We start from the raw sequence: 213002 nt of genomic DNA on the forward strand, positions 1-213002 counted from the left end.
AGTCTCACTCTATCACCCAGGCTGGAGTACAGTGGTGTGATCTTGGCTCACTGCACCCTCTGCCTCCTGGGTTCAAGCAATTCTCCTGCCTCAGCCTCCCCAAGCAGCTGGGACTACAGGTGCATGCCACCACACCCAGCTAATTTTTGTATTTTCAGTAGAGATGGGGTTTCACTATGTTGGCTAGGCTGGTCTTGAACCCCTGACCTCGTGATCCACCCACCTCGGCCTCCCAAAGTGCTGAGGTTACAGGTGTGAGCCACCACACCAGGCCAATTTTGTATTTTTAGTGGAGATGGGGTTTCACCATGTTTGTCAGCCTGGTCTTGAACTCCTGACCTCAGGTGATCCATCCGCCTCAACCCCCCAAAGTGCTGGGATTACAGGTGTGAGCCACCATGTCCAACTGCGTTACTTGTTTTTGTCTGGGGTGCCCAGGAAGGGGGCCCACTCTCTGACCCTGCCAAATCTTGGAGAAGGGGTTCATGGGTACAGATTTCTGAGGTCAGCCCTGGCTCCCACCAAGGGCACAAGGCACCCTAGACAGCTCTTCGTGGCTGCATCCCCTGCTGGTTCCTGGTCCCCTGCCACTCATCCCCATGTCACCATACCCTTCACTAGAGGACACAGAGAGCTTGGTGTCCTGGTGCAGAATGGTGCCATGACCTTGCCAGGCAGTGATGGTGCTCCCTGATGAGAACCAGAGAGAGGATGCGCTGATGAGGCTCAACAGAGCAGCCCTGGAGCTGTGCCAGAAGCCAAGGCCACTGCAGTCCGACCTCCTGCACCAGATGTGGTAGGTGCCCTGCCGGGAGAGCCGCCCCATCACCTTCCTTCTGTGGCATCCACAGGGGTCCTGGGCAGGCAGTCCTGGAACTCCAGGAGTTCGAGCTTCCCTTGAGCTCAGGTTGCTAGAGCATGCTGCAAACATTCCATGTTCTGGAACCCTGCAGTGTCTGCTGCTCACTGGAGAGCAGTCACAGTAGAGCAAACACCTTATCTTTTTTTTCTTCTTCTTTTTTCCTTGTTCCTTCTCAATGAGCAGAGGAATGAAAAAAGAAAACTCCAGAGGGCAGAGAGAAGAGGGGGGCAGATTCCATTAAAAGCTTCACTTCTCTGCTGTCACCCTCCCCAGAGCCTGTTTGGAACTTGCTTGTATAGGCGTGGTGTCCTTTTCAAGGCCCTCAGGACAAGCCCCAGGAGCCTTATGCTGGAAGTCTCACACAAGGTTCAGCCCCTCCAGTGGGACTGGGCCCAAGTCTGGCCATGGCCTCCAGCCCTCTGAAGTAGGACTGAGTTCATGCAGGTCTCCTAACCCTAGTCCTGAGCCATTTTTTTCTTGGCTGCCACCCAAGGCAAGCCAGAACCCTGTCCGAGCACTTGCACTGATGGGGAACAGTGAGGATGCTGGCTGCTCAGGGGTGTGGCATGTCCATGGCAGCTCCTGGCACCAGGGTCTTTGAAAGGAGGGACCCAAGCCTCTGCAGTTTCAACGACAAATGAGGAGTGACAGCATTTCTCCACTACATCTTGCCCTCTAGTTTGCAGCTGTGGCGAGAGGTGATTGACAGCCTGGTGAGCCATTCCCTGTGGCTGAGGGCTCTGCTGGGCCTGCCTGATAAGGAGACCATCTATTTGAATGTGCCCGAAGAGCAAGGTCAGATCTTGTGCAACCAACCACACCTCTGTGTAGCCCTCCCCATCTCTCTGCATGGATGGCAGCAGTGCCTGGGCCAGTCATACTCATGGTGGAAGCTCTGCTAGGTTGAGACCATGGAGTGGGTTCTTTCCCCCCTTCTATCAGCTGCCAGGATGTGGTACCCAGAAGCTACCCTTAGTGACCACATTGGTTTAGTAATCCCAGCAAAGTTAAATGACTTATCCATGGCCATTCATGGCAGAGCTGAGACCAGAACCCAGGCACCACAGTCCTGTTTCATGAAGCCACGCGCCTGCCAGGGCTCAAGGCTATTACTCTTTCTTTGCTTTCCACCTCCCCTCAAGCCTCCTCACTAGGTTGGGGGCCTGCCACATTTTCTTCCTTAGATCAAAAGTCACTTCCCATCATGGAAGTGAAGGTGCCTGCCGGGAAAGTTGGGAAGGAGGAGCGGAAAGGAGCGGCCCAGGAAAAGAAGCAACTGGGGATCAAAGACAAAGAGGACAAAAAAGGAGCCAAGCTGCCCGGGAAAGAGGCATGCTGGGGCATGGGCTGGGCCGGGTGGGGCTGGGGAAGGGACTGGAGGGGCTGTGGGGGTGGGGGCTGCAGGGGTGAGGGCTGCAGAGGTGGGCATGTGCTCAGGTTCTCCCAGTGAGCTGCTGTTGAGGACGTCCTGGGCCTACCTCTGGAGCTCCTGAAAGCTGTGTGTCTCCCTCTCCCAGCAGGACCGTCCCAACAGCAAGAAGCACAAGGCAAAGGACGACAAGAGAGTCATAAAATCTGCAAGTCGGGATAGGTTGACCTTGGAAGACCCTACCCCTGACATCATCCTCCCTTCTCAGGAACCCATAGACCCCCTGGTCATGGAGAAATACACCCAGAGGCTGCACACTGAGGTGAAGGGAAGTGCCCAGCAGCCACTCCCCTGCCTCCCACCTGCCTCATTCATTCCTTTAGTCTGCACACAATAAGTGCTCACTCCATCATGGTGGAGGCAGAGCTGCTTCAGGAAGGGCATCCTCGTGTGAGGCAGACCTTATGAATAAGGAATGCGCCTAGCATGTTAGGTGATGGGCACGGTGGGAAAGAGAAAATAGACCAGGTTGGGAAGGGAGGCACAGAGGCCTCAGTGAGGAGGGGACAACCCACAAAGACTTGAAGGGAGGGATACGTGGCCAAGTGGACATCCAGTGAAGAGTGCTCTAGGCAGAGGGAGCAGCCGAGGCAGAAGAATTGCTTGAACCCAGAAGGCAGGGGTTGCAGTGAGCTGAGATCCTGCCACTGCACTCCAGCCTGGGTGACAGAGTGAGACTCCGTCTCAAAAAAAAAAGAAAATCGACATGTTCTGATAGGCTTTAGAAGGTGGCTCTGGCTGCCCTTTGGAGAACAGACTCTAGGGGAACAGAGAGGAAGGAAGCCCTTCTCTTCCTGCTGCTTCCACTTCCTCCCCATAGGTGCATCCTGGCAGATGTGTTCCTTGGGAGAACACCACGTAGGGTGCATTTCCATCAATTGTAAGGGTTTTGAAGGACTAGAGAGACTTCATCCTAATCTGTTCTTAAGTAGCAGGTCCTTAGAGATTCACCCAGGTTTTCCTTTTTGTTTTTTTGTTACTGTTTGTTTTGGAGGGGAGGCCCACAAAGCCAGGTTCAATACATCAGTGTATCTAATGGCGACGCCCATCTTCTAATGTGGACAGCTGGGGATGTGGGATTACATCAGGTGTTGTGGTTAACTCCAGATCTCATTTGATCAGAAGTTCATTTGCCACTGGTGACATCACTAAGATACCTGATGGTTGCTGGGGTCTAGAAAGTAATTAAAAGGGCTCTGAGGAGCCCTGGAGGTCGACTCTTCCATAGCTCTTTGATATTAAGAATCAAATTGCTGGCCAGGTGAGGTGGCTCATACCTGTAATCCCAGCATGTTGGGATGCTGGGGTGGGGCAGATTGCCTGAGCTCAGGAGTTCGAGACCAGCCTGGGCAATGTGGTGAGATCTTGTTTCTAGTAAAAGTACAAAAAATTAGCCAGGTGTGGTGGCGCTTATCTGTAGTCCCAGCTACTTGGGGGGGCTGAGGCACAAGAATCACTTGAACCCAGGAAGTAGAGGTTGCAGTGAGCCAAGATCACGCCACTTCACTCCAGCCTGGGCGACAGCATGAGATTCTTATCTCCAAAAAAAAAGAGAGAGAATCAATTTGCTGGCCAGGCAGCGGTGGCTCACGCCTATAATGCCAGCACTTTGGGAGGCCAAGGCAGGTGGATTGCTTGAGCCCAGGAGTTCAACACCAGCCTAAACAACACAGGGAGATCCCATCTCTACAAAAAAGTACAAAAAAAAGAAAAATAGCTGGGTGTGGTAGCGCACACTTGTTGTCCCAGCTACTCAGGAGGCTGATGTGGGAGGCTCATCTGAACCCAGGGAGGTCGAGGCTGCAGTGATCTGTGATTGCACACTCCAGCCTGAGCAGCAAAGTGAGACCCTGTCTCAAAAACAAAAAAGAATCAACTTGCCTGGGCTTGTACGGTCCAACCCCATTGGAGGGCTCAGTCCCAGAGACCTTTCAGTATGTGAATCTGTTATGTTACCGGAAGGAAAATTGGTCTTCAGGAGGCCAGAGTAGAATTGGAGCTGAGCCCACGCCTACCCTAAACGGCTAAGTGGGCCCCACTCCATAGGCCCCTTTAACAGCTCAGCTCTAGTGCCTCCATGTATCAAAGGTGCCAGTACAGGGCCACCTCCCCAGACTGGTTTGAATAATGAAACTGCAAAAACAGGCTGGCTCACACCTGTAATCCCAGCACTTTGGGAAGCCAATGCAGGTGGATTGCTTGAACCCAGGAGTTCAAGTCTAGCCTGGACAATGTGGTGAAACCCCATCTCTGCAAAAAATACAGAAAATTAGCCAGGTGTGGTGGTGCATGCCTGTAGTCCCAGCTACTTGGGAGGCTGAGGTGGGAGAATCACCTGAGCCTGGGAAGTCAAGGCTGCAGTGAGCCATGATCACACCACTGGACTCCAGCCTGCGTGATAGTGAGATCCTGTCTCAAAAAAAAAAAAAAAAAAAAAAAAAAGTCTGCAAAACCAAAAATTCCTTCACAAGAACTTTGGTTGAACCTGTGAAATTCTTTCACAAACAACTTGGGCTTTTCCCCCTCTCCAGCTGTTCTCTCACGACACGGCTGATATATAGGAGCTTCCCACAGAACAAACCCCGCCTGTAATGTCCTGTTCTTCTAGGTCCATGGGCTGCTGGACACCCTGGTGACCGACCTGATGGTCCTAGCTGATGAGCTCAGCCCTGTAAAGAATGTCGAAGAGCATTTGCATCTCTGCAGGTGACTCAGGCCCAAGCAATCTTCTGGAAAATGGGTTAATAAATAAATCTATTATGCCTCTGTGTCTTCCATGTTGGATCCTGGCTAGGTCAGCTCCTGGCCCAGGTCCTCCAATGTCCCACCTGCCCTCAGATCCCCTCCTGCCAGCAGCTGCCAGAGCCCTCCAGCAGGAGGAGAGACAGACAAAGCTGGGGAGGTGACGTGTGGGCTGCCGAGCAGAAGGGCAGGGGGTAGCAAGACAAGGAGTGAGTCGGGTGACGGGACACAGTGCGTCACCCCTGGTAGTCTCTGCCTCTGGCTTCCTTGGCCCACACTTTTAGGGTGATGCTTCCTGGAGCCAGGTCTTCCCGACGTGTCATCACCAAGTATGACAAAGTGTGAGACGAGGAGTAGAACTAGACCCACGGGACCTGGCTCCCTGCTATCTCCCCTCTTCAGCTGGGTCCCAGGGCCCCAAGCCAGTCCCTGAAGATCATGCTGACCGCACCTCTCCAGCTCTAGAGGCCACATCACCTTGCTACTTCGGGGTCTAGGCTGCCTTATCCCCCTCCTCATCTCAGACCATCTGGCCTTGGGCCATCTTTCCGCCTTAAAAACAGCTGCTGGTCTTCATGCCACCTCCCTTGCTCAGGGAAACAGGAAACAGGCTGGAAATGGCTCTCAGAAAGAACGGTATTGTCAGCTCAAACTCAGACCCGTCATTGTCTCCTGTCAGTCATAACCATTTGGGGCTGGGCTCCCCATGTGAATGGCACTCCAGGCTCCCAGAGTTTGAAGAACAACTTTGGTTTTTGGGTGGGTAGGTGTCCTTAAGTGAGCCTCAGGCATCCTCCAGTTGAGACGCAGGAGGAGGAGAAGGAGGATGAAGAGAGCAGGACTCTTGACTCCGTGTGGGAGAGGCAGGGAGGGGGCTGTGCTGGAGTCCTGATGCCCTCCTCCCCCAGAAGGCAGGGGCTCCACCAAAGGGCCAGCCCCAGGAAATAGCCCTGCCCTCTCCTTTAACGTCCTCCTGACCCAGAGGAGGAAGGGGAGGGGTGTGGTGGGGGTGTTGGAGCCCCCCTTCTTTCCTGCTGAAGAGGCAGGGGAAGAGTTAACTCAAAGCAGTGGGTCCCCAGCGCTGGCTCCAGATCTGCACTTCCAGGGGACAGCCAGGAGGCAGGCCTCCCACCTCTCAATGCACCACCTGCCCGGCCAGCAGGAAGGGGTTAACCTGCCCTGCGCTTCCTCCTGTGTCCTGTTACTGCTGAGGCAGACCTGCCGGGCCAGCTGAGCAACTTTCCTCCGAGTGCTGCCAGGCGCTGGCTAGGAGGCAAACGCACGCAGGAAGAGCTGCTACCCATTCCAGGGACCCTGCTGCTGCCCCTCTGAGGGGTCCACGCCTCTTGGGAGCAGGTGGGTCTCTGGGACAAAGGTCCATGGTGGATGGCTCTGGAGACGCTCCGGAGGCTGTGCCATTCCCCTGCCGCACACATCGGAGGGTCACCGCAAAGGCTACTCAGGCCAGGGCTGGGGCCAAGGGAGCCCGAACTGGAGGTAAGCTTCCTTCCTGACCCCCTCCCTAGCAGTGGCGGCCTGAAGGTGGGGGTTGGTGGGGAGCAAAGAGTGGGCTTGGGGCTTAGTTTCTTTCCCAGGTGCGAGGGAGGAGGCTGAGCTGTAGAGGACCTAAGGGCTTCTTTCCTGCCACCCCTCCCTCCCTGCAGCGCCTGGAAAGGGACTCAGGGCCCCCTCCCTATCCCATCCTGGGACTCGGGATCTTTGGTGGCATTCCCCATAGATTCCTTCCGCACATCTCTGCATTTCCTCTTCCTCAGCCCCTCATGCTCACCTCTAGCCTCAGGGCCGCCCCCTCCCCCGCCCCGCACTTCCGATGCCCCCGGGATGCAGCTATTCCAGGGCTGATAGGGTGGCCAGAAGCTTACAGCTCAAGCTCAACTCCTGTCCCTACAGCGTTAATAAGGCACTGTCATTCCCTACTGCTCAGGCTGGACTTGATTTGGGGGCAGGGGCTGGAGCCCGCCTTAGCAGAGGATGGGAAGGGGATGCAACCGGCGGGTGGGTGCACAGATTTTGCACAAACTCAGGCATGTGTGACTGGACAGATCTGGTTCTTTCCATCTCTCTGAAACCCTCGATGGGGATGAGCGATCTGCATTTTTTGGTCCTGACTTTTAGGAAACACTCCAGGCACCCCCATCCTGCAGGTCCTGAGAGGAGCAGCCCCTCCCCACTAAGCAGTTCTCCTTGGGACCCTGCATGTAGAGACAGCTGATACTCCGTGCCCATCCCACCCCTGCTGGCCCTGCTCCCATCCCCCCCAGCCTCCTCCTCTGCCCTCTCCCTCATCTCTGAATTGGCCTCTCAGGCCCTGCCTTCTCCGTTCCTTTCCCTCCACCTGACAGGGTCTGGCTCAAGGTCACTGCAGTAATTCCATACCCAGCTGCCCAGAGCTGCCGCTGCTACCGCCACCACCGCTGCCTTATCAGCCACTGGGTTTCTGTTTCACTCCCTTTTATTTCTGGGCATATTGTGTTCGATAAAACCCTTTGCTGTAACACTGCTGGCAGCACTCCCAGCTGCTCCCTCTCGCCTTCCTTTCCTCCTCCCCTCTCTGTGCTCTGGCAGCCTCACCTTGGCCCCTCTTGCTCCCACCTTGTCCCCTCAAACTCTGGAGAAGGAAAGTCAAGGTGCCTCCCTTTGTCTCTGACCCCGCCCTTCCCCCAGCTCCTGCAGGGGTGTGCAGAGAATGCCCACCTTCTGGGAGAAAGGTCCAGGCAGGGCCGCTGGGCCCACACCAAGAGTCCCCTCCCACTGAGGCTGGTGCTCCCACCCGGGCCAGGCAGGAGGGCCAGGGCAGCCAGGTCCAGGTAGGGCTCTGGTGGAGTCAGTGCCCAACTGGTTCTGCTAGTTCCAGTGGCCAGCAGATAGGGGCGGCCAGCAGGGAGGGGCGTGCGCTGGGCGGGCTTTGGTTCATACTATTTCCCATCTTCACTCTGCCACCCCCAACCACGGGTTGGGGAGGTAAAGGCAGGTCTGAGTCACTAGCAAGGGGGAGGGCAGGAGTTAAACAAGTTGTGGCCGTGGCATCCCCACAGAAGGCCCGCCACCCACTGGAAGGAAAGACAGACAGCAGACAAAAGGTAGGCTGCGCTGTGGGCCAGGCCTTCCACCTCGCTGGCTCCCAGGGGCTCCTATTCTCTGGGCTCCCAACAAAACCTGCCAAGGCCTGTGGGGTCGCTTTGAACTGAGCCCAGCACTGGCCAGGTGGAAGGAGCGTGGAATTGGGTGGGGGAGGAGAGTCTCCTTTAAATTCCTGCATCTGGCAGCCTGGGGACCAGCTGGGGCATGGGCTGGGATGGACAGTGGAGCCGAGAGGTGTTTGGTGGGTGGGGGCAGTTCACGGGTGAAGTGAGGCCCAGCTAGTGTGTGTGTGTGCACACACCAGTGCGAGCCAGGGAGGAAGGGAAGTGGCCAGGGCATTCCTCTTTTGGTATCTAACAGGGCCTTGGGAGGACCTTGGCCTGGGGTTGCATTCAGCAGCTAGCCTGGACCTGCAGCTGTGGGGAGGGAATTGGGCTGGCCCAGCTCCTCTCCCTGCTCGGGTACCAGAGGTTCACCATGTGTTCAGGGCTTTGGGGCTTTAGAGAACCCAGACCATTCCTACTCTCAGGGAGCTTCCATTTCAGCTCAGAAGGTGAGACTGAGACAGTAAAGCAGTCTGATGAATTAATGACCAAACTGGGTAACACTGACAGTAAGCATTGGATTAGTCTTCTGGAGACCTAGATGTTAGTCAAGGCTCTGCCACCCAAGTGACATAGGACACAGGCAGGTCCCATCCCCTCTCTGGCCTCAGCACTTTCGTGTATACATGGGAGTGGCACTGGTGGTGGCAGTGGCCAGATCTCTGAGGGGCAGCTTTCCTCAAATGATCCTTGCTCTCCTGCCTTCTGGCCCAGCTCACAGCATTTCTTCTGAGCTGCCTTCCCCGACTTGCTGGTTCACTCCTCCTCACTCTTCTCTTGGATCTTGGATCTCAGCTCCACCACCACCTCCTCCAGGAAGTCTCCTCTGATTTTCCTGGCTTGGCTCTTCCTGTGCTGCTCTGCACTCCCACACTGGACTGTGATTTTCTGTACCCTCTCAACTGAATGTGGGTGGACCAAGGCGTGTGTTCTGTGCCTGGCATGGTGCCTGGCTCAGAAAAGGCCTCTAGGAAACAGGTGTTGAATGCATCAAACTACAAAAATTAACAATATGAGAAAAGTGAGCTGGGGAGCTGGAAAGGATAGGTCTTAAGCTAGATCTTGCAGAAATAGAGGAAGTGGCCAAGCAGAAGCAAGGCAAGTGGGCATTCCTGGAATACTGTTAGTGTGCCCCCATGAGGCCGTGCCCTCTTAGGGGGGCTTCCTGGGGTCATCCCGGTCCCCCACGTAGCAGCACTGTGATCTCGGACAAGTCACTTAATATTACAGGGTCTCGATCTGTTGCCCAGGCTGGAGTGCAGTGGCACGATCACGGATCACTGTGGCCTCCATCTCCTGGCCTCAAGCAGTCCTCTTGCCTTGGCCTCCTGAAGTCCTGGAATTACAGGCATGAGCCACCATGCTGGGTCCATTTAATATTCTTTGAGCCCCACCTTTTCCATCTTTGTGGTGAGACTGTGCAGACAGGCAGATGAGCATGCAAGGCTACAAGTGCCTGCTGAATTATAAGTGAAATAAGAACGTGTGCTGCTGAAGGCTTTTCCTGGATGCAGGGACACTCTGGCCAGGCCTCATTTAGTTGGTCAGTGGCTGAGTGACCCCTGAGGTAGGCCTGTGCCCCTGAGTTCCAGGCTCTCTCTTCCTTAGCCCCATGTGGAACCCAAGGACACAGCTGCTCTGCTAAGAACACGGCAACCCATCCTTCGAGACCGTGACCTCGCCACAGTGGCCCTCAGCCCTCCACCTCCAGCGGGGGCGAGGGCTGCCCACCTCCAAGTCTCCAGCCATGACGACCTCCGCGCTCCGGCGCCAGGTGAAGAACATCGTGCACAACTACTCCGAGGCGGAAATCAAGGTGCGCGAGGCCACCAGCAATGACCCCTGGGGCCCCCCAAGTTCGCTCATGTCTGAGATTGCTGACCTGACCTTCAACACCGTGGCCTTCACTGAGGTCATGGGCATGCTGTGGCGGCGGCTCAATGACAGCGGCAAGAACTGGCGGCACGTGTATAAGGCCCTGACATTGCTGGACTACCTGCTCAAGACAGGCTCTGAGCGGGTGGCCCACCAGTGCCGCGAGAACCTCTACACCATCCAGACGCTCAAGGACTTCCAGTACATCGACCGCGATGGCAAGGACCAGGGCGTCAACGTGCGCGAGAAGGTCAAGCAGGTGATGGCCCTGCTCAAGGACGAGGAGCGGCTGCGGCAAGAGCGGACCCACGCCCTCAAGACCAAGGAGCGCATGGCACTGGAGGGCATCGGCATTGGCAGCGGGCAGCTGGGCTTCAGCCGCCGCTATGGCGAGGACTACGGCCGCTCCCGGGGCTCCCCGTCCTCCTACAACTGTGAGTGAGCCCCCCGGCGTTTGGCTGGGATGGGGAGGTGGCCTGACTTCCAATCCTGGCTCTGCAAGCCGAGCCATGGTTCATAATACCTACCTCTGAGGGGTGTTACGAGGATTCAGACATAAGGAATGTAACATGCAAGGCACAACATCCGGCACACGGGAGGCACTCAACATGTCAGCTCAGATAATAATGTTGTTGATTCATTATCATTTGTTAGCTGCCTGATAGGATGGGGGATGGTGGAAGCATGGGCTTTGGAGTCAGATAGCATTCTTTATTCTGCTTCCTCCAAGCTGTGTGACCTGGGCAACCAGTTCTCTGAACCTTAGTTTCCTCATATGTACAATGGGGATAGGTTCACCTACCTCCATCATTTGATCTGAGAATGAAATGAGACCAGGCAAAGGAATTCCCTCTACCCTGCGCCTAGACACATGGCCTCCCCCTTCATCCCCTACCTGAGGGCAGCTGCCAGACAGTCCCTGAGTCTCTGCCCCCAGTGGTGTGGGCTTCCTGGATCTGAGTACTCAAAATGGCCCTCCTTCCATAAAGCCCTTGACAATTTGCTGAGGGCTTTGAGGCTGTGACCTCGTTGGACTACAAGCTCCTATCCTTGCACTCCCCTTTCCCCCCAAGCAGGATGGGGTCCGTCTGGAAGTCCAAGAGCTGGAGTCAGGAAACCTGGGTTCAAGTCCTGCTTCGGAACCCTGGTCAGGTGCCCTGTGGCTGCCTGTGCATCTGCCAAGGAGGGACTGGAGCCATCCCACCAGGGAGGGATGGGGAACTTACAGTGGCTGGCACACTGCCTGGCCCATGGGGGCCTCCACAGCCTGTTGCTCCCCTCCTCTCAGTTCTCCTCCTTGAGCCTCAGCTTCCTGGCAGGCAGGGGGTGCGGCAGCCAGGTAATGGCGTGGTCACAGAGCCATGATGGTCGTTGCAGCCTCCTCTTCATCACCCCGCTGTACCTCCGACCTGGAGCAGGCCCGGCCTCAGACATCAGGGGAAGAGGAGCTGCAGCTGCAGCTGGCCCTGGCCATGAGCCGCGAGGAGGCGGAGAAGGTGAGGCTACATGGCTCCAGGCTGTGGTGGGGAGGAGATGGGCTAGGAGAGAGAGTGCCCCTCAGCCTTGACTCAGGCTCTGTCACCTGAAGCCCAACTCCTGTTCCCAAGGACAGCACAAGGCCCACTCGTTCCTTTGGTTTGTTGCAGGCAGGGACTGCCTCCCTGCCTCTAGTCCTTTCCACTGGAGCTGGGAAGGGTGGCGAGTGTGCAATTAGGGGCACATGGCATGTCTTGGGGGGCCTGCTACCACCTCATGGTGGGGAGGGTATGCTCAGACACTGACATATGCTGTCCCCCCAGCAGCTGTCCTTTTGGGGAGACAAGGACGGGCCCCCGATATCATTATCTTTGCCGTTACCTCTGTGGATCCAGGAAGACCGGGCAGGAGGCAGCTGGGCCCCACACAGGAGGGCGGTGGGGAACTTTCAGAGGATTCAGAAGCTAAAGACCAGTCTTCCTGATCTTTAAACTGCATTTCAGATGCAGGCAGGGAGAAGGCCACACTCACCCTGCTGAGGGGCAAACCGCCCATGCACACTCAGGGTGGGCATCTGTCTCTCCATCCCCACCACCCAGGCAGGGCTATACTACCCTTCTGGTCCCAGGGTGGGGGTACAGGGCCAAGCTCACCCCTCTCTTCCTCCGCAGCCTGTCCCCCCAGCCTCCCACAGGGATGAGGACCTGCAGCTGCAGCTGGCTCTACGCCTGAGCCGGCAGGAGCACGAGAAGGTAGTGGGCCTAGCCCGCAGGGCCTCTGGTGCTGCTGCCGCTGCTGGTGGAGGTGCTTCAGGGCACTAACAGGCTCCTCCCACTGCTGCTCCTAACCTCTCAGCTGCCTCCCACCCTGCACTCAGCTCCTCGACTCCAGCCTCGGGTGCACAGGTCCTGGGAGTCCTGGCTGCTCATGCTCCTGATTCCTTCTGTGCCTTCTGCAGGAGGTGAGGTCCTGGCGGGGTGATGGCTCCCCCGTGGCCAACGGTGCAGGGGCTGCTGTCCATCAACAGCAGGGCAGAGAGCTCGAGAGAGAAGAGAGAAAGGAGAAGGAGAAGCTAAAAACCAGCCAGGTAGGGAGTGGGCTGGGCCGCATGGGCGGGACAGGGCCTAGGAGATGGGCTGAGTATTTGTCAAGAGAGAGCAGAGCAGTGCTTGGCATATACTAAGCACTGAAGTGTTTATGAGATGAAATGGGGGTGGGGTGTAGCGGCCCTAGTCCCACACTGCAGGGGCTGGGGACTGAGCTGACAGCAAAGTGGGATACAAAAGGATCCTGATCGGAGACCCCTGGATTGGGCTCTGGATTTGCTGCCACTTACTTACTCTATGACTTGGGGCATGTCACTGTCATGGCCGCAGTTTCCCCTTCTGCACAGTGTGCTTGTTGGATAGCTGCAGCTCTGGCATGCGAGGATTATGTGATACTGTCGATCAAGACTAGGGTGGCCCAAGCACATGGTGCTGAACACACCTTGGGCTCGTGGACGGATTTTCCCCGCGTGGGGAGCAGGCAACTGCTGAGTGCACGGCTGCCCTCCAGAGCCACCCCCACCACGCCCAGATGCTGTGGTCTTCTTTCCGCCCATGTTCACTGTGGCCAGTTTCTCTTGGACACTGACCCAGGGAAGTAGGCTGGTTGAAAAACATCTGCCTTTGCCCTTCATGCCCCTTCCTGCTGGCCTGAATTCTATCCCAGCTTTGCCTCTCCCTGGCTGTGACTTCAGGCAAACCCATTCCTCCCTCTGGGCCTGGGCTGGCTCATCTATAAAACGGGTACATCACCTGCCCTACCTACCTCACAGGGTTGTTATGAAAATCAGGTAATCTGTGGATGAAGAAACATTATAAACTGTAAAGCGCTGTGCAGAAGACAGGGATCGTGACTAGGTATCTGTGGAATGAATAAAGAGAATAAGCTGCCATTAGGCTGACGGGTCAGGGCCTGCCCTCCCTCCAAGCCCCGCCCACTTCTGAGCCCCGGCTGCCTCTCCCCTCCACAGTCCTCCATCCTGGACTTGGCCGACATCTTCGTACCTGCCCCGGCCCCGCCCTCCACACACTGCTCTGCTGACCCATGGGACATCCCAGGTGGGCATGCAGGGCTGCAAGAGACTTCCAGGCTGGCCCCAAAGCCCTCTCCTTCCCAGACACTTGCTGGCAAAGCACCTCCCTCCAACACCTGACTGTCACCGGGCAAGTCACTCACCACCATGCGCCTCTGAGGCCTGTGGGACAGGCTTTTGTAGTGTGGCCTGGGGAGCACGTTTGAAGAGCTCAGCTCCTAGGAAACGCAGCAAATGTTCTCTTGCTGCACTCACTTGCTCAGCCCGTCCCTGCCTGTGAAGGTGGCCTGCAGGTCCCAGCTTCTGGGGTCACTCGCCAAATACAGCCTCCAGCCTGCTGGGTGGTTCTGAGGCCACAGTCACTCTGTGACATGGATCCCCCGACTCCCAGCTCGGGCTGGGTAACTGGGAAGGGCCCTGGGAGAGGGCTAAGGGTGGGCCTGGGGTCATGTCTGTGCTGTTTCATTTCAGGTCTTAGGCCGAACACAGAGACCAGTGGCTCCTCCTGGGGGCCTTCTGCAGACCCCTGGTCTCCAATCCCCTCAGGAACCATCCTATCCCGAAGCCAGCCATGGGACCTGACTCCCATGCTGTCCTCCTCTGAGCCCTGGGGCAGGACCCCAGTGCTGCCTGCTGAGCCCCTCACCACAGACCCCTGGGCACTCAACTCTCCCCATCACAAACTCCCCAGCACTGGGGCTGACCCTTGGGGGGCCTCCATGGAGACCTCCGACACGCCTGGTAAGAAGAGGGCCAGAGAGTGTGAGTGAGAGGCTGGGGCACTTCCAGGTCCCCTTCCCTCCAGGGCCAAGGGGGCAGCAGATGCTGTTTTGACCCCTGGAAAGGGGTCAGACCGGTATCTGCCCTTTTTGCCATCCCATCTCCTCCCCCTCTCTCTCTTCGGCTAGCTGTAGGTGATGCCTCGGCCTTTGATCCATTTGCCAAACCTCCAGAATCCACAGAGACCAAGGAGGGTCTGGAGCAGGCCCTGCCTTCTGGGAAGCCCAGCAGCCCTGCGGGTGAGCAGGGCAAGGGGATGGGGCGGCTCTGGAGAACCAGGGGCCCCCCGGGGCGGCCTCTATCTTCCTCCCACGTCAGACGCCAATCCCTCTCCCCACCAATGAGCTCTAGCATTTCTATTCCAGAGCTGGACCTGTTTGGAGACCCCAGCCCCAGTTCCAAGCAAAATGGCACGAAGGAGCCAGATGCCCTGGACCTGGGCGTACTGGGGGAAGCACTAACCCAGCCAAGCAAAGAGGCCCGAGCTTGCTGGACTCCCGAGTCCTTCCTGGGCCCATCAGCCTCTTCCTTGGTCAACCTTGACTCATTGGTCAAGGCGCCCCAGGCTGTGAAGACCCGGAACCCCTTCTTGACAGGTAGGACATCCCCCTGACCCAGGGGCCTCTGCTTTCAGAGCCCAGCCTCAGCCGGAGAGCTCCCTCTCCTTCCCCACTTCCAAGACCCTCTGGTATAGGATAGCGATCGCTCCAAGGCACTCTCGTTCTGCAGGTCTCAGCTCTCCGTCTCCCACCAACCCGTTCGGTGCAGGCGAGCTGGGCAGGCCGACGCTGAACCAGATGCGCACCGGGTCGCCGGCGCTGGGCCTGGCGGGCGGGCCCGTGGGAGCGCCCCTGGGCTCCATGACCTACAGCGCCTCTCTGCCCCTCCCGCTCAGCAGCGTGCCAGCCGGCGTGACCCTCCCCGCCTCGGTCAGCGTCTTCCCGCAGGCCGGAGCCTTCGCGCCGCCCCCCGCGGGCCTTGGGCAGCCGCTGCTGCCCACGCCCAGCTCAGCCGGGCCAAGGGCCCCGCCCCCGCAGAGCGGCACCAACCCCTTCCTCTGAGCGCCGCCCCGCGCCGGGCCGATCTGCGCCTGCGCCGGGCGCACCGCGGCCCCGCCTCCGGACCGGGACTGGGCGGGGCGGCGGGGCTCGTGGGTCGCGGAGCCCGTGGCGGCTGGATTCCCGCGGCGGCTCCGGAAGCTGGACGTGGACCACGGCCCGGGAACTAGAGACTGATCGCCCCCATAATAAAGACTGGAACGCTCGTTCTCAGCTCTCACCAAGTGGACTTTTTGCGGGGTGTGGCTACCGGGTCCAGACCACAGCGTGGATCATCGGCTACCGAGGATACTGCAGCTGCACAACGTGGGGTGTAAAACTGCCCCCACTTCCTTTCCAGCTCCTCTCAACCCTCACCTCCATCCCCCGTCACCCTGGCACCTTCGCTTCCAGACGCTTCCAGGCTGTCACTCATTCGGTCATTTCATTCATTTATCACACATGGGCACTGGGGCTGAGCTAACAGCAAGAGACAATAGGCCTTTGTTCCTATTTATTGGGTACTTACTACTTATGTGCTAAGCAGATCAGTTTATTTAATCCTTGCAACAACACTCTAAGGCAGATAATATTGTTAATTCCGTTCAGGACCCCAGCTACATCATTTGTGGGGCTCAATACAAAATGAAAATGTGAGGGCTCCTTGTTTAAAATCGGGTGAAGAATTTCAAACCAGGGACAGCAGGGCATGAAACCAAGCGCAAAGCCCACCAAAGTGCGATTGCACAGGTCTCCCACCCCTGCAGCTGGCACTACTCCGATTTTTCAGGCGAGAAACCGAGGCTCAGAGAGGTTAAATGGCATGCTCAAAGTCACAAAGCTGGCATGGGGCAGGGCTGGAATTCAAAGTCAGACAGTCTGGCTCCAAGGCCAGGAGCTCCCAGGCTGGGCCCCAGATTTAATTCAGCAAATATTGACTGACGGCTGTGGACAAAGTGCTGGGCTCACCTGGGAGGGATCCAAGAATTGCTAGGCTAAGCTCCAGCGCAGCAGGGTAGACAAGCCAGGAGCTTGTGATGCGGCTGTGGCAGGAGCCAGGTGCAGGAGCTCCTGGGCGCCTTTGCTTTCCTGAGTCACCTTAAATCTAACTGCCCTCTCCCTTGCTTCACCAAGGCTGGCCAGAAACTCAGTCTCAGCCACGCAGAGGGAGTCGGACCCCTTCTGGGATTGTGGAGTCTGGGAAGCCAAGGATGGGGTGGGGCTTGGTACTCAATCCAGGAGGGTCCCCTATGGTCACCCTCACCTCTTTTTCTTCTCAATGCTCCCTTATCAGTGGACCACTGGACACTGATGTGTCCTCAGTGCTCAGGGTCTGGCTCTGCAGGCAGCCTGCGGCTAGCCCCCATCCTCCTTTCAGGGACAAATGGCCTTCCACCAAAGTCAGTGAGTGGAGGGACACAATGGCACTCCCCTTCCTTAGGTGGGGGTAGGGGAGGGGAGCCCCACAGTGGCAGTTACAGACAGTATGGACAAGAATCCCTGCTCAGGAGTCAGACTGACAGTGTTCAAAGCTCTGTTCCAAGGTTTGACCCTGAGAAGAATCACTTAGTAATAAGTGGTTATGCTGTGTGACCTTGAGTAAATTCCTTACCCTCTCCATGTTTCTGTGCCTGTGTTTCCTTACTTGTCAAATGGGATCAGAAATTTCTTCCACATGAGATTGCTATGTGGACGCCCCCAGGCCACTGTCCACTCAGCTCAGGGCCCACCCTCTTCAGAGACTGACCATGAGGCCTTTCAATCCTGATTTTGCCAGGCAATACCTGAGTGCAGGATCCATCTATTAATCTATTAATACCTCTGCCACACCCAAACCTGGGATGATTCCAATCTTTCTGGGCCCTGACCCACCCTTTTTGGCCCTGCCACCCAGGCTGTCTTCTAAACTGGATCCCCTGAGGACTTCCAAGGGGAGAGCTGTTTTGTCTCCCACAAAGAAGAGGTTGGGGCCAGGCGAGGGGGCTCACGCATGTAACTCCAGCACTTTGGGAGGCTGAGGTGGGTGGATCACGAGGTCAAGAGATCACGATCATCCTGGCTAACACAGTGAAACCCCATCTCTACTAAAAATACAAAAGAATTAGTTGGGTGTGGTGGCACACACCTGTAGTCCCAGCTACTCAGGAGATTGAGGCTGGAGAATCGCTTGAACCCAGGGGGCAGAGGTTCCAGTGAGCCAAGATCACACCACTGCACTCCAGCCTGGACGACAGCTCGAGACTACATCTCAAAAAAAAAAAAAAAAAAAAAAAAGAGGTTGGTAGCCTTACTTCCTGTCTCCCTCCTTACAAGACCCCTTCTGCTGGGAGGTTGGTGCCATAGGTCATTCTGTCTCCTCCCTGCCTGGGGCTGCCACTCCACCTTGTTTTTGGAATGCTTCAGTCTTCTCTCTCCAGCTCTTACCTCAATTTCATGTCACTCCATTATCCAAGGACTTTCCTGCCCCTTGACCTCTCAGTGACCCTCAGCATGGTCACACTTGGAGGCTTCTCATCACCCCAAATTCCTCTACATCCAAGGCAAGCTTCCAGCTTTCTGAACTTAACCTCATTCCTTCTACCCTGAATATGTTCCCTGGAGCACCCGCTGGACCCTCTGGCTAGCCAACCCGTCCAACAACGCACCATACCCCACATTCTCAGAGCCACCCAGAACCACCATCCTTTCTATCTTGATGGCTTCCAACACTTTCTCTCAGATGAACCTTTCCCATCGAAATGTGTCTTAATTAGCTCCATCCATCTTGACAGTGTCTTCCCATCTTTCCCCTTGTGTCAAGCCCCCATCATCCCTCCATCTCCCCTCCCTGTCCTCTTCCTCCTCAGCCCACCAGTCGACTTCTGCTCTCAGCCTGACTTCACTGGAACGATGCCCACTGAAGCACACCAATGGCCTCCATGTTGCTGAAGCCAGTGGGCGTTCTTCAGTCCCAGCCAGGCTGGCCCCTCAGGAGTCTGACATGTAGACGACACTCTGTCCTTCGTCTCTGGGGTGCGGCCCTGTCTGGGTTTCCTTTGCACCCTGGCTGCTCCCCGTCTGTCTTTCTCGGGCTCACTCAAGCCTGGACCCGAGCCCTCTTCTCTGCTCCGGCCGCACAGTCTCCCTGGATCAGCTCCACACCCAGATGGTCTCCAGAGTCAAGACCCCCAATTCTCTCTCCTGACAGCCCCTCCTCTGTGCTCCAGGCAGTGTCATCTCTGTCTCCATGTGCACATATCAAACCCATAGGTCCAACAGTGAACCCCATGTGTTGTCCCCCCACCCCCAAACCATGCCCTCTCTTCAGGGAATGGCCCCACCTTGCAAGTCACCCTGGACACTGCCCTCTGCATCACTGCCAATCCTGATGATGCTTCCTCCTCCACCGACCTCCAGCCCATGCGCTTTTCTGCATCTCCAGTCCCCCATCTCCCCTGGGTGCTGCTAGAGCCTCCTATCTGCCCCTGCTTTCACTCTTGCCCCCTTCCATTTCATTCTCCACTGGGCAGCTGGTGGGATCTTTCCAAAATGCAGATCCAACTGGGTCACCCTCCTGACTAAAGCCTCTCAACAGCTTGCTTCTACTCACATCAAAAATCCCCTTCTCTGGCTGGGCTCGGTGGCTCACACCTGTAATCCCAGCACCTTGGGAAGCTGAGGCAGGCAGATTACTTGAGGTCAGGAATTCTCCACCAGCCTGGGCAACATGGTGAAACCCTATCTCTACTAAAAATACAAAAATTAGCTGGGCACAGTGGTGCATGCCTGTAGTCCCAGCTACTTAGGAGGCTGAGGCACAAGAATCACTTGAACACAGGAGGTGGAGGTTGTAGTGAGCTGAGATTGAACTACTGAACTCCAGCCTGGGCAACAGAGCAAGACTATGTCTCAAAAAAAAAAAAAATGTGTTGGGCACAGTGGCACAGGCCTGTAATTCCAGCACTTTGGGAGGCTGAGGTGGGTGGATCACCTGAGGTAGGAGCTTGAGCCTGGCCAATATAGTGAAACCCTGTCTCTACTAAAAATACAAAATCTGAGCTTCGCTTCGTTCCTTATAGCCAGAATATGTTCTCTGGCTAGGTACGTACCACCATGCTAATTTTTGTTTGTATTTTTAGTAGAGATGGTTTTTCACTGTGTTAGCCAGGATGATCTCAATCTCCTGACATCGTGATCCACCCACCTCGGCCTCCTAAAGTGTTAGGATTACAGGCGTGAGCCACCGCCCCCGGCCCCAACCTCTGGCCAACATGGTGAAACTCTGTCTCTACTAACAATACAAAAATTTGCTGGGTGTGGTGCAACGCACCTGTAATCCCAGCTACTCAGGAGGCTGAGGCAGGAGAATTGCTTGAACCCAGGATGCGGAGGTTGCACTGAGCTGAGATTGCACCACTGCACTCCAGCCTGGGTGACAGAGTGAAACTCCATCTCAAAAAAAAAAAAAACAAAAAAAAACTCTCCTCACAGTTCACAAGTCCCTCCAAGACCTTGTCCCTGCCTTCATCTACTCCCTGTCTTCCCTCCTTCTGCAGTTGCTAAGCCCAGACTCACGACAAGCCACAGGGCCTTTGCACAAACTGTTCCTCTGCCTCCTTCCCCAGCACTCCCCCTGAGTGCCCTCCAAGTTCCCTCCCCTCATTCTCTGTGGCTACACAAATGTGATTTCCTCAGGGAAGCCTTCATCCCTCGCCCTTTCCATCAGAACAGGTCACTTGTTACGTGGGTGTTTGTATGTTCATCACTATGGGTGTTGAATTAGCCTCCGGCGCTCTCAACAGACTGTAAGCCATGCGAGGGCAGCAGCCTTGTGTCTCTCTGCCCACCGTTGTATACCCAGTGCCTTGCACAGTGGCAGGCAGCGGGCGGACACTTAATAAATATTGGCTGAATGTAGCCAATGAGGTCATGTGTAACCTACGAGGCATAAGATGGGTACATCAGTAACATTCGACGAAGGCTTCCTGGAGTGGGTAGGATTTGAGTAGGACCTAGCGCTGAGGAGGCTGCAAAAAGCAAAGCTTGTCAGCTGATGGACCTGGCCAAGGCATGCTTTCGTCTTGGATTTCATTTCTCGTTTGTAAAATGGGCAGGGGCTGGATAAAATGAGCTGAAGCTCTGGCATCCCACGGCCCTCCCTATTCCCACGAGAAGGGCTATCCTCCCCAGAAAGGGGCAGAGCCCAATTTTATGCCCAGAATGGGTCCCGCCAAGCCCGGGCTGCCTGATCTGTAATTCTGCGCTCGGCCGCAGGGCGACGCTCAGAGACCAGCCACGCTGTCCCCAGTTCCGGCGAAGACCCGCCCGCGGCTCCATGGGTGCCAGGCCCGCCCCTCGCAGCCTCCTGCCCGCCCTTCCTGTCCGTGGCGGCCGGGCCTACTGCCCCGAGTAGCCATGCTGAGCGTGCGGGCCTGGCTGGGCCGCGCCCTTCTGCTGCCCCGCGCCGGTGCAGGCCTCGCCGCGAGCCGCAGGTACGGGCTGGCCAGTGGGCCCCTAGGGCAGTCCCTGCGCCTGTCTGTGGCCCCCGTGGAGGGTCTTCCGGGCACTGGTCCCCAGTGTCTGCCTGGACCACCCCTGCATGCCTGGTCTTCCCCCACCCCACCTCCTATCTGCTCCTGAGACCTGGCCCTGGCAGTAAGCCCCTCTTCCCCTCCCCTTCCCTCCTCCCCGCTCCCCTTCCCTCCAGTGCTGTGCCAGCTCCCCAGAGACTGTTGACACCACCTCCAGGAAGCCTTTCTTGCACCTCAGTGCTGGATGCTGGGTCAAGGGCCTTTCTCCAGTAGGACCCTGCGCCCTGTCACAGCCCTTTATTGCGGCATGGAGCTTTCGTCATTTAGGTCTCCCCGCAGTGCCCATTTCCAGGCTGAACTCCCCGAGGCCTCTGACTGCCTAGGTGTCCCAGGGTCTGGCCCCAGATCTGGCCCCACAGGAGTCCCAGCAGGTGGGCATCGAGTGAGGAAGTCCCCGTGTCTGGTTTCCTTTGCTTGTCCCTCACCTGGTCCAGTCCCAGACCCTACAGATCTTGGCCCGTCCAGCCACCAACACTGGGCCGCCTTCTGGTGGGGCCACACCCAGGCCTGCCAGAGAGATGCCTTCCTGCAACTGCTCCAGGAAGGGCCCCAGGAGGGGCCCAGAGAGGGGAAGGAATGGAGCCCCAAGAACCATTCTGCCCATTGTGACACGCCCTGACCTCACAGCCACCATTCCCATCGCCAGGCCCAGGAGGTTGGGGGAGACTAACCTGGCAAGGAGCCCCCAATGAGCCACCTCTCCTCACCCCCCAAAAAACATAAGGGGGAGCACAAAGGCCACAGTCTCCCCCGTGGTTCAGAAAGGTGGGTTGGGCTGGGTGCAGGGGTTCTACAGGGGTGCTGAATGGAATGGGGCAGGTGCTGGGGAGCCTGGGCGAAGGTGGGTGGAGGCCCCTGGCTTGCCTGACCCAGTGGTCCTCGACAGGGGTAGCTCCTCCCGGGACAAGGACCGAAGTGTGACAGTCAGTAGTTCAGTGCCCATGCCTGCTGGAGGGAAGGGAAGCCGTCCTTCGTCTACACCCCAGAGGGTCCCCAACCGCCTGATCCATGAGAAGTCACCATACCTTCTACAACATGCCTACAACCCTGTGGACTGGTAAGCACCAATCCTGGGGCCCTGCCTAGAGTTGCTGGGGTCCTAGGCCCCTCCCAGACCCCTTGGGCTACTGAGTGATGCCCCACCCTGCTGGGCCTAGGTACCCCTGGGGACAGGAAGCCTTTGACAAGGCCAGGAAAGAAAACAAGCCGATTTTTCTCTCAGGTAATGCTCCCATCTTCCCTGATTGGGGGGGGCGGGTTTGGTGCCGTGTGCACAGGGAGTGGCAGTGGATGGGGAGGGTCCCCTTGGCCTGTTGGGTCTCCCAGGAGACTAGAGGCCAGGACCTCTTCCATCCAGCCAGGGTCACTTGGCCAGCCTCCCTCTGACCCATCACTGGCCCCCTGACCTCTCCCTATGGTCCTGTTCAGTCGGGTACTCCACCTGCCACTGGTGCCACATGATGGAAGAGGAGTCCTTCCAGAACGAGGAGATCGGCCGCCTGCTCAGCGAGGACTTTGTGAGCGTGAAGGTAGACCGAGAGGAACGGCCCGACGTGGACAAGGTGTACATGACGTTCGTGCAGGTGCGCAGCCCTTCTTGAGAGTGTACGCGCCACAAGGGCCCAGCGCGGCTCCCCTCACCCTCGCCCTCTCTGCCAGGCCACCAGCAGCGGCGGGGGCTGGCCCATGAATGTGTGGCTGACTCCCAACCTCCAGCCCTTTGTGGGGGGCACCTATTTCCCGCCTGAGGATGGCTTGACCCGAGTCGGCTTCCGCACAGTGTTGCTGAGAATACGGGAACAGGTGGGTGTGCCTCAGGGAGTCGGGTGGGACCAGGGTGGGGGGCTAGGAAACAAGAGCCCCTCCCATCAGCTGACCTCCAGGTGTGCCCCCACTGCCCACAGTGGAAACAGAACAAGAACGCTCTGCTAGAAAACAGCCAGCGTGTCACCACTGCCCTGCTGGCCCGATCAGAGATCAGCGTGGGTGACCGCCAGCTGCCACCCTCTGCGGCCACCATGAACAGTCGCTGCTTCCAGCAGCTGGATGAGGGCTACGATGAGGAGTACGGTGGCTTCGCTGAGGCCCCCAAGTTTCCCACGCCGGGTCAGTGCCCCATGCCTGGGTTTGGACTTCGGATTCCTGCACTGGTCAGGGACTTTCTGGCTCCTGGCTTCACCTGTAGCTTCCTGTCCTCCTGACTGGCAGTGACCTCCTTGCCCCTAGCCTGCTGGTAGCTATCGGTGAAGACCTGACTGCTGATCTCAGCAGTGACCCTCTCACCTTGACCTAGATAATGACCTTCTGTCCCCTGACTTGGTCACTGACCCAGTGACCCTGGCTTGACTAATGACATTCTGGGCTCTAGGGTGACAAGTAACTTTCTGGTCCTCTGTGAGCCAATGATATTCTGACCTCTGGCTTGGGCTATGATCTTCTATCCTCTGGGTTGACTGCTGACCTCTCAGCCTGTCCAGAGACTGCCTGTTGAGTAAACTCCCAGCCTCTGCCTGGCCCAAGGCCTGCTGCCCACCCCGATCTCCGTTCCCGCTTCTATTCTCTCACCCTCATGTTCTTGGTGCCCCCACAGTGATCCTGAGCTTCCTGTTCTCCTACTGGCTCAGCCATCGACTAACTCAGGATGGCTCTCGGGCCCAGCAGATGGCCTTGCATACCCTGAAAATGATGGCCAATGGGGGCATCCGGGACCATGTGGGGCAGGTGATGGGCACTGGGTGTTCCCTGGAGGGGCAGCAGGAGGCTGTGGGGTGGGACAGAGGCTGGGACCGGCCTCTAGCTTTGCATCCTACCTGGCACAGGGCTTTCACCGCTACTCCACAGACCGCCAGTGGCACGTCCCTCACTTTGAAAAGATGCTCTATGACCAGGCACAGCTTGCTGTGGCGTATTCACAGGCCTTCCAGGTGATCCCTGATCCTGGCCCAGAGAACAGCCATCTAACCCTCGCTGTCCCTCCCAAAGCCTTCCTGGTGACGGTGACTCTTCTTAATCTGCACCCCCAGTTCCCTCCCATGCACTCATTACCCAGGCTCCCCTCCCCCACCTGCCTCGGAAAATGTTGCCCCTTCCACCTGGGCCTCCCCAGTGACCGCTCTTCACAGCCTCCCTTCTTCCCTTTCTTAGATCTCTGGTGATGAATTCTACTCTGACGTGGCCAAAGACATCCTGCAGTATGTGACTCGGAGCCTGAGCCACCGGGTGTGTGTCCATGGAGGCAGGCGAGCCTGGCTGCGGGAGGGGTCGGGACCTCCACTGCCCTGCGGGCTGGGCCAGCCAACTCTGCCCTCCCCACAGTCCGGAGGCTTCTACAGTGCGGAGGATGCAGACTCGCCCCCAGAGCGGGGCACGCGGCCCAAAGAGGGTGCCTACTATGTGTGGACGGCCAATGAGGTCCAGCAGCTCCTCCCAGAGCCTGTGCTGGGGGCCACTGAGCCGCTGACCTCAGGCCAGCTCTTCATGAAGCACTACGGCCTCACGGAGGCTGGTAACATCAGCTCCGGTCAGGTGAGGACTTCTGGGGTCACTGGACGGGCCCTGGTGCCTGCCAGGCTTGTGAGCTTGCAGACAAAGGCCGTTCTCCTCAGGACCCCAAGGGGGAGCTGCAGGGCCAGAATGTGCTGACCGTCCGGTACTCGCTGGAGCTGACCGCTGCGCGCTTCGGCTTGGATGTGGAGGGCGTGCGGACCTTGCTCAATACGGGGCTGGAGAAGCTCTTCCAGGCCCGGAAGCATCGGCCCAAGCCGCACCTGGACAGCAAGATGCTGGCCGCCTGGAACGGTGGGGCTGCGCGTCTGACACCCAGCCTGTCAGTCGGATCCCCCTTCACAAAGCCCCTGTCTGTCAGGCACCTGCTAAACGCTCACTGTCACTTTATTAGGGTTATTATTCTCAGTTGACAGAGGCTTAGGGAGCTTGCATAACCCGCCCAAGGTCACGCACAAGGGCTGAGAAACCCGCCGTGCCTGGGAACGCCCACCGTGCCTGGCTCTGGAGGCCAAGGTCTTAGGGCTCAGCCGTGGCTCCAGGGAGGTGTTGGGGCCTGCGGTGTCAGGTGGACATGCCGGGAGGGTCCTGGCCAGCTTCTCACCACTGCTTGTCTCTCCTGCCTCCAGGCTTGATGGTGTCGGGCTATGCTGTGACCGGGGCAGTCCTGGGCCAAGACAGGCTCATCAACTATGCCACCAATGGTGCCAAGTTCCTGAAGCGGCACATGTTTGACGTGGCCAGTGGCCGCCTGATGCGGACCTGCTACACCGGCTCTGGGGGGACTGTGGAGCACAGGTTGGGGGCTGGGTAGAACGGGAGGGTCATTTCCCCACGCGTCCCCAGCCTACCTCTGCCTGACTTCTCCCCTCCATGTGGACTCCAGTCCTGGCTCTGCCAGGTGCTTGCTGTGAGTTCGTAGCCTCCCTGGGCCCATTTCCTCATCCAGAAAGTGGGCTGACGGTACCTGCCTGGGAGGGTTCATCAGGAGGGTTCAGTGAACACATGCACGAAAGGGCCTCCTCTGGGAAAGGGCCTCTCCCCAGCCCCTCCCCTAATGCCTGTCCCCCCAGCAACCCACCGTGCTGGGGCTTCCTGGAGGATTATGCCTTTGTGGTGCGGGGCCTGCTGGACCTGTACGAGGCCTCACAGGAGAGTGCGTGGCTCGAGTGGGCTCTGCGGCTGCAGGACACACAGGACAGGCTCTTCTGGGACTCCCAGGGTGGCGGCTACTTCTGCAGTGAGGCTGAGCTGGGGGCTGGCCTGCCCCTGCGTCTGAAAGACGGTCAGTGGGGGTGCAGGGCTAGTCTGGGGTCCTGGGAGGTGTGAGTGCAGCGTGGGTGATGAGCTGGTGTGTGCAGGAGCCCTCCTGGCTTCCTGTCTCTGCTACTTATTAATGGTGTGATTTTTGGCTGCTGTGATATTTCTGAGTCTCAATTTCTTTTTGTTAAATAGTGACAGAGTCTTGCTATGTTGCCCAGGTTGATCTTGAACTGGGCTCAAGCGATCCTCCCACCTCGGCCTCCCAAAGTGCTAGGATTACAGCCATGAACCACTACGCTCAGCCTCAGCTTCATTTCCTTTTCTTTTCTTTTCCCTCCCTCCCTCCCTCCCTCCCTTCCTTTCTCTTTCTTTGTCTCTCTCTTTCTTTCTTTCTCTTTTCTTTCTTCTCTGTCCTTCCTTCCTTCCTTTCTTTTTTTTTTTTTTTTTTTTGAGACAGGGTCTCACTGTCACCCAGGCTGGAATGCAGTGGCACAATCTTGGCTCACAGCAACCTCCGCCTCTGGGGCTGAATCAATTCTCCCACCTCAGCCCCCTGAGTAGCTAGGACTGCAGGATTTTTTGTAGAGATGAGATTTCTCTATGTTACCCAGGCTGAACTGAAAATACTGGGCTCAAATGATCTGCCCACCTCGGCCTCCCAAAGTGCTGGGATTACAGGCGTGGTCCACCGTGCCTGGCCATTTTTTTTTTTTTTTAAGAAAAGAGATGTGGTCTTACTGTGTTCCCCAGGCTAGTCTCAAACTACTAGGCTCAGGTGATCCTCCCGCCTTAGCTTCCCAAGTGCTGAGACTACAGGCGTGAGCCACCATGCCTGGTTGGCAAGGAGGTTTGAAGCGGACTGTGGCCTGTTCTGATGTGGGTTTAAGGTTACTCTGACCACTGGTGGAGAGAAGGTGGGTAGGGGAAACAGGTGGCCAGTTAGGAGGCTGTTAGTCATGCTCAGCCCAGGCAGGCACTGGTGAAGGCTCAGGCCACGTGGAAATATGAGGTGGGGACATGTGGTGGGACTTGGATCTCTTCTGGTTGCAGCCCTGGCAAGACTCATAGGTAGATTAGAAGCGGAGGGAGAGGGAGAGGAAGGGGACAGGATGATGCCACTCGAGCTTGAGCATCGGGGTGGCTGGACAGAGGTATCAGCAGTGAGGAGGGAGCCTGGAGACTGACAAGTGAGGCAAGGACAGGTAACGTGAAGGGTGTCATAAAAAGAGAGCGGCATCCACACCCAGAACGGGGAAGGGTGGGATGGGCCCTTTCTCTGTCCCATCCCCCACGTGGCCCTGGATACGGTCCTGGGACAGGGTCCTGGCACTCAGTGACCCACCCTTACCCATACTCCCTGCTCCCCTATGTGCTGCAGACCAGGATGGTGCGGAGCCCAGCGCCAACTCTGTGTCAGCCCACAACCTGCTCCGGCTGCACGGCTTCACGGGTCACAAGGACTGGATGGACAAGTGCGTGTGCCTATTGACCGCCTTCTCCGAGCGCATGCGCCGTGTCCCGGTGGCATTGCCCGAGATGGTCCGCGCCCTCTCAGCCCAGCAGCAGACCCTCAAGCAGGTGGGGGATAAGGGCACCTGGGTTGAAACCTCGGGTAGGAGGGAAGCTGAGGCTGTGATGGCAGATGGGAACAGGGGGTGGGGTTCCTGGGCTGTCCCCAGAGCTCAGGTTTGTGTGTGTGCACGTGCTTGGAGGTGCCTATTGGGGGAGGCAGAAGTTCATGTGAGTCTCTGGTGGCTGGTGAAGTGTTTCTCTGTTTGTCTTGGTGTCAGTGTAATTGCTTCTGTTTGTACTCTATTATTGGTGTGTGTGACCGTGGAGGTGTATGTCTGTGCACTTGCCTTTAAGGGGGGTGCTGGTGTGAGTGTTCATCATGTGTGTTTGTCTGTCTGCGTGTGGATCCCCCATCTGCAGGTTTGCCTCTGTGTCTGCCTGCATGCGTGTGTGTCTGGTGTTCGTGTGTGTGGTGTCTGCCTCTGTGTGGGCATCTGCTGTGTGTGTGTGTGACTACTGTGTGTCTCTCTGGATGGATCTCTGTGTGCTCCGGGTCTTCTGGGTGTGTGTCTCCCGGTGTTTGTATCTGTACCACTGTGTATATGTATGACATTGCCACTTTGGTATTCTCGTGTGTGTGTGTGTTTTCCCACTTGCCAAGCATTAACTCATCCTGGCAGCTGAGATGAATCCCTCTTCTTTCTTAGGGCTATGGGGGGAGGTGGAGGGAGGATGGGGAAGCCCTGGTGGTCTAGGGTTCAGCCATTCCCTCCCCTGACACAACGGAATGACCTTTCTATTGCGGTCAGATCGTGATCTGTGGAGACCGACAGGCCAAGGACACCAAGGCTCTGGTGCAATGCGTCCACTCTGTCTACATTCCTAACAAGGTATCCATCTGTGAGCCCCACTTGCCACCTCCCTGGAGCTGCCCCATCCCACCCATCCCATCCTTAGCTCCTCAACATCTCCTTCCCCTTAGAAGGTTGGGAAGAGGAAAATTCCCAGTGGGCCTTGCCAATGGACAAGAGGGAGAGTCACCCCATGGGTGACTCTTCCTGCTCTGCTGCTGCCCTAGGTGCTGATTCTGGCTGATGGGGACCCCTCGAGCTTCCTATCCCGCCAGCTGCCTTTCCTGAGTACGCTCCGACGGCTGGAAGACCAGGCCACAGCGTATGTGTGTGAGAATCAAGCTTGTTCGATGCCCATCACTGATCCCTGTGAATTACGAAAACTGCTACATCCGTGACTGCCCTGACTCCCTTGGGCTGGGGCAGAAGGTGGAGCTTCCCAGCTCACTAGAGACTCAGGCCCTGCAGGGCCCTGTAGAACCTGTGGCCATCCCTGAGATCTTGCTACCAGGTGACCTCGGCCATACTCACTGCCCCCCTTGGGCGCCCACTCACCCTAGAATAAACTTAACAGTGTCCCGCGGTAACCTCAGGGTCTCAGCTTTCTGGGAACCAGTAGCTCAGGGTCCCTTCCTCTGGGAGCCCACCTGACCCCTCTGCCTTCTCCCATTTCTCCTTCATCTTCCAGGGGTCAGGAGCCTGACCCTGCCCCATCCATGGTCATTGCAGCTTGAGTGAATTTAGTCCTCTGAACTGAGGTCAGGGGACTAAAACCAAATGAAGACGCTCAGTGGTGGGCATGGGGGTGTGGACTGGCCCAGGAGGGAGAAAGGCCAATCCTTGCCCTCAGAAGAGGTTAAGAAGGGAATCTGCCCTCCCCTCCCCATTGTCTTCTTGTGTTGAGCTGGAAAAGGGACAGAGATGCTTTATGTGAACTTTTATATTTCACAGAATGGTGACTGCATATGCCCTGGTGCACTGTGGGAACTGATATTGTCAGGACTAAGACATTTCTTTTGGGGTATCCATCTAGCCCCAGCCTCAAAAGGATGGAAGCAAGGCCTCCTTGTAGGAGGTCATACTGTCCATTGGTCTGCTTTCACACAAGCTGGTCCAAGGAAAGAGTTCTCTTTTATTTGGAGCATCTTTTGGGTTGGAAGTCTTTCCCCAAATCTATCTGAGTCCTTGCTGCAAAGAAAGCCTTCCTGTGACCTCATCCTTTTCCCTAAATGTTGCGAGACGCTCCTGAGCCCTGTCCTTGGCACATACAACTTCTCTGGCTCCAGAAACCCCATGTAGCTTCCGTGAGTTGAAGGGTGGGGACTGGGACACATGCTTTGGGAAGGGCAGGTGCAGAGTGATGGGGCTGACGGAGGTGGGGGAAGCAGGGGGAGGAACTGTCCCTCTGAGCCCTTTGGGACTCTGCTGAGCCAGGCATCCTCAAGCCCCCCAGCTAAGCAACACAGAGAGCTGAAAGAGGCTACTAGAGACAAGAAGGCCTTCATGGGGCCACCGCTTGTGGAGGATGTCAGCAGTGGGGAGGAGTGAAGCCAGAAGGAACGGGGAGACTGGATGGAGTTGCTCCCTGCACACGGTCACACACAGCCACACATGGTCACTGGGACCAGAGTCAGCTCTGTCTGGGCAGCCAGGCCCTCAGTGCAAGCCACCGGCCCATCTGGAGGGGATTAGTGCTCCGGCCAACAAGGTCAGCTGGCCCCTTTCTAGCTGGAGCCCACTCAATCTTGCCAGGAAGTGAGAGAGCTGCACGAGTGGAGCCTGGCCTGGGGAGGTGGCAGGGAGGGAGGATGGAGCATGGTGAAGCACAGGTGGCCTTTTTGGCAGCCCCAGCCCTGGCTTTGGAACAGTCTGGGCAGCATGCCAAGCCCTCTTGCCACCGTCGTCCCATTGACCCTCATGAATGAGTTGGCGAGGCAGGTACCTTCAGGCTCGTATGTATAGATACTCAAGGCCCAGAGAGGGTAAGAGACTGGGCTTCGACCCCTCAGCACTTCTGGTTCTCTCTGGGGTCTTCAGGGTACAATAAAGACTCCTAAGGCTTCCTCTTCTCACAAGAGGTCCAGGCACCACTGTGGAGGAGGTTGCCCTTGGTGTCATCTGTCCCTGCAGCAAGTCTGCTCGGCAGCTCCTCTCTCCCTCATGGAATGAGACGTGCACACGATGGGATTCTGTAAATGGGTTCGGAAGAAGGAGTTACCTCCTTAAAAGGGTTCGTTCTCCCAGGAGCACTCGCATTTCTGAAGAAGGTAGGGTCCCACATAAATCTCTCTCAGATGCAGGATTAAGAGTTCCTGCAGCATCTCTTCCCCTTTGCTGGTCCCCCGTGGGTGTGCACTGGTTCTACCAGCAGAACAGCTGTGGGCCAGGGTCACTGGAGACAGGGCCATACTGTTTGGGCAGTCACTTAGGTAACTTCATCTTTCTGAGCATGCCCCTTCCTTATCTGAAAAGTGGGGTCCACCCACCCAGTTCTCAGGGCTGTTAAGGTAACTAAATGGGAATAATGGTTGTATCATCCCTGAGCAAAGGGTATCACAGATGGGAAGATTATCTCAGCTCCACAGGGAGCCAGATGGGCTGTGAAGGAGGGGTAAAAGCGGGGCTGCAGGGGCTGGCTGAGCAGGGTGTATATGGGGGGTTCTTCCTCAAACCCAGAAAAGCTCATAGACAGGCTAAGCATCTTTGTTGGAAACTGAGGCCCAAAGAAGAGAATTTCTTGTCCCTTTGTTTCCCTTTCCCTGCTTGAAGTCATTCATTCACCTAACAACTTTGTGCCCGACACAACACGAGGCCCTAGTGAGCAAAATGAACATAGCCCCTCTGGGAACACAGAGCCTAGATAGGGAGACAATCATTTCATTACTGCAAACACAAACATATAATCCCAGCCTGGGCTAAGTGCTGTGAAGTTCCAGACTTATGTCTGGCTCAGTGCTGTATCCTGAGCACCTTGGCACTTAGGCATTGAAATACTTGCTGGAAAGAAGGCCACTCTGAGGAGGTGATGTCAGAGCTGAGGCTTGGAGGGCTGGAGTTAAATAAAGATGGTTTCAGGTCTTCCTTTGCCTTCCCCGTGGGTCCTGCTTCTGCCTGCTCTCCAGCACTCAGGCTAAATGTAAGCATCTCCGACTGGCCATCAGCCCCAACATGACCAGTACAGGGATAAGATCCTTTCTTGTGGGGCCAGTCTTCCCTAGGTCCTGAACCCAGGGAGGTACACGTGGATCTCTATTTATCCAGACGGTGCTTTTGTGCCTGCCCTCCTTTCGGTCATATTCTAGAACAGAGTTCAGCCCACAGTCCAGGGGTGGTCGGGATGATGGATGGGGTGTGGAGGCTGCTGACCACCAGGGGACCTGATCATTGGGCTGGGCCAGCCTCTCTGGCCTCATTTTCCCCTCTGCAAAGAAGGAATGATTAGTGAGTGTCCCTACTTCTCGCGCCAGCCCCTGGACCTCTACCCTGGCGGGAAGGGCAGGCCGACCCGGCAAGGCAAACTGCCGACTCACGGGAGGGAAGAAGGTGTCAGACGCGCGGAGCAACCATAAATAGCCCCCCTCTCCCAGAAGACTGCACAGAGTTCAAGACTCTGACGCCGCATACTCAGAATGAGAGCAGAGACTCCCGCCAGGAAAAAAAGGCACTTAGGGGATCTGCTCATTAGCATGAAATGCAAATGAGCCCGCCCGGCCTCATTTGCACAACTCGGTGCGTGGATTCGGCGAAAGGGCAACCAGGGAGACGACGGCGCAGCAGTACTCTGCCACTTCCCCCATCCCCTCCCCTCATCGGCCGGGGCGGGAGCTGAGACGACCCAAACCCCCTGCGGTGGCGGGAGGTGCGCAGGGCTGCGTGGGTGGCGCAGCCTTAGGACAGCGAACAACGCCCAGGAGTGGGGGATGAGGGGTGGTGATGCAGGTCATCCTGCCCAACCCTCCGCTTCTCCGCAGTGGCGTAAGCGCCCCAAAATCTCCGGAGAGGGAGCTGACTGACCCACCAGGTTTCGCCGTGTCTACCTCTCAAAAATGCTGGGGAAGCGCTTCCCAGCGTCGAATCCTCGATGTTCCCCACTCCACCGGCGCCCAGCATACCCGCGGCGCTCCGCTCCCGGTTACCCACAGTTTTCTGGAGTAGCGCAGGCGGCAGGAGAGAGCTAGAGCCGACTGAGACCCAGAACTCGGGGAGGTAGGCGGGGCAAGGGCCGGGGTCTGCGCGTGCGTGTGCGCGCGTGGAAAGCACACACCCACGAGGATCCGCTGCCGGTAGGGCGGAGGTGAGCGAAGGCAGCAGGCCCGCTAAGTTCCAGTTCCGCGGACACTCTTTCTCTAAGACACATTGGGACTTAAGAGAAACTGAGGCACGAAGTTGGGAGATGGCGCTGGTGGGGACTTTGAAGGTCGAGTCGATAAAGCCCAGCTCTGTGCTTCCGTCCCTCCCACATACTCGAGACCCCCACAGGTTTCTTCTTAGGGGTCCTTGCTCTGCTCTGTAGCCGCTCCTGGGGATCTGGGCTCTGTAGTCCAGCACGAAGGCCCTGCGTGGAGTCCACGCCCTTCAAAACGCCCCTAGGGGCAAGGAGATGAAGCTCAGGAGCGTCAACCTGAGGTCAGGTCCAGCGGGTTAGGGTTACGGGGTCAGGGTCAAAGTCTCAGAATTGGACTTGGGAGCACGACCAATAAGCCCAAGAGATTGGTGGAGGCCACGCCCAAACCGTGCCTACCCCAACCTTTCCCGAGCTCCGCCCGTTTCTCCAAGACCGGCCCCCTCCAGCCTGAAGCCCCACCCCCGTGACATCCAGCTCCGCTCCTTCCCTTCCCCAGTCCCGCAGCCAGGCTCAACTCCAGGGTAGGAGATTAACCAGGTGGAGACCTGAGAAGCTCTGAGACCCTGGTCACAATCCTCAGCCCCGTGCCGCCGGCCTCCTTTCTTCCCCAAGCCCGCCCAGAGCTGAGCTCCGCCCTCAGGCTGCGGCGCGGATCAGGGGTCGTGGACAAAGGATGCCTGGGGCCTGCGGCGCCAAGACAGGACCCCGCGCCGAATACTCTGATTCTTCGGGCTCCCTCCAAGGGAGTCCCAAAGACCCCAACGGCCAATAGGAAAGTGGGTTCGGTCTGGGCAGCAGTCTGATTGGCTCCAGCCTTCAGGAGCGGACCCAGGGGCAAGGGGAGGGGAGAGGGGCGGTCCTGGGTTTTGGGGTGGGAATCGGATTCCAGCTGTGGTTCCCTCCCGGCGCTCCCGCCCGCACTGCCACAGCGGCCGGCCAATGGGCGTGCGGCTCGGGACCGGCGGCGTGCGGCGATTGGCTGCGGGGCTGGCTGGGGGCGGGGCCGAGGCTTGAAGTTGGAGTGAGGGATCCAGCTGTGGTGAGCGCCGGGCTCCTCGCCGCCGCTTTCGCTCGCTCGCTCCGCGTCTCGGCCGGAGGAGGAGGCAGTGGCGCCGGCGACAGCTACGGCAGCGGCAGCCACCGCGGCGGCTGCTTCGGCGGCATCTCCGCCTCCACTCTCGCCCGGGACGGCCCCCAACCGTCTCCCCGCCCCTCCCGGACCGTGAGCCCGCCGCGGGGCGGGGGAAGAAGCCGCCCCCACCCCCTCCAAGCCCACCCCTAAAGAGATTCCCTCCTCCCCTCCCCCGCCGCCTGGCGCGGAGCCGGGACGATGCTGACCCCTTAGATCCGGCTCCAGCTGCGGCGCGGGAAGAGGGGGCGCCCCTCCCCGGGCCCCCGCCCTCCGCCGCTGCCCCCCTTCTCTCTCGCCCTCTCGGGGCCGCTTCGCCGAAGGTAGCGCCGAATCGGGCAACCGGAGCCTGGGCGCGAAGCGAAGAAGCCGGAACAAAGTGAGGGGGAGCCGGCCGGCGGGCCCCGGGAGCCCCAGGGGCGCAGGGGAAGCGGGACTCGCGCCGGGCGGGGTTTCCCTGCGCCCCGGCGCTCCGCGGGCAGCATGCCCCTGCGGGCAGGGGGAGCTGGGCTGAACTGGCCCTCCCGGGGGCTCAGCTTGCGCCCTAGAGCCCCCCAGATGCGCCCCCGCCGGGGCCTCCGGGTTGCGTGAGGACACCTCCTCGGAGGGGCGCCGCTTGCCCCTCTCCGGACCGCCCGGGGCCCCGGCTGGCCAGAGGATGAACGAGGAGGAGGATGGAGCGGGCGCCGAGGAGTCGGGACAGCCCCGGAGCTTCATGCGGCTCAACGACCTGTCGGGGGCCGGGGGCCGGCCTGGGCCGGGGTCAGCAGAAAAGGACCCGGGCAGCGCGGACTCCGAGGCGGAGGGGCTGCCGTACCCGGCGCTGGCCCCGGTGGTTTTCTTCTACTTGAGCCAGGACAGCCGCCCGCGGAGCTGGTGTCTCCGCACGGTCTGTAACCCATATCCTTCGGGGCACGACGGCCAGGCGCGGGGTCTGAAGGGGGACTGGCCGCACCGCCGGGGGTCGGGGGGTGGGAAAGAGGACCCACCGCCAGGTGAATCGGAGAAGCGAGCTCGGAGGGTGGGCGGACGAGAGGGGGGCTGCCAGGGAGGGGAGGGGGCATCAGAGTGGGAGCAGAGACGCGAGCAGGTTTCATCGGTAACCCGGGCTTACCCCACCTCCATACACACACCTCAGTCCTCCTGGGTGGGGGGTGGGATCCAGGCCAAGAGAAGAGAGCTGTGCCCCGCTGGTTCGCAGCTGGACGCCCTCCAGATGTGAGCAGGAGAGGGTCGTCATCCTCCAGCTGTGGGAAGCTTCGGGAGCCTGGGAGCTGTACTCTGCCCGCGCTGGTTAGCGAGCTGGGTTTTGTTTCCGAGTTTGGGGGGGGGGTGTCGGCGGTGGGTAGGAAGCTGCGGGGACGGAGGAGGGGGAACCGCAATCTCCTGGGTTTCCCTTCTTCCCCCGCCCCAAAGTTTGCGGCGGATTCTAGGGTCTGATCCCCCCACCTGGTCCTTGAGGCTGAGGTTTTCACTGACCCAGAGGGAGATGTTGGGGGGGCGGGGACCAGGTCCTGGCCCACCTCACCCCCTACCTCATGGGTTGGAGGCACAACAAGGAGATTCCGGCGGCGGCTGATGTCAGGGGCACAGAATGAGAACAAGATGTGGTGGAGGGGAGCTGTCTGCCCCCGGAGCTGGAGTGAAGCCCCTTTCCGCTAGAGCTCAGTGCCGCGAGTGCCTCCTTCCACCCGATCTCCATGTGATGCAGGGTGCTTAAGGTTGGGTTGGGGAGTTTTGTGCTGGATTTTTCTTGTGAAGGGAAAGACTGTGGCAAGAGCTTTTTTAGCAAGTGGGGGATGGGATTTTGCTGGTCCAGGTTACTCCTCCCATTTCACAAATAAAGAGTGCTCCTGTAGACCAGGTATGGGGGGCTGCAGGCCTGCGAAAGTACTGGGGGGACCGTGAGACTGTAAGTGCATTCGCTAAGGAAGACTCGGGTCCACCACCCCAGGTTAGAGAGAGGTTTGGGGAATGCAAGCCCCAAATTCCAGGGAGATGGATTTAGCACTGCCCCCTGTCTGCCCAGTCTGGAGTGGTAGGGGAGACCCCCAGTCAGCCCCGAGCACAAAGTGCCCCTTGACACATGACTGGCCCCAGGCTCCCCGGTGGGTCCTGCCACCGAGGGAAGGAAAGGTGGGATGAGGTTTTGCTGCCGTCCCGGGTCTGGACAGCTTCTCTTGGTTCATTCCTTCCAGCTCAGAGGTTCTAATAGACTGGGGTGGGAGGCCCCAGGTCTGCCTTGCAGCCCCTGTGAGCCTAGCCGGGACTCTGCTTTGGGGAAGGGGGGTTGGAAGGTTGGTGCCGCCCTCACTCTCTGCAGCTCTGCTGCCTCTAGCGCGCAAAGCAGGGATGAGCTTGTGCCCCCCCCCACCCCGGCCCCTCATCCTCTACACACCGTGGGTCTCTGGGAAGCTCTCCTCATCACACCCTCTCCTCATCCCCTGCCCCTTCTTTCTTTCTCTCTGAGATGCAGAAAGAGAGGTGCAGGTCTCAGAGGTCTGTGGTCCTGCTGAATAGGCACAATCTTGAGGTCTGAGCCCCCACCCCCAGACCCCTTTCTCCAAGGCAGGGATGGAGATGGAGCTGGAAAGGATGGGCTCTGAGCAACACTCCTCTCTGCCCCAACCATTTACCCTTTCCATGAATGGGAAAAAGCATCAACCTCTATGTCCTCCTTCTCAAGGGTCCCAGGGGAGATAGAGAGAGAGATCTTCTGTCCCCTCCCCCTGAAAACAGACCTCTAGGCTAGCATCTCTTCTCACCTGCTTTCTCTCTAGGTGCTAGTGGAGGCTCTGGAGGCAGATTCCTTCGATCTGGGGTCTGGACAGGGGCAAGTATTGAGGAATGGCCCGAGAGAAGAGAGGTGGGAGGCCAGGACTCACCTTGGGAGTTGTGAGCAGCTTCCCATGGGGAGTGGTAGTCTGGGGCATGGGGCATCAGCATTACTAGGTCTGGAGGAGCAGCTAAGCCTGGGTTGCCTGAGGATGGGTTGAGAACAGTTTTTTGGCAGGGGGCTGCCTAAACTGTGGCCCTCACCACTTCCATCCTACCCAAGTGTCAAGAGACACCTGTATTTTTGCTGCCAGAGGGGCTCTGAACTGCCTCCTGGGCCTCCCTCTTTCTCTTTGTGGTATCTGCGACTCCCCCCAGGCTTCAGGAGGTCATTCTACACCTCTGAGCCTGAGGGACATAAGGACACTCCCCTCCATCCCCTAACTAACTGAAGCTAGTTAGGCTTTTCTCAGCACATTCTACTTCTTGGTCCCTCCTTTTTAAGAGACCAGGTTTCCTAGAGAGGAGATCTAGACCCAGGTAGGAAGAGTGTGTGTGTGTGTGTGTGTGTGTGTGTGTGTGTGTGTGTGTCGGGAAGGGAGGGCAACAACAGGCACAGAAGTGCAAGTTTTGGTGTGGAGAGCAGGGTACTGGCAGACAGTCACCCCTGCCTCGGATGAACGTGCTGGCCTTTCCAGTGAGTGTTCCTGCGAGTGTAGGGAGCGCACTCCCCTCCAGGGGAGGAGTTCCTCCGCATTCCCTCTCTGGCTGTTGTGTCACATCTGGAAGTTTGTGTAGGAGTTTCTCCAAGCTCAGAGCCCAGCACAGCTTTTTCTCATTTGGAAATCACAGGCTGGCATTTGGGATGCCGAGAGAGGGGGAGTGGGATGGGGGCCAGAGGGGGAGAGGGGAGCCTGCCAGGAGTGGGGGGAGGAGAGCGGGGAGGCCTGAACGGCAGGAGCCCTAATGGCTTCCAGAAGTGAGTGTGAGTGAGTGTGCGTCACTCTGTGTGTCTGAGTGTGTCCCTCTAGAGGGGTGGGGGCATCGCAGTTTCTGGAGCCTTCCTTGCCACACTGTCCCAGTGCCCCAAGTCGGCCTATTTCTCTTACCTAAGGAGAAGTCTCCATTTCTGTCCTCAGAGGAAATGGAGAGGGGGGGTGTTCTTCCTGTGTCTTCATCAATTCCCTCCTCCAATTTCCAAAGCCTAAGCTTGCCAGAGGAGATTCTGGGGAGAAGGGCTGGGGCTGGAGAATTGAATGGAATTGAGGGGCGCCAGATCACCCCTTGGCATGGTTCCTGCCCCAGGCCCACTTTCCTTCTGGGACACACACACACACACACACACACACACACACACACGCCTTCCCACCCGCTCTGCTCCACCGCTCTGCTGGGGGACTCCCCATCACCCGTAGTGCCAATTGGAGCCATTCCTGGGATTACCCCCACCACATAGCCCCCCCTCACCCTCGCCTGCTCCCACCCAGCACTCACCCCGCCCTGCCTGCCTCAGCCAGGATGGCGACAGACACAACTGCTCACACGCAGACATGCGCATGAGCGCGCACGCACACGCACACACACGCGCGCGCGCGCGCGCACACACACACACACACAGAGTCACAGACGTTTGAATCAGATTTCTGGCCTATTTCCTCTCCCAAAGATTCCAGCGAACCGTCTGTCTTGTGTCTCTACATCTCATGTCTCTGTCTCTGGGTGGGGCCCGGCTGCCTTTCTGTGAGCTTCAGTTTTCAATTCAGCTGGAAGCCTCTCTCCCCCACACCCACACACTGGATCATGGTGAAGGGGGAACCACAGGGAACTAGGCTTGTAAGAGTCGGACTCTGCTGGGGGAATCCCCCTTTGTGCTTCAGAGCAGGGTGGAGCTCCTGCATCCCCTGTAACCCTAAGGGTTGCCAGTAGACACCAGCCTCTCTGTGGGATGGGTGATGCAAGGACCTGCTCCCCTACAGCCTCACTTACTAGAAGGCCAGGACTCCTGGGTCCAGGCCCATTTTCTCCTCAGCATTCCTTAGTCTTACATTTCCAGGCTCCTAGGAGGGAATGGGGCAGCTGGAGGGCTTGCTTCCCTTCTCATCTCATGCTCAGAGCCCCTGTGCCCTGGGAGGCATCCTGGCCACCCCACTCCTCTCCCCGCTTCCCTTACCCTTGCGGCTGCCAGGCTAAGCAAGGGTTCTATCTAGATAAAGCCCCACAGAGAGGACTCATTTGTGGAGATACATGCTCTAGTTCTCTCTCCCAGGAGGGAGGAAAGGAGGAGGGATGGAAGTGGGGTTCCTCTCTCTGCTGTTTCCTTTTTCTCTGCTTTTGATGGTGGGTTGTGGGGAGAAGAAAGAGCCTCCCCTCTCCTACCCCCTCTTTGGGATCCACTCCAGCCTGGACAGTCACCATAGCAACAGTAGACATGTGACTGCACAGGTCTCTCATAGTCACTATGGCAACCAGTGTCTCCCGTTCCCTTGGTTACCATGGAGATCTGTCACATGGTTTCCCCCCCAACCTGATAACCTGTGTGTCTCCCTGATTGTCCTCCCCTGCCTGAGGATGAGACAACAGCCTCAGTAAGGGGAGATCATGTGAGAGGGGTCTCTTTAATTACCATGACAACAAATCCACACCACCTGGTGACACATCCTCCCGTTGTTATGGCAACAGAAGAACATCACACAGTGACATACTGCCATGTTCCCAAGGCAACGAGCCCTACTCTGAGAAGGGTGAAAGACCCCCCCCATTAATTATTCCTCTATTCAGATTGTCCCAAATTGTCTTGTGCCTTGGTCTCTTCCCTGTCCATTTATGCTTACTTGTCGTGGAGGGAGAGGTACCATGGGGGCAGGTTGTTACCTGGAAATAGGCTGGATTGCCAAGGGGACCATTAAGTCATTAAGAAGGGGCTGCCATGGTCAAGAGCTGCGCATGAGGTTATTTAGGGGCAGCCTCTGCCTATAAGAGGCCTCCAGTCTGAGCCTGTGTAAGGTGGGGACAGAAAGAGGGGCAGCTCCTCTGTGGGGTCACTTCTGTACCTTCTTTCACAGTTATAATCAATTCACCTCTATCAAGGGAAACAAGGTAAGAAAACCTGAATGGGGAGACACATCTGGCTTCTAGGCAGGGAGATTGATTGATTGGTTGATTCATTCATTCATTCGTTCAGTCTTCCCAGGTATTGATCATCTGTTCCGTGCCAGGCACTGCAGCAAACTCCATAGGAGATCTAAAGACATATCAGAATGCCCCTGCCTGTCAGGAGCCCCAGCCCGGCAAGTGCACAGATGACTAATATGGTGGAACTGTGCCATTAGAGGGGTCCAAGAAGATGTCCTGGGAACCCCTCTTCCTCAGAGAACTACCCCCTCCATATAGCGACATTCACTCACATGGGCTCTTTCTAGACCCCCTTTCCCCTGCAGAGGAGGGGAGGGGACCTGCATGGGGAAAGCAGACCAGTTCTTAAGGGTAACTGTGTCTTTTCCTTTCCAAATGATGGCTCCTTTCCTGTCTCCCTTTTTCCGGGGTGAACCCTGGCTGACCCCCATTCTGGGGAGAGATCCACTGTGCTACAGCTCTGCTCAGAAAAACAGTTCCATGGAAACAGAGCACTCTTTTTATTTCCTCCCTCCCATCTACTTACCCCCTAAAACCTAGAACTTAAAAAAAAAACTCTTACTCTTGTAAGGGGGTGGCGGTTAGGGAAACTGCTGTGCCTTGGGACTCTCGGGGTGTCACAGACAGTGGCAAGCAGGGATGTGAGTCTAGGGGAAAGGGCCTGGTGGTGGGGAGGAGAAGGGGGCTGCCAGGGGCTTGAGGGAGTCATGGGCTGTGGGGTAGGGCATGTAGCCCTGGGAGTCAGAACAGAGATGGGCTATGGCTGGGACCAGCTGGGAGGAAGGTCCATAGGTTCCTGAACATTCCTTATGGCCTCTTCATGCCTGGCCAAAGCCTTCTCATTCCAGAAGCAATATTTCACCCACTCGGGGCCCTACAGAGTCTGGCTTGGTGGGTCATGCCAGGAGCTGCCCCAATATCTCTCCCATCCCCATCCCCCAGGTGGTCTCTGGTCTCCTTTCCCCAATCCCCTGCTCTCTGTGAGTTTCTAGCCTCTACTCTACCCCACCCCTCTCATATTTTCCTTAAGGAAAATAATATACTTGGTCATTTAATTATGAGTCTAGTGCCTGGAACATACTAAGGTCCAGAGGCCGTTTTGTACATTCTCCTGCTGACGGGCTGGAAAAGAGTCACTCCATAGGATCCACTGTGTGGAAAGACCCAGGGTTTAGAAAGAACCCCTCTCTCCTGCTTGCTCTTTTGGCTAGTCTGGGCTGGAAGCAACAAGCAGGTTTGATGGCGGCACGGCCTGTTGGGGGAGGGCGTGGACATTGTCCACTCTGCACCGCTTGGGAGCTGTGCCTAGCATGGCACCTGACATTTAATGAGTCCTCAATATTTAAATGTGTGAATGTGCCTAGTGGTCAGGTGAGGGTGTTGAAAGGTCGGGAGGCCGGTGATGGAGGAGGGAGCCTTGGGCTCTGGTGCTGTGGCAGGGGGCACTGCAGCTTCCGACCCCTGCCTTCCACCTAGTGCCAGGGCAGTCATGATGGCCCCTTTCTGCCTGCCTGAGCAGCTAGGGTGTGCAGAGGAAAGTATCGTAGATCAAGAGCTTGGAAACCACCGTCTCATTCTGGCTTCTCGGGTGACCTTGAGCACATGACTTCGGCACTCCTCAGCCTCAACTTCCTTGAGTTCCTGGGAAGAAAATGATCTACCGTGGATACTTCATAGGGCTGTTGTGAGCATCAACTGTGGCATTGTGTGAAAGTGCTTGGTAAACTGTAAGGCAGGCATAATCCCACTTTAGGTTTGTATAACACATTCACATGCAGTATCTCATTTGCTTCTCACATCTACCCTGTGAGGTAGGGAGAATAGGATTCAGATTCTGCAGCAAACTCATAGTGTCTGGCATTTCCACAGGCATGATCGATTCTATTCCTCAAATGGCTTGTGCAAATAGTCAGGGTATTTGTGGCTTGTCTTCCTTTACAGACGAGGAAGCTGGGTCCAGAGAGGTGAGATGACCAAGGTGGGACTCCCCTTCTCGGATGGGGAGTCTGGGGCGGGGGGCGGGTCAGGCCCCTGGCACCACACCTGCTTAGCCTCAGATGGAGTACACAAAGAGGAGGTGTCAGGGCGGGCCTGGGGGCCAGCCTCAGCTCCAGCCTTGGCCAGTTGTTTCCTTGACTGCCAGTACCTGGTTTGAGCGCATCAGCATGTTGGTCATCCTTCTCAACTGCGTGACCCTGGGCATGTTCCGGCCGTGCGAGGACATCGCCTGTGACTCCCAGCGCTGCCGGATCCTGCAGGTGAGTGTGTGTGTGTGTATGTACGTGTGTGTGTTGGGGGGTTGGCCCTTCCTAATCTTAATACCCCATACTCCTTCTCTGCAAGAGGCCCTGTCACAACTGATGGGGGCTAGGGTGGGACCAGAGGGTATTCCCTCACTCGCTTCTCAGTTTCAGCAGCCTCTTGTCCCCACATCAGGCCTTTGATGACTTCATCTTTGCCTTCTTTGCCGTGGAGATGGTGGTGAAGATGGTGGCCTTGGGCATCTTTGGGAAAAAGTGTTACCTGGGAGACACTTGGAACAGACTTGACTTTTTCATCGTCATTGCAGGGTGAGGGCCAGGGCTGGGGTGGGAGAGCAATGGACCAGATTGGTCCCTTCCCCAGGGACCTCCCGCTCCAGCCCAGTTATAGCTCTGATTTCTCCTTGGCTATCTCCTGAGAGTCTGAGGCTGCCCTGCCTCTAGCACTGTGGCCTATATTCTAAATTCCAAGGCCCTCTTCCTAATTCTGCCCCCTTCTCTGATGGGCAATCTGTCCTTGTCTTGGGGGTAGCCTTGCCTCCCAGACAGAGAGGTGGATCTTCAGGGTCCCTTGGTGAAGGAGAAGAAGAGGTCGTCCCGCTGTCCGTAAAGCAGGGTTCCTCACTGACCTCTTTTGACCCCACGGTGGCCTCCGACTCAAAGGGCCTCCCTTTGGGCCCCTCCCTGCAGGATGCTGGAGTACTCGTTGGACCTGCAGAACGTCAGCTTCTCAGCTGTCAGGACAGTCCGCGTGCTGCGACCGCTCAGGGCCATTAACCGGGTGCCCAGTGAGTGACCCCTCGGCCCTCAGCCCCTGAAGAGAGTCCCAGGAGCAAATGTGGAGATGTCAGACCCAACCTCTACCACTGTGTCCTCACCTGACCCCTCACAGGCCCCGCCACAGAAGGGCTTAGCAGGGAGCTGGGGTTGCTGGAACAAAGTGGAACTCCTGACTGCGGGACTGTGGGAGTCGCTGGGGAAGACCCCTCCTCATTTTAGCCTGGCTTTAGGTCAGAGTCTCAGAAACATCTCAGCTGACCCTCTCCCTTCAGCTAGATGATCACTCGCCCCGTCCCGCCCCGCCCCGCCCCGCCCCGCCCCGGGAGGATGGGGAGTAGGGACTGGAGAAGCTGACAGGCAGGGAGAAGACGCAGGTGCGAATGGCCTTTTCTAGCCAGAACAGCCTCTCATGCAATCTGGTTCTCGCTGGCGAGCCACGCTGGCCATGCTGAACATGACTTCTCTCAAGGCAAGGCCACTCCATGTCTCACCCTCCGCCTCTGTCCCCTTCCTCCTTCCCGCCCCCTTCCAACAACCCGTTGCAGTGACTGCCGGGCCCATTATCCAAATTAAACTGCATTGGTTTCTGGAGCCAGCGAGGCTTTGGCAGTTCTCATTCCCCTACATCCTGCCCCCTCCTTCTGCTCAGGCCCCCTTTGCAACTCCTCAACCTACACAAGCTGCACATGGTCCCTGCTGCGGTCCCAGGAGTGGGGTGATGGAGGGTGAATGCATGTTTCTAGGGCTCAGTACCTGGCTGTGTACCTGATGTAGCAGCAGCCCCCTATGCTGTGCATGTGTGTGTGTGGGTGTGTGTGTGTATGTGATGTTGCTGCTGCCCCTGGGAGGGCAGAGCTGTTGAATGTGTCCTCTGGGGCTCGAGGCATGTTGGTGTTAACAGGAGCTCCAGAAGAGAGGCATGCCTTGCCGCCTCTCCCGCCCCAGGTGATGGCTGGCAGATTTATAGGCCTCTGTCTAACCACCGGTGTAATTCCCTTAATGCAAACCCTGAGGAATTGATCGCACTTGGAGCACAGAGAAGCTGAAGGGGGATGGGGTAGGAGGAGGGGGAGCGAGATGGAGTGAGAAGACTGGGCTGGCAGGGGCGGGGCTGGGCGCTACAGTCACCAAGAGGGTGAATTAGCTGCTGCTTGGCAGCTTTTGCCCTGGAGAGGGCAGGGGGTCATAGATGGCACTTTGGGGGTGAAACCAGCTATTAGAGATCTGTCTGCTTGACGAGGGCTTGGTGGACTGGGGGACGGTTCAGACCATCCTGGCTGGTTGGGTTCTAGACCTGGAGTGGGGAGAGAGGGAAGTGACCCTAACAGGGCTTTTTTTTGTTGAAGGAGGGGCTGTGTTTCAGTGGCTTTCCCTATGGAGGGGGTTGTAAACTGATAGACTTCTGAGAAGACAGTATTGTATTTCTTCAGATCCTGACTTGGGGATCTGGATCAAGCAGGGAACAGATTCAGGACAGTGGGGCTCAGAGCTATAGGGAAGCACAGGGCATCTTGGCCCCTGCTGAGGAGCTGGCTCTCAAAATGAGATTCCTGCCTGCTAACATTCCTCCTGGAGTTCCCTGCCTCATTTTCCCTAATGACTCCTATGGTGATAACAGAAAGGTCAAGTGACCACAGCTGGTTAGAGAAGGAAATAGGTAGGGTGTGTGCGTGTGGGTGTGTGTGGCTGTGGGTGTGTGTTGGAGAGAGTGTGCATGTGGGTGTGTGCGTGGCTGTGAGTGTGTGTTGGAGAGAGGGATTCGGAAGCCCAAAGCCTGGGTTCAAGGTCCGGTGCCTACACTTAGCAGCTGTGTGACACTGGGTAAGTTAAGTCATTTGTCCGAGGCTTAGACTTCTCATCTGTCAGTTGGGGTGATATTATCCACATGTGACGATGTGGGGCCACAGTTTTCTGGGCTTACTGTTGGTGGTACTGTGCAGATTACTATGGGCAAGCCACAAGGGGCAGTGGGTCGGGGTAAGGGGCTGCAGGGCCTGTCTGGGGAGTTAGAGGTGTCTGTTGGTCTCCCCTCCAGCTTGAGCCGGGCCGTCTCAGCCTCAGAGTCCCCGGTGGGGCCCCTCCGGGAGTACTGCCGGGCCATGGCAGTCAGCCTAGCCCGGCCAGCCTGGTGTCCCCAGCGTGGCTTCTGCCCCCACAGGCATGCGCATCCTCGTCACGCTGCTGCTGGACACGCTGCCCATGCTGGGCAACGTCCTGCTGCTCTGCTTCTTCGTCTTCTTCATCTTCGGCATCGTTGGCGTCCAGCTGTGGGCAGGGCTGCTTCGGAACCGATGCTTCCTACCTGAGAATTTCAGCCTGTGAGTGGTGGACAGGGGCTGGGGACAACCTGGGAATGGTTGTGGGGCTGGGACCTCCCCCATTTCCTCGCTTCTGGTTGCTACTGACATATCTGTTCTAACATCTGGGACATATCTGCTTCTCAAACTTGGCTGCTCATTGGAACCACCTGGGGAGTTTTTAAAAAGTACTGATGCCTGGGTGCCACTTCCACACATTCTGATTTCATGGTCTGGGGTTCAGCTTGGATGTAGGGATTTTTTATTTTTTTTTTTTTTTGAGATGGAGTTTTGCTCTTGTTGCCCAGGCTGGAGTGCAGTGGCACGATATTGGCCCACTATAACCGTGGCCTCCCAAGTTCAAGTGATTCTCCTGCCTCAGCTTCCTGAGTAGCTGGGATTACAGGCATGCACCACCATGCCCGGCTAATTTTGTATTTTAAGTAGAGATGGGGTTTCACCATGTTGGACAGGCTGGTTTTGAACTCCTGACCTCAAGTGATCCACCCGCCTCGGCCTCCCAAAGTACTGGGATTATAGGCGTGAGCCACCTCCCCGGCCCGATGTAGAGATTTTTTAAACCCTCCAGCGATCCTAATGTGCAGCGAAATTTGAAAACCACTAGTCTAGGATGTGACCTTCCAACATCCTGAGTCTGGAGTTTTCCCACTCAGGCCTCACGGTCCTGATGCCCACAAATCCCTGCCCAGCCCAGTCCCTCCCTGACTCTCGGTTCTGCCCTGCTCACCCTGTGTGCCTCGAGCACTGGCGCCATCTCTCCCTTCCGGGGCCCTCTCCCTGGAGAGCCCACTCCCCAGCCTCACCCCTGTTCCCCTTCCCATCCTGCAGCCCCCTGAGCGTGGACCTGGAGCGCTACTATCAGACAGAGAATGAGGATGAGAGCCCCTTCATCTGCTCCCAGCCACGCGAGAATGGCATGCGTTCCTGCAGGAGCGTGCCCACACTGCGCGGGGAGGGGGGCGGTGGCCCACCTTGCGGTCTGGACTATGAGGCCTACAATAGCTCCAGCAACACCACCTGCGTCAACTGGAACCAGTACTACACCAACTGCTCCGCGGGGGAGCACAACCCCTTCAAGGGCGCCATCAACTTCGACAACATCGGCTATGCGTGGATTGCCATCTTCCAGGTGGGGCAGCCTGGGCCCCGGGAGAGTCCCCAGAACAGCAGCCCCAGCACACAGCCCAGGGGCAGAGTTGCCGCTCTCAGGGTTGGGGTGGGGGTCAAGGCCTCTGGAGGAGACTGGAGGAGGATTTGGTGAGCCCAGAGTCAGCCTGCCCCTCTGCACCCCTCTAGGTCATCACGCTGGAGGGCTGGGTCGACATCATGTACTTTGTGATGGATGCTCATTCCTTCTACAACTTCATCTACTTCATCCTCCTCATCATCGTGAGTGACTCCTCAGATCCCTGTGGGGATGGGCGATCCTGGGGACACCCATGGTTACAGTTCAGAGAGGGAATAGTTTGTTCCATCTGAAGTTTCTAGCTCTCAGGACAAGTCCTGTAGAGAGGGCATCTGTCATATAGTAGGAGGGACCCCAGACTCGGAGTCAGGAGGAAATTCAAGGTCAAGGTGGGACTCACTGCTATTGCCACCTTGGGGGAGTCATTCCCCACGAGGCCCCCAGCCTCGCTCTGGGCCTCTGTTTCTTCATGGGTAAAATGGATGGTTCTCAACCTGGGATGATACCACCTCCCCCAGTGAGCATTTGGAACTGGGAAGGGTGGTTCTGGTTTTGATATTTTTTAAAAATAGCCTTGTTGAAACATAACTCACATATCATTCAATTCGTCCCTTTGAATGAATCCAGTGGTTTTTTTATTATGTTCACAGAGTTCTGTTTTTTTGCAAGGACAAGGTGAGTGCTATTGGCATTTTTTGTTGGTGGAGGGGAGAGAAGCTAAACATCCTGAAATGTTTGTGAATAAAGAATTATTCCACCCAAAGTTCTGATCAGTGATCAATTGGTGTTAAACACTGCCTGATCTTTTATTCCTGCCAGTTCAGAAATTGTAAGACTTTACGAAGGTGGAAGACAGAGGCAAAAGCAGCAATATTTAATAGTTTTAATCACTACCATTCATAGTTAATAGCTTCACTGCTACCACTTTGAGCTAATATTTATTGAGCACTTACTATGCGCCAACCCCGGATCCAAGCACTTTTAATGTGCTGGTGCATTTAATCCTCACCGTGATCCTCTCCATTTTACAGACAAGGAAACCGATGTTTCCTCATTTATCTGACCCTACCAGGCTCTTTGCCTATGCTGTAGATTAATCTCCAAGGGTGGGACATCGCTGCTGACGTGTGCTGTAACATCTGCTGCCTGTTTAATCCTTGCCATACCCTGTGAGGTGCCAGGGCAGGGATTGTGGTCTCCATCTCTTAAATGAGAACTCGGTGCCCCAGAGGGTTGGTCACTGGGCCAAGATCACACAGAAACTAAATGGCTGGGGCTGAGAAATTAGTCTCAGGCTGATGACTCCACGTTCAGCCTTTCTTCCGTGCCACCAAGAGGCCAATGACAGAGCCAGTCAGAGGGACAGATATTGAGAGAAAGAGATTAAGAAAGATTAAGATCTACTCAGGACCTAGGACTAGCTCCAGAGAGAGATGAAGACAAAATGAGGCAGCTCCTGGTGAGTGAGAGACAGAGGGTAGGCCCTGAGAAAGAGCAAGTCCCCAAGGCCACCCCCTCCTGCCTGCGTAACTTCCCCTGGTGCGGAAGAGTGGGCAGGCTGGCGCGAAGCCTGGCTGGAGGCCCGTTCCCAACCCCGGCCACCTCCTCAAGGGGCGAGGCCAGTACTTCAGAGAAGTGGGGTCTTCTCACCATGTGGCCCCCACCCCCACTCCCCTTCCCTCCTGGTTTTGAAAGAGGGGGAAGGAAGCAGACAGGGAGCTAAGGGGCCTAGTTTCCACCCTCCCACACACCCCCTGAAAAATCTTTCCTAACAGCTCTCTGGAATCACACTAGTGAAGCTAATTATCATAATTACTAGGACACGATCTAGAAAAAAAAAATCTGCTTTGTCACCATAAATATTCATTTCCCTCATTTGGGATTGTTGTCCAAGCAATGGCTGTTCCAGAATTCTGGGGAAACTGAGGCATGGAGATGGGGACTGGGGGAGTGTGAGCAAGTCAGGTGGCAGCTTGGCTAGTCTTATAGGGTCTAGGGTTCAGCCCCTCCCCATCTGGGGGAGGGGAACACAGGGAAAAAGGGGATAGGAGAGGCCATTGGTCCCTGTTTTCAGATGAGGATATGAGGCCCCACGACTAAGGGTCTCTTGCCCAAAGTCACACAGCTAGAATTGGGACTAGAAGCAGGAGTCTTGTGAATGATGTTTTTGCCAAGATCTCAAGGTTCAATACAATTTGAAAACCCTATGACCTTGATATTGCATTCATTTCCACAGCATTCTCTACTCCTAATGGAAATTGTGGAAGGGGTGCTGCATCTCTGCAGGTGTGCATGTTTAGGGACAGGGGATTTGAGAGATTGCAGGATAACACTATGTGCAATTGCAGCATCTAGCTTGATTCCAGTCTTAGCCTTGCTCTGAATTAGCTGAGTGATCTTGGGCAAATGCTTTGACCTCTCTGGGCCTCAGTTTCCTCACCTGTCTGTTCGGAGACTACAATAGCATCACTTCCTGAGACTGTCTTATGAATAAAATGAGATAATGCTCGGAAAATAATTGAGCGTGGTGCCTGACACTTAGGAAGTCCTTTGTACCTGACGGCTGGCATTGTGATTCGCTTTTCTTCAGGACATCTCCTCTTCCTGTCCCCACCCCTACAGGTGGGCTCCTTCTTCATGATCAACCTGTGCCTGGTGGTGATTGCCACGCAGTTCTCAGAGACCAAGCAGCGGGAAAGCCAGCTAATGCGGGAGCAGCGCGTGCGGTTCCTGTCCAATGCCAGCACCCTGGCTAGCTTCTCTGAGCCCGGCAGCTGCTATGAGGAACTGCTCAAGTACCTGGTGTACATCCTTCGGAAGGCAGCCCGCAGGCTGGCTCAGGTCTCTCGGGCAGCAGGAGTGCGGGCCGGGCTGCTCAGCAGCCCAGCACCCCTTGGGGGCCAGGAGCCCCAGCCCAGCAGCAGCTGCTCTCGCTCCCACCGCCGCCTGTCTGTCCACCACCTGGTCCACCACCACCATCACCATCACCACCACTACCACCTGGGCAATGGGACACTCAGGGCCCCCCGGGCCAGTCCGGAGATCCAGGACAGGGATGCCAATGGGTCCCGCCGTCTCATGCTGCCACCACCCTCAACACCCGCCCTCTCCGGGGGCCCCCCAGGTGGCACAGAGTCTGTGCACAGCTTCTACCATGCCGACTGCCACTTAGAGCCAGTCCGCTGCCAGGCGCCCCCTCCCCGGTCCCCATCTGAGGCTTCCGGCAGGACTGTGGGCAGCGGGAAGGTGTACCCCACCGTGCACACCAGCCCTCCACCAGAGACTCTGAAGGAGAAGGCACTCGTGGAGGTGGCTGCGAGCTCTGGGCCCCCCACCCTCACCAACCTCAACATCCCACCCGGGCCCTACAGCTCCATGCACAAGCTGCTGGAGACGCAAAGTACAGGTGAGAACTCTGGGTAGAGGCATGTGGGTGCCCTCGTCTGGGGACCGGGTGGCGTCCCAGAGGGAACTAAGGGGTCTGGAGTCAGAGGGACCAGGGTTCACAGTCTCATGCTGCCTCTCATGGCCTGGGCACCTTCAGCCAGTCACTTCTCTGCTTTGAGTTTGAATTTTCTCATCTGCTAAAGTGGAAATCACAATTCCTACATTGCAATAGCGGTAACTATCATGTCATGAGCACCTGCTTCATGCTGTTTGCCATCATATCTAGCAATTGCTGCACACAGCAGTGGCTGTGTGCCTGTCTCATGCTTTGCAGGCAAAATCCCATCGGATCCTCTCTACTCATTAGGTGATAGGCTTTCTTATTATCCCCATTGTGTGGATGAGACCCAGGAGGCTTGGAGGGGTTGCATGACTTGCCAAGGCTGTGCTGTTGGTGAGGGGCAGACTCAGGGCCCACACTTGGGACTCCTCATTGTGAGGCTCAGAGAGGAAATGGTGTGTGACTGTCCCCAGCTTCATGCCCTGCTGGCTAAACCTGAGTCTCATTCTGTCCACACAGGGAGACCCAGTTCAGGGAGCTGCTTGTCTGATGGGTGGAACTCCCAGTGTCGTGGGGCCAGTGAGACACGTAGGGATGTCGGGCTCTCCCTAGCAGACAGGTTCACTGTAGCTGCAGCCCACGGCCTGTGTTTCAGGAAGGATGTGGCACGTGGGGAGCAGCGGGATATTCGTGGGGATGTTACGTGGGAATGTGGGCTGGGACCAGAAGGTGCTATCACAGAACCCAGAGCGAAAGGTTTCTATGCCAGCTCCTCCACTACCCTGCCACGGGACGTGGGCCAGTCACATGCACCCACGTTTTTATTTCCTCCTGTGTAAAAGGCAAGGCTGGGCCCATGATTACTGTCGGTGGGTGCTTACTGACTCCCTCCTGTGTGCAGGTGCAGTCAAGGGGGAAATGTCACTGAGAGCCCACCCAGGGCCAGGCCCGGAGCTGGGGGCCTCTACATCCCGGCTTTACCTTGTGGTCTCTGAGGTTCTCATATTCTGTGATCAAAGCTGGATTTAAAGGCACAATAATGTCTTGGGCTAGGTCCCTGAGTGTGTCCACACGAGTGCACCTAGTATGCTTATATGTGTCTATGTCCATGAAGGGGTCGACTGTGTGTGTGTGTGTGTGTGTGTGCACGTGTGTGCATGCATGTGTCTGGTGTTCATGTGCTTATGTGTGCACATGCACTTGATGTGTGTAGGCACATGTGCGGTATGGAGCTCTTTCCTTGGTGTGTGTGCATGCACATGTGCGCATGTGTATGGCATATGTGCCGTGTGTGTTGTGCACACGTGTTAGGTATGTGCGTGTATGTGTGCCCAGATGGTGGTGTGCAAATAGTATGTGTGTGTACACAAGCATGTGCATCTGGAGCACATGTGCATGTGCACGTGTCTGTTGTGGGTGTGTGTGCGAGTGCACGTGTGTGGACGTGTCTTAAGGATCCCTTGGAAAGTGCTGCTCAGAGCAGTGTTGATGCAGACCTGGCCTCTGGGAAGGGGAAGGGGAGTGAGACTCCTTGTGAAGACGCCTAGGATATAGGAGCTGTCCAGGACCTCAGAGGACATCCAGGCCACCTCTCTGAGCCCTAGGACAGTCGGCAGTGACTGTCAATGAAGCGCTGTTGACATTAGGGCATCTTGTAGATCAGGACTGCCCACCTTGCAGGACATTCAGCCCCCTTGGCCCACTAAGTGCCTGGCACTCCATCACTGCAACAACCCCAGACTCCCTGACTCATTTTATACATACTCTGAGGGCGGGGTAGCCCCAGGTATGAGACTCCAGAGCCTCTGACCTCTACCTCTACTCTCCTGTTCCAGGTGCCTGCCAAAGCTCTTGCAAGATCTCCAGCCCTTGCTTGAAGGCAGACAGTGGAGCCTGTGGTCCAGACAGTTGCCCCTACTGTGCCCGGACGGGGGCAGGGGAGCTGGAACTCGTCGACCATGAAATGCCTGACTCAGACAGCGAGGCAGTTTATGAGTTCACACAGGATGCCCAGCACAGCGACCTCCGGGACCCCCACAGCCGGCGGCAACGGAGCCTGGGCCCAGATGCAGCGCCCGGCTCTGTGCTGGCCTTCTGGAGGCTAATCTGTGACACCTTCCGAAAGATTGTGGACAGCAAGTACTTTGGCCGAGGAATCATGATCGCCATCCTGGTCAATACACTCAGCATGGGCATCGAATACCATGAGCAGGTAGGGGTGTGGGCAGAGGCAGGGCTCCTGCCAGCTGCTCTTCCCCTGGGGCTGGGGCCTTCTACCTCCCACCGCACCCCTCCTGCTGTGCTCAGCTTCCTCTCCATGCTGCTAGCCTGCCAGGCAGGGAGGAGGGGAGATGAGTGATGGAGCAATGCATGGAGATTCTCTAGAGGGAATACGGAAAGTCTCTGAGTATAGAAGTCGCTCCGGGCAGGCCAAAGGGTATGTTCTACCCAGGAAGGCTTCTCAGACAAGGCTGGCTTTGAAGGATGTGAACAGTGGTGAGCATCAGCGTATGGGAAGATGCGTCACTGGGAGAGGTTTGGGTCTTTGGAGAAGGTGTAGTGGGGAGGGGGGTGTTGGAGGTCCCCTAGTATCCATCTGATCCACTAAGTCAGGGTGTGACTGATTGGAGGCAGGAGGGGCAGTGTAAACAGGGGTGCAGAGGGGAGGGTTGGTGCCTGCGCCGGGTGGAATGAAGGCCTGTTGGGGTCAGGGAGGGTGGCAGTCTTGTCCTGGCCTCCCGTCTGGGAGCTGTGCTGTGAACCAGGGCAGCTTAGGGTGGATGAGAGTGCCCAGCATGGCAAGGGGACTTGAAGCCAGCGCGTTTGAGGAATCATTCTAAGAACCGGGATGTTTAGTAAGGAGGAGAGAGGGCTCAGCAGGGACAGGCGAGCTGTCTTCAAATATTTGAAGGACTGTCATGTGGAAGAAGGAGCAGGCTTATTCTGTGGGGCTGATGGCTGCACGCAGTAGGCTCTGGGCTGAGGGAGGAGGCTGTCCTAACCCTTGGAGCTATGCAGAGACAGAATGGTGGCCTCAGGAACCCCGCTGATACCCCACCATGAGCTGGGGCTGCATGCTTTTTGGGAGTCCAAGTAGGCACCATGGGTCCTCGCAGCTGGGTTTGGCTCCCTCTTCCACAGGGTTCTTTCTGGAAGTCGCTACCCCTCCCTCGAGTCTGGACTTCCAGGTCACCCCGTGGCTAATTCTTGGAAAAGGAGGGAGGCTAGCAAGCAGGTGCTGCGGCTCACGGTCCTCCCAGGCTCTTCTTGCCTGGGTGTTCTGGCCTCCCTGGGGCAGCAGGGAGGGCACTAGGCCATCAGAACCCAAACTTCCCTGGTTTGGAACGAAGGCGACACATCTCCCCACCTCTGCACCTTCCCAATCAGGAGCGGAGGCTGAGGGGGCAAGAGGTGTGGAGGGCCCCTATGCCAGCCCAGCACTCTGTGGGAGGGGTATCTCAACCAGGTGGTACAGGCAGGGTGGCACAGGCATGCTGGGGGTCTGGGTTGAGGCTGAGGGCTACAGGTCAAGCTGGGTCTGGAGCAGACAGTGAGGTGTTCACTTTTCCAGGGGATTCAAAGCCCCCCCACCCACCATATTTCCAGCACCTGCAATATTTCCAGCACCCAGCTCTTATCCAAGACTGCCCGACCTGGCCAGGTGCCCCTCTCCCCATCACCATCACTACACAATGACACCCCTTCCTCTACCTCCACAGCGCCCCCTTCAGGCAGCCATGCAGTGGAGAGGGAGCAGGACCCCGGATGCGATGCAGTGCTAGTGGGTGGGCATGCATGACACCACAGTGGGCATGTTTTGTCTGGGCTGCGTGGGTGTGGGTGTGTGTGCACATGCCCGCTCTGCCAGCCTCCCAGGGAGAGATGCTCCACTCTGCCAGACTTGTGGCAGTGGGGGGTGGGCAGCATTTTCTGCTTCCGGGACCCAGGTGGTGACAGCCCCTCACCTTCCATTACTCAGGGTCCCCGAGCCTGAGCCTCAGCCTCCTTTCCCTCACCCCTGTCCTGGCCATGGTCAGGCACCCCTCCCCCAGAGGGCACCTCCTCAGTGCCCTCTCCCTACCCCTTCGGGGTTGCACCCAGCAGTCCCTGTCCAGCCAGATGCTGCTAGTGGAGGCTTTGATGGCACTGGGAAGAAGCTGAGTCACACAGACCCAGGGCAGATGAAGCCTCAGCAAGAGGACTTTCAGTTAGGTGTCAAGAAGGATGCTCCTTTGGAGAGGAGGTGGCAGCCATCAGCCAGGGATGCCTGTAGCATCTCCTTGCTCAGGTTCCTGAGGAAGGGCGGGGAGAGCCCAGGCGTCCCCCTAAGTCCTCAGCAGCAGGGAGGCCTCACTCAGTGGCAGCAGTTTCTGCTCCAGGGAGGGTTATGTCCCCATAACTAGTTGCTGAGGGCCCCAGGGGGTGAGTGGGAGTCCCCAGCAGGCTGGGAAGATGACTGACAGCTGCCCAGCGGGCTCAGGGGCACAGAGTGTGAGAAGTCCCAGAAGCTGCTATGGCCCTGTGCTCGCAGGCACTGCGGCGTGAACGTCCCACCATCTGGACCCTGGAGCCTGAGCAGGCTGGGGGCGGGGGTTGCCAGGGATGGCAGCGAGGAGATGTGGGGGGCTGAGGCAGAGACATAGAGTGGGCACAGAAGGGGAGACAGATACATGGGGGGATGGGGACGCAGAGGGAGACAGAGAGGAGACTGATGGGGGTGAGACAGAGGCACAGAGGGCAAGATGGAGACAGGGGAGGAGGGCAGGGAAGAGAGACATGCAGGCAGGGGAGAAAGGATATGAAGGCAGAGATGAGCCGCAGCGGAGTCAGACAGAGACAAATGGAGCGACAGAGACACATGGGAGGCAGAGACACAGAGAGGGAGCTGAAGACAGACAGAGTCCCAGATGCAAATGAGGACAGAGATGTGGCGGGATGGGGAGACAGACTCCCCTGGTGCTGGCTGTGTGAGGTGGTGCTGCGTGGAGGGAGAGCAGCTGCTGGCAGAGGAGGCTCATGGCTTCCCTGTGGTGCCCTTAATGAGGCAATTGTGTCCATTGATTCTGGAATCGATCAGATTGGAGGGGCACTGGAGAGGGTGTTGCTGGTGCTTCTCCAGAGAAGGAGCCCCTGCCCGCCTTCCCAGCCGACAGGCTTCCCTCCGCAGGCCCTGTCCTCCCCCAACACCACCCCTTGCCCTGGCTGACTTGTTATCCGGTTATCCTGTCCCCCGCCCTGTGCTACCCCACTGTCCTCCTGACTGAAGAAGCACCTACATGTCATACCCCACCTGTCTGCTAAGGTGTTCTCTTGTTCTTTGAGGCATCCCCTGGCTCCAGGCTCCCCCAATTCCACAAACAAGGGGAGCATCTCCTGTGCACAGCACACTAGAATCGAATACTAGAATATCAGGGGGCTCGGGGCTGAGCCAGAAACACCCAAGAAATGTAGGTTCTGGTGGAAAAGTTGTTCTGTTTCATGGATGATTATTACCACCAGCTGGAGGAGAACTGGCAGGATTGGCTTGTCCAGAGGGCTGGTGAGGAGGACAAGACCCCAGGAGACTGAGCAGGGAACTAGAAAATATCTTGATGTCGAAGTGTGATCTGATGTGGGGCCAGCCTGCATGTGTGCCCCATCCACTAGGGGCGGTACATGGAAAATCTTTTTCCATAATTGGAAAACCTTTTTCCAATTATCCTTCCTTTTGAGTCCGAGTTGGGCCTAAGCAGTGGTGTGCTGATATATGTTTAACAACCAGCCCTTCTAAAACAATAAAGTCCTGATCTATAGCATTTGCCAATTTCCATGGTGTAAATACTCCCATCATAACTGGTTTGTAGCTACCAACACGATGCCACCAAGTGTGGGTTTGGGAAGAGATGTGGACAGTTGGTTCCCCCGAGCCAGTGAGAAGCCGCTCCAGCACACCACTGGGCCCAAGGCACTGTCCTTCTTTTTAAAGAGGCCACCAACAAATAAACAGTCATATTTGCTTGATGTAGCACATGCTCAGAGAGGGATGTGTGGAGGAGGAGCCCTTAAGCCAGACTGGAGAAGGAATTCAGGGAGGGCTCTGTGTAGGAGGTGACCTCTAGGCTGAGTTTGAAGGAAGGGTGGGACATGGCCAGTGAAGGTGGAGGGTAGGGCACAGTATGAGGGCTTCTGCAGTGGTCCAGGCAGTTTGTAATACATCTTCATCCCTGGAAATGGAGAGCAGAGGGCTGGGGAGAGCTGGCTGGAAGCTGGATCTGCAGGACTCAATGTCAGTTGAAAATGTGGGTTGAGAGGAGGCAGCAAGGATGACTTCCAGGTTCTACCTGGGGTGGGAGCAATGTGGCTTGAGCAGATGTGGGCTGGGGGACATGTTGGAGGCGAGGTGCCTGTGGGTCATCCTGGCCGTGTCCAGCAGACTGTCAGAGCTCAAAAAAGAGGTGGCCTTCTCTTCTGTATCCCACCTGGGTCTGCACTGGGGCCAGACTTCTCCAGGAAGAGGGGACAGTGCAGGATTGGGGCCTCGGGGACACAGGAGCTTCCTAACATCTTCTTCCTGGCTCTGGGTCATGGTGGGGCGGGGGGCAGGTACTAATCTCATATTCTAGAAGAAGGACAACAGCATGTGGGGAGAGGGGACAGCATGGAGCCCAGTGGTCTCCTGGGCTGTCGATGGGGAAAGGAGGGGAGGGACCAGGGTAGATGGCCTTGCAGGCCAAGAGAGGACAAGGCAGGTGATGACTCTGCTCATTGCTCACACTGTGGGCCCATCCTGTCACTCCAGATACATGTCCAGAGAGGGTTTCTATTTATAAGTGAATGAGGTTGGCTGTACAAGGCGAGAGAAGCTGGGGGTGAGGCAGGGGGAGGTGGTCCAGATATGGTAAGTCTTAACTTTTGAAGGAGGTCACAGACTCCTTTTCAGTTCTGCTGAAAGCTGGGAACCCTCTCCCCAGAAAATACACACATGCATGGACACCCTAAATGTGGCCTTTGAGGGCAAAGGTTTATGGATACCTCCCACCCCAGCCAGTCCCTTGGTCTCCAGATAGAGGAGCCCCGGCTGAAGAGCTGGGGCTGAGGGCCAAGCAGAGCTTTGGGGGATGGGCCTTCATAGCTGACTGGCCCCAGACATTCAAAGGCTCTCTGGTGTGGGAGGGAGAGGGCCATTTTTGGAGATGTCTGCTAAGGTGTTCTCTTGTTCTTTGAGGCATCCCTTGGCTCCAGACTCCCCCAATTCCACAAACAAGGGGAGCATCTCCTGTGCACAGCACACTAGAATCAAATACTAGAATATCAAGGTACTGGGGGCTGAGCCAGAAACACCCAAGAAATGAAGGTTCTGTGGAAAAGTCGTTCTGTTTCATGGATGATTGTTGCCAAATGCCGAAAGAGAGGCTTCAGGTGACAAAGGAGAGCTGCTCACCCCCGGCTCGCCTTTGGAAGGGCTTCATGAAGGTGGTGACTTTTGAGAGGAGCCTGAAAGATGAATGGAATTGACAGTGGCTTGGATTGTGGGGTCAGGGGAGGTGGGCAATGGGGTAGGGTGGGTAGGAGCAGAGAGATCTAGGTGGAGGGATTAGGGCAGGGGCCCAGGGCGGCACAGGATGCTCTGAAGGACAGTCAGGTTTTCCTCCCTGCCCTGGCCTCAAGATGTCTGAGCAGGGAATGATGTGAGCCCAGCGGGGCTGAAGGAGGCCTGTTCTTCCCGTAGGTGCAGGCTGGGTGGGGGAGGGCCTGGAGGCTATTTCTGTTGTTTAGATCAGAGGCAACGAGGGCCCCAAGTAAGGCCACAGCTATGGGAATGAGGGGGTGGGTAGGACGCAATTTCATTGGCAGGTTCTCTGGGCCGGGGCACCTTAGTGTCCAGAGGGATGAAGGGCGGGCAAGAATCCTAGATAACCCGAAGGTTCTAAGGCAGAATCCCGAGAATGATGGCGCCGCTGGGAAGGAGCAGGTTTGGGAGAGGAGGTGAGAGGGTTTGTTTTGGATGTGCTGAGTTTGAGATGGCTGTGGGCCATCCCGGGAGGGAGATCAGGCAGACTCTGGATCTCTGGATGAGAAGCCAGGGGCTTGGAGAGATTGCTTAGTGTCGTCTACACCCCAGTGACAGCCAGAGAGGTGGGAGTGGGGGTGCTGGTGGAGGAAGAGGGCTTAGACTGAACTCTGAGGAATGCTGGCCTGAGGGAAGAGAGGCGGTGAAAGGAGCGCTGGGAGGGGGAGGAGGTGGTAACACAGGGTCGGGGAAGCCAAGGGAGGCTGGGCTTGCAGCGGGGAGGGGCCGGCCCAGCCTCAGCTGCTGCCCAGGCGTCCACTAAGAGGAGGGCTGGGAAGAGGGTCCCTGCACAGAGCTGCAGCTGTGGGGCCCAGGGTTCAGGACTGAGTGGGTCTGGAGTCCCACAGAACCTCTCTGCTTTTAGGCAAAGGGGCCGGAGACTGAAGTGATGGTCGTAGGCATAACTGATAGGCAAGGGCCCCGGGGAGACTGGGGGGTGGGGAGGTGTATCAAAGTACAGGTGGAGGCAGAGAGACGTCGGATGCACTGCACGGTCCTCTTTGGAGGAGGGGCGTGGATCCCCCCACCCCACCCGTGTGAGCCTGCAGCAAGCGGCCCGGTGGGGAGTAGGGCTGGGGGCTGCAGAGTCCCAAAGGTTTGAGGCAGCTCCTGGAGAAGATAGGAGACCCAAGAAGGGAGGAGCCAGGGACTGTGAATAAAGGCATTCAGCAGCCATGGGGCTGCCACCCGCAGGGAATCACTTGTCCAGTCAGCACAGGTTTGTGCTTCTCTCTAGCAATACTCAGCACTTCCAGAGCCGCAGAGGAGAGGAGGAGGGCAAGGGCACTTACCTGGGCTGGGGCTGGGCACAGCCAGAGCCCTCGAAAGTCTTCGTCAGGAGGGCAGCCTTTATGTGGCCCGCTATGGCCCACCGTGGGCTCGAGGCTGTCCAGGTGGGAAAGGGGCTGCAGCTCCAGCACTTTATTATTTATTTATTTTAAGAGATGGAACTTGATCTGTCCCCTAGGCTGGATTGCAGTGGCTTGATTATGGCTTACTGCAGCCTGGAACTCCTGGGCTCAAGCGATCCTCCCACCCCAGCCTCCCCAGTAGCTGGGACTATGGGCACCTGCCACCAAGCCTGGCTCCAGCTCCGTAATGTTAAGTAGCAGGGTCCTTGTGTCAGCCACCTAGAAGCTGAGCAGGCACCACAAGTGTGCTGTGCCTAGTTAGCTTGTATTGACTTTTGAAGGCTTCGGGGAGCTGGGGAAGATCATGTCACCTCTACCCCAATGGCAGCTGGAGAGGTAGGAGTGGGGGCACTGGTGAGGGGAATGAGCTTAGAATGAACTCAGGAATGTTGCCCGAGGGAGAGAGGCAGTGATCTCGGCTAAAGCCTCTCCTTGGCATTGCCTCTGATTAGGAGGCCCTAGGGCACCATGACACCTGGCAGTGTGCCCAGTGGGCAGGATGGCACAGGAGGGAGGATCCAAGCTGGAAAGCTTCCAGGGGGCTGCAGAAGACCTGGGCCCCGATCTACATGATGGGGCCTGAGATTTCCAGGAAGCCTCCTGCCACCAGCCGCTGAGGTACCCCTGACTTCCCACGCCTCCTTGAAGACTTGCCTCCCACTGACCCAGTGACCCTCCCACCTCACTGCAGCCTGTCTGGGCCCCTGTCCTGGGTGGGTGGGAGCAGCAGGCAGGCCCATCAAAAGCAGAAGTGAGGTGAGCCGAGGAGTCTGAACGGAAGAGCAGAGATTGGAGGGTCAGTGGAGGAGGTGGAAGCTGGGGTGAGGGGGGCTGGTTGGGTGGCGCTTGGGCAGGGCAGGAGTGACTGGTCCAAGCCTCCACTCAGCTCTGGCCAGGCCTGTGCAGCCCCTCACGGCCTCCCTGCAAAAGGCACATCCCTGTCTGCCAGAGCCGGCTCCCAGGCCTCTTGCCTGGACCACTGCAGTATCCGAATTGGTCTTTGTCTCTACCCTCCAAGCCGTCCACACGTTGCCACCACTGCAGCCAGATTAATCTTCTTAATACACTGCTTTGCACATCTCCCTCCCTCCCCACCCCCGCAGAGCCTCAGTGGCAGTGTGGTAGGCAGAGGCAGGTCCAGCCGGAGTCAGGGAGCAGAGGAAGGCCGTTCCACCTGGCCCTGCCAGCCTCGCAGCCTTCTCTCCTGGCAGCCCTTCTCACCCTCCGATCTGGGCAGACCACTTGACTCTTGGTTCTGCAGTGTGCCCTGCACACCCCTTCCCTTGCTGCCTCTAGCTGGGGACACCCTCCGTGGACATCCTCCCTGGCCCCCCTCCCAACTGTCCCAGTGACCTTAGCCGAGATGGAGACCCCATAGCTCTTGGGTTTTGTTCCCAGTGTGGTGTTTATCCGCAGCCTTGCAGATATCGGTCCTGCCATGTGTGAGCTTGGCCCTGGGCTGGGGTTTCTCACAGGGTTTCCCTCCTTTGTTCTGCAGAGCAGCCTCCCAGGAGGTAGTGTTACCCTGAAGAGGCTGCTGGGCATCTGACTTGCCCAAGAAAGAAAGTCTCAGAGTTGGTGGCACCTTTTAACACCTGTGTTCTGCACACAGAAGGCACTTTTAGGGTTAGTTGAGGGAGCTGCTGTGGGGCTTGGGGAGCCCTGGTGCTGGGAAGTACCGAGCAGCTTACCTTGCTACAAGGAGACAGCCTGAGGGGAGAGGAGGTGTTGGGACATGGGAGATGGAGATGTACAGTCAGCGTCGGCACAGACAAGAGGCCTGGGCCCTCTGGGCAGGAGAAGCTCAGGTTGCCTGGCTGCATTTCACAGAAACCTCCACTGGGCCTTGACATCTGTGAACAGTAGGAAGGACGCAGGCTAGACCTGCGAAAGGACGTCCACGACGGGGGGGACAGCCAGTGAGGGGAGGCTGGCTCCCGCCTGATGGGTTTGTGCTCTTTGCATGGGCTCTGGGTGTATGGTGGGGGCAACATTGTGGAAAGGGTCTTGAGGGCAGAGATGTAGAGGGAGGCACAGTGGACCCGCTCTGCACCTGTCCAGGAGGGCGGCGTGACCTCCATCAAGTCACAACACCCCTCGGAGCCTCAGTTTCCCAGACTTATCTAGGAGGCTCACAGCCCTCCCTCATTTTGTTGTGAGAAGGGAGGAAATGACCTCCTCCACCAGGAGGAGGTCCTCAGCCTACTGGGCCCACGGTGGGCACTGGCAGGTGTTGGCTCCACCCCTGCCCCTTTTCGGCCGTAATTACAGCTCCGGTCCCTGGGGCAACCTTGTTGCTAAGATTGTGTCTCTGTGTCCTCATCTTGCATTCGCAGACCGTTCCCAGCCTCCGATTTAGAAACTTAGACAGACCTAGCTGTCTGGGGGAGGAGGGCTCTTTTTCCATGGCTCACTGGAGGGAGCACCTGGGCCCTGGAGAAAAAGAGGCATTCCCCTAAGTGTTGCCAGAAGACTAGAGACAGAGAGGCAGGGCCGAGGGAGTGTGCCAGGCCCCTTTCCACCGGCATCAGGCTGCCCTGCTTCTCCAGTCCCGGAGCCACTTGGCTGGGTAAGATAGGGGTTCCAGCCTTTGCTGGCACCGCTCTTGACAAGGGCCAATGAGGCAGGCCTTATGGGGCAGCCAGTGCCTCACAGGGAGCCCGGCACCGTCCTTCTCCAGGAGCCTCTCAGTGGTACGCAAGAGAGTAAGGTGCGCACGTGTCCACCAGCCATCGGTACAGACTCCTGAGAGCCCTGCGAAGAACATCAGGGAGTGAAGAGGACAGCCTCCTTCTCCATGCACAGTAGTAGTTGGACTTTTAGAATTCACTGATTGAGTAAATACATGATATCAAAAGCTACTGTGTTTGTAGTGACTTTTAAAAGAATGTTTCATTAATTTTTATTTTTAGCAGCTTTTGGGGGTATAGTTTATATGCCATCGAGATTGCCCATTGTAGGCATACCTCGCTGTGCCGTTACGTCGAGTTGGTCTTTATTGCTAGAACTCTGTTGATCTGAATATAGTTTTATCTACATTAGAAGACACATTGTGTATCCAGTCCACTGTGTATTTGGATTCACATGCCCCCTCAGCGTCCGCATGGCTTGGTTCCGGATCCTGACTGCCTAATATTCTTGGAGTCAGAGGGACGTGGGATTGGGTCCCACCCCAGCTCTTCCAGCCCTGTGACTTTGAACTGGTCACTCTCCATCTCTTGGCGTCTTTTGCTCCTCTGAGACTAGCATGGCAGGACTACTGTGTGAATGGCAAGGGGGAGGTGCATGGTGGGCCAGAGAACCCGCAAAACATCATACCTGTGGCGTCTGTGCTTATTTTAATCTAATCCAAGGCCCAAAACACAGTGGGTGGCAGAGTGACAGGGAGGCGGGTTCTCTGACCCCCACTCCCTGGCAGACCAGACCGGACTTGGGAGCACAGAATGGGGATCCATTCGGCCAGGTGGGGTCGGGCCCTGGGCTTTATGTGCACGGATCACGGCCCGCCCCGCTGTCTGTCCTGTGCTCATGCTGGAGAGACTAATGGCTCTGTGTGACCCAGCTAACCAGGTCAGGTGGCAGTGCCCCCACTCACAGTCCATGGAGCAGCGACTTGCTTGAGATCTGCTGGCGCAACGGGCTCCATGCCATCCTGGCCCCCACGACAGCCATTCCCGCTCTGCACAGCTGGCTCTCTGCCTGCCTGCTGGCTCTGGCTCTGCCCACCCCCCCACCCAGGCCTGCCGTTGTGCAGTCTCAAAGCTTATCTCCCTCTGAGTAGCTGTTGACCCTGAGGCCCCCAAATACTCCTCACCTGCTAGTCAGAAGCCCCTTGTTCCAGGTCTCTCCACCTCCCACCCAAGCTGGCCGCACTAGGGCCATTAGGATACATTTGTTTGTGCCCAGGCCTGGCTGCAGGCTTGGATGGGCAGCTGGCCAGATGAGGCAGCGAGAAGCAAGGAGAGGCGTCTGATGAAATTCGGGCCTCATTTGACTGCTTCATTAACCCAAACTTTTTGAGCAGCTACTATGGACTTGGGCTCTGCCCTCCAGGCCAGACACCTAGTTTTTCCCTACATCCATCAAGTGGATATCAGGGTCCATTGAGCCAACCATATCTCTTCTTGCTTCCCCAGCCTTCTGCCTGCCACATCCCTCCCTTCTTTTCCACCCAGAACCAGGCTCAGGTTGCCCATGGTCCCCCACCCCGTGCCACCTCACCCAAAACTTTGCCTGGGGAGATTCCACAAGCCCTTAGGCATTCAGGTGCTGCCTCTCTCCCAACAAAGTCTTTGTGTGTTCACCCCTCACCTTCTCTGCCCTGAACTCCCAGCCTTGCTGCCTGGATAATTTATTTTGGCACTGAAGCATTGAAGGCCTCTTGTGGTTATTCAGCTGTTTTGTGTGTGTACAACTTGTTTCTAGCAGACACCGAGTTCCTGGGAGGCAGGGCATGAAGCTGGCGTGTTTTTGCAGCTCCTTGAACGCCTGGTGCCTTGCTAGGCTCTTCATATTGAAAGTGAGATCACTAGTGAGCTGGAGTGGCAGATGAGACAGTGTTCATCATGAGTCCTTCTGAGGACTCTCTAGGGTGCATCCTTGGTCCCAATCCCAGACTTGGGTAGGGAGCAGGAAGGGAATTACCTCCAGTGTTTCACATGTGGCCAGAGAGGTTGAGAATCTTGCTGAAGGTCACGCAGTGAGTGGTAGGATAGGCTGAGAATTAACCTGGGTATCCCAGGCTTAGGTTGAGGCTCCAGGTATCTCCTCAACTGTGACAACATTTCCTGGGTGTCTGGGTATCTCCCTTCTGCCTATCACCATGTGTGTGACTGGGAATGCGTGCATGCCTCTGTGTGTGTGTGTGTGTGTGTGTGTGCGTGTGTCTGGAAGGAAGCAAGAGTAGCCAACTGTTGTCCAAGAGAAGGCTGCCAAGTCCACAGAGTAATTGTGGAATATGTGTGACGTTGTGTGGGGCTCTGTGACCGGGTGTGCTTGTGAGGCCTTGGCAATCACCCTCTGACATCCACCAGCGTTGTCGTGCTGCTGGCCTGGGCCTACCAGGCTGGCATCGTAGCCTAGGTCAAGATGAGCCACTCAGCTCCCAGCAGGAGATAGGGCGGAACCCGCAGCACAGAGATTCAGGGGTCCCCCCATTGAGCCTGCAGCCCCTGAATCTGAGACCCCAGAGCTGGGGAATGGCTGGGGCTATGGGTTTCATGTGGCCCTTTCCTGGGGCCCCGGTCCCTGGGTGCATTTCCTCCTGGAGCCTTTGGGGCAGGGTCCTCCCCATGGGTTTGAGCATCCAGCACCCCCTCCCCAAAAGCTTGCTGTTCCTGCTCCTCCTCTCCCTGGTGTCCCATGTTTGGAGGACCCGGACGAGGGGCTCAGGGATAAGCCAGCTGCCTCACGTCCCCCCTGCCCTGCAGCCCGAGGAGCTTACCAACGCCCTAGAAATCAGCAACATCGTCTTCACCAGTCTCTTTGCCCTGGAGATGCTGCTGAAGCTGCTGGTATATGGCCCCTTTGGCTACATCAAGAATCCCTACAACATCTTCGATGGCGTCATTGTGGTCATCAGGTATGACTACCCCCTGCCACTGCCTCTCACTTGAGGAATGCCAGCAGGGGTGGCATGGGGCCAGGGGCCATGCCACCTATTCCCCTGGGTGGAGGGTTCTGGAGTCAGGTCCCACTGACCCCATAGGACTGCCACTCCTTCTAGGTGGGGGGGCTCTCTATGTCCTCGTGCCCCCTCCATCTCTCTCTTGGCCCCACCTTGCTCATGTGGACCTTGGGCTCACATCTTCATTGCCTAGGACCCTCTTTAGTCTCTTGTCCCCACTCCTACCTCTTGTCCTTGACCCCACCCTGCCTGGGATGGGTGAGGGTTGGGGATTGGCTTTAGAGAGGAATTGGAGGAGGTATGAGGCCCAGCCAGCTGCCCTGCTCGAAAAGTGCTTGGAAATCATCTCAGACACCAGCAACTTGCTTTAGGGTTTCCAAGACCTTGGGAAAGTGCTCTGTCCCCCCAGGCCTGGGGCCAGGAGAACCACTTTATTGCTTTTGGAGTTGGCTTTATATTTCATTAGAAGAGAACAGAGCAAATATTCCATAAGTTGATGCAGTTGCATTGGCCAGATTTAGGGAGGGGGCTGTCTGCTGCCAGGATGTGATCTCTGGCAGGGAGGAGAGGGCAGAGGGGGCTGGGGCTGTCACTCAAATCCTCACTATCTTGGAGGCTCCTGCTTGGAGGTCCGGGGGCCCACCAGTGCCCCATTTTCTCTCGATGGGCCCGACCAGCCAGGCCCTCGGGTGCTATGGAGTCCTCTCCAACGGAGGGTCGGGGGAGAGGGCCAAGGTGCCAGGGGCTCAGGCTGCCTTCCCCACTTGCAGCGTGTGGGAGATCGTGGGCCAGCAGGGGGGCGGCCTGTCGGTGCTGCGGACGTTCCGCCTGATGCGCGTGCTGAAGCTGGTGCGCTTCCTGCCGGCGCTGCAGCGGCAACTTGTGGTACTCATGAAGACCATGGACAACGTGGCCACCTTCTGCATGCTGCTCATGCTCTTCATCTTCATCTTCAGGTGAGGGTGGCACAGCACCAAGCCGATGGAGGGACCAGCCAGGCTGGGGGCAGGAGGGCCTGAGGGGCTGGGAGCATTGGGCCCTTAAACCTGGCTGTGGCCCCCTTGTGCCTGCAGCATCCTGGGCATGCATCTCTTCGGCTGCAAGTTTGCCTCTGAGCGGGATGGGGACACCCTACCAGACCGGAAGAATTTTGACTCCCTGCTCTGGGCCATCGTCACTGTCTTTCAGGTGCAAGAGGAACGGGCAGGGCATGGGCAGGGGCTGTCACATGCCCCTGGCATACGCCCTGATTCCTGTCCTCTGCCCACAGATCCTGACCCAGGAGGACTGGAACAAAGTCCTCTACAATGGTATGGCCTCCACGTCGTCCTGGGCAGCCCTTTACTTTATTGCCCTCATGACCTTCGGCAACTACGTGCTCTTCAATCTGCTGGTCGCCATTCTGGTGGAGGGCTTCCAGGCAGAGGTAACCCCCTGCCCTGCCCACCTCACCCTGCCCACAGCAGTCCCACTTCCAGGAGGAATTGGCTGCCTGTCTTGAGCCTCCTCCCTCTGCTGCCAACTTTGGGGGCCTGGGAGGTCCCACAGCAAGCGCCTCTTAGAATAAGCTGGGGTGGGCTAGGGGTGGGAGGCTCTGGGTCTCATGCAGCCCCTCATCTCATGGGACACAGGATGGTTGTGTGGGGTCCCTGCGCCAAAGCTTAGCTACTGAGTGGTTGTGCCCTTCAGAGTGGGCTAGACCCCTTCCCCAGAGAGGCAGACCAGATAAGGATCTGCCCGTGGTGCAGCTGGACTCCTGGGCACAGTGCTCTGTGGAACACCGGGGAGGACCCTTCTGAGCTGAGGGGTGCGGGAGGCTTGCATGCAAGTCAGCTGAGCTCTGACTGAGCAGATGAAGATGGCACTAAGACCAGGGCAGGGCTGAGCTGCCCAGGTGAGAAATGAGCCCAATTAGCTACGGGCATGGCAGAGATGAGCGTCCTATTTCCAGCCCAGGCTCCGTCATCTTCGTCATAGGCAGCGTCATCAATTAATATTGATTTACATTGATCCTGCCCTTGCCGTGTCAGCAAGCAGCCTCTGCCCTGAGTACTGCACCCCCTTCTCTCCCTCAACTCTGCCTTTTCCCACCCGAGCCCCTAGACCCACCCCAGCTTGCTGGGGCCTCAAACAGGGCAGTTTGACCCAACCTAGAAATGTTCCAGGTTGGGCCTGGAGAAGCTCTTGGTCCAATTCTCTCTGGGTGACCCGGATGGAAACTCCCGCTGCGGCCTGGTCTATAAATACCCGGCACACGGTGGAAAAACAAAAATCTATTTTCCGACTCTTTCCCAGTCTTGTAAGGGAGGGCTGTCCCTGTGGGCCGGCTGTGTTGGTGGGGTGCAGCGTGCCTGTCCCACCCCAGCCTGTCTCCCCGCTGCCCTTTTCAGTCTGTAGTTATCTATTAATGCATTTCCTCCCTGCTGTGGGGCAGCCAGGACAGCTGGGCAGGGAGGCTTTGGGGATGGCTGGGCCTCTTGCAGGGAGGGAGGGATGCCGGCACGCTCTCTGGAATGGGACACTAATTTGGGGGTTCCCTGAGGCCTGAAGAATTAAAGGTTGCCACAGTGCTCCCACAAGAGCTGGTAGACTCATTCTGCTACTGCTCAGGGCCTATAAGAGGAGGAGCTGAGTGAGGACCGGGCCCCCTGGCCTCTTCCAAAGGCAGCTCCTGCCAGCCACGATTCCCTCAGAAGAATTCCCGTGCAACTCTGGAGAGGGAAATGGAAAGTACTGAGAGCCTCTTCCCCTCCCATCCTGTGCCACTCAGCCACCAAGGCAGTCTGGAGGTGTCCACCACAGACGGCCCCCTCCCTAGCACCCCGCCCTTTCAGCAAACACCTTGTTAACTTGAGTGCAGCCAAGCGGCCTGGTTGCTAGGCAACAGCAAAGCCGGAATGTGAGAATGACAGCAGCCTGGCCCTGGGGCTGCCCGGTCACTCTGGCCCTGCTGGGGACCCTGGAGCTGCCCCAGTGTGAGGGCTCAACAAGGCCCGGGCAGCCACACCCTCCTCAAACTTTGCAGTATCAGGACCTTTGCCAGGAAGGGTTCACTCAGGATGTGGCATCTTGCGCTGTGATGCTTCAGGCCTGGGGTGGGATAGAAAAAGGATTTTAAGAGCATCCCTGTCTCCATGGGAGCATGCAGGGACTGTGGCCCTGGAGTGCCCATGGGAGGGGCGGGGCCAGTTTCTCCACTGCCCTGCATGTGGTGGGCATGGATGGGGAGTGTCCTTCGATGCCCATGGCCTGGACACGTCCAAGGCACCTGTCCTCTTCTGGGTAAGGTTTCAGGGAGCCCCACGGTCTGGCAGGGGAGGCTGGTTTTGCTGTTGTGATGGCCTGGGATTTTTGCTGTTATTTTGACAAATAAGACAACCTGCCTTGGCAGAGGAAGTGGCTGCCCCTACTTTGGCGGGCTTCTCCAGCAGGAAGCCTCAAGGGTAGCCCCTCTGCTGGCCTTGCTACCCTGCCAAGAGCTAGGAGGGTGTGGTCCAGGAACAGAGCCTGCTTGGCTGGTGATTTCCTGACTTGCAGGGAGCAGCGCCCCGAATCCCTGTGTATTTATCATTCACACACTTAATTAAATGAACAGGCAGCAGACCCTGTGTGAGGCCACTAATTGATACTAAACAACATCAGAGCCATCATCTCAGCGTTACTTGTCACATCCCATCCCAAACAGAGCAGCCGGATCTATTCTGATCTGAAGGGACTTAGGCTGAGAGCATGAGACGTGATGAGGCCTGACCCGGCTTCGTGTCGATTCTGACTTTGGTCCACCCCTTTCCCTGCTTGCCACCATTCCCCAAGCCCACTGCCTCCGAGCCAGTGAGAGGAGAGGGGTGTTCTGAGCCGCAGACTCGGGTTCCAGGCCCAGATCCACCTCTTACTCTATAATTTGGGGCAGTTTTCTCAACTTCTCCAAATCTCGGGTGTCTCCTGTGTAAGATGGCGATCCTGGAACCTACTTCCTACTGTGCAAGGAAGCCAGCTGGTGTTAAGGAGGCAGCTTCCCATGCCAGGCACACCTTCCATGAATGGTGGCTGTTATTATTAAGATTATGGGGGACTTGATTCTTTCCTGCCCTCGTCCCCATCTTTATGGCCTCTGCCCTCGCCCTTCAGATTCATTCTGGCCTGAGGGCCTGTAGTTGAATTCTGGAAGCCTGTTCTGTCCCCTCTCTGCCCCCCATACCCCATGTCTCTCGTTTCCCCTGTTGTGGGGTTTGTGCCCCTCCTTTTCTTCATCCTCTCTCAACACTGCCGATGTCTGAAGGCCCTGAGCGCCTGTGACCAGCAGCCCTCCCCTGCCTCCCCCTTTCCCCGTAGGAAATCAGCAAACGGGAAGATGCGAGTGGACAGTTAAGCTGTATTCAGCTGCCTGTCGACTCCCAGGGGGTAGGTACGCGATCATGAGCCGGCATGCCTCCCGTGCCCCGTGCCCTCCACTCCGCCTCCATGTCTCTGTGCTCGTGTTCACGCTCTGCTGCTGTGCAACCTGTCATAGCCGTGATGGTCGTTGGTGTTGTGAGGTTTGCTTCGATTTTAAGTCCCTTCCCCCTTGAGGACACGGAAGGGAGGCACCTCCTTGCCTCTGCCCCCATCAACCCACCAAGGGCACCATCTCCATCCCTGCCAGACCAGTGGATGGGCCGGAGAAGGAAGGGACTTAGAATCCTCTGTGTGCACGTGTGTGCAGCACCCCATGTGTGGGGCACCCTGTGTGTGCCTGCCTGCGCTGAGGTCCCGGAGGAGTCCCAGACGTCCGGCTTCAGTGGAGTCAAGATCCGTGGCCGTAGACCATACTCCCCCATCTCCCACCCCTTCACCCTTTGCCCCAGACCCCTGTTGGAGACTCCACAAGCTGCCTCAGCTCAGGACAAGTCCTTGGAGGATATGGGGATGGGATGTGGCTCTTGCCAAAATGCACCAATATTTTAAATCACCTCTGAGCCTCCGGCCCCTTCATCACCCAGTTAGATCCAGCTGGTGCTCTCAGGGCTGCTCCCCCTCTGGCGCCACGATGAGCCTGTGCTCTGCTGCTCCCCACCCCGGCACTAGAATTCGGGGCGAAGCCAGCATTCCTGTGGGACCCCATGGTGTTGCGTATCCCAAGCAGCCCCCTGGAGATCCCACTTGATAATTAAAGGCCTCGTTAGGGCTGTAAACTGAGTTAATGAAAATGATCCCCTGAGATGCCAATTACCCAATATTTATGTCCTTATCAAAAGTAGCAATCAAGTATTTTTTAATAACTTCTTAAGGAGAAGTGTGTAATTACTGGGAAACCTACTGACCTGCTAAGAAGAAAGAAAAAACTGTCCCAGAGACAGGGAGAGAGGTAAAAATGGGGCCAGGGAGGGGGCCGGGACTTGGGGAAGATGAAGGGAAGACACAGAGGGACTGAAGTGGCGTCCTCGGGCTGAGCTGCTCTGTCTGGGGTCTTTCAATTTCCTTCCAGGGTCTTCGGGTCTGAGGCTCAGGGGAGGGGAGCTATGGAGAGAAAGCAAAGGGCCTCGAGTGGATTTTTGCAAGAGAGGCTCGAGTGACCACTTCACTCAGATCCCCAGGTCCCCAGCCCCCTCTGGCCTGTGCCACCCACCCAACTAGCTACCCCTTCCCTCCCCAGCCAGCCTTGGTGACTGTTCAGCCAGGCTGGTTGTGCTGTGGAATCATGTAAACCGTGGCCTTTTCTTCGGTGTGGTTGGCGAGGCAGAGGTGGTGGGGCCCTGGGAAGCCTTGGGCCCCAAGCCTGGGGGGTCTGGCCTGCGCCGGTGCATGCCTCGTGCCGTGGTTGCTGGTTCCTGTGGCCTATATGTGGTGTGTGTGTGTGAAGAGAGGGAGACCCGGTCCATCTGGGGTTGCCCCAGTCTGGCCTGGTCCCTAACTCCACTGCTCCCCTGCCCTAGGGAGATGCCAACAAGTCCGAATCCGAGCCCGATTTCTTCTCACCCAGCCTGGATGGCAATGGGGACAGGAAGAAGTGCTTGGCCTGTGAGTACCTGTCCTGGGGTGCAGCCTTTGGCCCTGGGCCAGCCCCGAATGGACTCAGGATCTGTCCCTTTCTCCCCCTGCAGTGGTGTCCCTGGGAGAGCACCCAGAGCTGCGGAAGAGCCTGCTGCCGCCTCTCATCATCCACACAGCCGCCACACCCATGTCGCTGCCCAAGAGCACCAGCACAGGCCTGGGCGAGGCGCTGGGCCCCGCGTCTCGGCGCACCAGCAGTAGCGGGTCGGCCGAGCCCGGAGTGGCCCACGAGATGAAGTCACCGGTAAGGGGTGCATATGGGCACCCCGATGGGGGAAGATGTTCCAAGGAGGACAGGAGGAAGAGAGGATGGAGGCAGGCGGGTCCAAGGGCACAGCCCCAGGGCCATGGGCTGGACAGGGCCTGGGTGTGCCTGGACGAGCCTCTGGGGAGTCCTCACTGGTGATGCAAGCCAGGGAAGGAGCCCTACCTAGCCTGAGGGGGTGAAAGAGCAGGATCTAAGCTGACTGCTTCTGTTCCACTGCTGAGTGACCTCGGGCAAGACGCCACCACCCTGAGCTGCTTCTGTAAAATGGGTGTGGGAGGGTCCCTACCTCCTTAAGACCGAATCATAGTAATAGGAGACCCTCATCTAGGTACTGATTCTGTGCCAGACACTGTTCTAAACACTACTCCGAAACATTCTAAACGCATTTAATCCTCACAGCAACCCTGGGAGGCAAGTACCACAATGATCCCTGATTTACAGAGGGGGCCTGAGCCTCAGACTGCAGAAGGGAATGGCAGAGCCAGCATTTTAATCCAGGAGGCTCGTGTGGTGCCCATGCTTTCATGATTTTATTATTTTAAATTTTTTAAAATTCGTTTTTAATTGACAAATACTAATCGTGTATATTTATGGGCCACGATGTGATGTTTTGATATATGCATACATTATGGGATGATTATATCAAGCTAATTAGCATATGCATCACTTCACATACTTTTTTTGTGGTATGAACATTTAAAAATCTACTCTCTTAGCAATCTTGAAATATACATTATATTATTATTGACTATAGCATCATGCTGTGCAATAAATCTCAAAAATGTGTTCCTCCTGTCCAACCGAAACTCTGCATCCTTTGGCTAAGGCCTCCCCGTTGGCCCCACCCTTACCCCCTGAAAACCCAGCCTCTGCTAATCACCATTCTACTGTCTATTTCTGAGTTCAACTTTTTTGGATTTCACATAGAAGTGAGATCATTTGGCATTTATTTGTCTTTCTGTGCCTTGTATATTTCACTGAGTGTAATGTCCTCCAGTTCATCCATGTTGTCACAAATGACAGTCTTCTTCCCTTTTTTTTTAAAGACGAGTTTCTCCATGTTGGTCAGGCCGGTCTCTAACTCCTGATCTCAGGTGATCCACCCGCCTCGGCCTCTCAGAGTGCTGGGATTACAGGCGTGAGCCACCGCGCCCAGCAGGCAGTCTTCTCTTTTAAAGCTGACTAGCATTCCACCATGCATATATGCCATATTTTCTTTCTTTTATTCCAGCTCTGTCGCCCAGGCTGGAGTGCAGTGGCATGATCTCAGCTCACTGCAACCTCCACCTCCTGGGTTCAAGCAATTCTCTTGCCTCAGCCTCCTGAGTAGCTGGGACTACAGGCATGCGCCACCATGCCCGGCTAATTTTTTGTATTTTTGGTAGAGATGGGGTTTCACCATATTGGCCAGGCTGGTCTCAAACACCTGGCCTCAAGTGATCCGCCTGCCTCAGCTTCTCAAAGTGCTGGGATTACAGGCATGAGCCACCGCACCTGGCCCATATTTTCTTTATCTAGTCATCCACTGATAGACACTTAGGTTGATTCCATATTTTGGCTATTGTGAATAATGCTGAAATGAAGATGGGAATGCCCATATCTTGTCCACATACTGATTTCAAATCCTTTGGATAAATACCCAGTGGTGGAATTCCTGGGTCATATGACAACTCTATTTTTGTTTTTTGGTTTTTTTTTGAGGAACCTATATACCGTTTTCCATAATGGCTGTATTAATTTACAGTTCCACCAGCAGGCACAAGGGTTCCGTCTTCTCCACATCCTCACCAGCACTGGTTATCTTTTATCATTTTTGTAGTAGCTAATCTAACAAATGTCAGATAGCTCATTTGACTTTAATTTGCATTTCCCTGGTGATTAGTGAGGTTGAGGATTTCTTCATATTTGATGTACTTGTTGGCCATCTGTGTCTCCTTTCTTTTTGAGACAGAGTCTTGCTCTGTTGCCCAGGTTGGTTTCTCCATCTCGGCTCACTGCAACCTCCACCTTCCAGGTTCAAGTAATTCTCCTGCTTCAGCCTCCCGAATAGCTGGGATTACAGGCACGTGCCACCATGCCCGGCTAATTTTTTTGTATTTTTAGTACAGACAGGGTTTTACCATGTTGGCCAGGCTGGTCTCAAACTCCTAACTTCAGGTGATCCACCCACCTCGGCCTCCCAAAGTGCTCGGATTACAGGCATGAGCTACCACGCCCGGCCCTGTGTCTCCTTTTGAGGAATGTCTATTCAGGCCTGTTGCCCATTTTTAAGATTGGGTTGATTTTTTTGCTGTTGAGTTTCTTTGCCCCATTATATATACTGCCACTTAACACTTCTCTCACCAATTAAATGAGGAATGAGCTCTATTGCCATACCTATTTTACAGATGAGAAAACAGAGGCACAGAGAGGCTTAATAACTTGTACCAGGTCACACAGCTGGTTGGGGGGAGCCAGGATCTGAACCCAGGCATCAGAGTCCAGAACTCCTGCTCACACCCCTACACTTGATGTGATGCCAGTGAGGCTCCCGGGAGGCCAAGTGCGCATATGAGAGGATGGGGCTGCTCGGCCCTGCCCGAGACCACTCCTCCTCTGCTCACCCACAGCCCAGTGCCCGCAGCTCCCCGCATAGCCCCTGGAGTGCTGCAAGCAGCTGGACCAGCAGGCGATCCAGTCGGAACAGCCTGGGCCGCGCCCCCAGCCTGAAGCGGAGGAGCCCCAGTGGGGAGCGGCGGTCCCTGCTGTCCGGAGAAGGCCAGGAGAGCCAGGATGAGGAGGAGAGCTCGGAAGAGGAGAGGGCCAGCCCCGTGGGCATCGACCGTCGCCACAGGGGCTCTGTGGAGCGGGAGGCCAAGAGCTCCTTCGACCTGCCCGGCACACTGCAGGTGCCGGGACTGCACCGAACTGCCAGTGGCCGAGGCTCTGCCTCTGAGCACCAGGACTGCAATGGCAAGTCGGCTTCGGGGCGTCTGACCCGGGCCCTGCGGCCCGATGACCCCCCACTGGATGGGGATGACGCCGATGACGAGGGCAACCTGGTGAGGCCCCTGTGGGCACAGTGACCCCTCACCCCTGGCCTTGAAAGAGGGGAGCTGTGCCCAGCCCAGCAGGGTACAAGGGAGTTACCATTCCAAGTCCGGGGATATCAGAGGGCAGCTGGAAACTGAGCTCCAAACAGTCCCTTTTCTCCCTCGGCCCGCCTTGCCAAGCCCCAGATCCTCGTCATGCCTGGGGCTGCGGCTCTGCCACCCTTGGTGGATATGAATGATTTCGGGCAGATGTGTATGAATCTTTCATGTGACTCAGAAAGACCCATCGCTCATCTCTCCAAACGGATGCCCCCATCCCCCCTTCTCATCTAAACCTCATCACAAGCCTTGACTTCCCACTCCACCCACACCCATGTGCCCCTCCCCCAGCCCCCTCACCACCACCATTACCCCTGGGGATGGGATGCAGTGACCTCAGGGTTAGCACGTGAAGCGCAGGGCCAGTGTCTCCTCAGCTCAAGTGTGTCTGAACAGACAGCTGTGCGGGGCCAGTGTCTGATGACTGTTGCTGCTTCCTAGCTGGGCTGAAGGCAGGGGTGGGGAGAGGGGAGAGCCAGGGCTGGGGCTGCAGGGGAGGAGAGGGAGGAGATGGAGAGGCAAGGGGTCCTCAGGAGTGGGGAGGCGGCCTGGCAAGGTTGACAGGGAGATGGGGAGGTGGCTTCAGGAATATAGGAAGAGAGGCAGGGCGGAGCTTGGCCCCCAGGTGGGAGAGGGTAGACAAGGAGTGAGGGTGACGCTGCTGAGGAACCAGGAGCCGGGGAACCTGGAGGCCTGGTCCTGCTCATACTCCAGTGTTTGTTTTGCAGAGCAAAGGGGAACGGGTCCGCGCATGGATCCGAGCCCGGCTCCCTGCCTGCTGCCTCGAGCGAGACTCCTGGTCGGCCTACATCTTCCCTCCTCAGTCCAGGTAAGTGAGGGGCAGGGGTCTGACCTGTGTCCCGATCTCTTCTCCTTCTCATGGGTAATCACCCCTGGTGACGCCATCAGGGATTGGGGAAGTAGCGCCCTACCTGGGGGTGTGAGTGAGGGCCTGGAGGCGAGAGGGCCTTGGCTGGGAGGGCTCCGGAGGGGTACGGGCTGCGGGCGGTGCCTCTCGTCACCACCTGCCCTGCCCCCACCTCAGCCGTTACCTCCGTACCCGGGCAGGTTCCGCCTCCTGTGTCACCGGATCATCACCCACAAGATGTTTGACCACGTGGTCCTCGTCATCATCTTCCTCAACTGCATCACCATCGCCATGGAGCGCCCTAAAATTGACCCCCACAGCGCTGTGAGTCACCAGCCCTGCCCAGGGCCAGGCCCTTCACAGCATTTGCACTCAGGAGCAGGGAGGGGGGCGAGGAGGCCACAGTTGCTGACCTGCAGGTCACACAGCAGCGAGCGAGGGAGCCAGGACTCTCCCTTAGGTCTCTCACCAGATCCTGGTCCCCAGGACACGCCCTGTGTCCTCTTCTGCCTCAGTTTCCCTTCTATGATACACCAGCCCAGCTGGGTGCCTCGTGTCACTCCAGGCTATTTCTCATGAGCCAGAGGCTTGCGGGGCACACGTGTGAGTCGGGGAGTGCTGGGGCAGTGTAGACCCTGTGTGCAGATGGGGAGTCATCTTGCCCAGTCTGCTGTGGGGCCCTTGGGGGCATGCAGAGTGGCCAGGGAAGCCACTCTTTGCTCCTGGTGGTCCTGCCAGGTCAAAAATAAGGAGATTTTCAGGGGCCTTAGTGGGGACATGGGTCACTTCTGCTTGGCTGTGAACCTGTCAGTCCTTCGCAGAAGGAGAGCCAGAGGCCCGAGTACTGGACATACCCAGGGTCAAACCCCTTCAGAATGGGCCCAGCTAGTCCTGGGAGCTGTCTCTTTCCAGCCTGGCATCATAGCCCTTCGCTGTCAGCAGCAATCCTAGTTCTAGAAGGATGGGTTGGGGGTGGCTATGTTTCCCCTCATGGTATCTGGCACCACTTGCTTAGAGGTGGCCAAAGTTGGCCTCTCATCCTTCTTTGCCACCTCCCACACTATTGTTTAGATTTCAGTGCTGCTGAGGCTTCTTTTTTCCATTAGGGTGGGGGAGGAGGGAACCTGAAGAATGGAGGGACCAGCCCAGGACTAGGCGGGTGAGGGAACACCAGCACTGGGGACCTCACACCCGGAGCCACAGGGTATGGCAGGGGCACTGGCCACACTCCGGCCTTGGCTGCTTCCTACCTGAGGCCCTGCTGTGGAGCTCTGTCACCATGTCACTCCCCATCTTCACTCTCTCCCCGTCTTTCTACTCAGCTCCTCCATCTCCAGCTCTGTCACTGTACCTGCTCCTCTCCTTCCCTCCTCTGTGCTCACACTCCACCCGCCACCTCTCTAGAGATCTGAGCCTGCCTCCTGGCCACCCAGGGAGGGATTCAGTCCACAGATCCCAGGGAACTAGCTGGCCTTCCTCTGTGCCCTGCCCCAGCCTGTGCCTGGGGGTGTACAATCTGTGCCAGGCCCCCAGCTTCCACTGCTGCTCCATTTCTGGGGTGCACAGCAGGAAAGCAAGTGAGGAGGGTGGGATGGCGGGCAGGGGTCAGGGATCAAGTGAGATCCTGCCCCAGTTTTTAGAAAGGAAGAACCAGGGAATACGGCTTAGGACGTGGGACGCAGATCACAGCACTGCAGTGCAGACACTCTCCCCATCCTGGCTACGTGGCCATGGGGGTTGGGAGCTCTGGTCATAGACAGGGGTGTGACTGTCCACAGAGCTGCAGGGGAGTTGGGGGCCTGGCACTGGCTCTGTGCCTGCATGAGAAGGGCATGGTCTGCATTGTTGTGGAGGGTGGGGTTCATTTTTCTGAGTCAGATTTTAGAAGCAGGTTTTGACTTGTGTATAGAAGCAGAGCAGACCTGGGCCAAGGGCGGGGGCTTCCTGGCAGGCAACCCCTGCCTCCTCTCTCTTGCAGGAACGCATCTTCCTGACCCTCTCCAATTACATCTTCACCGCAGTCTTTCTGGCTGAAATGGCAGTGAAGGTGATGGGGCCGGGGTTGGCTTGGGCGCTCTGGTTCCTGGTGGGGGTAGAGAGGCACGGGCTGAGGGTGGAAGGGTTGGTGGCAGCACAGGGCGGGGCTGAGGCTGGCAGGGAGGGCGGCCAGTGACGCAGCGGCGGTCCCCAGGTGGTGGCGCTGGGCTGGTGCTTCGGGGAGCAGGCGTACCTGCGCAGCAGCTGGAACGTGCTGGACGGGCTGCTGGTGCTCATCTCCGTTATCGACATTCTGGTGTCCATGGTCTCCGACAGCGGCACCAAGATCCTGGGCATGCTGAGGGTGCTGCGGCTGCTGCGGACCCTGCGCCCGCTCAGGTGACCCCCTCCCCAGCTCTGGAACACCTCCAACAGGTGTCCCCCTCCACAGGGACACCTCCGACCACCAGCACCCCCTGCCATGGAACAAAAACCCGCACAGGCCAGCCTGTTGTCTGTGACCCCCACAGGTGGTCCTGTCCCCTGCCCCAGACAACACTCAGATTATGGCCCCAGTAATTTCCCTCCAGGTTCAAACCTGCTCTCCTCCTCTTCAACATGACATATTCCTCAGGGCTGCTGCCCCATGTGATGTCAGGTGATGGCCACACTGAGCACAACACAAGAGACCATGGGCAGGACCCTCATAGGCTCCAGCTGCAGCTCTCCCTTGAGTAGCCCCTAGGGGTGACACTTGGCCCCTCCCTGTGAGGTGACAGACTCCTCTTGCTGGCTTTCCCCATCTTCAGGCCCCTGACAGGGACCACCCCCAGGTGACATTTCTCCTGGCCAGGAATCCACCCTCTCAGGAATCCCTCTCCAATCAGCCAGTCACAACCCCCAACTCAGAATTTTTCTTGGACAGGGATGATGCATACTAATGGTGATGCTTCCCTGACTGTGACAGTCCATATCCCTCACCCGTCCCCTCTCTGTCTGCTCCCGTACAAGTCTATCTCCCAGTGTCCCCAACCCACAATGCACTGCTTCCCTGGGGAGCGCCTCACTTGAGTTGAATGCCCGCCACTCCCAGCCCAGACAGCTCCTACATTTGGCATCCTGGGGTGGAGGTGGAGACATGAGGCATGGGGACCTCTGCAGCCTGTTTTGAGAGATTACGGTGAGGGTCCCGATGGCGTGAGGTCCTGTGAAAGAGGACTGCGTTCTGCCACCAAAGCCCAGGAAGGGACCAGTGGCCAAGGTTGGGGGTGTGGAGCAGGGTCAAGGGACAAGGGAGTGTCTGGGCTGGGGGAAGCCCTGTCATCCCCCTCCTTCCCTCCCCAGGGTGATCAGCCGGGCGCAGGGGCTGAAGCTGGTGGTGGAGACGCTGATGTCCTCACTGAAACCTATCGGCAACATTGTAGTCATCTGTTGTGCCTTCTTCATCATTTTTGGCATCCTGGGGGTGCAGGTGTGTAGGGTTCTGGGGGACAGCTATAGGTGAAAACCTGAGGAGAGCTCCTCCCCTTGGCCCCTGGGTCCTGAGGCTCAAGCTGCTCCTGCTGCCTTCATTCCAGAAAGGAATCAGCAGGAATACTTAGGCCCTGGGCCCCTTTACCTCCTGGGCATTTCAGAGAAAACTGGGAGCCTAGAGGAGAGCCCCAAGGAGGACCGGGGCTGCAGAGAGGTTTCAGGCCATGGGAGCCGCAGGCTGCTGTTCCTGCCCTCTGCACGCACTCCCTGAGCACAGACGCTGGCCTGAGGTCTACTCTGGGATCCCCTCCCTTCCTCCCCGGCTCCAGCTGGCTGCAGGCCAGGTCTGGGGATCCAGGGCCCAGACAGCTGGGCCAGGTTAGCCGCGTGCTGGCAGGCAGGCGGGTGCAGACCCCAGACAAGGCAGGAAGTGGGGGCTGCTGGGGAAACGTGGCTGTGAGCCCAGGGAGGAGACTTGGCTTTGGAAGAGAAAGTCAGAGCTGCCTGCAGGATTCAGCAGACGCCTCAGGGGGCCAGGGAGCCCCTCCATTGAAGTCTTCCAAGGCCCTTGGCTCCAGCTGTTTTGGCTGCAGGGTAGACAGCTGGCTATTCAAGCAGCATGGGAGCTCCTGGGTGGCTATGCCCTCCCCTCCCCTCCTTCCTGGGATGTCCGCTCGGCCCTGAGTGGGGGGCTGTTCCCTGGTTTCCTAGAAATTCTCTAGCCCTAGGGACCAGGCTGGGGTGCATTTACCAAAGCTATGTGGTGCCTCTGTGTACACCCTCCCCACTCCCACCCAGTGCCCTTCCCCTTCCCTACTTCCCAGCCTCCTTGCGTCAGTAGAGTGAACCATTGTTGAGCCCACCTTCCTGTGGATTTGGGTCTGTTTCGAGCAGTTTGCTGAGGCCCCCTCATCCTGCCTTCCTTTCTCCACCATTAGTGATAACCTGGTTTATACTGGAATGAGGGTGAGCTTTCCAGTCAGAGAGACCTTGGTTCGAGTCCCCTCTGCTACCTGCTGGCTAAGGGGCCTTAGTGAGTAGATTAACTTCTCTGAGCCTCAGTTGTTCTTATCTGTAAAGTGGGGTTGATGATACCTTCTCCCCCACCTAGAGCTGCTGTGAGAAATTAAGTGCCTAGCTCAGTAGATCTCAAACTTGAGTTTGCATCAGAATCACCAGAACAGCTTGTTAAAAGATTGCTTCACCCCCACCTCTGAGTGTGTGATTCAGTAGATCTGGGCTGGGCCTGAGAATGTGTGTTTCTAGCATGTTCCAAGATGATGCTGGGACCCCCACTTGGCACAGGCCTGGCCTAGCCATTGGTGGAGAAGATGCATGACTGTTATCGCCCTCCCACCCTTTCCCACTGCCTGCCCCCATTACTTTTCCTCTCCCTCTTGGAAAGGAAGGGGCGTCTGCAGGGGAGGCTCAGGTCAGTGTTTCCCTGACTTGACTAAGCCCCAAGCAGAGCACCCCACACTCACCCAGAATGTGCCTAGGCTGGTGTGGGGGTGGGGCTCAGGAGTCCTGGCTTCCTGTGGTCACAGCTCACTTTTCTCTGTCTCCGGGATTGTGTGTCCAGCTCTTCAAAGGGAAGTTTTTCGTGTGCCAGGGTGAGGATACCAGGAACATCACCAATAAGTCGGACTGCGCTGAGGCTAGTTACCGGTGGGTCCGGCACAAGTACAACTTCGACAACCTCGGCCAGGTGAGCCCCAGGCTCAGAGGTGGGACTGTGGCGAAGGAGCTGGAGGGGGCACAGGGCCATGCTCAATGATAACGTGCTGACTCCAGTAGAGGTGGGCTCCCACAGAGAGATGCGCCCTTCACATCCTCTGCCGTCTGACCACCAGCGTGTCTCAAAACCCAGTCCATCCTGCAGTGTGCCAATAAGGGGGCCCATGTGGTCCCTAGCCCTCCTTAAAGATGAAGAAACAGGCTCAGAGAGGATAAGGGGCTTGCCCAGGGCCACAGAGCTACATGGCAGAGCAGAAGCACATGTGATACGGAGGGCAGGCAGCCCTGGATGTGAATCTTGTGTAAATCCTGACCCCACCATTGTCAGCTGGATGACCTCGGGCAGCTGACTTCCCAGGGCCTCAGTTTCATTAACTAGTGAATGGAGTCATAATAGAATCTCCTTGAGGTTGCAGTAGGATGCAGTGAGAGGATGTGTTTAACATGGTGGAGGGGACAGGCATATTGTCAAGACAATTCCTTTCCTCACTCCATATTGGCAGAAACAAATGTAGAAATTGAAGTTGCGGCCAGGTGCGGTGGCTCTCGCCTGTAATCCCAGCACTTTGGGGAGCTGAGGCCGGTGGATCGCCTGAGGTCAGGAGTTCAGAATCGGCCTGGCCAACATGGTGAAACCTCGTCTCTACTAAAAATACAAAAATTAGCTGGGTGTGGTGGCGCACGCCTGTAATCCCAGCTACTCAGGAGGCTGAGGCAGGAGAATCGCTTGAACCTGGGAGGTGGTGGTTGCAGTAAGCCAAGATCAGGCCATTGCCCTCCAGCCTGGGCAACAGAGCGAGACTCTGTCTCCAAAAAAAAAAAAAAAAGAAGTTACTCACTCAGTTTGTTTCCCAGACTCATGCTGGTTTTGGTTTCTGGTATTTCCAGGGATTTGTGAGTCCCCTGTCCTATCTGATGGAGGGCAGAGGGTGTGACCATTTCCCAGGGACCCTCCAGCTGCAGCCCAGCTATGGAGCCCTGAGGTGGAGGGCTCTCCTGGAGCCTGGGGTGTGACTCCAGCTTGACCCCTCAAGGGCTGGGGTACTCTGAGCTGATGCAGGAGGCACTTCGGGGGCAGGTGGTAGGTGATTCAGCCACACATCCTACACTTAAAATACCTCCTTTTCCTCCTCCCCATCAGGCCCTGATGTCCCTGTTCGTCTTGGCCTCCAAGGATGGTTGGGTGGACATCATGTACGATGGGCTGGATGCTGTGGGCGTGGACCAGCAGGTAGGGCTGAGGCGGGCAGTCTCCATCTGTGGGCTCAGGTCACTCAGCATGGGCTGATTCCAGGACAGAGTGAGCAAGGCAGGTTGGCCAAATGCCAGGAAAGAAGCATCACATTTTACAGCAGAGGCTGTTGCTGGTAGCCTGGGGGCCAAATCTGGGCATGTTTTATTGGTCTACAACATGTTTAATATTTTTTGAATTAGTGGTGAGCATTTTTAAACTGTGAATTTTGGCTGTGCACAGTGGCTCACACCTGTAATGCCAGTGCATTGGGAGGTCTAGGCAAGAGGATCTCTTGAGGCCGGAGTTGGAGACCAGCCTAGGTGTCGTAACAAGACCCCCATCTCTACAAAAAATAAAAACAATTAGCCGGGTATGATGGTATGCATCTGGAGTCCCAGCTGAGGTGGGAGGATCCCTTGAGCCCAGGAACTTGAGGCTGCAATAAGCTACGATCGTGCGACTGCACTCCAGTCTGAGCAATAGAATGAGAACCTGTCTCTAAAAAAAGAAAAAAAAAATGGTGCATTTTACACAAAAGTCCAGATTTGTGCCTACTCAGGAAAAAGTCTGAAGGTCTGGGAACACTGGGCTTGCATTCTCTCAGGGGAGGAGCCAGCCAGACCAAAGGGGCAGCTTTTGAATGGAGAATCTACTCTCCCCTTTGCCACAGTGTCCATCACCTGTCAGGTTGCTGTAGCTATTTGGGTTTGCAGGAACCCAGACTGTGGGCAGCTTCTAAGACAGTTTGACCTCGGGCTGATGCCTCCGCCTGTCCTTCCTGCTCCCTACCAGCCCATCATGAACCACAACCCCTGGATGCTGCTGTACTTCATCTCATTCCTGCTCATCGTGGCCTTCTTTGTCCTGAACATGTTTGTGGGTGTGGTGGTGGAGAACTTCCACAAGTGTCGGCAGCACCAGGAGGAAGAGGAGGCCCGGCGGCGGGAGGAGAAGCGTCTTCGAAGACTGGAAAAAAAGAGAAGGAGTAAGGAGAAGCAGATGGCTGGTCGGTAGTCTTTACACCTCTCTCTGGGTCGTGCTTGACCTTGGCCTTGCGACTGCAGGGGGCTGGGTGCTGGGGCCGGGGGCAGGGAGAAGAGGCTCCCACCCCCCTCCTCACCTCCTCCCCCCCAAGAGCATGTCTGCCTTTAGAGCCAGCATGAAGCAGACCACTTCAGCCCCATGGGTAGGGGGAGCCGCCCCCCACCCCGGGGGCTCCTGGGATCTCAGCATCATCCTCTCCAGATGATGCCAGGTGGGGGTTGACACCCGGTCTCCCCAAGCTTGACTCTCAGAGGAGCCTCACTGGCTGCTCCACTGCCCTATGCCAGCATCTAGAGGCCCAGGTGCCAGTCTTGCCCACCCCAGGATGGGCAGCGAGCACCTCAACCCTGTGCCCGCCTAGAGTCTGCAGCTGCCGAGCAAGGCAGAACTCATAATGTACAACAGCGTGAGAGAGAACCCAGACACCCCTCCCTCCCCATCTCCAACAAAACTCTCCACCACCATGCATTTTCTTTCCCAAACTGAGCAAAAACCCAAAACTAAAACAAAAAAAGGAAACTTCCCTTGGCTTGGGAAGTTCTGGAATAACCTGGGGCCCTGCAGCCCCTTACCTCCTCACTTGTGCTCCCCAGCATCTCTTGGCATTGGGTGGGTGAAGCCCCATCCATCCCTCCTCATGCCCTTATGCCACGGGTGGGCTAAACTAAGTGAGACGACAGAGGCCAGGGCGGACGTGAGAGACGCAGCAGGCGCCCTTTGTTTCTGGGGCATCCCCAGGTGCGTGTGCACCTGCCTTCCTGCCTCCCTGTCTCCCTCTCTCCTGGGCTCCCGTCTGCCTCCATGCCTTTCTCTCTCAGTCACGGCCCACATCTCTCTAAGTGTCTTTGTGTGTGGGTTTCTCTAAGCCTTTGTGTGTCTGTCTGTGTCTCTCTCTGTTTGGGGTGAGGGTTTCCCATGCTCTCTTCACCTTTTCACAAACCATCTTCCTTCCGCCGATAAGATGCGTGCGGTGGCCTGAGTGTTCCCTTTGGTGTGTTCAAATGTGAGTACCACCAGATAAGTGAGGGGCTGCAGTGCCCCTGCCTCCCCTCTGCCCTCCGCTCTATCTACTGCGGCCTGGGAGAGGCACCGAGGGTGGAGGTGGGAGGGCGCCTGTGTTCCCTGTGAACAGCGGGAGCTGCTACAGGATGGGGGAAGGCGCTGGCCTCTGGGTGGCAATGTGGGGTGCAGTTCTCCATGTCCCCCACACTCACTATCAGCCCCCCAAGGTATGCTCGGCTCTGGGTAGGGGTCAGGGCTTGGCCTCCCTGTGGATGTCTGAAGCTGAGCAGGTGTGCTGTCCCCTGAGGCCATGCTCCCGCTCCTGCTCCATCCTCCCCACCCCCTCCTCACATTCGGGCACATGGAATTCTTTTGGCAGGCTGCCCTTGTGCTTGTGGCCCCTGTCTGCCCAGCTGGTTCCTCTTCTGGGGTCTGTGGCTGTCTCAAGTGCAGCTGAGGCCACAGCGCAGGAGAAGCGGACATCTGTTCTGATGACTGGCCGCCAGCCCCGTGACCCTGACCCTGTCTAGCCACATCGTTTGTCTTCCTCAAGTGCCCTGTGCCCCCAGCTTCGGGCTGGACATTCAGAGCCAGCCACCCATGCTCAGAGCACCCTGGCCATAGGCAGAGCGAGGTCGGAGCTGAAGGGAAGCAGCCCCTGCAGGGCCCTGCCCAGCGCACCTGGTCCAGCCAGTGACCAATGTCGTGTTTCATTCTTTTAGATCTAATGCTGGACGATGTAATTGCTTCCGGCAGCTCGGCCAGCGCTGCGTCAGGTACTGCGTCTAGGGTGTGGGCTCATGCGCGTGGGGACACGCTCTTCACTCCCTCCCCATGGCTCATTCTCTCCTCTTGGGGTGAAGGGGTGAGGGTCCCTGGGGCCCCCACGAGGGCAGGGGCTGAAGCACTGGGCTCTGTGGTAGCCCGCAGGCCTGCGCCAACTGGACGGGAGGCGAGGGCCCAATGCCTCTCTGCCGACGTCCCTCAGAGGGCCCACCTTCCCAGCAACAGCTTCCTTGGCCGAGTGCCCCACCTCCCGCCGCCTCTTCCCTCCTGTGCCTCCTCCCTGGAGCTCACCGGTCGATTATTAGAGCTGCAAATCTCTCCTGTCTCCTTTTGTCTGAGGGGAGACTTTGATCCAAGGGAGCAGGATGAGAGGAGCAGAGAGGGGAAGGATTTGTTTTAAAAATGTAACAATGAATAATTGAACAGACTCATTAATAGTCAAGTGATCTCGGTGGCCGCGTCATCGCTACAAACAGCAGGAATTGGGAATCAAAGGCCTGAGTTGGCCACGAGCTTCTCCGAAAAAAGTCAAAGACGTGGGAGTGAGCTGGGTCCTTATCTTCAAGAGCCATGTCTCTGGGAAGACCCTCCTGGTCCAGCCCATCCTCCATGGTCCCTCAGTCCCCTGCTCCCCTCTCCCCCACTGGCCCCCAAATGGAGGGGCAGAGGCTCCTGGAGTCCGTGACAGGGCTGTGGGGCCTCATCACACCATGTCTCCAGCTGGTGGTTCCCAAGCTGTTCAGCCCCAAGGCCCCCAGTTACCATCTCCTCCAGCAGACCCCACATTTTAGAGGGCTGCCTGTGAAGTTTAGAGCATTTCAATAATGACTTTCTTTCATCACTTTTACTAATCAGAGGCGCATCTAATTGCTAAACACAGCTTCTGAGCTGCAGAAGGTTACACGTGAAATGATGGCAAAGAAAGACCATTTCATCATTAAATTAGTCTGTGGGGTCTTAACACAGGCAAATATAGGGCTTCTTTCAAGCCTTCTGAAGTACTGGAAAGAACATAAGGACCCCCATGCTGCTGCAGGCTTGGAACTTCAGTCTGGGAACCACACGCTGTGCTTTCTCCACTTCTCCCCCACCCGCCAATCAGGCAGATACTGCCATGGGGATGTCGGGTTGCATGATCTGTGGGGCCTCAGGGACCCGCCCAAGGGAGAATCCCTGAGCCTCCATTCAGTAGGTCATCCCTGAGGCCCTCGGCGCTGCGGCCCCACGGTGCTAAGCAGTGGTGTTTGGCATTGAGAAACTGTCTCTCTGGGGCTCAGGAGTCTCTGGCTGGTTTGTAAATGGATTGCCAGGGTCCCCACATCTCTGCATCGGGCTGTCTTGCAAATTCCTGAAGTACTAGTGGATGAGGGGTGGGGGGAGAGGTGGCCTTCAGCTTTTCCCTTATGGGCTCGATCTGGTCTGTAGACTGAAATGTGCGCACTTCCACATGCACCCCAAAACATCCTAGCACAGGGCCGGCCCACAGAGGCTTTTCCACATGGGGGTTATCCCAGAAATCAACACATGCAGACTCTCATAGCCCCTAAGACATGATGCACCCACTCAGTGCCAAACACTCTCATGACCCTTGCACCATACTCCCATTCCGGGCATGTTCTGCTGGGGTAGACATTCTGCTCCTGGAGTGGACAGACCCTACTCTACCCTGAGGTGGCACATACAGGCGTGTATACCAGTTACCTTTCCTGGCTTTTGATGAGGACTCAGAGACCCCGAACCATGGCTCAGATCACCCCATATCCCACTTCCCAGGTCCTGGAGTTCTGTGTGGCTGTGCCAGAGCTTTTCAGACTTCCATGTACAGCAGAATCACCTGGAAAGCATAAACACAGATTCCTGGGTCCTACCCCAGAGGCTCTTCTACAGTGGTGCAGATGCATTGGTCTACCCACCAGGGGGATGGGGACAGAGTCAAACCCAGTCCAGGGCTACTGGGAATCAAACACGTGCACCATACCTCCCTGGCCAGTACACCCCTATGCTGGTGCTGCTCCCAGCAGGAGGGGGAGAGCCAGACCCCAGGGAAAGGCAGAAAAGCAGAGCCTGTGATTATCAGGGGAATGGGCCTGGCCAGATACCTGGGTCCAGCCCAGCTTCCCAGATGGAAGGAGGGACCAGGGCTGCTAGGTGATCAGGCTGCCCCCTGGGACTGCTAAGCCTCCAACACCAGCTCCAGTCTCCTCGGCCACCTGCGGCATCGACCTCCACTCACTCACTCACCCTTTTTTGTTCCACCAGGCCGGGACCCAGTGATCAGGCCTGGCCACGGCAGCTGAAGGTGTGGCCTCTGCCGTGGGGGGCCTGTGTCCTTGGGAGTGACCCCTGTCTTCCCCCTATGCATCACCACTCCCCTTTGCAAACCCTCCGCCCTAGCTGTGTCTCGGGCTCCCCGTGACCCCTACTAACTCACTGTGCCTGTTGCCTTGCAGCCCTCCTGCATCCCTCCTCTCTCCCTGCCCCTAACTGGGGGCCTGGGCCGCCCTAGATGTGCCCTTTCCCCCACTGTCTGACTCTGGTATTTTCTCCACCTAAGGCAACTTATCCTGGTGGGAGGCAGGGAGGTGGGGCCACAGCTACCTATGCGTCAGTGACCACAGGTCCAGGCCCCTCCTGGGCTATGGTTGGAGCTCTGAAAGCAGCAGGCTTGCCCAAGACTCCTCCCAGGGGGTTTCTAATTCTTTTCCACACCAGGGTGCTTGCCTGCAGAGCTGAGGTCAAGAGAGCAGCAAAGGGGGGTGGCATCGCCCTGGCCCCAACAGTGGAGGTCTTTGGGCAGACCATCCAGGGGCATCCTCTGGGCTAAAGCCTGAAAGCCTGGTGTCTGCACCCACCTGGCAGCTGGCGAGGGACTCGGGCTGGAAGTTAGGGTCCAGCTCAGTCGTGCCTTATAGCTAGCTGAATGACTCACTTTTTGCCTGGCTTCATTCTCTCCCTCTGAAAAACAAAGGGGTTTCCTGAGAAGATGCTGATCAGATTGGCCTGTTGCTCTTTGGACCTGTGCTCTAATGGGGGATTTCTGGCCGCCTCAGCACCTGCTGTCTGGGATAGGGGCCAGGGTGGAAGGGCCTTTGTACAGACCCCAGGGGACTGGAACCTGTCTAGAAGCAGATGCCCTGCCTCAGTCCTCCTGGTCTGGGCCTCTAGGAGGAGGGTCCCGGCTGAATTTAAGCCCACCCACCCCTCAGAATCCCAGGACAAGGCCGGAAGGCAGAGTTGGTGGGAGCAGCTGCTCCCTTTGGCCTGGAGCTGCCTACAGAGTCAGGCGGGGGTGACCGGGAGAGGGGGCAACTCTCCCAGCCTCTCCTCCACATTGTCTCAGCTAATAATGGGGCTAATAAGGAGCCACTTTTTCTAACCTAATTGTATTCAAACATTTTAGTTAATTCTCCATTCATATTTTAGCATAATGGGATCGGGTGCTCTCGGCATTTATGGAGATTAATGCAGAGAAAGCGTTCCAGCTGCTCAGGCAACGCAGGGCGACTAGCGCCCTCTGGTCCTTGTGGTACTGAAGGAAGGACAGAAGAGGCCCGGCCCTCCCAGCCCACCCTCCACCATCGCAGTGTGGATGACCCCTGGCCTCCCGTCCTCCCCTGCCCCAGGCTCTCCAGCTCCACACTCTTGGGGCTCTGTTCTTGAACAAACAGAGCCACAGTTGGCTGGCCGATCTCTGAACACGGGAAGATGGCCTCATGCACACCTCAGGCACAGGAGAGTGCCAGGGACTGTCTGCCCTGTGGTCATCCACACCTCAAGGCCGATGCTGGAGAGTGGCCGGGTGGGCCCCAAGCATGGCAGCCCACAGGGCTGGACGTGCAGTTCCCGGGTGCTCTTCTTCCTTCAGCCTTGGGTGGGGGCCCACCACAGGCTGCTCCTTGCCTCAGTTTACCTCTCTGTTCAATGGTCCTATGCATGGGAAAGGACAGTTACATCTGAGCTGGCCTGGGCCCAAAGCTTCCTGCTGCCCCTGGGCCAGTGACCCCTGGCTCAGGCCTCAGAGGCCACAGCCCTTACTGGCTGGCTTTCCCCTAGACCTCCTGAGAGGGGGAAGGGCTGTCTGGGACCTGCAGCTGCCACACACCTCCCTGTGAGGAGCCTCTTCCTTCTTTGTGGCTTCATGGGAGACCACTCTGTCAACCTCCTCCTAAGAACCCGTGCCCCAACTTGGCCTGGGCCTTCCTCAGTGCCTGGAAGAGGGCCCCGAAATCTCCTGCCCCAGATTTATTCTGCCTCCTTGGCAGCCCAACCTGGCTCTGTGATTTTCATAACTAAGTGGTTCACTAATTACAAGAGAAATATTATGCCTCTGACAGATCTCAGACAGTGCCTCCAACCCGGCCTGCAGTCTAGGGCTGCCCAAACACCCAGGAGCAGGCTGGGCAGTGCCTCATTAGAAACTGGGTGAGTCCGACAGGTGGGGCGCTCCCAGCTTGAGTCTGGGATGGAGCAGAGCCGCCAAGGCCTCCCCTCTGCCCTTGCTGACATGAGGGTGCAGGAGGCCCAGGCCCTGCCCTCTGGAGGCCCTCTGGGGGTGTCAGCACAGCCAGCCAAGAAGATGTCCAATTTCCATTCTCCAGTTTTATCTCCCAAACCCAGCTCTGTGTAATCTCCTTTGCTCCCCTGAGGAGCTGAGCTTGGTGAAGGAGCAAAAAAGCCTTTACCTCCCCATTGATGGAGTGTCCTCTGAGCCCGAGGAGACCAGTTGTTTTTCATCGTATTGATCTGGCCTCACTGCGGAACACTGAGTCAAGGGTGTTCTGAGGGGCTGGTGGATTTTGGAGGCTGCCTAGGGGAGGGGGCTCACCTGGTGTCTAATGAAGGTGGGGAGCTCTGCATGTCCTGATCCATCCCGCCCTCAACTGCAGCCAGTACAACCGAAGCTTGGAGGGGGGCATGCCCAGGTGGCTGCCCCCACCAAGAGGCAGTGTGGGGAGGGCGAGGATGGTGATGACTCTGGAATGTTTCAGCTCTGGCGTTAGAGGCTGGTGGCTGTAAGGGACTGGGGGTGGAGGGCTGCAGGGGGCAGGGGCCTGATGCTTGCTCTGCTCTTCCGCCCCGCCCCCTCAGAAGCCCAGTGCAAACCTTACTACTCGGATTACTCCCGCTTCCGGCTTCTCATCCACCACTTGTGCACCAGCCACTACCTGGATCTCTTCATCACAGGTGTCATCGGGCTGAACGTGGTCACCATGGCCATGGAGCACTACCAGCAGCCCCAGGTAGGAGCGAGTGGACCAGCCATCTGCCCCTCCACCCCCACCCAGCCTCCAGCTGCAGAACCTCTAGACAAGGTTAACCCAGCCTGACCCAGGGTACCTCTGTGCCAGGCAAGTGCTGGGCATGCTACATGGGTTCCTCCTGTGCCTTTTGGAGGTGGGTATCATCTTTGTTTTATAGATGAGGACGCTGAGGCTCAGAGATGTTAGTTGATATGGCCAAGGTCACACAGAAAGGGAGTGGAGGACCTGGTTTCTTCACTCAGCAAATATTGAGTGTCTACTAAGAGCCACGCCCTGGATCTTTGAGGGTAAAGAAGGGAGACTGATGCCTGCCTTTCTGGAGTTGAGAGTCTAGTGAATGTCCAGCTCCCAATTTCACCTGTGACCTTGCTGACTCTCCAATCAGCCTCCCTTGGCTGCCCTCCAGCCCTCAGTTTCTCCATCTGTCCAATGAGGGAGTTGAATCTGTAACGCACAAGGCCCCTTCCAGTCCTGGCATCCTGTGCCATCTAGTACATTCTCATGTGGTCTCCTCACCATCTCCCAAGGAGAAAAAGCCTTTAGCATAAGGTTGATTCATTCATGTAAAGTACCCTACTCCCCTCTGGGGTGGTGGCTAATGGCTAGCCATCATGGCGGGAACAGGGAAGACAGGGCTCCTTAGAGTCCCCTGCTTCTCAGACCTGGGCAGTGTGATGGGGGGGTGGAGCAGGCCCTAGCCCTGGGCCTTAAGGGACCCTGCATCTTGCCCCCATCCCTGCCAGATTCTGGATGAGGCTCTGAAGATCTGCAACTACATCTTCACTGTCATCTTTGTCTTGGAATCAGTTTTCAAACTTGTGGCCTTTGGTTTCCGTCGGTTCTTCCAGGACAGGTAACGGAAAAGGGGGCGGGGTCTTGAGGGCTGGGGTGGAGGTAGAAAGGGATGAGTCTCTTGGGGAAATACCCAGGGAGACCTAGTGTCTAAAGACCTTTCTTAACTCCTGAGGTCCAGCCCCCACCCTGCGGCTGATGTAGGGGACTAGGGACCATCCAGGACCAGGAGATGGGAAGGAATGGAGAGAATTTGACAAGACAGGGCCTGGGGGATGCTGGCAGCTAGAAATCAGTGTGACCTAGCCTGGGGCTTAAGAGCACAGAGCCTGGAGCCAGACTGCCTGAACTGGATTTGAATTCTGGTTTCACCACTTAGTAGCTGGTGGCCTTGGGTAAGTTACTTAACTGCTCTGTGCCTCAGTTTCCTCATTTGTAAAATGAGAGTAAATAATAGTATCTACATCACAGAGTTGTGAGGTTATGAATTTCTCTTTGGTTTTGAGGGTTTTGTTTGTTTGCTTTTGGAGACAGAGTCTTGCTCTGATGTGCAGGCTGGAGTGCAGCAGCTTAGCCTTGGCTCACTGCAGCCTTGACCTCCTGGGCGCAAGCTGGCCTTTCACCTCAGTCTCCTGAGCAGCTGGGACTACAGGCACCCACTGCACACCCAGCTAATTCTTTTTTTTTAAGTAGAGACAGGGTCTCACTATTTTGCCCAGGCTGTTATCAAACTCCTGAGCTCAAGTGATGCTCCCGCCTCAGCCTCCCAAAGTGCGGAGATTACAGGTATGAGTTCCTATCTGTAAAGCCCTTAAAAATGCCTGGTGCATAGTAAACACCATATAAGTGCTAAATAAAAAAAAACAAATGAATACAAATGAAAAGCAGAGGCCTTGGAGCTAAAGTCCTAGTCCCACTCATGCCACCAGTTGGCTGTGTGGCCTTAGATAAGCCATGCCTCTTCTCTGCAGGATGGGAGGCTGGACCTACTGACGTCTGCCCTCCTTTCCAGCCTGTCTTTCTGTGCCACAACTGCCCCCTCCTCCAGGACCCCCCTCCCCCCACTCAGGGAGCTGTGTCCTGGGCTTTCCAGGTGGAACCAGCTGGATCTGGCCATTGTGCTGCTGTCCATCATGGGCATCACGCTGGAGGAGATCGAGGTCAACGCCTCGCTGCCCATCAACCCCACCATCATCCGCATCATGAGGGTGCTGCGCATTGCCCGAGGTTGGTGCCCAGCTGCCTGCCCACGCACCTGCCCCCGCAGGGTGACCAGCCCAGAGAGAGAGAGCAAGGGTCGGCTTTCTGGCTGGTCAAGGCCTGGGTGTCTGTGGGTTCCCATGAGTCTTTCTCCCAGCCTCTGTCAAGGGAGGCTGGGGACAGGGCTGAGGGTGGGGATGCAGCCTGGCTGGCCCAGGGATGGCCATCCTGGCAGCCCCAGCCCAGGCCTGGCACTGGCTCTGCCAGCTGTCTGGCCAGGGACCCAAAGGGGCCAGCTCATGACGTTGTCCTGTTCTGCAGTGCTGAAGCTGCTGAAGATGGCTGTGGGCATGCGGGCGCTGCTGGACACGGTGATGCAGGCCCTGCCCCAGGTAGCCGGAAGGTGGGGGGGCCTCCAGGGAGGGGAGGTGCTCTCCAGAGGGGCAGGGGCTCAGGGAAGCTGACTGGGAGACCCAGTGGCATCGTTTCTATTTCTTCTCCTCTTTTCCAGGTGGGGAACCTGGGACTTCTCTTCATGTTGTTGTTTTTCATCTTTGCAGCTCTGGGCGTGGAGCTCTTTGGAGACCTGGGTGAGTTGGAGTAGGAGCCAGGGTGGAGGAGCCAGGGCTGGAGACCAGGAGGCGCCTGGACTAACATGAGCCTCTCCCCCTTTCCCTCCTTCCCCAGAGTGTGACGAGACCCACCCCTGTGAGGGCCTGGGCCGGCATGCCACCTTTCGGAACTTTGGCATGGCCTTCCTAACCCTCTTCCGAGTCTCCACAGGTGACAACTGGAATGGCATTATGAAGGTAAGCGCCCAGGGCTGGCCCAGGCTCCAGGGAGGCAGCCCCACTTCCTGAGCTAGGATTCCTTGGGAAGATGAATTGGCCGCAAATAAAAGCATGTGACCTTCTCTCCCCCATGCCAGAACACTCTGGAGCTTCCTCTCCCAGGAACATGCTCTGGCTCACACTTCCCCAGGCAGCATCTAATGCTCCTCTGCCCCTAAACTCCTCCTCTTCCTCCCCTTCCTTCTCCTCCTCCAATGCTCTTGACACCTGTAACTGATTCTCCACAACAGCTCTACCCACTGCCCTCCCCAGCCTTACCCTTCTATCCCGCCTGCCCCAGGACACCCTCCGGGACTGTGACCAGGAGTCTACCTGCTATAACACGGTCATCTCGCCCATCTACTTTGTGTCCTTCGTGCTGACGGCCCAGTTCGTGCTGGTCAACGTGGTGATCGCCGTGCTGATGAAGCACCTGGAGGAGAGCAACAAGGAGGCCAAGGAGGAGGCTGAGCTGGAGGCTGAGCTGGAGCTGGAGATGAAGACCCTCAGTCCCCAGCCCCACTCACCGATGGGGAGTCCCTTCCTCTGGCCTGGGGTTGAGGGCCCCGACAGCCCCGACAGCCCCAAACCCGGGGCCCTGCACCCGACGGCCCATGCGAGATCAGCCTCCCACTTCTCCCTGGAGCACCCCACGGTGAGCTGACACCCATCCCTGCCATGAGAGGAGCTGGGGCAGGAGAAGGCTGTGGAGGGCGGTGGTCGGGAGCCGAGCAGGCAGCGCACACACCCTAGGGCTCCTCCTGGAGCCTCCTGCCCTCCTTCCTGGATGCTGAGCGAGCAGTCACTGCCCCTCCCCAGGGACCGCGGCCTACACTCACCCCACAGGGTCACCCCGGCAGGTGGGCAGCTTAGCAGTGCCCTGCTCCTCCAGCCTGGTCTGGCCTCTCCTTCCTGACTCATAGGTTCAAGGCTAAGTTTTCTGTTTCCTTCCTGTTTCTTTCTTACCCTTGCCCAACTGCCAAATCTCTTTCCTACCCACCCTCTAACCTGCCTGATTCTCTTCCATCTCTCCATCCTTTTATCTCCTCTTCCCCCTCTCTCTTTCTCTCCCTGTGTGGGCTCTGCTCATCTTCCATCTCCCTCTCTCCTTCCTCCCCCCACCTTCCCTCTTCCCCACACCTCCTCTTTGTCTCTTTGTTGCTGTGTGTGTGTGCGTGTGTGCATGTGTGTTGTGTGGGTCTCACCTCTTTCTTTTCCTGTGTCTCTGTCAATCCCCTTCCATGACACTTCCCATCATTGCCCTCTGACCTCCGCTCCCCTGCCTCTCCGGCTCCCCTACGGGCTGGCTCCCCAGGACAGGCAGCTGTTTGACACCATATCCCTGCTGATCCAGGGCTCCCTGGAGTGGGAGCTGAAGCTGATGGACGAGCTGGCAGGCCCAGGGGGCCAGCCCTCTACCTTCCCTTCTGCCCCCAGCCTGGGCGGCTCCAATCCACAGGTTACTGTGCCCCTGTGCTGTGCCCTCTGCCTTGACCATGCTGGGCTGTGCCACGCTGTGCCATGCTTCTGGGGAAGCTGGGGGTGTTACCTGCCCACTGGGTATCTGTAGAAAGTGCAGCCTCAGGGCCTCAGTTGAGTGTGGGAGCCAGTCAGGGGGTCTTCTAGGCTGAAATCACCTCCAGAAAAGAGCTGGAAGGCAGGGCTGTTGAGATTGCCCCTCTGATGAGAAGGATGGGTGGAGGAGGGGCTTGGTAGGGGAGAGGGGATTTGTAAGAACCTGGAAGAGAAAAGGGGGATGGGGCAGAAGATAAGTAGCAGTGAGACCTTAGCCGGTGGAGGGAAGGAGTTGTCAGTCCAGGGAGAAGGGCCTCTGGGGACAGTGTAGGTGGCCAGGCAGTCCACTGCCAGGCTGCAGCCTATCTCTCCTCTGGAGTCTAGCACTCACTTGCCAGTCCTCAGTTTGGTGGCTTTTTAAGTCGTAGAGCCCACCAGGCATGATGAGTGCTGTTAGGAGGCACTGAAGATGTCTGTCCTGAGAGAGAGAAGGCTCCAGCTGGGAGTGGGCATTGAGGCCTTTGTGTGAAATAGGACTTGGCTTCCTGCCCAAGCCCAGCCCCTCCCCACAGTGCCACAGGGCCCTCTCCCCCAGTCCCATCCAGTGCCAGGTCTTTTGCTTTCTGGGCTGCTCCTGCCCTCCTCTCCTCCCCTTGGCCCCCCCACCACCCACTACCATGTGAGAGGGCCCCACCCTCCCTCCACCTAGGTCAGAGGCTGCAGAGACAGGTGTCAGTGGGAGATAGAAAAACCAAGTCCTCCAGAGGCCCTTTTGAGTGGCAGGGCAGGGAGGTTCTTAGGAAGCCTTTAGCCTGATCCAAAAAAAATGGACAGTGATCCCCACTTGGGAAGGGACCTTGCCTCTTGTTGGGATTCAGTCTCAGACCTGGTGCTGACCTAGAATGATCAGTGGGAAAGTGAGTCCCTTTCTAAGGCCTCCCCTTCCTGAAAGAGGCTCACAGGGGAAGGTTGTGGGAGAAGAGGACACAATGGGAAGGTGATCAGGGCAGCCCAGTCCTCCGGGAGGGAGGCCCGACTGTCCCCTAGCATCCTGTGGGCACCGAGGCACCACCCCGGTCCCAGGTGAGCCAGCCAGATGGTGTGGCAGCCCACCCGAGTGTGCCCACTTCAGGCTGACGGGGGCAGTGCACCTCCCAGAGCCCAAGTTGGAGGGGAGGGCGGGCGGGCTGCAGGCAGGCGGAGGAGAGCCTGTGAGAGGAGAAGCCAGAATCTGGGGGCAGGCCAAGTCCTGCCAGGCTTTTGGAAGCTGAGAGAATAGGCAGAAAACAGCCGTCAGATTGGTGGCATTGTCCCCAGCGCCCCCCATGCCGCTCTGTCTGTGCTGAGAGGAGAGACGGTGCTTTGCTGGCCTTTCTTCTTTTTTTTTTTTTTTTTGGTATCATCTTTTTGTGAGTCGAAAGCCCTCGGCCCTCCCGCTCCCTCCCTGGGTGGTGGTAGTGTGGGAGGGGCTGGGAAGGCTTCTGGGGTATCTTTAGAATTCGTTTCTGTGTCTCCTCGCTTTGTCAGTATTTGCTCTGGCTCTTCGGTGCCTGCTGCAGCCTCTCTGATCAGAGCAGGGGGTTCAAGTGGGTGCGGGGAGGCACGGTCAGCCTGTCTGGGGAAAGGGTGGGGAGAGAGAAGGGATGCCTTTTCTCCCCCTTGTGCTTCGTGAAAAGGGGAAGTGGGGACTGAGAAAGAGCGCGTGTGTGCGTGTGCGCGCGTGCGCTGTCCTGGTTTCTCATGCCTGATCATCTCTCTCCCTGTCTAGATCCCTCTAGCTGAGATGGAGGCTCTGTCTCTGACGTCAGAGATTGTGTCTGAACCGTCCTGCTCTCTAGCTCTGACGGATGACTCTTTGCCTGATGACACGCACACACTCTTACTTAGTGCCCCGGAGAGCAATGTACATACACGCTGCCCTCACTGCTCCCGGCCACCCCCGGGGCTGGGCTGGCTGCAGGGCTCCAGATCGGCCAGGGGAAGGTCCTAACCGCCTGCTCTCGGTTTGCCCCAGGCTCTGCCCAGAGACATCCACCCAGGTGCCCCAGGCTTTGCTGGCAGGAGGTCTTCGGGTCCCCCACTGGGGACAAAGAGATTAGATGAGATTAAATTGGGGCCTTGCCCTGAAGGGTATAGGGGCAGCCGTTATGAAAAGGCGAATCCAGACACCCAGGAATGCCACAGCCCAAAACAGAGGTGGCATCAGAGTCAGTCTATGAATTTGGAGCCCTGTGCAAGCCAGCCCTCCCTGTCCCTGCCCCTCCTCCCCACCCCTCAAAACATGAGACCTCCGCGTAGTGGGCGAGAGCCACATCTCTGCCACCCCCCTACCATGCCCTTCTTCACCCGGGGCACTGTCCCTGTCTTCTCCGTCTCCTCCGTGGCTGTCCCTGCGTGTCCCTGCGTCTTCACCAAACTCAGTGGAGTGGGAGGGGCTTATCTGTGCTCTGACAACTTCCCCCTCTTTCCCTCCTCCAGCTCCCGTGAGCAGCTCCCTCCTCCTGACTGTTCCTCTCCTGTTGTCAGAGGAGGGCCCAGCTGGGGCAGGGCCTGGACCACCAGCTGGGCGGTCCCTAGGGGTCTTGGGTGGTTGGCAGAAGTGGAACCTGGGGCTGAGAGAGAAAGTAAAGTATGATTGTCCTCCAACTTAGCCATCCTCAGGCCTGCTGGGGCTACTTAACTGGCTGGGCCTGCATGGGGACAGGACCCTACAGCCTCCTGGAAAACAAGGAGTGAGGGATTCAGGGGGAAGGGGGTCACAGGGTGATGGAGAAACCTCTTGAGAGCAAACCTAGGCTCCCTCCTGCTGGGGCCCAAGGCTGAGGACCTCCCTTCTCTGAACCAGAGCAAAACCCTACTCCCACCCCAAGTCTGTCCACTAAGGCAGCAGCTGAATTTGGCCTCCACCTCCACCTGCCAGAGTCATCATATGGTTAAAGTGGAGGTCAGGGAGCCGGCTGTGACACGCCCCTGGTGGTCATCTGCATTCAACCCACGTGAACCCAACCAAGGGCCTGTGCTGGGCCCTGGGGCTGCTCTAAGAAGTGGATTAACAGTCTGCAACCTGCAAGCTCTCCTGAGCTGCCTGGTCCCCAGCTGCCTGGGAGGGTCCTCTCCCCCTCAACTCCCCCGACAGCACAGGGGCTGCTGTTTGCTTTTTTTTTTTTCTGAGACAGGGTTTCACCCCGTTGCCTAGACTGGCATGCAGTGATGTGATCCTAGCTCACTGCAGCTTTGACCTCCTGGGCTTAAGCAATCCACCCACCTCAGCCTCCCAAGTAGCTGGGTTTACAGGTGCCGCACGACCAATCGAGCTAAATTTTTTGTCTGTTGTTTTTGTTTGTTTGTTTGTTTTTGTTTTTGTTTTCAGAAATGAGGTTTTGCCATGTTACCCAGGCTGGTTTCAAACTCCTGAGCTCAAGCCGTCTGCCTACCTTGGCCTCCCAAAGTGCTGGGATTACAGGCATGAGCCAGCAGCCATTGCACCCAGCCTGCTGTTAGCTTTTAATCCTCCCCTGGGCTGCTCTGAGTCAGGGCCCTGGCCCATCCCTGTGGACACCAGGGCTCCCATCAGACCCTCTAAATGGGGCCTTTAGAATGAGCTTGTGAACCACCTTCTAGGATGGGGGCTGGGGGCTGCTCTCCCTTCTCTGGATACCTCCTCACCCCTCCACCCCAACAGTGGGAGCTTACAGGTGTACAGTTTTGCAGGGGGTGGGGGGCAGGGCCTGCAGACTCTCCCGGTGCCCAGTCCCCCTCCTACCTGCTTCCTCCCTGCTTGTGGAGGGCTCATCCATGTGCCTGCCCCTCTCCCCAGCCACGCTCATGCCCATCTCTACCTTGTCCTGGGAGGGCACGGGGGTGAAGGCTGGGGGGTGGGGGGCTGCTGCTTTCTATTGTCAGCTCTGCCTCAGTTGCCAAACCCAGACACGCCCTCTTCCTCCACCTCCCTCCCCTGTTCCTTTTGCAGATGCAGCTCCACCCCACAGAGCTGCCAGGACCAGACTTACTGACTGCGCGGAAGTCTGGGGTCAGCCGAACTCACTCGCTGCCCAATGACAGCTACATGTGTCGGCACGGGAGCACTGTGGAGGGGTCCCTGGGACACAGGGGCTGGGGGCTCCCCAAAGCTCAGTCAGGTATCAGGGCTGGAGCCGGCCAATTTGGCTCACACAGGGAGACTCCATTCTGGGGATCTGAGGGGATTGGGGACTGGGGTAGCCAAAGAGGTCTCTCCGACCATAGGGGAGCGTCCAGCCTGGGGGTGGTGGCTTTCAGTCCAGGGGGTAAGGGTAGAGGCCCTGATGAGGGGGAGAGAGTGGAAGGGAGGACTCAGCTGGGAGCCTGCGCCTCTGAACCCTCCAGCTCCATCCTCTCCCCTCACCCTTCCCCTTCTTCCCTGTCTCCACAGGCTCCGTCTTGTCCGTTCACTCCCAGCCAGCAGACACCAGCTACATCCTGCAGCTTCCCAAAGATGCACCTCATCTGCTCCAGCCCCACAGCACCACCACCTGGGGCACCATCCCCAAACTGCCCCCACCAGGTCGTTCCCCTTTGGCCCAGAGGCCACTTAGGCGCCAGGTGAGCGGATGTGGAGAGGCAGGCACAGGCCTGGGGGCTGGAACCTCTGCTAGGAATCCTAGGCTGCTGGTGATGACCCGAGTTGACACTTTCATTCCTCCAGAAAACATGTATTTAGTGCCAGTGATGTACCAGGCTCAGTTGCAGATACCAGGGACACAGTACTGGGCAAAGCAGAAGTGGTGTGTGCCTTCTTGAAATTTGCACCCCGTTCCTTCTTCCATTGAGGACGCCTGGAGACCAGAGCGGGTAATGCTTGCCCAGGGTCACGCCTATCTGGTCGGACGTAGGACTCAGGTCTCTGGACTTTGCTTTCTCTCCAACCAGAGTTGCCACCCAGTTTTTCTCCACACTTTGAACTGATCTGAGGGGCACAAGGCAAGTTTAAAGTGTCTCCATTTTTGGCCAAGCCTGGGCCCCACCTTCCAGAGCCCACATTCTAAGGGCACAGAGCTCAGCCACATGTAGCCAGGTGAGGCTTGTCTGCTCCACCGGTGACAAGGCCACAGCCCATGTTGTGTGTGCATCCTGAGGCATGAGCATGGGCACATGAGAATCTCAATCCCACATGCTTGGGGGATCAGGTACAGTCCTTATCCATTCTGCAAATAGTCACCGAGCAGCTTCTGTGTGCCAAGCACCGGGGACACAGTGCCTGCCCGCTGGTGCTCACAGTCTAATAGTGGAGATGTACCTGCCATCAGATCACAGCTCAGGTCACAGCTGCCAGATGCCCACGTGTGGCGGGCAGCAAGGACACAGAGGAGGAAGGGGTCAGTTTTACTTGGGGACGGAGACTGTCACACACTGTGTCACAGAGCACCTGAGTCTGTAAAGTCGAGGGATTCTTGCCGATCTGGAAGGGCATTCAGAACCAAAGGGGAAGCATACGCAGAGGCGGGGGCATGAAGGGCCAGCTCAGTCAGCAGAGAGGGCCTGGCTTCCCTCATATTCCCGGAGTCAGGGGCCGCAGAGGGAGCTGTCCGTGCAGGCTTGGGGGAGGCCAGGGCTTGGGGGAGGGAAGATGGGATTTAGCAGGGAGAGGAGGCACAGTGGACTGCAGAGGTCAGGCTGCAATGACCTGTATCTCCTAGTAAGAGCAGCTACCAGGACTTCGGCTTCAGGTGGTTCTGCTGTACATGGCGGTGGTGGGCAGGGGACACAGCCAGCTTGACAGGAGGGACGGGCCATGTTGGAGAGGAAAGTGCTGGACTGAGCCCTACCCCACCCCATATAGGCAGCAATAAGGACTGACTCCTTGGACGTTCAGGGCTTGGGCAGCCGGGAAGACCTGCTGGCAGAGGTGAGTGGGCCCTCCCCGCCCCTGGCTCGGGCCTACTCCTTCTGGGGCCAGTCAAGCATCCAGGCACGGCAGCACTCCCGCGGCCACAGCAAGATCCCGAAGCACATGCCGCTGCCAGCCCTTCGCCTAGGCCCAGAGCCCAGCTGGGACCAGGGCCCTCCGGAGACCAGAAGCAGCTTAGAGTTGGACACGGAGCTGAGCTGGATTTCAGGAGACCTCCTGCCCCCCGGTGGCCAGGAGGAGCCCGCATCCCCACGGGACCTGAAGAAGTGCTACAGTGTGGAGGCCCAGAGCTGCCAGCGCCGGCCTGTGTCCTGGCTGGATGAGCAGAGGAGACACTCCATTGCCGTCAGCTGCCTGGACAGCGGCTCCCAACCCCGCCTGGGCACAGGCCCCTCTAACCTTGGGGGCCAGCCTCTTGGGGGGCCTGGGAGCCGACCCAAGAAAAAACTCAGCCCGCCCAGTATCTCCATAGACCCCCCTGAGAGCCAAGGTCCTCGGCCCCCACCCAGCCCTGGCGTCTGCCTCCGGAGGAGGGCTCCGTCCAGCGACTCCAAGGATCCCTTGGCCTCCGGTCCCCCCGACAGCATGGCTGCCTCGCCCTCCCCAAAGAAAGATGTGCTGAGTCTCTCCGGTTTATCCTCTGACCCAGCAGACCTGGACCCCTGATCCTGCCCACTCTCCCACTCACCTTTCTCCACTGGGTGCCAAGTCCTAGCTCCTCCTCCTGGGCTATATTCCTGACGAAATTTCCATATAGACACCAAGGAGGCGGAGGCGCTCCTCCCTGCCTCAGTGGCTCTGGGTACCTGCAAGCAGAACTTCCAAAGAGAGTTAAAAGCAGCAGCCCTGGCAACCCTGGCTCCAGGCAGAAGGAGAGGCCCGGAGCAGCTGAGGTTCCCGACACCAGGAGCTGTTGGGAGAAAGCAATACGTTTGTGCAGAATCTCTATGTATATTCTATTTTATTAAATTAATTGAATCTAGTATATGCGGGATGTACGACATTTTGTGACTGAAGAGACTTGTTTCCTTCTACTTTTATGTGTCTCAGAATATTTTTGAGGCGAAGGCGTCTGTCTCTTGGCTATTTTAACCTAAAATAACAGTCTAGTTATATTCCCTCTTCTTGCAAAGCACAAGCTGGGCCCGAGAGCGCGTGGCAGCCCCGACGGCGGCCCATCTTCAGCGGAGAGCGAGAACCATTTTGGAAACTGTAATGTAACTTATTTTCTCCTTCAACCTCGTCATCATTTTCTGTAGGGAAAAAAAAGAAAAAGAAAAAATGAGATTTTACAAATGAAATGGAACCTTTTTATATATACATACATACATATCTATATCTATATATATATATAAAATAAAGTAATTTTCCTAAATAAAAAGCTAATCACGGTCCAGAGTAAAAGCAAAAGGGATGAGAGCTAGGCATGTCCAGATGGCACTGAAGAGAGAGATCCTGGAGACGGGGAGTGGGTGGCGGGGAGGGAAGGTTCAGGGCTGCCTCTTTGTGTACGTATGAGTGTGCGTGTGTATGAGTGTGTGTGTGTGTGTGTGTGAGAGAGAGAGAGAGAGAGAGGAGAGAGAGCCTGAACACCTTGCTCTGGAGGGCTGCAACCTCTAGCCTGCCCTCCCCAGCCTCGAAGGAGAGGGAAGCCCCCAGCCTCTGGGGAGGCAGGGTCTCCTCTGCTGCTCTCAAAGCTTTATTGCCTCCTCTAGCCAGGCAGCTCAGTGAATGGGAGTAATTCCAGATTAACTCTCATTTCTGCTGACAGCTATCAGCCGCACAGTGAAAGCTGGAAATTGGCATAATGAAGCTGTTTGGTTAATGGGGCTGACTGAGGCTGGGGGAGGCTGCCTCAGAGCTGCAGATCTGGAGCTGTGGGGTGGTGGGGGAGGGGGAAGTGTTTCTGGGTTTTCCTTTCTGAAGCTTCAGTACGGATTTGCCTCACTTCTGGCTGGATGCATCACCTGAGCTATCTGGACTTCAGCCTCCTGCCTTGGGGGCGGCTTCAGCTGACCGGCATTACAGGCACTGTCCGATGGGGGCTTCGGCCACCTGCCCCCAATGGAATTAAGCTGTGTAAGCAGAGTGGGCTGCCCCTCCAGAGGATGAGGGTCCAGGCCGGGCATCCAGAGGCAACCTCCTGGTGGAAGTGGTAGGGTCAGAGGCCAGGCTGCTGAGTGGGGGAGCTGGCCCCCTGGGCAGTGTTAACACACGCTGCTGCCTGCCCAGGGAGAGTTGGTAGAGGAGGGAGGTGTGAAGGTGGTCGGGGGCAGGGAGGCAGGAAGAGGGGGAGTGGCATGGCCCAGGCCACCTGTCTGGTGCTACTGCAGACAATATTCTCTTGTCTGAAATCTTGGTGCCAAGAGGTGGTGAGCATGGGTCCAGCCAGCCTGTCACCTAGCCACTCCCAGACATCTGTCCCAACCCCACTCCCTTGAACAGCACTATCCCCTTGTCCCCAGGGCCTTCAAACCCCAGGATTGAATTGGGTTCTTGGAATCTCAATGGCAGAACTCGGTCATGCCCTGTCTGACCCAGTCAGCTAGGAGCTGGGGGCACCAAGCTGCCAGGCGAGTGGACCTGGAGGCTTGTCCAGCCTTGTGTTTTCTAAGTTGGGTGAGAGCTTCTCTTATTGCTCTTTTGGGCAGAACGGATACCACTCCTTGAAGCCAACGCCTGGTTTTATCCTTTTAGGGTGTGCAATAATGTCAAACTTCTTCCTCTGGCCTCCTTGGGCTGGGGTGAGAGGCAGTGCTTATAGGAGCTGCCATTTAAGAAAAAAGGGAAAAAAAGCAAAGCTGTACAAAATCCCTAGAGTTCTGTCACCTGGATCTGCAGACTAAGCTTTTATATTTTTGTAGAATTCTGTAGCTGCCTATTCCCTAATGACGTTGGAGGATATGGGGAGGGGGTTCTGGGATCTTTTGTTCTTCTAGTGGTCAGAGGATTCTGGGTCAAGGTGAAGCCAGAGAGCTGGAATCCTACCCCTCCCCACCCATCCAGCACCCCCCACCACCCCCCACCACTCAGACAGCCCAACAGCACTGTAGTGCTGGAGAGTTGCTTAGGATGAGTTTTAGCATGCCTGGTTCTTTCTGGGTTCCCCTTCCCCTGGCCTCCTCTTCCCAGCAGGGACCAAGGAATTTGGGGTGCACTTACTATGCTTTTGGGTTGCTCTCTAGAGATCTGTAGGGACCAGCCTGGTGAAAACAAAAAGTCTCCCCTACTCCCTCCCCAGCAGCCCCCTCTGTGGCCTGGAGGAGGGGGGCCTCTGGGTAGTGATGTGGAAATATTAATAGCAAAGTCAAAGTGGGTATTTTGGGGAAGAGAACTGTGACCTCTCCCCCCAGCGATGTAAAATCTTTATCAATGATGGAAACTGTTGTGTCTCATTAAAAGGGATTTGAGGTGGAAAAGCAGCTACCGCTGGATCTTAATAATAATATCAAGACTGCTAACCTCATGCCGCTTGTCTGGGTGGTTATTTGATGCTGCTCCAGGATATGTAGTGGGTGGGGGTAGGGGGTGGAGACACTGAAGGAGGCTGGAGGCGGAGTGGCTGATGGGGGCAGCAGGTCTTGGATGAGGGCTCCGGGGGAGGAATGGAACTGGTTAGGGGCTTCAGGGATGGGGGCTTTTTGAAGGAGGAACATCCATCCTGGCGCCTTTGTCCTCAGCCTTCCCCTTTGGGGTTCAGAAGAAATTGTGTCAGCGGCTGCAGGCCCCCACCTCAAGCTTGGCTGCTTCTGCTTCCTCCACCCCCAAGACTCCAGGAAAAGGTCTGTCTGGGGGTGGGGGACTGGGAAGAGGAGTGAGCTGAGCTGGGGCTAAAAACAAATCTGAGGCTCATACGCAGTCTATCACTCCTCAAAACACCCAACAAGGGAAGTCTGATTGCTGTCATTTCTCCACGAGGCAGTGGGGTTCAGAGAGCTTAAGTGAATTGCCCATGGTCACACAGCCAGGGAATGGCAGAGTTGGGATTTGACCCTAGGTCTGGCCGACCTCCAGCCCACGCTACTCCTGTCTCTTCTCAGTGTGGAGGAAATGGGGCATGATGGGAAGACTCCTCCTCAAAAAATGACTTGCTGGGGGGTCCTTTTCCAAAGTAGTCGCATTCACGTTCATACAAACGTGCACACATGTTCCCCAAAGGGCAAACTCAGAGGCTTAGAGAGGCCCCCAGCCTCCCACCTGGCCAGACACCAGCCTTCGGCCGCAGGGAATGGTGGCGAGAGGCGTTCAGTCCGAAGAGAAGGCATCCCTCAGCTCCAGGCGTTTGTCCAAGAGCGGGCCAAGCGTAGCTCTGCAATCACTCCGGGTTCCCGGGCACCACCCTTTCCCTGCATAATGCTGCCCTTGAACCCCATGGGACCTGTTCTCCCCGCCCTCCCGCCCTCTTCTCTCTTCCTCTCCTCTAACCCTGCCCTACCCAAACCTCACCCACTTTCCAAACAGCTGTCACTTCCACCTTCACCCCTAGTCCCCACCTGTCACAGCCTGGTGCCCCATGGCCTGGTTTCTCCTCCTTTCTCCTCCCTCCGGCCAGTTGAGCTGCCTGTGGCAGGGGGCTGGCGAAGGCAGTGCAATGAGGGCATCAGACACCAGGTGGCAGCACAAGGCACCCTCACCTGGTGCGACCTGGGGCCCCTCCTGCAGAGGGACCAAGCCAGGGAGAGGGCACCAACACCGATGGCCACCTTCTAGGGAGCAGGTGTTTTGCATAACCCCGGAAGGAGGAAGCAGGCTCCCAGGGCCCAGTGAAGGACTTTGTACATGGAGAAGCCCAGACAGGAATCCCTGCCATCAGAGTGCTGAGCCCACGGTGTTCAATGGCCCCTGCCTAAAGCCAGGAAAGACTCAGGGCTAATCCAGGACAGTGGTGCCAGGAGGGAAATGAACTCTCAAAGAAAGTTGAGGTGTGTCCTGGAGCTCTACTCCAGGCCACAGCAGTCAGGTCAAGGAGGAGCTGCTCCAGCTAAGCCCCAAGAGGGAATTCTGCTAAAAACTTTGAAACTGCGTTTCTTAGCGCTGGTTCCCGGTGTGGGAGCTGCTGACTGTGGCCCACAGAGCTAATTAATTCTTCTTGCTTTGAAAACTCCAGAATCGGGCACAGCAGCCAGCACTCGCCCCTGCATGCCAAATCAGATCAAGTGCAGGTTGGTGGCAGAGGGGCAGCCTCACTGAGGACCATGAGTGGGGCCAGTGGGGCCACCACCAGGCTGGGGTCCGGAGGAAGCAGGCCCCACTGCAGGAGAGAGGACAAGGGGGAGGCTGGGGCATGGGAGCTGCAGCCCGGTTTGGGGGTGCTCCAGGCCTCCAAGGAGCCACAAGGGGCTAAAAGGAATCAGGCAGTGGAGGGGAAGCTTTGCTGTTCTACACCCTACCCCTCTGCCTTGTCAGTTCCAACCTGCCTCCCCGCCACTGCCTTCGAAGCATTTCCTGTGCCTGGGTCTCCCTGTCCCCTCCCCCTCACCGGTTCTGCTTTCTTCTCTCTGCTGTCATGCCTGCTCTGAGCTGTACCTTGCAATTATTTTATCTTTCCATCTCCTTCCCAGGAAATCCCTGATGCCGGGTTCCCCTGGGACACTTACTGTGGGGGAAGCACCGCACATGCTCCATCCGTCCTGCCTGGAGCAGCCTTCAGCTGGGGAGGGAGGATGGGGCTTGGGCCACAAAGGCCGGGGGAGGTTTGGTCCATCTCTCTGCTGCAGCCCAACCCACAAGATCATTACTGCTTCTCCCGGGAGCCCTCCAGCAGTAACCATCTTGGTTCTGAACACTCAAAAGCAGAGTGGGCACTACCCACTCTTGGGGCTGTACCTAATTCCACAGTGGCCTTGGTACTATGACTTCTTAGGAAATGGGTGTTTGGCTAATCAGTCAACAGCACACCCTGAGGACCAGCTTGTCCAGGCCCAGTCCTGGGTGCTGAGGATACAGTGATAAACCTCAGTCCCTATCCTCAAGGTGTCCACAGTCCTGTTGGGGTAGGTAAGCATGACAATCAGTGACTACAAGAAGGGGAAGCCTCCTAGCCCAGGACTGGGTTGGGGAGGTCCAAGGAAGCCTTTGAGGGGGAGAGGGGCTTGAGCAGACTCTTGAAGTTTGCCACATGCAGAGAGGGAGGTAGGGTGTAGGTCGGAGAGTGCTCCAAGCAGCCTTAAAGACAGATACGGGAAATGTATCCCATTCAGGGAGACTGCAGAAACCACCTCCTCGGCAGGCGTGGGGCGCCTCCTTCCTGTGCTGGGATAAGCTCTGAGGCCCTGGGCAGGCTGTAGGGTGTCTCAGGGTCTCAGATTTCTTGTTCTGGTGAGAACCCAAACAATAACATCTTAGGAATATTGTGGTTATTATTCAAGGGCTCTGTGAAAGGGGACACACTCCCTGAGTGGCCAGGAGGGGTGAAGCCTCAATGCTTCAAGAGAGAAAAAGGAAGGTGAGGCTCACCAAGGGCCCCCACCATGCTCAGAGTCCCCAGCCCAGTGCTGCTGCCTTGGGAAGGCCATGGCAATAGAAAAGCCTGGGGCTACAAGGGATGGTGCTTCAGCTCTGATACTGAAGCCAGAACCCAAGGGTCCTGGCCCAAAACTAGAGCTCCAGTCAGTGGACTGCCTAGCCAGCCCTGGGGGTGGAGAGTCCCAGGTGGGGGACTCTAGTCTAGTTCTTGCCTCTCCATCTCAGGAAGGGGGTCTGATTGGGGAGCTCACCCTCCAAAAGGCCCTAAAGGAAAGTCCCCAGGTCTTCTCCCCAAGCCCAGGTCTGGTGCCTATGACCCAAAAGCCCTTAAAAAGTAATGGGGGAGGACGGAGAGTTGGAGGAAGCCGGTGGGTAGACCAAGGTCAAAACACAGGGGTGGTGGGTGCTGATGAAGCCATGATCAGGGTCAGGGAAGGGGTGGAGGAAGATTCCCAGCTGCCCAGGCCATAGAAGCTGATCCACCAGAGCTGGAGGAGAACTTAGATATCACCTTGTCCACATTTCTGAAGAAATGAAGTCCCAGAGACATCAAGTAGCTTGTTGGGATCACACAGTAAACAAAAGGTATGGAGGGGATTAGAGGTGTCTGCCCTTGGGAACCTCTCAGACTAGCAGGGAAGATAGACTCTTCATAACTAAACATAACCCAAGGCATACTGTAACAAGGTGTACAGCTCTGTAAAGTCTTTTGCCCAGAGATGGAGGTTGGGGGGCAGGAGAGGGAGGATGTGTGTGGATGAGTGGAATAGAAGGGGGCAGATAAAGAAGAGAATATTTGCCCAGTGGAGAGGCAGAAGTCCCCAGTCTGACTGCCTGGGAAGGGGGAGTCTTATCCACCCCACTCCCACCCCCATCCCATGCCCAGCCAGATCTCGGTTCTGATAGCCCGTAGCTGAGGGGACTTCCCTTCTCTTGACCTCCTGCCTGCCCAGAGAGACAGGAGGTGGCTTGCCACTTCTGCGCTCTCTGACTCCCGCCCACACCTGCTGCTGAGCAGCCAAGTAAGGAAACACCTGTTGAGAACAAGAGCCAGAAAAGGAGTCACCAAGGTGAAACCGAACAGACCTGTGGGCAAAGGCAGGGAAGAGAAGAGCCAGGGAAAGATCTGCCCAGGAGATTTCCTTCTGAGCCACAGCAAGGAGTGCTGAGTTGGCTTCTGGGATTGTGTTAAGGAAGACAGGGCAACCGGGAGATTGAGAGATGGAGGGATCCCCACATGGCCCAGCTGGGGCAAGCAGGAGAAGGAGACCACTGACAAGCCCATTTTACAGGTCAGGAATGTAGAGTTTCAGCCACAGAAGGAGGACCAGGACACTCACATGGGGCTCCTTCTCCCAACCCTGATCAGGCGGAAACAGAGGGCATTCACACATGTTGGGTGCCCACTAAGTGTGTCAGGCAATACGCTTTGCACAATTTTTCCATTCAATCCTCAGAGAACCCTGGGAGGAAGATTCTTCTATGATTGTCCCTATTTTGCGGATGTGAAAGTGGAGGCCCAGAGAGATGCCGAAGTGACGTGGCAAGGCCAGGGAGCCACAGAGCCTCGGGGCAGCAGCTTAAGAGGGCGCAGGAAGCCCCTACCATGATGCTGCGGCCCCCACCCACACCACGAGTACACACCCGGGCAGCACACTAAGGTTCCCAGTGTGTGGCCCTGCCAGTGGTCTCGACCTGGTGAGCAAGGGGTCACCGTACCGATGGGGCACAGAAGCCCGTCCCATTTTACAGATGAGAAAACTGACCTCCGGAGATGAACGTGACCTTCTCCAAGATTTCTTTTTTATTAGGAAAAGGGAATCTTGGAAAAGGAATCTTGCTGAATCCCCCTCCCTATCTCCCGGACTCCATGACTCATAGGCCCCACCGAGTTGTTCGGGGGTGGGAGCGCCTGTGTATCCCAGGTCCCCCCTGGAAATAGACTCTGCTCTGGGCTTGTCGGCCTCTGGATTTAGGGGGACATTTCCCTCCATGGTCCAGGGGCCGCTCGCAGGGGCTGCCGCCGAGTCAAGGGCCCCCCACCTCTGCCCCAAAGTCCCTCCCAGGGAGACGCTGCCGCAGCCCGCGGGACGGGGGCGGGCGGGGGGAGCCGGGAGCCCCAGGCCTTGGGGTTGCGCTCGGCGGGGCGGGCCGGGGCGGAGCGCAGGGTGTGGAGGGCGGAGGCGGATCCCGCGCCCGCTCTGCCCGCAGCTGGGTCGGACCGCGCTCGCCTTTCTCGCCGCATCGCCTCGGCCCCATGGACACCCTGTGCGGCTCCGGGAAGTTCGGCTCCAAGTTCTGGGTAAGGCGCGGGCTCCGGGGTCGCTGCGCAGGGGCCGGGGCCGGCCGGCTTCGCCCGGTCACCGCCGCCTGCCTTCCCACGGGGCCGGCAGGTGTCCCGAAACGGAGCCCCCAAGACGGCCTGGGCGCCCGGGAGGGGGCGATGGGGCGCGGGAGGGAGGCTGGCGGCGCCGCCCGGAGCCGGGTCCCACGCGGGGTCCCGGACCTGCCACGCTCCGCCCTTCCCGGCTGCGGCACTGAGGAGCCCGGGAGAGCGAGGCACGGTGCGTGGCGGGGTGAGTCGGCCCCATCCTAGCCCCTCTGTCGGGGGCGGAAGGGGCGTTTCGCAGTCGGCCGCGTTTGCGGTGGAGGGTCCTCCCTCAGCATCTGCCGCAGACTAGGACTCGGTTGCCCACCTGGGCAGGGATTGCCTCCAGGGTATCCAGAGCACCTGCTCAACCGGGTGCCTTTGGGAGGCTGGCTGTGCAGTGTCCCACCCTTCTTGGGAAGGTTTCCTGCTGCCTTCTTTTCTCTGGGTAAGGCTGAGGTCTGAGTGCCCACCATCCTCACCACCCCGGACTCTGGTTGGGAGAAGCAGGACCCAGCTTGGAGACAAGTACAGGGTGTCAGGATTCCCGTAGTCCAACTCTCTTCGTTTACAGATGGAGAAAGGGAGGCCCAGAGAGAGGACAGAACTTGCCCAAAGTTACTCAATTCAATGAAGGCAGAGCTGGGATGGAAAAGCAGGCTATAGGCCGGGTGCGGTGGTTTATGCCTGTAATCCCACCCACTGAGAGGCAAAGGTGGGAGGTTCACTTAAGCCCAGGAGTTTTAGATTACGGTGAGCTATGATCACACCGCTGCGCTGTGGTCTAGGCGAAAGAGTGTCTCTAAAAATAAATAAATAAATGGCCAGGTGTGATGGCTGAGGCCTGTAATCCCAGCACTTTGGGAGAGTGAGGTGGGAGGATCACCTGAGGTTCAAGACCAGCCTGGCCAACATGGCGAAACTCGTCTCCACTAAAAATACAAAAATTAGGGGGGCACAGTGGCATGAGCCTGTAATCCCATCTACTCAGGAGGCTGAGGCAGGAGAATCGCTTGAACCCGGGAGGCGGAGTTTGCAGGGAGCCGAGATCACCCCATTGCACTCCAGCCTGGGTGATAGAGCTAGACACGGTCTCAAAAAAATAAAGATAAATAAATAAGAAAAGAAAATTAGGCCTTTTGTGACTCTCAGCCCAAATCCCTCTCTAAGACAGGCTGCTCTTCAGCCTGCTGACTCCAGCCTCTAACACAGTTCAGGTGAGCTGAGTGCATACAGCCCAAGAGCTTTCTTACAGGCTTATAAAACCCGCTTGCCTCTATGAGAGGGAGCTTAGATTGTAGAGGGAGCTCCGATTAAAGGGGCTTCTCTGTGGTCATCTAAGGGGTGCCCACAGCCTCTGAATCCCAATCTCTAAGTCATTTTCCTATTTTGAGTATTTGTACATATATTCCGTGTGTGTGTGTGTGCGTACACACACGCAGGCATGTGGGGTGTTACCCATGAGTGCGTGCTGTGCACGCGTGTGCATAGGTGTATATGTCTGGAGCCACGCTCCTGGGCTGTGTTTAGGATGGGGCGAAGGCGTCATGTGAATTTTTTGAAACTTGGAGCAATGGAGGTTAAAAAAAACTCTAAAAAAGCGTCTTCGGGATTCTCTCTGTGGGTGACCCAAAGGTTAATCCGAGATGGTGCAACTTCTCTGCCACTGTCCACAGGAGCTTCATCTATTATTCAGCATGGACAGGCCACCTGCAACCACAGTCCAGAGGTTATACCTTTGCCTCGTGAGCACACTTCCTTTCACTGCCCATTGGGCCAGGCTGGTATGACCATGGCAGGTTTGTGGTGCTTGGGGTGCCAAGAAGAAAATCAAGAAGGTCATTGTGCCCAAGCCTCAGGTGCAAAGGCTCCTTGTTCCTGGGTGGCCAGCTGAACCCTGGGAGCTTAGGACTCTAGAAGAGACAGGCCTCCTGGAACCTGGAGTTGGGAAATTCAGGACTCCCTTTTTGTCCCACGTTCAGAGACCATCTGGCTCTACCTTAACACGGGATTGTGCAATCCAAGAAAGTGGGAGCTTAGGAGTTTGAAGCAGCTAGTCCAACCCCTCAGTGTATAGCTGGGGAAACTGAGGCTGAGAGAGTGAAGGTCACAAGGCAGTCAAAGACAGAGTGCTGGGCTGGGAAACAGGACCCCAGGGCTATGGATACAACCTTGCCATTGCCTGGCTGTGTGCCTTTGAGCCTCTGGGCCCTCGGCCCCTGCACTTCTCCTTGATGCCTGTGAGCTATATACCTCCTCTGAGGATTCAGGCTCCGTGGGAGTCAGCTCATCTATATTATGAAGCCCTTGTGGGATCTCTGCTTGGATATCTTAAATGACAGGAAACTGACCACACCCCTTCCCACCCCAATCTCTAAACATGTTTCATATTCTCTTCTGGCTCCTGAAAGCTGTTCCAGGCCCCACCTAGTGTGGAGGGTGACCCGGGGAGGGGTGTGGAGAGAGAAGGGGGGCTCCCAGCTCATCCTCTGCGGGAATGGCAGGGTTTGCACAGCTGAGAGGAGAAGGGGTCTACGCTGGAAGCTGCAGTCTTGGCCACAGCTCAGTTACAAAAAAGGCCTGGAGTTCTGGGCTTTTTTTTTTTTTTTTTTTTTTTGAGACAGAGTTTCCCTCTGTCGCCCAGGCTGGAGTGCAGTAGTGCAATCTCGGCTCACTGCAACATCTGCCTCCTGAGTTCAAGCGATTCTCCTGCCTCAGTCTCCCAAGTGACTGGGATTACAGGCACACACCACCATGCCTGGCTAATTTTTTGTATTTTTAGTAGAGATGAGGTTTCACTGTGGTCTTGTTCTCCTGACTTCATGATCCGCCCATCTCGGCCTCCCGGAGTGCTGGAATTACAGGCATGAGCCATTGAGCCTGGCCAGTTCTGTGCTATTCATTTGTGATGGGCTGTTCTGTGTCTCATTTGCATGGCATATTATTCATATAATAGAGTGCAGCACTACTGCACTCCAGCCTGGGCGACAGAGTGAGACTCCGTCTCAAAAAAAAAAAAAAAAGCCCAGAACTCCAGGCCTTTTTTGTAACTGAGCTGTGGCCAAGACTCCAGCTTTCAGCGGAGACCCTTTCTCCTCTCAGCTGTGCAAACCACAAAAAAATTTCCACAAAAACCTTTACCTTAGGGACCTGTGGGTAACCCACTTTGTGGGAAGTGGTTCAGGGCAGCCCAGAAGTACCTAAACCAGGAGTGAAAATGCAAGGAGGGGTGGGGTGTTCAGGCCCCTCTGGGCTGCTCATGTGATCCACCAAGACGTTCAGTAGCTCACCTCCATAGCCTCAGTTTCTCCACCAGTGAAATGGAAAATAACCCACCCCCTACCTATCCCCTGCTCACAAGACTTTTCTGGGGATCAAATAAGATAGGGAATGTGAAGTGACTTTAAGAACTAAGCAGCTTTCTATGGGTGGCAAGTCGTGACATTCCCCGGAAGAGGGAAGAGAAAGAGAAGTGGGGTTAGAAGGGAATGTCAGATATGGGGAGACCTGCAGGGAAAGGCCAGTGGCTCCCATTTCAGCTGTTTTCTGGGGAGCTGTTCCTGGCTAAATTGGAGGGTAGGAGACTCGAGGGGACCATGCCCCTTGGGACATATGTACACACATCTGTGAACTCACACACCACCTCCCAGGTGAATGATTTGTATGAATCCCTCTCTCTCTCACTTGTGTCCACTTTGAAGCAGGTTACCAGCTTCCCTGAATGTGCCTTGGGAGTTTTTGTGAAAATAAATTCCAAAAGGGTGAACTGTTTAATCAAATTCTGCCATTCACTGGCTGCGTGACTTCGAGCAAATTACCTACCTTCTCTGGGCTTCAGCAGGGCTGAGGTGGGCTCTGGGCCCTGATTCAGGTCTAAAGTTGCCCAATTTTGGAAGAATGAGCCTTGGGCTTGGGAGCCAAGACCATGCATGATTAAGGCCCTTCGAAGTTTAGAGCTCCTGGGTATCAGGGTCTCCCCTGGCCTCCTAGAAGGCAGCCACCTGAATGTATGAGTAATGGGCAAGGCTCCTATGCCAATGTTTTTTGACCCTCAAATGAAGACAGTGACCTGCACATCCCTGGGGAAGCTGAGTGGAAGAGAGACACCCCTCAGCTTACCAGACACCAAAGCCCACCCTCCTCTCAGGAACCCAGTCCTCCCTGCAAGGCCAGGGCTCCCGGGGTTCCTTTCCTCCATCTCAGCTGGTACAAGTGAACGCCATGCTGGGCGTCTTTGACCTCTGAGCTCATGGCTTCTGGCTATGGCATTTCATCACTTGTGGCCCCAGGATGGCTTCCTCCCAGTCCTGCTGTTCCCCCATGTTCCCTGGGCCTGGGTCTCTGAGAGCCAGAGACATGGGGAAGGAAGTGAGTCAAGGAAGTGGCATTCAGGAGGGAGCTTTGCCAAGCCTGCCTGTGGCCTCCAGACAGGGAAATGGTCTTGAAACACTGGCTGGGCAGGCTTCCAGGAAGGAAGGTCCTAGCAGGGATGACCAGCTGAGCCACCCCAGAGGTAGGGACAGAGTGCCTGGACTGCGTTCACTCCTCCCCATTGGGGCAGAATCCCTGAGGAGTTGGGGGTAGAATGAGACCTGGTGTGCTACTGCTGGGGTGGTTGGGCCCCTCGCCTCTCCGATCTGGAGTTGTTTCTGTTTCTGGTACTAGGTACAGTGGGTGGGGCTGGCAGGGGGCAGGGTGGGAGACCCAATGAGAGTCTAACTCTAGGCTTGGATTTCCTCCTTTTTTTTTTGAGACAGAGTCTCACTCTGTCACCCAGGCTGGAGTGCAGTGGTGTGATCTCGGCTCACTGCAATCTCTACCTCCTGGGTTCAAGTGATTCTCCTGCCTCAGCCTCCCAAGTAGGTGGGATTACAGGTGTGCACCACCATGCCCAGCTAATTTTTGTATTTTCAATAGGGACAGCGTTTCACCATGTAGGCCAGGCTGGTTTTGAATTCCTAACCTCAAGTCATCCAGCCACCTTGGCCTCCCAAAGTGCTAGGATTACTGGCCAGATACCTCCTTCTAACTGGATATTCAGGTTTCTAGTCAGGGCCTTCCACAACCCCAGCTAAGCTGCTACCCAGGTGTTAACCGCTTCACCCCCTCAGCTCTGTGAAAAGAATTGCAAAAAGCAGGTGATTAGAGGGAGGATGGGCTTCGTGGCTGAAAGGTGATCTGGAAGCAAGTATTCTGTCCCCCGAAGTGGGACATCATGCTGGAATCCGACCAGGTGTATAGGAAACACTGTGGAATCCCATGAGAAGGGGCTGGGACCTGGAGCGAGGCTCCCTGGGTCTAATCCCAGCAACAGCGCTGAGTGTCAGCTGTCATGAGCGTGAAATGATCATCCTGGCACACGGCAGGAGCTGAGTGAATCAAAGCCCCTTCCAGAAGCAGGATGGCCTGTGAGCCTGGAAGCCAGCAGGCACAGCACAGCCAGGTTTTTTGTTTGTTTTGTTTTGTTTTGTTTTTGAGATGGAGTCTTGCTCTGTCACCCAGGCTGGAATACAGTGGTGTGATCTCGGCTCACCGCAACCTCCGCCTCCCAGGTTCCAGCAATTCTCCTGCCTCAGCCTCTGGAGTAGCTGGGATTACAGGCACGCGCCACCACGCCCAGCTAATTTTCTTATATTTTTAGTAGAGATGGGGTTTCGTCATGTTGGCCGGGATCGTCTCAAACTCCTGACCTCAAGTGATCCGCCGGCCTCAGCCTCCCAAAGTGCTGGGATTACAGCACAGTCAGTTTTTGACCCCTGTCCCCAGGCCTTCTAAAGGCGGAGTGAGGGTGAGTGGGGATCAGCGCATGCCCTCACTCTCTCTGTGCCTCCACTGCTGCGGAGTCAATGGTCTTTTCCGTCCATCCCTTTCCAGAGGGCTCGGGGTCCTCACCCCCTCCTACCACCTATATGAGTCTGCAGTGATTTTAGCACCATTGACCGTGAAGCCTGCAGTGAGGGGCCTCTGCCACGTGCTCCATCCTGGATGCCGGACCTTTCCCCTTATCAGCCCCATCCAGCTGTTTAATCGCATTATTAAGGAAGCTGTTGTTGCTGTGGAAACTGTGTGGGTGATGGTGGGGGAGGGGGCCGTGGGCTCAGCTCTCGCAGCCCAGTAGTGCTCTCCCGAATGGGAATGAGAGGGGAGCTGTGAGAAGGACTCACAGCTGCCCTGTGGGGACTCAGCCGGTATTCTGGGGTCCAGGGAATGACCCTTTGTGGCCCCTTCCTCACCTTCATCTTACACTGAACTTGGAGTTGGAGGCCTTTCTGGGTGCCAAGAACTGCAGCCTTGGTACCAAGGAGAGAACACGCTGTGCTCCTGGGCATGAAGCTGCAGAGGCTGGGGCTGGAGTTGGCACCCTCCATTTATCTATTCATTTGTTGATTTATTCTTTTGTTCAGTAAATGATTATCAAATACCTTCTCTGTGCCAGGCCCTGCTCTAAGCAGCAGGAAATACCAACAACTGCAGAATACAGGGCTAAAGAATCTGTCCTCAAGGAGCATATATTCTAGTGGGAAGAGGCAGTAAAACAGTAAATGTCCTAAAGCCAGGGGTGGTCACTCATGCCTGTGATCCCAGCACTTTGGGAGGCCGAGGCGGGCAGATCACAGCGTCAGGAGTTCGAGACCAGTCTGGCCAATATGGTGAAACCCTATCTCTATTAAAAATACAAAAATTAGCCAGGCGTCGTGGCGGGCACCTGTAATCCCAGCTACTTGGGAGGCTGAGGCAGGAGAATCACTTGAACCTGGGAGGTGGAGGTTGCAGTGAGCCGAGATCGCATCACTGCACTTTAGCTGGGTGTGGTGGCACATGCCTGTAGTCCCAGCTACTCAGGAGGCTGAGGCAGGAGGCTTGCTTGAGGCCAAGAGGTCAAGGCTACAGTGGGGGGAAAGACACAAAAAAAAAAAAAAAAAAACAGAACAGTTGAATATGGCACTGTCATGTCATTCAACCTATATTTGAAGGTATCGTGGACAGGGTTAGCTGAGAGGCTGGATGTGGGATGGGAATGAAAGAGAAGAATCGGGGGCAACGCCAAGGATTCTGGCCTGGGAAGGGAGACAGGAAGGAGGAGCTGCCATTCTTGGGCCAGGCAGGCTGAAGAGGCGGGGATGGCCAAGAGCTCATCCCATGGATGTCCTGGCTCGTGTCTGGAGTGAACCAAATAGGGAGTCAGGGGTGAGGGCATGTGTGGGCGGGTGCCCCCTGCCTGCTGGGGAGGGCTCTGCCCAGCTGAGACACGCTTATTTCAAGGAAGAGTCCAGGCTGGGTGCCCTTGCAGGTCAAAGCAGCCACTCAGTCCTCACGCCTCGAGGTCCCCTGGTTGTTGCCACAGATCAAGTGTCTGTGAAACTGAAACAAGGGCCCACCAGCTCAAGGCTCCATCACCCGCCTCCCTGAGCGCTGTCCTGCTGCAGTTGGGTGCTTTGCTGTTCACTCTCCCCACGTTGTCCCCGCTGTGGGGAGGTGACCGAATGCTGTCATTACTCCCATGACTCACGGATGGAGACTGACGTTCAAGGGCACAAAGGGACTCACCAACGGCTGCATGGCTCAGAAGTGGCAGAGCCCTCCTGGGTCCTCCGCATTAGGGTGGGGTTCTTCCTGTGGCCGCTCCCCGCCCACCTTACAGAGCCACGCCGGCAGCCTGCATGCCCGCACAGCGATTCCCGTCGTGTCCCCACGCCTGGGCTCCTGTCCTCAACATGCACACCCCCTTGCGAGTCAGTGCCCACGTGTGGCATCACAAAGCCTGGGCACCTGTCTTGGCCTCGCACGGCCAGGGGTCCTTCAACCTGTTCCCAAAGCGGGTGGAGCCACTTTCTCTTTCGTACACTGGGCCTAACAGTGCCCCTCCGACACGCCTCTAGAAGTTGTTCTGGGACAACATCCAGGTAACAGCTAGGTAATTGCGGTCATAAAACGCCGGAGAAACATTAGGGGCCTTCATTTCCCTCACTTACCTGGCTGCCAGCGTAAGGCAAGGGCAGGGCAGAGGCTGGGTGCCCCAGAGAGGCTCCCTGTAGGAGGAGAGGCTTGGGCTGGGCCCGGAGAAGGGGGATGTGCACTCCAGGCCCAGAGACCTGAAGATCTGGATTCAGGGCAGCTTTGGGACAGGTTCTCTAGATGGCAACTCACTGGGGTGCCTGACCGTGCCTAGAGGTGTGTCCTGTGACCCAGTGCCCAGCCCTGGGCCAGCATGTCAGGGACTCAGCCAGAGTATGTGGGCCCTTGGCTCACATTGTTTGAGCAACTACTGAATACGGAATAGGACTCTAGAATACAAGATGTACCTGGTACAACCTCTGCCCACTTGGGCCTTCAGTGAAATGCCCCCACGCAGCATGACCTGACTGTGTGCCCCACAGAGCAGGGATAGGTCTGCCCAATGTTCCGCTGGGCCCACAGAACCCAGCCCGCTGACTGACTCATCAAGGCCCTCGCCAAGCATTGTCAAGGGCAAGAATGACGCTCCAGGGAAAGGGGTCTGTCTGGGAGGAAGGCTGCTCAAGATGGAGAAGGTGGTTTTCAGGCAGGCCCGCCACCCCTCCCTGGAAGGCTTAGGTTAGATTTTGACAAGTGAAATAAAGAGGGACTAGGCTGAACAAAAGCATAGGAGCAAGGATCTCAGAGCAGGTTTGGGATGAAGTGAGTTGGCTGTGCGGAAAGGGAGCAGTGGGAAAGGGGGTGGGAGGAGGTGCCATGGGGGGTCTGGAGGGCCAGCTTGGGTGCTAGGATGTGGCTTCATGAGCAGCAGGAGTCACAGCAGGTTTGCGGGCATGAGGTAAGGGGCACAAAGCTGTATTTTGTGAAGAGCCATCTCGCAGGTACGCAGGGGCACCGGAGGGCAGAGGGCTGCTTCAGATGGGATTAAGGGAAGGCAGGCTGGGGAAAGGAAGCAGGGTATACAGATCACTGCCCTTCCATGAGTCGTTTTCTTAAGATGCTAGAACTTGCGCAGGTGCAGTGGCTCACCCCTGTGATCCCAGCACTTTGGGAAGCCGAGGCTGGCGGATCACTTGAGGTGAGGAGTTCCAGACCAGTCTGGCCAACATCATGAAACCCCATCTCTACTAATAATACAAAATTCAGCTGGGTGTGGTGGCGCACACCTGTACTCCCAGCTACTCGGGAGGCTGAGGCAGGAGAATCGCTTGAACCCTGGAGGCAGAGGTTGCCGAGAGCCGAGATCATGCCACTGCACTCCAGCCTGGGTGACAGAGTGAGACTCTGTCTCAAAAACAAAACAAAAACCAAAAATTAGCACAGCATAGTGGCATGCACCTGTAATTCCAACTACTCAGGAAGCTGAGGTGGAAGAACCGCTTGAACCCTGGAGGCAGAAGTTGCAGTGAGCCAAGGTCACGTCACTGCACTTCAGCCTAGGTGACAGAGCAAGACTCAGTCTCAAAAAAACAAACAAAAATCAGCAGTGCGTGGTGGTGCATGCCTGTAATCCCAGCTACTCAGGAGGCTGAGGCACGAGAATCACTTTAACAGGGGAGGCAGAGGTTGCAGTGAGCCAAGATTGTGCCACTGCCTTCCAGCCTGGGCAACACAGTAAGACTCCATCTAAAAAAATAAGGATAAATTAAAAAAAAAAAAAAGACAGGAGAATTCAGAACTCAAGCACATAGATGATTCAACAGTTTACATAGCTAGATAGTTCAAGGCCAGCTGTGGGCTCCTAATGTCATTGTAAAATGTTTGGACTCTGCCTTCTAGGCAGTAGGGAGCTGAAGGTTTAGAGGGATGGTATACTATTATCCTTTCATTCATTCATTTATTCAAAAACATATATATATTTTAAGAGTCCAGGTCTTGCTCTGTTTCTCAGACTGGAATGCAGTGGCATAATCATGGCTCACAGCAGTCTAAAACTCCTGGGCTCAAGAGATCCTCCCGCCTCAGCCTCCAAGTAGCATGTTACCAGACCACGGGTTGGGGGCAGGGACATCGTGCAGGTCCTTGCAGGTGACTGTGGGGTGTATGGAGTGAAGATGTCAGGTCAGCAGTTAGATATAGCGTTGGAGATTTGGGGAGCACTGAGCTGGAGAGATAGACTTGGAAGTCATTGGCAGGTAGATGGTATAGACTGGGTGAGATTGCCAAGAGGGGGAGTGCAGATAAGAAGGAGGCAGAGAAGAAGAAAGGACTGAACTCTGAGGCCTCCCACACCAGGCAGGGGAATCAGCAAAGAGACCGCAATGGCGTGACCAGAAAGGAAGGGAAGACCGAGAGCGATCTAGGCCCCCAGGGAATCGGAAGGGAAGAGACCAGAAGTCCGTGGCAATTGCTCATGAAGAGGTGAGGGTCCAAGGGGCCAGGTGGGAGGAACCAGGTGAGAGATATTATCATCCCAATGTTACCCTTAAAGAAACCAAGGTGCAGAGAGGAGAGAGGTTAAGTGCCTCGGCCAAGATCACACAGCTCAAGTGTGACTTCTTTTAAGCTGTGCAACCTTGCCTAAGGCTCTTAAAGTCTCCCTACCAAGTCTCCAACACCTCTTTGTCCAGCTACGATGCTTCCATCAAGAATCAACAGGGCTTGTGTCCTACCAGAGTCAGGGTAGCTGGGAGAATGGTGATGCCCTTGGCAGAGGCAGGCAAGGCCAAAGGAAGGGCTGGTCCTGGCAGGGAGTGAAGGAGCTTAGTTTGAGGTGTTGAATATGAGGTGCTGTGGACAGATGGAGACACCATCTGAGAGGCAGCAGGAAATAGGGGCTGAGGCTCAGGAGGTGAGTTAAGCTGTTGATCTGGATTTGAGACTCCTCAGGACAATCTGTGAACAATGATGAGCGAGGGCACCAAGGGAAGGTCAGAACTTGGGGGCTAGGGCCCATGTTTGCAGGGTGAACTAGAAGGGAGTTATGGAGACAGCAAGGGTGGCTTGCCAAGAAACCAGGAGACCAGGAAAGAGTCGTTTCTAAGACATGGGGGAAGCCCATACTGTTCCAGGGGTTCCCGCATGAAGTCTGAAATAGGTCTATTTAATTCACCTTTGGAGGCCGGGCGCAATGTCTCACGCCTGTAATCCAAGCACTTTGGGAGGCCGAGGCGGGTGGATCACCTGAGGTCAGGAGTTCGAGAACCAGCCCGGTCAACGTGGTGAAACCCCATCTCTACTAGATATACAAAAATTAGCCAGGCGTGGTGGTGGGCATCTGTGATCGCAGCTACTCGGGAGGCTGAGGCAGGAGAATCACCTGAACCCAGGGGTGGAGATTGCAGTGAGCTGAGATCACATCACTGCACTCCAGCCTGCAAGACAGAGGAAGACTCTGCCTCAAAAAAAAAAAAAGAAGCTGGGCGCGGTGGCGCATGCCTGTAGTCCCAGCTACTTGGGAGGCTGAGGTGGGAGGATCGCTTGAGCCCAGGAGTTCTGGGCTATAGTGCGCTATGCCAATCGGGTGTCCGCACTAAGTTTGGCATCAATATGGTGACCTCCCGGGAGTGGGGGACCACCAGGTTGCCCAAAGAGGGGTGAACCGGGCCAGGTCAGAAATGGAGCAGGTCAAAACTCCCATGCAATCGCACCTGTGGGATCGCAGTAGTGGGATCGCACCTGTGAATAGCCACTGCACTCCAGCCTGGACAACATAGTGAGACCCCGTCTCTAAAAAAAAAAAAAAAAAAATTGTAGCTGGAGGGAGTTCTACAGGGTGGATTGAACACAAGGCTTTATCTGCAGTCCTTCCTGATTTTCCACCAAAACGACAGTAAGGAATAAGAAATGTAAACCTACAAGGACATAGTGAAGAGGAGACAACAGTAGAGAAGATATTAACATCTTTTTGGAAAGTGGAAAACAGGTTGAGGAGTGATCACTGACACAGCAGTGGAGAACAGCTGAAACCAAAGGCCATATGGAGTCTGAAAAAGCTCGGGGACCAGAGGGCTGAAGGCAGCAGAGAATGTGGAAGGAGAGACGAAACATCCAAGTTACTTACCCATCCCTCTCAAAGCCAGGCAAATTCCAGCCACTTCACAGAAGACCAGCAGTTTCTCTGTGGAATTAAGTAAAAGTCTGCATACTGAAGGGATAGAACCCTCAGCCCTCATTACTAATTGGTCCCAGAGAGAAGACCTCAGATTCTTCCAGTTGTTGGGGGAGTCTTTCTTTCCAAAAGGACCAGGCTCCTACTTGATCACTCTACAGGGAAGCCCAGTAGCCAATAAGCGGTCCTTGGTACTCTGCCTTCAGCCACGCTTTCTGTCTTGGTTCTTGGTCCTTGGTGCTCTCCCTCATCATTGTTTGCAGATTGTCCTGAGGAGTCACAGATCCGGTCCCAAATCTACCTGCCCCCAACATACAGAGCAGCCAACTCTTTAGTGTCTCACTCCAAAATGCTGAGACAGCCAAGCCTCAAGAGTCAACGCAGCCTGGGTGTGGTGGCTCATGCCTGTAATCCCAACACTTTGGGAGGACAAGGTGGGTAGATCACTTGAGGTCAGGAGTTCAAGATCAGCCTGGCCAACATGGCGAAACCCCATCTCTACTAAAAATACAAAAATTAGCCAGGCATGGTCGTGGGCACCTGTAATCCCAGCTACTTGGGAGGCTGAGGCAGGAGAATTGCTTGAACCTGGGAGACAAAGGTTGCAGTAAACTGAGATTGCACCACTGCACTCCAGCTTGGGCAACAGAGCAAGACTCCGTCTCAAAAAAAAAAAAAAAAAAAAATTCTTAACCCTTAGTGACCTTAATTTCCATGGACATTAGAAAGTAAGCATTTGTAGGCCAGGCATGGTGGCTCATGCCTTTAATCCCAGCACTTTGGGAGGCCAGGGAGGGCAGATCACGAGGTCAAGTGATCGAGACCATCCTGGCCAACATAGTGAAACCCCATCTCTACTAAAAATACAAAAATTAGGTGGGTGTGGTGGCATGCGCCTGGAATCTTAGCTACTTGGAAGGCTGAGGCAGGAGAATCACTTGAACCCAGGAGGCGGAGATTGCAGTGAGCTGAGATTGCACCACTGCACTCCAGCCTGGCAACAAAGTGAGACACTGTCTCATTAAAAAAAAAAAAAAGTAAGCATTTGTGAATTGTGTGTCACACCAGTAATCTGTAGACTGGTAAATCTATGAACTGTAATTTCTAAAGCATGAGCTTTCTCGTAGTACAATTTGTCAGTGTGGCACAGAGCACGTTTATCAATGGTCCAGAATGTCTTTAGTCTCTCTGTAATAGCAAACTGTAAAGGAGGCAACATTTCATTTATATCCTTTTAGGTTTTTTGTTTGTTTGTTTTGCGAGGCCTGAAAACTAAATTGTTGTTTGTACAGATTTCCCTCCTCCTCAACTTTCTATTCTTGATAATAAGAGTGTTAAAACCTTCTGGTGGTTGAACGTGGTGGCTCATGCCTGTAATCCAAGCACTTTGGGTGGCTGAGGCGGGTGGATCACTTGACCTCAGGATTTCAAGACCAGCCTGGGCAACATGGTGAAACCCCATCTCTACTAAAAATAGAAAAATTAGCTGAATGTGGTGGCTCATACCTGTAGTCCCAGATACTTGTGGGAGCTGAAGCAGGATTGCTTGAGCCCAGGAGGCGGAGGCTACAGTGAGCCGAGATCTTGCCACTGCACTCCAGGGTAAGTGATAGAGTGAGACCCTGTTTCAAAAAAATAAAACCTTCTGGTATAGGAAGGACATCTTTTACAAGGGAGTTTTACCTTACTTACATTCGATTAACTCACTTCTTTTCTTTTTTTTTTTTTTGAGATAGAGTCTCACTCTGTCACCCAGGTTAGAGCGTAGTGGGTGGTGCAATCTTGGAACCTCTGCCTCCAGGGTTCAAGTGATTCTCCTGCCTCAGCCTCCCAAGTAGCTGGGACTACAGGCATCCGCCACCATGCCTGGCTAATTTTTATATTTTCAGTGGAGACAGGGTTTCACTATATTAACCAGGCTGGTCTTGAACTCTTGACCCTGTAACTCACTTATTTTCAACACTTACGCTTGGATTGTCTATAAAGATGAGAAAATAAACAACTAGTCATCATTTTGTTTTTCTTGCTGACAAATTTTGTAATATAAAGACAACCTAAGCTTATTTTCCCAGTAAACCTAGATAGGATGTCATGCATCTGTATGATATTTAATCCCAAAAACTATGAAAACATGTATGTCTTAATCAAATCAACAATATTCTTATTTGCCAAAGATTACCCAAGTCAGGTAAGCTACAAAAGTATTCAAGGTAGTTCTTAATTTTCTGAGAGAATACTTCATTTATATAAACACTTATTTTTCTTAAAACCAGCAAAATAGAGCTCTTTTATAATTTAATTTTAAAACATTAAAAGGAGATAGAAACTATCATACCTATATTATACATATATAAACGTAAACAGCAACAGATCTTATAGCTTTCATTTAAATATTTTAGCCGTGTGCCAGGTACAATAATATAAAACTCCTGAATTTATTAAAGAATATTTGGATCCAAATTGTTCTTCTGTCCAGTGGAACGAGATTTCTTGCCTAGATGGCTAAAGATTTTGAATGAGATTTGTGAAGGGACTTAAGTTTTTTTTGTTTGATTTCCGTAAGGAACCTTATAAAGAAGCAATTTTATTCATTTAATCTTTTAGATGGCTCTGTGTACCAATTACAGAATGCAGCCCATTGCTTTTGTGGCATTTTCGAACCTTTCTTTTCTAATGCACCTCACAAGTGAACAATTTTATCTAGGTCAAAACTTTCCCACTGTGGCCACTGTATCTCTTAAGTTATCCTCAGCAAAGTTAAATCATTTTTCCAAAAATACACATGTTCCTCATAATTTTTGTCCATGAAGTTAGCCACTGTCCCAGAAGGTGGAGTCTCAGACTCCTGGAGTCCCAGACTCCTTAGTTTTGGAGGAACTCACTTTCAAAAGGCACCTGCCTGAGGCTTCTAACTAGATCCACTCCAGTTAATGATCAGATCTGATTTGCTCTTGGACCCAGTCCTGTCTAAGAATTGTTCAAATGAACTTGGAGAACTCAAAACACAAATTCCTGAAGCGTGGAATCTGAGATGGAAATCATGCATGACCTCCAGTTGCTGCAAGAGAACAACTGGCACAGTGTACCCTGTCAGGTACCTTTACTTGGTCACTCAATAGTCCTGAGTGGCACTGGATTTCTACTTCAGATCCCACTTCTGACACCAATCTATTAAAAGAAAAGCTTTAGACACATTTAATGTAGCAGAGTTTATTTGAAAAAAGAAGCAATTCATGAATTGGGCAGCATCCTAAGCCAGTAAAGGCTGAAAGAACTCCACCTAACTATGTGGTCAAGTAGTACTTACAGACAGAAAAAAAGATGACAAATAGAAATAGCCTGATTTACAACTTGGCATTTGCCTTATCTGGACAGGTCTGTGCAGTTTGCAGTCTGCGATTGGCTGAAAGCTCAGTTGCAGTGATTGGCTGAGACTCAGCTACTTGTTACAAGAAACTCTCAAGTTAGGTTTCTTTAAATATTAAGTTGGGTTTCAGTTCACTATGTAAGGAGGCAGCTTTAGGCCAAATTGAACTTAATACCTCCAGCTTGAAAGACAAAACCAAACCAAATCAACAAAGAAATATAAAAAAAAAAAATTCAAAGACTTATGTGCATGTATAACTTTGATAAAAATAAAAATGATAATTATTTAAATTGGCAATTGAAAAATTGCCTGAAGTTATATCTTCAGGTAACAGATGTCTCTGGGTGGATAGGATTGTGAGTGGTTTTTCTTGTTGATATTTTCTGAGCAGCTCTAAAAAACATCTAATGCTTTGCAAAAAAGGTAAGAAATAGGTTAGTACATTGGTGGCCTGGGAGGAAGCAATCTCAGTAAAACATGTGTTTATTAATGAATGTATTCCCCCATCCCCTTCCAAAAAAGCTCATAGGTGTAGTTATAGTCGAAGGTAAGAGGCAGTCTTGTCAGGACCAGTAAAGTAGCCAACCATACTGATTTGCCCAAGACCAAGCAGTTTCCCAAGACACTGGACTTTCCGTGCTAAAACCAGAGAAGTCCCACCCATATGGGAGAGTTGGTCACTCTAGTCTATGTTATTTGCAAAGACTCCCCATTTCCCTTAGTTCCTATGAGTCTCACATCTACCCAGTGAGGTACAGGTGGGTCAGTGGATGGTCACCTCCATTTCAAAGGAGAGGCAAACAAGGCTCAGGGAAACTCATCTCTGGCCCAGGAACGGCCTTGAGAGAAAGTGGTCTTTTAAGCTATGTGCATATATCACTTTGATAAAATTAAAACTTAGTTTTAAAAATGAGTGAGAATCCAGAATAATAGAAAATGAGCCTTGGAGGGATGGGCTGCAAAGGACCGTAAGGTAACATGGCAGCAGTTTTGCAGGTGTGGACAACCATCAAAACTCACTGAATTATACACTTGAAATAGGTGCAGTTTTTGTTGCTCTTAAATTATGCCTCAAGTAGAGAGAAAGAGAAAATATAAGGAAATGGGGGCAGTCATGGCATCCTTGGAGAACGCACACTTGGGACCATGACTGCTCATTCGTATATCTGGTCTCTCTTCTCCTCACCTGTCTTCCACTCCACCCGTCTCTGTCTCTGATGGAACATCTCTCTAGCTAAGCCATCTTCCTCGAGAGAGCCCAGTTCACTGCGGGGCTGCCACAGCACTGAACTGTTATCTCTGTCCCCAGGACTCCAACCTGTCTGTACACACAGACAACCCGGACCTCACTCCCTGCTTCCAGAACTCCCTGCTGGCCTGGGTGCCCTGCATCTACCTGTGGGTGGCCCTGCCCTGCTACCTGCTCTACCTGCGGCATCACGGTCGTGGCTACATCACCCTCTCCCACCTGTCCAGGCTCAAGACGGTCAGTGGCTCAGGGCTCTCCTCCCAGTGGGGCTGGGTCCTGGGGATTCTGCTTTTATTTTATTATTTTATTTATTTTGAGACAGAGTCTCTCTCTGTTGCCCAGGTTGGAATGCAGTGGCACAATCTTGGCTCACTGCAACCTCTACCTTCTGGGTTCAAGCGATTCTCCTGCCTCAGCCTCCTGAGTAGCTGGGATTACAGACATGTGCAACCACGCCCAGCTAATTTTTGCATTTTTGGTAGAGACAGGGTTTCACCATGTTAGCCAAGCTGGTCTCGAACTCCTGACTTCAGGTGATCTGCCTGCCTCAGCCTCCCAAAGTGCTGGAATTACAGGCATGAGCCACCACCGTGCCTGGCTAAGATTCTGCTTTCAGCGAGGCCCTCTCCCACCTCCTCGGCTAGACTAGGTTCCCCAGTCTCACCTCCCCTGCAGCTTGGGGCCATGGCAGTCTGACGGCTGGGAATATATACAGCAGCTGGCATATTCCCAGCTTGCGAAAGTTTAAGCAGGTTCAGCAACACTCTCCCCATCCCCACCAAGCTTTGGCCAGCTCCATTCCCAGACCTCAGTGCCAGGCCCAGGCAGGCCTAGTGGATTCTGCTGGCTTCCCCTCCCAATGAGGACTATCCTTGCCTCTGGGTATGGAGAGTCCAACCTGTACTGTCTTCCAGGTCCTGGGTGTCCTGCTGTGGTGCGTCTCCTGGGCGGACCTCTTTTACTCCTTCCATGGCCTGGTCCATGGCCGGGCCCCTGCCCCTGTTTTCTTTGTCACCCCACTGGTGGTGGGCGTCACCATGGTCAGTGTGGGCCCTGGGAAAGTAGGTGGGGGGGGGGTCTGCAGTGGGTTGTGGACTGTGATAAGGAAACTGAGGGCTCTGGGGAGAGGGCTGCACATGTTGGGAATGGGAAGAAGAAGGGGGTGGCCCCAGAAACTTCTGGTCATGTGGGATGGGGAGAAAGGAGGCAGGTCTAGAGGTGTGTGCTCTGCCTGGGCCTGCCCCGCCCGCCCTCCCTGCACAGCTGCTGGCCACCCTGCTGATCCAGTATGAGCGGCTACAGGGGGTCCAGTCGTCAGGGGTCCTCATTATCTTCTGGTTCCTGTGTGTGGTCTGCGCCGTCATCCCCTTCCGCTCCAAGATCCTTTCAGCCAAGGCAGAGGTAAGGTGCGGGGAGAGGGGAATCTGCCAGGTTTAGCCTTGGATAGGAGGGTGATCTCAGCATTCAAAGTCACTGCTGGGTCCCAGGTGCCTCCCCGAGGCCCACCCCACCCCCACCCCTACTCCCAGGACCTCTTTGCTGTTCCATCTGTTGTTCTCCACTTGCCGCACTTCTACCTGGAAGCAGGCTGAGGAGGGGGCACCAGCATCACACAGGAATGAGCAGAGATGCCACCACTGTTGCACCGTCATGTGAGGGGAGGGGGCTGTTCCATGGCACCCACCACCAAGAGCAATGTCTGACGCGGGTGTCAGTCGGGGCCCGTGGAATGTGCATGTATGCAGACACACGTGAAGAACTCTGGTTTACCTAGAGGACCCATTAGCATGTCCTCTTCCTTCTCCCCACCTCCCTCAGTTCCTGGCCTTCCTCTTGATCTTCAGCGGCGGTAGTGTTGGGCTGGTGGGATGGAACACGGGGGGCCCATCTAGCGCCTCCCATTTCTCCATCTTAGCGGAAAGCAGGCAAGGAGAGGAGCTAAGAACATAAGCCCTGAACCACCCACTTGCTCCCCATGTGGGCTTGGGAGGGTTGCTGAAGCCATTGGAGCCTCATTTCCTTAACTGCAGAAAGGGCATCACGAGCTGTCCTGCCTGTAGGCTGATGTCCCGTTAGACAAGGTCATGTACGTAAGGTGCTGGCCCCACACCTGGCACAGGTGCCACACCTGGTCCTCGCTGAACCACAGCCCCCTTGTGATCCTTCCCCATCTCTTAGAGTCCTTTGGGAGGAGACTGGAAGCCCCTGGGTGCTACCTCCTGCCCTAGAGGAGCCTGATGCCCCAAAGGACTCCACAGGGCAGGGGCTGCAGGCCCGGGCTTTTCCAGAGCTGCTGACGCCCCTCCACTCTCCCACGCAGGGCGAGATCTCGGATCCCTTCCGCTTCACCACCTTCTACGTCTACTTTGCCCTGGTACTCTGCGCCCTCGTCTTGGCCTGCTTCAGGGAGAAACCTCCATTTTTCTCTGCAAAGAATATCGACCCTGTGAGTTTGCCATGGAGGGTGTGGGGGTTCCACAGCGCAGTCCTCAGCCCAGCTCTACCCAGCAGCCCCCAACCCCTCCAGCTCCTTTCCAAGGGGGAGAGAGGTCATCTCCACAATCTGTAAACTGGGGCTTGGAGCAGGAAGGCACAAGGGTCCCCTCCATTTCCCTATCTGCTTTGAGAGGGTGGTGGGCACTTCTGATCCCCCGTCCTATTATGATTCCCCCATCCTATTCTCTCACGTTCTAGAACCCTTACCCCGAGACCAGCGCTGGCTTTCTCTCCCGCCTGTTTTTCTGGTGGTTCACAAAGTGAGTTGGCTCTTCCACCAGCCCGGGCCAGAGGGAGGGGAGGGACAGAAGGTGGGAGGGACAGAAGGTGAGATGGAGGAAGGGGAGCAGGCCAGCAGTTAGGGATCTGGCTGGCTGCCTACCCACCTCCCACCCCAGTGACCACAGGGCCGGGACCAGAGAGGGTAGGGAAGTAGTCTGGGAGTGGGGCTGAATGCAGAGGCCTGGCCTGGCCCAGCACTGCCCCCAGGCTACAGGCCAGCCCTGCATCTGACAGGCTGTGGGGACAGACCCCAGCAGCTGGAAGGAGACTGTCATTAGTTTGAAGCTCTTCTGTTTGGAATAAAGTTGCAGCCCGTCATCTCCTTGGCTGCCCCTCAGAGCAGCGTGAGCAGGATAATTGTGTCTGTGACCTGAGTGACAGCTCATTAACCTCACAACACCGAGGAAGCACCCAAGGCTGGGGCCAAATTCCCCAGGCCTTGTCCTCACCCAGGGCCCTAGCCAGCATGGATTCCATCACCAGGGCTTGGGGTGGGGAGGAGATGGGGCACCCGGGGAGAAAGAGAAGGGGGTAGCGGTAGGAACTTGGGAAGGAGAGGCAGTGATCTCCAGCCCGTTCACTGAGGGAATGAAGGAGACACCTTTCTTAGTCACAGGGCCCAAAAGAGACCCTCCTTTCCGGAGACCTGGGGCCCTGGAGACACTGGCCCTTGGCCCCAGGCTGCTAAATTCTGACCCTCTGTGGGGCTGCCTGCCTGCCTTCACCTCCCCCCAGGATGGCCATCCATGGCTACCGGCATCCCCTGGAGGAGAAGGACCTCTGGTCCCTGAAGGAGGAGGACAGATCCCAGATGGTGGTGCAGCAGCTGCTGGAGGCGTGGAGGAAGCAGCAGAAGCAGACGGCGCGGTGAGGCCCTCCTGCTGCCCACAGCCCACCACCCAGCCCCTTTGCTTACCCCAGGTCTCCTGCAGATGACGCTGGTAGGCCTGGGAGGGTGGCACTGCTGGGCAGCAGAGCAGGACCAGGTGACTTCTTGGCAGCCTCAGCACCGTTCTATGGGAATCTTAGGCCTGGACGGGACTAGTTCTCCCGCTCGGTGGGGGGAGGGCAGGAGAATTGTTGGCACTCTGGAGCACCTACTCCATCCCAGGTCCCATCCTAAGCATGTAGATGACCTCACCTAATTTTTCAACAGCCCTACGGGGTAGGTTCTAGTGTCCCTGTGTTACAGATGGGGACACTGGGGCCAGGTGTGGTGGCTCATACCTAAAATCCCAGCACTTTGGGACATCAAGGCAGGCAGATTGCTTGAGTCCAGGAGTTCAAGGCAAGCCTGGTCAATATAGTGAGACCTTGTCTCTACAAAAATAGAAACAAAATGAGCCGGGTGTGGTGGCATGCACCTGCAGTCCCAGCTGTTTGAGAGGCTGAGGTGGGAGGATTGTCTGAGAAGAGGTCAAGGCTGCAGTGAGCTGAGATTGTGCCACTGTATTCCAGTCTGGGCAACGGAGTGAGACCTTAACAGCAACAAAAACAGATGGGGACGCCGAAGCACAGAATTTTAATAGAGGACCTCCCACGGTCCCCAAGTTGGTGGTGGCAGAGCTGGAATCCACACACAGCCAGCTGGCCCCGGAGGGCCTGCTCTTATCACTGCACTACCCTGCCTGCCTGCCTGCCAGGGCAGATGCCAGGGCCAGCAGCCAGCACACCTCTGCCAATCCTGCCTCTTCCTGTCCGGAGGCAGGGGCTGAATGTAACGATCTTCCCCTGAGGGGTCTTCCCACTGGCAGCCTCCCATCAAGGACCCACAAACCTGTCTCTGGCCAACTGCCTCACCAAGAGAGCTGGGCTCAGCATCACCCTTCCCCACCCAACTCTGCCCCCAGGATTGAGCGCCCCCCCTCCCATCCACAATCCAGTTCAGTGTTTGCTCAGCCAAGAACGCCCAGTTATCAGTAGCTGTTGGAGGAACCTAGGCTTGGGCATGCTTAGCAGTATCCTGGCTTTCATGGCTTGGAGCCTCCAGGAAGACCTATGGGCCCCCAGTCTGCCTGCTGCACCCCCCTCTCTGTCCCTTCCTGTTCAGCTGCCCAGTGGCCAGACCACCAGCCATCCTTGATCTTATCTCCCCCTCCCTCATGGTATCCTCCCTGGAGCCAGCCCTGGAGAGGCAGGGAGAGGGCCAGACACGGGGGCGGCAGGGGTAGCTGGGTTTCAGAGTCCTTGTAGTAGCCGTCTGGCCACCCCTTCCGATGCCCTCTGGCAGCTAAGGACAGAGTCACTTGTGCATTTCTCACGCTGTCTGTCCCCATCCCAGCTCCGAGAGCCAAAACAGCTCCTGCCTCCACCTCACTCCTAGCCAGCCCAGCCTGGCTCTTGGCCTCCTGCGGCCCTTATGCCCATTCCTAACCCACCGCTTCTTCCTCCCTGGACCAGACACAAGGCTGCAGCGGCGCCAGGGGAAATAGCCTCCAGCGAGGACGAAGTGCTGCTGGGGGCCCGGCTCAGGCCCCGACAACCCTCCTTCCTGCAGGCGCTGCTGACCACCTTCGGCTCCAGCTTGCTCATCAGCACCTGCTTCAAGCTCATCCAGGACCTGCTCTCCTTCATCAACCCGCAGCTGCTCAGGTCTCTCCACACTCCGGCTCACTACAGCCCTACCCGGGGCAGCGGGGCTGGCTGGCTGTCCCAGAGGGTTGGGACCAGAGGAAGGAATAATGTACAGGGGAAAGAACCCCAGACCAGGAACCAGAGGGGCTAGCTCCACTTCCTGTGTGCCCTTGGCAAGTGGCCTTGCCTGACTTGTTTCCCCACTCACGTTCAGCTTATCACTGCTGTACACATGCTACGTGCCAGGCATCGTGGTGGATGCGTTAACAAGCATTGGGTCTTTAAACCTTTCCAACAATCCTATGCAGAATTGCCCCATTCCCGTGTCACAAATGAGAAAGCAGGAACTCGGAGAGGTGAAGTGACTTGGCCAAGGGCACCCAGTAGCGAAGAAGGCATTGGGTCTGAGTCCAGGGCTCCGAGCTCCGACTGCCGCGCTCTGTCCCCGGCGTCAGGCTCTGACGCCTGTCTCTGGAGTGGCTTGGACTAAAAAGAGTGGCTCTCTCAGATGAGGCAGCGGGAAGGAGAGCTGCCTTGTAGCTGAGCCCCCACCTCCTTGCCCCTCCGTGTATGCTTTAATCTGTTCAGCAAACACTTACTGAACCTCCAGGGTACCAGAATGATGCTAGACGCTAGGGATACAGAGGGCAACAGGATAAAGTCTTGAGGTCTTACGGGAGAAACCAACGCGTACATCAGTTAGAATTCAGTGGGGGCAGAAGTGTTCTCAGGTGTCTGGAGAACCCTGGGAGGGCAAAACAGCCAGCCTGACATGGAGCAGGGAGCACTCACTGGCTCAGGAGGCCGACAAATTTAGAGGGACAAGTAGGGGAAGAATGAGGGAAAAGTTCAGCCTCGGCTTAGTCACAAAGCCCTGAAACAGCATGACTCAGGTGTTTCTGAGTGTCGGAGGAAATGGCAACGAGCGGGAGGGGCAGGAAAACAGAGAGAGGGAGAGCTAAGGATATCCGTGAAAGATCTGAGCCAGGGAGGGGCATCTGGCTTCAAGGATCTCCTGCCAGGAGTGTGGGGGATGTAAGGCAGGGTGGCTGGATGGAAGTGGGCCAACCCGGTCAGACAGAGTCCAGGCCAGGAATGAGATAAGCATTCAGGAGCTATTCGGGAGATGGGTATGTGCGCCAGAGAGACAAAGGCGTGCCAGGCAACCTGGGTCCTGGCCTGGGTAACTAGAGGATGATGGATCTTTTGCTGAGATGATGGGCTCAGTGGGAGGAGGAGGCCGGGCGTGGGGCAAGGTGGTGGATGGCCTCTTGTCACGTTGGGCCAGTAGTGCTGGTTGGCCCTCCAAGGGGAGATTCCCAGCTAGCTAGAGGTCAAACTCTTGAGCCCAAGAGTTTGAGACCAGCCAGAGCAACATAGCAAGACCCTAAAAAGTGAAAATATTAGCCAGGCATGGTGGCATATGCCTAGAGTCCAGCTACTCAAGAGGCTGAGGTGGGAAGGCTGCTTGAGCCCAAGAGGTTGAGGCTGCAGTGAGCCGTGATGGCACCACAGTACTGTCGCCTAGGTGACAGAGAGAGATCCTGTCTCCAAAAAAAAAAAAGGAGAGAGAGAGAGAGACCAGTCACTGGGCTGGGGCCACTGGGGCCCACGATACTCCAATATGACCTCACCAAATGAGGCCATGTTCACAGGTACCAGGGGTTGGGAGCCGGACGTTTCTTTTTGGGAGGCACACCTCAAGCTATCATAGAAGGGGAGGCCTGGCTATGATTACGCCTGGAGGGCTCCACGGGGTGGAGAGGAGCGTGTCCCAACAATGAAGAGACCCAGTCGTGTCAGTAGGGGAAGGTGCAGAGCTTCCAGCAGAGGTGGCCGGGGTGAAGCTCAGCGGCAAAGGGGGCAACAGCCCGGCAAGCTCCGGAAGAGGCAGAGGAAGGCTTAGGGGCAGGGGCAGCCAGCCTCCCACCGCCTGAGCACCAGAGAAAGAGGACAAGCCACTAGACGGCAGTGTGTGGGTGGCAGGGAGTTCTCAATGGGTGGCTAAGTGGGAAGGCAGGTAGCTGCTGAGAGGGGTGGGGCCTGGAACAGGCCTGAAGGCAAAAGAAGAGAGTGAGGAAGGCCCCAGGAGCAGAGGCGGATCAGGGACCCAGAGAAAGTCGCTGGGCAGTGCTGGGGCTGCTGAGGTTGGAAAGGTAGATTGAGCGGTGAGAGTCTTTGTGGTCATGTGGCAGAATCCGGAGTCCTCAGCAGCCTAGGAGAAGGAGCAGGAAAGTCCAATCAATGGAAACGTGGCATTTCTTCCTGCCATGTGGTTCAGGAGGTAAGAAGGCAGGCAGGTGAGGCACGCAGCAGGGTCCATGGTGGATAGGGAAGGAGGTGAAGGCAGAATGGAGCCAGAAGGTCATGGTCTTGAGGTAGCACTGGGCTGACCCTCCCCGGCCCAGAAGGTGGAGGGGGTGGAGGTTTCAGAGGCTGGGGGTGCAGTGGAGGCTGCAGGTAAAAGTGGAGGGCAGCAGAGGAGGGAGCAGCTGTGGGGGGAGCACTCCCCACCTCTCCCCTGTCTCCCCCCCACCTCACCCCTATCTCCTCCCCACCTCACCCCTGTTCCTCCCCACCTCACCCCTGTCTCCTCCCCACCTCACCCCTCTCCTCCCCACCTCACCCCTATCTCCTCCCCACCTCACCCCTCTCCTCCCCACCTCACCCGTCTCCTCCCCGCCTCACCCCTCTCCTCCCCACCTCACCCCTCTCTCCTCCCCACCTCACCCTTGTCTCCACCCCACCTCGCCACTCCCTCCTCCCCACCTCGCCCCTTTCTCCTCCCCACCTCACCCCTCTTTCCTTCCCACAGTGTCCTAATCAAGTTTATCTCCAACCCCACGGCCCCCTCCTGGTGGGGCTTCCTCGTGGCTGGGCTGATGTTCCTGTGCTCCATGATGCAGTCGCTGATCTTACAGCAGTATTACCACTGCATCTTTGTGATCGGACTGAAGTTGCGTACCGGGATCATAGGTGTCATCTACAGGAAGGTGAGCTGGAGCAGGGCCTGGGGGAGAGGCTGGCCCTGGGCAGCTTGCAAGAGGCTGGCAGCCAAATCCACCTGCCTACTGTCTACCTGCAGGCTCTGGTTATCACCAACTCAGTCAAACGTGCGTCCACCGTGGGGGAAATTGTCAACCTCATGTCAGTGGATGCCCAGCGCTTCATGGACCTTGTCCCGTTCCTCAACCTGCTGTGGTCGGCACCCCTGCAGATCATGCTGGCAATGTACTTCCTCTGGCAGGTGACTCTCCAACCCTGGTCTCTGCCCCCTTCCCCTGACCTTGCTACAGAAGTGACAAGAGAGGATTATTCTGGAACTGGGTACATGGCACTTGCTTGTAGTCCCAGCTACTCAGGTGGCTGAGGCAGGAGGATCACTTGAGCCCAGGTGTTCTGGTTACAGTGTGCCATGACCGTGCCTGTGAATAGCCACCGCATTCCAGCCTGGGCAACCTAGCAAGACCTCATCTCTAAAAAGAAAGAAAACAAAAAAAGAAAAAGGGTTATTCTGGGCTAGCAGAGGGGATATAGAATTGGCATAAGAGCTTCCCTGGGCATTGGTGGGGATGGAGGAATAGGACTTAGAGGATGCTGGTGTCTGCAACTGAATCTTCCCAGCGTCTGTTGCTATCCTTCCCGCAGAAGCAGGGAGAAAAGAAAGACTTGGAGGGAGGTGGGTGTGACTCTGGCTGTCATCGTCTGTATTTGCCTTCATGTCTGCTATTTGTCGCTGTCGTTGTATCTAAGGGCTGGCTGCTTCTCCAAGTGTTGTGGTCATTCTGACTTTCTATCTGTTTGGCTGACCGCCCTCTTTTGCTTCCTGCCCATCTACACATTTCAAGCCAACAGGCCTCTGTTTGTCTGTTGGGTTCTCTCTGTAGACTTTGGTAATCTGTCCCTATGTGTCATCTATCCACCGGTTCCTCCTCAGAACCTAGGTCCCTCTGTCCTGGCTGGAGTCGCTCTCATGGTCTTGCTGATTCCACTCAACGGAGCTGTGGCCGTGAAGATGCGCGCCTTCCAGGTAGGTGCTGTCCTCCTGCCTGGAGCACCCGGCCTGCTGCCTGGGGGACAGGATCCACTAACCTTGGGGCCTCACGACTACCTTGCTTCCTAAGTATGGGTGGCTACTAGCCACTTGCACAAACCGTAGCTCTCCCTGCCCTCGCAACTCTTGGAGGGTTTTACTGACATTCTCATTTTGTAGCTGAGGAGCCAAGGCTTGGAGAAATGATGGCAGTCCAGAATCAGGCAGAGCTGGGACTCGAACCTGAGTATCCCAGTCTAACGAGGACTTTTCCCACTGCACCGGGCTAAGCATGAATAGCTAGTCACTCAGTCTACTATTTGCAAACATTTATTGAAGTATCTTTTCTTTTTTTTTTTTTTTTGAGACAGGGTCTCACTCTGTAGCCCAGGCTGGAATGCAGTGGCATGATCTCAGCTCATAACCTCTGCATCCTGGGGTCAAGCAATCCTCCCACCTCGGCCTCCCTAGTAGCTGGGACTATAGGCACACACCACCATGCCTGGCTAAGTGCGTTTTTTTTTTTTTTTGTGTGTGTGTGTGTGTGTGTGTGTGTGGTTTTTTTAGTAGAGAAGGGGTTTCACCATGTTGGTCAGGTTGGTCTTGAACTCCTGATCTCAGGTGATTAGCCTACCTCAGCCTCCCAAAGTGCTGGGATTACAGGTGTGAGCCATCACGCCGGGCCTATTGAAGTCTTTAGCAGCTTCTCACTTCCCATAGGAAAAATGACAAACCCCCTAGGTAAGGTTCCTGCTTACCTTGCAAGTCCTCACCCGCTGGGGAATGACCAAGTTTCAGCCAGTCTAGCCTTCTTTCTTTTCTCCACAGCACCAAGCTCATTGTACCTCTGGGGGCCACCTCATGTACTGTTCCCTCTGCCTGGAATGCTTGTCACCCCATCCTCGCCTGCCTAACTCCTTTCCTTCCCTCACCTCTCAACATAAAAGTCATTTCCTCGTCTGGGCACGGTGGCTCATACCTGCAGTCCCAGCATTTTGGGAGGCCAAGGCAGGCGGATCACCCGAGGAGTTCGAGACCAGACTGACCAACATGGAGAAACCCCATCTCTACTAACAATACAAAATTAGCATGGTGTGGTGGCATATGCCTGTAATCCAGCTACTCGGGAGGCTGAGGCAGGAGAATGAGGCAGGAGAATCACTTGAACCCAGGAGGCGGAGGTTGCGGTGAGCTGAGATCGAGCCATTGCCCTCCAGCCTGGGCAACAAGAGCGAAACTTCATCTCAAAAAAAAAAAAGTCACCTCCTCCGGAGGCCCACCCTGACTGTCCAGCCTAAGTTACTTTTCCTGCCACCACCTCATCACTTTCTTACAGGATCTGTGATTTTCCATCAGAGCACACATAATGATTAATAATTAAGCATTTATTCAGATCATTGTTTGCGTATATGCCTCCCCCATCAAACTGTCAACTGTATGATGGCGGGGTCCTTGTCTGAATTCGTTGTGACAAATTCCACACGTAGCCCACAGCCTGGCATGTAGTAGGCACTCCATAAATATAGAGATTGAATGAATACATTAATCTGATGTGCCACACCTTGGGTTAAGGTCTCAAAGAACAAAGAGAAATAACCCATCCCCTCAGGAAGCTCGCAGTCTGATTAGAGAAACATATACATAAAGGGATGGTTATAGAACAAAAGGAAAGTGCAGTGCGCTTTAGAAACCCAGGGAAGGGCTGGGTGTGGTGGCTCCCACCTGTAATCCCGGCACTTGGGGAGGCCAAGGTGAGAGGATCACATGAGGCCAGGAGTTTGAAACCAGCCTGAGCAACGTAGTGAGACCTCGTCTCTACAAAAAAATTAAAAATTAGCTAGGCACGGTGGTTCATGACTGTAGTTCCAGCTACTCGGGAGGCTGAGACAGGAGGATCTAGTGAGCCCAGGAGTTTGACGCTGCAGTGAGCTATGACTGTACCACTGCAGTCCAGCCCGGGCAACACAGTGAGACCCCGTCTCTAAAATAAATAATAATAGCAAGAAGAAGAAGAAGAAATAGGAGAAGAAACTCAGGGCAGGGGACAGAGGATCTTCCCAGGATGCTGCCTCGGAAGGCCAGTGACAGTGGCGCTAAGGGTGGGGCTGGATCTCATCAGGCAGGGGACACGGGGAAGTAGGGGCTGTGTATTCCAGGCTGAGGCACAGCACAGGCCCGGCAAGGAGGTGTGAGAAGGAACGGTGGGCGGCGTGGAATGGCTGCGATGGATGAGAATGGATGGAAGATAGGACCCTGTGGGCAGGAGGTCAGGGAGGGGAGCAGGTGTGCCACTGCTGCTGTTTCTGCCCACACAGGTGGAGCAAATGAAATTGAAGGACTCACGCATCAAGCTGATGAGTGAGATCCTGAACGGCATCAAAGTGCTGAAGCTGTACACCTGGGAGCCCAGCTTCCTGCAGCAGGTGGAGGGCATCAGACTGCGTGAGCTCCAGCTGCTGCGCAAGGCGGCCTACCTCCATGCCACCTCCACCTTCATCTGGGTCTGCAGCCCCTTCCTGGTGAGGCTCAGCATCAGGGCTGGGTCCCTGCCTCTGGGGTTCTGGGTGCCCAGGCATGGCCGGAACTCAGTGGACTCCACCCTGACACCACCCCCACGCTGCTCAGGTGACCCTGATCACCCTCTGGGTGTACGTGTATGTGGACCCAAACAATGTGCTGGACGCCGAGAAGGCCTTCGTGTCCGTGTCCTTGTTTAACATCTTAAGAATTCCCCTCAACATGCTGCCCCAGTTAATCAGCAACCTGACTCAGGTAACCCTGGGTAGGGCTGGGGGCTCTATTGGAGGTGGAGCAGGTTGTTGGGGTCGTCAGGGAAGGGTCACTAGGGACAAGGGATAATCGGGAAGTTAACGGAGTTGGGGGAGGGCCGCTGGCATTATGAAGAGGTATTCAAGGTTGAATGAGGTCACTAAGGGCAGGGGTCATTTGGAGTCACAGCAGGGGTGAGGTCGGGTTTCTAGAAACCTGAGTTTTGGAGATCGTCTCCTCTTGCCAACCTGGACTTTCTCTTTGGCAGTGGGAGCCAGGAAAGGTTCAGTTGTGGGAGGGACCCCAGCGCTAGTGTCTGGGCCCTCGGGGTCTTGCCTAGCCCAGGACGCTGGGGACAGGGTGAGGGTAGGGGTTGGGGGTGGGGAAGTGCAGTCTCTAGGGCTGATTCACATCCTCCTGCAGGCCAGCGTGTCTCTGAAACGGATCCAGCACTTCCTGAGCCAAGATGAACTTGACACCCAGTGTGTGGAAAGAAAGACCATCTCCCCAGGTCTGGAGAGCCCTTACCTGGGCTGCCTGCCCCAGTCCTTGCTCCAGAAAACCCTCTGTTCCAAGCTTTTCCATTGTTCTCTCCTGACCCCTTTTCTTCTTCCTCTTTTCATGTTGGCTTCGATTCTATGACCTCCTTCTCCCTCTTCTGGGTTCTCTGCTCAACTCCACCCTCCCCCACAGGGCTCCCCACACCTCTCTCTTCCTCCCTTCTCCCAAGGATCCCCTCCCCATGGGCCAGGCTCCTTCCCCGTCCTCCTTCCCCTGCCCCCAGCCTCCCTGTTGGCTACACCATCCTCCGGGCTCTCTCCCTGACCCTGCCCACCTTGGTCCTCTCAGGCTATGCCATCACCATACACAGTGGCACCTTCACCTGGGCCCAGGACCTGCCCCCCACCCTGCACAGGTACCAGCTTCTCACACTCCCTTCCCAGCTGCCCACAGTGACCTAGAAGTTCAGATCAGTAGCAGCACCCACCCTGCAAAGCCCTTTGACCAAGAATGCAGGAAGAGCTTCACTGTGCCGGGGTGGTGTCTGGAAGGGTGGAGGGCTGGTTCTCCGGTGGAGGGTTGGAGACCAAAACCCTGATCCCTGCCTCTAACTGGACTCCTGGGCTCCTTGCCCCCCAGCCTAGACATCCAGGTCCCGAAAGGGGCACTGGTGGCCGTGGTGGGGTCTGTGGGCTGTGGGAAGTCCTCGCTGGTGTCTGCCCTGCTAGGAGAGATGGAGAAGCTAGAAGGCACAGTGCACGTGAAGGTGAGAGAGGTAGGGTCTCCTGGGCAGGGTGTGGGGCTCAGCCAGGCCTGGGGCAAAGCCCCGAGGTAAACTTCTCCTGTGGCCAGGGTTCCGTGGCCTATGTGCCCCAGCAGGCATGGATCCAGAACTGCACTCTTCAGGAAAACGTGCTGTTCGGCCAAGCCCTGAACCCCAAGCGCTACCAGCAAGCTCTGGAGGCCTGTGCCTTGCTAGATGACCTGAAGATGCTACCTGGTGGGGACCAGACAGAGATTGGAGAGAAGGTACAGAATCCTCTCCCATCCCTGAGGAGCTAGCGCATAGAGCTGCCCCCCAGCCTAGCCCAGGTCCATATATTCATCCATCCATTCACACATTGGTGTAACATTATGCCCAACTCTGTGCCAAGCACTGGGGAAACAGCACTATTAGCAGATCTGTTTATTTTTTATTTTTATTTTTGTTTTTGTTGTTGAGATGGACTCTTGCTCTGTCACCCAGGCTGGAGTGCGGTGGCATGATCTCAGCTCACTGCAACCTCCTCCTCCCAGGTTCAAGCAAGTCTCCTGCCTCAGCCTCCTGAGTAGATGGAATTACAGGCATGCACCACCAGGCCTCGCAAATATTTTTGTATTTTAGTAGAGATGGGGTTTCGCCATGTTGGTTTGCCAGGCTGGTCTCGAAGTCCTGACCTTAGGTGATCCACCTACCCCAGCCTCCCAAAGTGCTGGGATTACAGGTATAAGCCACCCTGCCCGGCCTCACACAGATCTGTTTAGTGAACAACTAGGGGCTATTGAATATTCTAGGGTCCAGGCTGAAGGCTGTGCAGGTTACAGGCAGGCCACAGCAGGGAGCCCACATAAGGAAGAGCATCACTTTTCTTTCTGAGACAAGGTCTCACCTGTTGCCCAGGATAGAGTGCTGTGGTGAGATCACAGCTCACTGTAGCCTGGAATTCCTGGGCTCAAATGATCCTTCCCCTCAGCCTCCTGAGTAGCTGGGGCCACGGGCACATGCCACCATGCCCAGCTAAATTTTAAATATTTTTAGTAACAGCATCTCACCATGTGGCCCAGGCTTGGGCCTCCCACCTTGGCCTCCTGGAATACTGGGATTAAAGGCATGAGCCACTACACCTGGCTGAGCATCTTTTTTTTTTTTTTTTTTTTTTGATGCAGAGTCTTGCTCTGTCACCCAGGCTGGGGTGCAGTGGCACAATCATGGCTCACTGCAATCTCCACCTCCTGGGTTCAAGCAATTCTCATGTCTCAGCCACCAGAGTAGCTGGAATTACAGGCGTGCACCACCACACTCAGCTAATTTTTGTATTTTTAGTAGAGACAGGGTTTTGCCATGTTGACCCATCTGGTCTTGAACTCCTGGCTTCAAGTGATCCACCTGCCTCAGCCTCTCAAAGTGCTGGGATTACAGGCATGAGCACTGCGCCCGGCCTTAAGCACCACTTTTGAGCTGAATTTTAACAACTAAGGAGGAGGAGCTCATCATTTATCTATTCATTCATTTACCATATATTAAGCACCACTATATTCCAGGAAATAGTATACAGTAGTGAATACACCAGGCTAAAATCTCTACCTTCATATAGGACACATTCTAGTGGCAGGAATAGGTAATCAGCAAGATAAATAAGTACTATATATGATATGTTAGATAAATGCTCAGTGGAAAAACTTAAGCAGGGAAGGAATACAGGAATGCCTGCAGGGTTGAATTGTTAAGGTAGCTTGGGAAATCCTCACTGAAAAACAGAGAACTCAACAAAGAGATGGTGTGAGCCTTGTCTGGAGCAGGAGGCTCTGTCTGGGGCTATAGAGCCCTGTGTGGGACCTTGGGGTTCTCTGGCATGACTGAAGGTTGGAAAATGGAGGGAAGGATAGAGTGATGGGGAACCCTGATTACCTTGGTTAAGATTTTGGCCTTGCCGGGCGCGGTGGCTCAAGCCTGTAATCCTAGCACTTTGGGAGGCCGAGGCGGGTGGATCACGAGGTCAAGAGATCAAGACCATCCTGGTCAACATGGTGAAACCCCGTCTCTACTAAAAATACAAAACATTAGCTGGGCATGGTGGCGCGCGCCTGTAATCCCAGCTACTCAGGAAGCTGAGACAGAAGAATTGCCTGAACCCAGGAGGTGGAGGTTGTGGTGAGCCGAGATCGCGCCATTGCACTCCAGCCTGGGTAACGAGCGAAACTCCGTCCCAAAAAAAAAAAAAAAAAAAAAAAACCAGGGATTTTGGCCTTTACTCTAAAAGGCGTGGAACATTGGGGAAAGTTTGGGCCTTTGCTTTTTAATTAATTATTTTTAACCGTGGTAAAATACACATAACATAAAATATATCATCTTGCTGGGAATGGTGGCTCACACTTGTAATCCCAGCACTTTGGGAGGCTGAGGCAGGTGGATCATTTGAGGTCAGGAGTTCAAGAGCAACCTGGCCAACATGGTAAACCCCTGTCTCTACTAGAAACACAAAAAAATTAGCCAGGTGTGGTGGTGTGTGCCTCTAGTCCCAGCTACTTGGGAGGCTGAGGCAAGAGAATTACTTAAACTGAGGAGGTGGAGGTTGCAGTGAGCTAAGATTGATTGCATCACTGCACTGTAGCCTGGGTGACAGAGTAAGATTCTGTCTCAAAAAAAAAAAAATCTTAATCATTTTTTAGTGTACAGATCAGCAGTGTTAAGTACATTCACACTGCTGTGCAAACAATCTCCAGAACCTTTTCATTTTGCAAAACTAAAACTGTCGCCGGTTAACCAACTCCTCATTCCCCACTGCCCCTAGCCCCTGGCAGCCACCATTCTATTTTCTGTTCCTAGGAATTTGACTACTTAGTATATTAGTCCATTTTCTGTTGCATATAAAAGAATAACTGAAACTAGGTAATTCACAAAGAAAGGAAATGTATTTTGTACAGTCATGGAGGCTGAGGAGTCCCCGGTCCAGGGGCCGCACCTGGAGAGGGCCTTCTTGCTGATGGGGAATCTACAGGGTCCCAAGGCCACACAGGGCCTCCCATGGCAAGAGGACCAAGCATGCCAGCTCAGGTCTCTTTCTTTTTTTTTTTTTTTTTTTTTTTCTTTCGACAAGGTCTCACTCTGTTGCCCGGAAAGAAGACTGGGGTGCAATAACACAATCTCAGTTCACTGCAACCTCTGCCTCCCAGGTTCGAGCAATTCTCCTGCCTCAGCCTCCTGAATAGCTGGGATTACAGGTGCACAACACTACCACTGGCCAATTTTTGTATTTTTAATGGAGACAGGGTTTCACAGTGTTGACCAGGGTGGTCTTAAGTGATCCACCCACCTCAGCCTCCCAAGGTGCTGGGATTACAGGCATGAGCCACCATGCCTGGCCTCTCTCTTCCTTTCTTATAAAGTCACCAGTCCCACTTCCCCAGTAACCCATTCATTCATCAACCATTCATTCATCAATCCATGAATGGATCAACCATTCATGAGGGCTCCGCCCTCAAGACCCAATCACATGGTAAAGGCCTCCCCTCGATCCTGCCCCACTGGGGAATATGTTTCAACATGAACTTTGGAAGGAACAAATATTTCAACCCTATCATCTAGGTACCTCATGTGAGTGGAATCAACCAGCATTTGTCTTTTTGTGACTGGCTTGTTTCACTTAGCATAATGTCCTCAAGGCATATCCATGTTGCAGCATGTGTCAGAATTTTCCTCCTTGTAAGGCTGAATGATATTTCATTATATGTATATACACATTTGTGTGACCATTCATCCATACATGGGTTGGGCAGGACACCAAGCTGGGCAGGGTGGTGACCAAAGGAGCAGAATGGCCTTGCCTGCCCCAGGAGGACCTACCTTTTCCTCTGTCCCTCACAGCATTGCAGGGACAGACTAGGCCTCACATGAAGTGTAGATTCAGAAGTCTGCAGTTCTGGCCAGGCACAGTGGCTCATGCCTGTAATCCCAGCACTTTATTTTGGGAGGCTGAGGTGAGCTGATTGCTTGAGCTCAGGAGTTCGAGTCTAGCCTGGACAACATACAGAGATTCTGTCTCTATAAAAAAGTATTTAAAAAATTAGTAGCCAGGCATGGTGGTGCACGCCTGCAATCCTAGCTACTCGGGAGGCTGAGGCACGAGAATTGCTTGAATCCGGGGGTCAGGGGTTGCAGTGAGCCGAGATCGCACCACTGCACTCTAGCCTGGGTGACAGAGTGAAACCCCATCTCAAAAAAAAACCAGTCTGCCATCCCAAATAACAGTGGACAGGCCATTGTCTCCCCGTTCCTGTCTAATCCCATTTCTCCCACCCCTGCCTCCCCCAGGGCATTAACCTGTCTGGGGGCCAGCAGCAGCGGGTCAGTCTGGCTCGAGCTGTTTACAGTAATGCGGATATTTTCTTGCTGGATGACCCACTGTCTGCGGTGGACTCCCACGTGGCCAAGCACATCTTTGACCACGTCATCGGGCCAGAAGGTGTGCTGGCAGGCAAGGTGAGGCCTGCCGGAGGCTAAGGTGCTAAGGTGAATCTGAGGCCCACAGAGAGAGCTGGTGGGAGGCTGAGGGGTTTGGGTGAGACCCGGAGGTGTGCGGGACCCGAGAAGTGGGCATGTGGGTTGGGCATCAGGAGAAATCTGTGGGGACAACTCCCCCACCCACAAGGTTCTGAACAGGCTGTGGCAAGCACAGGGTGAGTCACCCACGTGCCTGTCCAACCTCCCTGGTGCACCTCACACTCACTCTGGCTCTGTGCCTGTGCCACGGGTGTGTTGGGAGGGTGGTGGGGTGAGAGCCTACCGCCTTCTCCCCAGACACGCGTGCTGGTGACGCACAGCATCAGCTTCCTGCCCCAGACAGACTTCATCATCGTGCTCGCTGATGGACAGGTGTCTGAGATGGGCCCCTACCCAGCCCTGCTGCAGTGCAATGGCTCCTTTGCCAACTTTCTCCGCAACTATGCCCCCGATGAGGACCAAGAGCACTGGGAGGACAGCCGGACCGGTATCTGCCATCCTTGGCCCTCTGATTCCCATGCCCTCAGCATCCCTGCTGTCTGGGGTCTCTGAGTGTCTAGACTGGCCTAGTGTCGTGCCAGGAAGGTTCTGGGGCACCTGGGCCATCTGTGTGACGGTCGCCAGCGGGAAAGTAAACTGGACATTGTCGAGTCCCACTGCTTCCTCCACCCTAACTATGGGACCTCAGATCCTCAGCCCCGGTCTCAGAGCCTGTTTTCCATTTGTTGAAAGCATAGGAGGGCCCAGGCCCAGCTTGAATGGCAAGGCTGCTTCACGGATAAATAGTTTGGCAAGCGTGCAAGTGCTTGGCATAGCCATTTATTTATCAACCAAATTTATTGGACAATCACTACATCCAGGCACTGTTCCAGACACTAAAATATAGCAGGGAGAAAACCAAAAATTACAGTCCTCATGGAGCTTGTTGAAGTCTCTGTGCTCACAACACACCCCTGGCTCCCCGTTGCCCAGGCCCAGCTCCCCAGCCCCGCAATTGTGGATCGGCTCACAGACCTCTTCCTGGGCTTTCTCGCCTATGGCTATATGTACAGCCAATGTGTCTGAGCATTTACCAAGTGCTGTGCCTCGTGCTTCCCGGGTTCAAGCAATTCTCCTGCCTCAGCCTCCCGGATAGCTGGGATTACAGGCACCTGCCACCACACCCAGCTAATTTTTGTATTTTTAGTAGAGATGGGGTTTCACTTAGTTGGCCAGGCTGATCTCAATCTCCTGACCTTATGATCTGCCCACCTTGGCCTCCCAAAGTGCTGGGATTACAGGCATGAACCTCCACGCCTAGCCAAGGATGTGGGATTTAAGCTCAGCCAGTCTGACTCCAAAGCCCAAGTTCCTAACCCTAATATTTGAGTCCTTTTCCATAATTCGTGAAGGGAAGGTTTCCTTATTGCCTAACCCAAGGCTTTCTTGTTGTCCTTTCAATACCCCTCATTTTATTTTCATGCTTGTCCACAGAGCCCCTTTCATTGGAGTGGGGAATGGGAGATACCAGGCGCCCGTGGGGAGAACTAGCTGAACTCTGTCTCCTTCCTCCCACGCCACTGCAGCATTAGAAGGTGTGGAGGATGAGGAGGTGCTGCTGGTTGAAGACACACTCAGCAACCACACAGATCTGACAGACAATGACCCAGTCACCTTTGCAGTCCAGAAGCAGTTTATGAGGTGAGCTCCTGAGAGCTCCCAGCCCTCCGGAAGGCTGGGTCAGGGCTCCCCAAGCCCTGCCAGGTGGGGTGCAGGTTTCTCCCTGACACTTCCAGCCTCTGTCCTGGGGGTGCTTGAGGCCCCTCCCTGGGCCTGACTAGCTGCCTCCACAGACAGCTGAGTGCCCTGTCCTCAGATGGGGAGGGACAGGGTCAGCCTGCACCCCGGAGGCGCCTGGGTCCATCAGATAAGGTGCAGGTGACAGAGGCGAAGGCAAATGGGACACTGACCCAAGAGGAGAAAGCAGAGACCGGCACTGTGAGTCAGTGGGGCAAGAGGGGCTGGAGGGGACAGACAGGCAGCCCCAGGGCTTCTGGAGTCCCCTGCCCCTGACCTCCATGGCTGCTCCCTACAGGTGGAGCTGAGTGTGTTCTGGGATTATGCCAAGGCTGTGGGGCTTTGTACCATGCTGGCCATCTGTCTCCTGTATGCGGGTCAAAGTGCAGCCGCCATTGGGGCCAATGTGTGGCTCAGTGCCTGGACAAATGATGCCATGACAGACAGTAGACAGAACAACACTTCCCGAAGGCTGGGTGTCTACGCCACCTTAGGAATTCTGCAAGGTGAGCCTGTGGGGGTGCACAGAAGGGGCTCCAACATCCCTTCTTCTTCTCTGGGCTTCCAGGTCCCCCAAACCATGCCCTGTATCCAAGCCTCCCTAACCGTCTCTGGTCAACATGTGTCTGTGATTCTGCCCCTTCATGCCCACTCCCTAGTCCAGGTGAGCCAGTGCCCTCTGCCTCCTCCAACAGGGCTCCTGGTGATGCTGTCGGCCATGGCTATGGCAGTGGGTGGCATCCAGGCTGGCCGTGTGTTGCACCAGGCCCTGCTGCACAACAAGATACGCTCGCCACAGTCCTTCTTCGACACCACACCCTCAGGCCGCATCCTCAACCGCTTCTCCAAGGACATCTATGTCATTGATGAGGTTCTGGCCCCTGCCATCCTCATGCTGCTCAATTCCTTCTTCAACGCCATCTCCACTCTTGTGGTTATCGTGGCCAGCACACCGCTCTTCACCGTGGTCATCCTTCCCCTGGCTGTGCTCTACACCTTGGTGCAGGTGCGGGGTGAGCATGGCCCCAGTGTGGGCATGGTGCTGGTGTGGGGCGGGGTGTTCACATGGCGGGGCCAGCAGGGGTGGGATGCTTCAGGCCACCAGCATTGCAGGGTTTTGTAATGGACAGTCATCAGTTACTTAACCTCTTTGAAACTCATTTGTCTCACCTGTAAAATAGAGTAGCTCATAGAGCTTCCTCACGGGGTTGGTGTGAGAATAAAATGAAATACTTGGCCGGGCGCGGTGGCTCACGCCTGTAATCCCAGCACTTTGGGAGGCCGAGGCGGGTGGATCACGAGGTCAAGAGATCAAGACCATCCTGGTCAACATGGTGAAACCCCATCTCTACTAAAAATACAAAAAATTAGCTGGGCATGGTGGCACGTGCCTGTAATCCCAGCTACTCAGGAGGCTGAGGCAGGAGAATTGCCTGAACCCAGGAGGCAGAGGTTGCGGTGAGCCGAGATCACGCCATTGCACTCCAGCCTGGGTAACAAGAGCAAAACTCTGTCTCAAAAAAAAAAAAAAAAAAAAATGAAATACTTATACATTGTAGCTGGCACTGGGCCTTTCCTGTTGGCTTTTTTTTTTGAGATGGAGTCTCACTTTGTCGCCCAGGCTGGAGTGTAATGGTACAATCTCGGCTAACTGCAACCTCCGCCTCCCAGGTTCAAGTCATTCTCTTGCCTCAGCCTCCCAGGTAGCTAGGATTACAGGCACACGCCACCATGCCCAGCTAATTTTTGTATTTTTAGTAGAGATGGGGTTTCACTATGTTGGCCAGGCTGGTCTTGACCTCCTGACCTCAAGTGATATGCCCACCTTGGCCTCCCAAAATGCTGGGATTACCAGTGTGAGCCACTGTGCCTGGCCCTCCCGTTGGCTGTTTTCTGATAAAACATTGACAATAGTTCGGGACACATTATCCTTTCCTTCTTTTTATCTATATCTAAACATATGTGTATGCATGTGTTTAACATAGATGAGTTGATAACCTTCAGATGCAGCTAACTGTAAAAGGCTTTTGCAGACCCTGAACTCCTGTTCTGAAATGAGTTGGTTCCTGTGGATAAATGTTCAACACCTGGGCATAGCGACCATGCTCTAGGCTGCGCTCTGTGCTGGGCTGGGGAGCATCAGATATACATCGTGTTTAGTCCTGACTATCTTAGGCCATAGGGGAGAGGATGGAAACTGGAGGCAGAGCCACGTTGTTGTAGGGTTGAAGCAGAGACGATCAGAGGGAAGGAATGAATGACACATCAAGGCCCCAGGTCGTGGGGAATGTCTTGTGGTGGGAGTGAGGCTGGCCGGGAGGACTATCTGAAAATGGATGAGTTCAGAGATAGGCAGGACTGAATTGGGGGTTCCACAGCCCTGACCCCAAACTCCTCCCTCCATTAGCGCTTCTATGCAGCCACATCGCGACAACTGAAGCGGCTAGAATCCGTCAGTCGTTCACCTATCTACTCCCACTTTTCGGAGACAGTGACTGGTGCCAGTGTCATCCGGGCCTACAACCGCAGCCAGGACTTTGAGGTCATCAGTGATGCTAAGGTGGACACCAACCAGAGAAGCTGCTACCCCTACATCATCTCCAACCGGTCAGAGGCCGCCTCCCTCGCCCCTGCTCCTCCAGGAATTCCCACCAGGCTCTCTGGTGTTAGGGGTCCTTGTGCTTCCTTTCCCCGAAGCAGAAAACTGCCCCCTCCCTGCCCCTGCCCCTGCCCCATTTCGTCCTCATCTGATCCCCCACAGGTGGCTGAGCATCGGAGTGGAGTTCGTGGGGAACTGCGTGGTGCTCTTTGCTGCGCTCTTTGCTGTCATTGGGAGGAGCAGCCTGAGCCCAGGGCTGGTGGGTCTCTCCGTGTCCTACTCCTTGCAGGTACGAAGGGCCTGGACCCCAGGGCAGGGCCACCACTGGGACAGACACCACTCAAGTGTTCTAGGCATCTCCCGAGTGCGCCTCCCTGCCCGGTATGGGTATCAGCTACAGGGGCTGCTCTCAAGGACTGTGAGCAAAAACAAAACAAAACAAAACAAAACACCTTGCAGGAGAAAAATCACTGAGTGACAAGTTTATAACCACACACCATGGCTGGATGTTCCTACTTCGCTTCCCCAAGAAGCCCGTGTCCTCACGTTCCAAAAGACTTCTTTTGAATAATCTCTGCCCTCAACTCCACATCTCCCTCCTGCTTAGTAGGCGACCTTACCTGATACCTCACAGTCAAGCTGGAGAGACCCCCATTGGCAGGGATTGTGCTGCAGGCTGAGCAGGTCTTTGTGACTGGAGAAACAACATGTTTTAAAAGCCCAGAGGAGGGCTGGGCGCAGTGGCTCACACCTGTAATCCCAGCACTTTGGGAGGCTGAGGCAGGCGGATCACTGGAGGTCAGGAGTTCAAGACCAGCCTGGCCAACGTGGTGAAACCCCGTCTCTACTAAAAGTAACAAAAAATTAGGGCATGGTGGTGCATGCCTGTAGTCCCAGCTACTCGGGAGACTGAGACAGGAGAATCACTTGAACCTGGGAGGCAGAGGTTGCAGTGAGCCAATATCATCACATCACTGCACAGAGGAGTATCTTGGAGCTTAGCCCCAAAGGGCAAACAGAATTTGTCTTGTCTCTGGGCAAGTTGTAGGCTCATGTGATAGAGGTCAGGACAGTGTAGGTCTGGGATATACCTCATGTTCACATGCTTGCAGAGAAAGTACACAGACGAGGCTCCTGAGCTGCAGGTCAGGCAGACCATCCCTAGGCCAGCCTGCTCTGCCAAAGAGTCACCTAACTGCAAATGGAATTTTTGTAAAGCAGATCACATTTTTAATGCCTCAGGTGGCTCAAGTCTTGAACACGTTGGCAAACAAAAAGCAATCCAGAAAGGTCAGTTTTTCACAAACGTCAGTGTGCATATGAATCAACTTGTTAAAATGTACATTTTGATTCAGTAGGCCTGGGATGGGCTCAGGACTCTGCACTTTGATCAAGACTCCTTGGTGCACCATTTGTGGCCCATGGGCCACTTGCATCAGCATCCTCTGGGAGCTTGTTAGAAATGAAGGATCTCGGCCAGGCGCAGTGACTCACACCTGTAATCCCAGCACTTTGGGAGGCCGAGGCGGGTGGATCACCTGAGGTCAGGAGTTCAAGACCAGCCTGACCAACATGGAGAAACCCCATCTCTACTAAAAATACAAAATTAGCTGAGCATGGCGGCGCATGCCTGTAATCCTAGCTACTCATGAGGCTGAGGCAGGAGAATTGCTTGAACCCGGGAGGCACAAGTTTCGGTGAGCCAAGTTCATGCCACTGCACTCTAGCCTGGGCAACAAGAGCAAAACTTTGTCTGAAAAAAATATATATATAAAAATAAAAATAAATGAAGAATCTCAGGTCCCAAGTCCCACCTCAGACTGTGGAATCCTGCGTTGTATTTTAACAGCATTCTCTGGGAAGTCTTACACATATTAATGTTTGAGGAACTGCAGCAAAGTGGTCCTTGGTTAAGTATACACTGTCACTGCCCAAGGGAGCCGTTCATGATCACAGCCCCAGCTGGCATGACTGTGGACTTGACCCAGGCCCACCTGGGTCATCATGGGCTAGGAGTCCATTGATAGGCACATGATCCAGGAGTCTGAACTCCTTCCAAAGCCATTGCTGTGGGGAGGGGAGATCGCCATACTGATAACCCAGTCCCTTTGGCCAGGTGACACTTGCTCTGAACTGGATGATACGAATGATGTCAGATTTGGAGTCTAACATTGTGGCTGTGGAGAGAGTCAAGGAGTACTGCAAGACAGAGACAGAGGTGGGTACCCGGATGGGCCAGGGGCAGGGGAATCTGAAGTGGCTGGGGAAGAAAGCTTGGTGGCCCTCCCTCCCTAAACCTCAGGGCCAGCTGTGTATGGGGCTCTTCATCCATTTATCTATCCACCCCTCACTGAGCATCAGCCAACACCCTGTGCTAGGAGGTGGAGAGATGTGAGTCGGCAGGACAGGGTTTGCCCTCAGGAGATTGTGATGTGGAGGGAGGGGTGAGGCACACTGCACGGCTCTGCAGTGGATGACCAGAGCTCTGGCGTGGCGCACTGGAGAGGGCAGATGAGGGAGATCCTCCGGCTGGGGTGACCAGGGGAGGCGAGCTTAGATGAGAAGGATGAACAGGCTTTGGTAAACTAAGTAAGATGGTGGATGGGCAGTGGGAAGGTGAGCATTCCAGTCAAAGAGACCAGCCTGGGCAAAGGAGTGAAGGTGGAGCAGCATGCCCTTTGTTGGGGAAAAAAAGGTGTCCCCTACTGGGGGTCCCAGACTTTTCTCTCCACCGCCCCCTCTCTTGCTCACACTTCAGACCGCTTCATGCCCAAAAGCTGCAGCATCAGTATCAAGCATCCCACCTTTGGACCACGCTCCTATCCCTCCTCTCTCTCATGTTCCAAGTCCCCCACTGCCTCAGCAGTCTGTCTTCGTTGGGACCCCCAATCCCATGACTCGCCTTTGTGTGTCTGTCCATCAGCGTCTCTGGCTTCACCTTCCTCCCCGGCCAGCCTAGAGTCTATGCTTCACTGACACAAGCGCTCTCACCTGCTTTGCCCTTCTCTTCCTCTCTCTGTTGTACTCACCTCCAAAACCCCACCCCGCTAGCCCACCAATCTGCCTTCTTCATGCCTGCACCGAGCACTTAAAACCTTGCAGGAGGCTGGGGGTGGTAACTCACGCCTGTAATCCCAGCACTTTGGGAGGCTGAGGCGGGTGGATCACTTGAGGTCAAGAGTTCAAAACCAGCCTGGCCAACATGGTGAAACCCCATCTCTACTAAAAATACAAAAATTAGTGGGGTGTGGTAGTGCACACATGTATTCCTAGTTACTCAGGAGTCTGAGGCAGGAGAATTGCTTGAACCTGAGTGGTGGAGGTTACAGTGAGCGGAGATTTCACCACTGCACCCCAGCCTGGGTGTCAGAGCAAGAGACTCTCTCAAAAAAAAAAAAAAAAAAAAAAAAATCCTTGCAGGAGAAAAATCACTGAGTTGAGAAGTTTATAACCATGCACCGTGGCTGAATGTTCCTACTTTGCTTCCCCAAGAAGCCGGTGTCCTCACGTTCCAAAAGACTTCTTTTGAGTAATCTCTGCCCTCAACTCCACATCTCCCTCCTGCTTGGCCATTGGCCTTGCCCGACACCCATGAAAAAGTAGATTCTAAGATGTGAACTCCCTCAGCCTCCTACCTCTCGGCCTTTAAACCCGCCTGTGTCCCCTTCACCATCGTCATCTTTTCATTTTTAGCAATATTCACCCCTTTTGTTTCAAAGTCCAGCCCTCCACTTCTCCTGGCCTGTTGAGGACCTGGCTTCCTCAGTCCCACCCTCCATCTCCGTCATTCTTGCTCCCTCTGTTGGACACTTCCCATCCACATGCAAAAATATTCCATCGCATCTTCCATTCCAGACACACACGTGAGCCCTCCCCGCTGCACTCCACTGCCCCATTTCTCTGCTCTCTTCTGTCATGAAGCATGGTTTAAAGTGTGGTCTCCACGAGCTCCCTCCGCTTCCTCATCAGCCTTGATCTCATCTGCCTCCCACAGTCTTCTTTCTGACCTTCGTTCCCGGAGACAGCTCACCGTGACCTTCCTGGTTCCAAATCCAGGGGATGCTTTTCTGTTCTCATCTAATTCAACCTCTAAGCAATGTCCCAATAAAATGACCTCTCCCTCCTTCTTGGAGTCCTCGTGGATTCTATGGCCTGCTTTGCCCCCGTCAGTTGGCCTGCCTGACCCCAGCCTGGCTTTTCCTGCCCCTGCCCTCCCCAGGAATCACCCTCCAACCCCTCACCCCTCACTCTAGTTCTCCTGCTTCACGTCTAACAGCCCAGTTCCTGCGTGGATACCCAGGCTCCTGTCTCTGATCCTATAAACATCTTCCCTCAACCCCATGGCATGTTCTATTCGCTGACGCCTCCTTGAAAGACCGGGATGTGCCGGCTGCTCTGCTTTTTCGCCGCTGGCCACGTGGTTTCTCCTGCCTCGAAGCAGGGCTGGCTCCATGGGAACGTAGCCTGAGCAGTCACGGGGTCTCCATTCCCGGAAGGGCTGCGCACTTAGAGTAAGGCTCTGTTGTCAGCACCTTGACATTCTCCATCATTCTTCAACAAGAAGTCTCAGGTTTTCATTTTGCCCTGAGCCTCCCAAATTATGTAGCCAGTCCTGTCCCAAAGCCACCAGCATCTTATGTCCTGCTAGTCTATTCTGCTTGTAGCAGCCAGAGATTTAAAAAAAAAAAAATCAAATCACGTAATTCCTCTGTGCACAGCCCTCTAATGGCTTTGCATCTTAATCAGAGTAAAGAAAAATTAAAAAAAAACAACAACAACATAGTCCTTAAAATGACCTAAAAGGCCCTACATGATGGGGCCACCATTACCTCAGCCCCTTACTCTCGCCTTTAACCGCTGTGCTCCAGGACACACCTAGGGGCGTTTACGCCTGCTGTTCCCTCTGCCCAGCATGCCCTTCCTCCAGATGCCCACTTGGCTTGTTCCCTCACCCCCTTTAGCTCTTTACTAAAGTCTTTGCCTCCTCCAGGAAGCCTTCCCTGACCACCCCGTATAAAGCAACAACACTAAGCACTTCTTGGCCTGTAGCACTCATCACTTCTTACATTGCATAGATTTGCTTATCTGCTGATTGCATGCCTCCCTCTACTAGAACGTAATTCTCATGAGGGTAAGGACTGTTTCAGTGGGGATACCATTGTGTCCCCACTGCCTGGCACTATGCTGCCACCAAGTAACAATGAATGGGTAAAGGTCACGAGGGGGGAGTTACGGCAGGCAGGGAGGGCACCTCAAGGAACATAAGGTGTGGTGCAGTGGCTCATGCCTGTATTCCCAGGACTTTGTGAGGCTTAGGCAGGAGGGTCACTGGAGGCTAGGAGTTAGAAACCAGCCTGGTCAACGCAGCAAGCAGTCGCTTCAGAACTTTTCTTTAAAAAAATGAGTGAGGCGTGGTGACACAGGCCTGTAGTCCTAGCTACTCAGGAGGCTGAGGCAGAAGGATGGCTTGAGTCCAGGAATTCAAGGTTACAGTGAGCTATGATCGCATCACTGCACTCCAGCCTGAGTGACAGAGCAAGAACTTGTAACAGAACAAAACAAGTTAGCCAGGCATGGTGACATGTGCCTATAGTCCTAGCTACTAGGGAGGCTGAGGCAGGAGAATCATGGGAACCCAGGAGTTCAAGGCCACAGTGAGACATGATTGAGACCCTGTCTCTCAAAAATTTTAAATGTTTAAAAAAAAAAAAAAGGAACATGGGCAAGCAGAGAGGCTGGGAGGGGAAGATAGGGCATGTTGGGGTAGCTCTGTGGGGAATAAAGTCAGAGGGGTAAAGGAGTCACTGAACACAAGGCTGAGCCATGGGGATGCCAAGGACCCTTCCAGGGATCATAGTGGGACAGGATTGAGGGGCCCTGGGGGAGAGAGACTGAAAGGTGAACAAGGGTCACACTGGGCAAGAGCTGATGTGACCCCATCTGTCCCTCCTGCCAGGCGCCCTGGGTGGTGGAGGGCAGCCGCCCTCCCAAAGGCTGGCCCCCACGTGGGGAGGTGGAGTTCCGGAATTACTCTGTGCGCTACCGGCCGGGCCTAGACCTGGTGCTGAGAGATCTGAGTCTGCATGTGCAAGCCGGCGAGAAGGTACACGTGGGGTGGGCAGGCCTGCGTGTGTTTGTGCCTGCTGTGCCTTCGCGCCTGAGTGTGCTTTTGCGCCTGTGTGTGCGTTCTCGCCTGTGCGTGCTTTTGCGCCTGCGTGTGCGTCAGTGCCTGCATGTGCGTTCGTGCCTGTGCGTGCATTCTCGCCTGCGTGTGCGTTCGCGCCTGCGTGTGCATCAGTGCCTGTGCGGGCGTTCGCGCCTGCGTGTGCATCAGTGCCTGCGGACGCGGCCACAGCCCTTGTGGGGAGGGTGGGCCTTTTGGGAGAGCAAGTGCTCCAGCCAAATGTCTGCTCGGCCTCCAGGGGGGTCCTGGAGATGCCCCTGTGACATCTCAGCTTCCCCTGAGAACCCTTTCCCTTCCCTGTCCAGGTGGGGATCGTGGGCCGCACCGGGGCTGGCAAGTCCTCCATGACCCTCTGCCTGTTCCGCATCCTGGAGGCGGCAAAGGGTGAAATCCTCATCGACGGCCTCAATGTGGCAGATATCGGCCTCCATGACCTGCGCTCTCAGCTGACCATCATCCCCCAGGTAGGAGCCTGGCAGGGACTGGCCACACTCATCAGCGGCCCTGGAGGCAGGCCCTACCCCGTTGTGTAGCTTGAGGATAGAGGCGAGGACCTGAGTCTCAGAAGCTGTGGAGGGTTAGGAGGAGCAGACAGCAGGGAGCAGAGCCACCAGTGAGCCACCCCAGCCACAGATCTGGAAAGTTCAGATGTACCCTGCCCAATCAGGCCCTGTCCTTTGACCTCCTGGGCCAGTGCATGGGGAAGGACCCCTCCAAAGTCCCCATCCCCTGAGACGTTCTGTCCTGGTCTCTTTGCACAGCTCTAATTATATTTCACTTTTTTTTTTTTATCTCCTCCGTGGTATTTTTTTTCTGCTGAGTAGACACTTTGGAGTCAAGATTAGTGGCTCTGGTTCCTGCTTCAGCAGAGGGCTTCGTGATTGGCAAAGCTGAGGTTTATCTCTCCCCCACAGGCAATTCGCTATCTCTTCCGCCATTGTCTCCTCTGGGGGGCTGGGGACAGAGTGGGAATGCTGCCACCTTTAATCCCTCTCTTCTTCCCTGGACCTGGGGCCCATGGCTCCTTCTAGGGCCTGAGCTGCCTCCCTCTGAGGCCACGCTGTATCCCCAGGACCCCATCCTGTTCTCGGGGACCCTGCGCATGAACCTGGACCCCTTTGGCAGCTACTCAGAGGAGGACATTTGGCGGGCCTTGGAGCTGTCCCACCTGCACGCGTTTGTGAGCTCCCAGCCGGCAGGCCTGGACTTCCAGTGCTCTGAGGGTGGGGAGAATCTCAGGTAAACGCTGGGAATGGAGAGCTCAGGAGCTGCAGCCCTCCCTGGGGAATGCTGGCAAGTGCTGGGAAGGCCAACACCAAATGACACAGAGCTGAGACCAGCCAGGGTGTGCACAGGGCCATCCTTTTGTATTGATCGTATTCTGTGTGTCAGGCATGGTGTGCTGCCTCGCTGGCTCCTCATGCAAGCCCCAGCGGTGCTCCATGATCCCACTTCACCCATCAGGAAACTGAGGCTCAGAGACGGGAAAGGGCTTGACCTAAGTTGCACAGCTGGGAGGAGGCATGTCTGGAGTTTGAACCAGGTCTGGGAGATTCCACAACCCTTTTCAGTGAGGTTGTGGAGGCTGTTCTTGGGCCAGGGAGCATAGTTCTGGATGGAACCCATGAAGCAGGTGAGAGGAAGCCCTCTCCCCTCCAGAGCTTTCTTACAGCTCCAGATTTTATGTCCCCAGCATTGGAGGGGTCAGTAGTCACCTCTTACTGAGTTTACAGGTTGGAGATACCCATACCTGTGTTAGCTGTGTGATTTGGGGCAAGTTGCTTAACCTCTCTGTGCCTCCTTTTCTTTCACTCTAAAAGGCAGATAATAACAGTCCATACCTCTTTGAATTGTGCTGCCCAATAAAAAACAATGCAAGCCATGCATATGTAACTAACATTTTTTCTCATAGCCATATTTTTTTTTTTTGAGATGGAGTTTCCCTCTTGTTACCTAGGCTGGAGTGCAATGGGGCAATCTCAGCTCACCACAACCTCCGCCTCCTGGGTTCAAGCAATTCTCCTGCCTCAGCCTCCTGAGTAGCTGGGACTACAGGCGTGTGCCACCACGCCCAGCTAATGTTTTGTATTTTTAGTAGAGACGGGGTTTCACCATGTTGACCAGGATGGTCTCGATCTCTTGACCTCGTGATCCACCCACCTCGGCCTCCCAAAGTGCTGGGATTACAGGCATGAGCCACTGCGCCCGGCCATAGCCGTACTTTTTAAAAAGGGAAAAGAAACAAGTGAAATAAACTGTAATACTGTATTTTATTTAGCCCAATATATCTAAAATATTATTTTAACACGTCGTTGATATAAAAGTATTGGAAATATTTTGCGTTTTTTCATACAAGTTTGAAATCCAGTGTGCATTTCATATTTACAGAAAGTCTCAATTTGGACTAGTCACATTTCAAGTGCTAATAGCCACATGGGGCCAATGGCTACCTTCTGGACAGAGTAGTTAGGGTCGCTGTGATGTCAGGAAAAGTGCTTTGCTTGGATCCACTCCTGTGACATGTCAGTGATTCCCCTTCTCCCTTCCCTCCCTCTTCTCCTCCACCTCCTCCTCTGCCTCTTCCTCCTCCCTATTTTCATTTTTATATTCAGTCCATACTCATGCACCCTCCCCAGACCTCAAAAACTAAAACAAGGCTGGGTGCAATGGTCATGCCTGTAATCTCAGCACTTTGGGAGGCCAAGGCATGTGGATCACTTGAGGGCAGGAGTTCTAGACCAGCCTGGCCAACGTGGTGAAACCCCATGTCTACTAAACACATAAAAATTAGCTAGGTGTGGTGGTGGGCGCCTGTAATCCCAGCTATTCCAGAAGCTGAGGCAGGAGAATCGTTGAACCCGGGAGGAGGAGACTGCAGTGAGCCAAGATCTCGCCACTGCACTGTAGCCTGGGCAACAGCATGAGGCTCTGTCTTAAAAAAAAAAAAAAAAAAAAAAATTGACATTTGCCCAGCACTTAACAATATTCAAAGCACTCTGGCCTCCACTCTCTCCTCTAATCTTTACTGTGGTCCTGTGGGCCAGAAATGAGGCTCCATGGTTTGAAATGATTCACCATAGCAGTTTGACTGGTAAGGGCACAGCAGGGACTCAGGCTCTGTCCCAGGCCTTTCCTTGCTGGATCAGCTGCCTCCCTCGCCTGGACAACTGGTGGGACTCCCCCGCCACCGAGGCAGCCCTTAAGGCTAAATGTGCATCTTAACTGGCTCTCACTTACATAACCACATGGGGGTGGCTGACAGACAGGCATGGTCTCTCCAGACCCTGTGCCCCTTGACCATCTCTCAGTCCAGTCTTCTAACCTGCTTGCGCTCAGCGCTTACCCCAGAGTGTGCCCCATCCCCACACACACCAGGATCAGAGACAGAAATCCACTCCCCTCCTTCCTCACTGATTTTGGAACTGCTTTAAGTATAACCTGTGTCCTGTGCCAGTTCCACCATAAATCAGCCCTGAGTTCTATCCGGCGGCTCATTCTGCTGCCAAAACCTTCATTAGTTGCGGGAATGGGCCAGGGAGAGCGCCTGGACTTTACACCGGCTGTGGTGACTCACCCCTTTGGGAAGGGCTGAGGTATTTGTCCTTGGATGTGAGGGTGCTGCGGCCTCTGTGGTTGGGGACACAGCCTCGTTTCGTCTGCCGGCTCTGGCTTCCGGGGCAGGAGGCTGAAGGCATGTGTCCTGCCCCTCCTTCACCTCCTCTGTGACCAGACACAAGAAGTCCCCAGGTCTTCCTCTGCTCTGCCCTTTTCTTGTACCCAAAATGGAGCCCTGGCCTGTATTCCCTATGGGGTGGGAGATGACTGCTTGAATTGTGTGATATGAGGCTCAGCAAGATGGCATCATGTGGCCTCTATGCAAATATCCGGGAAGAGCCAGGCAAGCATGTTCTTACTAAGGTGTAAATGACTGATAGAGTGAAGCAGAGAAACATCACGGCACTAGCTGAAAAGCAAGAATGGGGAAGAAAGCACCAAGAGAGGAGGCCAAGGGTGTCAAGAGCAGACTAGGGATTTCACAATGCCTTTTAGCACTGGTTCATTCCCCAGGGCTCTCATTATCCCAGTGGTGTCCAGACCTCTACTCCATTCCAGGAGGGCTGGTCTGTGGCAGAAACGGGAGAAGTTAGAAAGCCAGCCCTGGGCCCCTGGGCCATTGAGGAGGGAAGGAGGCCCGGAGGCAGGTGGGAAGTCCCCATCTGGAAATGCGTGCCTTCTTCATTCCCAGTGTGGGCCAGAGGCAGCTCGTGTGCCTGGCCCGAGCCCTGCTCCGCAAAAGCCGCATCCTGGTTTTGGATGAGGCCACAGCTGCCATCGACCTAGAGACTGACGACCTCATCCAGGCTACCATCCGCACCCAATTTGATACCTGCACTGTCCTGACCATCGCACACCGGCTTAACACTATCATGGACTACACCAGGTAGGACATAGAAACCCAAGCAATGGGGAACCTGGTGGGGCCACCTGGGGCAACAGGAATGGGCAGGGCAGATTAGGGTTATCTGGACAATGGAATGTTCCTGGGATTGCTAGGACATGGTGGGCAGAGCAGAGATTCCCAAGATCTGGACAAGGGGCAGACCACAGCAGGGTGGCCTGGGGTCAGAGGTGGGAAAATGACATTTTCTTTTTTCTTCCTTTCTTTTTTTTGAGACAGAGTTTTGCTCTGTAGCCTAGGCTGGAATGCAGTGGCTCACTGCAACCTCTCCCTTCCAGGCTCAAGCGAGTCTTCTGCCTCAGCCTCTCAAGTAGCTGGGATTACAGGCATGCACCACTACACCAGCTAATTTTTGTATTTTTAGTAGAGACGGGGTTCCACCATGTTGGCCAGGCTGGTCTTGAACTCCTGACCTCAAGTGATCTGCCTGCCTCAGCGCCCAAAGTGCTGGGATTACAGGTGTGAGCTACCACATCCGGCCCCCACGATGTCATTTTCTAAGACATGGGAAGGGCACACTGGGCTCCACAGGCACCGTATTTGTGCACAGGCCATCCGCATCCTGCCTGCTCTGTGAGGTGATGTAAGGGGAACTGGAGGCTCCATGCTGAGTCCCGTCTCTTCCTGAGCACCCGCTGGCAGAGTGCCTGCATGTCCCTCACCTCATTGGTGTCTCACAGTCACCCTGGTCATAGGTGAAGCAGCAGCTCAGGTGGTAGTGGGACCCTGACAGCACCATGAGGAGCTGAGCCCTGTGGGGAGAGCACTTGCCCCAAATCACACAGTTAATGCAGGTATGGGTATCTCCAACCTGTAGACTCAGCAAGAGGGCTCAGAGTCCCAGGCTGCTGTGTGACCCTGAGCAATTTGCAAAACCTTTCTGAGCCTGTTTCAAATGAAAATGATTCCTCTTGGCATTGTCGGAAAGAGTCAATGAAGGCCAGATATGGTGGCTCATGCCTGTGATCTCAGCACTTTGGGAGGCCCAGAAGGGTGGTTAACTTGGGGTCAGGAGTTTGGTGGTGGCTCACATCTGTAATCCCAGCACTTTGGAAGGCCAAGGCGCACAGATCATTTGAAGTCAGAAGTTCGAGACCAGCCTGGCCAATGTGGTGAAACCCCTTCTCTACTAAAAATACAAAAATTAGCCTGGTGTGGTGGCAGGCGCCTGTAGTCCCAGCTACTCGAGAGGCTGAGGCAGGAGAATCACTTGGACCCGGGAGGCAGAGGTTGCAGTAAGCCAAGGTCATGCCACTGCACTCCAGCCTAGGTGCAGAACGAGACTCTTGTCTCAAAAAAAAAAAAAAAAAATCAATGAAATGTATTTAAATGGCAGGTGATCCTGAGAAATGACAGTAGCACCTTGCTCTAATTCTTGCACTAGGCTGTCTAAGGATGAGGGGAAGGGCCGTGCCCTCAGAAGCTTATGGCTTCCTTGTTGAGGCAGACCTCTCCCTCATTGTCCCAGATGTCAAGGTGTGGTGCCAAAGGTCAAGGAGAAAGGGCTGGGTGACCCAGAAGCCTCATGGAAGTCAGTTGGCCCTCACCTGGCAGGCTGGGCTCCCTAGAAACTAGAGGGGAGGAGGAGGCAGGAGGCTTGGACAAGTCTCCTTTGAAGGAGTATGGTGGGAATACCCCAACAGGCCTTCATTCACTCAAGAAACACTTGTATGACGGTGGTGTGGGGAGGGTGCCGTGGACAGGGCAATGGGTCAGATCTTGTGTCTCTTGGAAGTGCCCCCATGCAGCCAGCCGTGTCTTGGGAGCCAAGCTGAGAATGACTGATGCTACCCTCTGTCTGTTCCATCCCTCCCCTACCCTCACCCCCGACTCCCATTTAGGACCCCACTGGGAGGAGAAGGGAGGGTGGGTAGGAAGTGTTGAGCCCTGGGTTTGGAGGAGGAACAGGGTTGGGCTGAGAGGACCTGCTCCCAGGGCTGATCAAAAATGGTTCATTCACCAGCAGCCCTAGGGTGGGAGGCTAGGATCGACCTTGGAGGTTGGGAGTTCATTCATTCTAGTGCGACAGGCAGAAATTAATCTAATAATCACGTATAAATAGGGTCCACAGGATGGAAGCAAAGGCCTGTGTGTGCAGGCCAGAGGACAGCTATCCACACAGGGTGGCCAGGGCACCTTCTCCTCTCAGGAAGGGCTGCACCAGCCAGGCCTGAAAGAATGAGTAAGAGTTGGGGGATGGAGGTGGGGAAATAGGGAGGGAGCTGAAAATTGCAGGCAAAGGATGCAACACGTGCCCCAAGGCAGGAGGGTGCAGGAGGCTGGAGAGCATGGGAGGGAGGCAGTGGAACCAAGATGGGGGTGGAGAACAAGCCCCATTATGCTGCACTTTGAGGACCATGGGAGAGCATTCAGGCCTTACTTACCCAAGGGCAATCAAAAGCCACTGAAGACCTTGATTTTGGAGTCAGGGCTGGGGTGGGGGCAGTGGCCAGGCAGTGATGTCACAGACACACTCCTTCCCAGGACACATCTTGGAGCCCAGGAGGCTGAGAATAGAACAAAGTCAGCCCCCTCCCATGAAGTAGCACTTCTCCAGGCTGGGGAGAGCCTTTCCCCTCCCGCTGTACCCTGGTGGAGCCAGCCCAGTGGCCTTGTACCAGGTGCACCCAGTGAGTAGTTGGTTGGAGATTCTAACCCTGGGCCCAGGCCTGGCTGTTTGTGAGCTGGAGACCCACCCAGCAGCAGCAGCAGCAGCAGCAGCCAGATTTGCAGCCCAAGCCCCAGATTCCAGTGTCAGCCTCGCTGCAGCTGGTTTCCTGCCGTGTGCTTTTGTGAGTCGGCACAAAGCAGATGGATGTGCACAGAGCCCAGCACACAGGCCCATGGCTCCCTGTGCACAGCCTGCTGAAGTCCTGTGACCCCGGCAAGGGGAAGGACTCATTAGGGAAGGTTTTCAGAGCCCCGACTAGCAGAGATGAATAGGACCTTGTGTTTGGTCCCAGAAACTGCTTTACTTGCCAGAACTAACAGAATGGCTAAAATAACCAGCCTTGCAAGCATGCACATGTGGTGTGGCAGCTGTGTTGGGTGGGTTGGCATGTTACTGTGGACTTGAGCAAGTACCCAGAAGAGCAGGATTGGATGCTGTGAGCAGGTCTGGGCTGATGGAAACCTGACCACTTCTCTCTTTTCTGACTAGGGTCCTGGTCCTGGACAAAGGAGTCGTAGCTGAATTTGATGCTCCAGCCAACCTCATTGCAGCTAGAGGCATCTTCTACGGGATGGCCAGAGACGCTGGACTTGCCTAAAACAGATTCCTGGGATTTCCCCCATCCTTTCCTGGTTTTCATCAGGAAGGAAATGACACCAAGTATGTCCGCAGAATGGACTTGATGGCAAACACTGGGGGCATCTTAGATTTTGCACCTGTAAAGTCCCTCACAGGGTAACTGTGCTAAGTGCTTTAGGTGAGGAAGTGAGCCCCAAGAGGTGAATGACATGCCTAAGGTCACAGCTAGTTTGAGGCAGTTAGACTAGTCCCCGGTCTCCCAATTCCCAACCTAGTGTTATTTGCAAACTGCACTGTTTTCAAATAATGATTTTATGCAATGACCTCTGTCCTCCCTCTGATTTTTCATATTTTCTAAAGTTTTTCTTGTTTTTAATAAAAAGCTTTTTCCTACTGGAACAGAAGACTGCTGCCGGGTCAGGCCACCCCTCGGAACTAAGTCCTATACTCTGGGGTGCTGCCTGAATCCACTAAAAATAGAGCACTGATTAAATAAAACTACATGGTCAACAGTATGTACACACTAGTCTTTTTGTGCTTGTTCACAACATTTGGGGATTAGGATCTTTGGAGGAGGCCAGGAGGAAGACTTTATACACATGTACATGGTTGTAGTTACCTGAACTTCAGACCCAAGAGCTCTTGGCTGCAAATATTGCCTTCACAGCCAAAATTCCCTGGGTAATTGCCAGCAGTTCCTGTGCTGCTGTGCAGATACTGTAAAAAGGTGAGAAAGAAAGGCCCTGAAATCTGACCTGAGGCCTCTTGGGAAAGCTGCTGTGAACACCTCCACGTTCATGCCATCCCTCAATGCCTGTTTCTCTAGGGACTAAGAAGGGCATGCTGCTTTATTTCCTTGCTCATTTTAAAGTCTATTCCAGACAGTTCTCATAGCCAGTGAGGCCTCCAAGTAATTCATTTTCCTCAATCTAGCCAAAGCTGAATGTGTGAGCACAAAGAAGCCGAGAGGCTACCTCTTGCGCAGAGAGAAGCCACCCACAGTCCCAGGCTGGCAGACAAGATGTGAGGGGTGAATTAAGTTTGTTTTCTTGAGCAAGCCAACAAAGAGTTTATTTTCTGCAGGTCAGAGTCCACCTGGCAAAGGCCTATTTGGAATGGGTCTCTTCTCCTTGTTCCTAAGTGTTCTGGTCTCCTCTGTCTCACTCTCATTTCCTGTATCTTTGTCTTGGTATGATGTGAGTGGTTGTGGGTGATGCTGGTTTTTTCCCCAACCCTAAATGGTTTGCAGTAGATATGGATGGAGGTGGCTCCTTTGATTGGGCTTTTCTATGTGCTCTGGGTCAGCCTGTGCTGCAGGACTATTTGTTAAAGGTTAATCACATTTTTTTGGCAGGCTGTTTCTGCCCAGGATGTTTATGAGTATAAGGAAGATGACTTCCATCCTTGTGATAAAGCAAGTATGAAAGCACAAATGCCCAAATTATTCTGCCTCTCCTTGGTGCTAAGAAAAGGTCTCTGTTATGCTCTCTGATTTATTAGGCCAATTTGCCTTGACGTCTGCTTTGTGAGGTGCTAGCTGGCCTGAACCAACAGAAAAGCAAACTCATTCCGCATCCTTCTCAGCTAAAGATCTGGAAGTATAAGGCTGTGTTTCCTCTCCTGTCTTGGGAGTTTTCCTCTGAGCTTGTTGAGGCCCTGACAGGTGCTGACAACCCAAAGGAGAGGCTCAGTTGGGTAAAGTAAATAGGATAATCAAAACATGAGGTTAATAGGGGATGACCTCCATCTAACTGGCTCAGCTACTCCTGGGAAATGAAGCTGACTGCTGTGAACTGGAAGGAAAGACGCCACACAAAATATCCATCTCCAGGTGCTACTGACAGGGTATGAGCGGGGATGGAGGAGGCTCAGGTGGAGAGAGGGCCCTTCTCATCTTCCTCCAGGGCGTCTGGTCTATGGGACTGTCCAACAATTTGAACCCCCTATGATTAGAACTGTAGTGCTGTTTAGGAAGCCAAAATGAAGGCGTACAGGATTGGTCAGTTAATATTTAATTTTAATAATACTTGTTATGTTTGAACAGTCAGCAATGCACAAAGAGAAAATCTTCCGTGAATGTTTACACACAGTGTGAACACATGCTTTAAATATGCAGTGGGGAAGGAGGGGTGAATTCACAGTTAACAAAGCTAAAAAAAAATCCTTGTTATAAATTACACAAAGCATATAAAAATATTTCTCTGAATGCATAGATTAAGACTTTAAACTCACCTACCAGCAACTGTGCAGTCTTATTCCACTGTGATATGCAGGAGTCAGCTGACCATAGAGGATTTTATAAAGGAGAGACCAGCATAGGGCAGAGCCACATCAGACCCACCTCTCACCAGAGACACCAAGTCACCTCTGTCTCTAAGCTCAGAACATTCCCCACAGCTGCTCCTCTGTAGGCCATCTCCCAGCCAGGGGCCTCCACTGTTCCACTTTAATTAATCTGGACGGCTGAAAGACTTTTAATCCAAGTAATTTAGACATGAATTAATACTGAATTTATTTCCTCTAGGATAGAGCCAGACCTAACTTTATCAGTAAACGGTAACTTTTTTAGAAGCAAAAAAAAAAAGGTTACTACATCTAGTTAAAATTGCTTTCAATTGGTTGAAACACAAGAGAGGGGCCGGGCACAGTGGCTCACGCCCATAATCCCAGCACTTTGGGAGGCCCAGGCAGGCGGATTGCTTGAGGCCGGGAGTTCGAGACCAGCCTGGCCAACATGGTGAAACCTCGTCTCTACTAAAAATACAGAAATTAGCTGGGCATGGTGGTACATGCTTGTAATCCCAGCTACTGAGAAGGCTGAGGCAGGAGAATCGCTTGAACCCGGGAGGTGGAGGTTTCAGTGGGCCAAGATCATGCCACTTGCACTTCACCCTGGGCAAAAGAGTGAGACTCCATCTCAAAAAGAAAAAAAAGAAACATGAGGTTTCTTCTTTAAAGCACTTGAGAGAAAGAGGGTAATAAGTAACCTTCACTCTGCTATGCAAACACTGTACAAGAGTAAGTCACCAGCAGTAATTGGTGGGATACAATTAAGTCACTCAACAGTGATTTCAGGAAGTTAGCCTCGAGAAACATCTCAACCTCCTTTCAGCATTTAGGCAGCAGCAGGAGGCCATTATCTTAGCACAACATTTTCTTCCGTTGACATCTTCTGCACGTTCTCACTCAACTGTAGTGTTCTAATAAAATTAACACAGTTAGGAAGTTGAGTTTCTTTAGAAACTATAGGCACTATGGGGAAAAAGCTTCTTAAGACAGCAGGGATGCTCTTCAACAGCTGGCTTTGAACCCCTGCTCTCCTGTTTGTCTAAGTGTGCTAGTTCTTATTTCTGAAGTTAAGCTGTTTGTTTCAACAAAACAGTGACTTTTCTTTTAACATTAACGACACTGAAGGAAAGGAAAAGAATCCTTGAATGCATTCTTTTAAAAAATTCCTATGCCATACTCAAGAGTTTAATCCGGTGTTTGTTTTTTTTCTGTTTTTCAGAACAAAGTCTGGTAGACTCATACTGGCTTTGTCAAGTGAATTGGTGGTGGTAGTGCGGGGATCAGTAAGTTCAAACAATTTGTTTATAAAAGCAACAGATTTCAGAATTGTGTAAAAATCCTAATAATTTCAAAATAACCTTTATCTTTGATACAAAAATAAAGATGCTAACTCCTTTAGCTCAGTTTCCCACAATAACCTTTAAAATAGCAACAGATTCAGTCTCAAAAATTGCTTTTCATTTGTGGTGGAAAATGAAAGTGGAGACCATGGAACAGCAATATTTGTGCTCTTCTCATAAGATGCAGTTACACACAGACGACTGGAATCGCTTCAGAGTAAAAAAAGTGGGCTGGGTTCAGTGCTCACATCTGTATTCCCAGCATTTTGGGAGGCCAAGGGCAAGAGGATCACTTGCGGCCAGGAGTTTGAGACCAGCCTGGGCCACATAGTGAGACCCTGTCTCTTCAGGGGGCAGGAAAAAAAGCAGTTTCTCTTTTAGAAGGCATCAGAGAGCCCTCTAGCGACCACAAAGGGGAGTTAATGCAGAGATGACTCCAGAGACAGAGAAGCAGTCGTGAATGTTTACAAAGGAAAAAGTGGGGGAGGGAAAGCTCTTTTGGTTAACAGCATATTTACAATTAGGTAACTGTATTCTTAAATACTTTTAACCTGAGTAACATTTATAAATATGTCCTAGGAAACCTCACAGTCACAAGTCACACTAGAATTCATCTGTCCAGTACCTGTGCTTTCCCCAGTTTTCTCTCATCAGTTCACAATGTCAGGAGAGTTGTGAGCATGCAACACCAAGAAAAGCGCATCCCGGCCCTTCAGGTGCACTGTCAACAGGAGTGGCCAGAAATAGGCTCCGCTCTCTCTCAGCTTCTGCTTAGACAACTCTCTTACGTTCTGTACATAAAACACACTGGATATAGAACCTTCAGCTTCTGCCTCTCCAGACCACTTCTCAGCTGTTCAAAGCTTCAAGCAATAGGTTTATTGTGCACCAAGAGGCTTGGAAGAGTGGCACCGCTGCTTGGGGGTCAGGGGCTTCCTACCTTGGCAGAACGATGTTAGTATACACTACGCAGTGGCACCAGAGGCCCTCCTGGGCATCCGAGGCATTTAGATCAATGGCTTGTCCTTGGCCCAGAGGTGATGCACACTGTCATAATACTCAGTGATAAAAGTCCCTGCTGCATTAGTAAGTCAGTTTTGAAGCTCTCCTGTTATAGCAAGGCCTTTCAGTCAGTGTGGATGCAGCATTTCTGAACAGAAAATTGTTTTCACTTATCATCAGAACCAGTTCCAGCTCCTGGAAATCTTGGAGTCGAGCAACATCCTTGTCCTAAAACAAAAATATGTTAAACAGATTAACAGGAGCCACCTGTATACATATGTTTGGTGCACTGTATTGATACCAGTATCTTGGCTCATTTCAAAACCTAGAAGAAAAAAGAAGAAAAAAAATCCCTGTGGCAGGCTAAGTCAGTGATAGTGTAACTAAGGCCCCAGGATGAGGTGGGTTGGAAAGTGGAAGCCCTTAAAAACAGCTCAGCAGGCTGGGCACAGTGGCTCAGGCCTGTAATCCCAACACTCCTCATCTCTAACTCAGGAATTCGAGACCAGCCTGGCCAATATGGTGAAACCCTCTCTCTACTAAAAATACAAAAATTATCCACGCATGGTGGTGTGCGCCTGCAGTCCCAGCTACTCGGGAGACTAAGGCAGAAGAATGGCTTGAACCTGGGAGGTGGAGGTTGCAGTGAGCCAAGATCACACCACTCACTCCAACCTGAGCAACAGAGTGAGACTCTGTCTCAAAAAAAAAAAAAAAAACAGCTCAGTAGCTGCTACAGCATGAGCACATACCTCAAAGGGAGAGGCAATACAAAGATCACTTCCCCAGATGTCCTAAGAAGCCTGATGTTCAAAAAACCCAGAGATGCACGGAAGACCGCATGTGCATCTATGTGGATTTGCTCCGTAATTTAACTTGGTTCTTCACTTGTAAAACACAAGGCTCACCCAGTAGTGCACTAAGTTAATCCTCACAGATCACTACAGAAACTGAAAATAGGAACACGTGAATGATAATTCAGAAAATTCTCTCTGGAATCAACTTCCAAAATGCCAGTGTTGGCTGGTCTGAATGCAATGGTGTTTACAACTAGTTTGTAAGACAGTACTGAGCCAAACACCAGTTACAGATTTCTTCGTTCCTTCTCCACTCTACTGCTCACTTGACTTGCCTAAAAAAAGCCAGTGTCCTATGGACTCAGTAGAAGGAAATGATTACATTTAGAAAATCACTCTTTCTATTCTCTGTTTATTCCTTCAACTATGACTCATATAACCAAGGAGAGAGCTAGGTATTTTCCAAATGCAAAAAAGCAGCCATTCATGCTTAACAGACTTTTCTTACCTTTCTTAACAGAGTATTGGGTAACTTTCTGATCTTCTCCACTTGATCTGGATTAACACCCAGCTCACAGCAACACACTCTGAGCAACTCTTGGTAGGTGAGCTCCTGTCGGTCCAGTTCAATTTCAATGAAATCATTTTCTCGAAGAGATGGGTTCTGAATTCTCACCTTCAGTACCAGCTCTAGAAAAAAAGGAGAAATGTTAATGAATAGTTCTGGCACAGCATAGCCCATGTTGTTTAAGATCTTTTCCAGAAGATGTTTACACTTAATCATGCCAAAGATGTGTGCATGATTAACAGACCTGTTTGGTGGGAAAACCAAGTGCAGCCAGCAGGGTTTGCTCAGGCCCAGTTCTGGCTCTGCTGGGGCAGTTTCCTGCATTGTCGTCTGTACTTCTAAGGCTATGGTTCACAAAGTAAGAGCAAGGCAGGGGCAGCCATTCCAGCTACGTAGAAGGACAATTTACTTCTGCCACTGGAGCTAAGGAGCCAAAGACTTAAGAACCGGTTTGGATATCAAACTATACATGAACAGGGGAAGGGGAAGAAGGTTGGAAAGAAGGCATGGGCAAGATGTGAGTTACCCTGGAACTTAAAGTTATTTATCAAACATGAAACTCCTTGCAGAAAAGACAGTAAAAGAGCCAAACGACAAGCCACTAATAAAAACGAAAAATAACTTGATTTGAATGTAGCACACCCTCATAAGGAAGGGCGTCTTGGCTCATTATTCATAAGTCTGGGATCTAAGCAATCTGCTCCTTTATTCTGAACCTGGCTGCCAAGACAGCCCGAGTTAAGCACCCATGTACATTTGGCAGTTCTGCTTTGTTCCCTGTATATAAATTCCCTATGGCACTCCAGGTCACCGTTAGCACCTATAGTAGTAACTCCTCAAAAACAGGGAAAAAGGAAAAGTAAGACTAGTTGTACCTATGGTGTTTGATTGGAACTGGAAGAATCAGGATGAACTTGTGGTTTTTAATATTCTCAAAAAGATATACATATAGAAAGACAGATATCTTTCCTGGCTCTGTCCTCTCAGCAGGCCTTGAAGAAATGATATACCTGTAGCAACGAGGACACCTAGTGCCCACATCCTGGTGTCTAAATACCATTCTTGGTGGGCCCAAGTAAGAGGCAAGTTTGCTGTGTGTTCTAAATACCATTCTCCACCAAAAAGAACCAGGGCTCCCTGGATAAATGACTGATTCCAGGGTTGAGCAGGAAAAGTTCTGCTATGAGCCTGGAACGCCTTGCTGCACCAGAAAGTAAGGCAGCACTGCAAGAACAATAAAGATGTGTCAAAAGGACAGAAGAACTAGCCTGAAGGGGTTCCCACTGGCCACATCTAGGATAATTTGAATATTTAAAAAATGATAGTAACACATTATGACCCATTAAATAACATAAGAATCTACGAGTCAATACTGATATTAATGAAGGAGAAGGGAAAGCCCTTCTTTACAGTAAAATACCAACTAATAAGTAGAGATAGAATTAAGAAAATCATATTCCACAAAAATTATTGGCCTGGACTCTTCAAAAAGATCAAGATAAAAAATGATAAAGGGTGAAGATTCCAGATTAAAGGAAACTAAATGACACGATAACTATGTGCAATGTGTGATCCTGGGCAGGGGGCAGGGGGCAGCGGAGTAGATAGTACAGATAAATATCAATAGTACCGACAGTACATATAGTAGATAAGGGAATACAAAAGGCACTGGTTGAGACAACTAACAAAATTTAAACATGGACTACAGATTACAGAACAGCATTACCTCAAGGCTACATTTCTCAAATTTGATCATTTGTACTGTAGTTATATAAGAAAGTATCTGGCTGTATGTGGTGGTTCATGCCTATAATCCCAGCACTTTGGGAGGCCAAGGCAGGCAGATCACTTAAGGTCAGGAGTTTGAGATCAGCCTGGCCAACATGGTGAAACGCCATCTCTACTAAAAATATTTTAAAAAATTAGCCGGTATGGTGGTACGCTTCTGTCATCTCAGCTACTTGGCAGGCTGAGGTAGAAGGATCGCTTGAACCCATGAGGCAGAGTTGCAGTGAGGCAAAATTGTACCACTGCACTCCAGCACTCCAGCCTGGGTGACAGGGTGAAACTACATCTCAAAGAAAAAAAAAAGAGAATATCATTGTTTTTAGGATTATTATAGATATTATAATGGAAAGAATACTGAAGTATATCAGGGTAAAAGGGCAAAAGCTAATTTGTGAATCTAAGTAAAGGGAGTTCCTTATACTAGCCATGTAACTTTTCTGTAAGTTTGTAATTATACCCCAAAAATCCTAATTAAATCCCACCCCTCTGGACGCCAACTCCCCTGTTGCAGAGGCTGTTTGCTGATGAGGGGTTACCTTGCATGTTAAATGGAAATGCTCCAGTGAAGAAAAATGGCTGGAATGCTGGCGCTGGTCCTGCATATGTCCCATTTTGAGACTCCAGAGACACTGGTGGCTTGGACGGGACAGAAGAAAACAGGGAGCGGCTCTGACTCACTGGTGGCTGACAAACAGGACCCGGTTTTGTGCTTTCTGGTGTTCTGAGTATGGCAGAGGGGGCAGACACATCACCATTCTGAACTAGTGCCAAAGAATTATGGTCCCGGGGAAATGCCCCTAACAGGGGAGGTTCCCCAGGGGGAAGCCGTGGAGGTGAGCCATTTGCAGGGGGTGATGCAGGAGGTGTGGAGGGGCCCCCATTCTGCATCTGGGCTGAGTCCTCTGCTGTGGGTGTGTAGATAAAAGGGAAGGCTGGGTTAGCCAAATAGTTGGGAATAAAGGGCAGTTCTGACTCCTTCTTCAGCTGGGGAAGGCTGTCATCATCGTCATCATCTTCTTCCACTTAAAAAGAAGAAAACAGAACATTTACACAGCCCTTTGAAAATTATCAAAAGAAAGGTGTCTTTCGGAAGTAGTGTCTTTTGGTACGTGACAAATATTTTGGTGTTTATTGCCTCTTCAGGTCAGAAGAAAAAAATAATATTTCATTAGGTTTATGATTATCATTTTTCTCATTATCTTCAATTTTACAAATAATTTTAAAAACCTTACAATGCTGACCTCCTCAGACACAACCTGGAATTACTATCTTGGCACCGTAATTTGCTTTTAGAAATAGAAAATTGTTTGACCAGTATTAAGAATGCAGCCATTAATATCACAAATCTTAAATGAGTCTGACGAAATCAAAAGCTCCCCCAAAACACAGACTCACCTCCCATAATCTTCCTGATTTCTCTCCTTGATGTTAACTGAACCGGCATTTCTCCTTTTGTGGTAAGAATTTCTTTGTCAGCTCCCGATTTTAGCAGGTAAGAGACTACCTGACCATGGTTGCGTTTGCATGCCCAGTGTAAACAAGTCCTGTCCCAAAGAAAAGAATGATTTAAAAAGAGGAGAGGTGATTTGGGATTTCACATTCTAAACATTAGTAAATAACATATATAAGCCTGTTAAAAGTTCAGCTAGAACCAGGTAACCGGGCTGGTAATCTCAACTTTTCACAAAGCAGATGATCAAAATATTTAATATGCTTATATTTTGTTTTTAAATTTCATTTCTGGCGCCTTGGGAAAACTAACTTATCCTAGGAGTTTTCATTTCAATGGCCTCCAGAAGGTAAGCTCACTGGCTGGCTATTACTCTATATTGATAGAGTAATATTCCAGTGATACTGTAGAGTATTACTCTATCAATATCACTCATGAGATCACCTCAGTCTCTTTGAAACATATTTTTATATTGCTATACTCCTTATACTCCTTTTCAGGGACTATGGAAACTCACTTCATATGCCACCTGAAGGTTCAATATGATCAGGCTAATAACCATCTCCCATCTGCAGCTTGCTCTGTCACTTAAGTTATTATTATGACAGCAGATATTCCTGTCTGAATCCCAGTTGCTCACTTTCTTTTTCCTCCTTTTCTTTACTTAACACACACACAAAAGATTTCCAAATTTCCATTTTTAAAAGGCTGGCTTCTCTAGTTCTCTCCAGAAGGCTACAAACATATCCTCATCTGCGTAAACATACGGCACTGCACACATACTTTAATTCCTAAGGTATCTAAAAAACATACATCAACATCCAAAATTCTTCAATAGGCTCTAACATATCAAACTCATTTAAGTAAAACTAATCACTCAAAATTGTACACAGAGGAAGCAATTCTGCACACACTGAAGGGCTACTATTTTAATACTGTACAGAAACATAATTAGCACGCCAGCAAAAACTCCATCTTAACAGAAATGAAAGATTCAGAGCAACTAAATCCATCCCTGGGTGCCAAAGCTGAATGCATATTATGGAAGGAAAATACTTTTCCCCCTGTGTTTTGAAATGTCTTCTTTCACCAAATCTATAATTGAACTGAGATAAATATCTTCAGAGCTCTTACAGCCAAATACAGAAATGAAAATTAGAACATATGTTCAGTAGTGAAGGTTAGGTCACTAACCTGGGAAGTATAATTATCTGGAAAGCTTATGTAGTTCCAGGAAAAAGCTGATTTGCTTACTTACTAATGGCTTAACATTAGTAACTTACAGAAAGTTAGCAGGTCTGGCTGGCTGGGAGTAATTCCATTAATGTCTCAGAGTGACATTCTACACTATGGTTCATTAGAATTAGATTATCCAGGCTCCTTTAAGGTGTACTCCATGATGCAATGACAATTATTGCTAATTTGGGAAAAATAAGAATCTTTTTAAGTTTGGGAGAAAAGAGTCTTCCCTGAAGGCAAGGATGTATTTGCTTGGCACATATACATGCTTAATTAATATTTCCTAAATGGGCCAGGCACAGTGGCTCACGCCTGTAATCCCAACACTTTGGGAGGCTGAGGCAGGTGGATAAGTTGAGGTCAGCAGTTCAAGACCAGCCTGGCTGATAGGGTGAAACCTGTCTCTACTAAAAATAAAAAAATTAGCGTGATGGTGCACGTCTGTAATTCCAGCTACTTAGGAGGCTAAGGCAGGAGAACTGCTTGAACCCAGGAGGCAGAGGTTACAGTGAGCTGAGATTACACCACTGCACTCCAGCCTGGGCAACAGAGCAAGACTCCATCTCAAAAAAAAAAAAAAATTACTGCATAAGTAAACTAAGGATAAGGTGGACCTTGCTTGAAGTAGAAGAATCCAATCTATCCTTGATTCTGGCCAAATTGCAACTTTGAGTGTGTTTGTGTGTGGATGTCTGTGGCACAGGCTTAAAAAGTGAACTATTATAATGGCTGAAGGAAGATGAATAAAGCAGGATGTGAAAAAGATGCTCCCTTTTGGAAATAAAATGCTCACTTGGTAGTAATAGATCACTTGTTCATGGCTTGAGAGTAAAGGAAGTAATTTACTGCCAGTGGATCTGAGAGACTCTGGGACAAACCAACTTGCTAAACTATCACCATGTAAAGCAGTGTTAGGTCAACATGGCATGGCCCCCACAGCCTGTACCTTAGTGATCATCATTTACAGTCCAGAGCTCTGTGGCTCTGGGCAGCCATAACTCAGAGCCGCAGCAGCCAGGTAATATTTTCAAGTTCTTCATGAAGCATTATCCTTGGTCCTTAAAACCAAGGGTCATGCATGACACTTGATTTACAACTGATGTGGCAGAATGATTAGTAATCAATCTAACTGATAAATTACTCTATCTTTGAACTTCAACTCCTTAAGCTTTACATTTGCAGTCAGAATATCTTATTAGTGTCAGAAACTATTTCAGACCTGAGGCACTGGGTGTCATTCATCAACTGGGCATCACTCATTGGTGCTGAAATTATGGTTACTGAGCAACTAAGGATTGAAAGCAGTCGCCATTCTGCTTTTCAATGCAAGAGTGTAATTTTTTTGGGGGTAACCTTATATTCCATTACCCAGCACATTGCTTCATAGTAACAACAATAGCTAACACAGGTATGCTTTACATGTTGGACACTGTTCTAAAGGCATTACATGTATTAACTTATTTAATCCTCTGAACAGCCCATGAGGTAAATACTACTGTCAACATTCCCCCAATTTTACAGAAGAGGAAACAGTTATCAGCAAATAAATAAGCAAAGCATGCAGTACGCTAGGTGGTGATGAAGTGTGACAGCAACAGTAAAGTAGGGAAAGGCGTTAGGGAATGCAAGAGGTGGAGAGGGGCATTGTGCAATTTTAAATTGAGGGGCCAGGAAAAGCCTTGCCAAGAAGGTGACATCTAAACTAAAATCTGAAGGTCATGAGGGAGCAAACCATGTGACATCTGGAGGGAAGGCATTTAGGAGAGTAAGAAGACAAAATGCAAAGATCTTGAATCAGGACTGTGTCTGGTATTCCTGGGAAAGCAAGGAGCCCAGGGGAAAAAGGTAAGCAGAAGGGCAAATCCCATGAGATGAGCACACAGGTAAGGAGGGAAGATGTGGGGACAGGGAGTACAAATTGTAGGACCCTGTAGGCTTCTACTGAGTGATACAGGAGCCATTTATGAGCAGAGTGAAATGATCTGACTTATGTTTTAAGTCAGGATCCCTCTGACCACTGTGTTAATTAAGAAGACTGTGATATAATCTTAGGAGCAAGGAGACTAGTTAGAAGGCTACTGCAATAATTCAGGTAAGAGAAACAATGGTAGCTTTGTACCAGAGCTGTAGTAAGAAGTAATCAGATTCTGACTGTATCTGAAGGTGGAACTCACAACATTGGCTGACTGGATGTCAGCTGTGAAAGACAGAAGGCAAGCAGAGCGCCAAGGGTTCTGGCCTGAGCACCCCTGAGAGACTGAAGAGAACTCAGAGGAGCAGGCTTGAGGTGGTAGAGGGATGAGGGGAAACTTGGAATTCAATCTTGGACATGCTGAGTTTGAAGGGCCTATTAGACGCTTCTCCCAATTAAATCTGTAAAAGGCTGAGGCAGTGGCTCACACTTATGATCCCAGCGCTTTGGGAGGCCAAGGTGGGCAGATCACCTGAGGTCAGGAGTTTGAGACCAGGCTGGCTAACATGGTGAAACCCCGTTTCTACTAAAAATACAAAAAATTAGCCGGGCATGGTGGCGCACGGCTCTAATTCCAGCTACTCAAGAGGCTGACGCAGAACTGCTTGAACCTGGGAGGCAGAGGTTGCTGTGAGCCGAGATTGTGCCATTGCACTCCAGCTTGGGCAACAAGAGCAAAACTCTGTCTCAAAAAAAATAAAAATACACATACACACACACACACACACACACACACACACACACACACACACACACACGAAGCCTCTTCAGGCTACCTCAGCGTCACATGATATTTACGAAACACCTGCTATGGGGCAGACATTGTATTTAGGAGGGTAGAGTCTGGAGTCAGATGCCAGGTTCTTTTTCTGGCTCCACTAGTTATTGTCAATCCTATGATCTTGGGAAGGGGCATTGTGCAAAGTGAAGAAATAACTTAATCTTTCTGGGCCTCAGTTTTTTCATCTGTAAATGGAGAGAACAGTAACTATGTCCCCAAGTAGTTGTAAACGAGCTAACACAGGTACATCACTTAGAACCCCATCTCTGCTACAAAGCAAGTTCAGTAAATGTTAGCTATTTATTTTATGCTTCATCCCATTAAATGCTGACAATACTCTTCTGGAATAAGTAGAAAATTAAGCAACTTGGGCAAAGCCCCATAGCTAGGCAGGAATGGAGAAGAACCCGCAGGAAAGACCAGGCTCCTTCTACACAACACTGCCTCCCAGTGCCAAAACGGTAATTCACAGCTTTGTACCAGAGCAATGCACAGAAAAGGTACATACACAACAGCAAGTCTGCAAAGACCTGTAAACAAAACAGAAAAGCTTGTATCCACTGTTTCTTGGCTTTCTGGACAGCTATCCAGGCTGTTTTCTTTAGGGAAATTAGTTGGACAGGTTTTTTTCTTTTTGTAGACTGGGGTCTTGCTATGTTGCCCAGACTGGTCTCAAACTTCTGGGCTCCAGTGATCCTCCTGTCTTAGCCTCCCAAAGTGCTGGGATAACAGGCGTGAGTCACCATGTCCCACCAGGTAGACAGACTTTTTTTTTTTTTGAGACAGAGTCTCGCTCTGTCGCCAGGCTGGAGTGCAGTGGCAAGCTCTCGGCTCACTCCAAGCTCCAACTCCCGGGTTCAAAGTGGTTCTCCTGCCTCAACCTCCCAAGTAGCTGGGATTACAGGCACATGCCACCACACCCAGCTAATTTTTATATTTTTAGTAGAGATGGGGTTTCACCATCTTGGCCAGGATGGTCTCGATCTCCTGATCTCGTGATCCGCCTGCCTCAGCCTCCCAAAGTGCTGGGATTACAGGCAAGAGCCACCACGCTTCGCCCAGGTAGATAGACTTTTGAGAGAATTTTGTTCCGGTTCTATCATATTAATAGTGATGTGGCCTAGGGCAAGTTATTCTCTGGGGTTGAGCTTATCTGCACTGTCCCTTTCAGTTCCAAAATGGATGATTCCGCTTAAAAATATATATATAAATTCACTTTAAGCTAGCAAAATATTCTGGCTAAGCATTACTTGAATCAAATAAAATTTTAAATTTTAAATGAAGAGTGTGGAATAATACCACACTCAGTAACTTTAAGTTTTGACCACCAACAATATCTTATGATAAGACTCCTTATTTAACTGGGGAGAATTCAATCTGCAGGCACACATCTAAAGCCTGGGATGACATGTTGTATTTGAAATTGTAATAAGAAAAGAGGCTGGGTATGGTAGGCTCACACCTGTAATCCCAGCACTCTGGGGGTCCAAGGTGGGCGGATCACTTGAGGCCAGGAGTTTCTGGCCCCATCCCTACTAAAAATACCAAAAAAAAAAAAAAAAAAAAAAAATTAGCTGGTGACACTGGCCAGTATTCCCAGCTACTTGGGAGGCTGAGGCAGGAGGATCACCTGAGCCGGGGAGGTGGAGGTTGCAGTGAGCCAAGATCGTGCCACCGCACTCCAACCTAGGCGACAGAGCAAGACCCTGTCTCAAAATAAAGAGAAGAAAAAGAAAGAAAATAAAGCAAAATACTTAATAGGATTAACAAATGAGCCTTCCCTCAGACAGGCAACTGTAGGCAGCAGCAGCAAATCGGTTGCACTGAAACAATGGAGAAGCAGAATGGTGATTCAAATGTTTGTTTTTTTTTTTCCTGGTCTTGGCTAAGGAAATCGTGCTAGTTTATAAAATTCGTATATGCTCAGTTGCTTATGGTTTTAGCTCTGCAAGATGTGTTCTTCGGAAGCACCTACGGCAAATTAACTCAACACTCTAATTGGGGTGAGCTCCAGCGCACAGCAGCTGAGAATCATAGCCTCCAGCACTGCTCTTCCAACTGAGCCAGGGGGCCAGGGGGAAGCGGGTAGGGCGACAGGGTCCCAGTGGGCGCTGCTCCGAGTGGACCACGTGGGCCGGGATTTGGGCAGGACGCGCTTCTGACCGCACGAGGCATGGGGGCCAGGGCTGGCCTCAAGAGGGCACAATCTCGGAGGCCCGAGGTGGCAGGTGTCGCCATAGCCTGGCGTTCAGAGGCAGCGCTGGGCCCAGGTCGCGGCTGACTGCCCCACGCCTCGGACCGGCTGCCCTGACTCTAGGCCTCCCCCGCTCCCCACTTACCAGCCGTTGACCTCATTTTGGGAGTTCACATCCACCCCGCTCTCCACCAGTTTCTGCACCTCCCGAATGTCCCCTAAGGCCGCGGCCTCCCGCAGCCTCTCCTGCTGCTCCTTCTGCTCTAGGAGGGCGCTCATCTTCCCCTCGGCCCCAGGCCCCCGCCCGGGCCCGCCTGCCCCGCCCCGCCCGGGGCCTATCAGCGCCGCCGCCGTCGCCGCGGTCCGCTCCCGGCCATGGGGAGGGAGCGCAGAGCTCGCCCGCCCAGCTGGCGCAGCCGCCCGCGCCCGTCCCGGGACTTCCGCTCCCTCCCGCGGGCCGCCCCTGCTGCTCCCGGCCTGCAGGCCTAGGCCTCCTCCCCGGCCGCACCTCCCGAAGGCCGGCTCCGGGGGACCCTATTCAGTGTGACAACCCTGACCCAGATATTTTCCGTTCCGACCCGGGGCCCCGGCGCCCGGCCTGGCTGTTTATGTAACTGCTGCACAATATTATCTGCCGTGACTCACTGGCTATTTTTAGACCTCCCCACCCCGCAGTTTCAAGGGAGGAGGGCAGACACATGAAAAGAGAAAAAAGCGTCGTTGAGAGCCAGAAAAGCCTTATCCTCTGGTGCAGGTTGTTTACCAGGCATCCAAAATAATCGGTGGGTTCTTTTTGATGGGATGTGGGGGTTTTTTGTTGTTCTTTTTTCCCCAGTTTGGTTGGCTCCTTTTCCTTATCTGAGCCGATTCTTGCCCAGCAGGATGGGGAAATGGGCTTAAAACGATCCTACTATAATACGCCTATTATTACAAAGATAGATTACACTGTGCTTTCTTCCTTTTCACAGTGCTTGGGGACAATTCAGTTCGAATACTTATTTCAATTGTTGTTTTACATCTCATTTTAGACAGGATTTCTCCTAACCTGGCTTTCAGGAAAAATATTTTTATTGTGCTCACAGTTTATGATCTGTAATTACTGCTTACAGATTGTAATTAGTTACTCTTCCTGAAGGCCATATAAGGAAAAAAGAAAACACTAAAGAGGCATTGGAGGTGTCCTGGTCCTGACACCAAGTGCTCACGGAAGAGCTGCTGTGTACATGTAAACAACATTTTGCCTGACTTCTTGCCCCATCTGTCTAACGAGGCTCAGAGCCTCAGTTGGCACTGTTTTATACCCAGTGGGAGAAAAAGGAAATCTTGTTTTGCTGGGCCCAGGTGCCCCAAAGAGATGCTCCGATGTGGCACAGGATGGAACTTCGCAGATGGGGTGAGGATTAAGGAAATAGCCCTGGGGTGGAAGGGAAGAAAGGCCTGGACAAAGAAAGATGAAATAGGAAGGGATAAATTTAGGCATGGAGTTTTCATTTCCGTCTCTTGGGGCTACTAGGATCTGCACAGCAAGCATTTTTCTTGCTACAGTAAACCAATGTCTGTTTAGTATATTCAGTAATTCACACAGTATGCAGTGCACAGCAGGTGGTGCTGAATATAAACTGACTACATACTTAAATTGACCCCCAAGGCAAATTGTAACCCTGCTGGAGCTCACATTTGTTCCCCCAATTTAAGTTTTGTTTGTTTGTTTGTTTTTAAGACGGGATTTCACCATGTTGGCCAAGCTGGTCTTGAACTCCTGACCTCAGGTGATCCACCCACCTTGGCCTCCCAAAGTGCGGAGATTACGGGCGAGAGCCACCGTGCCCGGCCTCCCCAATTTAAATTTTAATTCTTACATCCAATATGATACTCCATCTGAAGCTGATATGTATGGCACTGGAATTGAGCCCTTCACAATTTGAGTGACGTGGGAGTAGGCAGTGGCTTGTTTATTTGGTTTGTTTGTTTGTTTGTTGAGACGGAGTCTCACTCTGTTGCCCAGGCTGGAGTGCAGTGGTGCGACCTCCACCTGCAACCTCCACCTTCCATTTTCAAGCAAGTCTCCTGCTTCAGCCTTCCGACCAGCTGGGATTACAGGCATGTGCCACTACGCGCGACTAATTTTTGTATTTTTAGTAGAGACGGGATATCACCATGTTGGCCAGGCTGGTCTTGAACTCCTGACCTCATGATCCACCCACCTCAGCCTCCCAAAGTGCTGGGATTACAGGTGTGAGTTATTGCACCAGCCTGTTTTTGTTGTTGTTTGTTTTAATGCAGTTAAAAAAAATTGTTAATCCCAGCACTTTAGGAGGCCAAGGCGGGCGGATCACCTGAGGTCAGGAGTTCGAGACCAACCTGACCAACATGGTAAAACCCCATCTCTACTAAAAATACAAAAATTGGCTGGGCATTATTGGCATGTGCCTGTAATCCCAGCTCCTGGGGAGGCTGAGGCAGGAGAATTGCTTGAACCCGGGAGGCGGAGGTTGCGGTAAGCCGAGATCGCGCCATTGCACTCCAGCCTGGGCAACCAGAGCAAGACGCCATCTCAAAAAAAAAGAAATTGTTCCTGACTGCACCCCATGGTCTCTGAGTTCTCTTTATGAGAGGTTGTCAACTTCCTTAAAAGGATTATATGTCCTTTCCTTAAAAGGATTATAGTGCGTACCCTACATAACTGTTGTACCAGTGAGTATTAGTAGACCTTCTTAAACTCAACCTCTACTTACTCTGATTTCAATCTTCTGTTTATTATCTTCAGATTAAAAAAAAAAAAAAAAAAAAAAAAAAAACTTTATCCACAAACGAAACCTCTGATCCTCGATATAACCGAATGTAACCTGCTGGTTGTTCTGTTACTACTTCCGTTTATCTCTCCTTTGTCTTGTCTCTAGGGTACTACCTAACTCACTGGGCGTATTAAGCATGTACTGTTTGCTAGGCACTGTTCTAGTCACTGAGGTTGCTGCTTCGAATGAATCAGAGTTGACTTCAAAGAACAGTTTATCAGGGGAGACACGGCAAACAATACAACGTGCAATGCATTACAATAGAAACAATGTGGCATAGTAGTAGTTAGCATGGAGATGGATGCCAGACTGCCTGAGTTTGTATGCCAGCTTTGCCACTCATATAATCTTGGATGAATTACTCAACTATCCCATGCCTTGAATTCTGCATCTGCGAAATAGGAATAATAGTAGCACCCACCTTGCGGGATTGTTCTGTGGATTGAATGAATGGATGTGTGCAAAGCCTAGACATCTTAAACATTCATTGGATCATAGGTGGGTTACGACAAGGTTTACATTAGGGAAACTTAACCTGGCAGAATGGGAGGGCAGTGGTGGTCAAGAAACGAGGATAACATCCAGATTTCTGGCTGATTAGATGGTGGTGCGATTTAAATTTTTTTCTTTTCTTTTCTTTTTTTTTTTTTTTTTTTGAGACAGAGTTTCGCTCTTGTTACCCAGGCTGGAGTGCAATGGCGCGATCTCGGCTCACCGCAACCTCCGCCTCCTGGGTTCAGGCAATTCTCCTGCCTCAGCCTCCTTCTTTTTTTTTCACCATGTTGGCCAGGCTGGTCTCGAACTCCTGACCTCAGGTGATCCACCCATCTCCCTGACTGCAGGTGATCCACCCACCTCCGCCTCCCAAAGTGCTGGGATTACAGGTGTGAGCCACCGCGCCCGGCCTGGTGGTGGTGCAATTTATTGAGATTTGGGACAAAGGATGAAGAGAACGTTTGAGGTTTGTCATGAATTCACTTTTGAATCTGTTGACTTGAGCTTTCTGAGGACCTTTTAATTACTACTATACTCTTTACTATCTGGTACTATCAACTCATTGCCAGGCACTGTAGGAAGTGCTGTATGTGAATTATCTCATTTAATCCTCACAACTCCTTGGTAAGACAGGACCATCATTATTATCTGAGGCTCAGAGAGGTAATTAACTTGTCCCAGTGCTGGCCAGGCACGGTGTCTCATGATTAGTAATCCCAGCACTTTGGGAGGCTGAGGCAGGTGGATCACCTGAGGTCAGGAGTTCAAGACCAGCCTGGCCAACATGGTGAAACCCCATCTCTACTAAAAATACAAAAATCAGCTGGGTGTGGTGGTGGGTGCCTGTAATCCCAGTTACTCAGGAGGCTGAGGCAGGGGAATCACTTGAACCCAGGAGGTGTAGGTTGCAGTGAGCCAAGATCGCGCCATTGCACTCTAGCCTGGGCAACAAAGTGAGACTCCATCTCAAAAAAAAAAAATGTCTGGGCATGGTGACTCATGACACATGCCTGTAATCCCAGCACTTTGGGAGGCCAAGGCAGGTGGATCACCTGAGGTCTGGAGTTTGAGACCAGCCTGACGAACGCGGAGAAACCCCGTCTCTGCTAAAAATACAAAACTAGCTGGGTGTGGTGGCGCATGCCTGTAATCCCAGCTTCTCAAGAGGCTAAGGCAGCAGAATTGCTTGAACCTGGGAGGTGGAAGTTGGGTGAACTGAAATCATGTCATTGTACTCCAGCCTGGGCAACAAGAGTGAAACTCCATCTCAAAACAAACAAACAAACAAACAAACAAAAACTTGCCCAATGCTACATACATTGTAGCTTATGATGGAGCAAGGCTTTAAACTCAAGTTCAACTTCTGAGCCTGTGCTTTCTTTTCTGAATTTCATTTAAATGGAGATGTCCAGTAAATCGTTATGTCCATGGGTATTGCATTTAGAAAGGAGATCTGGGCTGGTGAATTGTATTTTTGCAGTCAGCAAACGGTGCTAGCTGAAGTCATGGGAATAGAAAAGAGATCCCCAAGAGAGTCTGTGAGTGCTGAGAGAAGACTGCTGCCAGGCACGGTGGCTCACGCTTGTAATCCCAGCACCTTGGGAAGCCAAGGTAGGTGGCTCACCTGAGGTCAGGATTTCAAGACCAGCCTGGCCAACATGGTGAAACCATACCTCTAACTAAAAATACAAAAATTATATGGGAGTGGTGGTGCACACCTATAATCCCAGCTAGTCAGGAGGCTGAGGCATGAGAGTCACTTGAACTTGGGAGGTACAGGTTGCAGTGAGTTGAGATCATGCCACTGTACTCCAGCCTAGGCAACAGAGCAAGGCTCTGTATCAAAAAGAGAGAGAGAGAAAGAGAGAGAGAGAGAGAGAGAGAGAGAAGGCAGCCAGGCATGGTGGTTTGTTCCTGTTAATCCCAGCTACTCAAGAAGCTGAGGCAGAAGGATCACTTGAGCCCAGGAGTTCCAGACTAGCCTGGGCAACATAGCAAGACCCTGTCTTAAAATATATAAATAAATAATATTTAAAAAGAAGGCCGCCACAGACTGAAGAATACAGATGGTTCCCAATTTATGATGGTTCCAGTTAGGATTTTTTACTTTACAGTGGTGCAAAAGTGATACACATTCAGTACAAACCTTACCTCAAGTACCCAAATGACTATTCTGTTTCATTTTCAGTACAGTATTCAATACATTATATGAGATAGTCAACACTTTATTATAAAATGGACTTTGTGTTAGATGATTTTGCCCAACTGTAGGCTGATGTAAGTGTTCTCAGCACATTTAAGGCTAGACTAAGTTATGACGTTTGATGGGCATATTAGTGTGTTTTCACACTGCTATAAAAATGACTGGGCACAGTGGCTCATGCCTGTAATCTCAACACTTTGAGACACCAAGGCAGGTGGATTACTTGAGGCCAGGTGGATTCGGGACTAGCCTGGCCAACATGGAGAAACCCTGTCTCTACTAAAAAATACAGAAATTATGCATTGGAACCAAATTGTTTTCTGTGTGCAAACAAAAAAATAAATACAAAAATTAGCTGGGTGTGGTGGCGCAAGCCTATAATCCTAGCCACTCTTGGGAGGTTGAGGCACAAGAATCACTTGAACCTGGGAGGCAGAGGTTGCAGTGAGCCTAGATTGTGCCACTGCACTCCAGCCTGGGTGACAGAGCAAGACTTTGTCTAAAAAAATAAAAAGAACTACCCAAGACAGAGTAATTTATAAAGAGGTTTAATTGGCTCACAGTTCCACATGGCTGGGGAAGCCTCAGAAAACCTACAATCTTGGCAAAGGCAAAGAAGAAGCAAGCACCTCCTTTACAAGGTGGCAGGAGAGAGATCGAGAGAGCGAAGGGGAAGGGCCACACTTTTAAACCATCAGATGTCGTGAGAACTCACTCACTATCCTGAGAACAGCATGGGGAAAACTGCTCCCATATCCAATCACCCCCCACCAGGTTCCTCCCTGGACACACTGGGATTACAATTTGAGACCAGATTTGGGTGGAGACACAGAGCCAAACTGTATCCATAGGCTAGGTATATTAAATGCATTTTCTACAGAGTTTCACTCATGTTACCCAGGCTGGAGTGCAATGGCGCGATCTCGGCTCACCGCAACCTCCGCCTCCTGGGTTCAGGCAATTCTCCCGCCTCAGCCTCCTGAGTAGCTGGGATTACAGGCACGCACCACCATGCCCAGCTAATTTTTTGTATTTTTAGTAGAGACGGGGTTTCACCATGTTGGCCAGGATGGTCTCGATATCTTGACCTTGTGATCCACCCGCCTCGGCCTCCCAAAGTGCTGGGATTACAGGCTTGAGCCACCGCACCCGGCCTATTAAATGCATTTTCAACCTATGATGGGTGTATTGGGATGTAACCCCTTTCTAAGTTGAGGAGCATCTGTAGTCAACATTTTAATGATGGACAGAAGAGAAGAAATTCTCAAACGAGACTAAAGAGGAGCAGCTATTCATAGAACAGCAGGAGGAAAAGCAAAGGAGTGGGAGGGTTTGGAGACAAGGGAGTGATCCACAGGGTCACGTGCTGCAGAAAGGGCAAGAAAGAAAGGGCTGAAACACATAAAATGGGTTTACCCATAAGGAGCTTGCTGGTGCCGTCGGAGAAGAAAGTTGCAGTGAAGTGGTGGGGGTAGACCCCAGGCTTTGGTAGTGCATTTGGGCCGCTATTACAAAATACCACAACCTGGTTGGCTTATAAGCAACTGAAATTTATTTCTCACAATTCTGGAAGCTGAAATTCCAAGAGCAGGGTGCCAGCATGGTCAGGTTCTGTCGAGGGCCCTCTTCCGGGTTGCAGACTGCCAGCTTTTCACTTTTTCCTCACATGGCATGGCAGAAGGGGCAAAGGAGCTCCCTCGGGCCTCATTTATGAATGGCACTAATCCCATTCCTGAGGTCTCTGCCTTCATAATCTAATCACATCCCAAAGGTCCTGCCTCTTAATGTCATCACCTTGGGGGTTAGAATTTCAAGATAGGAATTTTTTTTTTTTTGAGACAGGATCTTGTTCTGTCACCCAGGGTGGTGTGCAGTGGTGAGATCATGGCTCAGTGTAACCTCTGCCTCTTGGGTTCAAGCAATCCACCCACCTCAGCCTCCCAAAGTGTTGGGATTACAGGTGTGAGCCCGCACCCAGCCCAACATATGAACTTTGAGAGGACGCAAATATTCAGATGTAAGCACATGATTATAATGAGGTTAGGAGTGACCATGAGCTACATCCTACATGTTATATGCTGTGCTAGAATCTGAGAATACAAAGATGAATAAGAAATGGCACCTGATCTAAAAAAAAAAAACAAAAAAAACTCTTTCATTCTAAGGGAAGAGATTGATATTTGCAATATTGTGTGACAAACCCAGAAATGTGTGAGGACGCTTCAGGTGAAACTATGGTACAAAGAAGAAGGTGATGCGTGTGTAGCAGGTGGAGGGCCAGGATCCGGGCTGTCGTTGTAGAGCCGCTGAAACTGGGGCTGTGAGCTGAAAGATGAGTAGGGCTCATGTCTCTAACCCCTTCTGCTCACAAGGCCAAGGCAGGACTGAGTCCCCGTCTCTAAAAAAAAGATGAGTAGGCCGGGCACGGTGGGTCACGCCTGTAATCCTAGCACCTTGGGAGGCCAAAGTGGGCAGATCGCCTGAGGTCAAGAGTTCAAGACGAGCCTGGCTGACATGGTAAAACCCCATCTCTACTAAAAACACAAAAATTCGCCAGTCGTGATGGCGGGTGCCTGTAATCCTAGCTACTCGGGAGGCTGAGACAGGAGAATTGCTTGAACCCAAGAAGTAGAGGTTGCAGTGAGCCAAGATCTCACCACTGCACTCCAGCCTGGATGGCTGAGCGAGACTCCATCTCCAAAAAAAAAAGATGAATAGATGTTGCTTGCTACTGGAGTAGGGGAAGAGCATGCCATGCCTGGAGCGACATAGATGGTGAAATGCAGGAAGCAAGTGTCTTCCGAGTACTGGAAGCAGTAGCAGATGAAGGTGGAGAAAGCAGGTCAGAGCATGGACCACCTCGTGGTGACTGAATCTTAGAGTGGAGATAATGGGGAGCCATACGCTCTAACGTTGGAGGCTGTTTTTGTTTGTTTGTTTGTTTGTTTGTTTGTTTTTCCTGGGGACAGGTTCTCACTTTATCACCCAGGCTGGAATGCAGTAGTGCCATCTTGGCTCATTGCAGCCTCTGCCTCCTGGCGCTCCAGCAATCCTCCCGCCTCAGCCTCCTGAATAGCTGGGACTACAGGCATGTGCCACCACGCCAGGCTAATTTTTGTATTTTTAATAAAGACAGGGTTTTACAAAAGCATTGCCCAGGCTGGTCTCAAACTTCTGCGCTCAAGCAATCTACCAGCTTCAGCCTCGCAAAGCTCTGGAATTACAGGTGTGAGCCACTGCACCTGGCTGGTTGGAGGCTTTTAAGCAGGGATCAGACACAACTAGATTTACATTTAGAAAGGTGACTGAGGCGGCAAGATAGATGGAGGATGGGGCCAAGGGACCCACACTGGAGGCTGGGAGGTTGGAAGCAGTCAGAAGACCTATAGTAACTGCAGCTTCCTCTCTATATTAGATTGCTGGGGCTATCATAACACTAATACCACAGGCTAGATGCTTAAACAAAAGAGATTTTTATTTTCTGGAGGCTATGAGTTCATGATCTGAGTGTTGGCAGGGTTTGGTTTCTCTGGAGGCCTCTGTCTTTGGCTTGTAGATGGCCACCTTCTTACCATGTCCTCACGCGGCCTTTCCTCTGTGCAAGAGCATTCCTGGTGTGTTTTTGTGTGTCCAAATTTCCTCATATAAGGACACCAGTCTGATAGAATTATGGGCCAACCTAACAGCCTTGTTTTAACTCAGTCACCATCTTCAAAGGCACAATCTCCCAATACAGGCACATTCTGGGGTTCCAGGAATTAGGCCTCAACATATGAGTTTGGAGTTGTCAGGAACACAGTTCAGCCCATAACATTTTTTTTTTTTTTTGAGATGGAGTCTCACTCTGTCATCCAGGCTGGAGTGCAGTGGCACAATCTTGGCTCACTGGTTCAAGCGATTCTCCTGCATCAGCCACCCACGTAGCTGGGACTACAAGTGCGTGCCACTATGCCCAGGTAATATTTTTGTATTTATAATAGAGACGGGGTTTCACCATGTTAGCCAGGATGGTCTCAATCTCTTGACTTCATGATCTGCCCGCCTCGGCCTCCTAAAGTGCTGGGATTACAGGTGTGAGCAACCATGCCTGGCCTTTTTTTTTTTTTTTTGAGACAGAGTCTTGCTCTATCACCCAGGCTGGTGTGCAATGGCACAGTCTCGGCTCACTGCAACCTCTGCCTCCCTTTTAAATGTTTCTTCTCCCTCAGCCTCCCAAGTAACTGGGACTACAAGCATCTGCTAACCATGCCCAGCCAATTTTTGTATTTTTAGTAGAGACAGGGTTTCATCATATTGGTCAGGATGGTCTCGAACTCCTGACCTTGTGATCCGCCCACCTCGGCCTCCCAAAGTGCTGGGTTTACAGGCATGAGCCACTGAGCCAGGCCAACATTTTCTATTAGTAACAGGTATGGAATGGGGTCTGGAAACTGGTAAGATTAAATCATTTTCCATTCCATCATTAGGAAATAGCCAACTCCTATAATCTGACAAAATTTTCTGTAAACTGGGCTTTTCGATCTGTTAATAAAGACTGATTTTTCACCTCTGGATCCTGAGACACAGCGGAAAGTCTGATACAGATCACACTGGGGCTCGCTGAATTAATGGAGGATGACTGGAGGAATTCATTATGTGCAATGGTAATGCACACTGAACTGTGGCTTGTCCTCAGACTCTAGGAAAAAGAGAGTCGTAGAGTAAGACTTGCCTGGTGTATGACAGGGCCAACAGCTCTCACCTCTGTGATTCAAAGGCATTTAATATTTTCTTTTTGAGATAGGGTGTCACTCCATTGCCCAGGCTGGAGTGCAGTGGTGCAACCATGCCTCACTGTGGCCTGGACTTCCTGACTCAAGTGATCCTCCCACCTCAGCCTCCTGAGCAGCTGGGGGTCCAGGCATGTGCCACCACACCCGACTGATTTTTTGTATTTTTTGCCTGGCGTGGTGGCTCCCGTCTATATTCCCAGCACTTTAGGAGGCTGAGGCAGGCAGACCATGAAGTTAGAAGATTGAGACCATCCTGGCGAACACAATTATCTCCCTTGCCAATGCACAAGTTTTCACTCTGTCGCCCAGGCCAGTCTCAAAGTCCTGGGCTCAAGTGATCCGCCTGCCTTGGCCTCCCAAAAAGCTGGGATTGCAGGTGTGAGCCACCACAGCTGGCCCAAGTACTTGCATTTCAAGACCAATATGTAGTTGTGACATTTTTGTCTTCTATAGATCAGGAGCTCCTGGAGAACCAGGTTTTATACATCTGCCTTTGTATTCCCAGCCAGTAATCCAGGTTCTGGCAAAGAGCAAGTATACCATTTTTGTTTGTGGAATGAATGAGATAATTAGATTAAGAACCCCTAGCGGGCAGGAGCTGTAACTTTGCAATCAGGTTGCGTGTTTGTCTGTGGTTCATGATGTGTGCAGTCCGGTTTGTGGTTCATGTTTTATTGTTTGTTTGCTTGTTTTGATTGTGGTAACGGTGGAGAGCCCTCAACAAATGCTTCATTGGGAAACTGCAACCAACAGCTAAGAACTGCCTCATGTCACTGATAAATCTGTAAACTGATTTTTTTTTTTTTTTTTAAAGATGGGGTTTCACCATGATGGCCAGGCTGGTCTTGAACTCCTGACATCAGGTGATCCACCCACCTCGGCCTCCCAAAGTGCTAGGATTACAGGCCTGAGCCACCACGCCCAGCCTGATTTTCTTCTTTCTTGTTTCAGTGGAGAAGATCCTTTCTTCTACCAAAGATCAATGATTTCAAGTATGCCCTGGAGCCTAGCCCTCACCTTTTTAAGATTTTAAATCATTAACTATCCCGATCTTTTATTTTCCACCTCTCTACTGGAATATCCATCCCCAACATTAAACATACTCTAATTTCCTATGTTTGTTTGTTTGGTTTTTTTTTTGGTCTTTTTTTTTTTCCTTTTTGTGGAGAACCGGGTCTTGGCTATGTTGCCCAGGCAGGTCTCAAGCTCCTGGGCTCAAGCTATCTTCCTGCCTCTGCCTCCCCAAAGTACTGGGATTATGATGTGAGCCACCATATCCAGCTCCTCATTTCCTATCTTAAAAAAGGCTCTATATCCCATGCCTCCTTTCAGTTCTCACCCTATTTTGCTGCTTTCCTTCTTAAAAAGAGCTGTCCACGACCGGGCGCAGTGGCTCACGACTGTAATCCCAGCACATTGGGAGGTTGAGGTGGGTGGATTACTTGAATTTAGGAGTTTAAGACCAGCCTGGGCAAAATGTCAAAACCCCTTCTCTACCAAAAATACAAAAACTTAGCCAGGTGTGGTGCTGTGCGCCTATAGTCCCAGCTACTGGAGAGGTCGAGGTGAGAGGATCACCTGAGCCCAGGAGGTCCAGGCTGCAGTGAGCCGAGATGGTGCCATTGCATTCCTACCTGGGAGACAGAGCAAGACCCAGTCCAAGAAAAAAAAAAAAAAAAAAAAGTGTTCGGCTTGTTATCAATGTGTAGTGCCTTACATTGTATCAACTCATTTAATCTTCACAATAGCAACATGGCTTGGGGCCCAGGAGAACTATTGTAAACCCCATTTTACAGAAAAGGAAACAAAGGCACAGGGTGGCAGAGCTGGGATTACGACCCTAGGCAATCTGGCTTTAGAGACCATACCCTTAACTGTGCTAGAGCATTATCCCAATGAATGTTGATATATTTGTGACTTTATTTCTTCAGCCATTATCTCCCTCACCAATGCACAGGTCTGCAGGAGCATGAACTGTCTGAAAGGTTCTGAATTTAGCTTCAAGCACAGTGCCTGGCAAATATCATTTGTTGAATAAATGGATCTATCCATCTATATCTATGTCTCTCTCTCTATCTAATTTTTTGGAGACGGAGTGTCACTCTGACACCCAGGCTGGAGTGCAGTGGCATGATCTCGGCTCATTGCAACCTTTGCCTCCTGGGTTCAAGCGATTATCCTGCCTCAGCCTCCAAGTAGCTGGGATTACAGGCATGCACCATCACACCCGGCTAATTTTTGTATTTTTAGTAGAGACGGGGTTTCACCACGTTGGCTAGATTGGTCTGGAGTTCAGGAGACTTCAGGTGATCTGCCTGCGTTGGTTTGCCAAAGTGCTGGGATTGCAGGCGTGAGCCACCAAGCACGGCTTGGATCAATATATATTTTTTTGAATTCCCCACTGGGAGGGATTCAATGTGGGACGGAATCCCCATATTTTAGAAACCGCCTTGTTCCTTCTTGCCTCGATTTCCCATCCTGTTAATCAAAAGACTCAAGGTGGGAGAATAAAGTCAGGTATAAGAGGCAGTGAGCGCAGGGACTAGGAAAATGGAGTTGGAAGCCGGAATCTTCAGTTTCCCCGGCTGCATGAGGCACCATGTGCACCACGTGGACTAAAGAAGACACTGTCGTCTCCATTTTGAAGCGGTGACCAGCCTTGAAGACATAGGCTCCAACTTCTCACTGTGAAGAAGCCCGGGAAAACCGGGCGCGTAGGAGGCGCGCGACTGGCAGTAACGCAGCAGCACTGCCTCTAGGTAGGGGCGGAGTCCGGACCCAGCCTCCGCGGGCCCCGCCCCCGGACGGCGGAAGCCGGGCCCGCCATCCCCGCCCGGGCCTGGGCGTGTCCCGCAGCCGCACGGCATGCTGGGAAGGTGTCCGCGCGGCAGCCATTTTGTCTTGTCGGCTTCTGTACAGAGGAGGCTTTTCGGCCTGAGAGCGGGCGGAGGAGCTTGGCGACCGTGTCGCCAGTGTTTTCGCTGGCGGGTGCCTGGGCTGGTGGGAGCAGCCGCCCGAAGGAAGCACCATGATTTCGGCCGCGCAGTTGTTGGATGAGTTAATGGGCCGGGACCGAAACCTCGCCCCGGACGAGAAGCGCAGCAACGTGCGGTGGGACCACGAGAGCGTAAGTCCCGCGGGCCTTGGGCCTGAGCCTGGGCTCTGTGGGGGAGGGGAACGGGCGCGGGCTCTGGTCCGCCGGGCCGCGGCGGGATGTGGGGCCAGGGCCGCGCCGGGGTCGAGCGTCTGACCCGGTGCCCAGGGAGCCAGGAGGGAGGATGGCCCAGGAGGAAGGATGGTGTCCGGACCCCGGGAAGGGGGTGATTCGGTTTTGTTGTTCTACTATCAAGGGGGTCGGGGAGAGCCCTTGGCAGAATTGAAAAGCACCTTGGTGAGGCGGCGAAACGCGGGAAAGGAAGGATAGCAGCATCTTACTAAATCTAGCGGCTCCGAGGTTTCACTTAATTATGAAATAGGGAGAAGGGCACATTCTTCTGTAGGTTGGGTTGAGCGTCTTATTTAGACTGAAATTTTTTATCAGGTTTCATGGTAAAAATCGTGGGGGTATTTTATTTCAGTAATTTCAGTGTGACACTTATACGGGGAAATAGAAATGTAAAAGTAGTAGTTACTTGTTAGAGTTTACCGTGATGATTTACAAATACTGTTCGTTAACGGTATTCCAATAAGTCCCCTATATAGGCAGTTGTCAAGGTTTTTTCTTCCATGTAGAACTCATTTGATGCTCTTAGCCCTGTGAGTAAAGGTAAATATTATAACCCCCGTTTCACAGCTGAGACGTAGAGGTTCACCCAAAGTCTTGGCAACTGAGGAAACTAATCTTTGTAGTTCTGTTGCTTTCCAGAATCCTGTGAAACTGGTTCTCCGCAAATACTGTAGCGTATTTCAAGCTTTAATCTAGTTTTGAACATGCAGTGTAATGTTTATTTTAGGTCTTACTTGGAGGATAGATACAAAATTTAATTTGACTTTGCGGTTGTAATCCAACATGCTAATTTTAAAACAATTGCAAATCATAATATGAAGGAATAGTTCAGGTAATGCATGCTTCTTTAGAAATGCATTTTCTTACTCTTTTTAAACGTAGGCTTTGGTTAAGGTAAAATTTCTTATTTGCAGTGCAGGAAAGCAAGTTTGTCCTAGATGACTCCTTTTAGTACCTTAAGAAAGAGTAAGTTTGGGTCAAGTTGTATTGGGGATGCTGCCTGGTTCCAAAGTAGCATGAAACATTCTTAGACTAGAAGTCACTGTTTTTTAAGAGGTGGGTTTTTTGTTTTTAACAGTTGAGCTCCCCCACCCCCACCCCACCATTTGTCACAATAGGAGACTAAGGAACTGCTTATCTTGACCATCTTTCTTTTGTAGACATCTTTGTTACAGAGAAGTAACTTTTTCTTTTCTATTGTTTTAACTACCTAACTCTAACCGTTCAGTCTAAGCTTTGCAAAGGTAAAAAACAAACCAAAACACTGTGGCGATTCAGCTGATGGGCAAGTAGGATATTTGTATATTTTGAATTCAAGAGAAATATGCTTTCCATCGCACTGCTCATCAGTTGGAGCAGCCTTGTGTCTCTGCGCCCTTGGTTTTGAACACGTTTTAGAAAGACTGTTTTCTTTCCCGGGGTAATTTGTTGCTACATTGTATTGTTTGTCATGGGCTTATGACTCTGCAATGATGAGGCTCTCAGAATAGCAATTTAGGTTTTATGTCATCTCAGCCATAATTTGCTTTGCTTTCAGTTTTAGTACTTTTCACTGATTTTAACTTTCAGTGTGTGTTACTAAAGTATTTAATACCTTAATGACAGATTGCACTTTATTTTGGATTGAAGGATTTCAAGTCAGTTACTGGCATTTCAGATTCATATCTGCAGGGAGAATGTCGATAGTGTTGACCAAAAACAAAGCACATGGTCTCATCTAAATCAGTGGAATTATTGTGTAATGAAGCTGGGGAAGCTCTTGATATCATTTCCGGGTTATTTGCATATTGTTGTGCTGTTGGCTGTTAGTGCTAAAGCTGCAGGGATGGGCAAACTCAATATGCTGAAAAGGATTTACCATCACTATAGCCTGATATTTTAACGTATTTTTGCATTCCTGTTCTATCTGGAAATTTTTCTTGGCCATACTTGAATTAGATGGAAAAAGCCATTCCAGTTGGATGGGATCCTTGTTTTTTCTTTGGAATAGAGATAAATAGGGAAGCAACGGTTTATTAAAACAATTGCCATGGTATCTGTAGATATTTAACAGTCAAAATGGAAACTTTACCTTAGTATTAAAAGTAGTCCCTAGATAGCTGTATTTGACCTGTGGAATTTGTTTTAAATGCAGAATTCTGTATTTCAACCCCTTCAATTCCCCTTCCCAGAGAGTCTGATTCTGTCCATCTTGGGGAAGGGTCCCAGTGTCTGCATTTTTAAAAATGGCTTCTCCTGTGCATTCTAAAGTTTGTGACCTACTGTTTCCTGACTCATCCTGATTAGTGTTGGGCTTTTAATTGTTATTAATTTGGTAGTCGATTCTAATACTCTACTTTTTCCTCTTTTTTGTGACGAGTGATATGTGAGCAAGCAGCACTTGGGAAGCTCAGTTTTAAATAAAGGATGCATCTGTAATGCAAATTATGGGCCGTTTATTTGTAATGATGTGTATGTAACCGTCACCAAGGTGTTTTTCTAGAGTTAGTGCTTTTACAGCCATTTCCAACTTTGTAGATTGCTACCTCTGGGTCGGAGAAAGTTTCCAGCTCAAGTCAAATCTCCTTTAATACTGTTTCATGAATTCATTGGTACACCCTCCCACCGTGTTTATTTGTATTTTGCAATTGTTTGAGATTATTGTTTTGGTTTTTTTTGCTTGGGTAATCCTAAACAACCACAGTGATGAGAAAGCATGTGATTGTAACTAACTGCATAGGGTGAGTACCTTTCAGTGGCGGTTTGATTTCAGTGTTTGCCAGAGAAGGTACTAGTAGCTGTATTATTAGAAGATTGTAGTAAAGTTTAATCTGGCACTTTTGTTATTTTTTATGTAGCAAGACAGAAATTTTGTAGTTCAAATTAAGGTCTTTTTTTTTCTTTTTTTGAGTGCAGTGGCACAATCTCAGCTCACCGCAGTCTCCGCCTCCTGGGTTCAAGCAGTTCTCCTGCCTCAGCCTTCCTCGGAGCTGGTACTACAGGCATGCGCCACCACGCCCAGCTAATTTTTGTATTTTTTAGTAGAGACGGGGTTTCACCATGTTGGCCAGGGTGGTCTCGATCTCTTGACCTTGTGATCCGCCCGCCTCGGCCTCCCAGATTAAGGTTTTTATATTCTAGATCTCAACCTGGAAATGAAGTTACTTAACTGATTCTAATGCTATCTGAAATGAGATTCCATTTATCAAACTCAAGCCTACCCTCTGTTTCATGAAGGTTTAATGATTTATGAAGGAAATTGAACTAAATGTTCTTTTCTAAAATCTTTGAACTATTAGCAGATATTGTCATTGCCACGGAAAAGTTGTTTAGAAAAGGAAAAATAGCTCAGGCTTCTGTCCACGATTCTTACTTGTAAACTTTTTCTTTTTGCTTAAAAAAAAAAGTGTTCAGAGTTTGGGAGCGAAAATTGGAATGTGAAAAATAGTAATTACAATGTATGACATCTAATAATATGTGTTTTACTAGATTTCATTCAGAGTCACCAAGAGCTTCATATTTACTTATTAGGTTACTATGGAGTAACTTAGAAAAGTTAGCATTTTTTATCCAGTCTCTGCCTCCTCCTTTTTTTTTTTCTTTGGAGACAGAGTCTCAAAAAAATTAGCTGGGCATAGGGGTGCATGCCTGTAATCCCAGCTACTCTGGAGACTGAGGTGGGAGGATCCGTTTAACCCAGGAGGCAGAAGTTGCAGTAAGCCGAGTTGGTGCCACCACAGTCCAGCCTGGGCAACAGAGTGAGACTCTTGTCTCTAAAAAAAAGCGATAACCGCAGTATCATAATCACACTAAAGATAATATTAAGGTATTTTCTAAATCTTTGGTTGCTTTAGGAAAATGTGTTTGTGTGTATATCATTATATATGTAATTAGACTTGATTTCCTTACAAAGGGAGAAACCAGCTTAAGTTTGTAACTGACATTTTTGTTCAGGCAGTGCTTCATTTTATGAAATATTTTCTCTTTATTATTAGTAAGTTGGGAAAATTCTTGTATTCATTTATCCAACAAAAATGTTTTGCTCTTAGGTAGATAACAGGAGGATAGTACACATGTAGCGCTTGGTCCTAGAGAGGCATCAGGTACTGGTGACAGATAGGAAAGAGTAAATGCCCTTGGTTTTGTTTTTTCCATTGGAGATTATTCCAATTGAATGTAAATGCATTTCCATAACGGAATATGATAAATACCACCATTAGGAAAAGTAAAATTGACCCTTGAACAACATGGGTTTGAGCTGAGTGGGTCCACTCTTGGATTTTTTTCAGTAAATATATTGGAAAAACTTTTGGAGATTTGTAACAATTTGAAAAAAGTAGACAAACTATAGCCTAGAAATATTTATAAAAATTTATGTATTTATTTATTAGAATTCTGGGATTTTTGTTGTTGTTGTTGAGATGGAGTCTAGCTCTGTCACCAGGCTGGGGTGCAGTGGCATGATCTTGGCTCACTGCAACCTCTGCCCCCACCAGGTTCAAGCGATTCTCCTGCCTCAGCCTCCCAAGTACAGGTATTGATCGACTTACAACCTATGCAACTTATGGCCATTCGACTTTACAACCACAATAGCTAGCCACGACTGCTCCGCGTCTGGCAGCGCAAACGTTGCCCAGCTGGGCGTACGACAGTGCGGACCAGCTTCCGGCAGCACTACCATCTCCGCGTGCACCATTTCAACTGTACATATAGCCTACTCAACTTACGACCGGTCTGCCGGTCCCAATCGTGGTCGTAAGTCGAGCACTAGCTGTAGCTGGGATTACACTCATGTGCTGCCACATGAGTGCTGACTTCTGTAGTTTAAGTAGAGATGGGGTTTCCACGTTTGCCAGAATGGTCTTAATCTCCTGAGCTCGTGATTCACCCGCCTCAGCCTCCCAGCTGGGATTACTGGCATGAGCCACCTCGCCCTGCTGGGGAAAAAAAATTTTTAAAATTAAAGGAAAGATGAGTACATCATGAATGCAGAAAATATATGTATATACTAGTTCATCATTTTCCTACCACAAAATATATACTGACCAATCATAAAATGTTAAACTTTATCAAAAGGTATGCACACAGACGGTACATGATGCCACTAGCGATTGAGAGAAAGTCAAGATGGACTATTAAGTAATAACTGTGTAAAATTAACTGTAGTTACATACTGTAATATGGTAATAATTTTGTAGACATCTGTTGCTATTACAGTGAGTGCCAAGTGTTGCCAAGATCCGCTTAAAATGCCCTATGGCCTGTGATGCTAATCATCTCTGCATGAGCAGTTGGTGTCTGCATATCACCGTAAAAAATGATCTCTTGGTTCTTGTGTATTTTCATCATGTTTAGTGCAAACCATGAACTTTTGTTGTTACTGTTTTGTTTTTTGTTGTTGTTTTGTTTTTGTGACAGCCTTGCTTTGTCACCCAGGCTGGAGTGCAGTGGTGGCATCTTGGCTCACTGCAACTTCTGCCTCCCAGGTTCAAGCAGTTCTCATGCCTCAGCCTCCCAAGTAGCTGGGATTACAGTACCACCATGTCTGGCTCATGTTTATATTTTTACTAGAGATGGAGTTTTGTCATGCTGGCCAGGCTGGGCTCAAACTCCTGGCCTTAAGGGATCCGCCCATCTTGGCCTCCCAAAGTGCTGGGATTAGAGGTGTGAGCCGCTGCCCCTGGCCTACAATACCATAAACTTTTAGTAATGCCCTGAGACCCATAGGAAGTGCAGCTAGTGACACTGGAGGTGCTCCCAAGAAGCAGAAAAGTCCCAACAATACTAAGAAGTTAAATTGCTTGAAATGTACAATAGACTGAGATTTGCACTTGGGGTTGCTGGCATTTGAGACAAAGCATCTTTTGTAAAAAAGATGACGCAAACTTGGGGTATTGATAAAGACAGGACTATAAATGTGTTTTCACATTTTTTTCTCTAGCTTACTTATAGTTTTTTTTTTTTTTTTTTTTTTTTTTTTTTCTAAACGTTCTATTATCCACATTTCTAGCTTACTTTATTGTAAAAATAGGGCATATAGCCAGGCACGGTGGCTTACACCTGTAATCACAGCACTTTGGGAGGCTGAGGCAAGCGGATCACTTGAGGTCAGCAGTTCGAGGCCAGCCTGGCCAACATGGTGAAACCCTGTCTCTACTAAAAATACAAAAATTAGCCAGATGTGGTGGCAGGTGCTTGTGATCCCAGCTACTTTGGAGGCCGAGGCAAGAGGAGAATCACTTGAACCCAGGAGGCGGAGGTTGGCGGGAGCTGTCACGCCACTACACTCCAGCCTTGGCAACAGCTAGACTCCATCTCAAAAACAAACGAAAAACAGTATATAGTACAAATAATATACAAAATATGTGTTAACCAACTGTTAATGTTAACAGTTAGGCTTCCAGTCAATTGTAAACTGTTAAGTTTTGGGGGAGTTAGGGTCAGTACCTCTTTTAGTTGTTATAAATGAATACCTGAGGCTGGATAAAGGAAGGAGATTTATTTAGCTCACTTCCACAGGCTGTACAAGAAGCCTGGTGGCTGGTACCTGTCTGAAGAGGGCAGAAGGGGAGCCAGCATGTGCAAAAATCACATGGCTAGGGGTGCCAGGCTCTGTTCAACCAGTTCTCCAGTCAACTAAGAGTGAGAATTCACTCCCACAAGAATGGTCTGTTGGGGCCAAACAAACCATGTTCAAACCATAGCAGGGCCCTAGCCTCCCGACTTCAAAGGTCAGCCGTATAGTGTATACTGGAGAGGTGTGCATAACCCAGACTGGGATGGATACTCAGAAAAGGCCTCTCAGACAAAGCTGCCCTTAAATAAACAGTTACCTAAAGGATTGGTAGGAATTAGCCTGAGGGAGAGGAGAGAGAAGACACCAGCTTGAAGGAAGAGCCGGAGAAACCAGTAAATTCACTCAAGTTGTAGATAGTATTGTATTGCCTTTTTTTGTTGTTGGATGTGGGAGTGTAGATAGATAGGCAAGAACTTGGTTTTGAATAGTTTTTATAACTCTTGTTAAAAGTTTAGGTTGTTTACATTTGGAAATAACTGAAGGCTTCTAAGCAGAAGAGAGATGTTTACTAACTGGCTGCTGTGAAAGATTGAAATTTTCACTAGAAGTTTGTGTAGGCAATAAATAGTGAATCATGCCTGGAAAGATATATGTAATACAGTGTAAAGGCCTGGAAATGAATGTGTGGTCATGATATAGCTGAAACATTAAAATATGTTATCAGGGACATAATTTTTTTGTTATGAATTATTTTATTAAAAATTACCTCTTTGGGGGTTTATTTTTAACACGATGAATTGAACTCGTTTAGCTAAAAAGAAAACATTTGCTTACAGCCTGTCATGATCCGAATTAAACTATTAATATTAGGCAGAAGTGAGAAAAGACTACAATGTGAAGGGTGGTTTTTGTTATGTTTTTTGAGACAGAGTCTTGCTCTGTTGCCCAGGCTGGAGTGCAGTGGTGGAATCTCAGTCACTGTAGCCTTTGCCTCCCAGGTTCAAGCGATTCTTGTGCTTCAGTCTCCTGAGTAGCCGGAATTACAGGCGTGCGCCACCATGCCTTGCTAATTTTTGTATTTTTAGTAGAGATGGTGTTTCGCCATGTTGGCCAGGCTGGTCTCAAACTCCTGGCCTCAAGTAATCTGCCTGCCTCGGCCTCCCATAGTGCCAGGATTGCAGGTGTGAGCCATTGCACCCGGCCTGTGTTCCTTTTTTTAACAGTAAAATTTCAAGGTGTTGCTGAATTTTAAATTAATATTTGTGTGTGTGTGTGTGTGTGTGTGTGTGTGTGTATGACAGTTGAAGTATTCCAGTAACGTCCTATTTCAAAATACAGTAAGTCTTCATTTAACGTTGTCAGTGGGTTCTTGGAAACTGACTTTAGTTGAAATGATATATAACAAACATTTTACCGTAGATTAGTTAATGTAAACAAGAGTTAGGTTCCTGTGGTACTTTTCTGGTTACAAAACCATAACTAAGTTTCTAAATAAAGGCCGAAAACATTTCTGGTATCAAATATTGAGCTAAATTTGAGGTATGCTTACATTTAAGAAAGGTGACTAAAAAGATAATTACTTACCCAGTTTTTGGTGAATCAGTGAGTGATGGCAGTTGTAGTGGTGGTGGGTTAAGTCAAGGTATAAATGTTTATGACTTGAACATTGTCAGAAGCACCTGCTACCTCCATGCATTCTAACACAATAATAAATATGACACACTCACCAACCACTTTTGGACTACGTCATTTATCGTGCATTTGTATGATTCTCATATGTTTTACAAACTTTTATTTTACAATAATTTGTATTCATTCATTCCAGCCTCCTTATTCCAGTTCAGGGTGGCGGTGGCCAGAGCTGATCCAGGCTACCCAGGATGCAAGGCAGGAACTATTTCTGGACAAGATGCCTTCTCATCACAGGGCATACTCACACTCACTCAGAATGGGACGTAGGCATGCTGGTTAACCTACTGTGTGCAGCTTTGAGATGTGGAAGGAAACCAGAGTACTGGGAGAAAACCCATGCAGATATGGGCAGAACTTGCAGACTCCTACACAGTTAGTGGCCTCAGCTGGGAATCTTTTTTTCCCTCATCACATTATTCAAGAACTTACTGTATGTAGTAGCTATGATTGGCAATTTAAATTTTTTTAATTTAAGTCTTGTATAGATTTACTGTTTGCAACGTGAGTTGTGTTGCCAGTATTTAGATAATCAGAAGTAGATACTGAGTAAATTATCCTTTTTTTTTTTTTTTTTGGAGACAGGATCCGGCTCTGTCACCCAGGAGTGGCACGATTTCAGCTCAGTGCAACCTCAACTTCCTGAGCTCTAGTAGTCTTCCCACTCCAGCCTCCTGAGTAGCTGGGACTATGGGCATGCACCACCCCCAGCTAATTTTTTGTGGTGGTAGAGATGGGGTCTTGCCACTGTGTTGCCCAGGCTGGTCTCCAACTCTTGAGCTTAAGCCATCTGCCTGTCTTAGCCTCCCAAAGTGCTGAGATTACAGTCGTGAGCCACCATTTCCAGTCTATTATCTTTATGATGACCAGTTTAACAAAAATAGTGCACACGGGCCAGGAGTTTGAGATCAACCATGGTAAAACCCCATCTCTACTAAAAATACAGAAATTACCCGGGCATGGTGGCAGTTGCCCATAATCCCAGCTTGGGAGGCTGAGTCATGAGAATTGCTTGAGCCTGGGAGATAAAGGTTGCAGAGATCGAACCACCACACTCCAGCCTGGGCAACAGTAAGACTCTGTCTCAAAAAAAAAACCAAAAAAAAAAAACGTAAAAATAGTGCAGACAGCATTGAAAATATTTGATTAGCTCAGAGGAGAATTTTATTGCTTAGTGTTGAAAGACAAAAATCATTAAGATGTCCTTAACGGGCCTGGTGCAGTGGTTCATGCCTGTAATCCTAGCACTTTGGGAGGCCAAGGTGGGCAGATCACTTGAAGTCAGCTCTTCGGAAGGCTGAGGCAGGAAAATCACTTTCCTGCCTGGGAGTCGTTGCAGTGGGCCAAGATTGTGCCTCTGCACTCCAGTCTGGGCAACAGAGTGAGGCTCTGTCCCAGTTAATCAAGCAATAAATCTTTTGATGAGATTGAACATTTCTTGTCACTAGCGTTGCCTTAAATTTATGAAGAGGATACGTCACGATTGTGTTAACAATTCTGGTGTGCCGTTCTACCCCCACCACCCTACCATGCCTATGCCTTCCACCTTTGATTATTAGGTTACTAGGTCCATGGTGGACATTTAGTAAAAACATGCTAAATAAATGACTGAATGAATGAATTAGTAGGTATTTGCTTTGGTGTTAATCTGTAATAAGCATTTACATCTTTTAGGGATTACTATTCAATGAAGAATGCTAGTATTCCAAAACTTGAGCAATTGTCATGATTATATCCAAAAGTAAGGTAAGAGTTCTCTGGGTTTATTTAATCTCTTCCCCCCCCCCCCCCCCCGACGGAGTCTTTCTCTCACCCAGGCTGGAGTGCAATGGTGCCATCTTGGCTGACTACAGCCTCCGCCGCCTGGGTTCAAGTGATTTTCCCACAACCTCCCAGCCTCCCAAGTAGCTGGGAGGATTACAGCCACCCATCATGTCTGGCTTATTTTTGTAGAGGTGGGGTTTCACCATGTTAACCAGGCTGGCCTTGAACTCCTGACCTCGGGTGATCGCCAGCCTCAGCCTCCCAAAGTGCTAGGATTACAGGCGTGGGCCACCATGCCCGGCCTCTCTGGGTTTATTCTTATTATCATCACTGATGACTTTATTTGAAGCACCGATATATGTTCTTCCCATATTTTTGTATCCCTTGTTAATATTTTTAGTTAAAACCCTCAATCTCTGGGTAGAGTTAAAAGAAGCAGTCCAGGTGTAGCTAATTTATCTGGTAGAGTAACAATTTTGATGTACCAAATGGTAAAGGAGGAGAGTTGGAGTGGAAAGAACACTTAGAACCAGATTGGGGAAATGGATTCTAGTCTGGATTCTGTAAGTATAGCTGGATGCCGTCAGGGCAGGTCACGTGGTCTCTGATGGGGTAATTGGACTAGATTAGGTAGCTCCTCGTTAGCCCACGGACAGGCATGTCTTATTTGGTCTGCATAGTGCCTAAAAACATTTAAAATAATAATCAGTAGTATTTTAAAAATCAGGCTGTTCTGCAGTGGGCAGGTCTACCGGAAACCTACCCCCAGAGTGCAAAGAAGCTGAGAGGCCAGAGAAAGAGGCTGACCTATCCAGTTTCTTAGAAACATGTAATAGGGACCTATGAACAGAAGCCAGGTCTCTGTCTTGGGCAACTGCTGGCGGCAAGACAAGATGTTCTCTCTCCAGACCCAGGGCTTATATACCATAGGGAAAGGGTATCTGCCTCAGAAGGCATGTGTAGGATAATTACTTATGGGCAGGATTTATGTTAAGTACAAAATCATCAAAATTGTTTAGACCTAAGGGCAGGATTTACAGTAAGTGTGCATGTTCTTAACACAAAGAACGGTAGATAAAATAGAAATCTTAAAGGCATTCCCGGAATTGGGATTAATCAGAAGTCAGCCTGGCAGTTTAGCATCCAAGATGGAGTTGCTTTATCCTTCACCATATTCTTCCAGTTTAGCAAATGTATACAGTTTAATCTTTGCAATCCCACTATGAGATATTTATTACCTCCTTATTTTTATTTTATTTTTATTTTTTATTTTTTTTTGAAACGGAGTTTCGCTCTTGTTACCCAGGCTGGAGTGCAATGGCGCGATCTCGGCTCACCGCAACCTCCGCCTCCTGGGTTCAGGCAATTCTCCCGCCTCAGCCTCCTGAGTAGCTGGGATTACAGGCACGCACCACCATGCCCAGCTCATTTTTTGTAGTTTTAGTAGAGACGGGGTTTCACCATGTTGACCAGGATGGTCTCGATCTCTTGACCTTGTGATCCACCCGCCTCGGCCTCCCAAAGTGCTGGGATTACAGGCGTGAGCCACCGCGCCCGGCTCCTTATTTTTATTTTTAATTAAAGTCTCGCTCTTGTCCCCCAGGCTGGAGTGTAATGGTGTGATCTTGGCTCACTGCATCCTCTGCCTCCTGGGTCCAAACAGTTCTGCCTTAGCTTCTCGGGTAGCTAGGATTACAGGCGCTTGCCACCACGTCCAGCTAATTTTTGCAATTTTAATAGAGACCAGGTTTCACAATGTTGACCAGGCTGGTCTTGAACTTCTGACCTCAAGTTATCCACCCGCCTGGGCCTCCCGAAGTGCTGGGATTACAGACATGAGCCACTGTGCCCAGCCATATTTACTTAATTTGAGAGAGTCATACTCTTTCACCCAAACTGGAGTGCAGTGGCATGATCACCACTCAACTGCAGCCTCAACCTCCTGGGCCCAAGCGACCCTTCCACCCTAGCCTCCCAGGTACCTGGGACTACAGATGTGTGACACCATACCAGGCTAATTTTTTTCATTTCATTGAAGAGACAGGGTCTCACTATGTTGCCTGGCTGGGCTCAAGTGATCCCCCTTCTTTGGCCTCCCAAAGTGCTGGGATTATAGTCATGAGCCACTGAGCCCAGCCTGTGTCCTTTTTTAATATTGTGAAGAAACCAAGGCAGAATTATGACCTCTGGTTCTTTTTTAGACAGTTTGTGTTCTGTTACCCTAGCTGGAGTGCTGTGGTGTGATCACAGCACACTGCCACCTCTGCCTCTGAGGCACAATCAGTCCTCCCATCTCAGCCTCCCAAAGTGCTGGGATTACAGACATGAGCCGCTGCGCCCCACCAGGTACCCCTTGGCCGCGGCGGCCAAGATTCAAACTGCCATGTTGCAGTGTACCTATTTCACATGCTTGAGAGTCAGGAGGGACTGTAGAGATGTGTTTATTCTTTTTTTGAGTCAGAGTTTTGCTCTTGTTGCCTAGGCTGGAGTACAGTGGCACAATCTCAGCTCATTGCACCACCTGTGTTCAAGCGATTCTCCTGCCTCAGCCCCCCAAGTAGCTAGGATTACACGCCTGGCTAATTTTGTATTCTTAGTAGAGACAGGGTTTCTCCATGTTGGTGAGGCTGGTCTGAATCTCCTGACCTCAGGTGATTGCACGCCTTTGCCTCCCAAAGTGCTGGGATTACACCACGACCTGCCTGGTTTTTTTTTTTAAATGGTGAACCTTTCTGAGGATCATAGACATTGTGGCTTGCCTAGCTTAAATTTACAGGACAGTAGTCTTAAATTGATCATGAGGCCGATAGAAGTACTATTGAAAAAATTAAAATCAATCTTTGGATAGAATCATCTCCAAAACCCTAGAATATATTACTGTAAAAATGGGAAATAGAAATGAAATGTTTAATAGTAAAACTTTTATGTCTATGAGGACTGTACACAAAATTTAGTTTTTGTTTTATAACCATACAGTTTATGGCTTTAAATAATAGCAGATTCTGGCAGTAACTTTTACTAAACATAGTTGTGTGAAATTTTGGGATCTAAAAAACAAGGTTCATACAATTGAAAGATAAGGTCACAGTAAAAGTGACATAATTGTTGCCCCATCCTCCCTCCCCTAAATAAAATAAATTCTCAAATAATATTTTTAAAAATTGAGTATTGGCCTTTTTAATTTTATTGTGATGCACTTAAAGTGAACACAGAGTTTAACAAAATGAATGTTTTAAGATTTAGAAAATCATATGGCATCACATGCAATGGAACTTCAGAAATTTTTTTTTTTTTTAGTTGGAGCCTCCCTCTGCCGCCCAGGTTCAAGCGATTCTCCTGCCTCAGCCTCCCGAGTAGCTGGGACTGCAGGTGCATACGCCACCATGCCCAGCTAATTTTTGTATTTTTAGTAGAGACGGGTTTTCACCATGTTGGCCAGGATGGTCTCAATCTCTTGACCTTGTGATCTCTGCCTGCCTCGGCCTCCCAAAGTGCTGGGGTTACAGTCATGAGCCACTGCACTCAGCCTTTAAAACTTTTATTATGTTTTTAGAGACGAGTTTTCACTTACGTTGCCGGGGCCTGGAGTACAGTGGCTGTTCACAGGTGTGGTCCTAGCACAGTACAGCCTCAAACTCCTGGGCTCAACTCATCTTCCTGCATTAGCCTCCCACGTAGCAGCACTATAGGCATGCACCACTGTGCCCAGCCTAACAGTCATCTTAAAAATCAAGTATGACAACGTCTAAAGGAAAGAAACAGTAGAAAGATACTAAGACATAAAGCTATATTAGAGTAATATTGGTACAAAACTAGATCTGTTGTTTAGACATATTTAGAAACATTTTATGATTTTCATCCTGGATGCACTTTATGGAATCACATTGCTTCAAATGAGTATAAAAAGCCTTTGAGGCAGGGAAAAAAGCCTATTTCAGATTTAGCATCCAGTCCTGTCTAGAAAGAACTTTCAGGTTTAAATTTAACACTGCCTTGTTTTCCTTTCCTTTCCTTCCCCTTCCCCTCCCTCTCCCCGTTTCCCCCTCCGCCCTTTCCCCCCTTTTCTCCCTTTTCCTTTCCTGAGACATGTTGTAATCAGTAGCATGATCACAGATCACTGCAGCCTCCACCTCCCAAGCTCAAGCAATCCTTCTGCCTCAGCCTCCTGGGTAGCTGGTACTGTGCCACCACTCCTGGCTAATTTTTGTATGTTTTGTAGACATGGGGTTTCACCACGTTGCCCAGGCCAGTCTCAAACTCCCGAGCTGAAGTTATCCTTCTGCCTTGGCTGGCCTCCTACTGTGTTAGGCTTAGAAGTGTGAGCCACCATGCCTTGCCAACACTGCCTTTCCTTTCATGTGTTATAGTTGTGCGTTAATAACCTTTCCAAAGCTGGGCACAGTGATTCACACCTTTAATCCCAGCACTTTGGGAGGCCAAGGAGGGCAAATCACCTGAGGTCAGGTGTTCAAGACAAGCCTGGCCAACCTGGTGAAATCCCGTCTCTACTAAAACCCCATCTCTACTGTATTTTTGTATTTAAAAATAGAAAAATCAGGCTGGGCGTGGTGGCTCACACCTGTAATCCCAGCGCTTTGGGAGGCCGAGGTGGGCTGATCACTAGAGGTCAGGAGTTTGAGACCAGCCTGGCCAACATGGTGAAACCCCATCTGTAAAAATAAATAAATAAATAAAAATTTTTTAAAAATAGAATAATTAGCCAGGCATGGTGGTGCATGCCTCTAATTCCAGCTACTTCGGAGGCTGATGTAGGAGAATTGCTTGAACCTGGGAGGTGGCAATTACATTGGGCTGAGATGGCGCTGCTGCACTCCAGCCTGGATGACAAAATGAGATTGTGTTTTAAAAAATAAATAAATAAAAAGATAATGATAATCTACCTAGTAACACGTAAGTTTTGTGTGAAGGAAGGGAGATATTTTGGAATTTGGAATTTTAATTTACATGGTTTGGTTTGTAGTGTTATAAAATTAAATACAGAATAGAGTGGTTTTGGAATATATCTGAAGGAGTTACAGAAGTACCAGTGGGAGAGAATTAAATATTGGCTTTTATGTTAATAGTTTTTCCCCATACCGTAGGAACCCACCAAGAGTCTAATTGTGTTGGCATGTATGAAAATATCCAGTGGCCCTATCTCTCCAAAAGATTTTTTAAAATTTGCCAGGCATGGTGGCTTGCACCTGTAGTTGTAGTCAATTGGGAGGCTGGTGTGTTAAGGATCTTCTGAGCAAAAAGATGGAGCCAAATTGCTTTAAATGAGTTGTCTGTGATTTAGATGGTGATTTCCAAATCCTAATTTGTAAATAGGCCCTAATCTTCAAAAGGGTTAGAATGATAAGAATAGTGTAAAAGTTTTTTTAAAATATGAAAATTGCCCTTTATTTTGGGATGTCTTTCCCATATTTGTTTTTGCTACTGGGGGGGTATCAGTAGGTAATGATTAAAATCGATAATAGAAAATACGAGTAACCGCCAGTATTGCACATTTTTTCTTTTATTGAAATTCAGGAGTCCGAAAGTCACTAATTTACCTAATATGATTCAACAAATGAAATTCTTAAACTTTCTTGGTTGAAAGATACATACTTCAAGAAATGAGAAAATAGTTATTTGGCAACCTTCTCCAATATAGTTTTAAAACCAAGCAATTTTTTTAGAGTTTAATACCTTTGTTTTTCTTTACTAGGTTTGTAAATATTATCTCTGTGGTTTTTGCCCCGCGGAATTGTTTACAAATACACGTTCTGATCTCGGTAAGTGACTTTTCTGTTTAACTTTTATCAAATGTATGATTTTTTAAATGTTGAGTAGAAGTGGTGAGGAAAAAAACTGGTTCTTTATAATGCTGTAAAATTTTTTCTTAAAGATTTGCTAATAAGTAATTTGTTACTTGGTTTAGATATTTGAATGCATTGATAAATGTCAGTCTGATTAAGCATGGTGGCTTTATTAAACATACATGTCTATTTCCACTCCCTCCCAAAACTCCACTTAAATGAAAAAAATTTTTAAAAGATGTAAATGGAAGAGGAAATAACATTAGAGATGTCAGCAAATTTTTGGAAGATGACAAATGGATGGAGGAGTAGCAGCAAACGCAACAGAGCAGAGCAACCTGTACCCTAAATGCCTGCAGAAGGGGATACTAAACAGAAGCGAGTGTTTGATCAGCAGAACCCTGGACAGGCTCAGGATTTGGAGGCACCAGGTACCACAGAAGGCAGGGTTGAGTCCTGGGGCTGAAAATGAGAGAGAGGAGTCTGTAGTCTAGTTCTTCTCAACCTTGACATGGTTGACGTTTTGAGCCAGTTTTGGAGGGGCTTTTCATGTACTGTGGGATGTTGAGCAACATCCCTGGCCTCTACCCACTATATACCAGTAACACCCCCTGTTGTGACACCCAAAAATGTCTTCAGACATTGCCAGAGGTCCCCTGGGATGCAAAATTCCCACTGGTATAGGTGGTCCTGTGCATCTGTTGTTCCTGTCCTGCCTCTCCCACCCGTATACCGTAGAAGAGGGTTATTTCCTCGAGAAATTGGACTAGAGAGACTAGTTCATCTGAGTCACAAAATACAGAAAATAATTGACTGTTTCCTCAGTCTTTCAAGGGTGGTACATAACCAGGATCATTCTGGATACGTAAAAGAAGTCAATTCATTATGTACAATGTTTGCCTTAGAGCTTTAGGAGCGTATTAAGGCAGGACCGGTCCAGATGTTGAGATTTCAGACACAGCGGGGGCAGTAGTGAGTAAAAATAAGAATGTAAAAGAGAGTAAATGAATCTATATTTTTATTGGTGGGGCTCTCCTCTGCCCTGTTCCTAGAAGGATACAGCCAGATGTTTTTCCCCAGGCAGAAGAAAAGAGGATTCTTCTCTAGAGAAAGTGAACAGTTCCTGAGAAGTGATCTCTACAGGTACTGACCCTTGGGGAATCTCTTAAAAGAAAGTCTTACTGCCTGGTTTTCCTATGGTGCAGCCCATTCATGAGTTGACAACCCCTGCCTAATCCCTACTAACTTCCAGTCAGATTTTGGAAGTGTCTTTTTAAAATTAGTTGCCTGCCAAGGACCACCAGCCAGACATTCGAAGAAATCCTTCAACATGAGAGATTAACAGAAAACCAACAGAGAAAGAAGAATTTAGTGGAATTGGAGATAATGGGGAAAGCAGAAGAGAGATTTTTAAAGTCTTAAGAAATTTAGTATCTTCAGAGAAATATGGGAAGATACTATATTCGTCAGCAATAATAGGATGCTATAAAAAGGGAACTTGTGGAAAAGTTTGAAAAACATTTTTTGAAAAAAAGCTCTTAGACATTAAAACTGGAGAAATCGGAACTAAAATCACTGGAAAGATTTGAAAATAAAATTAAGGAAATTTGCTGGAATGTTGGGCAGTAGGACAGAAGGATTTAAAAAAAAAAAAAAACCTTAGTCTAGGAACTCTAATACCAGCTTAATGGTTGTAGACAAAATAAAAGCAGAGGGAATTGCTTAAGAAAAAAGAAAACTGCAGTACTAAAGGACATTCGTCTTTAGGTTGAGTAGGCCCTACAAGTGATCAGGACAGTGAATGAAAAGATGCGTGCCCAGGCATACCCCTGTATTTTAGAACATGAGGGTGGTGGGGGTGGGTGTAGGTCACAGAATTACCTAAGACTGGTCAGTAACAACGGTGGAAGTTGAAGACCATTGGAGAAACATCCTCAGGCTGAGTGAAAATGTATCTGCCAGGCTTAGCTGTATAGCCAAACATCAAAACATGAGGGGAAAAAAGACATTTTCAGATACACATGGTCTCAGCAGATTTATCTCCCACGGACCTTTTCTCAGGAAACTCCACCAAAACCTATCTATAAACCAAGAAAGAGGAAAGAAAAAACATGCATCGTTAAAGAGGGCAAGAAAAAAAAAAAAAAGATCTAGCAATTTTCTTCTACTACAGAGCAGAAAAGGAATTCATCAAGATAATACTATAGTGAGCTTAGGAAACAAGTGTCACAGATTGAAGTAAGGCAGAAGGCCTTGGAAGAAAATGAAATTGATTATCTGATATATTTTAAGTCATAAGTGGGATTAGTATCAAGATAGTTTCTATAGCTGAGTTGAAGTGTTTGAGAAGAATTTGAAAATACATAGAAAAAACTAGGCTCACACCTGTAATCCCAGCACCTTGGGAGGCAAAGGAGGGTGGATCACTTAGGGGTCAGAGTTTGAGAACTGCTTGGCCAACAGGGTGAAATCCTGTCTCTACTAAAAATACAAAAAAATTAGCTAGGCGTGGTGGTGGGCGCCTGTAATCCCAGCTACTTGGGAGGCTGAAGCAGGAGAATCCCTTGAACCTAGGAGGCGGAGGTTGCAGTGAGCTAAGATTGCACTCCTGCACTCCAGCCTGGATGACAGAGTGAGGCTCTTGTCTCACAAAAAAAGAAAGAAAAAAGAAACAAAATTCTGAGAAAAGTACATCAGAAGCGTCTCATAATGCACCTTTGCTTGGCCTGACGGTGAATAGTACTTGCTTAATATAAACACTAAATGTTTATTTATCCTAAAATTTTGATACCTAGGATTGATAAATAGCAAAATAAGCATGGAATTTAGAAAGGTGGAGGTAAATTTGAGAAGAAATAACAGAGTTAAGATAATTGCTTTTTAGAGGTGGGAAGGAAAAGAATAGGACTAGGGTACTAGTCTAGTGCTATTTGACTTTATAAACAGATTTGGAAATAAGGTCAGCAGTGGTTTGGTCCAGTGGTTTACCCCATCAGTTTTCTTTGGTGGCATTAAGGAACAATTTCATTTCACCTTCCCTCCTTTTCTCTCTCCGTCCCTCCCTTCTCTTTTTACCATATATTGTTGCTCTCTATTATATTGACTTTGAAGACTGAGCAGATCAGTTTTATGTGCTATTTGAGTATGATGCTTCATGATTCAGTAGGATCAATTTAGATGTCTACAAACTACTCAGTAATAAAATGAATCTTTTTAAAAAGAAAAATAACCTTTTTTTGGCAAGAGAAAAGGTTGCTAATATCACAGATAATTCATACAGTTATATTTCCTTCTTTCCCAGGTCCATGTGAAAAAATTCATGATGAAAATCTACGAAAACAGTAAGTCATTTTGGCCCCTCCCCCCCTTATTTGGTTTAAGGGGGACAAGGGTTGAGGAAATAATTGCAATTAAATGTAAAATTAGTGTCTGAGAGAAGTCCAGTCACTGGCTGGGGATAGCAAGAAAGTTATGTAGCTTCAGCAGTAATAGTACTGATAGCCACCACATGAGTGCATCTTATATGTCAATGTTTTTTTCTATAGCCCATTTGGTTGGTTTTTTTTTTTTTTTGAGACGGAGCCGCTGTCGCCAGGCTGGAGTGCAGTGGCGAGATCTCGGCTCACTGCAACCTCCACCTCCTGGGTTCAAGCGATTCTTGTGCCTCAGCCTTCTGAGTAGTTGGGATTACAGGCACGTACCACACCCAGCTAATTGTTGCATTTTTAGTAGAGATTGAGTTTCACCATAGTTGGCCAGGATGGTCTCAGTCTCCTGACTTCACGAATCCCAAAGTGCTGGGATTATAGACCTGAGCCACTGCGCTTGGCCAGCTTTTTTTCTTTTCTTTTTTTAAGACAGCCTCACTGTGTTGCCCAGGCTGGAATGCAGTGGCATGATCTCGGCTCGCAGCAACCTCTGCCTCCTGGGTTCAAGCAGTTCTCCTGCCTCAGCCTCCCAAGTAGGTGGGATTACAGGCACTCACCACCATGCCTGGCTAATAATTTTGTATTTTTAGTAGAGACGGGGTTTTACCATGTTGGCCAGCTGATCTTGAACTCCTGACCTCAAGTGATCCACCTGCCTTGGCCCCCCAGAGTGCTAGGGTTGCAAGCATGAGCCACCATGCTCAGCCCCAATTTTATAGATGAGACTTGTCCCAGGTCCAGGGGACTTGTCACAGATCCAGTACAGTGGTAAAGCTAGTGGTTAAACTCCTGTGTAAAGCTTGTGCTATTAACCAAACATATAATGCTCTATGATGAGGAGCAATCAGAAAGTCACTTCAAATACACCTGGTTTACCCTTCAGCCTAAATGCAGTAGTCATTGATGCTAGTTAAGATAGAATATTTGAGTTGTAATGGATAAAGATTTGGATATTAGTACGTGTTTTTCATTTTATCAGGTATGAGAAGAGTTCTCGTTTCATGAAAGTTGGCTATGAGAGAGACTTTTTGCGATACTTACAAAGTTTACTTGCAGAAGTAGAACGTAGGATCAGACGAGGCCATGCTCGTTTGGCATTATCTCAAAACCAGCAGTCTTCTGGGGTAAGTGAAATACATTCACAGTCTTTGTAAAGCGTCCTTGTTCTCTGGAGACTCAGAGACCTCCCTAATATTTTTGAAACTTGCCTTCTATTCATTACTTTGTTCTTTTAGAATGATATAAAACTAGGCATTTTTTTTTCAGTCTTTATTAGCAAACATAACATTGATTTTGCTAATCATAAGATTTTTCTCTTAAATAGTAGTAACTGACAGTATGTGATTGACAACAGAAGTTGAAGATAATTGAATTACTATCCTTTCAATTAAACATTTTAATTATTTTATTTTCTTTTTACTTCTATTAAACTGCATAGGGAACATTTTAACAGATAGAAATATTATGTATGGTATGTGAGAGTTTGAATGTTTATCTTTGTCTTATACTTGTTGGTAATACATTTTATTGTCTTCAACAGGCTGCTGGCCCAACAGGCAAAAATGAAGAAAAAATTCAGGTTCTAACAGACAAGATTGATGTACTTCTGCAACAGGTGAGAATTGTGTGCATTAATGTTGGGAAATGCTTGAAACAAGACATGTAGCCAGCAAAAATAGAAAGATGGGGACATGCAGCCAGCAAAAATAGAAAGATGGGCTGGGTATGGTAACTCGTGTATAATCCCAGCACTTTGGGAGGCCGAGGCAGGAAGATTGCTTGAGCCCAAGAGCTTGAGACCAGCCTGGGCAACAAACTGAGACCCAGACTCCACAAAAATTAGCCAGGTGTAATGGCGTACACCTCTAGTCCCAGCTACATAGGAGGCTGAGGCAGGAGAAGTGCTTGAGCCCTGGGATGGTAAGACTGCAGTGAGACCTGTCTTGGGCAACAGAGTGAGACCTTGTCTCGTGTGTATATGTGTGTGTGTGTGTGTGCGTGCGTGTACACATACATATATATGTATATGAAAGTATGGCAAATATGAGAAGACACTCAACACTATTAGTCGTTAGGGAAATACGGATTAAAACTGTAATAAAATACCTATTTGACACCTGTTAGAATAGCTAAAATTTAAGAATCTGATTATACTGTACCAACTTTTGGCAAGGATGTGTGCGAACTGGAGTTTAATATTGCACAACCGCTTTGGAAAAAAATAGTCTGGTTTTTTCTTTCTTTTACATTCCTGCAGATCATACTGGAGTCTGTTTTGCTATTGTTATTACTGGTTTGTTGAGACAGTCTTGCTTTGTTGCACAGGCTGGAGTGTAGTGGTGCCGTCTCAGCTCACTGCAACCTCTGCCTCCTAGGTTCATATGATTCTAGTGCCTCCGCCTCCTGAGTAGCAGGGATTATAGGCATGTGCCACCATGCCTGGCTAATTGCTGTATTTTTAGTAGAGACAGGTTTCACCGTGTTGACCAATCTGGTCTCCAGCTCCTGACCTCAAGTGATCCCACCCGCCTTGGCCTCCCAAAGTGCTGAGATTACAGGTGTAAGCCACTACCCAGCCCTGGCGTCTAATTCTTAAAAAGTTAAAAATGTACCATGAGCCACTCCACTCCCAAATACTTATCCAGGAGAAATAAAAACATATGTCTACACAAAGACTTGTACTCCAATGTGCTGTAGTCTTAATAGCAATTAAAAAAAAAAAAAAACCCAGGGCCGGGCGCGGTGGCTCAGTCTGTAATCCCAGCACTTTGGGAGGCCGAGGCAGGTGGATCACAAGGTCAAGAGATCGAGACCATCCTGGTCAACATGGTGAAACCCCATCTCTACTAAAAATACAAAAAATCAGCTGGGCATGGTGGTGCGTGCCTGTAATCCCAACTACTAAGGAGGCTGAGGCAGGAGAATTGCCTGAACCCAGGAGGCGGAGGTTGCGGTGAGCCGAGACCGCGCCATTGCACCCCAGCCTGGGTAACAAGAGCGAAACTCCGTCTCAAAAAAAAAAAACCCAGGCTGGAATCAAAATGTCTTTCAGCAGGTGAGCAGATAATTAAATTATGATATCCATATGATGGAATGCCTGTCAGTAATAAAAAGGAATTAGTTATATGAGAGGATATAGATGAATCTTAAAATACTTAGGCTGAGTGAAAGAAGCCAGACAAAGGAATATAGACTGTATGACTTTTTATATAAAATTTTAGAAATTGCATATTGACCTATAGTGACAGAAAGCAGATTTGTGGTTGCCTGAGGATTGTGTTTGGGATTGAGGTTGGAGGAGGTACTGTAAAGAGCAGGTGGCTCACACCTGTAATCCCAGCACTTTGGGAGGCTGAGGTGGGAGGATTGCTGCAGCTCAGATGCTGTTTCTCTCTCTTTTTTTTTTTTTTCTTTTTTTTTTTTTGCAGGATAAAGTCTATGAATGTGTCTCCCTTTTTTTTTATATATATATTTTTTATTAAGACAGGGTTTCACCATGTTGGTCAGGCTGGTCTTGAACTCCTGACCTCAGGTGATCCGCCCGCCTTGGCCTCCAAAGTGCTTGGATTACAAGCGCGAGCCACCATGCCCGACCTGCATTTTTCTTTTCTTTTCTTTTTTTTTTGTTTGAGGTGGAATCTTGCTCTGTCACCCAGACTAAATGAAGTGCAGTGGTGTGATCTTGGCTCACTGCAGCCTCTGCCTACTGGGTCAAGTGCTTCTCCTGCCTCAGCCTCCTGAGTAGCTGGGATTATAGGCGCCTGCCACCATGCTCGGCTAATTTTTGTATTTTTAGTAGAGTCGGGGTTTCACCATGTTGGCCAGGCTGATCTTGAACTCCTGACCTCAGGTGATCTGCCCACTTTGGCTTCCCAAAGTGCTGGGATTACAGGCATGGTCCACCACAGCTGGCCGAAAGTGCATTTTTCTTAACACATCAGTTACACTTTATTGAAGAGTAAAAAAAAAAAATTGAGGATAAGGCCGGGCGCAGTGGCTCACGCCTGTAATCCCAGCACTTTGGGAGGCCGAGGCGGGTGGATCACGAGGTCAAGAGATCAAGACCATCCTGGTCAACATGGTGAAACCCC

The 213002-nt window shown here is 52.7% G+C and overlaps 7 protein-coding genes and 1 long non-coding RNA gene across 54 annotated transcripts in view; 6 read left to right on the plus strand and 2 right to left on the minus strand.

The window, feature by feature from the left end:
- The window catches only part of MYCBPAP (MYCBP associated protein), a 23357-nt gene extending 18304 nt beyond the window's left edge, over positions 1-5053 (plus strand). For 2 of the 3 annotated variants that reach the window (XM_032279992.1, XM_032279990.1), the window contains exons 15-19: positions 675-796; positions 1542-1657; positions 2047-2192; positions 2380-2553; positions 4900-5053. In XM_032279992.1, coding sequence (XP_032135883.1) covers positions 675-796; positions 1542-1657; positions 2047-2192; positions 2380-2553; positions 4900-5001 — 660 coding nt within the window. In that variant the 3' untranslated portion in view covers positions 5002-5053. The remainder of the gene's footprint in view (positions 1-674; positions 797-1541; positions 1658-2046; positions 2193-2379; positions 2554-4899) is intronic. The other variant, XM_032279991.1, reaches the window with a different exon arrangement.
- Positions 5054-5154: 101 nt separating this feature from the next.
- On the plus strand, positions 5155-17107 carry EPN3 (epsin 3). 5 transcript variants are annotated; one of them, XM_032279994.1, is made up of 10 exons: positions 5155-6530; positions 9848-10548; positions 11492-11610; positions 12262-12342; positions 12549-12677; positions 13608-13695; positions 14142-14411; positions 14579-14689; positions 14816-15046; positions 15180-17107. In XM_032279994.1, the coding sequence occupies exons 2-10, from the start codon at positions 9987-9989 to the stop codon at positions 15509-15511; spliced, it is 1923 nt and encodes a 640-aa protein (XP_032135885.1). In that variant the 5' UTR covers positions 5155-6530; positions 9848-9986; the 3' UTR covers positions 15512-17107. The 5 variants fall into 5 exon arrangements, with proteins under 5 accessions (XP_032135885.1, XP_032135886.1, XP_032135889.1 ...); XM_032279995.1 differs by having other exon boundaries at positions 5155-6389; XM_032279997.1 differs by lacking the exon at positions 5155-6530 and adding an exon at positions 7165-7861.
- A 3659-nt stretch (positions 17108-20766) lies between these two features.
- SPATA20 (spermatogenesis associated 20) lies at positions 20767-28774 on the plus strand. 4 transcript variants are annotated; one of them, XM_032280023.1, is made up of 16 exons: positions 20767-20958; positions 21944-22114; positions 22215-22279; positions 22486-22640; positions 22717-22860; positions 22962-23163; positions 23648-23778; positions 23877-23981; positions 24202-24276; positions 24373-24582; positions 24663-24855; positions 25191-25359; positions 25635-25846; positions 27203-27402; positions 28146-28226; positions 28415-28774. In XM_032280023.1, the coding sequence occupies exons 1-16, from the start codon at positions 20882-20884 to the stop codon at positions 28583-28585; spliced, it is 2361 nt and encodes a 786-aa protein (XP_032135914.1). In that variant the 5' UTR covers positions 20767-20881; the 3' UTR covers positions 28586-28774. The 4 variants fall into 4 exon arrangements, with proteins under 4 accessions (XP_032135914.1, XP_032135916.1, XP_032135917.1 ...); XM_032280026.1 differs by lacking the exon at positions 20767-20958 and adding an exon at positions 21342-21428; XM_032280024.1 differs by lacking the exon at positions 20767-20958 and adding an exon at positions 21698-21822.
- A 4801-nt stretch (positions 28775-33575) lies between these two features.
- Positions 33576-100564, plus strand: CACNA1G (calcium voltage-gated channel subunit alpha1 G). 22 transcript variants are annotated; one of them, XM_032280006.1, is made up of 38 exons: positions 33576-34561; positions 41715-41826; positions 42005-42138; positions 42520-42617; positions 44768-44927; positions 45756-46056; positions 46224-46316; positions 48736-49519; positions 51397-51773; positions 63952-64103; positions 64919-65104; positions 65222-65336; positions 65419-65574; positions 68481-68549; positions 70061-70145; positions 70229-70422; positions 73056-73487; positions 74306-74406; positions 74646-74769; positions 76424-76492; positions 76637-76821; positions 77767-77893; positions 79478-79603; positions 80774-80863; positions 81659-81851; positions 83635-83688; positions 88787-88938; positions 89703-89812; positions 90845-90978; positions 91273-91343; positions 91463-91541; positions 91639-91760; positions 92083-92436; positions 93097-93240; positions 95065-95199; positions 97267-97435; positions 97708-97877; positions 99115-100564. In XM_032280006.1, the coding sequence occupies exons 1-38, from the start codon at positions 34320-34322 to the stop codon at positions 99847-99849; spliced, it is 7134 nt and encodes a 2377-aa protein (XP_032135897.1). In that variant the 5' UTR covers positions 33576-34319; the 3' UTR covers positions 99850-100564. The 22 variants fall into 22 exon arrangements, 17 of the variants coding, with proteins under 17 accessions (XP_032135897.1, XP_032135898.1, XP_032135902.1 ...); XM_032280007.1 differs by lacking the exon at positions 83635-83688 and having other exon boundaries at positions 81659-81872; positions 99115-100452; XM_032280011.1 differs by lacking the exon at positions 95065-95199 and having other exon boundaries at positions 99115-100452.
- LOC116552994 lies at positions 100126-104982 on the minus strand. Its single transcript, XR_004269582.1, has 2 exons — positions 104781-104982; positions 100126-100436 (listed from the first exon to the last, which is right to left on the minus strand). It is a non-coding gene; the product is annotated as an uncharacterized LOC116552994 (long non-coding RNA).
- Positions 104983-107812: 2830 nt separating this feature from the next.
- ABCC3 (ATP binding cassette subfamily C member 3) lies at positions 107813-161341 on the plus strand. Of its 8 annotated transcripts, none has more exons than XR_004269583.1 (31): positions 107813-107950; positions 124700-124876; positions 125554-125679; positions 125903-126040; positions 126960-127085; positions 127334-127395; positions 128153-128284; positions 129818-130009; positions 132807-132984; positions 133077-133238; positions 133929-134021; positions 136340-136543; positions 136650-136796; positions 137217-137304; positions 137643-137709; positions 137934-138060; positions 138147-138323; positions 142366-142533; positions 142852-143041; positions 144120-144234; positions 144387-144531; positions 144629-144836; positions 145026-145336; positions 146738-146937; positions 147092-147218; positions 149046-149147; positions 152886-153032; positions 153419-153577; positions 154186-154352; positions 154498-154656; positions 157360-157445. XR_004269583.1 is itself a non-coding variant. In XM_032280029.1 (31 exons), exons 1-31 carry the CDS (start codon positions 107906-107908, stop codon positions 160839-160841), a joined length of 4575 nt encoding a protein of 1524 aa, XP_032135920.1. In that variant the 5' UTR covers positions 107813-107905; the 3' UTR covers positions 160842-161337. The 8 variants fall into 8 exon arrangements, 4 of the variants coding, with proteins under 4 accessions (XP_032135920.1, XP_032135921.1, XP_032135922.1 ...); XM_032280029.1 differs by lacking the exon at positions 154498-154656 and adding an exon at positions 160733-161337 and having other exon boundaries at positions 144129-144234; positions 157360-157554; XM_032280027.1 differs by lacking the exon at positions 154498-154656 and adding an exon at positions 160733-161341 and having other exon boundaries at positions 107856-107950; positions 157360-157554.
- A 1477-nt stretch (positions 161342-162818) lies between these two features.
- On the minus strand, positions 162819-176777 carry ANKRD40 (ankyrin repeat domain 40). Its single transcript, XM_032280032.1, has 5 exons — positions 176388-176777; positions 170002-170150; positions 169143-169628; positions 166759-166940; positions 162819-165681 (listed from the first exon to the last, which is right to left on the minus strand). The coding sequence occupies exons 1-5, from the start codon at positions 176519-176521 to the stop codon at positions 165535-165537; spliced, it is 1098 nt and encodes a 365-aa protein (XP_032135923.1). The 5' UTR covers positions 176522-176777; the 3' UTR covers positions 162819-165534.
- A 12574-nt stretch (positions 176778-189351) lies between these two features.
- Positions 189352-213002, plus strand: part of LUC7L3 (LUC7 like 3 pre-mRNA splicing factor) — a 33138-nt gene continuing 9487 nt past the window's right edge. For 6 of the 10 annotated variants that reach the window (XR_004269587.1, XM_032280033.1, XM_032280035.1 and 3 more), the window contains exons 1-5: positions 189352-189634; positions 205393-205459; positions 208785-208824; positions 209891-210035; positions 210452-210526. Coding sequence is in view for 9 of the 10 variants with exons in the window: in XM_032280033.1 (XP_032135924.1) it covers positions 189536-189634; positions 205393-205459; positions 208785-208824; positions 209891-210035; positions 210452-210526 (426 nt within the window). In the remaining variant the exon portion in view is untranslated. Of the gene's footprint in view, positions 189635-205392; positions 205460-205721; positions 205915-206535; positions 206627-208784; positions 208825-209890; positions 210036-210451; positions 210527-213002 lie in introns of all 10 variants that reach the window. The other 4 variants (XM_032280042.1, XM_032280041.1, XM_032280037.1 and 1 more) reach the window with 4 other exon arrangements.

Source organism: Sapajus apella, unplaced genomic scaffold (genome assembly GCF_009761245.1).
Source record: "Sapajus apella isolate SASKATOON/1434 unplaced genomic scaffold, GSC_monkey_1.0 scaffold12, whole genome shotgun sequence".
NCBI lineage: Eukaryota > Metazoa > Chordata > Mammalia > Primates > Cebidae > Sapajus > Sapajus apella.

What these genes read in the sequence shown, in the direction of transcription:
- SPATA20 (XM_032280023.1), top strand. Translation starts at nt 20,882, where the DNA reads ATGCTGAGCGTGCGGGCCTGGCTGGGCCGCGCCCTTCTGCTGCCCCGC. An exon ending in TCCGGGACCATGTGGGGCAG is followed by an intron (nt 23,779 to 23,876) that starts GTGATGGGCACT and finishes TACCTGGCACAG; the next exon opens with GGCTTTCACCGCTACTCCAC. An exon ending in GGGGGGACTGTGGAGCACAG is followed by an intron (nt 25,360 to 25,634) that starts GTTGGGGGCTGG and finishes CTGTCCCCCCAG; the next exon opens with CAACCCACCGTGCTGGGGCT.
- ANKRD40 (XM_032280032.1), bottom strand. Translation starts at nt 176,521, where the DNA reads ATGAGCGCCCTCCTAGAGCAGAAGGAGCAGCAGGAGAGGCTGCGGGAG. An exon ending in CAAAATGAGGTCAACGGCTG is followed by an intron (nt 170,151 to 176,387) that starts GTAAGTGGGGAG and finishes TCTTTGGGACAG; the next exon opens with GACTTGTTTACACTGGGCAT. An exon ending in ATTTCCATTTAACATGCAAG is followed by an intron (nt 166,941 to 169,142) that starts GTAACCCCTCAT and finishes CTTTTTTTCTAG; the next exon opens with AGCTGGTACTGAAGGTGAGA.
- EPN3 (XM_032279994.1), top strand. Translation starts at nt 9,987, where the DNA reads ATGACGACCTCCGCGCTCCGGCGCCAGGTGAAGAACATCGTGCACAAC. An exon ending in GCCGCGAGGAGGCGGAGAAG is followed by an intron (nt 11,611 to 12,261) that starts GTGAGGCTACAT and finishes CTTCCTCCGCAG; the next exon opens with CCTGTCCCCCCAGCCTCCCA. An exon ending in GGAGACCTCCGACACGCCTG is followed by an intron (nt 14,412 to 14,578) that starts GTAAGAAGAGGG and finishes CTCTTCGGCTAG; the next exon opens with CTGTAGGTGATGCCTCGGCC.
- ABCC3 (XM_032280027.1), top strand. Translation starts at nt 107,906, where the DNA reads ATGGACACCCTGTGCGGCTCCGGGAAGTTCGGCTCCAAGTTCTGG. An exon ending in AAGGTGTGCTGGCAGGCAAG is followed by an intron (nt 142,534 to 142,851) that starts GTGAGGCCTGCC and finishes CCTTCTCCCCAG; the next exon opens with ACACGCGTGCTGGTGACGCA. An exon ending in GAGGGTGGGGAGAATCTCAG is followed by an intron (nt 154,353 to 157,359) that starts GTAAACGCTGGG and finishes CTTCATTCCCAG; the next exon opens with TGTGGGCCAGAGGCAGCTCG.
- CACNA1G (XM_032280006.1), top strand. Translation starts at nt 34,320, where the DNA reads ATGAACGAGGAGGAGGATGGAGCGGGCGCCGAGGAGTCGGGACAGCCC. An exon ending in TGGAGGGCTTCCAGGCAGAG is followed by an intron (nt 65,575 to 68,480) that starts GTAACCCCCTGC and finishes CTTTCCCCGTAG; the next exon opens with GAAATCAGCAAACGGGAAGA. An exon ending in ACTGGAAAAAAAGAGAAGGA is followed by an intron (nt 81,852 to 83,634) that starts GTAAGGAGAAGC and finishes TCATTCTTTTAG; the next exon opens with ATCTAATGCTGGACGATGTA.